Source organism: Takifugu rubripes, chromosome 8 (assembly GCF_901000725.2).
Source record: "Takifugu rubripes chromosome 8, fTakRub1.2, whole genome shotgun sequence".
NCBI lineage: Eukaryota > Metazoa > Chordata > Actinopteri > Tetraodontiformes > Tetraodontidae > Takifugu > Takifugu rubripes.
In genome coordinates this window covers 5111699-5361107 of record NC_042292.1, presented here as the reverse complement: position 1 = coordinate 5361107, position 249409 = coordinate 5111699, and the positions used below count along the sequence as shown (strand labels likewise).

General features: G+C 43.2%; 20 protein-coding genes and 1 long non-coding RNA gene across 43 annotated transcripts; 11 read left to right on the top strand and 10 right to left on the bottom strand.

Moving 5' to 3' along the window:
- Window positions 1-970: 970 nt before the first annotated feature.
- On the top strand, window positions 971-10674 carry ptger2a (prostaglandin E receptor 2a (subtype EP2)). Its single transcript, XM_011606140.2, has 3 exons — window positions 971-1123; window positions 2223-3134; window positions 7580-10674. The coding sequence occupies exons 2-3, from the start codon at window positions 2310-2312 to the stop codon at window positions 7865-7867; spliced, it is 1113 nt and encodes a 370-aa protein (XP_011604442.1). The 5' UTR covers window positions 971-1123; window positions 2223-2309; the 3' UTR covers window positions 7868-10674.
- A 15104-nt stretch (window positions 10675-25778) lies between these two features.
- Window positions 25779-33922, bottom strand: txndc16 (thioredoxin domain containing 16). Of its 4 annotated transcripts, none has more exons than XM_029840544.1 (21): window positions 33546-33922; window positions 33362-33447; window positions 33098-33272; window positions 32639-32721; window positions 32449-32522; window positions 32230-32304; window positions 31682-31803; window positions 31488-31578; window positions 31223-31388; window positions 30946-31115; window positions 30755-30815; window positions 30529-30667; window positions 30294-30440; window positions 30124-30183; window positions 29826-30021; window positions 29619-29746; window positions 28686-28770; window positions 28392-28530; window positions 27247-27434; window positions 26926-27116; window positions 25779-26032 (listed from the first exon to the last, which is right to left on the bottom strand). In XM_029840544.1, the coding sequence occupies exons 2-21, from the start codon at window positions 33362-33364 to the stop codon at window positions 25866-25868; spliced, it is 2460 nt and encodes an 819-aa protein (XP_029696404.1). In that variant the 5' UTR covers window positions 33365-33447; window positions 33546-33922; the 3' UTR covers window positions 25779-25865. The 4 variants fall into 4 exon arrangements, with proteins under 4 accessions (XP_029696404.1, XP_011604444.2, XP_029696406.1 ...); XM_011606142.2 differs by having other exon boundaries at window positions 33362-33428; XM_029840546.1 differs by lacking the exon at window positions 33362-33447 and having other exon boundaries at window positions 33098-33295.
- Window positions 33923-34410: 488 nt separating this feature from the next.
- On the top strand, window positions 34411-41190 carry gpr137c (G protein-coupled receptor 137c). The gene is made up of 8 exons (XM_011606144.2): window positions 34411-35213; window positions 36863-36912; window positions 37093-37200; window positions 37296-37434; window positions 37508-37657; window positions 37753-37878; window positions 37958-38079; window positions 38192-41190. Exons 1-8 carry the CDS (start codon window positions 34842-34844, stop codon window positions 38460-38462), a joined length of 1338 nt encoding a protein of 445 aa, XP_011604446.1. The 5' UTR covers window positions 34411-34841; the 3' UTR covers window positions 38463-41190.
- Window positions 41191-41708: 518 nt separating this feature from the next.
- On the bottom strand, window positions 41709-47368 carry acp2 (acid phosphatase 2, lysosomal). Its single transcript, XM_003966478.3, has 13 exons — window positions 47206-47368; window positions 46348-46443; window positions 46056-46142; window positions 45876-45936; window positions 45704-45795; window positions 45537-45635; window positions 45279-45368; window positions 44699-44782; window positions 44552-44600; window positions 43503-43591; window positions 43271-43377; window positions 42837-43006; window positions 41709-42751 (listed from the first exon to the last, which is right to left on the bottom strand). The coding sequence occupies exons 1-13, from the start codon at window positions 47293-47295 to the stop codon at window positions 42606-42608; spliced, it is 1260 nt and encodes a 419-aa protein (XP_003966527.1). The 5' UTR covers window positions 47296-47368; the 3' UTR covers window positions 41709-42605.
- Window positions 47369-52474: 5106 nt separating this feature from the next.
- Window positions 52475-64460, top strand: LOC101076043 (insulin receptor substrate 2-like). Of its 2 annotated transcripts, XM_011606147.2 has the most exons (4): window positions 52475-53126; window positions 53313-55333; window positions 55585-56078; window positions 61729-64460. In XM_011606147.2, the coding sequence occupies exons 1-4, from the start codon at window positions 52668-52670 to the stop codon at window positions 61731-61733; spliced, it is 2979 nt and encodes a 992-aa protein (XP_011604449.2). In that variant the 5' UTR covers window positions 52475-52667; the 3' UTR covers window positions 61734-64460. The 2 variants fall into 2 exon arrangements, with proteins under 2 accessions (XP_011604449.2, XP_011604448.2); XM_011606146.2 differs by having other exon boundaries at window positions 52475-55333.
- Window positions 64461-67198: 2738 nt separating this feature from the next.
- LOC105416768 (uncharacterized) lies at window positions 67199-76916 on the bottom strand. Of its 7 annotated transcripts, none has more exons than XR_003889262.1 (8): window positions 76577-76916; window positions 75834-76291; window positions 72857-72895; window positions 72574-72760; window positions 71953-72493; window positions 71679-71787; window positions 71073-71547; window positions 67201-70850 (listed from the first exon to the last, which is right to left on the bottom strand). It is a non-coding gene; the product is annotated as an uncharacterized lncRNA (long non-coding RNA). The 7 variants fall into 7 exon arrangements; XR_003889265.1 differs by having other exon boundaries at window positions 67203-70850; window positions 71073-71315; XR_003889263.1 differs by having other exon boundaries at window positions 67199-70850; window positions 71073-72313; window positions 72427-72493.
- A 58-nt stretch (window positions 76917-76974) lies between these two features.
- Window positions 76975-81536, top strand: lig4 (ligase IV, DNA, ATP-dependent). Of its 2 annotated transcripts, none has more exons than XM_003966459.3 (3): window positions 76975-77093; window positions 77859-79923; window positions 80128-81296. In XM_003966459.3, exons 2-3 carry the CDS (start codon window positions 77867-77869, stop codon window positions 80795-80797), a joined length of 2727 nt encoding a protein of 908 aa, XP_003966508.2. In that variant the 5' UTR covers window positions 76975-77093; window positions 77859-77866; the 3' UTR covers window positions 80798-81296. The 2 variants fall into 2 exon arrangements, with proteins under 2 accessions (XP_003966508.2, XP_011604451.2); XM_011606149.2 differs by lacking the exon at window positions 76975-77093 and adding an exon at window positions 77197-77623 and having other exon boundaries at window positions 80128-81536.
- A 1973-nt stretch (window positions 81537-83509) lies between these two features.
- Window positions 83510-101863, top strand: LOC101076273 (transmembrane protein FAM155A-like). The gene is made up of 3 exons (XM_003966480.3): window positions 83510-84693; window positions 98419-98590; window positions 99311-101863. Exons 1-3 carry the CDS (start codon window positions 84004-84006, stop codon window positions 99607-99609), a joined length of 1161 nt encoding a protein of 386 aa, XP_003966529.1. The 5' UTR covers window positions 83510-84003; the 3' UTR covers window positions 99610-101863.
- A 13255-nt stretch (window positions 101864-115118) lies between these two features.
- cckbra (cholecystokinin B receptor a) lies at window positions 115119-142190 on the bottom strand. The gene is made up of 5 exons (XM_003966481.2): window positions 141780-142190; window positions 133527-133775; window positions 125375-125636; window positions 119828-119955; window positions 115119-118855 (listed from the first exon to the last, which is right to left on the bottom strand). Exons 1-5 carry the CDS (start codon window positions 141922-141924, stop codon window positions 118278-118280), a joined length of 1362 nt encoding a protein of 453 aa, XP_003966530.1. The 5' UTR covers window positions 141925-142190; the 3' UTR covers window positions 115119-118277.
- Window positions 142191-146230: 4040 nt separating this feature from the next.
- Window positions 146231-150632, top strand: cpo (carboxypeptidase O). Of its 2 annotated transcripts, none has more exons than XM_029840620.1 (10): window positions 146231-146452; window positions 147522-147628; window positions 147915-147954; window positions 148040-148141; window positions 148235-148339; window positions 148428-148538; window positions 148798-148891; window positions 149226-149428; window positions 150012-150096; window positions 150193-150632. In XM_029840620.1, the coding sequence occupies exons 2-10, from the start codon at window positions 147561-147563 to the stop codon at window positions 150456-150458; spliced, it is 1074 nt and encodes a 357-aa protein (XP_029696480.1). In that variant the 5' UTR covers window positions 146231-146452; window positions 147522-147560; the 3' UTR covers window positions 150459-150632. The 2 variants fall into 2 exon arrangements, with proteins under 2 accessions (XP_029696480.1, XP_029696479.1); XM_029840619.1 differs by having other exon boundaries at window positions 147912-147954.
- A 57-nt stretch (window positions 150633-150689) lies between these two features.
- On the bottom strand, window positions 150690-151838 carry nudt15 (nudix (nucleoside diphosphate linked moiety X)-type motif 15). The gene is made up of 3 exons (XM_003966483.3): window positions 151605-151838; window positions 151175-151371; window positions 150690-151094 (listed from the first exon to the last, which is right to left on the bottom strand). The coding sequence occupies exons 1-3, from the start codon at window positions 151751-151753 to the stop codon at window positions 150967-150969; spliced, it is 474 nt and encodes a 157-aa protein (XP_003966532.2). The 5' UTR covers window positions 151754-151838; the 3' UTR covers window positions 150690-150966.
- Window positions 151839-152421: 583 nt separating this feature from the next.
- trim25l (tripartite motif containing 25, like) lies at window positions 152422-157612 on the top strand. The gene is made up of 16 exons (XM_011606150.2): window positions 152422-153176; window positions 153720-153815; window positions 153897-154130; window positions 154274-154433; window positions 154519-154551; window positions 154637-154672; window positions 154827-154871; window positions 154958-154996; window positions 155080-155127; window positions 155211-155273; window positions 155470-155655; window positions 155735-155848; window positions 155974-156009; window positions 156131-156199; window positions 156322-156387; window positions 156838-157612. The coding sequence occupies exons 1-16, from the start codon at window positions 152547-152549 to the stop codon at window positions 157410-157412; spliced, it is 2430 nt and encodes an 809-aa protein (XP_011604452.2). The 5' UTR covers window positions 152422-152546; the 3' UTR covers window positions 157413-157612.
- Window positions 157613-158053: 441 nt separating this feature from the next.
- trak2 (trafficking protein, kinesin binding 2) lies at window positions 158054-169509 on the bottom strand. 4 transcript variants are annotated; one of them, XM_029840618.1, is made up of 17 exons: window positions 169394-169509; window positions 167743-167924; window positions 166679-166864; window positions 164389-164448; window positions 163804-163880; window positions 163606-163722; window positions 163154-163372; window positions 162930-163008; window positions 162702-162832; window positions 162355-162429; window positions 162104-162241; window positions 161809-161888; window positions 161567-161707; window positions 161207-161493; window positions 160580-161068; window positions 160397-160496; window positions 158054-160284 (listed from the first exon to the last, which is right to left on the bottom strand). In XM_029840618.1, exons 2-17 carry the CDS (start codon window positions 167795-167797, stop codon window positions 159504-159506), a joined length of 3015 nt encoding a protein of 1004 aa, XP_029696478.1. In that variant the 5' UTR covers window positions 167798-167924; window positions 169394-169509; the 3' UTR covers window positions 158054-159503. The 4 variants fall into 4 exon arrangements, with proteins under 4 accessions (XP_029696478.1, XP_011604454.2, XP_011604456.2 ...); XM_011606152.2 differs by lacking the exon at window positions 164389-164448; XM_011606154.2 differs by lacking the exons at window positions 164389-164448; window positions 167743-167924; window positions 169394-169509 and adding an exon at window positions 164662-164702 and having other exon boundaries at window positions 166679-166815.
- A 32-nt stretch (window positions 169510-169541) lies between these two features.
- stradb (STE20 related adaptor beta) lies at window positions 169542-175643 on the top strand. 3 transcript variants are annotated; one of them, XM_003966486.3, is made up of 12 exons: window positions 169542-169729; window positions 170118-170310; window positions 170885-170965; window positions 172141-172243; window positions 172323-172444; window positions 172537-172645; window positions 172754-172877; window positions 172963-173134; window positions 173266-173370; window positions 173453-173709; window positions 173938-173980; window positions 174187-175643. In XM_003966486.3, exons 2-12 carry the CDS (start codon window positions 170299-170301, stop codon window positions 174340-174342), a joined length of 1284 nt encoding a protein of 427 aa, XP_003966535.2. In that variant the 5' UTR covers window positions 169542-169729; window positions 170118-170298; the 3' UTR covers window positions 174343-175643. The 3 variants fall into 3 exon arrangements, with proteins under 3 accessions (XP_003966535.2, XP_011604457.2, XP_029696477.1); XM_011606155.2 differs by having other exon boundaries at window positions 170110-170310; XM_029840617.1 differs by lacking the exons at window positions 169542-169729; window positions 170118-170310 and having other exon boundaries at window positions 170819-170965.
- A 620-nt stretch (window positions 175644-176263) lies between these two features.
- Window positions 176264-207276, top strand: nbeal1 (neurobeachin-like 1). Of its 3 annotated transcripts, XM_011606157.2 has the most exons (55): window positions 176264-176397; window positions 177000-177179; window positions 183276-183367; window positions 184090-184251; window positions 184364-184445; window positions 184622-184749; window positions 184962-185044; window positions 185840-185925; window positions 186156-186516; window positions 186641-186747; window positions 187992-188078; window positions 189419-189502; window positions 189682-189780; window positions 189883-190454; window positions 190543-190675; window positions 190865-190984; window positions 191076-191385; window positions 191473-191558; window positions 191667-191756; window positions 191837-192008; window positions 192106-192239; window positions 192827-192986; window positions 193224-193326; window positions 193421-193580; window positions 194369-194527; window positions 194599-194758; window positions 194995-195083; window positions 195411-196010; window positions 196386-196561; window positions 196656-196944; window positions 197052-197360; window positions 197474-197623; window positions 197718-197875; window positions 198024-198148; window positions 198639-198765; window positions 198855-199003; window positions 199096-199229; window positions 199302-199403; window positions 199577-199672; window positions 199762-199886; window positions 200006-200146; window positions 200477-200607; window positions 200760-200869; window positions 201041-201158; window positions 201285-201382; window positions 201631-201747; window positions 201825-201914; window positions 202486-202595; window positions 202694-202866; window positions 203004-203098; window positions 203187-203303; window positions 203397-203558; window positions 203676-203824; window positions 204149-204284; window positions 205150-205287. In XM_011606157.2, the coding sequence occupies exons 2-55, from the start codon at window positions 177129-177131 to the stop codon at window positions 205237-205239; spliced, it is 8247 nt and encodes a 2748-aa protein (XP_011604459.2). In that variant the 5' UTR covers window positions 176264-176397; window positions 177000-177128; the 3' UTR covers window positions 205240-205287. The 3 variants fall into 3 exon arrangements, with proteins under 3 accessions (XP_011604459.2, XP_011604460.2, XP_029696476.1); XM_011606158.2 differs by lacking the exon at window positions 187992-188078 and having other exon boundaries at window positions 205150-207276; XM_029840616.1 differs by lacking the exon at window positions 205150-205287 and having other exon boundaries at window positions 204149-205116.
- A 114-nt stretch (window positions 207277-207390) lies between these two features.
- On the bottom strand, window positions 207391-210695 carry LOC101078084 (uncharacterized). The gene is made up of 8 exons (XM_003966488.3): window positions 210607-210695; window positions 210472-210509; window positions 209684-209884; window positions 209514-209570; window positions 208360-209198; window positions 208130-208267; window positions 207636-207747; window positions 207391-207525 (listed from the first exon to the last, which is right to left on the bottom strand). Exons 2-8 carry the CDS (start codon window positions 210506-210508, stop codon window positions 207452-207454), a joined length of 1458 nt encoding a protein of 485 aa, XP_003966537.3. The 5' UTR covers window position 210509; window positions 210607-210695; the 3' UTR covers window positions 207391-207451.
- Window positions 210696-211972: 1277 nt separating this feature from the next.
- LOC101071582 (adrenodoxin, mitochondrial) lies at window positions 211973-216045 on the top strand. Its single transcript, XM_003966460.3, has 4 exons — window positions 211973-212440; window positions 213731-213852; window positions 214137-214266; window positions 215043-216045. The coding sequence occupies exons 1-4, from the start codon at window positions 212301-212303 to the stop codon at window positions 215143-215145; spliced, it is 495 nt and encodes a 164-aa protein (XP_003966509.1). The 5' UTR covers window positions 211973-212300; the 3' UTR covers window positions 215146-216045.
- Window positions 216046-216416: 371 nt separating this feature from the next.
- LOC101078536 (rho GTPase-activating protein 20-like) lies at window positions 216417-228219 on the bottom strand. 2 transcript variants are annotated; one of them, XM_029840504.1, is made up of 16 exons: window positions 228156-228219; window positions 227889-227994; window positions 226280-226365; window positions 225368-225541; window positions 225128-225277; window positions 224975-225016; window positions 224818-224902; window positions 224624-224701; window positions 224260-224326; window positions 223964-224155; window positions 223725-223894; window positions 223180-223344; window positions 222703-222815; window positions 222421-222613; window positions 218676-218789; window positions 218432-218587 (listed from the first exon to the last, which is right to left on the bottom strand). In XM_029840504.1, the coding sequence occupies exons 2-16, from the start codon at window positions 227958-227960 to the stop codon at window positions 218570-218572; spliced, it is 1719 nt and encodes a 572-aa protein (XP_029696364.1). In that variant the 5' UTR covers window positions 227961-227994; window positions 228156-228219; the 3' UTR covers window positions 218432-218569. The 2 variants fall into 2 exon arrangements, with proteins under 2 accessions (XP_029696365.1, XP_029696364.1); XM_029840505.1 differs by lacking the exons at window positions 222703-222815; window positions 223180-223344; window positions 223725-223894; ... (8 more) ...; window positions 227889-227994; window positions 228156-228219 and adding an exon at window positions 216417-217525 and having other exon boundaries at window positions 217785-218587; window positions 222421-222547.
- Window positions 228220-229226: 1007 nt separating this feature from the next.
- pspc1 (paraspeckle component 1) lies at window positions 229227-234956 on the bottom strand. 2 transcript variants are annotated; one of them, XM_011606159.2, is made up of 10 exons: window positions 234446-234956; window positions 234042-234191; window positions 233802-233953; window positions 233271-233366; window positions 233002-233198; window positions 232767-232851; window positions 232582-232684; window positions 231393-231450; window positions 231145-231281; window positions 229227-230731 (listed from the first exon to the last, which is right to left on the bottom strand). In XM_011606159.2, the coding sequence occupies exons 1-10, from the start codon at window positions 234824-234826 to the stop codon at window positions 230543-230545; spliced, it is 1548 nt and encodes a 515-aa protein (XP_011604461.1). In that variant the 5' UTR covers window positions 234827-234956; the 3' UTR covers window positions 229227-230542. The 2 variants fall into 2 exon arrangements, with proteins under 2 accessions (XP_011604461.1, XP_003966510.2); XM_003966461.3 differs by having other exon boundaries at window positions 229227-230728.
- A 2095-nt stretch (window positions 234957-237051) lies between these two features.
- Window positions 237052-243934, top strand: lypd6 (LY6/PLAUR domain containing 6). The gene is made up of 5 exons (XM_003966490.3): window positions 237052-237190; window positions 241321-241498; window positions 242726-242824; window positions 243123-243253; window positions 243510-243934. Exons 2-5 carry the CDS (start codon window positions 241381-241383, stop codon window positions 243675-243677), a joined length of 516 nt encoding a protein of 171 aa, XP_003966539.2. The 5' UTR covers window positions 237052-237190; window positions 241321-241380; the 3' UTR covers window positions 243678-243934.
- A 59-nt stretch (window positions 243935-243993) lies between these two features.
- mmadhca (metabolism of cobalamin associated Da) lies at window positions 243994-247230 on the bottom strand. Of its 2 annotated transcripts, none has more exons than XM_011606162.2 (8): window positions 247191-247230; window positions 246667-246704; window positions 246316-246457; window positions 245986-246203; window positions 245781-245886; window positions 245567-245685; window positions 245399-245485; window positions 243994-245314 (listed from the first exon to the last, which is right to left on the bottom strand). In XM_011606162.2, exons 2-8 carry the CDS (start codon window positions 246676-246678, stop codon window positions 245096-245098), a joined length of 903 nt encoding a protein of 300 aa, XP_011604464.2. In that variant the 5' UTR covers window positions 246679-246704; window positions 247191-247230; the 3' UTR covers window positions 243994-245095. The 2 variants fall into 2 exon arrangements, with proteins under 2 accessions (XP_011604464.2, XP_011604465.2); XM_011606163.2 differs by lacking the exon at window positions 247191-247230 and adding an exon at window positions 246904-247046.
- Window positions 247231-249409: the final 2179 nt, after the last annotated feature.

Here is a 249409-nt window from a genome sequence, read left to right as displayed (position 1 = left end):
TATTAAAGTGCAGACAGACAGCGATGAAGGTCAGTTAAGTCCAGAGCAGGAGGCCGAACAGACCTACATGCAAGCAACAGAATGATGTCACGAAGTGGGCACACTTCACAATCAATTTTCAGAATCAAAGCTGGAGAAAGAATAAACGCATTCGGTGTCCATTTCTTTAGTTAGCTGTGTCTGATAGATGCAAACAAAACTAAAAAAAACCTAAATCTTCAAAATAGGGCACGTTGTAAAACGTTTGTAAAACATATTTACACCATAAGCTTTTATTAAATGCATGACTTTACTCAGAGGAAACGCTAAAATGCACAGCCAAGAAATGGAGCAGATGAGAAAGCGGAAATAATGGGAGTAATGGTAAAATATCGCGATTAGGAGGATGATAATGGCTCTAAATGAAGCTGCTGTTACTTCAGAGCTTTCAGCAGACACGATGTCTGTCGAGAAGTTTTAAACGATTGACAGAAAACTGTTGCATTGCGGATGATGAATCCATTTATGCCGCTTTAATCTGCAGAAAGCAGCATTATCTCTCCTTCTGAGGGGAGTGTACAGGAAAATGTATTTCCATCATTCTTTCAACCAAGAGCATGTAAATATTTTTGGAGGCAAAGACATATGAACTGGCCCCAGTGCTGTTTTCCTGTTGTGGTTTTGAAGTGCACATGAAGAGTGTGGCTGCTGTAATTCTGTCTTTGGATCAGATATATTTATTTTGCTTAATTAGTGTACAGGATGGTAAATAACAACCCCAAAGTCTGATTAGGATGTATACTCACTAAGACACCACTTTTATTTAAGGTTTCTAAGTAGTCATAAACTAATTTATAAGAATAAAATTCTAAGCATCTTATAAATAGTTGGAGTAACCAGGATAGAACTAGGGGTGTGCATGTGTGTGTGTGTGCTTGCGGGGGTGTGTGCTCAGGCAGCGTGACGTCACCGCCCCGTGCTCCGTTCATTCATGCCGTGCGCCTCGCCCTCTCCATACTCACCTTTAAACCGGAGCGCACCGACACAAAGGATCATCTGCGAATTATTGCTCCATTTCGGCTCCAAGTGGACTACATCACCAGGGCGTGAACGTCTTTAAGCCGGGAAGCGAGTCTTAAATAAGGTGAGAACTTTGTTATCTGGGTCCTTTTCAGCGCGCATATGCGACACTTTTCAGCGCGCTGTTCTCTGTCAGCGCGTCTTTTACGCAGAAAACTTGACACCAAAAGACTGGTTTTCTTTGCTGACCAAAACACGCTGACGCTGGAAGAGTTCGAATTCAATAAGTGCGCATTTTCCAAGTAAATGTGATTTATAAATGTCATATTCCATACAGTCCGGATCATGTTTGGAAATAAATCACGTTTATCAAGTTTAAATAATTGTAACAGCACACTACCCGTAACGACATAATCTTTTCACTTTAATTCGATTTCATGTCTGGAATTTTACCGTTTTAATACAACCGAACACCATTAAAGGCTGTTCAAAACACAGACACCACATCTGGTAAAGATCTGCTCTGTGTTTTGGGGGTGGACATTGCACTTTTTAAAGCAGTTTAAATAAAGTGCAGTGAATACAGCCATAATCACTATAGAAGACATATTCTCCACAACAAAGAGTTGAGTCACCTACCCAATAAAAGTGCTACGAGTTAAAGCACAACATATGTAAAGCATTACTTACGCCTGTGCTGAGAAACCACTAGCATACCAAGAGGTTTAACAAAAAAGGTGTCAGAGGATGAGTATTAACTGGTGGGAGAGGAACAGGACCATTTTGGTTCCAAAATAGCAAAACACAGTAGAGCAACGGTCAAGCTCTTCAAATTCACAGCACCTATTTGCAAAACTTTCCATTTTTCTGTGGCGATGATGGCACTTCTGAGTGTTTGGATGGCTGGAGAAAGTTTACTCACACCTTTGTCACAGTGGGATCAGACTGACTGTTACTCTCTAAATTACTGATGTCAAAAACAAAAAAGAAAACTACAAATAATGCAGGATCTTCTGGATCTTTGTCCAGTTGGTGGACAAAAGAGCTGGAGCCTATCAAGGTTTTATATTTTTTTGAACTGATGGATCAGCCTGGGATTTTGGTTTCTAAATTTGTTTTGATTTTACAAATTAGCCAAATGGACTAATCTTACTTGTATTGCTGGTAATGAGTATGAAGTTTGTATGATCGGTAAAATTCTTTCTTCCTCTGGGTTCGAGCAGGATGGCTGCTGACGTTTTACGGAGACACTTGTGACTTCTCTGGAAGAATTCCTCCCGCGTTAAAAGGAGCCATTAAAGAAAACCATCATGGATACAGTAAACGACCTGTGTCACAGCAAGCTCAACATCGACTCCACCGAGAGTCCCGTCATCAGCGCCATCATGTTCGCTGCTGGCATCTTTGGCAACGTGGTGGCCCTGGTCGTCCTGGAAATGCGGCGATGTCGAGACGCCAGGACCAGGAACACGCGGAAGCGGACTTTGTTCAACATCCTCATCACGTCGTTGGTAGTCACAGACCTGGCCGGCACCTGTCTGGTCAGTCCATTGGTGCAGCTTTCTTACTCTCAAAACACAACATTGGTGTGGATGTGGCCTGGGAACCAAACTGTGTGCAAATACTTTGGTGTCAGCATGACTTTCTTCAGCCTGGCCACCATGTCCCTCCTGTTTGCCATGGCGCTGGAGAGATGCTTCGCCATTGGGTACCCCTACTTGTACAACCAGTATGTCACCAAGAAATGTGCCTACATCACAATCCCACTTGTGTTTTTAGTATGTACATCGTTCTGTCTCTTACCTTTTGTGGGGTTTGGTTCTTACGTACAATACTGTCCAGGCACATGGTGCTTTATCGACATGAACCCAAAGGCAAAACAAGAGAGAGTCTACGCCAACATGTACGCCACTGTTATGCTCATGCTGGTGCTGGCCATTGTGACGTGCAACGCTTTTGTGGTGTACCACCTGTTCAAGATGTACCAGCGCCGTAGGAGAAACGGCGGCATCATGAGCAGCAGCAGCAGAGCCAACAACGTCCGCAAGGGGACGTCTCTGGCTGAGGAGGTGGAGCACCTGGTCTTGCTGGTCTTCATGACCATCATCTTCATCATCTGCACGCTGCCTCTAGTGGTAAGAAGATGCATATTTCACATACAGTTTCTTAAAGCATGCTTTTAAAAATAACTTCAAAGAGCAGCTATAGGGAGATTCTTCTGTTATTTATTCCAATTTGGAATATGAGACTTTAAACTGAATATATTTTTAAAAGCCCGGAAAAACAGGTTTCATATGAGAGCCCAAAATTTAAATGATTATGTCATACAGACAACAAACAGCAATACATTAGATATAAGGCACAGAATATTTTGGGTTGTTCCAAAGGAACTTAAATCTCTAAAAATGTATCAAACCCTGTGCTGTTTGAATAACGGGGTTTGTATTTTGCTGTTCAGGACCGCTCTACGTTTGCCCCATGCTAATACCTGTACCCATGCTATGATTTTGTGCAATGTGTCACCTCGGATGCTGCTGTGTTTCAGCCACTACTTGAAAAAGCCAGACTCATTTTTCCATGTAGTTTGCCAAACTCTGCATCCCACTTAATTTACCGTAATCATCTGCAGGGTCACCAAGGCAGGACTGCAGCAAGAAGTATGAGCTCTGTTTTCCTTGAGACTGTCTGCTTCCACACAAGCAGTCGTTTTACACTCATATACAACGGGGCAAAAAGGATTTAGTCAGCCATGACTGTGCAAGTTCTCCCACTTAAAATGGTGACAGAGGTCTATAATTTTCATCCTCAAACACTCAGACTCCACCATGGCCATGACCAAAGAGGTGTCTAAGGGCACCAGGAACAAAACTGTAGACCTGCACATAGCTGGGAGTGAATCTATAATAGGCAGGTAGCTCAGTGTAAATAAGTCATCTGCGGGAGCAATTGTTAGAAAATGAAAGACATACAAGTCCATTAATAATCTCCTTCGATTTGGGGCTCCAAAATCTCATCCTTTGGGTTCAACCTAATTATGAGAACGTGAGCAAAAATCCCAGAGCTACACCAGGGACCTGGTGAATGACCAGGAGAGAGCTGGGACCAAAGCAACAAAGGTTACTGTCAGTAACACACTACTACTAGGGAGTCAAATCCTGCCGTGACCATGATGACCCAGAGGAGGATTCTGAGAATGTCATATGGTCAAAATCTTCATGGAAGGATGGGCCACAATACCAGCTACAGTGTGTGCAAACCTGGTGAAGACCTACAGGAAACATTTGTCAACAATGGCTATATTACAGAGTATTGAGTTGAATTTTTGTTATTGACCAAATACTTATTTTACTCGGGAATTTATCATTTCTTTATAAATCCTACAGTGTGATTTACTGGATTTTATTTCCACATTCTGTCTCCCACAGTTGACATGTACCTATGATGGAAATTATGGACCTCTGTCATTATTTTAAGTGGGAGAACTTGCACAGTTGGTGGCTGACTAAATACTTTTTTGCGCCGTTGTAAATGAAATAGATCTGATACACAGTCAGCATGAAAGAAATGTGTAAAAATATGAATCTTCCAATCTTTCTTGGAAAACATGAAACCCAGAGTCTGTTGAAATGTGCTGAAAATACTGCATACAGTGACCCAACCAGCTGTGGATTATTGCAGACAAGTAAAGGACGCTGGTGTCAGCTTACCATCGGCTGTCTTCATGTCCTCATTAAAAGGCTCCGTAGAAGAGATGACAAGGCTAAACACATAGAGTGAGACAGAGCAGAAGGAAAGAATTAAAGGAAATTGGGGTGTTTTATTATCAATGTTTTAGCAGGTTGTAATTCTCAACCAAAAAGTTCTAATTTGCATTTCAGTTTAATGTATTGTTAGTGCTGGAGCTCTTATTGACAGTGCAAATATTCTTGTGCAAATAGATGTGTCTTAATTGGGTCAGGTCATTGCTTGGGGAGTGGGAATTGCATTGAGTTCAGCGTGACTTGAGGAGGAACAGTCAGGAAGGTCAATCTGCTGGGATATTAGGATGCCTGTGCGACTGCACCTGTCAGCACTGCAGGCAGAAGCCACAGGAGCATTAATGTCAGCTGCATCTGATGCATTATTCCTGTAATGGGAGCCCTGTGTAAAACCTACCAGTGAATCACCGACTGTGACACCCGCACTTATCTCCGCTCTGTCGCCTTCTCATCATATTTTGGACAAAAGGCCACATTAACCTATTGGCAGACAGTTCCATTTGTTCCCATGTGGTGACATGTAGAGAACCTTTTACCGTATATTATTCAGAGCCCGAAGTGATTAAGCCAAGCTGAATGTCCCTTCTTATTGTCTTTGTGAGAGATTAAGGCAAAACTCCCGGATTGCTGTTAGGATCCATTTTAACGGGTTGAGCCTTTAGTCTGTTCTGATGCCTGTACAGCTGCATTCAGCCTGTCATCGGCATTCAAACAGTCGCATTGTAGAAGACAGATAATCTGAGTTATTTGCTATTTTGTTAAAGGAAAATCAGAATGATATAAACTCACACAGATATGGAATTGAAATGTTGAAACAGTTGTCAATTATCACACCATCACAAGGAAGAGCACACAGTCATATGACAGACGGATGAATGAGTCAAAATTCAGACAAGGCAATTTCAACAATTATGACTCACCAACTTCCTGCTTTTTACTAAACAAATAAATCTATTTCCCACCACACCATGGCTACAGCTTGCGCCAAAACTTTCCTTTGCCCAAAATCTTCATGACACATAATAAGAAGAAACTGCATAAATGAGATACTGAAAGAAGCTCAGGGATCACCTAAGGGTAACTGGCTCATATTGTGGTTGCACAAACAAATGTAGATTAGTACAAGCCTCCTTTGAATCCAATTACAGTATAAAACAGTGCTATGTGCTCCTGTGGCTACTAATCTGAGGCTAATCAATTAAAACAAATGCATAATTTATCAAGGGCCTTCTAAAATTGTTCATGCCTGTCCAGTGTGTAACCTGACACAACAGTCTGAAGTCAGAACTTCTTTCATGCACACACTGAGTTCACGTTCGATCAATCTGCTGCTCAGAAGCCATTTCCTGGTGAAGTGTTTGATGTGGTATAGGCCATATTTTAAAACCTTGCAATGTCACATCAGGACAACAGACAAGTGTCAAAATTATGGCTGAAAATGAAGAAAGTGGAGATTAAAATATTGGAACCCTGGTCAGAACAAAGGCAAACAATGTGAATGTTGTTCACTGCAGCTCATTCCCAAGAACTTTGTCTAAGACTATAACGCTCTTTGCTGTTGTGAGGGTAGTGGAACGTGGGCGCATGGCTGGGTGTCACGGCTGAGGCAGGATAAACAAAAACAGCAGCTTTATCCTATTCAAGGCCTCACAGCAATGACATGATGGTTTCTTTTAAAAAAAAAAAACAACTTAGTAAAAGCAGAGACATTTCAACACTTAAAGACCCCCATCTGTCCGTCCTTGGCTGTTTTATAAAAACTTTATAGACTTAATTCCCATGTCTTTTAACTGGCCCCCGCTGCAGGAATTCCTACCTGTGAGCTGTATTCACAGCTTCCATGGATTGTACTAATGTGCTGGCTCCCAACCTTGTGGCTGAGAGCTTTGGGATTTTATTGTTTCCCATTATAGCCTTTTATCGTTCTATCCCAGACTTAAAAACCATATTAAAGACAGGAAGAAATTAGTCAGCTGCTCATTCTAATTGGCCACAATGGTTCAAATAAAGACACTTACGGTACAAAAAATAAAAAGGTTATGCAACAGTTATGTGGCCGTGCAGCTTATCTCACATTTGGCTTGACTGAAGAAGACTAAAGCTTGTTTGTACAGACATGAGCCCGCCTCGTTCATGAGCCTAAATGTTGACTGTTATCCTAGTTGTGAGCCTCGTCGGCAGGCCCATTAGCTCGGGTTCAGGAAGAGCTTGTGACAGCAGCACAAAGAGAAAGACTGAGCTGTGATTGATCACCTGCAAAAAGAGCCTCTCAAATCTGCAAAGATATTTGTTTAAATGTGGGTAAATTAGGCTGCATGTTTAGTCCTAACCTCACTTTCATACAACATTAAAGTCATGGTTTAAGATTGAAATTGGATTTGGGGATGAGTTATCCCTAATCAGACTTGTGTTAAAATACCATTTTTACCACAGTGCTGTGTATTCTGCACTGAGCAGGAAGGGAATGGCATCGTGAGCCTGACTGATGCTGACGGGTTTATGTGATGTCCTGCTCGATAGCAGGTCCTTAACAATGGGATTAGCTGCCACTGTGAAACATCTGTGGCCTTTTCACTGGCACTGAAATCATTTATAATGTAAACATGAAGGATGCGGCCCAGCTTGGCATCGAACAAGTGTAGTGTAATAAAAGTGTAAAATACAAAACACCTGGCAGTCAACACCCAAAACGGCGCCCCTACCTATGTTGTATTATACAGGGTTTATTACTAATCCAGGATATCCGCTAGGATGTGTGAGCCACTCTGGATCACCCCTAACTCACCACCTTTCCCCCACCTTCTCCTCCATTTCTCTCTCAGATCAGAGTCTACATTAACTCCCTTTGGAATCACGAGTCTCACGGCCTGGACCTTATTGCCCTCCGCTTCATCTCTGTTAACTCTATCATCGACCCCTGGGTATTTATCCTCCTCTCCCCCAGCGTGTTGCACTTTTTCTGGGGCTCAGTCTGCCAGACCCGTCTGGCACTGTCGCATGGTTCCGATTTGAAATTGTCTCTGGCCAAACAGAATTCTCCAGCCAACCTAGAACTGCCTCAGCCAGCGTTGGAGTACCCGGAGCCTCCCCCCAATACCGAAGCACTATGATCATTTACAGTATTTGAAGATGTGACATTTGTATTTATTGGACTGGAGAGTGAGGTACTCCTATTTCACATATGTTCTTTTTGAGTCTAATTTATGGGTCTGCATTACATCATGACCTCTTCTGCTTAATTACCCATTCTATAAGCTGGTTGCTGCCTCTTGCATTGAAACCATGACATTTCTATCCATGTCGCACTGGAACCATGATGAATGCACGCTGACTCATTTTGAAGTAACAGCTTGCTGCTGCTAATATTTATGCCGCTGGATAATTTAAAATAGGGTCTACCCTGCCAAAACAATCTTGATATAAGGTTTGTAATCATCAGCAACAACCTGCATGTGTGTTTATCTGCTAACAATGTGTTTATTCGGGTCTACCATTCCCATCAAAATATTTTAAAAAAAATGCTCAATATAAACTGTTTACTAGGCAAAAGCTGCACACAGAGATGGAATGAACCTGTAACTGAAGCAGATAAAGGAGTTTAAAAAAGAGGAAAATATCAGCTTCCAGGATGAACTGATGCTGTTTCTTGATAATCACTAGGGTTCTCCTGATCCAGGTTCTTTGCTCCCGATCTGGTCCGATAAACTACTAAATGAACACCGCTGATACCAATCTGAAACAGCTTGTAGATACAGATTTGCAGTGCTGACTCCAAGTAGGCCTAGATTAAAGTTATTAATCGAGTTTTATTCAAGAACCGGGCTTATAAAGCCAATAACTGGAGCCATTAAGAGGTCGCCTTAACAGTGTGAGCATTTCTGGTCACTGGCCAGACAAAAACCAAAATAATCATGCTTCTTTTTCACATTTAATATAATGTCAAACAGGACAGCACTAAGAGTTAAACAAGATCAATACTGACAGCTTAAATATTCAAATGTATATACAAAAGTGCTAACCATTAAAATAAACTGCTTGAAAATTGAAACCCGTCTACCACTGAGAAGAATCTAACAAGAGCGACTTCAATCTCACTCAGATTTTAAGTAAAACCGCAGGAAACCTTATTTTAAACTTCCAAAATTCCAAATGTGTTTTAAAATACTGCGGCTGTGACTGGAAATAATAAATGTCAAGCGCACCGTGTTCATTGATGGGCTTGTCTGTAAATAGCGTTGCAGTACAGTATACAGACGATAGTTTACAACAGTGGCTTCAGGCCTTGCAAAATGCCACATTCTAAACTGACATGTATGATTGACATATGATAACTAACATAAACCTTGAACGTTACTCAAGAATATTATCTAAATATTATTATAGGACAGTTTTAGACCATCCTGCACGGAGTCCATATAACAACCAGGCAGCGTCCTAGTGCTAAGCACGTTCATGATACTCACAGATTAAAGTATATCTTAACATGATATCGTGCTCAGTTAAATAGAGGGAATTTTGTAGGACTTAGAACAGCTCAGAATTTTGGGAATATTAGAAGGGTCGTGTGCAAAAGGCCTATGGGGACATTTTGTCTTTGCACAAGACAGTCTAAGATACGCTAAAGATTTGTGCATGATAATCACGTAAGAGGGCACTGACTGCAAGCATAATTGGTATATATTATGAATATTAGCCGGTTGTATTGTATAAAATAAACAGACCATCAAAACAATATTGCAGGTAAGTGTTTAACTTATTTTTGTTTTAAATAATGGCTGAGAGTAAATGTTCCATGTCTGCTGGGATTGTTTTTGAAGAGTAAGGCACACAGCCAGTGGTTTATTTATTTAAAAAACCTCTAATATGTTCTTTGAGTTCTTAAAAAGGGTCTTGCTCTTTTGAAATCCATGCTTTTCTTCAGACCATTTTCTCTAAAGATATTTGACTGATGATCAGAAGAACCCCCCCTTTCCATTTTATCCAGCAGTTTTATGCTAAAGTGTCACTGGAGTTGCATTTATTTTAACATAGAAAATGTTTTTTTTAGTCCAAATGTCTTTTCAGAAGATCAGCATTGATATCAGACAAACATCCAAAAATGACCCCATATAGCAAAAATGAAAAATATCAGTGCAGAATCAATTCGATACCGACGAGATAGAAACCAGGAGGATGTCTTCAGCCAAACTGCTTCCATTAGTCACCTCACAGTTATGCGATCTGCCGCCCACCAACGCAGCAAGTCTTTATATTAGAAGAACAATGTCTGAGTGACAAATGAATTCCCAGAAAGAAGCAGGGAGATTCCTCACTTATGGATGCCGGTTAAATTGAGAGAAGATGGGATTCGTGGGTTTAAATTACACAGCACTGCAGGGAATTGCAAATATTGCCGCATCCGATCCTTCAAAAATGAAACCATCTTGAACTGGGCTCAAGTTTCTGGTGCAGGATGACGCTAAATCAACACAAGAAAGGGTCCATATAATCTTCAAGCTTGTAAAAGGTGTAAAAATAAGGGAAGCTGGGGCTAAGGAGAGCTTCCACTCCACTGTTATTGTTTCTGAGCTCAGCATCAAATTCTTTGCTACAGTGAATTAATACTTCCCAAAGACGTGTGTGCACCATTAAAGTTTGATTGTCTGTAAATGTTTGTGCCTGTTTTTGAGGTTTTACTGTAAAACATCCGTGTGCCTACAGCTTCTTCATGCTTACATGCACGCCAGGTTGCGCGACTGTGTTGTTGCAGAGCACTGATATTTGATGTCAAACAGAGCTGAATGTCTGTACTCAAATAAAATAAAGTACTGTGTATAGAACTGTATTGAGTGCATGTGATTTATGGCAATAATGAATAAATATGCCATGTTTTCAGCCTTACATAAAGTGACAAAAAACAAGACTCACTTGTATTTGTATTTAGTTTTCACTCTGTTTGCACTAGAGCTTGAGGCCGACTTTATTTATTTTGATCTGCATCTCCACCCTCTGTGTGCACATCTTCCATGATCAGAACATTACTCTTTGCCACTGTTGCTTTTCAAACTTCACTCTTCACTTTCCCTCACTTAGGAAACCTCAAGTCATAATCTATCCCATGACTACCAAGCGCGTCTAGTCTATTCTCTGGTGATTGGGGTGCAGCAAAGACCAGAAAAAAGCACCTTTACCTTGCAAGTGATTTGGGGCTTTTTTTGCCCATTTTCATAGGAGTGTCAGTGTCAGCTGTGATGAATAGCAGTATTCGGAAACAAGCCAATTTTACACTTTCCTCTGATGGGATGTGCAGTATTTCATTAATTTCATTACCTTGGCTTCCCCTAACATGAGCCATCACTGGCACTGATAATAGATGCAGCAGTGTTCAGCTATACGCTTCTAACGAATCCTGCTGAAGTTGCTTCAGACAGTAGCGATTAGCTGAAAAGTGCCAAACGTGACATCCTGAGGTCCTCCAAAGCTGCGTAAGCAGCAGAGCAAAGCAAATATTCAACTATCAATATCTAACAAAAAAAAACAACTCAAATCAATTGAAGGGTTTAGCGAAGAAGATGAGCATCATCTGGTCATTCTAAAATTAGCAGGTTGTGTTCCTGGTCATGTAACACATGTATCACTTTCAAAAGCATTGTTATGGGAAGCTGCATAGTATTCAGAAGGAAGCAGTAGTTGACGTCGACTAGAAGCAAGAGGTGGAGACGGTTAAAAGTGTGCCTACAATGCAGCAGAAAGGCAGCATTGATAACAATCATCACAGTGTTTTCTCTGCTTCAGTAGATCGTGACAACATGGAGGTGGAGTTTCCTTTCTTATCTGTAATTTTCTAAAGAAGAGACTGGCGTGGAGAATTTACCACTGTTGACATTTTACATTTAATAAGAAACCAGAAACATGAACACAGACTTAGGTGGTTTGTGAGTGCTGAGTTTGGCCCCATTACACGGTACGCAGTACGGGCTTAACAAATTTATTGTTTTCCTTTGATGACCTCACTTTATTGACGTCCCACCTCTACAGCGGCGTTGTTGCCGTTATGAGATGACGGCACCATAGTACGGAAACTGGGAATAAAACCACCGTGGTTCAAAACCATAACAGAATGCAATTACCCACTGTAATTACCCATAATTCTCTACATCTCCTGTTGGCCCTCTGTCAATTAATGTCCCACCGATAAACAATTACACCCAGCTGACCAACCAGACATCTGGAGCACATCAGCTCAAACCTGCTCTCTGCTGCATAATTGACCAGTTGATTAATCAACCCTGCCTGTGTAATCAGATAAATTTTACATTTTGATTAATTGAGAGGAAGTAACGAGCTGACGTGTGTCGAGTCTCTTTTTGTGCACAGATCATTTTCATGCAATTGGCCTCAAGTTTGCTAATAGAGTCATCAATCTGCCCAGTAAAAACTGCTGCACAGGTTAAACTTGTGCTTCAAAAGTTTTAGAATGTGATGTAGCCCAGAGAGGGTGTTAGAATAAAATGATATAAAAGACAGACAGACCAGTTTTGCGACAGGAAGCAAGTGTCTTATTTTGTGTGGAGTTTCACAGTGGAATTGATGAATTACTCTTCAGCATGATGCTGGTCTTTGTCACAGCTAAACCTTGCTTTTACAATGAATTCTCCCTGCATTAGACCTCGAATTTCAACATCATCATGTGGGTTTGCTCCCATGCCGTGCCCTGAAAAAGCTGGATTTTCTGAGGAAATTCAACTTTAATTATATATTTTTCCATCCAAGCCGTTCAGGCTCATTTAGCTTAACTGTTGCCCGAATGTTGGGCAACACAGCCGATGAATCAGACTGCAGAGGTGTACTGATTACACACAAGCTGCTAAGTGCAGACAGACAAGTCTAATTTTTCAATCATAAAACCACTTCCTGTGTGAATAAAACTGACAACAACACACAGTCAGCTATGGGATCACTTATTTGGAAGAAAGACTGTGAAAAAAACAAACAAAACCCCCCAAGAGTCTTAAAGGGATTTCCCCTTTATTTACATAGCGCTGCAAACACAGAAGAAGGACTGCGCAACTTTTTAGTCTCTACTAGTGCACACTAAAGCACGACTACAACAGTCCATTACAACTGGAAAAATAAACAGAGGCCAAAAAGGTGACAACATCAAAACCAGCGGCAACAAAGACTCTGGAAGAGAGGGGCGAATCCCTAAAATGAACCTGCTGTTTCCGCTAATTTGATGAATGATGAACAGCTCAACATTTTCAATAAAATTACCATTTGGTGTCAATGTCACCTGTGCTTGCCTTTTATGATTTGGCCCTGTTAGGATATAACGAAATAAGTCTGACATGTTATTGGGTAGATTTTGCAGTGACAGCGCTAAAATAGGAGCGCTGATATGCCATGTAAAAGTTAAGGAACAACAAGTGCAGCGACTATCTGCTCAAGACACACGGGGCTGTGCAACGCTCCAGGATACATCTGCTCCGAGAAGGAAGCACAGAGGCTCTGAACACAACTGGCACAGATGAGTGATCACACACCCCTGGAAAACCTGACAGTGGGCAGTGTCCAAAGGTGACTGTGAAAGGTGCGTTTGTGTACAGTCCTGGTGAAATTAGGGCATTCAAACAAAAACTATAAATACCTAGTGTTTGATCTATTGAGCCACAAGAGACTAATTTATATTTAACAGTGGCTCCATTTTAAAATTGTAAAACAAAACTCATTTCATTTTGGATTTATCCTGTCAAGTTCTTAATGTGAAAATGCAAAAGTAGTTGTATGTAAGGCTGCAATTCTGCCCTTTTATTTTCACAGAAATGAAAGTATGAAGGCGTTTTGGGTTTTTAAATGAGCCGGGGAGAGACTTGTTGAGACTTGCAGGAAGAAGATGACGGCTGAATCTTGCTGGGACTTTCATGCTCTCATCAGCTTCCGGAAAAAAAAATTGAAAGCCGAACCCACTGTGAGCAGACACAAAGTGGTTGTCTTGTTCAGGAACTGGGGGTTAAGCACATGATACCGCGGTCTTCCTGTTGACGTTATTGCGGCCACACTGGAGCTGAATGCAAGTTATTGATTGCGATCTTTTTTTCCCCACCAAAATGTACCACCTATAAATAAATAAATAGATATAATTAAATCGATCATTCTTGAAGCTGCTATTGCTGTCAATCAGAAATATTTTGTCTTGACATGTTATCACTCAATATACCAACTTCCTGATTAAGCTAAGTGTGAGTTCATGGTTCGCTATTAAAGTCTTCCATAGGGACAAGATAAGAGTTTTCAAGTTTCTTGTTAATCTGACTTTTTTTTTTTAAACTGTACAACAAATGGCCAAAATAATCAATCAAGAAAGACACAACAGTGGAAAATTAATTCCACGACGGGATGGTGTTTCAATATTTTGTCTCCTTTGACTTTTTAAAACCTTAAATTCTCGAGTTTGAAAATAAATAAATAACTAAATAAAATAAAATGCCTCACATTTCATATGTATATGATTTTTCCAGCTCCTTCCAGAAGTAGCTCCTTTCAACCGTATGGTTGATAGAATTGGACACTGGACTGAACAATCTTTAATTCGTCATGAGGGGAATCCAAGAAAAAGTGTGACAGTCTGAAGCAAAACGGGCACATTGTCACACTGATTGTGATGATGACTGTGATTATTGGTGGACCAATAGAGCGAAGGTCATCCAGTCCTGCATGGCTCCAATCCATAAAATATCCTCTGCTGGCCTGAGCCACTTCATAATAAATTCATGTCACCTATATTGAATATAATGTCTAGAAGCACACAAATCCAGGTGGAAGTTAAGATCTTGTTCAGTCGGTTCTCCTTCTCAGTCTGTACTTTTCCTGATTAAAACCACAATCAGTACCATCGTTGCACATGAGAGCAGGAAGAGGAAGTCTAATAAATCCTCAAGTCAAGCTGAAGGTATGTTCTGCACACGTAATTTAAGGATGTTTTAAAAAGGAGGTCCTTATAGAACTGCCGCTGCAGCACCGGAACACAGATATTATTACTAACTGCCAAGGCTATTCATAAATATTGACATATTTCAATTTATCCCTGTTTGTCCACCTCTTCTCTCCATTTCCGGCTCTCCTCCTCATATATAACCTTCCCCTGATGGCTTTTCATCTCGCTTCCTTTCTGTCTGACCTTCATCATCCATAAATATTGCTAGACCTCTGCTTATCTTCCCCGTCTGCCGCGTCCGCATTCCTGTGAAACTCTGCTTAAATATCAATGTGAAGCAAATGCAACATTGGCAGATAGGACTGGGGACAGTGTTCACACACGAGGACGTGTGTATTAAAACAAGAAGAGGTAAGATTGAAAATATGAACCTTAAGACTTTAGGAAATTTTAGGAAAACTAAATAAATGGCTGATGAACCTGAGGTGTATGTGTGTGTGATGTTTATGTTCTGCTACTCCCCTGCAAGCCTGATGACTTCCTTTTACCAACCTTACAGCATGAAACAACATTGCAAATAAAGGTGCGTTCTGTTATTATCTTATCACTTGCATGCCAGAGCTACTTCATTTATGTTCAGGGTATTTCTACACACATGTTGACCCAAGTTAAACAAAAAAAAAGGGAAATTACTTATGCAGGGCTTCACACTGGATGATCTATATGAGAGGTTGTGTGTGAGATCACAACACATATGTACCATACATGTGATTTATACCCTTTAGTTTATCGTGACTCAGAATCACTCTGTGTGTGAACACTTTCTTCATGGCCAGTGTACTTTACTTTTACAGGTCCGCCACAAACCATGACGCTGGTGAATAAGTCACATCTGTCTGAGAGTAAACCCACATCCCTTATGGTCCTGTGAACCATCTCCATTACACCATCATTCAACACCTTATTAGCACCCCCCCACCCACCCACCCACACACCGTTGGATCGCAATACCTTTGTGTGTAGCTGCCGATCCGCGTGTTCTTTGAATGAAGACTTCGAGAAGAAAAGTACCAATTTCAAAATGTATTTAACAATAGAACCAATTCCAGATACAAATATTACAGAGCTCCGGGCCAGTTCATAACCCTAGCAACAACAGAGTCAATTGCCAGGGCACGAAGTCTGACCACCTAACTATCCCTTGGCCCAGTCTTTTATAGAAACACACATGCAAATTCTCAATGTTCATGCAATCCAATCCAGATCCCCTGCTGGGATGACCTCGTCCTCTTCCTCCAGTCCCATTTGGTGTTGGTGGAGTTCTTCTTTTCCATTGTTTTCCCAGGTGGCCAGATCCCATTCTTCATGCAAATGTGATCATCAACCCCCCTGATGTCCCATTTACAATGAGTGTTTGACACCCCCTGCCTGACTGGCTCCTGAGATTACAGTGGAACAAACAACAATCCTGCAAATGGAATGTCTCTGTTCTTTATTACATTTACCAATGAGTCTACCTTGCCTAACTTCTAAGAGAAGACAGAAACATATGGTGAAACACATAACAAAATAAAGACAATTCTCAACAACACACACACACACACACGCACACGCACACACACACACACACACACACACACACACATACACAGAGAGAGAGACAGATAGAAAGACAGACAGACAGAGAGACACACACATTGCTTGTATATATGTAATATGTATACTGCACATATATAGTATTGTATTACATATAGTATTGATCTACAGCTGTGGATCTCACACCTGACAGAGGTGATCTATTCTGAACTTTCTATGTTCACCTAGAGTAATGACAAAATAAGTTCATCTGTGCATTCATGGCAGCCACATCTCCTCAGCTATGAAGTCAGTCACCAGTAGGAATGGAGCCAAAAATGGATGTTCAGTAAAAGCTTTGTTCAAACAAAAGCTATATACGGAATTTTAGCTGTGTTTTATACTGTAATTGACGGCATGATGCTCCTGCAGACCAGAGAAAAGCATGACAGGTGAGGTTAACAATGTAGGCTCTGAGAGAAATATTAATTTAAGTCGTATTTAAATGGAGGCACTTTAAGACTCACAGCATCAAAGGAGCAGGTAGGGAAGTGTGGAACATCCACTTTATTTGATTGTAATACTAAGAGCATTTACATTTTTTCCTTTCAGATAAGTGAAAGACTAGATAGTCAACAACTGTGAATTAAGCACCCACAATCCATTTTCCAGTTCCGTTCCAGTTCTTGTTAAGAAAGGTCAAAGGGTCAAGGCTTAAGAGGTTCAGCTTTGTGAGCTGAGAACACTCAGGCTGTATTGAATTAGAATTGATTCGCACCAATGATGCGAATCAATTCTAATTTCTGTTTATGGATGACAAGTGCCAGCATCTCTTCCCTTTTAGTTCATTTTTATAACAGCAAACTCACAAATTATGCACAGAGAAAGGGAAAAGGAAAAGAATAAATGAGGTGGGAAGCTAAAACGCCACATAATCGGCTCGTGCAGATCAGGAATATTGACATAAAGGGCGATCTCTGCTGTCAGCCTCACATACATGCAGGTTTGACAGATGAGACGTGTCCAGGTTTTTCATGGACATAAGCTATCTTTGTCTAATGAAGGACATAAAGGTCGCCGGACATTCCTGAGAAGCAGAGGAGGGTGGCACACATGTGGAGACAAGGAGAGACACAAATGGGAGGATGTTTTCTCAGTTCTGTGACCGCATGTATGCACACATTCAGAAACTCCATAATGATCCAGCAAAACCCTCCTGAGCGACAGACGTTATTAAACGTTGACAGGATTGTTGTGTGCATTGCAGTAATGCTGTGATGCAATCACAGAGGTGGGTGTTTAGAACTATGTCTTCATTAATAAATCAAACCGAGGCACTTACGATGCTCCCACGGTGGGTTTCATGTTGCAGTCTGGAAGTGAGGAAAACATTTTTGAAAATTGACAGCAACAGTTTCCTGAAAGAGCATTTTTAATCCTCATTTCCCGGCTTTCCCACTGGCAAGAGATGAGGAAGTTGAATTGCAAGAGGCAGAAGTATTGTGATGCTACAATAAGGACGAGCTGTGTTGCTGTTTGTGGTTTTGGTGTTTAGCTGAATTTGATGCTTTGTGACAAAAACCCCCCAAAAAACAAAAAAAATAAAGACATGTCGAACCACAAAATCCTAAAAATAAAATTACACATAACTGCAAGCTGCTGTGCCTCCACATCCTTAAAAAGATATGTGAAACATTTAAAGCGCCTTATTTAACCCTAAATGATGCAATGAGCAGCTGCTTATTTCTTAAACAAGCATGTTAAAAGACACATCCTGTAGTTATGGAAGAGATGTTTAAGAAAGGTCAAGTCATTGGTTGCATCAGCCAGAGAAAATATCTAAGGAGCCTTCAGAAACTACTAGAATCGGTGTGAGAACTGTCTGGTGGGGCTGGTGTGGAACCGTCGTCTTTGAAAATGAAAGGTGATGCTCAGTGATCAAGGCTGTGTTTAATAGTCACACACACACACACACACACACACACACACACAGTGGAGAGAGCGATTGGGACTGAACAGCTGTGTAGCCTTAAGAAAGCCACTAATCAGTCAGGCTAATCAGAAAAAAAGGCCTGAGTTTGTGAGGGAGCATAAAGATTGGACTCTGGAGCAATGGGAGAAGGTCATGTGGTCTGAGTCCAGGTTTCTGCTGTTCCTTAGTGACGGGCACATCAGGCAGATGAAGAGATGCACCCATAATAGCTCGTATCTCCTGTACCAGCCTGTGGGGGCAGCACTGATCTGGGGGGGCTGCGGTTGGTCAGGTCCAGGTTCAGCATCATTAAGATTGAGGTCAGCTGAACACCTGATGTACTAAATGATCAGGTTATTCCATCAATGCCTTTTTTCCCCCTCTAGTGGCACAAACATATTCCAAGATGACAATCCCAGGATTCAAGTTGTGAAAGAGTGTTTCAGGCAGCCTGGGACGACATTTTCACACGTGGTTTGGCCACCACAGAGTCCAGACCATTGAGAATCTTTGGGATGTGGTGGAGATCCAATATATTCTAAACTGGAACAGGGCTGCTCAGAACAAACCTGCTCCTGGTGTATAAAACCAAGAAGAGGAACAAACACAATGGTACAAGAGTTAAAACACGAGTTATAGAGCGCTCGGCATCCTAACGTGAGACAAAACTGGGATTATGCTTGTGACTTTAAATATAGTTCGACTTAAAAAAAAGAAAAACCATATCCCAGCAGTGTGGTTTCAGTAATCCTCCGAAGGCTCGTCAGCTATTGAAAACAACTGTAATGCTGAAACTTCCTGTTCTGGCAAGAATGCGACACATTCTGTACAGCAGCTGGATATTGCACAACTGCTGGCGTGGCTACCTCTGATGTGGGACAGGTGGCAGATTTCTCTCCTAAATCTTTTTACGCCTGCCCCAATGAGCTAGTTGCTTCTGGTTCTGTGCTTCCTCACTGCTGCCTCCACTGTGACTCCAGGTCTCAGAAGATCAGCAGGACCTGTGTGCTTCCTGTCTGCGGGATTCCCCGAGTTTTTCCCAGCTAAAAACATGCTGTTTAATCCATTCTAAACTCTTCCTCATTATTCATCGGGTTTTAGAAGAAATAAGCTTGAAGAGAACACACACACTAAAGGGATGGGATTTATCATTTTTCCATAATGTCTTTTTTTCCTCCATCAGAGTCCTGGGGGCACTTTAATAAACATGGAGCAGGATAAAACACTTCTCCTCTGTACGACGCTGGAGAGCTCAGTTATCAGCCCCTCTCCTCCATGTTAAGAGGACTGAAACAGTTTACCTTCCACTCCCCAAATCTTCCCAGACTTTTACAGCAGCCAAGCTTGGTGAACATTCCCCAAAAGGTTTGGAGTAATGGGAAGTAAAATTCACTAAACCTGAACTTTAATGAAGCTGCCTTTTAGAAACAATAAACTTGAGCTGAATGGAAAAACCCAATAAAAGTAAAGTTTCAGCCCTAAATGCAGCCCATATTAAGTTACAACAGAAACAAGCATTATTTTGGTTAAATGTAGTTTCTCTGATGACGAAGGCGGATCAGAAACATTGTGATCCTTTTCATTTGTTGAATGTTTGTGGAACTAAGTCGTGAATGTTTGCTTTCCTGGATTTGTCGGGGTCTTTAAATCTCCTTGTTAAGATCAGGGAGAGATGGTCATCTTTTTAAAAGTACGTCCTATCAAAACATTGCCTCTAGAACAAATGGCTTATTTAAAGAGGAACCTAATCTTATTGAATCCTGACATAAAATACAACGATAATAATAAGAAAATATGTTAATAAGTTAATCAGCAGTTTTCTGAACAACTGGATATATGGGGGATTTAAGAAAACAACAACAAGGAAACAGGGGTCAGCGAGGTTCCTGCCACATAAACAAGGTCCAACTATTTTGTCTTGCATTAAACATTATTTCTGGGAATCTCCTAATCAGATCGAATGGTTCCCGCACTCCTCCAAATAGAGCTGAGCTAAAAGTTCAGGCAGGAAATCTATTTTATCACAGCAATCACACTAAATCACCAGCTCACCAGTTCTCACCAGTTCTCACCAGTTCTTCCAGCTGGAGAAGCTTCAAATGCTGAATGAAATAACAGACTGGATTGACTGAAATTATAGGTACAATCTAAATGGCTGTCTAAACACTGAAGCTCAGTCTATTTCCTAAGCATGGCCAGCAGGTTTAGTGTTGCTCTACACCAGCTCATTTTTCCTTTTCATTGAATCACAACAACACCAACTCTTTTTTAGCCAAATGTCTGTATGTTTCAGCTGAAATACACTGTAATCCAACACTGCAGAGGTTTAACGATGGATGGGGGTGCATTGCCCTCCAACAGCAGCAAACACAGAGTGCTCCTGTGCACCGGTCCAATAGGTGCTAAAAGGTATTGTATGAAGTGTATCCCAAGAGGAGCAGCAGGAAAAGAATTGCTTTCTGGCAACAGTGAAAACAGAGGTTTTGTTTATTTCACTGAGTCCTCTTTGAATGTGCGCAAGTCATCAAATCTGGGAAAAAGACGCTAAATTAAAAGATAATTAAAAGAGCTGTCTTGAGCTGTGTGACGATCTGCTGCACTTTTACTGAAAGCACCAAATTTCCTGACACTTACCCGTGCAGGGAGGCTATTGTGTTTCTCTTCCCAGAATTGGAGTCCAAGATCTCTATTGCAACATGCCGAAGCAACCTGTGCAAGCAAGCAGCATGTTAGTCATCAAAATATGAGCAGACTTTTCACAGATGAACATTTGAGGACGCCTTAAACATCCTAATAAGTAGCTTTACAGGGCAGTGCAAGACTTCCTAGATCAGCAATGTAGCAGGGCACACAGGAAGAATTAACCTGCAGAGATACATTAGAATTTATTATATTCAGTACATATTATATTCAGTATATTCATATATACACTATAAAGCCATCCAGAGCATGACTTCATATCATAGAGCTATTATTCAGTCAGCTAAGACAGCCCCCTCTTGGGTGGCTGAACAGAACACACAGAAATCACCTTTATGACTCAGATAATCAGCTGTACATCAGGTAAGTTGTTGCATGTTCCAGACTTTTCTCTGTGAAAGTGCTCATTTTATTAACCTCCGTTTGACCTCGGTGATGAGAGTTTTTCCACATCTCTTGATTGTTACTGATTAATCTTTGTGTGAAGTGAATATGACTGGACACATCTCCATTCATATTTGTACTAATGTTTTTGGATGAAGTTGATAGTTGGACAGTGTTAGCAGGCAATTTTTAAATGCAGGAATTCCCATGATGCCTTTCAAAAGATCCTCACTGCACATTTACAAAATTGTCTTGACTTTATCTCATTCAAGTGTTTAAATGTTACTGTTACTACGCATTGGTCATGAATTTTACAAAACTATGTCAACCAATGCAGGATCTCAGTTTAAAGCTGATCATTGCTTAAGTGTCTGAGCACACGGAGCCACTATGTTAGCTTTTTTTGCTATGATTTGGTAGTTGTTTATTTTCCGAGACTTGGCTCTTCCGAGACTTTGGCTTTGTAGCCAAACATTGTCAGTTTTAAAAAAAATTCAAATATTTGATCCTCTGTGCCTCTGCAGCCTAACAGTTTCTTTAATAGCGGTTTCCACGGAGATGCAGCATGCCCCCAAGAATAAACTGAGAAATATTAGCAGTGACCTCTGACCCGATGAATGAAATAAAATGGAACCTGCCTGACTGCCTGATGACAATGGCAATGTTCTGTGATGAGAATAATCAGTGGATATATGTGTGGAAAGTCCTCCATGTCAGCTCATTTTCTTCCTCCTGCAGTCACATTTATTTTTATAGATTGTGTTCTTGATTTACACTGTACACAAATCATAAAGTTAAAAAGAGAAAGATAAGACAGTTCAGGGTGAAAACCAAGTCTTGTGCATCCTCAGAGAAGTGAAAAGATAATATCTTTAAGCACAAACACATATTTAATCAGGCCCAGTGGCTGAGACGCACACATAAAGTGTCCATTTCTCAGTCCAACAGATGGACACAGTCCAACACTAAAAGGTATGGACAACCAAAAGATAATCACAATCGGCCTTAAATGTGTCATTAATTCATTAATTAAAACAGCAGATCATTTTATGTAAAAATATAACTATTTCACTATTTAGTTAAACATTTCATGGTCCAGTGTTGCAGCACCTCACTAATTAATGCTGTCTGTTAAACTAACGCTAATCTAATCTGATCTCATCCACTACTTTGAGCTGAAGTACTGTGGCTGGAGCCAGAGCTCTGCTCAGAACTTCCTTTATCAGACTCGCTGCTTCTCTCAGTATCCCCTAGCATGAGGTAGACATGTTGGTCCCTCCGCCATTAGAGCAGAAAGACTTTGAATTTTTTAGTTGCTGCAAATAAAATCATATTTTTAAACCAACATAGAGGTGACAAGGGCCACCCGATGTATAGGAATGTCTTCGACAGCTCTGCATCAATCCATTATCTGCAAGCGATTTGCCTTGAATTGATGTGCAAGGTAACCAATCAGGTGTTGGGATGCAGCCACTGACTTTGCTAGGCGAGTTGGACAGATACAACTAATTCATGAGGTAGACTACCACAACACAGGAATAGAAAGGCTCCTTCAACAGGTAATCAGATAGCTGCTTCACAACAGGCTTTTAAATGGCTGATGCCTGAAGAATCCAGCGTTTAATTACAGTGGAGTGTCTCACTAATGTCTGCGAGGATAGGAGTAATCTATTCCAACCTGTGCTGTAATGAAAAACAAACCTCTACAGAGAGTAATGGCCTCTGAGGCCTCTGACTGTATTTCCTCTCCCCCCTTCTGACATGCTGCCTGTCATGAGCTCTTTTATGTCTGTGAGAACATATCGCTACTGAAGTCCCGCCGGGGGTCTTACTAAATTATGGGTCAGAGTTTGATTACAGCGGTCATGCCGTATTCCCACACCCAGCTGTGAGTTCATGCTACAAACCATCTTCATGTCTCTGGAACTCTGCTTCCGAGCGGCAGGGATCACGACTCCCACTCAGACCAGTGACGTACACCAGTGAGGACTAATTAAAAAGACACACGAATGCACACACGGATATTCAGCATGTGGGTGATTACATGGCATGTGTGGACCACCGTGGTTCTCGTCATCATCTCATCGCTAACGTATGTGTATCTCTATCTTATTATGCTCTCACCGTTAAGAAATGACCTCAGCCTTCTTTATACAATGCACGCATGCTTAATTGCCCCTTTTTAAACCCCCATCCCCTGTACAGCTGCTGCACACATGGCTGCAACAAGGTGCTGCGGTCGCTCTTATGCAACTCTTGAATGAGGGACTCGCTTAGCTGTCCAAGTCTGCTTTCACTCAGTCTACTCTATGGAAATGTAAGCAGCGGGCCCAGCTGATTAACGCAGAGCAGCTAGCCTGACGCACCGACTTCTATCGAGTTACCTCGGAAGAATATACAAACAAACGGTGACATGAAGCCATCTCAAACTTCAGCAGCGCCTGCTCTGCATTTGTGTTGCGTATCCCAAGAAGATAGAATCTCGCATAACGGCCAAAGCTTCTGGAACTCGCTGCTGTTATCGGCAGCAGATGATTGGACACAATCTTGTTAGATGCATTTGATCTACTTTGGGTCATTTCCCAACAGGTCGATTATGCTGACTCAGGTTTTTCTCCTCAGACAAATGCAATTTTTGGTCATGTGAATTATGAACACAAGACATAACTGGGTTATTGGATTAAAGTTCATGAGGTGATTTTGATTGGACAGTTTCCGCTTCAGACAGTCTGCTGTAGCAACACTTTGCTTTTAAGGCATTTTATTCGTTTATTTCGGAGTTTATTTGACTACCCAGACTTGACTGACAATTCCAAACTTATGTAATCGGGAATCCAGACACACACCATTATATTTGGGCTTTGCATTTTCCTGCCCACCACAACTTTGACACTGATTAGAACCAACATAGAACAGCAAACTGAAGGCTGGCTCCGAGGCAGAGGAAAACGAGAAAGGAATAATACCCCCCATGTAGTTTATTTGGGCTCCAACTTCATCCTGAAGCACGCTTCATTTGAGTTATCCAAACTACTTAATTCATCAATATATCTACTTTGTTAAAAGGAACTTTTCTTTGGACGTCCTCAAACCTTTTTGCCATTAACCATGGGGCCAACGACTATAGAACTCTGGTTTGACCTGGCGCTGATGCAGCTCTCAGTTTTCTTCAGCTCACTCCATCTGAGTGGACTGGTGTCCTTCTTTCAGAAGTTCTTCCAGAATGGCATTTGATCCTTCTCCTCTAAACAGAATCTTCACATATTTGAAGGGGTCATTGGAGAAGCGTGATCTTCTTTGCTCCTTCTGCGTTTCCTCAGATGGTTTTTGCCTCTCCTCCGTGTTGTTATCCTACTTTGGAATTCTCCATGCAGCAGGTTTATACCCTTTATCTCCCCCCCACACAGCTTTCCTCCTTTGTTTCTTTAGCTGCCACCTCATTTTATTTAGCAATCTATTTTTACCTGCCATTGAGATTTGATGGAGTAGCTCACTTACCTTCAAACAGAATGACCAACCAGGGAAAGTTTCTCTGATCCTTTCCAATATTCAGAGATCAGCTTTGACCTCGTCCCAGTGTCTATGTTACAGGCTTTGGCCACTTGAATGATGGCTTTTGCTCCTGGGTCATGATGGGTTGGGTTCAGGTTGGTCTCCCTTGCCCAGTTCTCCCTCCTCATGGACAGGAACATTGATGTCCTGCTGCTTTATTTTAGTTGACTTATTCTATAAAAATTAAATAGTCTGATATTAGTTTGGACAAATTTGCTGCCATATAACATTTGCTCATAATATTACAGTTTTTAGGATTTGAGGTTTTGTTTATCTTAACTATAATTTAAATAATTGACTTCACCTAGTGTAGTACCGCCTATGAACACACACTAATTGTGTGGATAACCGCAAACGTTAGGGGGCGCTCTTGTACCTGTTTTTCTTAAACTAGTTAACAAGAATTCCCCTCAAAGTTACTAATCTAGTATAGCCTTAATGCAAGTTTTTTGTTTTAGATTTTTACTACATAAACGCAAATAATTCCAATTCATAATTTTAGAGGGACAAAATTGTCTAATCTTGGCATCTGATAATCAATTATTTCTCACTGAAATCTGCAATGAGATTTTTTTTTAAAACACATCTGTTCTACAAGTCCACATCAACATTTTGATTTAACATGTTTTCTATGTGGTTTTAGAGATTTCTGTAAATGTCTATTGGATTGATGCCTCTCCATAACTAACAGACTAATTGATTAAAATATCTACTGTAAGAGTCCCAGAAGCTGCATCTGAAAGAAGCTAATGAAACCCAGTCATCTGACTCACCTTTTCAACTTCCTCCATACGGCTGGGAAAACACACATGGCTAATGATGTCGTTACAGCACAGGAGATAAAACAATTAAAACATGGGAGAAATGTCAGAATAATAAGTGCATGATTTCCAGGACATACTGCAGAAATTTCATCTCAAGGTGATAAGAACATAGTGCATCTGGGATACAGCTTTTATTTTTAAAAAAATATATAAAAATGACAGAATCAATATGCAACAATGTGTGATTTTTACAACTCAGTGTGAACAGAAGAGTCATCGTCATAAATCTCAGCACTGGAGAAAGACAGAAAATCCTCTTCATCCACAATCCCCTCATCCCCTTCCTCCATGTCCATCAGTTTAAGAAAGTCTAAAAACTCAAAGGCAGGAGGCCAGCTATCACCCCCTAACAGACCTAGAGGGAAAAAAACAAGACCATAGAGAACTAAAAGTGTCAGTCGAATGTGAATTAATGCAACAGCATTTCTTCAGCACAGTTCCTCTTTTACACTGTTATTGAAACAAAAGATTCTGATTTTGTACTTCATGCTTGTGGAAAATGATTGTAACAACCACCAACAGTTGCTGGTCTCTGGGTTTTGTGTCGAGAATGGATGGAATGTTGAGGATGACAACTCAACAGTTCACAGAGACGAGTTGCAGCACGGCCAGGATCGTATCTCAGTCTACACAAACTACACAATCCAAATGGTAGAGCTTCATGTCGTTCCCCACGAGGTTGCATTCAGCCAAATTACATCAACGGATGTAACATCATTCACCAGACAGCAATGGCTTGAGCGTGATCATGTCACTGTTTAATGGCACACTTTTGGAGCGTGCCTAGATATGCAGAAATCTGGGATGCACTCAAAAGCAGCAGCAGCTTGTTCTTCCTAGATCGAAAGTTGCTCCATACATTTCATTGCTGTGTTGCAATAAACCTCTGTATAGTTCCAGATTTTAAATTACTGTCAGTGGGGAAGTGAAACTGTTGTCTTCTTGCATTTTTATGTTGTAATGAAGCTGTTTCCCGATAGACTCTCTTCGTAAACAGCATATATGATCTCACATATGCTGAGCTGGTGCGTCATCACCCCAGATTATCGGGGTGGTGCTGGACTTGAGTAAGGGAATTGGTGCGAGTAAACCATAGTGCACAGTCACCTGGCTCACTTTCTTACTGTGCCAATGCTGGATTGACCAAACAAAGTCTCAGAAAATCACATGCTCTGGTTTAATCTTTGTTCAAATAGTAAATAAAGTTGCAAATACTGCTACAGTGTCATATTTCAGGTGTTTCCCTACCAGCTGGTGTCTCATTGCCGTCCTCAATCCTCTGCAGCCAACTCAGGATAGACGAAGCAGCTATGGGCACGTTTGGGGGGTACTGATAGATTTCAGGACCAGAGGGCAGATGGGTGAGGACCAGAGCAGGGAGGTGGGGCATAGAGCCAAAGTATGACCCAAGGACAGACATAGCAGCTGGAGTGCGACCGCTGAAAGACAGTAGAGACTGGTTGACGTAATAATAAAGAAATAATAACAGTGTGTGTGTACTTGATGGATGGACTGAGAGTAAACCTAGTGTGGTATTGATTAAATATCATCTGTGACTGATGAACATACAGGTGGATCCAGGAGGGCAGATATTTCTCTATCTTCCTCTGACCCAGCTCGACAACAGCTTTCATCTCCTCCACCAGCACCTGAGTCTGCCTGCGCCCAGCGTCGTCTTCCTCCTCCTCCACAAACAGGAGGAGCAGGGCTTTACCCAGGGAGAGGAAGGACGGCAGATTTTCCACTGTTAACTCAGGCTGGGACAAAATACAATGAAGGAAAAAAATGCCTTTAAAGACGAATAACATTATGTTTGATATTTCTACAGTTTAAAAAACAAAACTATTTCAAATCTTGTGGGAATTAACTGCAGAAAGAGTTATCAGGACACCAGAACAGACCATCTGGTTACTTCCTGGGCCTCATATTTGTTGAAATCATATTTGACTTCTACACGTTTAGTCTTTTATAGGTCTCTCCCTAATTCCCAATCAGCTTTCTGTTTCCTGGCTCCCTTAATAACTTGAGGGATAGCCAGTTTTGATTGTTGTAGTTCACAAATGAGAGTACAATTAATATAAATTGTTTAATTTAATCACTGACTTGAATACGTTTGAGTTGTTGTAGTTAAGCGCTGATAAAGTTGCAGACAACAGCGCCCCCAAAAGGCAGCCAGTCTTTCTGCGTCCAGCTTTCACACAGGCATAATTATCTTTCCACAACACTGGCCATTTATCTTAGCAACACCAGAATCTGAGCCTGAAACCAAACACATCAGTGCAAAATAAACAGAGAAAAGCTAAGCTAAATGTGCCGTCTTTAGAAACTCCTGCGTTGAGACCATCATCTCCACATCGACTCTTGCGTTTGTTTAAATGAGCTAATGTAAACTCCGGTATGATGTATTACCCTTACCTTGGATGTATTGAAGAAACTACATCCAACATTTGGTGATTGTTATCAGGGATATACTCTGACTGTTTCAGTTTAGCTTTCACAAAGACATAAAGTCTCTTATTGACTGTTAATTATTCTCACAAATCCCCTGAAGACAGTGTCACAATCTCTATCCAACCCTACTGGGGGAAATGTTGGCTGAGTTCATTTAACTTGGGATCTTTTTTGTTGGGGAATCTTTTCTATCTAGTAATTCTAAAATTTAAAAGACAGAGGGAAACCCATATGATTCAAATCTGACTAAGTGGTTTAATTACCATGGGATGCAGCAGAGCAGTGTTGATGTGTGAGAGGAGCTCTTTCAGAGAGGTGGACATGGGCAGTACGGTGGCAGTGTGCATCCTCCAGGAAGGAAACACAAACAGTGCAGGGAGATCCGCAGAATGGTCTGCTGCCCTGCAGAGCAAACATGCAACTTCAATAAACACCTAAACGTTTAAATGATACTGAGGTACGCCGAAATCGACGAGGCCTTGAAGAGGTTCAGTAAGGAAAGCAAGAACATGGTTACAGTACACCATTAAACCAGACACTGACTTTACAGCAGTTACCATTTGTCTGCCAGCTCACCAGTCACCAGTCCGGTCAACACTTTCCCTCTCAATGATTTTGCTGCCTCAGTAAACACAGAGATACCTGAAGAGACATGAGAGAAAGGTCACTAACGCCTCGGCATAAAATGACATGAGTAAATACACACAAAGTGCAAATAATGCAAGTCTTCAGGGACATTTTGACAACAAAAAGACCCTCCAGGTCTTGGGACCCTTGAGGTCAGGCGAGAGCCCCTGCCTCAAGTGGAGGAGATAAGTATCTTGGGGTCCTATTCATGAGTGAGGAAGGATGGAGCGTGTGCTAGACGGGTGGGTTGATGCAGCAGCTAAAGTAATGTGGTCGATATGTTATGGTAAAGAAGGACACAAGCAAAAGGTGAAGTGCTAGCTTTACCGGTCAATCTATGCTCCTACCCTCAGCTATGGTCATGAACTTTGGGTCGTGACCAAAAGAAAAGACGCTGGATACAGGCGGCCAAAACTAGTTTCCTCCGCGGGGTGGTGGGGCGCTCTGTGGGTGAGGAGCTCTGTAACCCAGAGAAAGTTTAGAGTAGAGCCACTGATGCTCCACATCAAGAGGTAATAGCTATGGTGGCTACCAGGATGTCTCCATAGGGAGGTGTTCCCTGGCAAGTCTCGCCATGAGGAGACCCTGGGAAAGACCCAAAACATGCTGGAATGACTATGTCGCTCAGCTGCCCAGGGAAAACCTTGGAACCACTCCTGAAAAGCTGTAGGAATTGTTTGGGGTCTGAGTTGTTCTCTGAGCGTCCCTGCTCAGACTGCTGACCCTACAAAAAACTTGCATTACGATTGCTCTTTTACCAAAAGATGTGTTACCAAGCCTCTAAGAACACAGTTTTAATCTTGAAATAGTTGCAGTTTGCAGAAATTTGCAGAATGTAGCTAGTAGCTAGTGAAATTTCCTACCTGCATGTGTCTTGAACAGACCAAATACTCTTTCTGGGTTGTATTTCGCTACTGGATGAGGCAATTCCTGAAAGAATGAGATGACTTCCTCTTCAGTTGACACTTTTAAAGGCGATGGTTTTTGGCTCCTGGATTAAAAACATTGGCATTTAATTCTGTATTTTAGCTGACAGCAGGTACTGGGACCAAACTTCACAAAGTTCTCACAGAACAATGAAGCGATATAGAGCCTCGGTATCCAGCATGTCTCTGTAAACCTGTGCTGGTTCCCCCGGGCGGAGCAGCAAGATACAGGGGAAGGACGTGATTGGCTGGAATGGAATTGGCTGGGAGTTCTCCGACTGTGCAGCACAGAGAAGGGTCCACTCCTCACAATTGACTACACTCATCTGGACTTCTGAATCTAAAGGAATGAATTATTACGATGCATATCCATTTCAAGATTATTGAAATAACAGTAGTTTTGAAAGGTTTAAATATGCCAGCAAGAACATGGACTGCTTACCTACAAACTGTTCTGCAACTTCAATGTAGGATTCAAAAAACAATGATGAAACAGCATCCCCTGTAGGAGAAAAGTAAGAAATATTACAGTCCTCCAAGGGAATTAACTTTAAATTAATCAGGTGTCTATAGTCCCTCTTTGACGGGCCACAAAAGAAAAGCTTATCTCACATTGGAAATGGAAGAGGACCACTGTCAGACTCCTCTTAGCAACAGCACCATGGAAGTTCTCAGGGGTCAGCTCTGTAATGGAGTCCACCTCTGGGATAAAACCTTGACTTTGGTACACAGACCTCGCAATTTCATCATCCAGCTGGTCTGAGGGCAGACAGACACATCATTTCCCCCCTCACTTCTTTGCTATTTAATTCATTAGTGATTTTCAACATTTTCATCAGACTACTACCATAGTGCGCCTCTTCGTAATCCTCTTCCTCCTCCTCCTCTTCTTCCACATTTTCATCATCTTCCTCTTTTTCTTGATTTGTGAAGATGTCAAACACATCATTAAGGCCTCGTAAGGTCAGATATTTCACTGCTGAACCCTTGAAGTACACACCAACAAAAGTCTATTAAATAGTGTAATAGTGAAATTTTTTACATAAATATATATTATTATTATTATATATTACCTTCTCAGGAAACCTGAATGCAACATTATAGTCTTGAGATGATTTCACTACAGGACTCTCCCTGGTAACACATGAGAAATGCATACAACAATATTGGTACAATTAAATACTGACAGAACACATGTGCATTAATACTAAAAGCTGAAATAAAGAATAAAGTCTAGGATTTTGCATATATTAAATCAATGCACCTGTGTACAAGCACCACCAAAGCAGAGCCGCGGAGCTTCAAGGCCAGAGAAGTTGCCGTGTCCATGTCCAGGTGTGCAGTTTCAGGATGGGAGAACAAAAATACCTGAGGAGTGTGCTGGTAAGGGACCGGTGGGGGCAGGACTGTGGAGGGGTCTTCATAAACCTCTGTCTGGCAGCAAAGATTCAATTAAAATGAGACAAGTGAAATGTCAGAGTTGTATCTATGAACTGAAACTACTTTTGTGGATGGAAATGGGACCATGGATCAATACTGACCACTAGTGGAGCATCCATTAGCTGCAGGAAGGAGTGAAGATTGAGGGTTGTAAGGGGTTTGGACATAGTGGTAAACAGACAGCGATCAGACATGAGTGAGTTTATGGATCCAGTGTGGTCTCGGCAGTGGAGGAACCATACTTGAGATCTGTGTGAGGATTCAGTGCTGGGACACAGTCATACAAGGAAAATAAAATTACCATTACAGCAAGTACACTTCATTTTTCCTGGTTGCCAGTGTTATCATTTCTGTGAAAAGCCCTACCTTAGGTACTTTAAAACTGGACCTCCAGTTATAAGGGCAAACTGGTATGTGGACCCATAGGCATACGCTGTCTCCATCAGTGATCTGTGCTCTTTAGAAATGAGAACATTATTATTATTATTATTATCATTCTTCTCAAAGTATAATTCAACCATTATTTAAAAAATAGCCACATAGTTCTCAGTGCTTCATACCTGGGGTTCCCAAACTGAGGATGTACCCCAGCACAATATCCTTCTTCCCCTTGGCTGTCTTCTCCATGATCATGAGGTCACTACCGGTGTGGACGTACTTGACCTCCTCGTGCAGAAGGGCACTGAAGAAAGGACACCAAAGCATTTTAAACTACAAATCAGATCCAAATGGAAATTAACTCATTTTACTTATCATTAAAACTGCAGCTGCATTTGTTATGTAGCTTAGAAAGAAGTCAATTGCATCTTTCCCCAAGTACAAGAAGGGCAAATCCCTAAAATCACTAATGCAGCATGTCAGCACACTGAAATCCAAGAACAGTACATGAGTTCCTGATCAGTGTGAAGCAGTCTGGTTCAGATTGGTCAAGTAGTGAATGAGATGCTGGGGTGTTTTTTAATTTCTTGAGAAAATGCTACCTGTTGGTTTTGAGATACCAGTCACCATGAGCTTCACACTATCTGTATGTTTAGCTTATATTTCTCTTCATTTGAATACTAACCAAATACAACAATGAATTCTAATCAAAAGAGTGTGGATTACTTACAACAGGACTTCAGAAACGATAGAGTTGACATCAAACACAGTGTCCAAACTAAACTTCATGAACTCATCACCTCCTCTGCCGAACAAAGACAGGTCAGAGAGATCAACAATTCCAATTTAATAATTCTGGGAGGACTAATTAGTTTTCAGAATGCTTGTTACAGTGTGGGGATTTTTTCTTGCCTATTTACAAGTCATTCCCAAAGCCCTCACAATGTACCTGAAGAGAAAAGCTCTGTGAAGCAGTCTTTCATCTGTGCAGTATGTCCCTACAACCACCTTATTGCAGTTCACCTGAGTAGAAAGAGAAGAAACTGTCTAGAAATACTATCATTGACACTTGTTATTACTAGATATGACAGCTGGGAGTTAATAGCAATCTAAACATTGTAATACAACAAATCAGTTACCATGCCAACCAATACTCCATAATCCTTCAGAGCATCTGAGGACTTTTCCAACTCTTTCAAGAAGAGAGATATAGTTGGAGAGCCTGCATAGAAAACAAACAATTATTTCTGTTTAACTGTTAAATTAATGGCTTGTTTCACAGCTAGTTGCTCCATTAAATCTTGAGATGTTGATAGATTATTGTGAAAAATAAAGGCACCAGTTTTAAATTAGGACTTTTCCTAATTGTTTGCACTAGGATCAACTCAGTGCTGTTTTTCCTGAAATTTCCCTACAATTGTACCCTTTTCAAAGGAGACAAAGAATTCAAATGAAATATTATTGTTAACGTCAAACTCTTGTCTGCTGCAAACATCTTAATATATCATACTTTGTTTTTTTCTCTTTAGATTGTAAAAAATTGGCAACCAACAGAAGCCCATATTGTTTTACATGCATGTTAGCAGCGATCAACCTACCATGACGTGCAAAAAAGATGAACATTGTCTTCCCGGCATGCAATGACTCAGAGAAAGCTGCATATTTATACTCAATTAGGTTGGAGGTGTCTTTTCCTGTGCATCCTCCTGACACTGTTATCACCAGGAAAACAACAAGGCAGGGCCACATCTCTGTCCAGTTGTGTTGTTGTGTCTGTAGGGAGAATCACTGCAAAGCTTCAGAAGCAACCACACAATAAACCCATGTTATTATGATAGGATGAGCATAATAACAGAACTTACCATTAAGTCCAAAATATGACATTCTAACTATCATTTAAATCAAGGGCATCTGTTTTGATTGCATTTCCTAAAATAAATCAACTAAACTATTTAGAGCATAGCACACGAAGAACAAGTTATTTATATTTGTTGACACGGTGGCTAATGAGGCCAATGGTATCAATACGGATTTTAGTAGTGTTACCTGAGGAGGTCGAAAAATTCAACTTTTGTCTTTCCCAGTGGCAAAAACATTACAAGCACGAGTTAAAAGTGTGGTTAAAGGAGGAAAATGTTGCCAGTGGTGAACACTGTCATTTAAAAATGTTATGCTTTATTGAACTGTATAAAAGTACAGGTAACTTCAGCTAGCTCATTAGCTATTTCTAGCTTCCTACTCGATAAATGCGGCTACACTTCGAGAGAACACTTCAAGGTGGGTGACAGCAAATCTAGGAAGAATATTAAGACTAAAATAAAGCAAAGTAAGTTTTTAAGTAACTTGCACAATTAAATCTAAAAACATAAAAGAACGGCACCCAACGTCATCAAGCTAGCGTGCGACAAAAGAATGCCAGCTTCCGGTCTACAAATAAGATTGTTACATATTTTGGACCGAAGAGATTTCTTTCAATCCATCCACGTTAAAATAAAGTGAATAATATAAAATATGTTGTAATTGAGACCATAGTTGGTCAGGGGTTGCAAAGGTCTTCTCTCGAAATGCCACAGTCCGACTTCAGGCAAAAGTTGAACATTATTTTGAAGGTGATCATGCGTTTCCGTAACAACCGTCATTTTAAAATATTCGTTTGAGGATTGCAAACATGCAAGACACGCCCACGTACTTCCGAATCCAATAAAATTAAGCAAGACTTAAAGCCTGAAGATCCAGCCAATCACAATCAAGCAAGGGTGGAGACTTCTACAGCTGACATCATCGTAAACCAATGAGCAACAAAGGTGTGGAGGCGGGGCGACAGGACTAACCAATGAGAGTTATAGCAGAAAAAGTAGGCGTGGAGCTGCGTTGATTTGCTTGCATTTAGCACTGAAACTGGCCAGAATTTGTGGCTCCTTAGCGAGTTGTTTCGGCACAACACGAGCTTGGATAGAGCCAAGATGGCGGAACACACAGCGCTGTTTGCTGCCCCGATTGAGAGCAAAGGGGTGGGTCTAAAACTGCATCACAGCTGATCTGGAGGTTCCCCCCTTAAGTTGTTTTTGCAAGGAAGAGCTTTGCAGAGATTCACACGGGGCCTCGATATTTTTCTTTTGATAAGAGTGATATTATGGACTTAAAAAATCTACGCCAGACGCAGCAACGGGCACGTCCAACGCCGCATCATTATGCATCTTTTTGTTCAAAACCAAAAACTGCCTCTGTTGCAATTTTATTTTGAATGCTGTGGGTTTTTTTCGTTCACGGAGAAATTAACCCAAGTCTGACCCAGTTTGGATGTTTTTCTGACTTCGCTGCAGCCGATGTGTTAGTGCGGAGATGTTTTCGGAAGGAGAGGCGGCCAGTACATTGTTTACCTCACTGAAGGAGTCCCATGGAGCTGCAATCTCCCCGACACTGGAGCTCAGTGTGACAACGGTCTACACAGTCCTCTACTCTTTCCTTTTTGTTTTTGTGTACCTGCAACTCTGGCTTATTTTGCACTACGGACACAAGCGCTTCAGTTACCAGAGTGTGTTTTTGTTTCTGTGTTTGCTCTGGGCAGCGCTGAGGACGACCCTCTTTTCTTTTTACTTTAAAAATGTGGTGCAGGCCAATCAGCTGCAGCCTCTGGCCTACTGGCTGCTCTACTGTTGTCCTGTCTGCCTGCAGTTCTTCACACTCTGCCTTCTTAACCTGTACTTCACACAGGTAAACCCTGCGTGTGTGTGTGTGTGAGAGAGAGAGAGCAGTCTTTTTGCATGTGACCTGATTTTTAAAAATGCTGACACTGCAATTTTTCATTCTTTATCATTGGATAACTCCAAACGACAGTTTAATCAGCCAGTTCCATAACCTTATTCGCTGTGGGCAAAAATTCTCGCATCAAAACCAGATTTCTTATTTCAATGTAACCCAGTTCTTGTCCATGGTTTCTGTAAACAGACTGTCAGTCACTCAGAGGCTGCTGTTTCTGCGCAGTGAAGGTTTGGACTGAAACAGCCAACTGATGATCTTTTGTTTTCTATAGTGGACATAAATAAATGCCTTAAAGCAGCTTACAAATGCCATATTCTCTTTAGGATTTCACCTTAACAAGCAGCCCTGACATAACTGGTTATTTTCTTTAGTAGATGTAAGCCTGATTAAATTTAAGCGATGGATTTCTGCCTGTATGCTGCTGTATTGCTATTGCAATCGAAGAAATGAAACCTCTCTGCTCAGTATTATCCCATGATGGGTCAGCTGAAGTTTTTTGGGTCACTGCTGGTATGAAAGCCCTGCTGATTGGCTCAGTATAGGCAGAATACCACAAAGACAGATGTTCAGACCCCCCACTGAAAGCCCGTATTAAATGCCCGGCCTTCATCATTGCCATTTGCTCAGCAGGCTCGCGTAAACTGGCTAAATGTGTCACAAGACGTGCGTATGAGGGCCGCACAGTTTCTTCCTGGCGGCTGTTTAATACCTGCCTGCTGTGAATGTCAAAGTCCAGTTTGTTTCGCTCTCAGAAAACACCTACAGCCGCTCAAGGCTTTTATTTGGTGATGGTGCCACAGGTCAGTCCCAGTACAATCACACGTGAGAGTGTGTGAGCGGAGAGGAAACTGAACTGGAGCTCGGGTAACAAATAGTGTTGTTACCACTGAATCAAACCTGTCACCAGTTGCCTGATCAGGAACCTTTGAAGAAACAAGCTCATCTCCCAGTGGTGGAGTGTTTGTCTTAAATACAGGTGATTTAAGGTGCAAAAGGGACCTTTTTTCCATTAGTCAGCATTTTTTCATATCCTAGTTTAGAAAGCCTGTCTGTTGGGGGGGGGGGGGGGGGGGGGCATGAAACGCGTCTGCTCTGCGAGAAGCAATCTTCCTCCTCGTGGGTCACCCGGTCAAGGTTAAGTGATACATTTTCTCCCTCAGCAGAAAGTTTATTTGTTGATCGGCTCTTTCACCAGTTTGACATTTGTCCCATATTCCCCTGTCACATGTTTAATGTGACTGAGCTGCAGAGTTCTGGAGAAGGAAGACCTTTTTCATGTGTAAGGGCAGTTTTGCTGCTATTACATAAGTGTTCGTTTCACCCCGAGATGGTCAGTCATATGACACACACATGTGGAAACCCTCGTGCGTGTCTGATGAGTCAGGGACAGCCGATCCACTTCTCCTTCATCACATCTGGGCTCTTGCATGTAGAGAAAATGGAGCTGATATGGCATAAGACACATTTAATGCTTATCCCAGTCAGTAAATGTATCACCCATTAAGCAGCTCCTGCTGTCTGTTGACAAAGCCAAGATCAATCGTTCATATGAAAATATACAGGTCTGCATTAGTTTGATGTTTACTGTTTCTTTTTTTCAGGTCATGTTTAAGGCTAAAGCCAAGTATTCCCCAGAGCTCACTAAATACAAGTAAGTGTAACCTTTGTTTTGGCCTCTGTTGATTTTTCAAGTGGCCGTGAATTTTCCAAGCGCTTTAAAATAAAAAGAAGCTGTAAAAACACAGAAATAGTTTGTTTCTACGGCTAAAATCAAATGCTGTAAAATGAGTCAGCGAATCTTAAAGCAGCTGTTCTTCTTTTCTCTTCCCAGGCTTCCTCTGAGATTATTTTTCCTAAGTCTAAGTATATTTTTCCTAGTGGTGAACTTAACCTGTGCATTGTTAGTGCAAGGAGCTCTGATTCACTCTGAATCACCAAGGTAGATAAACAAATCTTTGCTCAAGTCTAGACCTCTTCTTACATTGTTTACCTCAGTAGACTGGTTTGATTCCCTCTCTCACCTCTGGTCTGCAGCGATGGCGGGATCAGGCATGCAGTCCTGGCCCGGGTCGTGATCAACGACAGCCTGTTTGTGCTGTGCGCCGTCTCACTGGCTGTCTGCATCTTTAAGATCGCAAAAATGTCCTCCGCCAATGTTTACCTTGAATCCAAGGTATGTAAAGGGCGCACGGTTGACCAGCACGAGGCATCGGCTGCATGAATGTTCTGGCCCTCTCCTCGTGCAGGGTACGTCCGTGTGCCAGGCCACCGCCATAGGAGCTGTGGTGATATTGCTCTACACGTCCAGGGCCTGTTACAACCTGGTGGTGGTGTCCCTCTCACCACAAGACAGACCCAGTCCCTTTAACTACGGCTGGTACAGCGTTTCCGATCAGGTACGGCCCCCGGCGTAAATGATCAATGACAGGAACTGTGAGAAAACATGAGAAAATACACAAACTAATATCTCCGTTTGCTCCATGGTAATCAGGCCGAAGTGCAGGAGGTCAGCGGTCAAACCTACATCGTGTTTGGGGTCATTCTTTTCTTCTGGGAGCTGCTTCCAACAAGTTTAGTGGTGGTTTTCTTCAGAGTCCAGAGGCCCAACCAGAATCTGGTAAAATAATATGCTAAAATACAACATAATCTTTGGATCTTCACAACTGAAAACTGCATTTATGTCTGAAACCCCACAGGCCCCTGGGGGGATGATCAACAGCCACAGCTTCAGCTCCAGAGCCTATTTCTTCGACAATCCTCGACGTTATGACAGTGACGACGATCTGTCCAGAAACGGTAACCGGACCGATCGGACCAGGTAGGAACACGCGCTTTTAGCAACACTTTGTAAGTAGGGTTGAGTGTTTGAGACTCCAGTAACACTGGTGTCAGATTGGTTGGGATGTCTGACGATTGCTGTCCTGCTCCAGCACTCCTCAGGTGGGAACGTCCAGTTGGTACGGTTCCATCCAATGCAACGGAGCTCTGACGGCAGGCATCGCCGCCGCCGCCCAGCACACGTCATCCTCCACGGCCCCCCTGCTCTTCACGTATGCAAATGTCCACAATCCCCACCACCACCATCACAACTACTACTCCACCCCGCAGAACAACAACCACCATCATCACAGTAACTTCTATTCCACCCCACAGAATTATTACTGCGGGTCGCAGACGTATTTCTGCACGCCACAAAACTAAACCTCGAATCCGAGAAAAGAAATCCCGATGGGACCGTGTTTCAAATCAGCACCGGAAATGAAGAAGTTTTAGTGTCTCAACTTCCAAATCAGCAACAAAATAAAGCTCAAATATTTGCACTTAAGAATATTGATTATAATAGTATGTTTGAGTTGGATAAAAAGAAAACCCTGATAATTAAAACACGGTCAGCATCCTGTTTCATTTCCTAAACTGTATCTGGCTTATGATGCCATGGAGCTGGTGAAACAGCTTAAAAAGCTAGCATAGCTAACAGCATTCCGTAAGTACGGAAGAGTGTTTGGGCCACCCAAGAGAAAAAAAACGAGAGGAGAACATTATTATTTCAGCATGCACTTCAAGAATAAAGGCTGAATACAATACTGAGGATAAAAGCAGCATCATAAATGAAGAAGTTGTAGTGTCTGTTTGTTAGGACTGAAGTTAGCTTCCGATTCATAACTTCCTATCTGGCAGGGAAAGGTAAAGGGAAAATAAATCATGCTGAGTGACGGTGTCCGTTCTTTGTACCTCTTATCCGTATGAAAGACATTTTGGGTAACACATTAACTTTGCTGACCTCCACTTTATAAGCCAGTGAAATGTTCCCTTTTTGCATTTTCACAAACAGAATAAAAGTTTCACAGTCAATAGTGGACTTACCCCTTAACTAATGAAAAGGAAGCTATAAATCAGAATTTAACTTCAGGTTAGTGTTCTGCACACAGTTCTAAAACCAGTTTTTGTTGTGAGCCAGAAGAGAAAGTACTAAATTGTTACTGCAGCATGTAACGGCATTTTGTAGAAGCAGTCACTTGTGCTGGTTGTTATTGTCTCAAAAGATTGACTTTTTTTCTCTGGAAATTATATTTCGACTCGTCTCAACCTCAGATTTCCACTTTATTCTCAATATAACCAACTTCTCGAAGTGCATGATTAAAAAACTCTTAAGCCTCTCATTTGCCCCCCTACCCCCCCCCCCCCCCCCCCCCCAAGGGTGGCCATAATACTCTTCTGTACTGTAAGTAATAGTTAGCAGTTGTGGATCTATTATTTTGGGTTTTCGAAATTAAAGCGTGACGGTTTTAAAATGACACAGATTATGTGTTGAATTAGCATGAAATTGCTAATTGAAGAAAAAAACAAGGGTGCTCGCCCTCTAGCTCTGTCCTCAAACATTCAAAAGGCTTTTTGTGACTTTGAAAAAAGACCAAATGACATTCTTTAGGGCATTTAATGGTGCTTGTTTTAGCATAGACTGCAAACATTAGCTTTTGCTCAATTGCCATTGGCTTTTGTATCGTGAGAACCAGCTGAGAAAGTTTTCTTAAATGTGTTATGTGTTTAAGATGACTACTAAGTAAAACTGATACCAAACTTTCTTTAGAAAGTTAATAGTTTGTTATGGCAAATTATTATTTTTTTAAAAACTGTAATTGTTCTGCGCCGCAAAAATGATCATTGCAGACGCACCATTAGAGTTAAGCTGCCATGCAGCACTGTCCAATTTTACTGGATTATTGTGTGGCTTAAATTCCTGACTGAATCTAAATACTGATCGATTTATCTCATCTTTAAATTTAATGTGAAACCATTTGGACCAGCCATATGGATATTACTGTATTTTCAGCAGATGTAATTTGAAGATGTGGCTTCAACAAGGAAAAGAAACATGCTGCTGTTGTTGGATGCAAATATTACACTCTGAATCAGATTATCTACCGGTATATTTATATCGTGTCTGTCACAATGAAAATTGTCTCTAGGCACAAAAAAAAAAATCCGGTCTTTTGATTTTTGAGGTTTTGAGGGGTGTATAAGGTATGCACGCACGGTATCGTCATCTGTATCACCTGGACAATAGTGATCCGAGTGAAAATATCGAAGCAAAATTCCAATTGTGATCTAACAGATATCTGATGAACAGATGGAAATGGAGGAAATACGTTTGACCAAAAACCTTTTTCACAATCTGACCATCTGTGAGCTGTGAGGCAACATTTTGCACTTATAAGATATTCACCTGAATGTAGACTTTCATCTCTATAACCTGTATTATAGACATATATTTACTATATTTTACTATCAATGTGCCATCACATTTTGTCATATCTGAAAGTTTTTTTCCCCAAGAGGAAAGATTTGCACAAGAAATGATGGATGATCGATGTTTTTGATTGAGTGTTGTGGACTTAATTTCTAATCCATGTATGTATGTGTGTTTGTTGAATATACATTTATACTTTTAAAATATTGTTTTCCCTCATGTTATTATTATTGCCCCTGTTTGTTCCATAATTGTGACTTTTTTTTTTTTTATAAATCTGCCTGTGAGCAACATTTCACTGATCAACATGTAACACAGTTCTCAACCCCTTTAAAAAATAGTAATCGATGTATCTGTGTCAAAGCTGCAAAAGGACATTAACGGCTTTATCACCTATAATCCAATTATGGAGTTGTATTTGTTGGACATGCTGTGCACATATTTTAGAAACATTGCAGTGCATGCTTCTGCATCAGAGCTAAAAAAAACAAACAATAGCAGTGTTGTACATTCATTCCAGGGTTATATTTCTGTAAAAAAAACATATTTACGTTCATCTGCTACAATAAAAGGGCAGTTTTCTGAACTGGTCTATCTGTGACTGCAAGTTGTTGTGTGGTGTCACTAATGAGTGTGCAAGAGATGCACCACTGCCCAAGAATAAAGGCCTACTGCACTGGTTTTCAGATCAAACTAATTTTTCAGCCCATAATCGCCCAAATTACGATTAAAAATTTCAACAACTGACTACAGACAGTTGACTCCTCCCCTCACCTATGGTCATGAGCTTTGGGTCATGACCGAAAGAACAAGATCACGGGTACAAGCGGCTGAAATGAGCTTCCTCCGTAGGGTGGCTGGGCTCTCCCTTAGAGATAGGGTGAGAAGCTCTGCCATCCGGGAGGAGCTCGGAGTAGAGCCGCTGCTCCTCCGCGTTGAGAGGAGCCAGATGAGGTGGCTTGGGTCAGGATGCCCCCTGGACGCCTCCCTGGTGAGGTGTTCAGGGCATGTCCCTCCGGTAGGAGGCCCCCGGGAAGACCCAGGACACGTTGGAGAGACTATGTCTCTCGACTGGCCTGGGAACGCCTGGGGATCCCTCCGGATGAGCTGGAAGAAGTAGCGGGGGGATAGGGAAGTCTGCCCCCGCGACCCGACCCCGGATAAGCGGTAGAGGATGATGGATGGATGGACTACAGACATTTCACAAGAAACACCATCTCTTTAATGGAACACAGTCGGACCTGGTGTACATTTAAACGATAAACCTAATAAAAAACAAGGCTGTTCACACAATTATGCGAATTTTCAGAAGAGGGTAGCAAGGGGGATTATTCAGCAGTTTCTTAAAGGATTTAAAAAGTGAAATGACACGGTCCAGGAAACACAAACGTCATGATCCAAAGTTGTCAATTCAATTCCACGATACATGAAGGTGCTATGACTGGAATCATCAATTCAGCATTTGAAGGATTATTCCTTGTTGTCTCACAGCAGGCCTCTGGCCTTTTGATCACATGTGGCAGTGAAAGTCTATGCAAGATGTCGCAGAACGTCCAAAGGTCGTCGACGTACACGACACCCGGCTGAGCTAGAAGCAAATGCAACTTTTCCAGGAGCATTATTAGCAAGAAGCTTGTCAGTAGAAATATAAGGCACATTAGTGGTCATTAGTCATGTAGCTAAAAAGTTGTGATAACCAAAATCAACAAATTTCCCCATTATAAAATCCTTTTCTACAACAAATTACACAGAAACTACAAGGATGGAACTGTTTCCCAAAATGTGGGTTAGTTAATCTTGCTGAAATTAAGTTCAGAAGTAGAAAAAAAAAAAAAGAGTAGCCCTTTAATTTAGCCTTCAAACAGTTCTGGCTACTTCAACAGTTCATCGCTGGCAGTTTGGACCGAGGGTGAATTTTTCCTTCAGTAGTAAAATCTTTTGACAAAACAGGACCCTGCTGACCCAAAAGAAACTTGATTTGCTCCAGAATCAGATGATGGAAAAACTGTCTTCAAAATGGTTTAGAGCTCCGTGTCATCGCTGCTTTCCCAAGATGTGAGACTTGCAGATTTTTGAAGGAGGGGTCTGTGCTTGTGTCAGGAGTCATCTCCAACTTCTTCATTGATCACCTGCCGGTATCTCTGGTTGCCCACCGGCTCTTTCTGACAGCAGATAATGCCAAGTAGGATAATGATGAGGAGGAGGAGCAGGCAGCCAGACAATGCCAGACTGATGACCACTTCTATAAATAAAAACATAAAATTTAAAATCAGCATTCTGTGACACCTTATTCACATTGTGCTTTAATTGTCTATTGAAAGTGTTACCCCGATTTTCTGAGGATAACTGACACTCCTTGTTGCGATCGTCTGAGATGGAGAGATGTGTGATCCTCACAAAATCCTCTAGGGGGCAGTCGAGAGCGCAGCCCGGTAACTGCACGGGGTACGGATCCACCGTGCTGTCATTCCGGTAAAACATCATAACTGAAGCGGAGCTGCACGCACAGAGAGGGAAAGACTCAGGGTTACTCTCCGCCATACACACCATTACATGTGACACCCTTCAATGCATATCGCCTTTTAAAATTTCCCTCACTTATTATTGTAACCCCCCCCCCCCAAACAAAACACTGAAGCCATATTTACGAGGTGATCTGATTAATCAGGAAACCTATAAACTGTTACACTTCAACATGACAATGATATTTAACTATACATTGGATTTATGTGTTGACTTTAGTTTGAAGCGTGTGCTTTACCCATTGTCGTTTGTGTACAGTTCAAATATGTGACAGGCAGCATAAGGAGGCTGTTTCCTGTTAAACACATCCAGGCTGACTTGAAGAGCGATGACAGTGGTGTCATGCTGGGAGCACAAGGGGACAGGTTAGCTTATTAAAACGAGGAAAAAAATCTGTTGAAATAACTTTGAATATCAAGTGCCGATAACAAAAACTCTTGTACTCTTAACATTAATGTTAATGAGCTCACCGCCGACAGCATCATCATTTTTAACCTTTGCTTTGGGTCTGGGGTGGCCATCTTGGAAAGATTCTTCACTATTTCACCCAAAAGGACACCTTGAAACACAATCATGGGCAGGAACATAAAGGCTTGACAACCAAGGAAACACATTTAACCCTTGTGTGGTGTTCGGGTCTGTGGGACCCAGCTTGTGTTGTGCACCTGAATGGGTTAAATTTCAAGTTCAAAGAAATAAAAGTCAGTAGTTTTGAAAAACCTTGCTTCACTTGTGAATTTGTTTCCACTCATATCTTGATTTTAATTGATTTTCTTTATTATGTTTTAAATAATAAGTTATAAATGTGACCTAACAAAGGTAAAGGGCAAATATTAACCATATATATTGTTTATACTGCTTGTAATTGGGATAAGGTAAACATCTGTCCAGTATTTTAACATAAAAGTGTTTGATTGTGAGGCATTAAAAGCCACAAAATGCAACGGGTCCATCAGACCCACAAACGCTGGCTGAGTAACAACAATATGAACATTACATAAGGGTTAACAAATGTGCAATTGGGAGTGACTGTTTGGATTTTTACACATAACCATCTCTAGAGAAATATTAGTACAACTAAGGAGAAAATGAAAGCAGCAGAGTACCGCACCATGTCCTAATCTGACTTGTTGCTCAACTGGCAACAGGAAAATGAGCCAAATCCTTGAGCAGGATAAGAAAATGACTGCTCTGTTGACACAGTGTCTGCAGCACCATGACGACAGGGTCAGAATGGGATGGCAGAAAGGGCATCTGAAAAGGTTTCTGACTGGCTGTGTGGAGGGGAAAAAAACCCAGTTGCTTGCTGTCAGGATCAACCTGGTGAATGACACGTGGGCCTCTCCTGTTACGGCACAGCGTGTGAGGAAAAGCGTGCACTGTCAACAGCATGGGAGAACCCTTCCCCACCACTTTTGATAACAACACTTGTTTCAAAATGTTTCACCAGATGTCTCATGAAGTAATTTGACATGTTCGTTGAAACCTCACACTAGTGCGTAATGTTTGCAGTACAAACCTCCCTGAAGCCTGCTCTTTTCTTGCTGTTTGTAGATCCCAAATGGAACCTGGAGAATTTGGAGATCAAACAATACACTCAGCTCTGGAACGGCATTGAGGGCAACACAAGTCACGTGGAATTTAAAAGTTACTTTTAAACTTTTACCTCCAATGAAAAGTCCCTGAGCACTTCGAGCTTCTCCAATACGTCTGGAGTCACCCAGTCGGGTAAGGTCAAGTTATGCTGGGACTGCATTTATATGAGACGGGAGGATGGTACAGAGAGGTTATCTTGCTGTCTTGTTTGTACTCGTGATGTCCCTGACTGCAATACACCAGTTTGTCTGCGCTGTGTCCAGAGTTTACAACTAAAAACAACAATACTATACTGCTTATTCTACAGAATACTGATTTGGTTACACCACAATGTCAGCAAAGACCCTTGTGATGAAGATAAAAAAGGAAAAAAAAATTCAAAAATTGGTCAGGCCTGTTCCACAAGTATAGATGAAGCCAAAACAGCTTAAAACTTAGTTTGGGGCTGATTTCCCTGGTGGACACCCCCTAAAGGGATCAATAAAGTACTCTTGAATCTTGAAGATTCTTGAAGTAAACAGAGCATTTATGGATATCCCTGATGGATATTTGCTTAAAAAGGCAAGTCCCTACTTGGATGGGAGAACCAGTCTCTACAAGTTTTAATTCTTTACTGCGAATGCTTTGTGTTGAAGTGTGCGTGTTCCCACCTCACAGAAAAGCGTATCATACACGCTCCAGACTGACTTCACATCAGTGTCATTCTGTCCTGTTTTATTCCTCACCCACTCTATAGTGTCCTGAAATTGAGCAAGACTTCAATTAGGGCTACATTACTGGGCTGAAAATGGTGGAGTTAGAGGATGGTAGGTATTTGCAACTGAAAATAATTCATACTAGTTCATCATTTGATACTTTTGTGATTAAAATAAACACTACAAAACAAAAAAAATTGCATAATAGAGTACCTCGTATTTTTTGGTGATATTAACAAATTCCTCTGTGTGTTCCGTCTCCTCCATCAACTGTTTGTAGCGAGGACACTCACCAATCGGAAAAGAGAGAAGCTACAAGAAGAAATGCAAGTTTCTGTTTCATGTGAATCAAACTGCAAAGGAAGCAACAAAGTGCCTACCCTGTCTTCACTTAACGGTACGGTGTGCACGGGTATCGGCTGCCATTTTAGGTCTGGTTTGAAAGTCTGCTGACTTGGAGGTGGATAGAGGCCTGGATGATGAATTAGAAACATGGTAACAGTTAAAGGGAGGACTGGAGATGGTGATAACTACAAGGAACAGTAGTCAGACCTGCAAGATTGGCTTCCGCGCTCATCAGGGTGCGATCATAATCTGTACTTCGAACTGAAATCTGCAACCGACAACAATATATAGTTTCCAGGAATTCCAGTATCAATCTGAGATGCAATTAACACAAATACTGCAGAGGTGGCTTTGTCCCAAACATTAACATACATCTGTCACACCTACCTCATGTCTTTCATAGGATTCATTGAGAAATCCTTTATAGCGATTCCTCAGGAAACTGCCAAGCTCATAGTGTTGCCTCATTCCCTTCTGAAACATATCAAAAACTCACATTTATCCACAAAACATTGTTGGGGATAAATGCAGAATATAGAACACATAATGGTGAATACACTGACTGATGTGACTATGATTCTAATCTGAAGAACTCATATCCAAGAATGAAAGGACACACGACAAGGACATGATGCATATTGTTTGGACTGTAGTCACTCATAATGGGAAAAACCAATACCTGCGACAGCTGCCCAAATCCTTGCGGCCAGTCCTTCTCCTGGTAGGGGTCCGTAGGATAGGCTCTTATTGGTGAGCGGTCACCATGTCGAAACAACTGCAACGCAGTAGAGGTGTCACCTAAATCTAACTTCCTTCCTTTAGTGCAACTACAACAAGCCAAGCACTCACAAACCTATATAGTGCAATTCACAATCAAAATCAACTTTAAATGTCTCCTGAACTATCATTTTCTGTTTATCTGAATGGATTCTGAAAGCAAAACAGTTTTTAGTGTTGCATAGTGGTGTATAACCTCAATTTTATTGTGATCTGCATCAAAATAATTGTCACAATACTGCACAGACGTGTGTAATCTGGCTACAAATGTGTGTGAGCTCCATTAATAATAATCCCAGTAAAGTCCGAATCCAGTCTAATGCATGATCTATTAAAAGCGGCCCAAAGAGGCAGAAAACTGCAAACAACTGCGTTAACCCAGTCGCCATATTTTAACAAGTGAGATGAGTCGTTTTATGACATTGGGACAAATACAGACATGGCAAATGCTAATTTGGTTCCGTGGTGGAGACTTTTACTGCAGTGTTTGAAAAAGGTGCGCCTTTATATATGATTAGACAGTAAAATCCACGCTGCTGAAACGACCAACACTTCCATGTCCTACAAGAGAGATGATAGATACGCAGTCCTACGGTATTTGTGTACACTAAGGTTGAGGTTTCCCGTGTTATTTCACCCAACATCACAAGTTAGCATGCTAATTTGGTTGCAGCGTCCGTTGCGTCACAGAGTAGCCGTAGCCAATCCTCCAAAGATTGACAAACCTCCCCGGGCTAGACAACAAATACATACTACTCACCACAGTCACGTATGCTAATTTTTTGTCAGCTGCGATATTTCCACAGAGAGAAACCACTAGCGCAACACAGAAGGCTGCCAAAGACACCATGGTTCCCACCGCCGACTGCTGACTGGGGCTCCGGAGAGGTGGTGTGTTTTATCCCAGGCGATATCTGCGAAGCTTTAAAAACTAGCGAGGAGCCGTCTCCCGTTTGGACCAATGAGGTCCCGATCTCCTGCTCGTTTCTAAGAGCCGCCATCCTATTGGTCCAAACCTCAAAAAATGTTAATAAGAGCCGCCAACTGATTTGCCCAATTCATAAGCGCGTGAAACGCTTGGATAATGTACCCGGAAGTCATACCACAAAAACCAATGTACACATTCAACAAATGTACCCGGCAGACTCATCAAAATATCGATAACGTAGCCCGAGGTAAAACATATTCTAGGTTCATTAGGCCTCAGTCATTAGGCCTCATTGGTCATTAACTGAACTGAATAGGTATATTTAGCCTAGCTGAAGAGCATCTACAGACCCACACATCTTTTGCTCATGATTTACATGTAGATTTTTCTTTTTTCTTTACTCCAATGATAGTTTGACTGCTGAACCTGGTGTGTGAAATAACGTATAGCATTTTCATGGTAGGTCAGAAGATCCACATATCAGGGAGCGTTTCTTCGTAAGAATAGTTCTTTAAAATGAGCACAACCATCCGATGTCATGTGCTGATGCAATGAAAAACAGTGTTTTGCAAGGCACCAGCAGCAAACTGCAGACTCTGTGACAGAATGGGCAATCTCCCTCGTTGGTCCTTGAAGCATAAGTTTAACCCGCAGGAACGGGAGGGGGGACAACTGTATGTTTTACACTGCTGATCACTCTGTCTATAAGGGTTTCGGATATTAGATGTTCTCCAATATAATACACTGAAAAATACGGCTGTGGAGGGCCATTCATGCGTACTGTCATACACACATAAGCCTCCTGAACACAGACATTCTATGACCATATGTGGGAATCTGCTATTCATTCTCTGCTAAGCAAATTTTTTAGTTGCAGTCAGTTGCAATAGACGCCATGCTAAAGTTCCTGCACTCTAGCTAAGATGCTTTATGCTTTAGTTTTTCAGATTGTTATGCATTTAACTACATCAATACATAAATGTCCTCTAGAGGGCATTGATGTTTGAGATTTTAATCTAATTCAGTTTAGGGCAAAAATTGTTCAACATTGGCACTTGCTAAAACACCCCAGGTTAATATAAACACAACATATTGATTGACACACAAAAGAACTAGTGGTATCGCTACTCGATATCAGTGGGTACTCACTCTTCAGTACCCATATTTGGTCTGACAAAAGTGGCATCGAACATCCCTAATAAATAGATATTTCAATTTCACAAGTTGCAAACCACTTGCAAACACTACAGGTCAACGTTGTTTTGATCACTACTGCTGCTATTACTACCTCCACCGCCAAAAATGATTATTATAATTCTGTGTGCCTCCTAGGCCACAAAAACACACACCAAAATGTGCATGGCGAATCAAGACCATAGCTACTACACCCTCGGAGTAGTCCCCTAAAAACTCAAAAAGCCTCCACTCTCAAACCTAAACAGGAAGTATCTTTATTAAAATTAATAATTTATTACTCCATCATAAAGTTTCTCCAGGATCTCCTCCCACATGCTTTTCCTTCAAGAGTGAGGGTGACTTGCACTGCTGCCTCTTCTGCTGACCATTCACTAAGCTGAGATGCCAGCTGCACTTGAATGAGGCAGTTGAATGAGGTTCTTCCCCATTATAGCTCTGCAGCTTTATAATACTCTGTAGGGGACCTTCATGTGGCCCCAGCGGACAATACTGGCCACTGTTCCATGAGGCGGAATGATGGTGCTGCATCCTGGTGGCATCATTAGACGGAGAGAGCTGCATACCTGTGGGTGAGGGGTGGCTGTTTAGGCTGCAATATCCTCCTGCTGGCCAGGGGGCGCTGGCACCATGAATAAAAGCAATGTCAGTGATTTCCTGAAAGCGTGTCCCCTGTTCCAAACCCACTCAACTCCGGGAGTAATGCTCTTTATTAACACGAGGATACAAAAATACAATGCCACGGATGAATGGAGGTCAAAAACTAAATATGTAGTTTAACTTATGGTGCCGTACCAACCTTCACACTCAACTGTACACCAAACATTAGCATACCGAACGGCACCACCTAAAACACATTAAAGCTTGCATTATCTCTAACAGAATTAACTAAAGAAAAAACAAACTGTCCCAAAGCCTGCTGGAAACTCAATTCAAAGGCAAAATGAATCGAAAGCATCTGTGTTAACCTGGAGTCCAACTCTGGTGAATAATGCTGCTCCAGAAACTGAAGCTCAGAACAAACCTGCATCTCTGCTTAGTGCTGATGATCTTCTCCCTCCACCATGGATTCACTTGGGAGGTAGAAGTCTGATCTGACTCTGCACACTGGACAACCCCCGACAAGCCAACATAAGACAGGTTAAAGACCAGTTGTTAATGTTACCAGTTAGTTTACATGTGGGTGAAACTTACTTTACATTACCTGAACTACCGGTATATCCGTCCATCCGTCTCCTGGTAACAAATGCACGATACACAGAATGCATGGTTACAGCTTGGAAGAATCACAAAGTTTTTTAATGGTTTGGGAGATTCTTTTTGTAGATGCCTTCAGTGCAGATGCCACAGATATCGGGAACGTTGTCCTCACTCCTGGAGGAAGCGGCTTCATTCATAGGAATGCTGGGTAAACTGGCACTGGCCTCCTGGTAACACAAATGTAGTGTTCAGTATAGAGAGCTGATGTTAGAGTAACCTGTTTTGGGTGTTGATATCTTGCCTGTGGTTTTGTCATTTTGTCCACAATTGCTGACCAGTTCAAGTTAATCCAACACAATGATACAGAGGGCAGTTATCATGCAATCATGCTTGTAATCACACCTCCGCTGACCTTCGATCATTGATCAATGAATAGAGAGGATTCAATCTTATCGGTCTAACTTTATGTACAAAATTTACAGTGCACCCTTTCCAATTGAGTTGCATGCTTTGTTGTATGTATTTTGGTGCTTTTATGACAGGAATAGAATAAAAATAATTCCCTTTATACTTAAGCATACCATCTGCTTTGTGTATTCATCCTTTTCCCTGTTTATTAATGGCTCAACAGCCACACATTAGATTCGCTGGTGTCATCATCTTGATGCTATTGAGAAAGAAACTCAAATGTCAGGTATCAGAATAAGCACGCCATCATCATCATCATCATCATCATCATCATCATCATCATCATCATCATCATCATCATCATCAACACCATCATCATCCTAATCCTCATCATCAGCTGATGCTACCGAGCTCTTTAACACAGCATGGACTCCACTGACCTCCAGAGACAGAAAGAAGGAAAGCAGATGCGCCTTCGAGGTGCGGTGGATTTTGGTCTTGGGAATCAAGACTGTAACTACAATACTCTCTGAGAAACTCGAAAGCCCGAAAAACTTGAAAAGCCTCCATTCTCACACCCAAACATGAAGTGGCTTTTTAAAATGTGCATGTCGGGACAGGGCTTTTATTTTATTTTATTTTTAAAAAAACACATGTAATGTGCCTTTACACTTAAATCAATATCGACACTGTTTTGTAACAGTGTTTACTCTGTTATAAATGATTGTTTTTATATCATGAATAAATTAGACTACTATTGACAAGTCATTTTCATATTGTTGAGACTATGTGAACATCTTGTCTTCAGAGAGCTTTAGGCTGAGCAGCTGGAGTCTTTAGGCAATTTGACAGTGATTGAAATTAGAAATAATAATAGTCCTGTGTTCATGTACAAAACACAGATTAGTGTCTTTACATAAGCCCTGTGGGAACCTATCACACCACAATGTCCCACAGAGTGTCTACAACATACAGTGTTTTTATGGAGGTGTTTGTGGATGTGTTATCTATCTCAGATTAATTTTGGCCTCCAATGCTGAAAAAACTCGCGGTGGCACAAGCGTCCAAACACAGAACAACAGACATTAGCCAAATGTGAACAGGGATCACACAAAGATATCAATGACAACAATAGTAATCAGAGAAGGTGGGATTACCCTTAATCTGCTGTGTTTATGTGTTAGAGTAAGAGGGTGCAGTGTTTACCAGGGAGGTGTTTTCACAAGATGCCCCTTCTTCATCTGTGGAATCACATAAGCACCTCAGTGACACATAGACCATATGGGAAATTACTGACATAATTACCAAGATTCAATGAAAAGATGTCGGAGTCTTTCCACGGGCAGCATCATCCAAACAGACCAGTGTGCTCCTACAAAATGCTTGCGGGGCAAACTGTTGGTTTCCTTTTCTAAACGCGCGTCGCAGTTGTGCGCCGCCGTCGCCTGCACGATGCCACCACATGGTGGCGCCATTTCTACACCTTGCGTTTACTCCCAATGTTCTGACGCATTTGCTTGAGTCATCCCATAGATAACAAACACCATGGAGTCATTCCCCTTGTGAGAGAAGGGTGTTTTTCCAGTCGGCAGGAAGATTTTGTAGTAAATATGCAGCAATGGGCATTGTAAGCAAGACAAGAGAAGAAAAACATGAACAACAGGAAGACAAACAAAATCCAAATGGGAAAAACAAGCCATCCCTATCGGAGTTCTAATAACCATATTACAAATAATGACCATAATTGTCACCACAGAGGAGGATGGTTGGAAGAAAAAACGGTCAGCTACTGAAATGGAAAACGCAAGGATACAATTGTAAACACAAGTTTAAAAATAGCCCATCACTCCTTACATAACAAGTGGGACATCACGGTTGTTTACAGTGTTCGTGGTGGAAGATGAATGTTACAGTCCAGTACTCAGTCAGAGACGTCAGATCCCCACATTACACAAATAAATTATAGGAAATAAAAACAAAATTATATTGGCAAATTATAATAACAAATAAAAAGTCTATAGTGAGAGTATGGATGAACGAACACATAAAATGAGCCGTGCCTTCATTTTTCAAGCTCCCTTTTCACAGTAGCTTGCTGTACAAAGTGTTTCGTAATGGGTTTTTGATAATTCCTCTTTCTACAAGAGCGCAGTTCAGAAAACGAGGGCGGGGTTTGCATTTCTTGAATGGTTCCATCAGCCAATGAGCGGCGCCAGGGCCGGTTGATGGACGGGCACGGCCCCTGCAGGACGCGCCGCCCCACGGTGACTGTGTTTGATTCTGTTTAGAGCAGCAGCGTCACATGTTGTTTTTCTCCAGGATCAGATCAGTCTTTGGTCGGGTCCAACTGTACTGTTATTGACAGCGGAGCGGATGCATCTCTCGCCGCCTGCTATGGATTAGGCTGCAACGGCTCACCTTTCATGTTTTCTTTGCAGCGAGTTTTAAAAGGAGTTTACTTTTAGCGGACTCGAATCGAGAAGTGAAGAGAAATGGCAAGTCCTCCGACGACGGCTGGACACCTGTTATCTAATGAGACGAGCGGCGTGAAAAAGTGCGGCTACCTGAGGAAACAGAAACACGGACACAGGCGCTTCTTCGTGCTCCGTGAGCCGACCGAGCGCTGCCCTGCTCGGCTGGAGTATTATGAAAGCGAGAAGAAATGGAGAAACAAGTCCGCCCCGAAACGGGTAATAACTTTGGACTCCTGTCTGTGCGTAAACAAGCGCGCCGACGCCAAACACAAGCACCTCATCGCCCTCTACACCAAGGACGAGTACTTTGCTGTGGCTGCTGACAACGAGGGGGAGCAGGAGAGCTGGTACGCGGTTCTGACTGAGCTCATAGCCGAGGGGAAAGTGTACGATAGCCCGATGTCCACCTCCTCTTTGGTCGGCTTTGAAGAGGCCAGTTATGGACTCATAACTCCTGCAACATCTGCCTATAAGGAGGTATGGCAGGTAAATTTGAAGCCCAAAGGTTTGGGTCAAATCAAGAACTTCACTGGTGTGTACAGACTGTGTTTATCAAGCCGGACCATCAGCTTTGTCAAGCTGAACTCGGACACGGCGGCGGTCAGTTTACAGCTCATGAACATCAGGAGATGTGGCCACTCTGACAACTTTTTCTTCATCGAGGTGGGCCGCTCAGCAGTCACCGGACCCGGTGAGTTCTGGATGCAGGCAGAGGACCCGGTAGTGGCGCAGAACATCCACGAGACCATCCTCGGAGCGATGAAAGCAATGAAGGAGCTGTCTGAATTCAGGCCACGGAGCAAGAGCCAGTCAGCCAGCACTAACCCCATCTCTGTGCCCACACGGCGCAACCTCAGCAACCTCCCCCCCAGTCAGACGGGCCTGGTGAGAAGATCTAGAACAGATAGCATTGCAGCCACCTCCCCTGGGAAAAAGTTCACATCCTGTCGGATAAGAACAGCCAGCGAGGGAGATGGAAGTGTTACCCGGCCTGCGTCAATGTCTATATCGGTGAATGGGAGTCCCACCAGTCCAAACTCTGGGAGTCATCTCAGCAGGTCCCACACTCTCATCAGTGGGCGCACCTGCAGGATGATAGAATCTTCCTCCAACCTGCACCATAGCCAGTCCATGCCCGTGTCCAACTCTCCTCCAGCTGCATCCAGCCCCATCAGCATGTCTCCGAAAGGAGGGACTGGTACCTCCACTCCTGATAAAGTCAGGCGTCCTTTCAGCTGCAGTGCCTCTATCTCTGGCTCTCTTAGTGATGCTGGCTTCATTCTGTGTGAGGACTACAGCTCCAGTCCAGGAGACCCCAGATTCCTCCCCCTCACACGCAGTGACACCCCTGACTCCCTGTCCAGCACACCTCCATCCCGTGACATTGGGGACCTGTGTGACTACATGCTAATGGAGGGGACAAACAGCAGTAGAGCTGGAGCTTGTGGCGATTGTCTGACATTTGACAAGGTTTACAGGAAGAGGACACACTCGCTTACAACTCCACGGCAACAGAGGGTGGTGGCACCGCTGTCCTCTGCCTCCCTGGATGAGTACACACTCATGAGGATGGCCCATGGACAGAATTCTCACTCAGCCTCACCTAAAGTGTGCTACCCTGAGGATTATGGAGATATTGAAATTGGTTCATCCAGAAGCTCCAGTAGCAACCTGGCAGATGATGGCTACATGCCAATGACACCTGGAGTGGCATCTCAGTCTGGCAAGGCAGACAACTACGTGCCCATGAGCCCCATGTGTGTGTCAGCACCAAAACAAATCATAAACCCAAGGGTGCATCCTCAGGCAGCCACCAATGGAGGCTTTAAGACCAACTCGCCATGCAGCAGTTCTCTGGAGGACAATGGCTATATGAGAATGTGGTGTGGCTCCAGATCTTCGATGGACAGCCCAGACAGGCACGGTGAATACATGAACATGTCACCTGGAAATCCCCCTCCACTCCAGACGCCACCTGATTACTATCCAGGTCTGCTGGCTGGCGAGGCTGCGTCGGTGAGGGCGGTTTACCAGGCTGGCTCCCTCGCACTCCCAGCCAAAGTTCAGGCCACCAAGCCTGAGGAAAGCAGCCAGTATGTATTGATGAGCCCTCAGAGTTCGAGGCAGAAGATGGGGGAGTCGGACTATTATTCAGTCATGCAACCAGTTGTAGCTCAGTGCTCCTCCATACCTTCCCCCATCAGACATAGTCGGCCAGAGACCCTGTCTTACAGGGGGAGACTGGGCAGACCTAACAGGCTGTCATTGGACACCCTGAGGACCCTGCCTAGCATGAACGAGCACCCTCTTCCAGGAGAACCTCGGAGCCCCGGGGAGTACATTAATATTGACTTCAGCAGCACCCGATATTCCCCACCTTCCACCATTTCCAGTGAAAGCCAGCCTTCATCTCTGGGTTCCAGCAGCGGAGGTCCCGGCAGGTCCTCTCTGACAGAGTACATAAACGTGGAGGTGAGTTTGAACTCACTCAAACAGGCTCCTGCTGAGCGGCTGGACACCCTTCCGGAGCTATCGCAGTACCCCTGCCCCGAGGACGGCGTCTATCACCTCGATGGCGAGAAAAGGTCTCAGGGTCTTTGCGACGAGGCAAAAAATGACTACAGTGAGATGAAGTTTGGGGTGACCAGCTCGCCCCCACAGCTCGTCCCGCAAAACGCCGCAGGGTATGTGTGCGATGTGTCCTTTGTTTCAACGATTTATAATAGATATACTAAAAGTGCTCATTTGGCTACATTAACATTCATTTAAAATAATTTTAATGAGGAAATTGAGCACTTTCCTTTGTTAGTAGGAAGTGTTAGTTAATTGAACTGTGAATTACTACATGTAGCTTAGATTTCTCTCCACAATAGCTTCCCTAATTTTTAAGCAGTTTATTGTGCTGACTGATGTCCTGTTTGTGTAAACATTGCAGTAAGGCCAGTATGGAGAGGAGGATTACTCTGGAGGACCAGGGGATTCCGGAAGGCATCGGGGTCTTTTTGATCGGCACTGCATCTTCCACGGTAGACCCCGACTGCTCTGCCAAGGTGATCCGGGCCAATCCGCAGGGACGCCGGCGCCACAGCTCTGAAACCTTCTCCTCCACCACTACGGTGACGCAAGTCTTCCCCTCATTTGCCCGTGGCGATGCAATGAAACGGCACAGCTCGGTGGAGAATATCTCATCTCGAAGCAGCGAAGGTTCTGATGATGAGTATGGCAGCCCCGTGATCAGGCAGAGCTCAGCTGGTTATCCAAATGGTCTGAACTACATTGCCTTGAACTTGCTGGAGAACAGGAATGGAGAGAAATGTGAAGATATTACTGGCTTCAAACCCACCAGCAGCTGCAAAGGAGGCATCAATGGATTACACAGCACGCCATATGTCTGTTTGGGATTCAAGGAGGCTGCAACCACTGCCAAAGGTGAGAGCTATTCGTGGTCTCTTTGCAAAAAAACATATCTTAATTTCCAGGTTCAGCTCCTACAGCTGATATTCTAAAGCTAGGAGTGTGATAGGCGGAAACAACTTCACTAAACGAGGACAGAGCTGGTCTGTGCCGTTAGCAGGGGGAAAAAAAGAGCGCAAATGTGTGTTTCCTCAAAATTCAAATAAGCTGGGTGGATGTTGAAAAATAGGAAGGAGGCGCTTATGTGGCATTCACGTGCTCCTCGTACTTTTGACTATCCAGGCAGATTCTCCTACACAAATAACAATTCTGAAGAATACTTTACATTTACGCGACATCCACTGCATCAGACAATAGGCAGAATTCTGAATCTGCCTGCATGGCTTTATTCTTTAAAACCGTCTGTATGAGGTGGCGTTGCTGTGTCCTGCAGCACTTGAATGCAGCATGTGACTGGGCTGAGAACACTGAAGTAAACAAGCACCATGACTGAGCAGGATGCTGCCTCGCTGCTACTGTTGTGGGCTGCAGATACTAAAAATACACAAGCAGATTTGCGGGTTTCCACCAACGCTTATTATGAATGGAGGAGTTTGTGACAAACACCAATTAATATACTGAAATTATGATGTTATACTCAACAGTATTTCTCTGTCGTGTATAAAGATTTACCTCCAGATGCAGTTAGAAAGCATTTCCTGTTTTGTTTTGGGGTTTTTTTGGTTGTTTTTTTTCAGGTGGGTGCACTTTAGGATGCATTGCACATCGATATGACCTCGATAGACCCTCTCAGTCCCACCATTCCGTGATCAATATTGCACCCCAGAATATCACAGTGAGCAAAATAAAACGGTGGAGTGAAAGGGCTGATAGTGTTAACAACAGGGAAAATTAACATGAAAGCTCTTTGTCGGACACAACGAGCTCACGTGTTTGCCAGCACGTAGGGTGGGAGGCGGACGCACTGACATGTGAGGCCCAGCACAAGTGGATGTGTGTTTGTGTGCACGTCCTTGTAGGCAGTGAGGGAAAACAACAAAGTGGACGAGTGGCTGTGCGGACACCAGGTAACTGGATGACATGCTCCGCATTCCTGGCAGAGCCTGTTTGAAAAAAGATTGCTGTGAAAGAGGCCTGTTTGTGTCGCGGCTTTAGGCCGTTTCCAAAGAAAGTGGCTTTCATTCATTACAAGGGCTCTGTGTATGCAAAGAGAAGTGGTATTATGTTTCCCGTTGAAGAGATGGGGACCTCTATTGATGCTACAGTTTTTAGTTTCATTTTGGGGAATAAAACAGCAATTTTGTTTACCACAGGTTAGTGACTGAGTTATTGATGATGCCTTCCTTTTGCATGTGAGGTTTACAGCTTGTTTGTTTTCACCCAACATTTGCTGCTGTGCACGTGCTCTTGTTTTGTTTGAGCTAGTGGATAGTTTTATGGTGGTAATAAAGCTTATTGAATGTAACCAAGAGGGAGGGAAAGGCACACACATGCGGACTGGAGCACGGATGCTTGGCAGTCAGGGCTGTTTTTTTCTCTTGGAGATTTAATTTTTTTCCAGTTTTGTTTTCCATTAGTGTGGCTCGCATCCGTGAAGACTTGGCAGAGCTGTGCAGGGAGCAAAGGAGAGAGAGAGCGTCGCTTGTTTTGTTTCCCAGTGCTGCTCGCCTGACGAAATGAATGCGTCCATAATGAGCCAGGATGGCACGTGCAGTTCAATGCCCTTCTGCCTCATTAGTCTGTTCACTAAGCAGAAGTAAGACAAGCAGAGAGGGGGAGATGGACTACAGGCCTGTATGCTTGGTAGAAAGAGGCAGCGAGGGGCTTGAGCTGGAAAAGCAATAAACAAACTCATTGGTGAGGCCCAGCTTCATCCACAGCACGTTCTACGAGCATATAGGTCGAGCATTCGTTGATGTCTTCTTCTTTCAGTGCGCCTGCTCACGTGGCAGAGGTGTTTACACCGTGCCAAGCTAGATTCCGCCTCCTTCGGCCCGGCTAGCCACAGCTCAGCCAGGTGGATGTTCTATTCAGACCCAGATTAGCCAAGTCAGCCATCTCAGTTCCAGTCCTCAGCTGACTAATACCTTTATCTGATGGCATTGACCAGCAACTACTTTCTCATTAGCACAGTTACATGATTCTTAACCCACTTCCATCTTGGTTTAAAAGTTTAACGGCAATTAGCAAGGTGTTTTTGCAACTATAGGATTAGGAGCACAGCTTATCTGTACATAGTTTTAGCTTGTTTTGGAAATAAATAATATAGAAATTCACACATATAAACAGAACTGAGCACACATGTTGTTATTGGAATAAATCTGATGCAGTTATTGGTGATAAAAGAAGGGTCTCTAAGACAGAAGGGACCCTGCTGTGAGACCAAGTCAATCCTTAGTGGTAGTGGCAGATGGCCACTCTGACTCTCTGAAAGGTGTGTGTGTGTGTGTGTGTGTGTGTGTGTGTGTGTGTGTGCGTGTGTGTGTCCACACACCTGCCACTCTGCCCTATGTTCTCTCACACAGACCCTCTCATTACTGTTCTCTATACCATCACTACCGCCCAAACATGTACATGCTGTTATGTATAATGCATTTCACTGGCTTGCACGCACACACGCCCCCTTCCCTACTCACTGCCCCTGCTCTAATGACAGCTCAACATCTGCCACACCCCACAGGCTGCCTAGTATGACCATCCACTTTGAGTGTGTGTAATTCATCAACCAGATTAAAAGCATTTGTGGCCATCTACTTAAATCCGACTTCCTGATAACGTCATTCAGTTAGCAGATGTGCTGGGTGCATCTAACAGCGTGGTGCTGTGCACGTGCATGTCTTTGCTTCATTTTATGTCTCATTAGTTAAAAAGTCATCCCGAGTTGTTTAGCAACCATTGCTCATTCAGCAGCTCTCTCTCGTGTCATTTTTGCCTCAGTGCTGTTGTTTTTTTCCGCATGCTGGAAATGGGGCTACCCTCTTGACTTTGCGGCACTGTGTGCCTCCGTTTTTGCAATTTTTACTGTGCCTTCTTTTGTTCTGGTACACAGAGGATTACCTGTAAAAGCACCTTGCGCATCCGAATACAACAGCTGTGATAATATTTTTAGTTGCCTCCGTTTCTGACCTGCATCAAAGCTGAGCTCTTGTAGGTGTAACAAAGAAGTGCAAACAGCCGAGCTGGGAAATCTAGAAATGCCATGTTACATGATATATAGAGAGCAAACGTGCACACATAACGGGGATGGCTGGTGTATCAGAGTTTCCAGGAGTTGTCTGTGTGTGTGTGTGTGTGTGTGATGGCATGGGGAGGACGGGGGGGATAAAGTAGGCCGGGATGTTCCAGACAGAAGTGCTAGCTGCTAGATAACTGCATGGCCAGCGTTCCCCACATTTAGCCAACCGCAGCTCCAGATGAGATTACTAGTCCTGCAGGCGAGATTAGACGGTCGAGGTCGATAAACGTGAGGTCGCATCCAGTCTGAGGACGGCAGTGGGGAAATAATATATGGAGCTGTTAAATGTGATTTCAGCCCAGGCCCAGCCAAATTAAACTCCAAGTGTTATCCATCCACTTGAAGTTTATCCATCCACAAACAAACAAGCAGACAAACTACACACATGGGTGACTACTCTGTATTACTCAGGTCACCCTTAGTTTCACGCTTTATTTGTTTTTCAAAGATATACTACAAGTCCCCCATCCTCAACACAGTTATATAATTCTTGTGCGGTTTCATGATATCACAAGCTTCCAGTTGACCAGCAGTCACGTAAACCCTCCCCCCCTTTTTTTTTTGCCTCTGCCTCATTCAAAAACACAGTAACGGGCTTTCATGTATTAACATTTAGATAGAAACGAATGCGCATCATTATTATTATTTATACTATAGATGAGGCCATTTGTGGAAAATCAAGAAAAGGAGAAACAGATATGTTTCCCAATTTTCCTTCAGAATTGAAAGTAAAAGAGATTAAATGTACTCGTTCGTCTCATATTGCTGTAATCCACAAGTACTGCTACATTTATTGGGCGAATAAAGAGAAATTCTAATATTTTCCTGCAGTTTAGAGTTATTTCATATCCATAGATGTTCCTCTTGACATTAATCTCTACTTCTTAATCTGCTAAATGATTCAGTCATTGTGTCTGTCACAGCTCACGTGGAAGCACATCTCTCTGTACGCGTATCAGAGATGCGTCACTGCGTGCTGCTCCTCCTCTTTTCGCTCCGTGTCCATAGCAACACGGCAGAAAGACAGGAGACCCCCACCCTCCCAACCACACACATCCCACCGCATTCCAGATTATGTAATTACGACCGTCGCCGACCAGCCTCCCCCACCGTCCTCCAAGCACTTCCTGGCATCACAGCTGGTGCGTTAAAGAAGTGACACACCATCGCTATGCAGGGAGAGGAGAGGACGGGGACGGGGACGGGGACGAGGTCGTGGGTGGGGGAATAAATTGGTGTTACTGCTGAAAGCACAGCGAGTTCTTGACCTTAAAGGTTCCACGTTCCCAGTTCCTGGGTGTCTCACCAGGTGGAGCGCAGAACTCCCCGTTCTTGTTACTGCGACGGCGTTATGAATGCGAGTCTGTAAATGGGTTCATAAAAAACAGTCTGTTCTCTCCATCCGCTTATGTCTGCTGTCTGCAAGGGCTGAATTGTTGGCGCCGCTCCGTGCTTGTGTGGTAATGATTAGACGACAGAGCAACACCTGTTTCAAAAATAATCCAATGCTGCCCGTTGCGTCCGGTTTCTCCATAGCTTTTCCATTTGTTTCTTTTGTGTCACGCGTAGGTCATTGGTTTAGGAAATACCTGACATGGTTCAACAGTGTCAATAAAAAAACCCTCGTCACTCTTCCTGGATATGTGATGGGGGCTTTTTATTACCACCTAGAGATGCCTCAGATGAGTCAAAAGTGCACTGTAGAAACATGACAGGTATGTTTCCAACCAATTGACCTTTAATTACTAACTAAAGTAACGGAATGGGTGACTGAGCCTAAATAGGAACATTTAATTATCGATGATGATCAGAGGTCTGTCAAGAGCTGCGAGTGATTGCGACTGATTCGGAATGTTGTAATGAATGGTTTTCTTGAACTGCGGCTAATCACACTAATTATGTGATTGGAGGGTGTTGTCAGAAACTCAGACAGGTTCCCAGGAAAGGAAGTTTTGTTTGTGGTTTAAGGGTTTTGAAGCTGAAGGGTGTCAGTGCTGTTTGCGAGAAAACCCGTCGGTGCACTTTTAGCGTTAATCGTATAGGCTATTGTTGGTTAGGTAGTTTCTCTTCCTGCTGTTTCACACACCACAGTTTTGGTTTTGTGTCAATATTGCCGCTGCAATTTGCAACGGTAATCTGTCAATGTTGTATTTTTTCCTTACAAACTGTTGTTTTTATGAACCAAGGTGTTTATTTTTTAATCTCACTAGATTTTTTTTGGCCCAATTAAGGAAATCTTTGCTGAAAATATAAAAATTATTGAAATTGTAGGTTGTCTATTGATCCAATTTCCCCTCCTTTCTATTCAAACGGATTTAGATAATTGAAAATGGCTACAAAAGCTAACAGCTAAGAGCTAAGCTAAATTTATTGCCTTGTTTTTGTATTTGCATTTTGGATTAATTTCATTTTCCCTTCTCTCTCTTTCAGACTGAAAGACTCTTCTGATTTGCCATCTTCACCAACCAGCTGCTCGTGAACCTCTCTCTCCTGCTGTGTGGCGCAGCTTCAAACAGACTGTCTGCCTGCTCCATCCTAAAAACACATGCACACAGATCCAATCAAAAGAGGTCACCATCTTTGCATGGTCTGAATCTGCTAAAGGCATCACAGGTGTGCTTGTTTGTGGGTGTGTGTGTGTGCGTACACATGTGTGTGTTAGCGAGTGAGACTGTGTCCATCTCAGTTTTCTCTTCCCTGCACTCTCAGAGGCCATTTTCATCTTTGACCCACATTTTGGCACAAACACAGAAGCAAAGATCGTCAAGGCAACAAACAAACGAACTCTAATGGTACCCACATACTGTTCATTTACCTGAGGGTAGTTTTGATCTAGTTCCAGGTGTTTGTTTCTGAGTGTGACCAACTGCTATGTTATGGCAAAACCCATTATAAATATGACCCACAGAGGTACACCAAGTATAAGAATATATTTACAGTTAAAATTGTATTTATTTTTGGAAGATGAATATCTGATGAGACCTACCCAATGCCTTAATGTCTATATTATCCTTGTGTTTTTATGAAATAATATCTGAATATTCTATTTCAGTCCACCCAACTGGACCTAAATCTCTATATTATTATTCATTTGTAGAAAAGAAGAATTCTAGCTTCCTATGAAAGACCTATTATTTCAGAATTGTACAGTAAAGGGGCTGCTTGAGATCAGATTTATTGTGCCCATATTAAAGTATTTTCTTAATTACTTATTTATTCTAACCTAGATTATTTTTTTCCTCACATCAAAGCTCTGAATTTAAAGGAACGGATTTTTAAATGTTTAAGACTGATGCATGTCAACTCGGACCCCAGGAGACCAGGCATCTGAATGCACTGAACCTCCCACAATTCCTCAGTCACTTGAGAGCCCGAAAACCTCACACACTCCTACCTTTAAACCTACGGCTGCGCCCAGAAGTCGGTGCAGGCCGCTCCTGCTGTGATCATTGGATGCCGGGTCTTGTTCGATAAAGGGGTGACGTGGTTCAAGAATATCAGATTATCGTGGCAAAATCGGGAATGTTTCAGTTCAGCGGATAAGGGCTGAGACGAGGAGATAAAAGGGGACAGCGGTGCTGGACAAGCACTGAATAAAAAGTAGGAGAAGAAAGGCTGACAGGCACATCTGGCAGCAATATGGAGGTTCACTGGAGAAACGGCTGTCCGAGAATGATGAGAAAGTAGTGTAACAGTTTTTAGGGAGCTAATGTAAGAGAATAGTACTATTCTGTGAGCAGCGCTTGGTAACATTACCCACCTTTGTTTACTTTAGGCACCAGCTCTGTAACCACACATTCATTACCGTAATATTGGCTCCACCAGCTCCATATTCCCCAACACGAGCCATCTAATTTGATCTGATATCAGCGAATGTTAGCCACCTGTTTCTTTCTCATTTCCTGGAGATATTAGACACACAGTTCTAATTTTTGGTAGTATAAGCCACAAGTTCCTGCTTGACTTTAGCTAAAATTAACCAGCAGCCCCTTTGATGATGACTGATGTGCTGCAGTGATTACCTGGCTACTGGCTAGCTATAGCTATAGCTAACATAATAGGTTAAGCAACAGTGCTGGGTTAATAATGTACCGATAAATTATTGTTCACAGTGAAAATGACATAATCTGATACATATCTCTCGGGAAAAGAATTCAAGATAAAGACAGAGATCTTGTTCTAATGCAAAGAATGTCGAAAAATGAATCTTCCTGTTTGGCAAACCAGTTTCTCCTGAACCTCCACAATTGCCCTCAGATGTTGAAGGTACTGTAATATTTTTGACACCCTGACTGACTGCCATTCAATGGCTGCTGTCCTGACCAGCTCACAGACCTTGTAATGTGTAGTAGATTTGTAGAATTTAATGTCTAAATGTATGGCTGGACTGGGGGGGGGGGGGGGGGGGGGGACGCCATAGAAATATGATATGGGAAATGATTTTAACAGAACCAGATGTTCCACATGAAGTGGTATATATTTATCTTCAGTCATGAATGTGTATATTGTGTACATATAAAGATTTTAACAAAAAAAAATCTATTCAAAACAGAGTATTTAGATTTTATCTATGTTGCATAGTTACTATGTTTGGCTACAGATTTTTTTCAAAGGGTTTCGCTTTGGGGTTGTACATTATATTGTATGGTTTCTCCTGAAAGTCTCTGTAACTATGGGGGGAAAATGCTCTGTCTATTTTACTAAAGAGATCTATTTGCCTTGTTGATACATTGTCCTGATGGCATATGCAATAGTGACATGGAAACAATCTAATTCACACCAATGGAACCAAATGTAACATTGCGTTGATCATTTTTCTTTTGGACGCCAGCAGGAGCGCTTTGCTTCTTGTATATTTCACTTCCTGTCAATCGTGGTTTGCTTTTGTCGATGGGAATTTTGGCTCTTGACACATCTCAAAGCGCCCCCTCCCTATTCTGTGTGTCCATGCATGGACTTAATGATATGTTCTCTCTTTTTTGATCGACTTGGTCTGAATGTGTCATTGTCTTCCACTGTAAATAGTTAAATATAATGTTTATTGTGAAGCTCACGAGAGATGATTATAATGGTTTAAAATTTATGGTAGTCAAGTATTGCTTTTGTCTGTATTGATTATGGATAGCGACCTACAGAAATAAATAGATTTATTTAAAGACTCACACCAGGTTTCTCTCCTTGTTTTATATTTTACTGACATTCTATTAACATTGATAGAGTCCAACTTCTCTCCACTGTCCGAGCTCCAGCAGAGAATCAGATTTGGCACTGACCCTAATTCTTGGCCGTCAAAAGACGAGGATATCCGACCTCCTTCCTGCAGAGCATGACAAGCTGAACTATTTGGCCAAGACCTTTTCTTTCTTCCTTTCTTTTTTTTTTTTTATTGCTGTCTGAGGCCAAGACAGGAAGCTCATACTGAGCAAATGACTTCCTGCCAAGCCACACGTCCCCAGAAAAAGACCTTTCAGGAGGTCAGGGAGTCCATATTGTCGATAGTTTCCCTCAGTTTTCTCTCTGTGAAGCAGAGACACAGAAAACAGTGCAGTGATGTAAACAAACGCAGCTCTTTTGCTGCACCAGTTTTGAGACATCTGTCACATTAAACTCCAGTTTTGTCTAAATATATTTACCACTCTTCAATTTGTGGATTAAGTGCTTCATCAGAATCATTAGACGTCAAACTTCAGATATTAATCTCATCATTACAGGTCTGATTTATAATCAGAATTCAATTTAATATTGATATTCTGATTGGTTTTCTCATCAGAACCCAGTGTTGATCACGTTTTACCATATTTTTATTATTCAAATTTCTAATCTCATAATGGCTCCTGCAATGGAACAGCAATATTAAAACACACAAACACACACACACACACACACACACACACCTGCTCCAGCACTGCTCCACGTTTCATTAGAGTTTTAGTGGTGCTTTATTCTGTACAGGCTTTACTTGACGTTACACAGCAGACGGGGCCACACCTCTGGCTGCTGTGTGTTAATTAGGCGTGTGTCAGTGTCAGTGGGGCTCTGCGCTGCTGCCAGGCAGAAACCTTACATAAGAATCCACCACCAAGCCACCAGGAGGGACACAGTGTTCTGTTCTCTGCACTGTCTGCCTGAGACACCAAAAAAAGAAAGACACAAACAAACAAACTAAAACCTCCAAATCAATCCCTTTCTTGCCTGTCTCCAACCCAGTGTGCACGGGCGCGTTTGGACGGCAAACCACAGCAGATGGCCTGAATGTAAAAAGGCGGCTTGCTAAATAAAGCCTGTCGGAGATGTCAATGTGTGATGTAAAGAGCACCTAAAATAAAGTTTACAGGATGCTCCTTTGAAGTAATTGTGTGTATGCGGTCTATTTCAGGATGCCCTCAATTACTGCCAAACCTAGAGTCACATTTGCATCACATGGCTGTGCACATGTGACACCACATGTGCACACATGCAGCCACCGTGTCTCTAATCAAAAAAACAAGTCTGGACCCTTCAACAGCCATTTCAAGTTTTAAAGACCAACTAAAATGTCTACAGTAGGTGAGATAATAAGGAATAGTAGATGCATCTTGCTCATCGTGTATAAAAGACAAATTTCAGAAACTTGCTCGTATTTGGGAGCATGCAAAGTATTCCAAAGAAAACAGCACAAAAACCGTGTAAACAACATGAGGAAAGGCCACTCGGCTCATTTAATTACACGTAAATTGCTTGCATTTCTCAAGCAGCACGTAGATTAGGTCCGTTACTAAGACACCACCTTCATTTCTTCCTATAGGAGAAAGTGGTCAGGATGGACCAGCCTACAGGGCGCCAGGTCCATTTTCACGTATCCGTGAGAACATCTGCGAGACAGATGCCACAAGCTGGAATACCTACACACTGTTACAGAACACCGGAGAGATCGAACGCATCCCTGAGTGCTTCACTGAAAGGTCTTAGCGCTAAGGGACGCTAGCTTGGCAGCCCTTCAGCCTCCCTGTGCTCCACTGGGCCTCCCTGCCAGCTTGCTGCTGCCTTCCTACGCTGTGGCTCTGGAGGGGATTGTGAGTGGCTGGCCCCATTATTTCCCCCTGAATCAGCCTAAGGAGGGTCTCAGCCAGGCTCAATGGGGCTGGCTACAGCAGGGCAGAGCTGTGACCCACTTACAGCACTCAGCTCTGGCTCTCAGTGCAACAATACTCCCACGTTCAAGAAAAAAAATAATAACATACTGACATATATTTTTTGAAATTCCACACTGAAGCATTTGAGGGTATTGTTAAAGATGAAAATAAAACAAAGTTGGGATGCCGCGTTTATTGCTGTTCGGGAAAAAAATCACGGAAGAAGCAGTTAATGAAATATAGAGGGTTTGGGCCTGCTAAATAATAAAGGTCTTGAGGCTAAAACACAAATATAATAGACATACATGTTTGCCCCACACTTTATATATTCTAGACTGTATATTTGTTCGTATACCTGTGTAGATGGTAAAAGCAGAGCACAGAAATAGTCACTGTGTAGATAATTACATTACCTAAATTCCATCACTTACAGAACTTCATGTTCCAGAGATGAAGGCACGGCAGCACTTAACCTTATTTTAGGTAGCTTTTTTTAGCATGTTAGCATGCAGAATATGTAAGACACAGCGATCACATCAGGAAAAGACAGACAAATTCTTATTTTCTTGTGGTCGGCCGGTGTTAGAATGTCACAGGGCCACGCTGTCTGCAGCTCTGTTTTCTTCTTCTTCTTCTACAGAAACAGCAGCACTTTACCCAACAGGTCAACAGTTCAATCAGCTCTGCTGCGTTCTCTCCGAAGCTTTGTAGCTTTCATCATCCATTACTTCTACATGTTTGTGCAGACAGAACGCTGCCTTGAGGGAGAAAAGCTTCTGGAGCCGAATTCTTGGAGCAACACAAAAAGTTTTTTAGTGTACTTAGCTGCTAGTTAAAAACGAGCCAAGAGACTGAGTGCTTTGTGACTCTTTTATTTATAGATGAAACAATTTGGTGGCACATTGATGCCTCTAACAGGCAAACACACCAAAGCTAACATTTGTCTACAGTGGAACCTGTGTGTGTGTGTGTGTGTGTGTGTGTGTGTGTGTGTGTGTGTGTGTTTCAGTGGAAATCTCCAGCCTCTTTCGGTCTCTCCACGTGTTTGGACAGCATGTGGTCCTGAGGCCCCGCCCCTGCTGATGTTTACCACAGTGGCGGTGGAGTGGAAGACTCCGGCTGGCTGGTCCACATGCCTCCTTATCAGTCAGCTCTCGCGCTGCTCGTAAACATGTTTTTCTTAGGACATTCTCAGTGAAAGCACGGTTGTAAATGAGACACACTATTTTGGGGCCCACGATGAGCCGGCGTGTCGGCTTCAGCCCGCAAATTTCTCATATGCTGCCACGATTATGTACAAAAAACGAACCCGATGACATCATCCTGGCGACTTCTTTTTCAAGTTTGCAGGAAGAGGCATTGTCATCCTTTAAACTAAATATTAATGCTGACGTAGCCTTGGAGGAGCAGCTGATGTAAATATGTGATCACATCACCCATCAGTGGGTAATATTCCCTGCCAAATACTTCAAGTTAGGGTTCCAATTATTGCCAGTTTTTCCTGTTTTTATTCATTGTTTGTGAAAGATCGAAGCTGCCTGCGTGATCTGATCCGGCTTCCACTCCGCTCTGATCCGGCAGGCATTCCTGAACCCCGGCACTCGCTCTGTTTTTCATGTTCTCTTCCAACCTGCATTAGCAAGCAGCTAATATGCAAATATGCGCTCTGACAACAACAGTATCACCTTTGCTCGACTTTGCACGGAATACTTTGCATGACCTTTAGCTGCCTAAGCAATCTACAGCTTGTTTAAAGGGAATCCTGGAGATAATTTGCTCTTGCTGCAGACTTCTCACCTTGAGCTATTGTCGTATTTGTCTTCCCTTCAGTGCTGACGATGTCTCTACTGTGGATATTTGATTCATCTAGAACAAGAACAATGCAGAATATCTTAAAAGAAAATGACCAAGTCTTGTTATTTTTAAACTTTTGTGTCAGCGAGTTAGTTGATCTAAGTTACAAATATTTTTGATTTTTTTTTAACAATAAAATTTGGCCTGCAGTTTACTGCAAGTAAACGAATGATGTGGTTTTGATTATCGGACTTTCAAACTGGTCAGACTATAAATAAATCATGTTTTGGTAAGCTACAGCCAAAAGTCCTTTATTTATTTAATTTTGAACCGTGTATTCTCTGCACAAGTAACCTATGAATAAAATGAAAAGTAACTTTTGGAGAAAAACCCAAAGCTTTCAAAATGTTGTGCACTTTAGTAATTAAGTAGAAACAAAAATGCTCAAAATAATGCTGAGAAGGCATAAGAAGGCCGAGAAGGCTGCAAATGTGCTACCGTACATTCCCTGGCTGTCTGTGATGGGCACGAGGCAAAAAACTACAGATGGCATAAACTGTTCATCCTCTGGGATTCCCCAATATTTGATATCAACCCAAACCCTAAAGCGTCAAAGTTCTGGTGCACGGATCATCACAATGTATCAATACAGGATAGTGCAGCTGAACGACTGTACACAATATCATGAAAATACCACACTTGTATTGATGGGGCAATAAACCCTTAATCCACATGTTAGGAAATCCAGCCTAGGCATGATAGCTGAGTTTTAAGCGCAGCTTTCCCTGTCACAATCAAAACCCACAACACGTAAGTAAGGTTTAGGAGTTGTGTTGCATTTGAAACACAGATACAGTCATGCACATAAATCCTGTCAGCTTATCCATGATTCCATCTGTGTGGGTCTAACCAAGTGGAATTAAAGACAAAGAGCTGTGAGAAGATCCCGAAAGGCGCATGCTGAACCACCACAACTACCACACGCTCACTTGTGATTATCTTTGCATGAATCACTTAGTGCGACATCCAGCTGGTGATAGTAGGAATCAGGTCATTTGGTCTCTCTCAGCTAGCAAAAATCTGTGCACATATTGAACGTTTTTAATATACTCGTGCAGCTTTAGGCGAGTATGTCTTTGCTTAAGGTTTCTCGGTAACAAGTAAGCTTGTGGAAGACCCTCTTTAGAGTGTGTTGATGCTGCTCCAAAGTGTCAGCCAGACACTGATGCTAACGAAGCATTAGCTTAAAGAGTTCCAGACCCAATTTGGTTTGGAGTGTTAAGACCTTGTGTTTCAGCGTCATTTTGTTCCCACACCACTACTTTGACACATTGGGAAAATGTAATTTTACCTCAAGTGTTTAATAACCATTTGAGGTGCACAGAGCAAGGACGTGTGGCCTTGAAAGGGCCGTGGTTATCGTGCATGCGCAGAACCACAGAACAGCACTTTTCAATAGGTAGCAGAAATTTGTAGAATGCCGGATTAAGCCGGAACGTAAAATCCCCAATGGATTTCATCCTTCGACCAAGGCATCATGACCCACTGTGGTGGTGGCTTCTGCATCAGATAGGACACAATCCTTTGCTTCTTCCACCATTGTTGTTTGCTGAGTCACTGTGATGAGGACATTGTGTAGCGTCAACACTGATAGCATCTTAAAACCTGAATGTGTTTTTCTACAAAATTATGTCATGAAATAAATGTTATCTTTGTTAAAATCGGTATTCAAAGTGAGAAAAAAAATCTTGAATCCTCCTTTAGGCCTATTTTGCCAGCAATAATTGGCATTAATTTGACATTGGGGCAGCACTGCACACACACCCGGGCTGACTGGTTCCACAGGTGATCCGGACGACTGTGGACCACCCACCCAAACACAGAAACACTACTTTCACCACCAAACAGTAATGTTTGCTCATTATAGGGAATCATGTGTGGCAGCTTTCTTAATTAACATGAACAAATCTAATTTTCCTTCTCATCTTATCAAGGTTTCTGCACAATCCTTAGTGGGAATCTTGTTTTCCCTCCATACATTCTTCTAATCTACATAATGGTGTAAACATACTAGCGGTGGCACCTGAGCTGGGCATCCACACAATGACTGGGTGTGTTCTCAGAGCCTATTTGTGTTGCAGTCCATTGAGGCTCTTGCACTCTGGCTCTAAAGTAGCTGCATCAGAACCTTCTTTGATGAATGTTTTTAACGTTTCTCTTCAAAGAGCAGCGAACTCCTGAGTCGCTAATGGTAATCCTTTCAGGCAGACAGCGCCAGCCCTCTATGGCAAAAAGTCATTAAAAGCATGTTGAAATGCTTAAGTGGCACGATTGGAAGCTCAAACAGTGAAATAAATTGGGAAATTCCTGGCTGCTCATATCAAGGATGGATTTTCCGCAGACTGCTGCCATTCATCTACTGTGCCCCACGAATGAGTCCGAACTGAAGATGCCGCGGGTAATTGCTGGTTTGAAATTGATATTTGATGCTTTTTCAAGTGGTATCCTTAAAACTCTTCATCTCCAGCCAGGCTGCTTCAGTGTGCCGGCATGTGGGTCACTGAGGCTTGGCTGCGCGTCAGCCTCCAGCATCAGCGGCTCAAGCGCTGTCACCCTGGTCTGACCTTCATCCCAGGGCTTGTTTACCTGCAGAGGAATGCAAAGTTATGTAAGCCCTAATCTGTCAGAAACGACACGTCCTGTCACCCAGACAACAGGCAAATGTAGGAATATGGCCCTGGTGGCGTCAGACGGCACGCGTCGAAACTGCGTGCTCAAACGAAGATAACTCGTCTTCACGTGGCTAAATAGAGAGAATGTTGCCCTCTTTCTGAGTTCGGTGTTACAGTAAAGGCCCACTTCACTCACACATGCGGGACACGCACCCCAGGCATTGTCCACTGGAGCCTCGCTGCCTCAGCTCCATCTTTGGAAATCCCGCTTCATTTCAAGTTTCCACGTTATGTTTCGTATTGACGTTCAAATGAGGTCAGTTAGGTCAGTTAGGCCCCCATGAGGTTCCACTCATGGGGGCCACCCATGGTTGATATACATCTTGCAAATGTGCGATGTGCCCTGCTGGTTCGCACAGTGACCGGCAACATATGGTTCCTATGGAATATGTAAATAAAGAAAATTGACCAATACACAGGGAAGAGATAAGATAGTCTATGATTGATTAAGATGATTATATACTAGTTGCAATGAGATGAAGTTACTTCAAATGTAACCGTAACCTCTCGGTAGTTCTTCTTATTCATATGTCCCTTGTGAACTTTCACCAGAAGCTGCCTGCTTGGATTTGAAACTTGGGCCAATCCTATTAGCAGATCTCAGCTAGTGCCTATAGGAATTTTAGTCAGCAGCACAGCAACACCCACCAAACCGTGGTCACGCCAGGAGCATGTTTGCGTGCTCAGCAGCCAAGTAAATCATCCGTCAAACATGTCAGCCACAAGGCTAAAGCTTACTGACCGGGCCCGAATTGGAGACACACTTTCAGAGGGGCTTAAAGGACGCGGTGGCACGCAAAAACGTCCTACCCAAAACCTTACGACCAAATCCAGCACACAGGCTCCACTTTCTGCAAACAGGCAGAATTAAAACAGATGTGAAATCAACAGCAGGTGCCGGAATGGTGTAAACGTTGGAGCCAGCTGTGGCAGCAAGGCGCAGCTCCTTTGTGCTGCTACAAATGAAAGACACATGTGATGGTGTTAGCAAGTGCTCTTGTGCTTTGAAGACGCACCGTCACTGCTGCAGCCAAAGTTCTCACACGATAAGGTGCAGGTAGAAGCCCGACAGCTTTAAGGTTTAATGGTGCTGCCCACTACATTAACCCAGTCAGGGTAATCATTAAGCCTTTTGCCCAGAAAGGCAATATGAACTTATTCTAAGTCACAACACTGATGCTTAATGTGTTTGTACAAACTTGTGATATTATTCATTTAAAAATAGACACAACAGTACAGAAGCTCCTGTGAAATATAAGTTAAATCATGAGGCTTCTTACTTATTTTTGTCCTTATAAGGAGACAGCGTGTGAACAGGCTCGCCGAGGGCCCAGTGTTATAAAAACAACACACTTTGGCCTACAAAAAGCACACATTCTGACCAACAGTGAGTTAGTTAGCTGTTTACAGTCACTTTAAAAATGAACAATCCAAATCTAATCAAAGGCTGCCGTGATGTTTGTGTTGCGGTGGCGTGTTTTTGCTTTTACACTTTTTTGATCACTTTGTCTTCCTTCCTCTCCCTGACAGGTCGTTGGAGGCGGCTGATTGGAATTCCTGCATGGAAGCACACCTGGATGCAGTTCTATAATTGTGGTGGCTTAAATACCAGCTGCTCATACCAGACTGTTGAATACCTGTACGGCAGGATCCGTGGTCTTTCTCTTGCTCATTTGGATCATTTGGAGATTTCTCGCGATGTTATTGAGCTGGATTTTCTGCCTGCAGATAAGCAGTGATTTTATTTTTATTTTTTGGGGGGGGGGGCACTCAACTCATCATTAAAAAGTAGTCTCTCCTTCTGCCTTGGTATTCATCTTCTTCCTGTGACCCACACAGCATTTCACAGTGTTAAAACGGCTTCATTCTGAATTAGTAAATGATGCAGACAACCAGAATGGTGTTGATCCAGTCGCTCACCAGCTTACAGAGGTTGGCAGGTACGAGCCAGGGCCCCTCCTGAAGAAAACAAAACACATCATTAACTCATAGACACAAACAACATAAATGGGAGTGTGTCTGTATTTATGATCCCTGCAGGCAACATGAGCTGTGTTAAGGAAAAAAAAAGCAATCTGACCCTGTTGTTAAATTTCAAAGGAAAATAAATGGCCCTTGGGAGAGCAAAGAATACAAACAGCAAATGGATTAATGAAAGTAAACAGCCCTGGGAGAACCAAACTGCTCTGAGGAGGAAGCTCCAGAGTCGACGCTCGTAGCTGTGACTCAGTCCTCTGCTGTGGGTCAAAGTTTGACCTCCTTATTCAACAACAAGTCACACTCCCTGCAGAACATTGCCCCGCCATTAATCGGAATGTTATGTAAAACGTTGTTTTTGAATCGGGCTGTTAAGAGTGACTGCGCAGTATTTCGTAAAAAGCATCAGATGTTGCCGAACTGTTGCTGCTCATTAGGTGTGTTCCATAATAAAGACACTAACAGCTCTTGATAAGGAGGCTCTAAATGATTTAAAGCAAACACCACAAATGTAAATGCAATAATGATAACCTGACGCTGTGTACTGGTGACAGTTATGCAACAGTGACTCATTGTCTGGGTGCACATTTATTTTTAATAATAGTTCCAATTACCTAAGGGGGGAAAGCTAGCCTACTTTGCTAGGTATTGCTTTTTTTCTGTTTTACAACAGTCATTTGATCTAATCATTGTTTGGTCCCGAACCCAATACAGATGACTGTGCTTTCTGCTTAAAGGTTAGGTAATTGATTAGCCATAAGCCAAGTTCAAGGGTTCAATAGCAAGGACATTGCTAGCATTTATGTGGCATCATGTACACAAAGCTTCATCTTCTCGACTGTAAAGTGAATGCCATGTCATTGCGCCCCCCCACCCCCATTTGTGTCACTGCTCACCTGTTCCCTCTTCAGTAAAATGCGAGACACCTGTAACCTCTGGTTGGGTCGCTGCGTCTGATTGGTTCACCGTGTTGCCATTAAATTGTTGTTGATGTTATAAGAGGCAATGTGTGATTTGAATATTATTCAGTATTAATGAGTAAAAACAGGATTTATTATGGAGGAGACGGGTGTAGGGCCTGTTCAGCATTTATTTCCTTCAGTTTCTTTTAAAATAAGTGAGTTAAAGGGCACAATGGCTGAGATTTATGATTCCTGTGAAGTGTTTTAAAAGGTTGCATAAACTAAACAGTGTTATCAGTATATATCCTCAGCGTGATATATTTATGAGTTTGTCCTATTTTAAAGTTAAAACATGATTTATGCTTCAATGATAATAGCAGAGATTAGAGATATTCAAGCAAGACTAAAATAACAAATCAGCTGCACTAAAACAGGAGCTTACTTGTTTAATTCCATTCAATGGGACAGAAGCTGTTAAATCTTGCAAAACTAAGTGGTGGTCTAAACAGTGTTTCCATGGTGACCTTTCTGTCGCTGTTTTTATTGCTGAATCATGTCACTGAGCAGAACCTGTCAGCTGTGAGTCTTGGTCTAAAAGTAAATGTAAAATGTAAATCTAAGTATAATTTATATGTAAATTGTAACATATCTAAATGTTGAATGCAAAGGTTGAATGTCTGCCTGAGTATAGAACTAAATCCAGAGCCAGGTGTGGGTGGACCTGTACGCTGTTTTGGGGTCTTTGAGTCAGAATGACTGATTTGAGACCAGCACCATCGATACGTTGATTTACATTTTATATTTACTTTTAGATGTCACATTTAAATAAAAGTTAAGAAATTCGTTGTCTGACAACTATTTATATGTGACATTTTTACATTTGACACCCCATAATGGGCCATATGATTAAAACACAGAGGGCTCAAGGATTCCTTTAACAAAATATATTTCGTAACAACGCAGAGGGAGCAGCAGAGCCGTTATTGAAGATTTAGAAGGACGGTGAAGCCGCTGCAAACAAACAAAAAACAGACTCAATATTTGTGCGCTGCAATTTAGGAGAGCAGGTTTCCACAGTTCTGCTGATGTTTGTATGAGATTATGTGGTGAGGAGTTCAATTATGCCTCCAGGCGGCGATGCATCAGAAGCAGCTTTGGTGAGTATGGAGGATTTTCTAACTGTTTATTAAACAACTGCTGGGAACACGGTTTAGCCACAGCGTGAACGGGTACATACTGTACTGAAAACTGTACTGTTTGTCTGCTGCGTATGTGTGTGTGTGTGTGTGTGTGTTGGCTTTAACCTTCCAGCTGGCATCAGCAGCTGGCCCGGCTGACTCCAAAGATGCAAGTCATACTGTGATTCTGAGTACTTCACACACAATTTTGCAAAGAACACCTCTCTTAATAATTGCCAGGATGTCAAGACGTTGTGATGAGAATTTGAGTGAAAACCAAGCAAAACAATGACAAAAAGCAAAGATATCAGCTCAAAATTGAATGGGAATAAACACAACCCGCCGCCTGGGGAATAACAGCATGAATATTTGCTAATTTCCCTGATGGACACCCCCTAAAGGGATCAATAAAGTACTCTTGAATAAATAAAGCGCACCATATATACACAATATACATGCAGGAGGAAAAGAGAGTATGCAGGAAATTAAACCAATTTATTTATACTTTAATCAACACAATCCAGGAGGGAAAGGTCTCCACTCGTTTTCACCTGATAGTACAGTTTTGGTTAGGTTTAGTACAAACGGTTTGACTAATCACATTTTTTCCCCCCAATGTGTCATCAGCCAGCAAAGAACAGGAAGTGTTTACTGTGTGTACAGTCATGCATCCACAAAAGATCAGTGAGTGAGTGAGGAGGCCTTCTGCACCACTTAATCACGGCTATGCTGATGACAGATCTATTACGCTGTCCAATTCTCTCTTCCCTCTGTGCAGCCATGCCAAACTCTCTCTCCGGTCCCACAACAACACACCATAAAGCACCCTTTCACACACACCTCCTCCTCCTGCCCTCTCCGGTGCGTGCCACGGAAGCAGTGACGTCAGATGTTTACGGTCTTGGTGTCGTTGTAGTGCCGCAGCTCTTCCAGCAGGGCTTACGTAACCCCTGCTCTCTGGCAGCACGACAAGTCGTTATAGTGCACAGGCTCAAGTGTACCTGCGTGTCCGTTCGTTTGTTTGTTTGTTGCAACCTACAGACCATCATTCTAAACCTTCAAAATGCGCGTCCATGCGCTGCACATAGTAGGGATCTGCGTATCAGCGGCGGAGTTTTCATCTCTTGCGCACAGCGGGTTCAGTGCTGGTGCGTGGAGGAGCTCCAGAACTGCTTCCCTCCCTCCCCACACATATCCCAGAATCCTCCACTGCAGCAGCAGACAGGTAAACAACTCTGGCTGGCATGTGACGAAGAACTTCGTGCTGCAGAAGGTTCTGCACGGGCGTTGGGCGCCCCCTGTGGTTGTAGAGAGTATACCACAACAATGATGGGGTTTATTAGCTTACCATTACTGTAAAAATATTGTCCGTAATATTTCGTAATAAAACCTGAGTATTGTATATGATTGGAAGGAGAAGTGAGTTATTTAAAAAGTGATCTGGTTCATATAAATCTACTGAGATAAAAGTTTAATCTTTACCCCCCACTCCCACCCAAACAAGTTAATGTTGTCATTCTCTTATTGACTTTTTCCTTTCGAAACAAAGCAAATAATTGTTGTTGAATGTTCTGATCATTTACTGTCAGCTTTGTCAGTGGTTTCAGGCCCAGACCGATGAACTGGACCGCCCCAGGCACTGCGGGGTCTCACGGTCGCCCTCTGCTGGTAAAATACAAGAAAAGACCCGTCGGCGTCTGAGGAAAACACTTAATTGCTTTTCACTTTTATCTTTCTTTTTTGTACTCAAAAAATATTGTAACGCAAAAACAAACTTTTTATCAAAATAAATAAATATCTCTCATATTCAGTGCTCATGCTGTGATAAGCTGTTTAAATAAACCACTGTTAAACATAAGGGGCTGAATTGATGTAATGTTAACGCGTACCGAAACTTCAGTCTGGGCATTGATAAACATTACCATAAACACAACAAATGGAAAGAAATAAATCATATCAACGCACTTCAGAAAAATAGCTTTGGCGCATGTTTCCAGTCGGACTGTTTTCGCTGTAGCACAAAGTCCGGAGTGCAGTTTATTCTGTGAAAACTGACAGATTTAAAGGCGATGTGCACGCAGCGGGACTGGAAAACCTAAGGTAATGTTTGAGATACTGCACATTATTTTCCTTTTCAAAAAGAACACCGTGCCTTTGCTGCTCCTCAAACACAGATGCAGAGTTCAGACTCCCTGGAGCTCAAGTAAAAGAGTTCCCCGCATTTGAGGTTTACAGAATTATGTTTATAGGCTGTGTTTGCATTCTAAATTACCCTTAAACGTTTACTTGTTTATCATGCAGTTCCCTTAAACAGTCTCGGAAGTATTTGTACGACAATAAGGGCGTTATATTATATATAAGTAGATTAGATTTCTTTTTGGTATTTAAGAGTATTAGCGTTATTCTTTATGCATGTTAGCAGACGAGTGACGCTAAACATGTTGAACACAACTTTACCTTGTTTAGTACTTTTCATTTTAACCTGTTTTTAGACATGTCAGACCATGTAGAGCTGCCGACGAGTTCAAATGGAGAGAGTAAAGTAACTAGAAATGACATTGTTCCACTGATCTTACTGTGCAGTTGACTGCGTCTTGTGTTTCGTTCAGCTACAAATTTACAGCTCGATGGTGAGAAGCGTGTTTTGTAAACGATTGTTTTTGATGCTGATTTCTTGAGCTTAATTTAGCCAACGATCCCCGATAATAACTATCTGTAGATGTTACTAATACACAAACTTACTGTAGTTGTCTTCTTAATTTATTCTTCCCATATTTCCGTTGTGTTTTTTTTTGCTAATTTAAACATATGCTATAAATTTTGAAGTAAATATTTATATCTTAACTTGCAATTGTGTCTTGACAGTTTTAACCATGGAGGGAACGTCCAGAAGTGATGCTGCTGCTGAGCCGTCTGTTGCTGCTCAGGTTCCATTTGTTCACCTGTGCACCACTTTAGAGAAAATCCAGAAAGCCAAGCTCCGGCCAGACAAGTCCAAGATTTTAGGAGATTTCATTGGATCATGGAGGAAGTTTCATTCTGCCCTCCACAAAGAATCCAAAACAACAGACTCTTTCTACCCAGCTATGCGCCTCTTTGTCCCCCAATTTGAGCGAGAGCGGATGGCATATGGTATTAAAGAGAGTATGTTAGCGAAACTCTACATTGATGTGTTAGGCCTCCCAAAGAATGGCCCTGAAGCCAGTAAGCTGTTGAACTACCGCGCACCGAATATATCTCAAGGAGACGCTGGAGACTTTGCCAGTGTGGCATACTTTGTCCTAAAGAAACGGTGCACCAGTCAGGGGAACCTGAGTGTCCAAGAAGTGAATGACTTCTTGGACTCTGTGGCAATTAACAATGCAAGCAAGAAGAAGGATCTTGTAAAAAAGAGTCTGTTGCACCTCATCACCCAGAGTTCAGCTCTAGAGCAAAAATGGCTCGTAAGAATGATTCTGAAGGACATGAAGCTCGGGGTTAGCAAGGAAACTGTCCTCCAAGTCTTCCACCCAGATGCCCCTGACCTCTACAATGTCAACACCGATTTGAACAAAGTGTGTCAGCAGCTCCATGACCCCTCCGTATCCCTTAGCGAGGTCTCTATTGAACTCTTCTCAGCCTTTAAGCCCATGTTGGCTGCTGTGGCAAATATCCACACTGTGGAAAAGCAGATGGGAAACAGCCCTTTTTACATTCAGACCAAGCTGGACGGGGAGCGCATCCAGTTGCACAAAGATGGGGACGTGTACAAATACTTCAGCCGGAACGCGTTTGAGTACACGCAACAGTTCGGAGGATCTCCTCTGCAGGGCTCACTCACACCTTATATCCATAATGTCTTTAACAGCCACGTGGTCAACTGTATACTGGATGGAGAAATGATGGCGTACAACCCAACCACAGAGACTTTAACGCAGAAAGGGAGCAAATTTGACATCAAGAGGCTCATGGATGACTCTGAGTTGCAGACATGCTTCTGCGTCTTTGACGTGTTGCTCGTCAATGACCAGAAGCTCGGCAAGGAGCCTTTAAAGAAGCGTTACGAGACACTTCAGACAGTTTTCACACCAGTCAAAGGTAGAATCCACCTGGTGTCAAAGACAGATGCCAGGAGAATGCAGGAGGTGGTGAACGCCCTGAATGAGGCCATTGACAACCGAGAGGAAGGCATCATGGTGAAGGATCCTTCATCCATTTACAAACCTGACAAACGTGGGGAGGGCTGGCTGAAAATAAAGCCAGAGTACGTGGATGGCCTGATGGACGAGCTTGACCTGCTGATTGTTGGTGGCTACTGGGGGAAAGGGAGACGTGGAGGGATGATGTCTCACTTCTTGTGTGCTGTTGCCGAGGCTCCAAAACCTGGCGAGAAGCCCTCTGTTTTCCACACCCTCTGCCGCATCGGCTCTGGCTACACCATGAAAGAGTTGTATGAACTCGGTTTAAAACTGGCCAAACACTGGAAAGTCTTCCGGAAAAGCGACCCGCCGGCATCCATTTTGTGCGCAGCGGAAAAGCCAGAAGTCTACATCGAGCCGTGCAACTCCGTCATTATTCAGGTGAAGGCAGCTGAAATCGTTGGCAGCGACATGTATAAAACCGACTGCACCTTGCGCTTCCCCAGGATCGAGAAGATCCGGGAGGACAAGGAATGGCATGAGTGCATGACTCTGGCCGAGCTGGACCAGTTCCGCAGCAAGGCATCGGGGAAACTGGCCTCGCGGCACCTACATATCGACGACGATCCCCAAAAGAAAAAGCGCAGGGTGCCGGTCAAGCCAAAGAAGGTGGTTGGGACACTGGAACACTTTAAGGCCCAAGATCTCTCCGGAGTTAAGAAGGAGACCGACATGTTTGAGGATGTGGAGTTCTGCATCCTGAACGGCACCGAGGATCACCCCAAGTCTGAGCTGGAAAAGGGTGTAGCCAGGTAATAGTGCTGTGAAACACACTGGTTAATGAAGGAGCTACGTCTGTCCTACACAGATGTTCTCCTGCTGAAGACTAATATAGATGGTTTCATTCGGCAAAATATTGAACTATTCTTGTTACTTGTGAATGAAACAAAATGAAGCCAAGTATATTTTTGCCCATCCCACAAAAACAGACTTAACTGATTCAGCTTTCCCATCAGGTGTGGAGGTATTGTGGTCCAAAACCCAGGACGGGACACCTACTGCGTGATTGCTGGGGTTGAGAATATGCGTGTGAAGAACCTGATTCTGTCCGACCAGCATGACGTGGTGTGGGCTGCCTGGCTGTTGGAGTGCATAGATCAGAAGGACGTGGTCCCGTGGCAGCCACGTCACATGATCCACATGTCCCCCTCCACCCGGGAGCACTTTGCCAAGGAGTACGACGCCTACGGCGACAGCTACTTCGTGGACACTGACGAGCAGCAGCTGCGAGAAGTGTTCGGCCGGATAAGGAGCTCGAACGTGCCCGCCGCTGTTGACGTGTGCCAGGTAGAGCAGCGCTGCGGCTGGGAAGACCTGCCCACCAGCCTGTTCAGACCGTTCAAGGTTTACGTGGACGCGTGCTCTGACATCGGGGATGCCGAGTCAGGCATCTCTGCGTCCTGCCTGGACATCAGAGCGCTGGAGTTTCGCTTCCACGGAGGGACAGTGGTGCGGAGGTTAGAGGAGGGGGTCTCGCACGTTGTCGTTGAAGAGGAGACGAGACTTCTGGGTCTGAGAACCGCCAGGCGCAGCTTCCGAAAGAAATTTAAGATCGTGAAAGACTCATGGGTGACGGATTCCATTAAAGCAGGTTATCTTATGGACGACACCGACTACTTAGTTTGAAGGGTTAAAAACACATCAGTTCCCGTGACTGGCGTGAAACAATTCCCCAGTGGTTGGAATTTTAAATATTTATTCTTTACAGTAGAATAAAAAAAAATGAAAGAACTAATTTGAGATAAGTAATGGGGTTTAATTCCACCAGGCTCTCAGGGGGTTCGAGGTTTTATGTATTTTTAGGGAGAGATCAGGGCTTCCTGTTATTTTATTAGTTTTAAAGCGATGGTACAGAAGGCCTTTATTGTTTTTTAAATTTTATGAGAAATTTTAAGAAGTAATCTCTTGTCAGCCACCATCCTGTAGGTTTTACAAGAGTTGTTTTAAATGCACTGAGGATGAAATCGGGTTTCCTTTGCCAAAATGGATTTCTTCAGAAAAGGCTTATTTCTTGGAATGGTGACTTTTAACATAATTACGTGTGCATGTCTTTTATGTCTGTTTGAATCAACCTAATAAAATATCTCGTGTCTTTAGAACGCAGGAAGGTCTGTTGTAACTCTGACTTAGTAATGGAGACAAGTCTCCAACATCTGCATGACGGGGTGGCCTTTGCCTCTGCTCTTCAGTCAGCCAGGCGAAGGGACGCCACAGGGGTACGTTAAAACTGGTGCAGCTCAAGGCCCTGCAACAAAGTCGTGTCCATGTTTTCCTGTCTTCTGAAATGCCAGTGATGTACCCTGGGATTCAGTAGTATGTTGTAACCTTCATTATTGTTGCCTCTGGGGTGCAGGTAGCAGCTGTCTTGAGTATTGTGCATAAATGTCGCATGAATACATTGTGTAAGTGAAAAGGACGAGGTCCCTTTTCGTACTAATGATACACTGACGTTAACTGCTAAATCACAAGTCCTTCTATTTATGGTTTTATATGCATCGTTACAAAATTCAATCAAAATCCCACTGGTTTGGTACCGTTTACCCACCTTAAAAATGGCAGAAAATAACTACAGCAAATTGCACCTGCGAACTTTCTCTCAAAAATCCTTCAGTAAGTTGCCGCCCACTCCGGACTATTTTCAGGTGATGTGGAGTGACCGTTTGACTGACAGGCTTTAATTAGAGGTACTCAGCTAGTGCCTATTCCAATGGGGTTCATGCACACACCTTGCCGTCCCATGGAGATGAAAACATCCACCCAAACAAGCAACTGCAGAAATGCTATGTTGCAGGATAAATGCCCCAATTAGGCTCTGGTTGTGGCTGCTGAGAGCGGCGGAACCAGCAAGAGGCAAACGGGAGCAAATGGCCGGGAAGTGGCTACACTTACATACTCCGGTGAAATGAATCTGCTCCTGCAGAGGCTGAACACAAGCTTGTGGCTGTGGGGAACGGTTTCATTTTTTTTCTTCCAGCAATCAGTCCTGCCCACCTACAAGGATAGTAAAAAAAAAAAAAACTACCAAGATTCCAAATCTATTGTTTAATTAAAATAAAAGCCACATTGATTAATAAGAAACAAAACCCCAACATGTAATTTTATGTTTTACACTTGAACTGCTGATACCTAGTCGTAGAAGTCAGAAGGTGTTCTGGTTGCACCTCCTGGTTGCACCTCCTGGACACAGCCGAGGTGCTCTTGAGCAGGGAACCAAACCCCCAAATGCTCATAGGCTCCCACACCCTCCCGTGACCCGAATAGGGATAAAGCGGTCTGGTAAAAGAAAATCATGGTTGCTTTAGTCATTAAGAAGACTCATTGAGCCACCCTTAAATGGACACCAATCTGGTGTGAATCTAAAAAAAAGTTTAATTTTTCCAGAAATAATAAAAAGAAGTAGCCATTTATAGCAATGGTAAACGGTTGTCATCGATTTACATTTTACATAGCTTCTGTTATTTGTTCAAAAGTGGCTGACATTGAGATGATGAGGGCCTGCGGATGCTGAACCAGGTGAGCACCGAGCCGTCTCACTGGTCCACCGTATCTTTCACAATAAAATAGCTGGCTCAAATAGTCTCCTCCGGAACTCTTTCAGCTTTTTGTATTTCCCTTCTGCTGCGTGTCTTGTCTTCATTTTGCACGTTTTCTCTCAATAAAGCAGATTAGTATCTGGATACGTTCATTGCGAAGCCCAATTCGCCCGTCTCTTTTGGATTTGACGCCCGTTAGTGTCGTTGGATGCGGTAACCGCGATGCGCCGCACGCATAACGTCAGAGATTGAGCTGTTCTGTCAAATCAATAAGGTTACGTCGTAACAATACCGGATACAGGGGATTGAATCTTTCAGAGTAAAACGGAAAATGCGCCTAAAACGTCGCACTCCGTCGACAAAATTATTTTAATTTGAGCGAAAGACATGTCAATTATCTACCATCTTGTCACGTGTCAGCTACTTACTTGGAAAATTATAATGTTTGCGATGAACAAAAGAGATTAAAAAAAACAACAATGTCTAACCTGTCGAACATTTTTTAGGATTGATACTACCGTAATTGATTTCCATAGCCGTACTGTTTGAATAAATGATGAATTTAGTCTTTTATTAATTGTGTTTAACTAAAAACATTATTCACAGAGACATTTTATTGAAATTTTTGTTGAATATTAATAAAATATTGTGTTTTATATTAGAAACGAGATACAAACCCATTATGAGATACCGAATTACAGGCTGAAGGGAAAGAAACAGTATGACCTTTACTTTGAATAAAACAACCGGAAACAGTAAAGGTAAATTATCGCGAATTGACGCAATTTCCTGTGAACCTCTCTTGGCGAACATGGCGGCAACTTGACAACGGCAGCGGGATGAAGACGGTGAGGGCTTAAAAAAGAAAAGAGGTCTGTGACAGGCTGTAGGCCCATCCGCCGACACAAAGGCGACAGCTTCGCCATGTTGGAAGAGGATAGTGCCCTTGTCCCTGCACGACCGCGGCCGGGTAAAACGTAAACGCGTCGGTAGAGCGTCTCTAAAACCGGAGTCCAAGGCTACGCAAAGGAGCGGAGCGGCGCGGCGCGGCGCGGCGCGGAGCTCAGGGCGGACGGGGAGGACAACGGCTTCACCGGTCAGTCATGGAGGATGCGGCCCGTGGTCGCCAGCGTATCTACCACCTGGCCCACGCTCGTTTTAGTGGGAATTACCGCTAAAAACAAACGCGAGCCGGGACAACCCACCACCTAACACTCGAGGGGCGGAAAACGCAAAGCGAACCCCCACGTCAATGACTGTTGCGGCAGAGGAGCCCCCACGGTGGCCGGTTCCCAAAATATGACCAGGGGTGTTGGGACGTGTTGGCAGCAAGAAGATGACGACGGCTTCCAAATCTGGCTAGAGCCCCCCCGTGACAACCAAAAGCCATTCACCGATTCAGAGAGGGCGCAGAGATGGCGACTGTCCTTGGCATCCCTCTTATTCTTAACCATCCTCCTCTCTGATCACCTGTGGTTCTGCGCCGAGGCCAAACTGGCCCGGACCCTGGTCAAGTTAGCGTCCTCCAACCTCCTCTCCCCCCAGACCCACTCAGCACACAGCAGCCTCAGTGGAATCCCGGAACCTATTTTTATAGAAAACTCCACCAAACATTTGTGGCGCCTCGAAACTTGCCACCAGGATAGTTTCTCATCCAAAAACTGCTTCGCCTTCGCAGATGCAGACGATCTGTGCGGGGGCCTTTCCGACAAAGAGGATAAGCGGGCTGTAAATATGAGCAATTTGTACCTTTCATTTTGTAACTCCTACTCTCTGTTGGATTTATTTAACGGCGCCACAAGTCCGGATAATTTGAACTGCAGCCTGGACGTGCTCGGCGATGGCGACAGCACCAGGTGCATCGAATGCGTCCGGGCGTACCAGCGCTACGATCAGCACGCCCTGGAGAAATACGAGGACTTTGAGCTCCTGACTCAGAAATACGAGCCGGGGGCATATTCGGTGAGGACGTGCATGGAGCAGTGCAAGGTAGGATGCAAGGGATGGCGGTGGGGGGGGGGGGGGAATATATGGGGTTGACCATCTGTTGATTTTGGGCCGGACAGCTGCCAGTTTTTGGTCCTCCTCCTCTTCTTGTCGCCATGGAGACGGATGACAGATTCAAGGAGACTCCCGGCTTGGGCCTCATGTTCATTCATCTCCTCGGTGTCTTCGGGCCCCATGCTAATGTGCAGATGGAGGCCCCCGGCGTTTCCATCCCAGCCCATTGACATTGAAGATCGCCCTGTGTGTCTCTAGCTCGTAATCCCATTCATGACGCGCGGCCCCATCGGAGAGGCTGTTTGTTGTTTATCCCCGTGCAGAAAGGAGGCTGGCGGCATATGCAAACATCGCGGGGGGTCTGCGCGTGTGCCGTCAGGTGTCCATCTTGGCCGACCACTCCACGCTGAGAGCGTTTCATTAAAGTCAAGAGGTGGCTTCCTTTCCTGTTTGCTCAGTACCTGGCCGTGCACACAGGCCTGGCCGTGCACACAGGCCTGGCCGTGCACACAGGCCTGGCCGTGCATCAGTCCTCGGTTCGGTTGCTTTGATTGCCGTGCTGTGTTTACCCACTTGTGTCCGGTTATCCTTGGTGTCCGGGCAATGCGCTGTCCATGGTGCTGAATGGGGCTTTCCATTCACACACGCTCTGGGACCATCCTGGAAGTCCCCCGTTCAGCCGAACCCGTGGCAGATACAGACTCACAGATTTGGCATTTTGACATTCAGCAAGACCAACAGTCCCGTCTGCCCGGCCAGGGCCGAGGTCATAACGCTTGAATGGCTTTTTTTGGGGGGGTCCAAACGTGTGTGAATTAGGTGAACCAGCGATTTTCTTGTGTTTGACATCCTAATCCTGACGTAGACAGTCGACATCCTTTTTAAAGGAAGAAAAACCCAGCACTCATCTAGTTGCAGATGTCACGTTACTTATAGAAACATCACGTGTACTGTACAGAAAGATTTTATCATCAATATGACACTTTGACCCCGCTCTGTAGACACAATGTTGTCATGTTTGCTGCCTCGTTTGGAAGAGACTTTAATCTATAATTAAGGTGTTTTGGGATTCAGCCTTTACAGTAATAAGTAAATAACGCCACAGCAGCACTTAAGTGTCTAAAGAACACATTATGCCCCCCCCAACACCTCTCTGACAAGCAGGGGGCTGCTGAAATGACCTATTCTCTTTCTGTAGATCACCCTTGAATAAATATTTGCAGGATATGACTGTAAGAGACATCATGGAATTGGTGATTTGTCATATTTCTTTTGACACTTTATAGACTGACTGTTCGGGGGAGGGGGGGGATGAATAATTTAAAATGATCAAGCTGCAGTTTCTGGTTCTGTTATTTCATGGTTGGACTCTTTATAGCTCATTCTTGATAGCTGCGCCGCTCGCTGCATACCAAGGCCTTTGCCAATATTGAGTCGGTGACCTAAGCAGCTCCAGCCTCCCTTCAAGGCTGCTCTGTAGGCAGCGTTAGCATACACGCTCGCGCATCACGCCGAAGATGGACTGAACGCCGCTTTTATTATTAAGTAATAACCAGCCGTGCCAGTGCTCGCTATGGCCCTGTGAAGTCTTAACGGTCACCTAACGCCTGTATTTAGCCTGTGTGATGGCATTGCCTTCCCTCTCCTGCCAGGCTCCGGCTGCTGTTCCTGTGGTTTCAACAGTCAGTTGGTCAAACGAAGACTTTCTTCAGCAGCGACCCTTCGCCATCACCTCCATGATTATAGGCTTGGTGCCTGGAATATGTTTATTCAGCAGAGTTGTGGAAAGGGCAGCACAACCGATGCGGCGTCGCTAGGCGCTCGCTGCTTCCCCGCATGGGTAATTGGTCTAATGTAGCATGGAAACATGAATGAAATCTGGGTTAGTGGCTCTCCGAAGCCAGAAGACGATCTCTGACATCTCGTGTGGGGATACATGGACACGAGGGTGGCCGGCCTCTGCAGCTCAGGTGTGGCTGTGGACGTCCGCAGGCGGTGCTTTGATGCTCCCGCCCCGGGGTGGAACATCACACGGGGGCACGACCCGCGTGTTGTTCCTCGCAGCGAGGTTCTCCATCTTCTGGCCGTGTGAAAACCCACCATTCATCCTGACAGCCGGGCCGACCCAGAAGCATTTAAATCCGGACTGACTCGCTGACACAGTGTTGTAAACAGCACTTTAATGGGCCTGACTGTGGTTTACATGCTGAGTAGAACCGCGTGGTGTTCCGGGGGACGGGGTTATAGCACAACGCTCATGAAGCGTTTTGTCAGAATCGAACCACGAGGTCCAAAATTGGCCCGGCGGGTAATTCCTGGTAAAACCCAATGTAATCTATAAATAAAACAACATGAATATCGCACACAGCACAAGGCAAAAGACACGTCTCTCTTAGAAACGTGGAACATCAACTTTGTCGGGTGTTGACACCACTGATAATGAGTTTGAGGGTTCTTTATTTGTCATCCCTCCAATTAGAGAACATCCCAGCTCCCACTTGACACGATCAGACGGAAGAAATACAAAAAAAAAGTGACCCTCCCTGCAGTATTTCATTGATTGCGAGTTTGAGAGACAAGCGGAGCTCTCAGCGCCGAGTCCAGTAATCAGAGTCCCTGGATGGGAACTCAATCTGCTTTTACAAATACTCCTATTATTCCCTGACCCTGTTCGACCCGCTGCTATTGCTTACATTTTCACTACCTTCACTATGATGCAAAAAAATCATTTCTCAAGCACAATTGCACAATCACAAGTCTGAGCACAAATCCATTTCCACCCTCCCCACCCCCCCCCCCCCCCCCTCCAGGTCCAATTGAAAGTCTAATCTTAGCTGGTGTTGTGTGCAAGTGGAAAGGAGGACATCATCCACAGCATGCTCCCTCTTTAGATCCTTGTCAACCGCACACATCTGCATTGATCTGCAGCTCTTTTTAAGCCGCAGGGACGGGTGACAGCTATACCAAGAGGCTGATCCCTATTGATCTGAGGCCGTGCTTTCACCCCCGCCCCCCCCCCCCCCCCCATTTGCTGGTGGACGGTGCTCCTCAGTGAAATAGGGCAGCAAAGACACGTCGTGGTCGGAAGCAGCCCGATCGAGGGAGATTTGATGCGTCTTCACTCTGGTTGATGAGTAGGGACGCTGCCCTGTTCAATATAGCCGTCAGAGTGCGTTTCTACTCTCTGAAGGCCAAGCTTCAGAACGGGAAATTCAGCGTGCGTGTGTGCTACATTTTGATATCTGATAATATTGTTTAGCAACGGCCAGAAAAACCATCATTTCAAAGCTGGGATCGATTGTCAACTTTTGGATAGCTAATACAAGTTCCCCGATTTTAACTGATTAATTTAAAAAAACGAAAAATACTTGTTATCCTTTTGAGCGGATAAATGAAATCGTATCACATCTTGCTAGTTAGGAACCATCGTTGGGTGACGCCTTGAGCAGGTAGCCAGAAACGCCACTCTACTACAAATACGCCACTCTCCAGTGTTTCAGGTGCTTTTCCTCACACATGAATCAGAGCAGTGGTGTGTTTGATGAATCACTGGACAAACATGTCCACACACACACACACACACACACACACACACACACACACACACACACACACACACACACGTCAGCTGTATTACGGTCTTATCGGGATATCATCTTATCCAGTCTGCCTTTTGCCGCCGTGTTTGGGTGCTTTGTTATCCTTTATTCCCGTTGTGTTTCCGTGCGTGCGTCTACCCCAGCGTCCCTCCAGCGCATTAATAAGTGACAGATTGTTGCAGAGCATTGTTCACCTGCCTGTGAAACCCCAAGAGCTCACGTGGGATTTCTGCCATTGTTCTATCTTGTAGCGGTAGTGAATGCTGACCTTGGAGAGGGTTTTGTTTTGTCCCCTCCAGGAGCTGGGTCCAGCCCACAGCAGGCTTTTTATGAATGGGCACATCCCTGAGCAGCATGCTAATGAGGCAGGAAGGAGAGTGTGAGAGAAAGAGGCAGAGCAGGCTCAGTGCTGCAGTGCACAGCAGCGCTTCCATATTGTTTTACCCATGAACGGCTGCACAGAAAGCACGTCACGGGATAACGTCAAAGGGGAGAGGACATCAGGTAAAAAGGGGGTTAAAATGGGTCACCCCATTAATGGACCTCATTTAACCTTTGTGAAATCATGTCTCTCCCTTACAGTAATGTTGGCAATCATCGGGATGACTGTAATTAAAGCGACTTTGTCTCTGCCTGCAGAAATATTCCGTTGAGGAGGTCGGATCTTTTTTCAGATCATATTACTCCAGTCAGGGAATCGGCCTTTTCATTTCTGCCCTGCCAACTTGGTTCCGTGCACGTCAGTCTTTCAATTTGTCCTTCCCTCAACTCCTAAAGGCTGACGTTTCCTAGCACCCCCACCAGGTTCCCTTTAGTGATGATGATCATTTCCATCATCATCACGGACAAGGCGATGATGTAATAACAATGTAATAACTCTCAGCTATATTGACAGAGAGTTGTCTGTGTTTTCATGTGTTCTGACCCTCCTAAAGAAATCCACGACGATACATCTGGAATGTTTCTGTCAGTGTTTTATTATTTTTAGGTCATTAATGAGCGCTTGGTTGAAAGCGGCTAATGAGAGCTCATGTGACGGCATCTGGGAGAGCTATTGCTGCTGGCATTGTCCCTCCTTATCTCTCTTTGATATCTGTGTAAAAATAACTTTTTTGAAGGCAAGACAAGCGTCTCCTTCTGCGTTTGACCCCCCTTTTTAGGAAACAGCTGTGTCTTCCTCGGCTTTTTGTCGGCAGATTACTGCGAATTCTGTTTTTCCGCACAGTAACGGACAACAATACAGTGAAGATTTCCTCCTCCCCGGTGTGGAATTGTTGTCAAGCCGTTGTCATGTTTGTGCATCGGCAGCACGGGCAGAATTTAATTAGAGTGGAAACATTCATTACTGTGAGAATATTAAGATTTTGCAACAGGATGTGGGGTTTTTCGCTGTGAAAGACTGAAGGGTCGGACTAATACCTCCATCCGTTTATGTGCACGGCATCAATTAGTTTAGCCGTCCTATTGTCTGCATCCATATTGGAATGGATTAGTTTTTACAGGGAAGCATATAAACCGGAATGTATATCCTAGACCTGAATGTATATCCTAGACCTGAATGTATAGCCTAGACCTGAATGTATAGCCTAGACAACAGGTGCTAGTCAGGACTGTAGATAGAGATAAATGTTCCTTGCATGTAATTTTTAATCTTGATTTTGATATGGAACTCTCGCATGTCAGGAAATTGATGCCGTGCGGCCAGGACAAGAATCAGTTTTGCCTTTTTATCCTTAACCCGTAGCTACTTTAGAACTGATCACAAATGTTGGTCTTTAATGACTATAAAAACATGGAAGTTTTGCCACATCAGGGAAACTAAACAGATGACTAAAATACTGAATGGTGTGCACTTTTATCACAAACAAATCTATACCCCCTTAACCCACACACACACACACACACACACGCGCACACACACACACGCACACACACACACTTGATACTAATGGCATTCTCTGCACTCTCATCCTGTTTTACTTATGAAAAACTATTGACTGGATAAAAGGTTACGTTTGAATCTGTGTTAAGCTCCATGTGGCCCATTAGGGTGATTGAGGATGATGTTTGCTCTATTAAATAAATGATGATTTACTGTACATGAGTTCTGTCATGAGACGCTGGCATGCTCGTTTGCCTCTGGCTTGACATTCACAGTTTGCTTTTGCTGTGGAAACTTTAAGCACTAATTTGACTGACATTGTACATGTTGATGGACAATGGGTGGAAGTAAAGAGTAATAGAAAGGATGGCTAATGCAATCATTAGCCATCACTGACCGCTGGCTAACTCTCATTAGCTTTTGTACCTGGTTGTTTTATATTAGCTAACTCTCAGAGTTTATAGCTGAATAAAGGCCCTGCACTGAAACATCTTCCCATATGGTGCATCTAGTTTTGGATGGTGCTTTGGGGCTTGTTTGACATGGAAAGGACGGATGGAAGAAAGTTACATTTCTGCATTTATACTTGTCCTGCGCTGCAGTTTCTTTGGAATTCTCCGAAATGATGAAGCCAGCAGACAGATGCTCCATCGTGGTACAAGCGCTGTTATCTTCTGTCCGCTATAGATTGTCATGGTGCGAGCTGGAAATGTATGCGTAGAAACTGAACTAAAATTAAACTCGATAGGATTAATATACATTTAAAAAGCAGTTTTTACAGGAAATCATGACCCAGTTTCTCAAAGATAAACCTCACTGTGGCACCGTGCAGTCATCCAATCTTGTAACTATGCTCTGTATGGATGTTGATCAGGAAAATGTGGTTAGAAAGGGTTGTTTATGGTGAAGAAAAATTAGATTATTAGATTATAATCATGCAGAGGGGGAGCAGATAAAGAGGATTTGTTTTTATTGTCACAAAGTTCTTGGATGTTAACATTTCTCTCCAGAATATGCAGTCAATGTGACGCACCCACAACCCCGGACCCTTCTACCTGGCCTCTAACCCTAAACCTCCTGTGAGTGGAGGGTTCGTTAGGGTTCGTTAGTGGAGCCGCAACATTGACAGTCGTCAGCAGTGGGTTCAGCATCTGCAGTCAACGGGAGTTTAACGCTGGGAGCCGATCTCTTCTCCCCGCTCAGAAAGGGCCTGTGCATGTCCCGCGGATACACAACGGCATTGACATCAGCTGCAGTCACGTGAGGACTTTTGGGTTCCAAGGCCAGAACGTTGGGAGAGATGAGGAAGGGGAGAAGGTGGCCGGAGCTGTGGGTGAACAGGAGGCCTCTTGGCTCTCACTTCCCATTCTGTCTCTGTGTATCAATACAACACATTTAAAGGCTCTGATGTAGCTCCAGTTAAAGCCAATGTCTTGCCAAGTCACCCATTTAATGCCTTAAACTTGACGCTCTGAACGCTCTTTGCTTCCATAATCTCTGACATGATGGGATTTGATCAACCTAAATATGACGCCCGGAATGAACTTGTTTTAATGAGGAAATAATGAATATTAGTAGTGGATCATAAGCTCGTGTGCAATGTTTTGGTTATTTTTTAGGACATTTTTATCTTGTTTTTCCTACTACTGTGAACACTTGGAGCTGCCTGCCTTGTTTAAAGCATTTCGCTGCTCAGATGTCCATTGTCAATACTGAGCGTAGCAAAGCTCTGTGAATAAGGAGCAGGGTCAGAACTGCACGTTTGGCTCCGCCTCACCCTCACAACCGGTCGAAATCAGCACAATCTTATACTACGGTCCTCGCTGACATTGCTGCCAACCTATAGACTTTTACGTTTTTACCTCAACAGGGAAACGTGAATGACATCAGAAACAGAAATTTCGCCAATAAGCGGCGAGATTCAGCCACAGCAGCGCAACATTTGCCACTAATGACGTGATCTTCAGCATTGTCTTCCTTTCACCCCTCTGGATGAACGAGGTGGCACGGCTCCAGCCTGGTAGTGTCAACGTTGCCAGAGGGTTCAGGTCCGTTCAGAGCCGCCTGGTGGCTCATCTAACCGCAGTCTTCAGCTGTCAGTTTGTTTAACTGGGGGTGTTTTCAGATCACCGTTCCTTCCACTGCAACTTGGGGAGATTTGGATGTGACAACTATAAGAAACGCTGCATTTTAGTTTTAACGTCTACCGCCCGGACCCGACTGTTTCCTGTTATTATGAAGCAAATGAGATACTTAACGAAAGACACGGATGATGTATGTTGATATAAAGTGCAGTTGTTATGCTGCTGTTTGTGAAAACTTGGAATTCTGGGTTTGGTTGCTTTAACCCAGTCATGAATTTGGTCAGAGGAGCGTAGGGGGTAGGTTACGGTCGGTGTGTTGGGTGCCGGATCTGGTACATTAGCTCCCTCCGCAGCACTTATCTGTGCAGCAGCAGTCCTGTCGATACGTCCTGGGTGTAGGTCAGGCTCCCTGCAGTCAGCTGGCTCTCTGTTGATATCGGAGCCATCGGCTTTCTTTAAACCTCTGGAGAGGAGAGCTGCAGACCTGTATAAGAGCAATCATAATCCACTCAACAACCTTGGAAATAATCTGGCGTTCGTGGGAAATTGGGTTTGTTTTCTCGCAGTAGATGGAAAGCCTATTGCTACCAGTTTTGTAATCTGCCTGATTCATTGCAGCGCCTGTGTGCTCATTCAGGCTGAAAACAAATTCCACCCTACACATTCATGGCCACGTTTTCTCAGAACTGATCCGCAAATCATGGTTCACAGAAATGCCATATTTGGTCTGCATGATAAGGTGGACACGTTTCGATGCCCACCCCACCCCCATCCCATCCATAGGGCATTACCAGTGAGAGGAAACGGGTTTTTAGAAGCCTTTCGATACTGTAGATAGTTCTACACCTAAAAATATAGCACACCATTAATCTGCTAGCAGGACATTCCTGATATTCCGGATGGGTTCAGAGGAATGTGTCTCATGTGTTGTCCCTCATGTCTGCATCTGTCATTAACCTTCAATTAAGCTTTAGTGCAGTCGATCGTCAGCTTGTGTACATGTTAAAACTGTAGCATTGAATAGCTAATTAACTACTACACCACGGAACGAAGCCGGAATCGGTTTGTCCTACTTTGCTGGAAAACCGACGGGGTTGTTGCGTGAACAAAAACTGTGCTGAAACTGCAAACCATCTATTCCGCTGCTCTCTCGGCGCTCGTTTCACACCAGCACGCACACAGCGCCTGATACATCGCTGGAGAATGGGATGTAAAAATGCCCACATCGGTGCAGGAAGACGGACTCCACCGTGCTCCATGATGGATCGGCCCACCGTTGCATCTGCGACCCGACGAGGCATCTGAAATATGCCCGCTTCATTACGTGTATGAGGACCCTCACTTCCTTTCCTGTTTCCTTTAGGAAAACAAGTGACCAGCCAGGATTTCCCTGCCACATATGCTGCGATGTTCACAAGATATTTACCCAGAAGCAGCGGCCTGTCTCAAAATAGTTCCTGTAGCGTGAGAAGTGCATTGTGCTCCACCCAGGCTGTGGTTGGTGTGAGTGCTAATGATCAGTGTCATTCAGCTCCTAACTGGGATCTCACCCTGTCGCTGACTCATACGCTTTTTATGGTCGGTCATTCCATTTTATAGCCGCAGTGCGCGTGGCCTCCTGCTGGCTGGGTCGACGGGGTCGATGCTCATTGTTGAGAGTGTTTACATACCAGGACCTTAAGCCCGCACCAATGCAGTCCACCAGTCACTATTGCTGGGTATTTGCCTGAGCACTTCGCTGGCATTAAACACGATTTCCAGTGGATTCTCAATGAGGCGTCACTGTTGGAGCCAGGCTGGGAAAAGGGTCCATCGCTGCTATTGTTCTTAGTGTCCGTGTCCTAGTAACGTCTGTCTTTCCCATATTTGGATTTACCAATCATCTTCTTGCAACGCATCTGTGGGAATTAAGACGCCAGTGTGTCATGATTTGGAGGAATAAGTTCCGACTTAGGTCACTGGTATTTGCTTTGTACTGGTTTTGGTCTTACCACGGAGCTAAAGTGCATCTTTAAGGTCACGGCGGAAATGGTGGATCAATTTTGAGCATCCGGGTGATCAGCTTTGGAACTAGACATTGGTTTTGAGTTTCAGTTTGATTATTTTTTTGCACAGAAGCCTCACAAGTGCTACCCAGCCCCATTGTGTTGGAGGAAAAAGGCAGACAAGTGCAGCTGATAGCTCCCAAACTCCAGCTAAGAGCAGCATGCACCCTCTGTATCAGACGCCAGCTTTCTGAATGGAAACGTGAGGGAAGCCCTGCCCCTGGGTGGGTGAGGCAGAATGGAAGTGTTGCTTTTCATGTCAAAATCACAGGAGGGGGAGTGTTAACCATCTGAGCTGTGCTGCAAATCCCCTCCAAGCCGAGCGGAGAGAAACTCCTGGCTGCACCAAACCAGAGTCTTTCTCTTAAAACCTGTTTTTACCTCTGCAGTCGCTAATTTATGACGCAGTGGAAACAGTTTTTATTAGATGCATGCAGGAACTCCCCCCTGAAGGCTTCAGATGCACGTTTGTCCAAATGGTTGATTGTTCTGAAGTGTGTGCCAGGGGGGAAAAAAGTCCAGCAGATGCCCAGATGTTAAATTGAGGCTTTGCCCCTGGATTTCCGCAGCGTAGTACAGTCACCACCAACGAGAGCAGAGAAACATCAGTGCTCATCAGTCACGAGGCCGTAATGTGCTCCTGTCAAAGAAGCCATGCTTGAAGAATCGAGGGAGAGGGGGGCAGGGAACCAGTGGAGGCGAGGGCCCCTGAAAGACACAGCTGCCTTGGCAGGCTGATCCTGGTGCTGCCGATGGAAGCTGGCAATGAGGTGGGGATCAAGGATGGAGCTGGCAGGGACCCATGACCTCTCTTCTGATGGAAGTCGACCACATGCTGGTGGCCTCACCACCAGATAGCGTCGACTGGGCACCCATCAATGAGGCATGGAGGCGGGCGGGGGTGGGGGCGGGGGGGCTGCAGGAACCAGTGGACTCTCCTGAACTGAGTTGGCCTTGGAGATGTGGAAGGTGAGATGGATGAGGGCTTGGATCTCAAATGGGCCAGTAAACGTGGAGGCCAGGCTCTTGGACTCGACTGGTAGCGTAAGGTCCTGGGTCGACCTTGTCCGACCAGGTAGCCCACCTACCTGGCCCTGTTGCATTTGAGTGTTTTCTGAGCGGGCCCAGGTGTGGTGACACTGGCGAATAAAGGCCTGGATGGAGGGGCAGGAGGCTCCCTTCTCCAGGGCAGGAACGGAGGAGCCTGGTAGCCAGAAGCTGGATCAGAGGAACCCACCCTGTCACGACAAAGCCGGAAATCTCCCCACAGCCGCAGGGAAAGGCAGAAAGGAACCAGCCCCGGAGTGGTGCTGAATCGTGCACTCTTCCACTGAGCCCGTGTGATTGAAAGCAGGTGATGAGCCGGGTGTGGAGCAGAGTGGAGCAGAGGTGAGGAGAAGGAGAAGCACAGCAGGAGGGGAGCGGAACTGTGACACTTGCTGAACCATGCTACGGGAAATAACTCGCGCCTTACAGGATATGAGTGTTTAATCTCATTTCAGGAATAAGAGGACTCCCTCTTCGCTTTGCCAGTCTAGTGAGCCCCTGGTGGCTGCACTTCTAAACCCCCCCGTGGTGTCTATCCTGTCTGTCTCTGGACGCTGACACGTTTGAAGCAGACTAAGCTGCATGGCGACAGAGGCTTTTGGAGTGCCAGCTTCCCGTTCACACTGATCACACATTAGACTGATCAAATCAGACTCCAGGCCTGCTTCCTGACTAACTCAATTTGCTCTCATACGCTTCCCTTTTCACGCTGAGCACAACGTGCGCACACCCACAGTCGCACGCGCGCATGCACACAGGCACAGAAGGCCCGGATGCACTTTTAAACGTGCACACAAACAGAAAATCAACAGTGAGTGGGGCAGCACCCATTGAGCTCTAATGAAAAGCAGGGAAAAAAAAGCTGTTACCTTGGCAACTGCCTGCATACATCTTCAGGAGGACCCAGATTTCCTGTCTGCCTGCGATCGTATTGTTTTGGCTCCTAGATGGATTATCTCAACACTGGCAAGACCTTATCCTACATCATGGAGAATTAGACGCCATCATTTGTGCAGACGGAGAGCGGTTAATGCTGAAAATCCCCAATCACAGGCACATCCTCCTCGTTTTGAAACAGAAAATCAGTTCAATGGTCTGAGGGGCTTCAGTCACGATTGTTGCCCCTCTGTGGCAACAATCCAGCTGCCATGAGCGGAGACTTTTGGGAAGATTTAAATCCCTTTTAACATATAAAGAGGTGCAGCTAGGACAGGAAGGGGAGGCTGCAGCTCGGTCTGTAGGGGACTGGACTGAGAAAACATGGAAGGAGGTGCCAGGACGCCTTCAGCTGAGGTACCCTTGAGCAAGTCAGCAGATACTCACATGGGGCCCTTCGATGAGCTGGCGACCGGGGGTGTACCCTGCCTTCGCCTGTATGCGGCTGGGGTAGACTGCAGCACCCTCCCCGTGACCCCAAAAGGGATAAAGAGAAGAAGTTGTTGAAGTAACCAGATTATTTTTGAAGAAACTGACCCATAAAAGCCTTTGACCTTTTATTAGGAGGACTCCTGGTGAAACACAACACAAAGATTGAAACTCAATCCAGTGTTTTGCATCACCATGAAGTTCACAGTCAAAAACATTTGGAGCCGCGCTTTTCTCGGCATTATCGTCCCCAACACCATAATCAGATTATTCTAATTGTTATAATTGCCTGTCCTGGCCTTGTTATCGTCATGTGTCTAAACAGGAAACAGCTCAGACCCCCCAGGATCATAGCACAGTCTCCATCCACTCCAGTCCTTTCAGCTGTATGGACATCTTTTCCTAAATTTACTATCAAATGTTTTTGTTTTTTTCACTTTTATCAGACAAAAAAATTACATATTGTGTGCACACACACACACACACACCCCCCCACACACACACACACACCCACACACAGCTCGACACTGTTGTGGTGTAAGTGGTCCAATTTACAATAACGTAACTTTGTGTAGGATGGACACGCCATGTCTCACACGTTACTGGAGCAGGACGCAGGGACGCAGGACATTCAGTCCCTTATGTGAGTGAACGCCTGGGGCGCTTTTACAGTAGCCTTGCTAGCTAGCATGGGGCAGAACGCGTGATGTCAAAGATATGGACATTGTTTACGCATCAAACGAAATCTGCAAAGATTTTGGATTTTAAAACAGTATTAAACTCTTCGCTATTGTTGTCATCTTATGATGATGGTTATGATGGCCCCCACTTTTACTAGGCACCATTTAAAAAAATAAAAATAAAAAAAAGCATTTTTTTCTGGTTCAAAGTTTGAGTCATGCTGCCCTTTTACAAGCAAACGAATCCTTTCCAAAAAAGAGTCCCACTGACTCACACATCAGCTGTTGGTCACACGACATTCTCCTGACCTTTCATCCCAACAGGAGAGAGTTACGTAAAAGAAAAAGGAAAAAAGGCAATTAAAGCATCTGTGCGATGGATATGTTTGTGTTTGCCATCATTTCCTGCTCTGATGCAAATCCCACTGATGTAGCACACGAGGAAACGGCTCAAACGGAGAGTGAATTCAGGCTGTGACGTGCCCTCAGTTCATTTTGTTAGCTAAGCTTTCCAAGCCTGAGGCTTTTGGCTATTGCATGACACCATCTGTCTCCTTATGCACACAAGTCTGTGGATTTTGCTGTTGATCGAGCGGCTGAACGACAGAAAGTTTCTGTTTGGTGAACAGAAAATGTAATGTTTGTTTTCTTCAGTCGCTTTTCTTCTTTTTTTTTTTAACCTGGACAAACGTCAAATCGAATGAATCGATCCCAGAATCGTCATCAACATTGTTTCACACGCGCCGGGAAAAGGTTGCGTGTTCTGATTGCCGCAGGAGAATCTCAGAATCAATATCCCGTAAAGAGGTGGGATGCATGAAGTTCTGGGTCTCCGTGGTGGAGAAGCTGGTGCTCGGTGCCGCTCTTTACGTCACAACCGTTGTTAGGGGGCGACAAATGTGTCTTGTACAGGAACCAAGCAGCTTTACCAATCCTCAAGTGGATCATGAATTGACATCTAATAATGTCATCTTCTCCCCCCTCCTGTCACCCCCCCTTCCTCCCTCTTAGATGGCCTATAAGCCCTGGCTGTGTGCTCAGTTTTTCCCCACCTCCCAGCAGTCCTGTCAGAAGAAGATCCCCTGCCACCAGTACTGCCTGGAGGTCCAGCAAAGCTGCCCATTCATCCTGCCCGACAATGATGACCTGATCTATGGGGGCAGCCCCAGCTTCATCTGCACAGGTTAGATCCACTCCCCTTGTCTGATGTCACTTCCTGTTGCAGGTAGCTGCTGCTGTCCGTCTCTGCATATGTGGGTGTCTTGTGTGGCTTTCAGGGTCGGCAGAAACCTTTAGAATTAATTATACTGGATAGAATATGATGTATTCATTCATGGGCTGTGTCCCCATACCTGCTGCATGCCATTCCCTCAGAAAATAATTTAATAAATGACAAAGTAAACAGCGAATTGTTTCGAACGGCGTTCTAGTGACATCTAGTGGTGTTTTGGGCGCACAACGTCCGACTGACGCAATAAACAGCCTCACTGTAGTTTCTCATCTCTACCACTGTTGTTACGGGTTATTTTTGCATTCCATCTATTCCAGACACCCTTAGCAAAGGCTGTGTGGATATTGATAAACATTCAATGGAGCTCCAGTCTTCAACTGTAGATTCAAAAAGCAACTCTGCTATTCTTAATATTAATAATATTAATAAAATTCCGACTAAAGACAGATACAGCGAACGTCTGCAATGCTGTAACTAATAAAAAATTATTTGTTAGCACCAAAATACGAGTTAGTCAGTCGGCAACGTTTTTATTTGCGTTGCTTTTCCACAGCCAGTGAACTGTGACCTGTGTCCAGCTCTCAGACCCAAGCATCGTTTATTGATGACGTTATTGTTCACCTCTGTCCAGCAGTCAAAAGTCACCATTTTCCCGTGTCGTCGCTTCCTCAGGGCTCTTGGTAGATCATCAATCAGACAGTGAGGCGGAGTGCTGTGACGTTCGATGGGACTCCAGAATGGACAACCCTTCAGGTGGGACACTAAAAAGAACTGCTTCTTCCTGTCAGCCCGAGGGGGCCTCGGTCACCTCTGCTGCCACCCCGAGACTGTGCAGCGGGCGACTGAAGATCTGCCTGCTTGCCCTCGTCCTCCTACACACTGTCATCTTCATTTCAACCTCCCATAATTCTACGTCAGTTGGGGTGGCCGCCATTTTCTCTCCAGAAGAGAGTGCTTCTAGTGATGAGTGAACCTTGATGGGGGGTCGAACCTGGTGCTTGTGAAGAGCGACATGAAAGGGTAAGAGCCTACACAACGTTCTGGCTGCCAGGGACACATCTGGGGAGATGTGCTGGAAATGGCTCTGCAATCTGCCACAGACGAACCGTCGACCACAGGAAGAGGAAGTTATTGGAGCCAAGATTCCTGGGACTGGACATCTGAGGAACACCCCCCCCACCACCACCACCACCACCACCTGCCCACCCACCCCAAAGAACTGACCACTTGCCACTTGAAACCTGCTCATTGTTTCTATGCCATGCAAATGTTTTCCAGCATCCTGTCGCCTGTGTCCCCACCCCCCCTCCCTTTTTACCCTCACTCTCCCTCCCAGACTTTTTTTTTTTTCAGTGCGTGTGTGAATGTGAGTGGGGGGGGGGGGGCAAAAGGACATCGATGACGTGCTCGCTCGTCATTAACTTTAGATCTTGTCTGTTTTTGGTTTTTTTTGGTTTTTGTTTCAGGTATTGAAATAATTTTGTCAAACAGTCGACTTCCTCTCACCTCATTCACACTGACGCCCGGCGGCCTGCGAACGTTCGCTCCAGCCATCGTCTTTCTGGGTCTTAATTGTTCTAATATTCATTTTCAGAACTCCAGAAACCCTTACAGTGGTTTATGCCTACATGTTTAAAGACCCCAAGTGCTCTGAGACTGACTCACTTTCTCTTCTAACTGTTAGTAGTAGGGGAGGAGTGAGTTGCGATGAGGCGGCGAAGGCACCAATGGTTCAGCCAGGAATGGCTCAGCTTCTCCATCAGGACTAGATGTGTTGTTCTCTGGTTGCTACAGTGTTTATTTTACCTCATACATGTGTTGGCAGCGTAGGTGATGCAGTCGGGCTGCCCGGCAGGTCCTCTCAAGAGTGCAGGGACAACCCAGGGATGCTAGAGAACAGTTGCGTGATGCCAAAACTCCAGGGGCGTCATTTATCAACTGCGTAGGTGCAGTTCTATGCACGGAAAGCCTTAAAGGAAGCGGTGACACCCTATTAAAGTTCTAATCAGGCATTAAGGTGGATCCCTAACCTCATCATTGTGACCCCCTTAATCTTGAGCGCAACGTTTTGAAAGCTGCTTGTCTGTTAGCGGACGCTCTGATGCTGTCTGGCACCCTAGCTCAGGGAGCTAGACAAACATCACAGTTGAGATTTTACCCGACGTGAGTCCGACATCACTCGTTACAAGATCTTTGGAACCGATGGACAACAACCGTTTAACACGACTTGTGGCAGTAAAGGATTTGAGGAAGCGGGGTCACCAATGAGTTAATTAAACAGACACGGGTGCTGATTATAATGATTAAAGGGTTCGGACCTCACCTCAACACCATGAAACCTGTACAACACATAACCAGTACAGGGAGGAACTTCTATGCCTGGTTTGATAAATGACGCCCTGGATCTTCGAGTGCCTCTCTGCTGCAGACACCCTATTGAGGCAGATACTGGCAATGGAAACACAAGGCAGAATGTTAGTAGCCTCCTTTGTGGCACCTCTGTTGTTGCCACTCAATCAATTCACTGAGAATACCCTTAGAAGAACTGATCAGCTGCTATCTCTCACAGACTAGCAAAGGGCTGTGTTAGCATTAGCATGTTAGGAGTGTGAGTAGTTTCCAAGGGCTGATCCATCCGTTTCTGTCGCTTTTCTTGTTTATTTCTCACATGGCTGCTGTCACACACATTGACATGAGGACAAGGCAGGCAGGGATTCAGAAGAATTTATCACCCCCCCCCCCTTTATTTATTTATTTTTTTAGCAAGAAATGCACTAAGATCATACACACCCAGAGATTTAACCTGAATCAACATCTGATACCTTAAACAACTCACAATAAATTGGTTGAATAATGATCAGTTAATACTTGAGTTTTCATTTCTCCCTCGAACTGATCGCGCGCCATCGTTAGTTTGCTCTTCACGCACTCATCGCCAGAGTGGGATGTCACATGACAAGTTTTGCCTTTTCAGGGTGCAGTTACTAGACTTAGTCTCTCTACCTTTCGGTTGCTATGTGTGCACTGTGTTGCTTTCCTTTCTTTTTCTTTTCCTTGACAAACTGTGATGAGGAGAACTACATTCCCTTAAAGACAGCTGCGGATGTAATAGGCTCACACCTCGTGCTCCACTCCTTCTATCTTTAGCTGTTCACGATCTGAGTCCTGTGGATCTATGCAGATGAACCTCGCCCCAAACGAACCCCCACCCCCACCTCCACCGCCAATACCCTTGTCCTTTCTGTTGTAAATATGTTCTGAGACTGCGGGACCCTAAATGCACCCCTCTCACCTCCTGTCCTCTCCTGCACTCCCTTCACTGTTGGAATCTCACTGTGTTTTCTGTTTGCCTCCTTGGTTTTTGTCTGATTTTTGAGGTTTTTGCCGCATTTTTACGTTGTCTAAAGCAGTGGTGCGAGTAGGACTAAGTTGGATGTTGAAATGATGAGATTAAAGAGGTCTTGAGGAAAAAAATAGACAAAAAAGGAAGCTTGAATTGAGAAAGGGTTCAAATGTAGAGAAAAAACTATGATAAAGTTGTCATATTGTCATACTAGAGATGCTTTAGTTTGCTATTTTACTTTCTGTTTTTCTACAAAAGACTTGGATGAAATTATTTATAAAATGCGTCCCACGAGTCATGATCTTTTATGGACGTAAAACAAATACATTTATTAACATTTTGTTCAAAATGAAATAAATATAAATTATGTTAAACATTATTTGTTTGGTTTTCTTAATTGTGTCTGACAGTGCGAAGCACAGTTCATTACACACATGCAATGATGTGTGAGACTTACAATTACAATTGTGCTGCAAAACAGTTGACATTCAGCACTCATTTATTTCGTAGCGTGTTTCACACACTGCTGTAAATCAACAACGGAACAAAGTTAATAACTTGTCTTTTACGCAATTCCATATAAGGAGCGGAAATGAGAGGTTTTACAGCTCATTTTACTTTTCGACAGCACCGTTCAGTTCTCACCGGTGGCCAGCAGGTGGCGGATAGTGACCATATGGGTACAGTGCGTGATGGACAGACAGGAATATTAAAAGAATGCAATGACATGAGTGTGTGTGATGATTTTCCAGCCCTCGGATCCTAATTAGACACTCGGAGGCTAATGAGAATCATGATGAATAAAGTAGGGCACATTCCAGAACTGTCTGACCACTGCAACAGCGGTGATTCACGCCGGCCGCGCTCCATCACGGGCAGTACTGCAGGCTACCGGAAGGGGTCGCCATAAGATCAATTCAAATGCAGCGCCCTTGTGCGGGCCCGGCAGTGCTGCTGTCAGCCAAAAACACAATTTATAATCTCAACACGATGAACTGGACGAGTTAAATCTACCTTTTACTCAGAATAAATGATGTATTTTTTACGATGCCAAAAAGAACCGTGTCCAAGACCGCTCTGGCTACTATGAGACTGAAACAAACAGCAATTGACAATAACACAACAGCGTTAACGTGTTCATGCTAAAATTAGGACATGGATGCAGGACTTTTGGGTTGACCCGCCTTTGATTGGCATTTAGGCATTTAAACATTGCCAGCAGTCGCGCATCCGACCTGAGAGGTGGATGGCAACATTTTTCCTCCCTCATACGTAATCGGGTTGAGAAAGTCATCATTACACCATTACTTGTTCTGGAATGTTGTTTTATTTTGACATTTTATCCCATTTGAAAATACCTCTGAGCAGACTGAACATATTTCGTATTGCAGGTGAGCAATGTGCAGGGTAATTTGACCTGGGACGATGTGTGACAGCAGCAGTGCCATAAAGACCCGCATCGACCCGATACAGTAATGAGACACCCTATACAGTAAACATGAGGATTTCATTGAGCTGACTGGTTATACTGAAGCAAATCATACAGGCTGACAAATAACTAATTTCTTTGTTGACGATTTTTACAAATTTTGAATGATTTTTTACAAAATTGTTGTTGCTTCTATTGCTTTAATGTTTATCAGTTAAGAATATTTATCAACGACGATTATCTATTCATTATGAATTCCTGGCACCTGCTTGTCAAAGTGGTTTAATTGTAGTGGTTGGACTCCCAGTTTGGTGGTTGTTTTTCCACCTCTCCTCCACAGCAAAGCTCACACATCACCCACTCATCTCCCCTCACCGCCCCTTTGAACCACATGTCTATTTTGCCACCATCTCATGGTCTCTCTTTCTCTTTGCCACGACAGCGGAGGAGAAATGAACAGGGTAGCTTGTTATTATATGTCCACATGTTATAATAGTGTTCTCCAGAAAGTGACAATAAATCACCAAATTCTTTAAGTATTTTGGTTTTCGAAATAACAATGTGATGGAACTAGAAAGTCAGTCCGTGAGTTCTTCCTTGATGGACGTCTCCAGACGTAAAATAAATACTGTGGGAACGTGAAGCCACTAAAGAAGTGTCACACCTGTGGGTTAAGTTGGCCTTTTTGTCCTGTCTCCATGTTGGTTTTGTGACTTCCTGTTTTATTTTGAAACTAACTCTCCTCTCGTTTCAGACCACTTGCTCTTCCTTATGTGTCACCAGTCCAATTGTCTTCCCTGATTGTTTCCAGCTGTCCCCCATTACCCCCCATGTGCTTATAGTCCCCGTCCTCCTTGGGCCTGTGCCAGTGTATCGTCCCTTGTCATGATCACCAGCTTGTCCTTCACTGTCATGAGAATCTTTGAGACTTTCACAACCTTTGTTTGTCTGATCCTCGTAAGAGAGTGTATTTTGTTTGGCTTTGCCCCTTTTTTGGATTTCTTTAGTTTAGTTGGTTTTTTTTGTTTCATCCCTCCTTGGAGGCGTTTTGAGTTTGAATAAAGACTGTTACTTCCTGGAAGCTCTGCGCTCGAGTCCTCTGAGTGAGTATTGTCAAGAAGACCCCAAATCTCAGTCTGTGTGGTCACGGTTGCACCTAGTAAATAAGAAATGCCAGCATCCCTCCCACATTTCCGCTTCTGTCCTCCATCCCGACCCACTTTCCTCCATTGTCCAACTATTTATTGAAGAAACTGGCACACCCTCTTTCCCCCCCCCCCCCCCCCCCCCCCCCAAAAGGAAAGGAGGGAAAAAGAGAAAGCTTCAGTCACTTGACACTTCATTACATTACCCAGCAAACACACATCCCACGGCTGAGTGTGTCGGCAACAAAAGGCTCCTCTAGGGCAGCAGGTTGCAGATACAAACTTCACCGCGTGTGTTCCGTTTCAGGAGTGTGACGCCGGAGCGAAGGGGAATCATGTTTACATGATGCTTCTTGTCTGTAGTATTACAGACTCTGGCTGTTACACAAGCTACTACACACAGCGCTGCCGAGGTCCAGTGAGTCTGCTGTCTTGCATCAGACCCTCTGGACACTCGTGTCACTTCCCATCTGTCTTGCCTAGTCTGTCGAACCAGCTCCCGAAGCCAATCCAGGGCGGGAGACTGGCATGAAATGTGAAATGTGCGTCTGAATACATTTCTGTCGGTGTATTTTCCTACGCAAACTGGGTGGAGGCTGAGAAGAGCCAAGGAAAATAGCTGCCAGCAGCTGTGAAGCAAAGAAACCCTCAAAACGCAGGTAGTTTTCATAATGGTGAATAAGGAACGACTTGATAAAAACTCTCGTCTTGATTTGCTGCAGGGGCATCACAGTTCTGAGAGACCCTGTATGATTAACGCAGGGAAGCAAAGTCACGTGTTTCTCGCTTTGTGTCCAAGAATGTGAAAAAAGCAATAATTTCCAGATGGCGAGTGAGATACTTGGGGCACTAGAAGACATTTAGCAGCCGTCAGTCATCACAAATGTCTTCCTGTAGCTTCTTTGCACACTTTGCTTCTTAAATTAGAAAACAAAATGCTCAAGCATGTGAATGATGGTGGACAGTAGGCTGCACATCTGGGTTTAAAAAGCACCAAAATGCCCAAGAACAATCCATCAACGCCCGTTAGCGTACGTCAGCCTGGACTTTGGTTTGTACCTCATACAGGCTTCCAACGACCCTGCACCTTATCTGCAAATTAAAAAAAAATAAAAAATCATCTGCTTGCATGCACTCGCAGTTTCCTGCAGAGAATAGCAAAAGATGAGGGATAAGTTAAATCCAGACGGCTCTCGGAGTCTCACTGGGCTTTTATTTGGCTTCCCTTCTACCAGGAACACGACTCCAGGACTGCTTTATTTGCTTCCCTTCCAGATGGAACTGCTGGAACTCCTCCGCGGTCACATTTCCTCAGCCCAATTAGCCCTGTGTAGGATTTTCTTCTTCCTGTCTCCAGTAGTGAGAGATTCGGAATATTATGGGAGATTTTCTCTTTTCTTACTGACAAGGTGGTCCAGTAGCCCAGAATGGAACAAATGAACCATCACCTGACTCTTCCAGCACTCGTAAACAACATTTCAACATTTTAGTGTTCCCTATTGAATGTCTAATAGGGACCCCCCCACTCCACCCCACTCCCCCTCCTCCTGTTTTGGTGTAAGTCCTGATGCTTCATCAGTCTTTACATCATCTCCAAGTGATGGAGCCTCCACCTTCTGTACATAAGTTGCTAAGTTTGTTCTTTAGATCAACACGATTTAATTTAGCCTGTTTGTTGAAGCGTTCAAAGGTCAGGGCTCAATGTTCAACCTGGTGTTTCTTTCACAATGTGGCAAAATTAGAGCATGTTGAAATCTGCAGAATAACCGCGCCGCTAACAAGGGCCTGAAGGAAGGAAACCTTTTTGAAATGGAGCCTTATTTAATTACCTGTTGGATCTGTCGCCGTCTTCGAGTTTGCTTGCGTTGAAAAGGTCTCTGAGGTGAGCGCCAGTCACTCAGGGGGAAACGTTTTTCACCGTCGCTGGAGCGCAGACAGCAGCAGGGGGTCCGGGGCCGGCCCAGATTACCGCGTGCAGACCTTCCAGCCCTACGTCGTGCGGGTTCATTAAAGCCAATCATCCCCATACACTATGGGTTTTTTGCAAATTTGTGTTGGGATGCAAAGCAGCGTAATCACCGTCTCAATCCCGGGCAGGAAATGAGGCAGGAAAGGTCAGTAAGTGTCAGGTCGACCGGTAGACAGCATGTAAGTCATGTTTCCTGCTGATGAATTTGCAATTTGACATTTGAAATCAGCATAAAGGCCTCATCGTGAGAAAATGGCAGCACGATACCTATTAATAAAAGACCAGTGGAGGAATATTTCTACCATAATACAAAGTCACTAAGTTTAGCACGCCCCAGTTTAAAGAAGATTCTTTTTATTACTGTCAAATCCACAGACTTTGAAGTGTCACTCAGAAAGATCAAGCTGAAAATAAAGCTGACAGGTGGCATTTGATCCATTTATGGGATATGCTTCGTTGAACTGTAGCAAGTCCCAGGGACAAAGACAGCGGCTATTTTTAAGAACTTCACTGGGCGGCTTGAGTAAAAGACAGAATAAATGATTCTGATTGTTTGAAAAATCTCCCCAAAACAAAGCCCACACTTGATGGATGAACATCGGTGATTTGGTGTGGCAATGACAAAGCTCTGGTGCAGCAACACACACACAGGCTGTTTAAAATCGATGTCCCTGTAACAGCTCACGCCACCAGTGACGATTTGAGCCCGGGGGCCAAACGATGCTGCCTGTTACCTGATTACCTGGAGTGGCCACAGAAATAACGGGGCACCGACACTTTAAAGCCCTCACCACCCACACACATTGATTAAAATCAGTGGAGGACTTGACAGCCATTTGCTGAAGGGGGGACAGACGTGTCGGAGCGCTGGACTGCGTTTAAAAACAAAGAGTCGGTCCACGCCTGTGAGTCAAGAGGTGCTCGTGAATCCCAACCTGGCTGCACAGCGCCAGCGTTTACTGTTTTGACAGAGATGCAGCGGCTTCCTTTTTCTTTTAAAATCATAAGAATTTTCTCATAAGGTGACGCAGAATCCTCACGCATGTTTGGCCTGGAGGCCGGCGCAGGAAATATCAAATAATCAGCGTAGCTTGATGCTTTTTTGGCAGCGGGACTTGTCTGGAAGCCTCTTCTAGATCGGAGTCACTTCTTCTGGATTTATTGCTGTGAAGCTTTTTGTAGACAAAAAGTACAAATCCATAAATCTATATTTTCAGGCAAAGATGTGACGCGACCTGACTGCAATGTTTACCTTCAACCCAAAGGGGGCGGACGGTCCGCCACCCTCCAAGTCGCTTTAGCTCCAATTACGCCAAAAATGTAAGAAGCTCCACACAAAGGAAGAACTTTCATGAGGGCGGGAGAAAGGCGGCGCCTCCGAGGGCTGCAGAATTATTGCAGCTGATTATTCTGAAAGAAATTCTGGTAAAAATTAATAATCATTACTAAACAGTCTCATTGTGACGGTTCCTTTTTCTCGGAGTGCTCTGTGAATTAGTGAATGGAAATCCTGGGACCATAGGGCATCTTTACTCCAAGGGTGTGCAGAATTATAGAGAGGCTCATTAAACACGGGCGATAAAAACTGATTAACAACCATGTAAAAAGTTAATTTGGAGGAGGAAAAACTGTAATTATTCTTTTTGTGGGAGCAGAATGATCCTCATCTGAACACGTGCTAATGAGATGGATAATATCTGCGGCCGGGCAGGTAGGTAAACGAAGCAAACCGGCACGGTAATGGACAAATCCTGGGTTAAAATATGTGAAATTGAATCTTAATTCTTCGTGGAGGCCTCATTTGCATAGATTGGCTCCTTACTTTAGAGCTTGGTGAATATATTCAGAGACAGATTGTTGCGCGGGGACTCCGTCTGCCAATGATAACGTCAGATTGATACTCCAGGGACTGATTACTCCATCAGCACAGACACAAGGGCAGGTGAAATGGAGCCTGACACAGCAGATATTGCACTAATGCACTGACGTTCCGGAGGTCCAGGGGCGTAATCAACATATACAGCCCAACCCCCACTTCTTGTTTACAGATACAAGCTCAGCAGGGAGTGGGGGGGGGGGGGGGGGGGACTTTAAGTATAACCAATATGTTTCCCTTCTGCATTAAATGTAATGTGGCATTAAAAACATGCTCTTGCTCTGCTGCTTCTCCGCGTGACACACAAACAAACATGACTGCCTGCAGAGGAAAGACTAGGGCTTGTTTTAATACCTTGTGGTTTGGATGGAAACTAATAACCCAGCCAGAGGGCATCAAGCTGCCACCGACTATTGAGAAGTTATGTTGGTGCGTAAAAACATGTACTGCCTAATTCATTTGTCGCGGCGTAAAGGTCAGCGTGTTCACAGCCACAGAGTGTGAGCAGGCTGCCTTCTTCTTCCTTGATTTGGGGCTAACTATGGTTGGAAATGGCTTTTTTTCTCCTGCGGACTCTGACTAGACAGAACTTCCCCTTAATATGAACAAGACGATTCTTTTATCTGGAGAGAAATGTGAATCGCCATCAGAGGACGTCGTTTTTTTTCTGTTTAAATCAACAAAGTGGTCAGATTGATTTTCTAACTGGCCTTGCAACCTCTTCAAACGCCTATATTCAGTAATGGTGGTGGACTTGGCTGCGTGGCAGACATTTAGCCTGCAGTAGTAGTTTAGCTGATTTTACACCCGTCAGGCAAAGAAACCTTTTCCTGTGTGGGTGCCACCATTTTCATAATTTAATGGGGATGTTCCAAAAATTTCAGCCTGTATTTCACTTTGATGGGAATCCAGCGGGAACACCATTAACGTAATAGGAGCAAGTTAAGGGTTGCAATAATATGCTCAAATTAGGTGTTGGAGAGATGTCACTGGAATGAACATGCTAACAGCTAACTGGTACACCTGTCTCATGGGAATGAAGACCAAGGGCTTTTCATCCTGCACTGTAGCAGGTCAATTGTTTGCTCTCCACACTTCTCCTGAGGGGTTGTTTTATTTATTGAATTCTAAATTAAATCTACAATATGACCTCTAAGGTCTTCGTTATATTGATTCTAATGGATTTTTCTTGCAGGCAACAATTGGATGTTAAGGTTAGTATCATTGTGAACTGACTGAAAGGATCATCCACATTAATTCCGGGATGAGCTGATGATGGTTTATGATCATCCTTTGAATTTGAATGGTCACATCGTGACAACGTAGTCCAACAAACAGAAAGGCTACACCCAACTTGCGTGTGATGGTGTGTTCACACTCCAAATTGGAAGGGTGTATTTGGGCTTATTTACATGCTGGGATATTCTCTGCTGACACGCTTCATCTGTGACTCAGACATCACCAGTGACTAAGGAAAAAAGGAGGCTTGGTGAGCCGGGGATCCACCACTGCCGCCTGCCTTCCAGCTGTCCTCCATTTGTGGTGGCGTATTTTGACCCTCTTCCTCCTCCTCCTCCTCCTCCTGCTCCTCCTGCTCCTCCTCCTCCTCACTGTGTTCGGCTAGAGGTCGAAGTTCTCGTCAGAGGAGAATGCTCAAATCATCCATAACTACAGCATAGCCGCCGCCGCTCCCATCTATCTTTAAATGCATCAAATCAGCTCCAGACTTGGCAGATTATCAGCTCTGCCCCCTCATGTGAACAGGAAATCACAAGTGCAGAAGCTGCTGTTTTTACTGATCCCGGAGCAGCCGACGTGCAATAACACCAACACACGAGTGTTATCTAGGTTGTTTTTAGAATCAGGACTGGAGCTGATGCCTGATGCTCAGGCCCAAAGTTTGTGCCATTAGAGAGCTCTGATGTGCAGCAGTGATTATTGGCATTCCCTTAATTCCCAGTTTAATCAACACTTAATCCTGCTGTTCTCATGCCACTCTCACATACACATCTGGTGGAACAATGAGACAAAGCCAACCTCTGGGATGAGATTAGACCAGAGATCCTTTGGAGACATGTGCAATATTTGCAGGTCTTTGTGTGGGATTCTGCGCTGTTGTTAACAACCCAACAGGCTGACTTCCACGTGCCCGCTATCTCTCTCCCTCTCTTGTCACATGCACATCTCCTCACACAGCCTCCTCTGGCTTCTCTCTTTGGCTCACCAGCTCACGGTGGCTGGTCGCCACAGTGCCATGCGGCGCAGCATCAAATAACCCCACTCTCCATGATGAGGCGTCAGCCCGAATGACGGATGGCGCGTCTCTTCTCTTCCCCACTCTGGACTCCCAGGCGCACGCACTTGCGCCGATGATGCCAGAAAGTGTTTGGAGAAACGTGGGCTTGTGGGAGATGTGAGCAGCATGACGGAGCCACGGGCTGCCAACAGCAGATATCAGCTGTGGTACAAGTTCCCAGAAATATCAGTACTTCACCAATAGAAGCATAAGGATACCTGGATTTATTTAAAGACGGCATTCATGAGCCTATTCTCCATATTCCTGTTGGGATTTTCAGTCACTTTAAGTTTGTGCCTGCAGTGTTTTTTTTATTACTACTTATTAAAAGTCACCATGGAGTCACATGTCCATGATGCGCACACGCGCGCGTCTGTTTATAAAACTGCTGCTCATTAAACCTCAAGCACCAGTATTGCTGGTAGATCCTATAAAACAATATATATGTTTTTAGATCTAATTTCTTACAGAAATCGTTCATTTAAAACTAACATGGGCTAATTGAGAACATGAGGCACTCTATGTTGTCCTTGACGCCACTGCATGATGACTGCTGCTGTAATCATCATGCTAATGAGGGTCCCCCATGATTACATTCATTATCAGTTATTGGGAGAACAGTCCCTTAATGTAGCGCAGTTATTTTTAGTCGGAGGTAATGATCTTGAGTATTGATTTATTTTTTTCCGCTTCCTCTCATTTTTCCTTGAAGCGTCATGTGTGGCAGCAGAATTAGCTCTCCTGCATCTGTCTTGTCTCGGCAATTCCAAGTCCCAGTGAAAGCGGAAGCCACATCCCCGAGTGTCTCGAAATGAAACAGCGAGATGCTGGCGTCCAAACAATTCTCATGCATATAAAACAGAAATTTGGACTCTTTTCGAGTTCCCACGCCTTTGGCTGTTTCCTAAGTTAGCAAGTTTGCAGGAATAGCAGGAATGCTGGATAAAGTCCCATAATGATTCGATGGGGATTCTAAAGACAGAAGATAACCTTTTACCAATCTAACCACATTTTCTGAATCAAGCCAGATGAGGGCATAACCATATGTCAGTCACGCCTCCTCATATTTCCCTCTGGTGCAGGTAATTAATTCCCAAATCATGTTGATTAAGCTAAGTGCTTCAGGGCAGATAGAAAGCAAATACGAAACGATGAAGTTCAAATCCATAAATATTAGTTCTGTCAGTCCATAAAAAGCTGTTCTGTTGTCATCACTGTGTCAGAAATTGCTGCTTCCGCTGGAGGAGCATGTTTTGTCCTTGGGCTGATGATATGGAAAATGAAAGTGATTTGTATGCATAAGCACAGTATGGTACAGTGCACATAAGCATGCCTGCCATGCGGGGTTTCTTTCACCCATGTTCTAATAGGTCAAATGTTCAAATTCTGAATCTCACTTCTAACCACTTCCTATAAATTGTTAAAACAAACTAACCAGCGGAAATGTTTACACATGTTTTTTATTGTATATGTTACCACAGGGGTGTCTCAGCTTGTTATTTTCAGACCTGAGCTCTAAGAAAACTCAACTGAACGATCCTGTCCTCTTTCTGGAATGCACACACCCGCCCACACACACACACACACACACACACACGCACACACGCACACACACACACACGCACGCACACACACATGCACAAGTTCATTTCTAATTACTAAAATATACTATTTACTATGGTACAATCACTTAGAATGGTGGCATTCTATAATCTTGCTGAAGGCTGTCTGAAACTGTTGATTTAAATGATGATTAGGTACCTGGGTTCACATTTAGATCAATACCAGACTTGCTGGAAAGGTAAACTGAAATGTCTCGTTCATTCTTGAGCTGTTTTGTTCACCGTGGACGGTGTGAATTGCACTAAAATTGCATAATAATTTAGGGCCTTTCGGCTTCTATGCTACATTTCAGCCCTCCATATAGCTGAAAATCCATATATAGCCATGAAGACCATTAAAATAGGAAACATTAAATGTTGTTTTTAATAGGTTCTGCAGCAACATCCAGCATGTGATGAGTGTGCTGCTGCTTCATATAATGCAGGAGTCTCTACAGGCTCTCAAATAAAACTCCTACTAAAGACAAACGCAATAGGGCGTGTCATTGCTGCTACCTGCTGCAAAGGCCTATTTCCCGGAGCCAGCGCTCCCTCTGCTTTGTGCTTCAATGGCAACATCATGGAATGGAGATAAATGTGCCAGAGGGAGGGAAAGGTCATTACCAATACCCTACCAATGTGTCCAAAGGACCAAAGGAGACAAAGAAGCTGCCCGTGTTGCTCTTTTCCGACAGGGGAAGGGGGGCTAGCACGCGTGTTCTGAAGCTGTGTCCATTTAGGCCGCGCTGTTGACTGAACTCCATCGTGAAAGTGAGCCACAGTAGACATAGAGAGGTCAACAAGCTAATGGAAGACACCACGCCATCGAGGCATCGGGGAAAGACTTCATTGTCTGGAATTACAAGTGCTCTCAGAGCATGCCGCTCTGCAGCCGCAGCACGGCTGAATAGCTTGTGTTGACTCTAAAACATATTTGTATGCATCGTTTGTTAGTTGTCACTTGCTGGGAAATAATAGGATTGTGAATCCTGCTTGGCAGCTTAGCAGGAAGGATGGTGGGAAAAGGAGCGAGGAGGGGCCGGTATCAGGAACAGCCTTTAAAGGTCATTTTGCATGTTATGCATAACAACAACTTTGTATAAGACTTACCGCAAACAACCAGATGACTCGAATCATGTGATCGTGTCCTCTCACTGGGCTCCCGTGCATGTTGATTGGCTTAGTTTTGGCATTGAAGGTTGTTTTGAAGGTTGACACAGGCGCGCATAATGTTGCGCAATCAAAGGACTGGCTCCATTTTTGTTACATATTTACTCGATGTATTTTCTTAATGTACTGCTCTTTTTTGTGGACTCGCCGCTTCGTCTGAAGCAGCTGCATCATCCATTTAAGCTGCGCACTGAAAAACAAAAATAGTGTCAATGTGCCAAAGTGCCACACTTTGAACTTTCAAAGCCAAACACGGACTCTTCCAGAAAGTGCATTTGAGAAATTGCTGTAAAATCTCTCGACTGACCTGCTGACAGCTCATCTGACCCCTAACGTGTGAGTGGCCAAGCAGCTGCTCAGGCCCAGAAGCACCGACACTAATCATGGCACATAACCAACAGCAGTAGAGCAGCTTTACATTCCACCCCCATATCCACAACACATTAAATGTAACACCAAAAGTATCCCTCAAACTGAGAACACACACAGGCACGCACACACACACACACACACACACACACACACACACACACACACACACACACACACACACACACACACACACACACACACACACACACTTTGAGATGGGGGTAGATATCTTAATTAAAAATGATTATTGAGCGGAGACCATCTAAGACCAAGTTGCTATTACACTGTTTATCATAATGTATGTTTATAGTCTATTCTGCATAATTGAATGGTGGACAGTTATTGACAGTCATGTTTTGAAGGTTTCGGGGCCCAGCCGTGTCGGGCCAAACAGCAGCTGAGAGGAAAACGCACGAGTGGGGAAAGAACCCTTTGTCCCCTTTGTCACAGGCGCCAGGAGGGCCAACCTCAGGGTAGGGGGGGCAAAACGGAAGCAACCACCTGAGAGCATGCACCTGCAGACAGGGACAGATGTCAACAGCAGCGGGCCTGAGTGACACCTCCAGCACAGCGTGCCTCAGCGATAAGGCCGCGCGCCCCCACCAGGGACAGGAAATAACACACCAGCAGGAAATAACTGCTGGCCACATCAACGGGAAACGGCATCATCATCCTCTTTGTCATCGTCACGGTCACAAGCATCTTTATTGTCAATGTCCCCAACCACCCTTCTTTATGCGATCCAATTTTAACACTTCCCGTCACCTAAATGTCAAAACAAATTCAAAGTCTCCTTCAGAGTTAGAGAACACAATAGTTAACAGCGCGGTGATCATCTGTATTCAGGAAACTGCAGAGTGGCTGTTGCGTAAAATATCGAAATGCTTCTTCTGCACCACCAGAGCAACAACTGATCTCTTTCTCTTTGCTTGGGGAACAGTCAATATTTCTGAAGGATGACTTATTTTTTTCTTTTTTTTTTTTTTTGAAAAAAAAGAAAAATCCCCCCCAACTCCCCTTATTTTCTGGTCTGCCGACGATTAGAGTTGAGACCGGGGCGCGTCGCCATGGTGATGACTCCGGAGCATTCAGCCTCTTCCACATCCTGGTCAGCGAAAAGCGAGTTTGAACTTCCTGAGGCCTCCTCGTCTGCTGAGGACTTTGATTCTCACCGCGCTGTATTCTCCGGAGACGCTGCCTCGTTTGCTGCTGCTTTATTATTCATCTGTGTTCATATGCTGGACCACGAAACAGGATTAATTCACAGCCAGCCGTGCTCTTACACACACCGAACTACCGTTTCTTCACATGTTTATTTCGTTATTTTAAAATAATGAGCATTTGGCATGTAAAAGTCTGTGCATATAGCCAGAAAACAAGACTACATTATAATAGATATATCTTACTGGACCAAAACAAAACGTCACAGACATCATCGATCTTACAATTGAAACCTTTCACAGACACAATTACACATTTCATAGAAATTAAATTACAGCACAAGCAGGCACCAAATAAGGCAAAATACATGTATCACATTTAGACACAGACAGCTTCACATTCAAGGACCTGTTTCCAAAGCTACGAAGAAGTAAATATATGGTTTCAGCTCCCCGTGCAGTTCATCTTACATAACCTTTTCTCCATTAAAGCTGAGACCGGCACAAACGTACAGATTTAAAAAGAAGCTACTCCGACAAGCATTTGACAACAATCTTTACTCGGGTCATTCCCTCCGAGGCGAGGGAGAAGAGGAAACCTGTTTTGTCCTAACAATGATATTGTCTGGGAGGCTGAAGCAAAAGACAATAATGGAAACTGGAAGAAAGGGGAGGGTGGGTTGCGGGGGAGGGGGGTTATGGTCGAGTAAGAACCCGACCAGACAGAGACAGAACACTTTCTGCTGCTCCAGGCAAAACTGCAAAAAAAAAAAAACCTTTTAGAATTCTGCATATTTTATTTACTTTAGTTTCCATCGTAGTCATTCTTAATAACTGGAAAGAGACGAGTGTATTCTGACTTGCTCATTTAGTGGATTCTGAGAGGCGTTTGATTAAAACCAAATGGAAATCGTTTTAGACAATCAAAAGTCCTGATCAGCAGTCTTAAGGCTGGTGCTTCTGCATCGGAAGGAAATGTTTTGAGGGGGCTCGTTGGAAGATGACACAAATGCTGCCACTCGCACATCCGGAAACTATGCCGGTGTGAAGAGGCGAGCGAGGTTTTCCCATTGTTGCTGCCTCCCCTAATGGGATCCTGCTAACTGATGGGATGCGCAGGTCTTCCCCTCTGTCTCATTCCACCTTCAATGTGCATCAGCCTCCGTTCTGGTGAGGGGTAACAAGATGGCTCACCTCATCTTCGGTGTCGAGGCACAGAATGAAATCTAAATAAACCGTAGCCGAAAAAAACAACAAAAGGGAAAAGACGTAACCTGTCAACAGGCAACAGGCAGCGGAGGCCACCTGTTTTAGCAGGAGGCTCTGTTGGGACTTTCATAAGCCAGCTGTCACCACGTTCACCTTTACCACCCTCTGCAAACTGCTGTTGGTGTTTGAGCGAGCAAATCTCAGCTGTCACCCACATGCTATTGTCATTCATGCATTCAGATGCTTAAGCACGAAAAAAATGATAAAACAGATGTCGGTGCGTGGACGGCAGGGCTGCAAGAGGAGCGATACTGGCAACAGGGATAACACACAAAAGAGTATCGAACTTGAAAGTGAAAGGATTAAGCTGTCAGCAAATCCCAAATGTGGAGCAGAAGTATTATCCCACTTTTAACACACACACACACACACACACACACACACACACACACACACACACACACAAGTTCATTTCTTATTACTAAAATATACTATTTACTATAGTACAATCACTTAGAATGGTGGCATTCTATAATCTTGAAGGCTGTCTGGAACTGTTGGTTTAAATGACGATCGTTTTCAGGGTAAATATAGGTGTGTCAACTATTAATCAATTTGTCTTGTAAAGTTTGTCCTCACAAGTTGGTTGAAAACCTATGGGAGCTGAGCGAAGCTGCATATTGACAAATGCAAGCACGGAGATCCATTCAAATGCATGAATCTAAGCCAAACACCGCTTCGCCACCAAGAAGCGACTGAATAAGGTGACCCTTTAAATTTTGGGTTTAGTTTAGCGTACATGCACATTGCGTTAGTTTTAGAATTTCTGCAGGAAACTATTTGCATGCTCCCATAAAATTATTAGGGAAAAAAAGAGTTCAGTTGGGTTCTATGTGGGGTCATTTGTGATCCTTAATGGTCAGCATGCTTATTTAAGGGCAACAATAACAGCACTTTTGGGAGAAAATACGTTGTTGCCATTTCATATTCAGGTTAAAGACAAGAGCATTTGTCAACTCTTACTGTTACTTGCTCATTTAGTTTGCCTACTATGGGTTTTTTTTTAAATAAAATATTTTTAAAAGTTTTGTTCCTTTTTTTTCTGAAATAATGGCAGGGTTTATGGGATAGTTCTGAGCCACTTCTCACTTAATAATGTAAAAGACCGGAGTTGTGCATCGCAGAAGTGGGACCCAGGGACCACTTCGTTAACCCAAGCCTGGGCGAGGGGGTCGGTGAAGGTTATACTTGAAGTAATTGGCAGCGCTGTTTCAAAAGGCAGTGAGGTACATCAAGATGTCAGAGAGATAATTGTGCAGAAAAGGTCAGATTGACTAAAGCACTTTTCAAACAGCATTTTTAGCAGGGTCAGACAGGAGCGCGTTCCATCTGCCTGCTTCAGAGCAGGAATAATTCTCAGCATCACCTTGCACCCGTGGCCACAGCAGATTTAGGGTCTGAACCTTCTTCAAAATCTAAATGTAAACAGCCTCACAAAATGTTTCTGCACAAGGAGCAAAAACAGCTTACTTAGACACTAACAACATCGCCCAGATGAATAATAATGGGCTTACGTTCCAAGGGAGACGATGAAAAATAACTTAAAGGGAGCAAAAAACCAAGATCTACATCAGAAAAATGAGTATTGCCCTTCTCATATTTTATGACTTAATGATTCTGAGACAGAAAGAAAGTGAGAGATCCCCAGAAAGTTACAATTTCTCTGCGTTTGTCATTAGTGAACCTTTGGTTATGTATGAAAATGGTAACAATATTTACAGTAACACACATCATCTTCCTCCTCTCGGAGACGATGTCCAAACCAAGCCACACAAAGAGCACAGGCACTTGATGTTCTCTTCAGAATGCAAGAAAGCAGCCGGTAGGAAAAAAACCCAAACTAAAACAATGTTTAGCCCCGAAAACACACTCTGCAACCATGAATTTGAAGGAGACCTTTAAGAAAATGACCCCTAAATGAGGGCAGGATGATTATTGAGTGTATGGCACAAAGTGTGTTCTAATAAAGATGGAGGGGGATATTATTTAAAATGAGCAGACTGTTGTGCTTAGCAAGCACCAGTGGTGCTAACGGTTGTGTAGCTGAACTTGGACGCGGAGGTGGCCATGGAGGTGGCCATGGAGGTAGCTGTGATGCCGTCTTCCCCCGGATCCCTCCTCCTGCCCTTGCAGCACCGGCGACACAGCTTGTGACGGAAACAGCAAGCGAACGTGGACAGCAGGGCCTTCCGGAAGCGTGTGTTCATGAAACAGTAAATGATGGGGTTGACGCAGGCTGATGAGTAAGACAGCAGGTGGATGAAGGATATGGGCGCTCCCGAGAGGGATTTGGAGGCCGACTTCAGGTCGAACGCTTTCCAGGTGTTGGCCGTGTACAGGGGCATCCAGCAGATGAAGAAGAGGGCCACGATCACCATGAGCATGCGGATGACTCGCTTCTTGGCCTGGAGCTTGGCCTGCGACGTGTTGCTCCGGGCACGTGCGGTTTTGGACGGGGCATCGCCACTTGAGGCAGAGAGGGTGGGGAGCTCCATACCGGAGGAAGGTTTTTTAGACACCTGAATGTAGCAACCGTCGTCGTCATCGTTCGACCCCGCAGCAGTCTTTCTGACGCCGTTTTTCTGGCCTGAGGGTCAAAATGTACACATTGACAGGATGTTTAAGTTATTCTTGACTTCGTGTTATTCTGTTTTTTTTTTCAACAGATCATTTATGTCAATAAGGTTTTCCCAAAAAAGAAAAGACACGTAGACTCAGCAGCCTCTCCCTCGTGCTTATTTGCCTTGACCAATGATGTATTAGCTCCGTGGGTGTGTTCTTTGGTGGAGAATTATTTGTGTTCCACCACAATGTTACCACAATTGCATTTAAACACCACAAGGTTTTTGGCAGTGTGATTGTGTGAATGGGTAAATATGAGACAGGTTGGCTTTGCAGCCACAAAGAAACATATCGACTATGACATAAGCCACAGGGCGCTAACGCAAACAAACTGAATGCACAAAGTGATGGAAAATTGTAAGGATGTGCTGAATCCACAGCTGGATTTGGGTCAACTGCTTTCCAAGCATCTTGAATGGAATATATTGCAAGAATCCCAGATTTCCTCAGACTCTGATGAATGATTAGAGCACATCTCTGTTGTAATCTGGCAATTGGAGTATAATGATTTTCATTACATTACACAGAATACAATCAATCATATTCATGGAGCATTTAACAAAATCTATTTCACTTCCTCTCAGCCCTGAAGAATCACTGAGACTCAAGGAATAAAAACAGGACTCGTGATGTGCATGAATCTGTTGCAGAGACCAATTTTTCTGTCTATGGGAAATTTTGTACATGAGGCCATACTTCAGGCAGGCATGAAAAAAACACTTGAGGTGTTAAGAGAACTGAGGAAATGTATTTTTAGATATAACAGGTGCAGAATCTGGTAGGTAGCAATCATATACCATCTCCAACAAATATACATTCTCAAAAGTCTGGTCTTATGATGTCTTTCAGTTAGGAGTATAGAAAATGTGAATTCCATCTAAGTCAGTGATAATTAAAATGTTTTTGCTGCATGGTTTGAACTTTTGTTGGAGCTCACCGGCGCTCTCGGTGTTCTGGCCCATCTCAAACTGCATGCCTCGGTAGAGCTCTCTGGAAATCAGCCCGTAGGCTATAATCATCATCACTCCCGGGATGAAGAACAGAATGAAGAGCAGCAGCATGTACCTAGAGAAAAAGCAGAGCGGGAAGATATAGGTGTAAAAACATGCAGAGAGAGAAGGGGGGGGGGGGGGGGGATGAAGGAATGTGATAAATATGCTTTGAATGAGCCCCTGAAACCAAACTAAAACATCAGATTCAGGAGCTCCTGGCTAAAAAAGATGCTTGTGAGGAAACTTTTCTCTCCCTGTTCACTTTGCTTCACATGCTGGAACAGCACCGGAGGTCCCTCTTCCTTTCAGGCCTGTTGCATCCTCTTCACTCCCTCTTCTGCAGATCATATTAATTCACCACTGAGGAATTTGCTCATAAAATGTTTGAATACATTTAACTGTTGTAGCTGCATTTAAATGAAAGTTCATTCCATCTGCAGTCATTTAATTCCTGCTTAGCTTTTTTTTGTAGCTTCTAAAGCTGTTTCGTCTTTCAAGTGCAGTATTTCCTCTTGCTCGGTTTCACCAAATGAAGTAATTAAGCGATCTGATCAAATTCTGAGAAACTCTGATCTCGGAAGGCAAACAAATTGAATGACGTGAACAATAGATGACTAAAAAGCAAAGTAATAGAAGATGGAAAACTGCAGAGTCGGGGAGGGAGTGTAAACATAAAGTGGATAAATCCATGTTGCTCAAAATGACAGATGCGAAATGACATCATGTTTAATCCCCACAGAGTTCCACTGTTCTGACATTAGAGACAAAATGTTGTTTAAGAAGCCATCCTGTTTAACACAGGAAAGGTTTTCAGCGCAACCTTTTCAGCCTGTGTGTTGACAGTAAAGCTGCTGTATGTTTACACAGTAATTCATATTGACATATGCTGTGACAGGATGAAAAAGGACTACGGAAACAAAAGTAGGTTTTTCAATCTTTACTCGCCAGCACCACATAGCAAACAGAAAGAACATGAGCGATTGCACCCGGAAAACCCCAAGGCACCAAAAACACCCCCTAACCACAATCCTTCTGGATGAGACATACCCTAATAGTCCCACCAGAACAGCCAGAGGGGACCACTGGAGCACGAGCCAGTCCCTCGCTGGAGGCTTGATCAGCCTGCTACGCTGCCCCTCACCCAGAGCTGCAGGCACAGTCCACAGCAGGTTCCAAATCAGGACACACAACTTCAGAAGATACACCTGGAGCCGACAGCTAGCAGCACTGGCGTTTGCTACCACCTGCTGAATGTCCGCCATGATCTCAGAGATGGCTGCAGGGAAGCGCTGCTGGTGAGCCCAGCATGGCTCCAGCAATAGCTGCCTGGGGTGCAGGGTGTGTCAGGAGCACCGTGTTGACCAGGGCAGACGATTTCTGGCTGAAATGGAATGGGGTAGTCTGCCACTGCCTGCACCTTGGGGGACAGCAGAACCACACCCTCTGACGGGGTTAGGCCCAAGAAATGAATCACCAGCAGTCCAAACTGGCACTCATGCGTAGTGATGTTGGTAAAGCGGCGTAAGTCACTTCACGGCCACCAAGTACTGTCCACTTTGGGCACCATATGGACCCATAGATCTGCCCAAGTCTTCAACTCAGGTAATGACCAGCAGCTAAGCTCGGGAGATCGCCGTGGCTACTGGAAGTAGGAGCTAGAAGAGGAAAACAGTGAGGAAAAAGGAAACTGCATTCATCTGAACTGAGCAATGACAGCATACTGTCCATGCAACTCCAGGGACAATTGAGATTATTATAAAAGAAAAATCTATATAGATTAATCCTTAGTATAAATGTTCACATTCACATTAAAAAAGAATTTTTCCATCTGTCACTTTGATGGCAACACCCCAACAGCTGTAGCCACACCTTCATTTTAAAGAGCTTCTCCCGGGTGTCTACCGTGCACATCAGAGCAAGAGCAACACATGAAAAAAAGATCATAAATATTCATGGTTGGCTCCCCTTTTGATGATACTGGACTATTAATCAGGAAATGAATCATCAAAGATACAGCTAATACCTTCATGGAAGACATTAATGCTTCTTTGATGGAATTGAAAAATTAGCCACTATTATGTGTCTCATTGATTCTCTGGTTCCCAGTCGCCGCATACCAAGCAGGCTACAGGCTTGGGATATTCCCAGAACTTCAGGGCTGGGTAGATAGTTTCCCCACCAAGAGTAAAGAATAGTTATCCTATTTTCAATCCTCTCAGCCTCAGTTCTAATTGGGAACCAGTGATTCTATTGTCTTTCATTCTAAATCCACCACATGTCATTTATACCTAATCCCAACACACATAAGGAAAGATATTGTACAACTCACTGGCAGTTTGTTCTTGACTAGATCCATTTATCTTTAGCAACAGGTTATGTACAAAAAACATAGCAGCACTGCTCTCTATGCTGCTTCAGTGCTGCTTTGATGTAGTTGATCAGAGCATCCTAATAGACTGGGAAAAAAGAGCCAGACAAGACTGCTTTAGAGTATATTTACCAGTTTACTCAGGTTTCCTCTTCATATAGTAGGATTTTCCATGGAGTTCCACAAGGTTCTGTACTTTTCACACTTGTACATGCTTGCGTTAGAAAACATTATTCAGCAGCATGGAATCAATTTGAATTGCGATGCTGATGACACTCAGCTGTATTTATCCATGAAACCAGCAGAGCGAGCAGTTACTGAAGCTCCAGGCATCAAATCTTGCAGGACCTCAAAGGACCTTCCTGCATCTTAATTCGGACAAAACTGAGGTGACTGTATTTGTCCTAAACTTCTCAGGGATAGAACAGATGATGCCGTTATTCTAGATGCTATCTCTTTCGCCACCCTGTGAGAAATCTTGAAATAACCTTTGTCCAAGATTTATTCTTTAACTCACATATTAGAATGATCAATGGAAGCAACTTCTTTTATTTGCAAAGAGAATATTGACCCACAATGACACTGAAAAGCTAGTCAATTTGTTATTTCCAGACTGGCTCTCAAAAGCCTCCAGCTGGTCCAAAATGCTGCAGCTAGATTTCTGACATGTACAGAAAAACCACATTACTCCTGTGCTGGCTTCTCTTCATTTTCTGACCATTAAATCAAGAATAGTTTTAGTTTGAAATTCATCTGACCTACAAGGTGGCCGAGCTCCATCCTATCTGCAGGAGCTAATAGCACCATATCATCCCACTAGACTGCTCCACTCTCAGACTGCTGGTTTCTTTGTGGTTCTCAGAATCAAGATTTAGCTATCAGGACCCCCCTGCTGTGGAACCAGCCCGCTGGTCAGGCACAGGAGGCCGATTGAAAACCTCACACTATCAGACAGTTTACAGGCAGTAATTCTGTAGTTACAGTTGTTATTCTAGTTGGGTTGTCTCTTTTTTGGGTGGTATTATCTTAGTTATGCTGCCATAGGACGAGGCTGCCAGGATTCAAAAACATGATCACCTGACAGCCTCTCCTCTCCTCTCCTCTCCTCTCCTCTCCTCTCCTCTCCTCTCCTCTACTCCCCTGCTCTCCTCTTCTTTCCTCTCTCCAGCTAATTATCAATCATGAAGGTTTTAAACTTTGCAGACATTTTTGTGTTGGAAGACTCGGTGGTCACTTCTCCATAATAATAATGAAATATATTATGAATGGATGAAGTATCAGAGACGAGATGACACACAAATGTCTCAGTCTGTCTAAAGTGAAAAATCTCACCTATTGGATTTTGGATTGATTACCATGGTACTTCACATAATGAATTTCATTGATTTTGTTGAACTTTGGATTTCATGTTAAAAGCTAGCTCAACAGCAAAGGCTCTGAGTGCCTCATCTTAGCTAAAGGGAAAACAAATATAAGAAAAACATATTTCTGGTTGACTCTATGGGGGAGCTATTTGCTTAGGTATATTTCCTTCCCTAAAAACAGCTGTGTGTTGTTGGCTGTCACAGACGCTAAAGACAAGGCCTAATGAAATCTAATAAATATTTAAAAATAAAAAACAGTCCTTTAGTGCTAAAGATATGTTTTTAACCAAAGTTTCTATTAAACCTTATTTTATTTACTTTCAAAACTGTGTTGGTGTGCACGTTTTTTTGGGTATTTTTTTTTTTGCATTTCTATGTGGAAAGAAAAAGCTGTGAGTAAATAAATGACTTTAAAAAGCATCCCATTCAATCCTTGGAGATGCTCTTTCAAGGCTGATAGATGATCACATGTATTTTACCCTGTATGCAGTAACATATAAAAATAAAAAGCTATTGTGGGTGAAACAATCATATTCTCATTTCAGGGTGTAACAAACACTCCACCAGACACCTCAGAGGACAAATGCCAGTACCAGGTTCTGTCAGTTGAAGTAAATCCTCCGAGCGGTTTCAAGGAAAAGTCGGCGTGATGGGCTAAGGAGAGTCTGAGCTACAACTTGAAAAGGCCTTCACACTCTGCGATACATCTGGACTTTTGACATCAGAGCCCAGGCTTTCTCCACAGCCAGCAGACTAATTAACCAGCCCCTACTGTGGTGTCTCTCCCACAGAAGATTTGCAGTTTGATAGACAGGGAAGATGAAGAAGGAGACTTCAGAGTGTTCCTCCACAAAAACCTGTCAGATAGAAAGATGTACAAGTCCTGTTCTCCTGCTACTCCATTTTAATTGTGCCAGGAGCCAAAGATGCCTATGAACAGATGCTTGGAAATCCCTGAGCAGCAGCATCCAAAACTGCTCGAGCCCATCTTGCCCCAGAGCAGATCCATCTACTCGCATTTGATGCATTTGAACAACACTGCAGGATTTATTGGTCCTCAGAGTGTTTGCAGAAGGATGAATTTTCTACAGTACAGCGGTAATCATTTTACTCCTGACATTTTTCTATTCATCTACCCTCTTTGTACGGCGAAAAGCAGGAAAAACAGCCACATAAATTAAAAAACTCAGCAGAAAGCCCATCACAGCTTCGCAGATGATGCATTATATTCCCTGTAGATGTTGCAAAATACAACAGTTTCAAAATCTCAAATTCTCTAACATAAACTATAATATAAACCATTTACCATTTGTCACTAGGAGTAAATGCAAATGTTTGAAATGCAGCAAAATGTTCATGCACCAAAAAGAACCCTCACCAGAATCTGCTGCATCCAGAGTACCCACAGAGCATAAAAGCACACGGGTATTTACAATCGAGCTTTTCTATACTTAGCTCATCTTAGCTTGCTCAGAATTTCTGTCTTGTGTTCAATTACAATGTTTAATGGAGCCGTTGCTGACGCACTAAATCAGAGCTCCAGTTGCTCCTGAAATGCAACAGTGTTGACTTCCTTCTGGAGAGCTGCTCCATTATGTTACGAACCACCTCTCCTCATCTCTGCTTATGCAAGCATGTCATACCCTGCTCCCTCACAAACACACGGCACAGTTGTTCGCACTGAATGTAAAGCAGGATGAAGATGAAGATGAGGAGGAGTTGAGTGATCGAGGCAGGTGGAACCTTTGACACACACTCACCAAGCCTGCTCAGCTTGCGGGCTGGGCCAGTCCAGGCGGCACATGTGACCGACGGTGTTGTTGGCCTTGGGGAAAGACCTGAGGATGCTGAAGACCGGGTAGGGCACCATGATTAGCAGTGACAGCACCCAGGTGGCGGTGATGACACGGTAGGCGTGTGACCGCGTCTGCCATGATCGGGACTTCAGAGGGTTGCAGATGGCACTGTATCGCTCGATGGCAATGGCCACCAGGCTGAAGGTGGAGATGCTGACAGAAATCCCTGCAGGAAAAACAAAACAAGCGATTAAAAAAGAGCACCTTAGAATTGGGTTCGTTATGTTAAAGAGTGACGGATGAGAAAGACCTCGGACGACTGTTATCACCTCTATCTGCATTTTTAAGGCTGTGCAATTCCTTCAACTAAAATCCAAGGCGAAACTGCATCAGCATGCATGAATATGCATAACCTGCAGAGGAGGAGCCGGCCCAGCATAGCGAGGCAGCGCCGGAGTGAGACAAATAGCATTAATAAACTCTTACCTGCGTGACACCAGCAGCTATAAAAGGATCCCTCTAGAAAAACACTCACCACACTGATCCTCTGCTGAAACAAGGAGTTACAACCAGGATCTGACACCCGGTCATACAGTAATCCATATTTACCGTTGTTTCCATTGCCATAAGTGTCAAAGCCATATCTCTAGATTATCGTTCTGGGGCTGATTTCATTAAGCATTCCATAAGATGTGCAGTGAAGATGCCATGTTGTGTATTCAGCCCGGGAAACACCGCTATGGTCTGGCGAGCGGAGAGCTCGAAATTGATTGGTGCAGCCAACGATAATACCAGAAGGCCACAAAAAAAGACGTCGTGCAGAATTTAATACCCTTTGGATGTGTGAAGCGTACAGAGGTTTGGTCCAGGACAAATAGAAGCAAGAAGCTTATCTGACTGCTGCAGCACTAAAATAAGAGCTCCAGAACGAAGGTGCCAACCGGCAGACTGACTGCTCAAACAGACTGTTGTGCATTATTAAAAGCATTTAAACTCTTTGTCAGACAAGTTGTTTTATTTTTTTGATTGCTGGGGTACTGACGTAAACTCTGACAGCATATTACATCAAAGTAAAGCGCTGTGGCACTGATAGATGCAGAGACATATCAAGATGTCACAGGCCTCATCCTGAGCCTACAGTTGCATCTGCATTTACAAAACCGGGAGGTTCCCACACTCCCTGCGGACGATGTGAAGTGAAGACAGTAAATCAGGTGAAGGACGATGCCTGTCAACTCAGCGACTGGCTTACCTTGTTGCTGTCACATCTAAAACAATGAAGGCTTGGCACACGTTTTAGATAAATAAAGCATCAATGGTGAAGACGTGTTTAGAAGGTGATATCGTCACGCTTGTGAAGAACTCATAGAAGCTAGCTGACATTGTACAGGCTCGCTTCCTTATATACGCTAAGATAGTGGCTGAGTGCTTTGAAAATGAAGGGCTCATACAAAATGACATGTTAAACAGGACATAAACAAAAAACAAATTACGATCTTTAATCAGTAGGAACAGACCTGCTGACATAACTCACTGCTCAGTGACACGGCCCTTATTGAATATTGACCACTGGACACCTCCAGTCATCTAGAACAGGGACGTTCAGCTCCAGCTAAGCAGAAGGAGGTGGGTGGCACGTTGCACACATGCAGATCGCATCAGCGCTGTAAAAGAGTCTCACACAATAAGTCTCTCACACCCACACATCTTCAAAAGTGAAGAACAGACAGACAGAAAATCACAGTGAAGGAAGCTGAGGCTCCGCCGCCACTTGTGATGATAATGGTCGAGGGAGAGAATGCAGATGAAATCGAGGCGTAATTGTCAAAGGCAGCGATAAAAACCAAAAAGTAACCGAGAGGAAGAGAAATCGGTGAATTTTAAAGCAAGCAGAGAAACAGCAGGGATAAAAGCTTAAGAGCGCAGAACGGGAAGCAGTGAACACAACCATCCTAAAAAGCAGCGCTCAGGGCTCCACATTAGCAAAACCGGTGATATAGAAGCCATTTTGATGAAATTTTAATTCTTGTTAAACGTTGCTCTCTCATCAAAGGATTACACTTGGACTGTAATTTCTGGTAATTTTAAAGGATTTCTACCTAATTGGCAATATATTATTATTTATCAAGTAAGAATAGGCAATATCAATATTTCTAATAGTAATGACAATAATTCTTCTCACAAAAACGCATCGCATTAGATACTGAAGGGAGATTGAACTGGTTCTCCTCATCAGCCAACACTGAAGGGGTCACTTTTAGAATTTGACTGAAAAAAGGTGCAAAGCATTTGGAGTCTTTGGCCAAGAATAAGTCTTACAGGAATGAAATTGAAGAAAAAAACATTCAAATGTTCCTTTATGATGTTCCATTTTTAATTTAAAAAAAAAATCGACCTGAAGTGGGCTTGAAATCAAAGAAGATGCATTCATGAACATGTGCTCAGGAACGGCGCAATCATCTTCACCACCAGCTGCCATAAAAGCTGCATGAGGAGTCAGGCTATATCGCTTTCTTATAACAGATGTACTTTATTATATTTTCCTGAACATATATTTATGTGTAGTTCTCAATGCATGCATAAATGAGGATGAGGAACTCGGCCTACCGAGGAACATTAGAAGATGATGGCACTTTGAAATGGAAGTTTTACAATGAGTGATGTTTTTGAACCCTACACTGATACAGACTGATTGCTCTGCGGTTCTGCACAATTGTACCGGTAGGAAGTGCCCTTCCAGGTGATGTATGGCTCAGATACTGATTTGAATTGATGACCCATGGCTTAAACAATTTCCAGCAGACCGATGGCCTTCTCTTCTGAGGGCTCAGATTCTTGCCCAGCAGCACCACGCCCGAATTAATCAACCAATTCCTGCAGTTCAGTCAGGGTGCCCCTCACTATCTGTTTTTACCGCCGCCACTGCCTTTTGACGGGATTGGGGATCCGCGTGGCACGGCTTCACCAATTTGGGAAGAAAAGAAATGCCACTAAATATACTGCAGCACGCTGTGTATCGGTCATACTCTAGGATGAAGTTTTACTGCGTGGTGAATTCTACCTGGTGAATTTGGTGATCTGCCGCAGGAGCAACTTTACGCCCATTAAAACCAATAACCCTCGTTTCATTTGGCGTGCACTATTTAAATATGCATAGTATAATGATCAAATCAGCCCTCCGTTATCATGGTGTGACTGTGAGGTTATTTCCATAATGACGTTCTAGTGATCACTGAGGACTGGCTAGGTGTCAACCTTTCCCTATCGTGTTAGGAGAAAACCTAATTTTCCCCAAAAATTAGTGTGGCAAATTCAACAGAATCATCTCCAGCCGACAGAACCGAGCTCATTTCTGCTGGATCTCAGCTTCATTGTTCAATTGAATCTCAGGGAGTCGTGTGCGGTGAAAACTTGCTGCACAAACATTGAGGACTTGGAGGCTGTTTACAGGAGCAGAATCTAGATAAGGTGTAGCCGACACACACACACACACACACACACACACACACACACACACACACACACACACACACACACTCACTCAGCCAGGCGCGCATTGCTTCTTGGGATGAAAGCTCTAATCCCTTCACTTGCCCATTAAACTCAAGTCAGGTGAGAAATGTGTGATAAGTGGAGCAGCAGTCAATCTACAAAGTTTAGGAGGAAGAAAATCTCCCGACACTCCTCGGCCAGAGAGAGCAGATTTAAATCCCTCATTAAACGCTTTACATCACTTTCAACATTGCCTTGACCAACACCTCGAATCTCCACAAAAGCTTTTATTGAAACCAGCTGTACTGTTTACTGGAAGCTAAAAAGAGCAAATTCAAGAAGGGTTGTACTAAATTCAGGACTTACAGAGCAACAATATAAATATAAGAAGGTACGAAAATTCAAGACACCACTTAAATGTCACATTGTGGACAGTGGCCACAGAGCCACAGGCACGGATGCTGTATCAATTGTCTCGTGGGTGTGTGCACGCCTTCCGCAATCTATGCTTCTGCATAGTCATGGTCCCCTGTATTGATTAGTTTGGGCTAATAGAAGCCTGTGCTCTTGATTGCACATTTAATGATTTCTTCCTCTGCTGGCAAAGTCCTGCAGTACAACATAGCATGAACAAGCTTGTTTGTAAGGCTAAACGAATATACAGTGTATTGACACTCAAAACATGGCCCCACATGTAATTACAACTGCAGCAAGAAAATTAATGTGCAGATAAATACATTGAACTTTGGAGGAATTCTGGTCTTATCTGTAACTACTAACATGCACTAACCAGCAGGGAACGTGCCTAATCGCTGTACAATCTGCTCAGGATATAATTAAAGTGACTGAGATGAGTGGTGATGTCTATTAAATTTGCAGTGGAAGAAATCCGCTCATCAGTCACAGTTCATGAGAGGAAACAATTCATCATTCATTATCAGTTAAACTACTTAAATGCCTTCACCTGGATGAGCCCTAGAAAAAGTTACAATAAAAAATGTATAGCTCAAAGTAAAATGCAGTTGTCCCCGCTGCCCTCCTCCTCTCTATCACAGCTCAGAAAGCCCCAAAATTGAAAAGGAGATTCAGTGAAGCTGAGACTCACAGATCGCCAAGCATTTCTGAGACAATAATGAGATCGCAGTACCTCACCATCCTGCAAAGCTCTGAACCGAACACTTCTGTGGCAGATTTTCAGTTTCTTGCAGGGTTAAGTACGTGAATCTGACTCAATCCTCACGCAGAACCTTGACCCTGGCCTGATGGGAACTAGCTCATTGCTAAGTCACACTCCTGCAGATGTGTGACTGTTCAAGCACGAGGGATCTGACAGGGTAAAAGCAGCCCCTTCCTCTCAAAATACACAACTTTTTAGCCTGCCTTTCAGTCATTCTTTTAATGTGTAGAACAGAGACAAATCCCAGCGCTGGGAACGTGGATTAAAATGATGATTCACCCTGATAATCAAACATCTATGAACGTGAAGAAAATACAGCTATTCAAAAATCATTATCCTTTAGTTTTAAATCCAGTAAAAGCATGACAAACAAGAATCAGTTTGCACGTGACGTACAGACTTCACTGAGCCTTATTCTTTTCCAAAGTAGATCTCGTAAGCACCTGCTGCCTCATCTACCCTGCATCCGAGAGGGAGACACTCAAATCAAAATCAATCCATCATTATTTATAGAGCATCTGTTACTACCAAACTTGTCTCTAGATGCTAAACAGAAATGCAGGGCCTGAGCCCCAGCAGCAACAGTAGCAAGGTAAAAAAAAAAAAAACCCTATTAAGAGGAAGAAACCCATGCTCGTTTGGCAAAGCTCCCCTGCTGATGGTTGACTGGGCAACGAAGCAAGAGAAGGAGGAGGGCAGATAGAGGAGAGAGGAGACATACATCATATATGCAAATGCATTAATTACACTGAGCAATCAAAACTAAAGCTGAGCACTTCAGTGGGGTCAGAGGTCGGCAGATCAGAGGAGGTGAGCTGTGGAGTGGGAAGGGGAAAGATTCGAATGATTCCGAGAACCACAAGGAAACCAGCAGTCTGAGAGTGGAGCGGTCTCGTGGGACGATATGGTGCTATTAGCTCCTGCAGATAGGGTGGAGCTCAGCCTCTGAGGACCTTGTAGGTCAGAAGAATTTTAAACTAAAACTATTCTTGATTTAATGGGCAGAAACCGAAGAGAAGTCAGCACAGGAGTAATGTGGTTTTTCTGTTAGTACATGTCAGAAATCTAGCTGCAGCATTTTGGAGGCTTCGTTGGAGATTATTTGAACATCCTGATAATAATGAGCTACAATAGTCCAGCCTGGAAGTAACAAATGCATGGGCTACCTTTTCAGCACCACGTTGGGTCAATATTTTCCTAAGCTTTGCAAAGTTTCGCAAACAAAAAAAGGTGCTTCTTGAGGCCATTCTGATATGTGAGTTATGGGACAGATCTTGGTCAAAGGTTACTCACAAAGAGATTAGAGGCTAAAGAGATACTGTGCCCTCTAGAATAGTGACGGATTCTATCCCTGAGAAGTTTAGGATCAAATACAGTCACCTCAATTCTGCCTGAATTAAGAAAGCGAAAGTTTGAGGTAAACACAGCTGAGCGCCATCAGTATAGAAATGAAAATGCCTTCCATGCAACAGTATCAAGTGTGATTGGCAGTGAGGCTGTTGCACCTTCAACAGTAGAGTCAGTGTCCGTTTGGCTGAGATACACAAGCTCTATCAAGCATGATTTATATATATCTATATACTGTATATCTATTTATATACACACACATGTGTGCGTGTGTGTGTGTGTGTGAGTGTGTGTGTGTGTGTGTGTGTGTGTGTGTGTGTGTAATGACTCTCTAGTAAGACTGATCTGAAGGTGGAAGGATCCTTAATCATTAATTCTCACAGGTTCTGATGGTTGGATGGTTGATTATCTGCTGTAAGAATCCAACCCACTTATTAATAACAACAATAATAATAACGCTCTTTACTGGAGAATTCTGAATATCTGCTGTGATTCTTTTGGAGGTTATTCAAGTCATAATGAACAAAATGCCCTTGCGACCACCTTGTTTTCCCCCTCTAGATCACAAATGTCTAGCGTGTGCCACAGAGAACCACGCAGAACAAGCTACCTTTAATTGCACGTTCCTGTTATTTGCTTAACAAAAACTTACCCGCTCCCATATTAAATAAATATTTGAGGCGCTTCAAGGAGGAGCTTGTGTTATTCACGCTTACTTTGAGACAGTTTTCTCAGAATTAAAGCCCTTCCCTTTCAGAGAGGATGACGCTGCACCCAGCGCAGCTGCACTTGTCCCTTCAAAACATCGATATGAGGAACACATTGTGCCCTGGCACCTTTTCGCTTCTCCCTTGCTAAATGTACCCACGTTGGAAATTATAATTTCACAAAAAAGACAACTTCTGTCAGCATACTTAATCCTGGGGCAATTATAGAGATGTCTGAGCTCTGCTGATTTGGAGGGAGCTGCTACAGGGAATTATTGTACCCTTGTGTAGTATCACTACCTTTGTGTCGTGTCTGTGCCCACCTGGTCTGTTTCTAGGGGCCCAATTTCTTCTCACAAATATGGAAAGTATTCTGGCAGATGTCTTATGCCACAGCCTATCTCTTTTCCACAGTTATATCTCAAATCTCGCATTCCTTTACCTCCTCTGTCCCTAATCAAGTATGCTCCTAACTCTCATGCCAGCTCTGCGAGCCCCCATTCATGGCTGCAATGGGTTATTAACCTCCCCTTTATTCCACTCAGGAGGAGGAAATTACCATCGCCTCAGCCAAAGAAAAGCTCTCATCTCGCAGAAGCTGACCATTGTGGAGGTCAAGCCATCAGTCAAGGCCCGAAGGACTGGCTCTCATCCAGTAAACTTCCTACTTCTCTAAGTCAGCACATTTTAGAAATCCCTTGATACAGAGAAAGACATAAATCCCATGAAAGAATTGAAATTTCCTTCTGTCAACCTCAGATTTCCTGTCATACATGACAAGAAAAACACCTTCTTATCCCAAAACACACTCAACCGCCTCCATCCACCCACCGTGCCGCTTTAAAATTATAAATCCCTTTAAACATTCCTCTGTCTCTGTGTTTGGTGAAAAAAAAATCTTATAAGCCAACTGTGAGACAGGATATTAAATATATTGCTTTTGCAGAGACCGTTTTCCAGTTTTAAGTGACCCTGAAAAAAACTAAATAAATATCTGATGCAAATGTTTTTCACCTGTTAAAGGTGATAAAAATGTGCCATAAACCTAAGAACAAAAGTAGCATTGAATACAAAAATATTTTATTCATCAGTTCCTTGGCCTTCATGACACCATGTCATGTTACAGGACGGAGCTTACGAATGCAATTCTGTGCAACCTTGAGTATTAACACCAGAGACTTCCAGCAAACGTGTCCACTTGTTGAATCAGCCAGACTGCGCCCCTCCTCATACGGTAATTTGCCAGGTCAAACATTGAGCTATTTATCAGCAAAGGTCATTTACTGACACACTTGAAGACGCCAAACATGTGACAGAGGGTAATGTTCAAATTTCACTGCAACAAAAGCCCCAAAAACATTTGAAAAATGAAGAGAAATCCAATGTTCCTTACCCATGAAGTAAGAGATGATCTTGCACATTGCAGCTCCGAAGATGAAGTCCTCCAGGATGTTGGGGATGAGGGTAAAAGGCATGCAGAAAATGGCCATCATCAGGTCGCTGACCGCCAGAGACAGCAGGAAGCAGTTGGTGACCGTCCGCATGCGCTTGTTCATCACCAGGACGATGATAATGAGCAGGTTGCCAAAGACGCTGAGCAGGAAGATGAGTGTGTAGAGCAGGATCCGAAAAGAGTCCATCTCTATCAGAGCGGGGAACAACATCATCAACACATCGAAAAGTCGGGCCGACCATTGGATCACTGAGAACAAATTTTTAAGGTGCTAAAAGTAAAAATGTGTCAGAAATAAATTATGGATAAACAATAACAGCCAACCTAACAATAACAAAGGGTGACTAGAGTGTTAAAATTAATTGGCTGGTCGTCAAATGCAAAATGTTCAACGCTTTCTTAATTTGTGTGCAGCGTTTCTTCTTGAAAGTGCCCACGTACTCAGTGGAAAATAATAAGAATGACACATTGAATAAAAATGCCAAAACATGGAGGGAACAGACTGTAACGGGTTGTTCAAAGTAAACAGTGTACTGGAACATAAACCGAGAGAGAATAGCTAATAACTGAGTTTTGTGTGTGTCAATATGTCCCAATTTTACCCCATTAGGCAAAGGAAATAATGTCACTGACAGGAAAGAACCATGAAGGCAAACAGCATCAGCAGCACGAAATGGGAACGAGATTAGGACTCAAACTGACGAGACTAGATCACATTTAAACACAGTCTGCCTGTGCGCGTGCGAGTGTGTTTCCTCCTATTTTTGTGGGCCTCAGTAGAATTTGAGTGTTGAACCCTGGTGTGTCTCTGATCACATAATAGAGTGGATTTCTAGCTATTGGTGCTGGGGACCAAAATCACATGGCTTTTGTTTAACATTGACCTTTCTTGCAGTGGAAGAAAAGCAACGCACAATAATGAGACTCTAATGAGTGTGCGTGCATGGTGTATGAGCAGCAGTGTATGGTTCCCTTCTTTCTGCACTGCTGTGCAGATGAGCATCAGGACAGCCTGGCCTGAAGGTTTTGGGATGTTCTCTTCCCCCTGTCGCTGCAAATATGTCTGAAGATGAGATTATCCGAGGCGACAAGGTCAGGGTTGGTTATGTGCTACGCTGACTGATTAAAGACAGCAACATGAGACGCTCTCAAAGTCTGCAGACAGAGAACTTCATGGCACTTTGACGGGGGCCACACAACAGAAGCAAGCAGCAGTGATCTTTGTGTTTCACTTGGATTTGGATGTGTGTGTGTGTGTGTGTGTGTGTGTGTGTGTGTGTGTGTGTGTGTGTGTGTGTGTGTGTGTGTGTGTGTTTTGATATTATAAGCTATTTTGTCTCAAAAAAAGCATATTAAGTCGATAAGGAAATTAAAATCCTGTTTATCAGTGTGAGGTGATTGTTCATGAATGAGAGTTAAATTATTAACATTAGCTAAATTATTAACATTACTTTTCAGAGTAAGTCTGATGAGTCCGCTGTTATGTTAATGTCAAAGGAAACACCCTAAAACTTGAAAACTACAGCTGATTTAATCTTTACAGCACTGTATTCATGAATATACTTTTTTAATAATATTCGTAATCTTCTGCTGCATTATGATCGTGTTTTTAATCTATCGGTTAATATGTGAAACATTTATCATGGTCAAGTAATTGCTTTATTTCTTTTCTCCCCCCAAATGATTTAACCTAAAACTGCAGCATGGGACCAGAGACAATTTAATTCAATAAAATAAAAATAAAAATTGTTTCCAGAGTACACTTTTGTGCATGTGGTATAATATTGATGCAATCCAAATGATATTTTTCAATGTATGATGTAACATTTTTATCATGTGATCAAGATTTTGGTTCACTTCAGCTTCACACCCTCATTCATGCACCCAAATGAGGATGCTAATTTAGCTACTAATGTAGTCATTTATTTATCCACGCTGTGTTTCTAAATCTTCACCACTTTGAGGAAATCTCGCCAAAGAACATTTCCAAAGGTGCCCTGGAAGCACACATGTTGGGCTATGACAGCATTATACCGGTGTTTTGAAGGATATTCGATCCTACTAGGATCTAACCGCAACATTTCGTATTCCTTGAACCGCAGGAAGAAGAGGCAAATACAGCAGGATGTGTTTTTAATCACCTGCTCCTCCGGGGCAGCGTTCAACTCTCAGTATAAATTATTCTATTGCTAAGAAAATTCGCTGACGGCATTAAGACAGGTTGAGATCAGAAGGCCGACACCACCACCGAGTTAATAAAGCCAACATCCGCCACGCTGGAGAGAAATTTGCAATGGATGTGACAGGTCTGACAAGAGGGAGTGCGCGGTCCACATCAAGCTCCGTGGCAACGACAGGTTTTGGGGCAGTGCAGCAGCTTCCATTGTAGTAGATGTTTGTGTTCTGTCTGAGTGGAAATGGAGATATCTGTTCCTAACACAGTGGTAGCACGCACTGCAGGCTCCCCACCATCCTGGAGACAGCAGGACGATTGCCTTCAGTTTCTATGGCTCCCTCAGGCGTGACAGCTGCATTCAAAGACTCGGGTGTCTATAAATACATCACTGATAAATGGACACCGTTCACCTCTGAGGTGCTTGTGGGTAGCAGCAGTTGTTAGCGTGGAGATGTAAACCAGAGCCAGGGAGACCACCAGGACTTGTGGGGGTTCTGTGTCTTTATTTAATATCTATTCATAATTGACATTTGTTCCCATTTGCCACTGGTGTGAAAACAGTAATGATGCTTCCAAGCAGAGCAATTTAAGCTTCATTACTCTACTCTGTCTGTGACAGATTTTCCACTTGTGGGGAAATATGGAGAAGTTTCAGTGGACTCTTTTTCTGGGTTGGCTCACTGACGTAGAGCCGCTCCTGGTCCATGGACACATTTTTAAATTGTTCCCTAATAATGAGTAGTAAAATTCTACGAGGCTGAGTAGCAAAAGAAGCAGCAGAGCACAGAACTGAACTGTAAATCGACGCTTCGCCACGAGGCTGATTCTATTATGAGTCTCTGCAAGATGATGAATGGACTGTCAGCTTCATCTAAAGCTCAACACACAGATGCATCAGTTCATGTTTTATTTAAATGACTGAAAGATTTAAAGGACTAAAGCACAAACCTTATCCTTTCCTTGAACGGCATCAATTTTCCGGGAAGGGAATGACTATTAAAAGAAATTCGGGCTGCTAGCTGTGCTCCGAAAGGCAATTATGTCCTGTCGGTTTAACCAGTAGACCAGCAGGAACTTTTGATCGGCCATTACGTGATGGATCATCAACATGTCATTTTGACTGAAGTTTTTTTAGACACACAATCCAACGAAAACACCAGACATTTTGGCACTAACCAGTCAGTATAGACAGAAATACACAAGAAAGCACCACAGGGCAGCTCATGCCTGTGAATATGAATACAGCTCCAGCATGATGCTGAACATACATAAGCTTCACGCTCAGGTCAACCCATCAACTGTGAATCCTGCCAGTCATCTGCAATAAGGCACTGCAGAGAGGGGGAAAAGAAACGTTTGTCTCGTTCTTTTGCTTAAACTGACAGAGAGAAACCTTTTCTTAGGGTCAGGTGAGCAATAAAATAAATTGATTGTTTTGTTTGTGTTGCCGCTACGCTGCTATTGTTGCTCCATCTGTTGTGAAGATTTTAATGGTTTGGTGGATTTAACAGTCATAAACAATTGCTGCAAATTGCCTTCTATGGTTTTCAATAACGTGTGAAAATCCAACTGAGAACAATGTCGGCAATCATGCTTCGAACAAATGTTATGGTGCTTTATTCCACATTGCAACAGTAAACGCGAGGAGTTGAGTTCAGATTCAATCCAAAGACAAACAGCGCTACCACACACGCTTGACTTCATGCTCGTGCTCAGCCGGCAAAGAAAAGCCACAACGGAGAGTTTGCGCTTAGGTTGAACAACGTGAAAAGAACATTTATTCTGCAAGCTTCCCAACCAAAGTCCTCTCATATTAACAAGGCTGGTAATAATATCAGTTCACATTACCTGTTTCATGTAGAAGCACCATCTTTCATCACTGAGACTTAACAAAGTGGTGAAGGAACCTGTCGACTGGACGACCGAGCAAAATGCTTCATGTGCATTATATCACACTGATGAAGCAACTTAATGCTAACGTCAGCAGAGTTAAATTCAATCAGTTTCCACCAGGCCGTCCTGTAAGACACTAATATTGATTCTGCATTAGTCTGACATTTTTGCATGTTGGGAGAAGCCAACGTGCAAATCTAGAATGTAACCGAAGCAGGGTGGGTGTTCCGGTCTTCTCCACTGCAGTAATTGATCTAATATGCTTGAGGAAATAAAGGAAGAGACGGCTGCACAATACAGCATCAACAAGAATAACGATACATTATGGGAGCACACAGAGCATACAGAGCATACACGCATCACATATGTCCAGTAGGCGTGAACTCACATCTATTTTAAGTGAAAGACTAATGAAGGCTGAGCTGCTGCACTGCAGCCTCTAACTGAAGGCTACAAATTTAGCAAATCTTTGTCCATTCGCCTCTACTTGCGAAGATTTTACAAAGGCAGCAGAAGCCTGCCAACGTTCACCGGAATCACTGTGACAACCGCAAATTTATGTTCCCACGGTGTCCGTGTTCTAATGACTGTGTGTAACAATAGGGGGATAACTCTCCAGCCAGAATCATCACCATAAATCTCACTGATTCACCGCAATATCTGCTCGGGCCGCTGCCATCGTGGGAAGACCGCGGCCGAAGAGCTCGGTCACAGGTCAGGTCGCAGTTGGTTTTGAGGACTCTCATTTCACTTTCCGCTCATTTCCGTCTTCTCGGCTGACTAGCAACAGGTCGGCCGTGCACTGTGGAATCTGGACTCTAACCAAAGTCTGTCACCAGCAAAGCTGCTCTCCCTCCCTGCATCTAAATTATGTATTTTTTCACTTTCCCTCTCTACTTTCATATCCTAAAGTGTTCTCATTATATTTATATCTGAGACTTCCTCATTATAACAGCAGGAGAAAAATATCAATCTCATTGGGTATTAATAATTAGTGAAGTAGCATGTTTTTAATCACTGCCAAACTCTAAATAGGGTCTCATTAGATTAATTGAAATGAACTGTACTGACGTTACGTGTTGAAATTGATGAAAGCACAGTCCCGAGAAGCAACACCTATTAAAGGAGTTGGATCTTCTGGGACTTCTTTAATGAATTCAACATTCCTCTGCAGGTGTTGGCTATAAATCACTCTGTAAACAAGGTGATTCCAGAGGGGGGGGCTCTTACTGCTTAGACGTTTCCATGACTTTTCGGCCAGTTGCAATTTTGAGATTAAAATAATAACAGGAAGACCCAAGTCACATGACTAAAGATTAACTGGTGGTGAATTTGAGCAGTGAAAGGCCCATGTGTCTGCAACTAATGAAGGCCACAGAACTTATAGCCCAATAGAGCTGCTGTGTGATGACGGAGTGCTAATGGGAGCTTTAATTGTCCTGTCAGCTCAGTCACGAGCTGTGATACATGAGGTAGGATGCATAGGATAGTCAGTTACTTTGTGTTTGTGTGTGTTTGTGTGTACGCGTGTGATCTTCTGCTCCGGCTCACCATGACGCTTCAACGTCATTCGTATTATCTGTCCTGATTGGTGCTTTGATAACACCTCCACAGGAAAAGACGTTCCAATTATTTTTAGGTGACATCGCGATATACAAACTGGTAATTAGGAACTTCAAAGATTTACCCCAGAGTTTTATTTTTCCCTGTGTTTACTTTCCGTAAACTAACTAATTTGACTCTGAGATGGGAACACTTTAATGAGATTCACCTTGCAGTGGGCTCACAGTGATGGTTGAGCTCAGCAAAGTGTCGCTTTGCATCAGCAGGGACCGGCCAGCGTCCCGGCCTGGCCAAGCTGCACCCCTAGATGCTGTTCTGGATCAGCAACACCACATTTGAACAGGGCTGATTAGTGTACGGGAATGTGTCTTTTTACAATGTTGTTGCTGTGTGTTTGTGTTGTTGTCACACACAGGCTCTTGTTTGCTCCAGATCACACCGTATCCAACTCTCCTATAACTCCCTAGAGAGGACACGCCTCTGAAACTATACGATTTATGGGATAATAGCAGAAAGACGGCAACGTGTTCTGAAACAAGCAGTGTAATGGAATAGTCTATAGGGAAAGGTAATTGTTTGAAATGTGATCAGCATTCATAGGAGATAAAGATTACGTGACATATGAAGAGCTCAACTTGCAGGAGATGCCGGGGTCCTTTCACAAATGACAGAGGAGTTTCAGTGTTTCGAAGCAACATGAAAGTGTGAACTGCTTGAATATTCTCTCTAGCTCTTACAGCAGCTTTATGCTTCAGCTTCAGAGGTGGTGGGATACACTTTATCACTGACGTGCATCAGTTTCTGTGTGTAGCTTATGAAAAAGCTGACAGTTTTTACTGAATACACAGTCTGTTTTCTGCATTATGAAACAACTCTGAATCTAAAGAAGATGTATTTGTATATGCATTTTAAGTAGAGATTTAACCATTACACAAATGTCTGAATCAAAAGATAAGCTGGATCCTAACATTCTAGGAATTTTTTATGGACAACTAGAACATATTAAATGCATAATCCAATGAGAAAACAGAGGAAAAGTCACACTTTTCTGTGCCAGGCCATTTGCATGAATGAAAAACAACCTGTCGTCCAAAGCCTTTCATTGTCTTTTCCCTTTACTTATTTTAGTAGGCGTTGCATTTTTCCAAAAATACAGCTAAAGGGATTTTATAATAGCTTTAAATTCACAATAGAACATTTGATAACAAAATGTGGATACATAAATCACACAACATTGGTTAAATAGATGAAGCACTTGTAGCAAAGTGTTGTGCTATAGGTTATTATTCTAGGATATTTTTTTTAGCCAAAACGCAAAATTGAACTATAAAATAATTTGAGGGATTTTGCACAGAAGAGCTGAAACAGGGGGTATTAATTTATGGGGCCGTCATGGTTTCTCCCTGAGCGAATTTGTTCTGTTCAGAGACATTTGGCATTAAACAGTGTTTTGCACTCAGCCCTTTAGTGGAAAGTCTCCACTTCATTGCATTAAAATGCAGCAACCCAACAAGTGGAAGGCAGGATGGAGGTTTAATTTTCCGTCCCGTGACTGGAACATCAGAGCTGAGAGCAACAGTACGATCAGGCTCTTCTACAGTGGCCTGAAGGAGACGGCAGAGGAAGAATAGTCCCACTAAACATTAAGGTAAGTAAAAAGACTGGCTTGTGTGTACATCTCTGTGAGAGGGAATGAGATGGAGGCAGCAGTAATGTGTGCGAAGGACATCCCTCTTGGTCAAATAGTGTACCCACTCCATAGTGTTCGATTGCTCTCTGTAGTACAGCCAATAGTGCTGCTTATGTTCCACACACAGCACCTAAGGTCAATAAAAGTAATACAGCGCGGGAGGAGGAATGACTTTAAATTATTTAGCAGGGGGGTGGTTGAGGATTTCAAATTTTCCTGCAGCAATGGCAGGGGGAGAAAAAATAATAACGAAAAGACTACTCCTACGTTGATCTCATTACCTCGTCGAGCCTTGTTTTCTATAGAGCGCCCTGATGAAACGCGGCTCAGGGGGCCTTATCTACTCTGGCATGGGGTTCAATCTTCTAAATGGCCAGTCAGCGTTTTCAGCATAATGAGTGGGGGGGAAATAAACAATCAGAATTAAAACATCTGTAGTACACAATGTCGTATCTCATAGTATTTGTGCCAGCATTACTGAAGGAGACAGCAGCAGCAGATGCCTGCGTGACTTCGTATGAAGCCGGAGAGCTTCATCTTTGAGGACTGTAAATCATGTTCTGCTATACAGGCTGCTCGGGCACAAGGCAAGAATGCATCAAGTGAAGTGAATTCTTAAATAGGTGATCAGTCACCGGTGGAGATGGGTCCTAATTAGAGGCGAGATCCTTTATTTTGCTCTACAAGATCCTTTATTTTGCAGCTTTAATAAAGATTGCTGTTTTAAAAAAATAATAATAATAATTAAAACTTGTGGCATTCGTTTAAGAAACAAAATTGCGTATATAGAGACATAAATATTCGATACATTTAAACCCATTCTGAATGAATTGTGAGATGCAGTGATGAACAGGAAGGTAAGTCATCTTACCCTTCACTCTCACAGGCGCTCTCTGCGAAACGGAGCTGTTCGTGCAGCTGATGTTATAGTCGGTAACTTCCATGCTGAGGTTCCCCCGCTCCGCGCAGCCCTCTGACACCTCCGCCAGGCTGACGTTCGGGATCTGCAGGGCCATCCTCTGTGGTGACAAGAAGCCGCGGAGTGATGTTGGTGAATTGGGATGCAATTAAAGACAGGTGTTTTAAACTACGTGGTCAACTCGTTGGCATTCCCCAAACGCGTCGATGCACTTAAAGAGAGCCCGGATTGGAGATTAAAATTCAAAAAGACACGAGGGAAGTGAAAACCCCAGGTTATCCGGAGTTTGACGGATAAGTCGTGTGGGCAGCGGCGCAGCGCGCAGAGCACCGGACTCCTGTCCAACTGTGAAGGAATGAAGCTGCGCTGCTACGGCAACTGAGCCTCTCTCTCTCCCTCTTTCTCTCTCTTTCTCTGCCTCCCTCTCTCTCTCCCTCCCTCCCTCCCTCTCCTCCTTTCTCTCTCTCTTAATTCAGCTCACGATTATGTCTGCACCGTTCATCCAGTCACTTCAAGGTCTCCTCTAAGAAGTAATTCACTGTGAATAAAATGAGTATTGTGGTCTTCAAATGACTTCGACTTTATCCCGAAATATTTCCCCAGCTCGGGCAGATGGCGCCGCTCTCTCTTCTGTCCTTAATTGCGTCTTTAGTAAAAGCGCATCGTGGCCGACGCGCCGCAGTTACTCCAGATTATTGGACAGAAACGAACTTCTCTGTCCGGGATGAAAGGCTGTGGCACTACAATCACCTTAGAGTCCTGTTCATATCTGCTTCAGCCAGACTGATATTCCCCTTCGGCTCCACCTGCACGCTGAGTTAGTGGAGATGCGTAAAAAAGTAAGAAAGAAAGCCACCGTTTTGTCAGTGCAGCTGGAAAAAAGTGTCACACTTTTTTTTTTTTTTTAAAGTTGCCTGACTGGCTTTGTGGTTGCTCAGGAAAAGTTTCTCACTGGACCCGATCAGATGTTTTCAGAACAGCTGCCCAGAGACACCTCAAAGCCACCTTCTCCATGTTGGATGGCAACAGCCATATCTGCAGTGCATCGAGGTTAAATCAGGTCCCCCGGTACAGCTTTATTTGATGTTTGTTTTCCACAGATAAATCAACTATGTCCCCCTGTACCTCTCAGCATAACACCCCATTCCCCCCCCCCCCCCCCCCCCCCTTACTGGTGACAGGAGTAACAATGCAGCAGAGAAAAACAAAGTTAGCCGTTCTGTCAGGGGAGGTAGATGTCCCGCGGCTTCTCTTATTAGCTATTGTAGAGCTGCTGCATTTCACTGTGCATTCAACACCGTCATTAGTAGAACTGGTTTTCCTCAGTTGGTTGAAATACACAAAACCTTAAGCCAACAGTTTTTTTCTTTTCCTTTTTCACTTTTTATGGCCCAACACCCACTCAACATGACAACAGAAGAAGTGGATAGATTCACATTACAACTGAAGTCATCTGGAATTTTTTTATGCCCAAAAATGTAAACAAGTGCAGCACCAGCGGGGCTGTCCTTTAAGATATCTTCCTCTCACAATTACACAGTTAAAAATGCCCCATTCCCTGAATTGTTGTAATATCCTGTCCCAGTCGGGCAAATCGATGTCACAACACTCTTTCTCAGCAGGAGTGGATGCCGTTGATTTGTCTGCTGTATAATAAAAAGCCTGCAGGTGCTGCAGGATGTCAGCAGCGACCATCAGAAGGACAAAGAGCCACAATTCTGCAGCATCTCCAGGAGAGCACTGGTCACCATCTCCCCATAAATGATCTGGTGATTGCAAGCAGAGGGTGGAGCCATTCTCACAGGTTCTCTGCTGCTGTTGATATGTATTAGACCAATGTGGCAGAATTTTTCACAAAATCTCCGAAACCTTTTTAAAAATTTAGAAAGCCTCGGGTGGTTGTTTAAATATTCCATTTGAATATCTGTCCCGCCCTGAGGAATATAGTTTTCAGCTTGAACATTTTTCTGTAAATGATCTCCAACGGCCTCTGGTTTCCAAGCGTTCCAACGCTTGAGAAATGATACCGACGCTTTGAACTATCACTGAAGGCTAAAGAACGGAGGGGTGGTTGTGGAAGCGGAGGAATGCACCATTTGAGCCTTTGATTTGTTCGATAGTTGCCATCAGTTTGCTGTTTTAAAGGTTTGAAAAGCTCTACTCTCGTCTCTGCTTTCCTCTGTGTGTGCATGTGCATGAGCACGCGAGTGTCCCCCCCACATCTCTTAAGATAAAGGACAATTAAAGGAATCCCGAAAGCTTCCCCTTCTGCTTCCTCTCAGATCTCTGGATTGACCTTCACTTGACTCAGGTCATATCCCGCAGAGGAGGAGGGGATCCACGCGGCCTCAAACTCTCCCAAGTGTCAAAACATCAGACTCCCTGCAAGGACATTTTGTTTTTTCACGAAAGAAGAACATTCGTGACCACAACCCTGCCGAAACGCCCAAACTGCAGTTCATTTCATGAATCCACTGCCACTCAGTTGTAATAAACCAACATTCAACTGGTTCATGATTATGATTTGCAAAAATTCTCCAGGGCATGATGATAGCATGCACGAACCCATTAATGGGGGGGAGGGGGGTTAGTCTATCTAATTACAATGGGCAGAAGCAGCTTCTGAGAAATTGTGTATTTTCCACTTAGAAAATGAAATAATCTGATAATTTCCTACATTCACTCCAGTAAAAACAGTGCTGCTATCTGTTGCACTGGCGGCCACAGCGTTGTTATCCAATTCAAATCAGATGTAAAAATGTTCGGCGTTATAATTGCTCAGTATTCTCACATTTTAGGGAGCGGTTACTCTACAAGCAGTACTTCCAAAATAGCTGCTAGTCAGGCTAATGCCATCTTTAAATGTGACATTTGAAATGTACCGTAAATTTGAATTATTTAAAAGAAAGGTGTATCAGACACGTCGAACCAGCTATGACAGAATAAATCAGTAAAAAAATAAAGAGCTGAAGCTGTAAGTCAAACGCATGTGACAGCTGAGGAATTCATCATCACCAATCTGCTTCTCACATTTGTGTGACCGGAAAGGATCTGCTGCCAACGCTTCGGCGTTCTCAAAGTTCAGCTGTCACCTTTGGAGGCGCCCTTGCAAAGGATTTATCATATAAACTGAGGCATGTGTGCATTGAAGACAAGTCTCATTATCGTTTTGATCATTATCTTTTTAAAGCTGTTGAGCGATGGGAGATGCTGACATAAACTCCACTCGCCGCCATCCCTTGTGTGTGTTAGGAGGTCTGTGGCATGAGAACATTTAATCTTGATTAAATTACTCCTGCACATGTGACACCACAAGTGCAGGCTGAGAAGTGGAGCGAAGACCTGACTGGGACGTGGCCAAAGACTTTAAACCGAACACTTTTTATGCTAATCGTCTAAAAAAAAAATTAACTTGTCTTAAACTGACCTATACTTGCTGTGTCATCCCACCATCAGTCTTCCAGACTGTTTCCTGGTTACACTGAGCGGACATTTTACCTTCATTATTGCCAAGGTTTTAATGAGCTGACAAATATCATTCTTGAGTCTGTCTGGAAGGCACTGTCGGTATCTAACAACGTAACTTGAAGGCATTGCTGAAAAAGATGGGGGGAAAAAGAAATCCAAATACAAAAGTCACTGTGTATCCTGTCATCTAAACCATATAAACAATGTCTGTTAATGATGACTGTAAATGATGATGTGTGATGATAATATCTTATATTTTGAAGGTGTGCATAGTATATATTTTCCAAGTCAACGAGGCTTCAAGGCTAAAAGCAAGAAGATCTTTCTGATCACATGCCAGTGTGGAGCCAGCAGAATGTTGACTGACCCACAACAACCGCAATACCTCCCAGGAATGTATGTGGACCATAAACTTGCCAATAATCTTCGACTTCTGGTGGTGACAGAGCTTTTCATCGCTGGCCAACATGAAGCTTTGAGTCCAGAAAGAAAAAGAAGAAAGAAATCCACACAGCAATTAATTTAACCTCAGTCCCAATGAATTATCTCAACCGCACTGTCCTCTCGCTGATGCCAAGTCAGCAAAAGAGCAGCAACAAATATTGCTAAGCTGTACTGAGAATGCAAGATGAATACTCTCAACATAATGACACAGCAGACGGAAAATATAAGGAATGATTTCTACGCCCCTGCAGTAATTATTAGCTGGTGTTGATTTAGTTCTTCATTAGCTTGTTATAAAAGTGGCTCTTACTGACATCTGCTGGTCAGAGCTTGCACAACACATTTACACAAACCATAAATATTCTTGACTTGCAACATGACCTGATGTTTCTTATTTGTCATGTGTGTCATATTATGAATAGTCTAGTCTGCCTTTTTAATTCCTCCAATCGTAAAGGCTGATATGGAGTGTCAAAGTTTAACTCCGTGTGATTACACAAGGCTAGTTGTACTGTTGTTCAGTAAATAATAATTACCCAAATAAAGAAGGGTTTTAGCAGGAAACTCAAGAGGCAACCTGGCACATCATCAAGCAAAATCTAGAGGCACTCTGAAGGTCAAAAATAGAGTTGTAGTGCTCACTGAGATGCTTTTAATAGCAGTACTGCAGTTTTGAAGTTAAAGGGCAAGTTCACTCAATTTGTGCTGACAAGGTATGGTTTTTATGTTTGTTTTTAAAGAGTTAAATCCAGTACCATTCAGGAATCTCCTGTGCTGTCAATAATTGGAAGTCTCACTCTGCCGCTTTTGATTTACACCCCACTATTCATATAGTTCTAACACTAGAATAATTTGATCTGGAAGATTTGTATCAGACCCGGAGGAGTTGATGACAATGTCAATTCCTTACGTGGTTCACTGTGTGTATGATAAAACAGGTGTTTTTATTAATCATGTATAGGGAAGAAGAGCAAAAGAGCAGGCTGCCGGAGGAACCTACAACCCAAAATCCTGTTGAGGTTAAGAAGTGCAGTAGCTGCACTCACTGAGTTTTGTTGGTTGCAATTAGCCAAGGATCACTGCTTCCTGCAGCAGTTTATATAACATGTTATAGCATTGCCAAGGGATCTTTTTATTTTGTTTTTCATACCGAACGAAAGGAAAGATCTTATTACACTGAGATAAAACAACTATCAGCTGCATGAGCTCATCTCATTCGAGGTGATGTGATTCTTATGTGAGGAGCTGCCATCACGTTGACCAGGCGCGGCTTATCAAATCAGCAGGCTCTCCTCGTGACCTGCACAGACGTCAGAGCGGTCCGCTCCACCACTAATAGACATGTTGGGTGGAAACCCAAGAGTACAGGGTGGGATAGAGCAGGTGCAATTAAAAGGTAGCAGACGCGAAAGGCAAAAGGTCATAAAGGAAGAAAGTTTGCAAAAAGCAAGAAAGAAGCACAGGTTATGTTCTGAGAATGACTCCTGCCTGTTTTGACGGATGCACAGTTGTTCATTTGTGAAGCATCTTTAGATAAAGGAAATGGGCTGCTATCAAGTGTACACGAAACATGTTTTTCCTCATTTCTAAAAACAGTAAGTTACTTAAATATACACTTGAAATATTTCAATAAAACAAAGAAAAGAACACCCTGACGAAACATTAACTAGGATGATAACAGTGCAAGTGGTGGTGAGCTGTCAGTGATCTGCGGCTGAGGCAAAGGTGTATCGTTATCTCATCCAAAGACTCCTCTAAAGACTCCTGTCATTTCACATTCAGCTTATTGCCGCCCAGAGCCGACTGTTAACAAAAGCAACTATGTGTAACGGCGCAGGACTGCACTTTGTTGTGCTGCTCTCACTGATTGGAATAGCCACCGCAGAAAGGTGAGTTTTAATGCAAAAAAATAAAAATAATACAGTTCATTATGAATATGGGATCAGCTTGATTTGATGCAGAGAGCTTAGTGTTAGAATTTATATCTTGGCTTTAAAAAAAAAAAAATCCTACTTCTCCAGTGTACACTTTTAAAAGAAACTAGATAGTGTTGGTGCTGCCAACAGTAAGAGCGTTAAAAATGTGAACGGCATTTTAATGAAGTAAACTCAATGATGGTACATACAAGGACCTTTGTCAGTATATATCATTTGTGTATTTTTGCTCGTGCAGCAGCATCAATCATGACTACTTCAAGTACAACCCAATGACAGAGGTGAGAAAAGCATCATCACAAGTGTGCCTAGATGCAGATGCACATGTCGATACGCTGTCATGCGTAACACTTCTCTGCTCTGCAGGTCAGCAACTGGATGGCTCAGATTGCAAAGACTCACCCAGACGTTGTGACAATAGTGGAATATGGAAAAACCTATGAGAAGAGAACCATTAGTTTGCTCAAGGTAAAACACGTTGCCTAACTAACATGCCCCCCCCCAAAAAAAAAATGAAAACACAAGAAGCAGGTCTGGATAGAAATATCATCTGTTGCTCAGATCGGCGTGAAGAGTGAGGCAAAAAAGAAGGCTATCTGGATGGACTGTGGTATACATGCCAGGGAATGGATCGCTCCAGCTTTCTGCCAGTACTTTGTAAAAGAGGTAAAGCAGCTGAAATTCATGAGGTTCATCTCAACTAACCTCAGATAAATCCATCTGGGCCTAAAGTTTATTTTCCAACTTCAATCAGATCCTGCAAGCATATAAAACAGACCCAAAAATGCAGCAGATGATGACTAACATGGACTTCTACGTCACTCCGGTGCTCAATATTGATGGCTACATCCATTCCTGGACCACGGTCGGTACTTCAGTTCCATGGATATTTACCAAATTAATTTTGAAGGGTTCTTGAAGCCAAAGCCACAGATGGGAGAGAGATAGATTATTAAAGCGTGCACAATTTCTCAATTGATTTATTTTTGGGGGGCGCAGGATATGGACAACATACAAATTCATTTCCATCTTAAGCAGCCATTCACAAAGTCTATTTCCCATTTTCATTCACTAAATGGGCGGAAAGAGTGGTCCAGTATCACTAATGAATTTGACCCTTTCAGGATCGACTGTGGAGGAAGAACATGTCACCCGGACCTTACAACTGCAGCTGTAACGGCACTGATCTCAACCGCAACTTTGATGCCAACTGGGGCAGTGAGTTGTGTTTGTTACTCCACTGAGCACGAGTGCAACTAAAATCCATCTCTGCTCCACCATATTACAATACAATAACCTAAATCATTGGTAATTGAGTAAAGCAAAGCTTTATTGACAATTGAGTAAAGCAAAGGAACATAGTGCTTTGGCTTTCTACCAGAATTAGATGTTTTTCCAGGGCTTGGTACCAACAAAAATAATTTGTTCATAATTCCGGTGAAAAGCATAGCAACCGTTGAAGACTAAAAACTGCTGTGTTCACAATAACTGTGTTTATCATCTGAAACCTGTGCTTCCGTATTACAGTAGGTTCCCTTACAATGTTTTCCAGCAATCGGGGTGTCAACTGACTGCTGCTCCAACATCTACTGTGGCACCCAACCTGTGTCCGAGCCCGAGGCCCAGGCCGTGACATATTTTGTAGGAAGCCGGATTGAGGACTTCCTGTGTTTCCTCACCATCCACTCCTACGGCCAGCTGCTCCTTCTTCCCTATGGACATCCCAACTTCACAGCCTCCAACTACGATGAGCTGGTATTTGAATCAAAAATTTGGAGGATTTACCATGTGAATAGTGGAAGATGTGAGGGGTTTGGCTTATCCCCCAAATACAAGGCATCCTTTGTGGAGTCAGCAGTTATGAACAGGCTAATTTGGCTGATTCATGTTATTTTATTCAACAGATATAACTCTCTAAAAAACGAAAAGCTGTCAGGAAAACACTCAAATTTAAACCTCCTATCCAAATTTAAATTATTTCCATTTGAAACATTTATATTCTCGATCTGATAACCATGGAAAATAGATGTAAAAGGAGCTGCATCATTCAGCAGTTCTGACTGGGTGTTAAAACATCTCCCACACCTCCCACCAGTATGTGCAACATATCAAAAAACAGCGTCATGAGCATGGAGTCACAATCCCACGTGTCTTTGAGTTCTGTCAGCTGACGGTTAAATTCCCTCATGCTTAAGAGAACAGCTCCACCTAGTTGTGAGAGCATCTCACACGTTTTACAGGTTCACCGACCGTAAAAGTGTTCTTGTTTAGACCGACATGCCTGTGATGTTCTGTCGAAACTTTCATTTATGAAACGGTCTCACGCCTGCCCCCTCAGATGGAGGTGGGCAATGGTGCAGCAGAGGCCATCAGAAAGGTCCACGGGATGCGTTACACTGTCGGAACTTGCCCGGATGTCTTGTGTAAGTGGGTCATCTGACATATGACTCCTTTTTACCTATATCAAATTTTACTGGATGATCCCCAAATTTGCCTTCCATGTTGTTTCTTGTTTATAGACCCAAACTCGGGTTCATCCAGAGACTGGGCTCGTCTTAAAGGGATCCCATTCGCCTACACCTTTGAGCTGAGAGACAATGGGACTTTCGGCTTCAAGCTTCCTGAGAATCAGATCCAGCCAACCTGTGAAGAGGCCTACAGCGGAGCGCTGCACATCATCACCTATGCCCATGACAAGACCTTTAACAGCGCCGTAGCAACCGTTGCTGCGGCCCTGTGGACCGTTCTGTCGGCAGCAGCGGTCACTGGCAACAATCTGATGTGATGCGAAAGTTCATGATTTTCAGAAACATTTTCTATTTAATTCCTTTGTAATGCATGACAAATATGTCAAAATATTTGTTGCTCCTTGTCTCTCCTTGTGCTATTATTATTATTATTATTATTATTATTAATTATATTATTATTATTACTACTATAAAACTAGTGTAAAATGTCTAATCAGTCAGATCTGTCCCTGGAGTTCTGTTATTTTGTCAATAAATTTTAGTGCACATAAAATGGAAACATAAAGATTTATTCTTGGGTAGATGCGTATGATGAACCTAAGGAAGGCAATTCACTTTGTCTTTCAACATAGACAAGAAATGGTCTAAAACATTGTTAAAACTAGATTAGAATACAAGGACACATATGATGGCAGGGTTTGCTCCCCTCCACATTGTAAAATGTACCACATCAGAAGAAATACTGAAATATTTCTGAATGGCTGAGTGAGATGATTGTGTGAGCTTTAACAGAAGAAAAACCCACAGTGAGTGTATTCGGCAACATTACAGCAGAGTTTCAGAGGTTGATGTTGTTGCCCTGAAGGGACAGAAACCTTGTCGTCTCAAACCGGCAAGTGGCAAGAAAAGCTGATCCTCAGGAGGAAACTGGCCCCACTGTGTCCATGTCCAACCTGAGAGGGAACCACACACACTTTTCAGTCAAGAGCTGCTCCATGGTGCCCAACTGGAAAAGCATCCTCATCTTAAATACCTTCATTTTTCTCTGGCTCCAGGTTTTCTGGCTCTCCTGACTGCTTCCTGTCCAGGTCACCCTGCATTATAATGGTGACATAGTGGTACGCCTCCTCCAGCTTGATAGAGTTCACCACCGATGCAAAGCGGACGTTCATCAAACGCACGCCTGTTTCCTCCAACACCTCCCGGTGTGCGCATCCCTCCCACGTCTCCCTTTCAAAGCCAAGCCAGAAATGTATCACATGCACCGGAAGTCACATTCAGCTCCTTCACATGGCAGTGTCACATTTTAGGGTAGGTTGGACAGACATTGAGGAATCATTAAATAACAGAATATCTTAATACAATCTGAAGGAGTACAAATAAAGCGCATGCCGAACTATTAAGTGGACAACTGCTGTTTGTAATGCATCCAGTGGTCTAGAGTTTGCTAACTACCAACCTACCCAAACTCCAAATGCCCACCGGGGAGCTGGTACGTCCCTTTGCCCATTTTGCTTTTTCGTTTTCCCAGAAGAACGCAGCCTGGGTGGGCAGAGTCTGTAACCAGCACCCCGACCCCGACGCCTGGACGATTTACAGCTTTACCTGACATGAAACAACGTTAGCAGCAACTGTCACTCCTCAGCCCAGTGAACCTACAAGATACTTCCACTCTCCGCACTTCCGTGTTCGTTTAAAAACCGGTTTGGTCGACAGTAGTTCTCTTGTTTCGTTGATCAGTGGTAGTGGTCCGACCAAATCTGAATATGGTGGGAATATTAAACTCCTGCCTTTATTTTATTGTCAAATCTATTATTTTTATGTTGTTAGAAAATGACATATAGATCTGTACACATTCAACCTAGTGATAGAAATTGCTGATGTTATTTTAGATTACTTTTTTTTTTTTTTAGACTTTCTTCTCCAGGATACCCCCGCAACTGATTTTCACTTTAAAAAAAAAAAAAACTTTATTTGGTAGAATAATTGAACCTACTGAGAGACACAAGACTAAGTTACAAAACACTGGCGGGTTTAGTAATTCTAGAACACTCACCTGTTGTCTATAATTTTCAAACCTTTTTTGATTGTTATATAATATGTAATGAAATTAATAAATAGCAATTTTGGATGATGTATATTTGGAGACAAATAATTGCTTAATGAAACATTTTTCAGTGCATTCACACCTTATTTTCCTTAACAGCTTTCCACCAGCACTTGTTCTCCTTGCTAGACCTGCCTGGTGGCTCTAGTCCCGCCCTTTTCCCCTCTCATTCCTCTCAGCAGTCCGAAGCTGTATTTTCCTCTTGTGGATCAAGGCACCAAGACCTCTGGACTAAAATCTGTCTTTCTCTTGTAGATTTTTTGTTTTCTTAAGCTTTCAGCTGTGTACTACTATCAGGATGACTTCTAAGCTGTGGACGAATGAACAATTTAACTGTCCTGTGTGTCTAGATCTCCCAAATGACCCGGTTACCATTCCCTGTGGCCACAGCTACTGCATGGCCTGTATTAAGGACTTCTGGAGCAACGATGAACCCAAAGGGATCTACAGCTGCCCCCAATGTCGCCAGGTCTTCTGTCCTATGCCTCCATTGTCTAAGAATACCATGTTGGCTGACGCTGTGGAGCAGTTACGCAAAGGAGCCCTCAAAGCTGATGTGCGTGATTCTATAAGAAGCGCTCGTGGTGGTACCACCTCGTCATCGAGACCCAAAGGCAAGCTATCGTCTTCAGCAGTAGCCTGCGACATGTGCAAAGGGGAGCAACGTGAGGCAGTCAAAAGCTGCCTGGTGTGCATGAGCTCATACTGTGAAGCCCACCTGAAGCCCCACCAAACCAAAAAGGCCTTGAAGCAGCATGAGCTCGTCGCACCAACCAGTAATTTGGCTGAGAAGATCTGCACCCAACACAAGTACCTGCAGGAGTTCTTCTGCCGTCAGTGTAAAACCTTCATCTGCTGGTTATGCACCAGCAACCAGCACAAAGGCCATGAGAGCGTGTCCACCAAGGTTGAGCGTTTGGAGAAGCAGGTAGGCACAAATGGAGATGACACGTCAGTTGTGGGCAGTTGTTGAGAGTTACAGTGACAGAACGTCTGTCTGGTTTTACACTGTTTCACTGAGGCTACACTGAAGTAACTTGTGAATCAATCTTTGTTAATAAAAACTAGCACAGTGGTCAGCATGCATCAACATGGATGGCATATTTTTGTAAGCTAGCAACTGATGCGGGATGTCAAAAATGTCTTGTTTTCTGTCGACTTTCAACACGTTTCATGATTAAATTGTGGCGTTTTAAAACATTGGGCAGCTGGTTCTGCATTAGGTCACATGACACATGTAGCACCTTTGTTGAATATCCATTGTTGTGCCTGATGGGTTTCCGTTTAAGGTGTTGTCTGCCCGCCTTTGTGTGTGATTGGGACTCCAGCATTCCAAACTGCATTCTTTTTCATTTAAGAAGACAGTCCAACTTTTCAAGCTCCGTTCTGCGTCATATGTGTGGCTGTTTTTCTTGTGCCTGCATTTGATGGAGATCATCTCAGTATGACATCTCCACCTGTCCTGCTGCAGAAAGTACTGTCAGACCTACAGGCAGAGACTCAACAGAGACTGAAAGAGAGAGAGCAGGAGCTGAAGAACCTGAAGAAGGTGATGGAGGTGACGAAGGTAAGCCGGCAGAGTTTTATTCTCCAAAAATCCCAAATCCTCACCAACCCTCGCACCATCATCGTCTCTTTCCCTGCGCAGCGGTCTGCAATTAAAGTGCATAGTGACACAGAGCAGACTCTGAAGGAGCTGCAGCGTTCAGTGGAGCGTTTGCAGGAGCTGATGGAGGAAGTACTGGATCAAGCCAATCTGGAAAAGATGTCTCAGGCTCAGGAGGTGGCCGACAGCTTGGAAGCGGAGATAAAGGTGCTGAAGAAGAGGGATTCTGATATGAAAGACCTGGCTCAATGTGAGGACCACATCCACTACCTGCAGGTAGGTCGGATCAAGTGATATAAGTGTTCTGATGAAAGGCATGATGGAAAATGTTTCTTTGGAGCATGATGAGCCATAAGAAAGCTGTGTGAAGAACGTAGAGCTTAAATCCTCTAGTGGAAGGCTGTTTTATTCCCACTTAGACGTGTGAGTCCATGAACAGTCCCCTGGACACGGGCGATCTGCCAGCTGTGGCAGTCAATCTAGAAGCTTCCTTCGAGCCCGTACGAGACACCGTCCTGGACCTAAGGGAGCAAGTGGAGGATCTTTGCAACCAGGAACTGGGCAAATTCACCAAGCAAGGTCCTACAGCAAAAGCCTTTATTTGTTCTGCCTGCTTATCCTTTTACATCTCATCTTTCCTCACCTTGTTGTCTGTTTCCTTTAGTCAATGACACAACTCTGTTCACGCTGGGAGACTGTAAGTTTCAAATATTGGTATGTGCTGGCTGCAGCTTTGTTCAAGCCCGTTACCGTTACAAGTGAGTTTTTTTTGTCTCTTTCAGCCAGTCGTAACGCACAGAAAGGAGGGATTTTTAAACGTGAGTCTTTTTTATATCAGAATATTGTCATGACTAATCTGCCAAGAAATCCAAATTATGAGTTTAACCAGCAAGATAAAAATGCAATAGTTTTACATTATAGATGTTAAATCATCTGGGAGAATATTCATACAGCTTCTTGTTCCTTTTTTAGTATTTTCTGGTCTGGCTTCGCGTAACACCAATACTCGTTCACCAGGTGTGTCCGGTGTTTGTGAGTATACAGTCTGTGTGCTGTATAATGGTCCGATTCATGCTTTTCTTCTGATTTATATATAATTATAGCTTCTCCAGCAAGACCCACCACAGAGAGACGTGGGCTTGGTAATGTTCACACATATGTAACGATAGTATTTAAAAAACAAACAAACTGAAAAACCTCTGTTTAACGTTCACATTTTATTTAGGTTCAGGTCTTAGGAATCAAGATGTGAGGAGCAGAGACACACCACGTGGTAAGACCCTGTGTGTGTGTGTGTGTGTGTGTGTGTGTGTGTGTGTGTACATTTTTCCAGACTCCTCTTCCTACTTGTTACAGACAGAGGCCACACCAACTCACCCAGACTTCGAGAACGACAGAGAAGAGAGGAAAGAGAAACAGGTTGGTTCATTCTGTTCAAGGTTATGGCATCATGGGAGAAGTTGTCAATTAATAAGACACCCACTGGGTTTCCACTGGGTAAAATAAATGGAAATGGGATTATAGCCCTTTTCATGACCTTTAACATTTATATTTAATGAATGATTGCTTTTTAAAAAAAGTGATTAAGTTTATCAATTTACTGGGCCCCCATCAGTTAGTGAAACCACCTCCATACGCAACCCCAGCCCGACTCCAAGCCGTAGGGAGACTCAGTCACTGTGGAGCAGGTCCAGTCACAGACCACCAGTCAATGCTGCAGTGCCAGCCCCAACTCCAGCTCCCATCCCAGCATCCCCAGCTCCAATGCCAGTCCCAGCTCTTGCTGCAGCATCAACCGGAGGTAATGCACCAAAGCCATAGGCAGCAAACCAGCCATGTCGAAGATTTGCAAATGCTCATGATCTCATTTGTCCTTGCAGGATTCAGTAGGATGGCGTCTATCAGCAGCATCTTCCGTTCCCATCGCCGTGGCACCACTCCAGCCACACCAGTTTCACCAGCCAATAACGGCACTAATGCAGGACAAAACCCATGTAAAGTTGCACACTGCTCCCACACTGCCCTTGAATGAACCACTACGAACAGTTAGAATGACTAAATTAGGCCTTGGTTGGGTACTGATGTCAAATTATTTAAGCACCTTATGTCTCCTCAACAGGGGGGATGTCTGCTCTGTCTCAAATGCCGACAGAAAGTAAGATAATGCTGCCTTTAGACAAATAAATAAGGCTTCTGGTTTATTCCATTCAAAGCACAAAAAGTGTGCCTTTGTGTAAGTGGTTTTAATTTACTAACTGTACATTTTTATTGGACAGTTAACCCCAGTCTCTTCCTGGATTCACCAACCCCTGCCTCCATGAATCACACCCCTGCTTTCCCTGCATGTGAGTTTCTGCCCCTTTTTGTCCTGAATACGGCGTTAAGATAGCAGCCGCGTTAAGCACAGGTGGTTGATACTCACGTTTAAATTTTATGCTTGGAATGAAACATTGTTTGGTTTTTCCAGTGAGGGAGATCAATATTGACAGCCTGCAAGCCCCAGAGCCGAGGAGCAGAGAAGAGTTCTTACAGTGTAAGTCTCAAAAGAATGATGCTAAATCTATCTTAAATCAAAATGTTGAATATAAATCTCTTGGGTGAAACAAAATATTCCCGTAATATTTACACCAGTAACAAGCAGTACCAAAAGAAAAACCTATACATGTAACTATTTACTGTTTTAAGATGGCAAATTTCGATGTAAATATCCTTAAAAGTGACTTTAAAAAAATCACTTCACTCTCTTTGAACATAGTTTGAAGCTAAAGGCGCCGCACAATTTGCTGTAATTTTGTCACACTATGCAGAACAATTACAGAACAGGCATAAATATTCTCTCCCATCCTAGTTATTTTTAAAGTACCACCAACTAGTGTTTAAGATTGTTATCTACATTTTCTAGTCAAAGTATATGATTTAAATTGTAATTGAATATTCTTGATTTCTGATTGTTTTTTAAAAAGCTTATTTATCTCTGTCCTAGACTCAGTGACATTGACCCTTGACCCCAACACAGCCCACCGAAGGTTAGGGATCTCTGAAGGCAACACTAAAGCTACCCTGCAGGGGGCAGCACAACCCTATCCTGACACTCCAGAGCGTTTTGATGGTTGGACCCAGGTGATGTGCCAGGGACCAATGTATGCCCAGCGCTGTTACTGGGAGGTGGAGTGGCGAGGTAGGGGCTCATCTATAGGTGTAGCTTATGGGGCAATGAGCAGGAAGGGGTCAGACGCCATGTCAGGTCTTGGATATAATGCTCGGTCCTGGACCCTAGAGCTGTCAGACACGTGCTGTGCGGCTTTGCATGACAATCAGAAGAGGGATATACCAGTCACCTACTCCCCACGCCTGGGCATCTACCTGGATCTGTCATCGGGGATGCTGGCCTTCTACAGCGTGGCAGACACAATGACACACCTTCACACCTTCCATGCTAACTTTACCCAGCCCCTTTACGCTGTCTTCGGGGTGGGCAGTGGTGTCGGGGTGGGCCTGGACTTTGCCCTTGGGAAGTTCAACTCCAACTCCGACAGTGTCAAGATCTGCTCATTATGAGGATCCGGAGTTTAACACATCAGCAGGGAAGTATTCAAAACCGGGCGGACAAAAGACTGAAGGTTAAGATTTGACTGTTAGGTTTCATCTTTCAAATGCACATTGCAAATCTGCAAAAACTGTTGTTTTTCTGTGATTTGTGCAGGTATAAACCGACGACCCTGTAAAATTTTATGACATTATTAAAGAGTAAAAACAGCTACTTTTTGTTGGACTATAGTCAATCATAATTTATTCAAAGGACTCAGAAAAATATAAATATATAAAATCACAATAAACCATGCCAATACAAACTATAAAATTGTTTTATGTACCAACTACCACAATGATGAATTTCACTAATTAAGGAATTTTTGAAAATCCAGAGAAATGAAACCTTTCCAAAATATTTTAGATATTAAAAATTGGGAATTCTATAGTTATAGTAGTAGAGTATATAGTAGAGTTATTTATTTATTTTAAATCCTTAATAACAATGTCGCATGGCTACATCCATGCATGTCAGGAGAAGTGATAAAAGGCTAAAAAGCTTTTTAAAAAGACTGAATAAATTATCAAGAAAAAATGAAGCTGCTGTGTCTACAGCTGAACACAGGTTATTCCATAGAATGAGTAATAATAAAGCACATGTCAAGTCACAGCAGTTTTTCCCCATAAGTTTATTTTTTTTAAAAAAAAGAAAAAAAAAAGATGCATGAGTAATAACCATAAGGAATTTACAAAGGAGCTTGGGTACATAGGGACACATCTTAGGAATTGAAGGCAACCCACACACAACAAAAATCTGTTTGCAGGTTGTCATTTCCTGGGAACATAGAACATTTGAAACATGTCTTTTTCCTTCGTTAAAGCTAATAAGAACATGATGTCAAAGATATCTAAAACAAAGAACTCAATTTTATCAAAATAAAGCTTATAGCTGTACTGTGTGTGGCCCTACATATGGAAAGGACAAAAAACCCGAAAATACTAAAAGTGCTTTTGTTAAGGGGGATGGAACTGGTTAGACTGACGGTATAAACTTCCATGAAACTACCGGCAAACATCAAATTATACAGGAAAGGATAAATTTAATACAAAATCCACAGGTATCTGTTATCTAATGTGTAAACACTGTCTTTCAAATGGTCAAGACACATTTAAAATATATATAAAAAAAAAAAACACATTTAACAGATGTGACACAACTCACTTAATGTGTTGATGTTTATTTCCCTCTCAGCAGACTAATGCTTTAAGAAAATTCCCAGCCCAGGTGAAATGTTTCCAACTGAAGTGTAATGCTGAATTTAACCTTATTCCCACAAAGTGCAATGAACATACACTAATATAGCATAAAATAAACCTTGACAAAACTCGTCTTGACAGTGCTGGCTTCTATATAAGGCTTGATACCTTTAAAAGGCAAGGACTTGAGGGAAAACAGAGTCTGCCTTTCCCTGCTGATCAGTCTGGACCTGTAGACATGGTTGCTTTTGACATGTCATGCAGAAGCTCAAGACAGCCAAAAATGGGAGCAGGGCAAACGGACGGTTACCTGACATCCGTGCAATAAAATACTAAAGTTGAAACAGGATGTTAACACTAGCTTTTTCACAGCATAATCCAAACACAAGCACATAAAAGTCATTAATAAAACTTCTCTTGGCTAGTTTCAGGAAATATTGTTGACTCTTCACCTTATTTCTTCCTTTCATTTACTTTCTCAACCCCATCTATCAAATCCCTTTCAGAGATTCAAATCAACTCGCCAGCCCTTATCCACTTCCACAAACCTTCCTTCACATACATGTTCTCCTTTTCTCCTCTACCTGGATCCGCAGCTCAACAATAAACTAATTAGAAGACGGCTGCGATGAGCTGAATAACCCACTCAGAGGCAAGCAGGCTTCAATGACTAATATCATGGCAAACATTTGAATATATAGACACTGGTAGTGTTAAAAAAGTATTTATTTTTTTAAATTTGTGCTTTGAAAAATAGCAGGGTTGCTCTTTCCACGGAATGCCCTGACTCTTGTGTCCAAAAGCAGAATTATTGGACAGCTAAGGGAAGGATAGCATGACGGAGATGTAAAGGAAAATCTCCCCTCAGCGTTTAGTTGAACTAGAGGGAACATTAGTGCCAGTTAGACGTCGCCGCTCTTTTAGATTTCCCCAGGCAGGAGGGGGGAGGGCCAGGGTGGTAGGGTGTGGAGGGGGCATCGGGTTGCTCATTGGTTTCCCTGCCCGGGCACCGATCATAGCTGGTAGGCTCTGGTTCCGTCTCAGTCCGTCCAAGAGGCTCCCTCCACTTGCTGACACGAAGGTAGCAGAATCCTGGCGCTGCATCACAGCTTCTGTCTCTGCACCCTGGAGGACTTTGGTGAACCCCAGCCGCCGCAGTCTCTCCACCAAACCAACACTGGCCGGGTCGGGCCTGGCTTTGGTTGGCTTGGGTGATGAGAGGTCTGGGTTTTCCCGGGAAGAGCTAGGCAGGTCAGGATGTGGCGCGCGGCCCAAATTCAGCCCGTAAACATCCTGAAGAAAAAGCTCAGCTGGACGTGATGCTAGGAAATTGTCAGCAGACGGCTTTCGAGACTCCGTGGGTACCGGCGAGGGAATAGGCGATTGGGAGGGAGAGTTAGGAGGGGTGCCTGGGTGAAGGCGCAAGAGAGGCCCCCGTGGTGCGCTCTTTGGCAAAGGAGGGGTCTCAGTGGAGATTTGTGCAGAAATGCCCCTCTCCAACACCATCTTGGCCAGGCCCCGTGGGTGAACAGGGGGGCGTCGAGGAGGAAAAGAGTCACCCAGACTTAACCTGCAAGGCGTGACAGGGGTGCTGGGGCCTGTCCTCATGGAGCTCGGAGTGTTAGCCATGATCGAAGAATGCAAACTGAAAAAAAGATGGAACCAGGCAGAAAAAGATCAGTGGCGGTGAGTAACAGCAATGGCGACGGCTTAGCCAATAAGTAGCTGTAAGTCTTTATCTTTTGAACAATACTTGCCTTACGGAGACCTGTGTGACGTCACTGGGGTGTAGGATTCGGCAGGTTGTGAAGGTATAAGTGGAGAAGGTCGAACTCTGGCACTTGCCCGGATTGTGGACTGAACAGCAAATAATTACACTTTTAAAAAAACAGTCCTAGTTGAATTTTGCATATCTAGGGAAGGATTAAGAAAGTATATACCAGAGGAAGATGTCGCTGTTGATGTGGAGGTACAAATCTGACTTTGCGGCTGGACAATTGTCGCACAGGCTGGAATGGGCTGAGATGATTGGCTGGATTTCTCTGGGCGTGTCACTGGTGAGTGCGAGGACATGTCCCCCTTTGGTGCTGTCAGCGTGTTGGGCGTGAGTGGCGGCACAGGAAGCGGAGAAACTGCGTGCCTTCTGTCTCTCCTTTCATCAGGAGTAGATGAAGAACGCACCTTGAAGGTGATCCCACCCTCCTCCTCTTCATCATCTTCTTCTTCCTTACCCTTTTCAGAGGCCCCCTTTTCCAGGACAGATGACCCTCTGTGATCATCTGCCTCGTCCTCCTCCATGTCAGACAGGCGGTAAATTGCATCCTGAGGCAGTGGGCAGAAGCCTTTAGTCACCACACCAGGGTGAGGGTCAAGGATGGTGGCCAGGTGTGGTTTGGCAAGCTGCTGCCAGTGGTGGAGTGTCAACGAGCCTGTGAAAAATGACGTTTGACAGATCAGTAAGGGTGGGTTTTTATTTTTTTTTTTATAAAATCAGTCCCCCTTTAAATGCTGGCACCACCACTTCTGCTTCACTACAACAGTACTGTTAAGCTGTACAGCTAACTGACCTTCCATGGGCTTGACGATTTGAAGTTTTTCAGGCAAGAAGGTCTTGAAAACACTGGAACCGAAGGAGATTTCTGACAAGTTGGAGAAAGAGGAAATCACGCTGCCCATCGGTGAGCTGCAACCACTACCGTCCCCGTCTGACAGCACCTGCAGCTTCCTCTCGCGCTCTGCTTGGAAGAACTGGCGCTCGCAAAGGAAATTCTGCCGTCGCAGCGACAGCCGGTGGAGGGCTCGGATGAGGTCGTTTCCTCCAGGTGAGCCAGGTTGACCCTCTCGCAACTCCTCTCTTCAAAAGATACCAATTTATTAATTGAAAGACTAAATGTGAGATTAGGATTTATGAAAAGAGTCTAACCTACCCTTGAACAGACTCAAAAGGCTGTGCAGTCATTACTAGGGAACTCAGTCCTGAACCAGGGATAGGAGGGGTGGCTGTAGCGGACCGTGAGGCTGAGGCATTGATGGAGCGGACAGTTTGGAAGACTCTTTTATGGGATGATCTGTAAGGAGACATCAAAGGTCAGTTTCACAACCAATTATATATCTTTATTTGTTATATAACGCTTCGAACATCCAATGAATATTCTTCTGATTATTATACCTTTGGTCCTGAAAGGCAGACTCCTCGTCAACACTCAGCTCTCTCCGCATGGTGCCCTCGATCTCAGCTGCCAGAGAGTCCTGCAAACACAAAAACACACCAGCGTTATAAAGGTGCGCTTACAAATTTTACAATAAACCATATAAAATAAACAAATGATAAAGTTTGACCATCTCTGCAAATGCTACAGTACAGGCAGCCTACAACTGTGCTGGTTTGGGACATTTTTTACCATAGTTCACATAAAAGAATGAGATTGGATTCTGTGCATAAAACTTCCCGACGTGTCTCTCACCATGGGGTAGAGGCCATAGGAAAGGTGCCTTCGTAAGCCAGCGGAGGGGGTGTTTTTACTGCGAAGCTCTTTGATCTCCTCCTGAGACTCATGGAGCATCTCCATACACTCCGCATTCCTGTCAGCCAGCTCATTCAGCTACAACACATGCACACACACGAGCTCGTGGCTGCATACTTCACAAACATTTTACCATTTTGAATATTTTGCTTTTATCCTTTGAAAGTTTTATCTGAGAACGTGTTGTTTACCTCAGCTGTGAGCTGCCTCTGAGCATCCTTTGAGGCCTGTAGGTGAATCCTCAGTTCCTCTTTCTCTAAAGCTAGCTGTGTAATAAAAAAAACATAAGCAAACTTAAACAGACACCATAAATTCCAGGAGACGCATGCAAAAACAAGATTTTGACAAGATTTAAGATTGTGGCAAAATTTACAGCAATCTGAAAATAGTATGTAAAAAAATATATATTTTTTTACGTTATTCCTAAAACCAAGTCAATCACATGTGCAGTTATTATTCATAACACTTCATATTCATGTTAGACCGCAGCTCTATTTAGACTAGAATGTTCTATGTAAGAACAGTTCAGCCATCCTACCTCCTTCACTCTATGCTGCAGTTCTACAATCTGGGAAAGCAGCTGTGCAATTTCTTCCTGGTGTCTGAGCAGCTCCTCGTTCTTCTGGGCCAATTCATCCGTCAGTGACACCATCTGGCTGTTAGACTCACCTAGACCCATCGGAACAAGAGCAGATATGAAGTTGTTTTAACACAGCTTCGGGTTTACGCCTGGCCGTGTCCCTTTTAGTGTCAGGGTCGCACTTACGGAGCTCCTTCACACAGTCGCTTACTAGCTGCTGCTCCTTTTCCTCATACGTGATGGTGTCGGTCTTCAGTTGGCATGCCTGCAGAGGTGTTCATTGCATTTAATCATTTTCACACTATTTTGTCTGCAGTGTGGAGACCTTAGGAGATGTGTTTTCAGAGCGATGAACTATGTGAATCACCCAAACGAATCTGCCCTTTCTGCTTTCCATTATTCACTCGTACCTCAGACCTCAGCGCCAGGTTCTCCTCCTCTAGATCCTGCAGTTTATTCCGAAGAAATTCTAGCTGGCTAAGAGCTGTGGCGGCGGTGGTTGCCCCCGGTGTAATAGGCGGCTGTAAACATGTGGACGTGCTGGAGTCGGTCTCATTCTCCTCTGTGGCGCTGGCTACAATTCTGAGCAACTCGTCCTTCTTAGAAAGTTCATGTTGCAGCTGGTGAACCTGTCGATGAGGGAAGAATCCCAGCAGACCAGTTACTATACCATTTTGGTTTAGATGGCTTAAAATGAATTAGATTACAACTCAAACTTGAAAGACATTTGTCAAAGCACATAGTCGCTAAAATCTGAGGTATTTCCACTGTCACAAGCTTTTTCGGGAGATTTTAATGCACCTGAAAAACAAACTACCGGTATACTATAAACTTAAGAAACTACAAGTACAGTATAGTGTACCTGGTCCAAGGCCTGTGTTAGCTGCTCCTCTAAGGCCTCATTGCGTTCCTGTAGCAGGTGGTTCCTTTGCAGAAGTGACTGTCCTATCCGAGCTGCCAGTTCCAGGTCTCTGTCCCGCTGGCCAGTGTAAAAACACAGCAGTATGGATCAAACCAGCCAATAACAATGGTGATTTGAAAGAAGAGAATGTGTGCTTACCTCAGCCAATAGCTGTGTGACCACCTCCATGTCATTGTAAGTCTTGCTCACCTGCTCCACACGATCAGCACTGAGGACTAGCCAGAGAAAGAATTTTTACTTGCAGGAAGCACAAAAGTGGGTACACGGCATTTGCATGCAATGAAAAACAAAAACAAAAACAAAAGGAGACACCGTACTGCTTTTGCATGCCACAATTACAGTAACTACTAACCACAACCAATTTATCTGTGCAAACTCCACACTACTGCTACCAATCATCAAGTGGATTGATTAAAAGCAACCATTTTAATTATGTCAGTTACACTGGTGAAACATTTAAAATGAGGCTGCGTGATTTGAGGTCTGAAGCACAAAAACACGGAGACCACACACACTAAAACTACAAGCTTTCATCTGTGCAGAGGCATTGACCACACACACATCTCTTTTCTGCTGTGAAATACATGCAGAAAGTGGGGGAGCTGCAGTTCTAATCCAGGTCAAAACTGCAGTAATATTATGCACTAAAGTCCCTCTCTCAACCTTAAGATTGATGAAGGTAAATAAAGAGTAGAATGCAGACAGGTGGAGACTGAAAGATACCTTTGGAGAGGCTCTGAGAACCCGGTTGGGAATAAGAAGAGGGTTCCAAAGCAAAATAGGCTAGTGGGAGATAGGAGACAGAAAATAGAGTGAATGAACTAGCACCCAGCCTGGATGATGAGGGGAAAGAAAGCCAGAGAACACATACAAAGGCAGAAGTAAGAAAGCAAAGGTGAGAACTACAGCTTCAATAAATCAACTTCATTTAGGACCATTAGTTTGCTCAGAGTCAGAGCATCTACACATTAAATTAGTCTGGTTGGCTTTAAGCACCTGAGTGGGTATCACCAGGGATGAGATTCTCCACCGTCCACCTGTTTAAAGAAAAGTAGCATCTCTAATCACTAAAATGTTGCTTCTTTTAGAGGAAGCTGCTCTGTCAAATCTTTTGTCTGTTCCATTTCAGCCATCATTGTGGTACATTTAGTTACCAAAACAGGAGATATTAGGGTTTTATTGTTTGCATTTAAAAATACTAAAAAGCTTAATGTTCATTAAAAATATAGCACAAATATAAGTGTGCAGAAAAGGAGCAAAGATGTTGTCCGGTAATCTGAAGCCCACTGCAACCTCTGGCTCTTAACATATCTGACTCTAACCACAATTATAAATAATCTTGGCTCAAGGGAGCTAGCTTTGTCACACCTACAGGAAGAAGACTAGATGCACTTAGACAATACACACATTATGCTGGATGATACAGTCCATTTTGGTTTGTTGGCCACGCTAACAATTTCCCCAACAAATAATGTGACATCATTGAATTAAAGGTACATTAAGTGCACACACTCAATGCTCTATCATATAGTAGAAACACACAGATATACCAAACACCACACCAAAACTGTTCATTCAAATTGAGAATCAATCAAATAAACAATCTAAATATGACGATTTAGTTTAAAGTGTTTTGCTGGTGTAGAGGCTTTGCAAGCTTACACCAGGCAGAAGATTTACATGCATGACCAGTGTCCAAGATAGGAAAGTATTAGAAGAACGCTGATCCTTTAAGTAAATCTCACCACTTTCAAATGACATAAGGAAATTTAAAAGTTTAATTAGGTATGATTTTTAAACTGCGCTTAACAAATAACGATATAAATGCTATGTGATTCTTTGAATAAATACGCTTTACTGAGATATTTTACCCCAATAAATCAAAACAAAAAAATCTAAATTATACTGTGCAGTGCCAATATCCATATCTAAGGCAGGGCAAACAAAACACAGTCTTACATAAACACAATCTAAATGGCCACACAAGTTGAGAGGAGCTTTTTTTTTTTTTTTTTTACTTTTAGAGGGTTCATTTGGATTAGACTGGAGCTGTTCAAGCTAAATTTGTAAGTTCCATTTTCACCACATGACACAATAGCCACATTTTCTTCCTTGTGTGTGTGTGTGTGTTTATGTTAGGACAGTCAGGGGGCATCTGAGCATTAATGGGCCATGCCACTGAGAATGCATCAGGCGCCATTAATAGGCTGTGTCTGATTTTGTGCTGCAGAAGTAGAGCAACATGAAGTCCCCAACAGTGCACTTCTCCCACACATGTAGCTTAAAATTCAAGTGAAAACACTTGCATATGTAGAGAGCAAATAAATACATTCTGCATTTTTGCAAATAAAGACAACAGCATATACAGGAAGCTGCATTCTGAACAGATTTCACCGCTTCCTGCATACCAAGACTCACTTGAAAGTGAACACACAAGCATTCACTGGTCCAATTCCTGCCTTTCAAGACCCACACACTGTAAAATTGCACAGAACGCAGCTGTCACGTTCTGCATGACCTTGCAGATGACTGGCTCACATGTCTCACACACACACACACACACCAGCCAACACATTCCTCCACTTACCTTCCATAGGAAAACTGTCATAAACCTCTTCATTGTGGATGTTTGAGAACGGCATGATCCGACTGTTGTCTCGACTGTCCTGTCTTTATCCTCTGTCAATCGTCTCTGCTTCCCCTCCTCCCTCAGTCACGTGACTTTGTCCCTGGGTTTGAACTCAGCTATGCTTAACTCTGCCAGGATCACCGGATTGCCTTAATCATCCACCTCTCTCTCTCCCCCCTCTCCTTTTCTCACACACACCGCCGTCATCCACCGGGCAAAAAAAACCCCGAATGAACTCTGACCCAGCAGCTTGCGAATGCCACATGTTTGGCCAATCGCAGCAAGCTGGCAGAAATACAACAAAACTAAAGAAAGTACCGTAACCTTACCCCAGTTAACCTTTTTTTTTTCTTTCCAAAATGTATGTGATGATGTGATACTTACTCATGTAGCGAAAAGTCTCCTCTGCCAGCATGGGGGAGATGGCATTGTGTTGGACAGGACCTTCATCTGGGGAGCAGCTTGGAGAGACCACCCAGTCCTGACTGTCTGATAGGTAGACGGAGCCAGCCGACCCAGAGCCCAGAGAACCTGACCCATAATGCTTGGCACTACTGCCCAGACCCTCATCTGATGGTAAGACAACAGACTCAGTGATGTGGTGCCAACATAAAACTGTCATAAATGATTAAAAACAGACAGTACAAATTGGGTTAATTGCACTTGATTAACTGAGTTACTTGCACTCTAGATACTGTTTGGAAAAGCTCTTGGTTCCTATACTATGCAAATAATATTACATGATATAATACCTTCCATATCAAATATTCTACCTATCACAATAAAAAATCTCTACAGAGAAATATACAAAAATCTTGCAGTAATGGGAAATTAATGGGGGACAAAAGTCAATACAGTTAGTTGTTAAAAACAAATAACCTAAAGTTTTATTTAAAGGCCTCAATTTGTGTTGCTCTACCCTGTCTTTATTATAAGCTAAGCACCTCTTTAAAATTGCTTTATATTAAATAAAACTGTTCTAATATTCAGTGAGCATCACTATAAAAGGTGTGCTTATACAGTAGTTTCATTAAGAAAAAATTTAATTATGACAGAGCAATTACAAGGAAGTGCGTATTCAGCATATTTATAGTATATAATCTTTCAAGGGATGAAGGTCATTATTAGTGATTGACTTTCATTACTCACCTTACAGTGAGAAAAGCATTCACAATAAAACAGGAAATAAAGGAATGAAAGCTGGTAAAGCAAATTAGTCAAGACTGCAGTGAATTTTTTTGATTAATGCAACATTTGAAAATACGCATGTGCACTTTCTTACTTTGAGCTCTGTGCAAACCAACATCTTTCCAAATTAGAGAACCTTTGGTTTAGTGGGACTCATGTAACCAATAGCATAAGGCAAAATGTATGCCATAATAATCTCTGCTGCAGTCTAGCTTTAAAAGAGCATTATTTTGTATAAGTCATTTTCACCATCACAATACCTGTCTCAGTGCTCGATTCCTTCTTCTCCACTGCTCGGGGTTTGGCTTCAAACATGTCCTGTCCACGGAGCAGGATCCCCTCCACTCACAGACGGATTGTCCGACAGAAAATGGTGGCAACTGTCACTATACCTTTACATCCTGTGCCTGCCACACTGAGCGGTGCCAACACACAACTTTACCTGAGAGGATTAGCAAATGTCAAATAAGTAACTCCAAACAGGGCTCAACGGATTATATAAAACAGAGATTTATACTCTGGGTGTAGAATTTAAGTAAGTCATTGCATGAGGAGGCCTTTGTGTGTAATGTGTGTATGTGTATGGACCATTTCCTCTGCTGCTCTCCCTTTTCCACCATTAGAATATGCAGAAAATGGGAGAGAGGACATCCCCACGTTCTGTTAAATATCTCTGGGTGAATGAGAGAGAATGGAACACTCCATTGAATGTGTAAAAATGTAAAGCTATTCAGCCAATGGTGAGCACCTACGTCTGTACAACGGAAGCAGTATATTGTAACTGTATATGGCTGCACATCCAACAGCATCTGCATCACTAATCCTAATGCGTGCCCTGTGTATGCGGACATATCAAGTTCAAATCTGGGTGGATGCCTGTTTGCAGACAGCATCCATGGTCATTCAACCTCTGCTTATATAATACTGTGGTTTAAACTGTTCGGTTATAAATGAGATTACAGCAAGACATACGTGCCAGGTCCTAAAATTGTGATGAATAGACGATTGGATGATGTATTGTACTGATCCATTTATAACAGTGGCATTGTAGTTATTAAAAGTCTTACATAATGTACATGATTGCACAAATGCAAGTACATTAATCACATCCTTCATATGCATTACTTTTTCTTATTATTATTGACCAAGATTCAGTTTGGCAGTTTGTTGTGTATGACACTGAGACACAAAGAGAAACTGTACTAAATTATGGAAACGAGAATAGGCAGTATCTACAGTTTCCTCGGCTTGAAAAACCTGGAGACACTTTTGCCAAAACAGTATTTCGGTGTTCTCATTAAATGACCTTCAGGACAGTACAGAAGTGCATTTGCGGGATACGATGATCCTAAACAGTAAGGGTCCGCAACATTTCCATTCACGAGTCGAACATGTCTTTAAGATGAAATATATCCATTTAAAATTATGTGTATTATGGCTGAAACTTATCAAGTGCACACAAGAGAATGTTTATTTCCTACAAGGAAAAACGTGCAAACTGCATTTTTCAATCCGATCTGAACACACTGTTGCTTAGAACTAGAATTAAATCAAACTTAACCTTAGATCATGAATCATATGATACGGTCACAAGGGTTTTCATAAAAAAAAATATATCGACGCTTTATGGAGCGTTGTTAGGGCCAATTTAACAGAGCATCATATGTTAAACAAGGAAAACATATGAATCTGCAGGCAAGGGAGATGTTCATCCTGATATTCTTATGAATAAAAAATGCAATCCTACGTACGTGTTTACCACTTTAGCATCAGCTAGTTTCGTTTCACATGTTTCTTGACTGCTAACGTAGGCTAACATGGGCATCACGAGCCCACACTTACAGTCTGATCTCGCTTTCTCTCTAATCATGTTTATATATTGCACAAACGTTTGATTATCATGAAACTTACCAGACGTTAAAGTTATCCCGAGGCAGCGACAGTTCCTCTGCAGTCCACGGTCCCTGTCAAAAAACCTCAAAAACCTCAGACAATGGAGGACGAGGAGGGGCAAATATGCCGACACTTCAAGGTGCGACAGCAGGCGCGATGACGTCAATATCAGGCGACAATCATCTGTGTCAAATTAAAAGTCCTGTGCAAGGATAACATTTTCTCCTCGACATTAACGTTTTATTTAAGGCAATCCTATCAAATGGTGAACGAAAACACTTAAACATTAACCATTGTAGGTAGAGGCGTTTATATGGTGTTAACTTCGAGAGTCAAAGCTGCTGTCAGCAGAAGGTAAACAGCTTCTTCCAATTACAACAGATCAGGGACATATTCTTTAACTGGGCTAACATTAGCTCAGAGTAAGTGTAGATATACCAGTTGGGCTTGAATTGTCTTACTTTGGGTATTTTATTGCTTTTTCTGTAATAGAGACACGATTAAATCGCGATTCGCGGACACCGTGAGTCAATGTGTGGTAATGATCTTTCAATAAAAACTAAAATGACTGTATTTGATCATTGCAAGTGATTCACATTTTTGATTGGTCGTTTTCACGGTAGTAACATTAGCTTTATCGCACCGGAAAACACCTAAATTACAGTGACTGAAAACTCGGATTGCAAAACAGACTTTGAAATTGTGCTGTGGAATTTGTTGTCGTCACATTTGAGCAACACAGATGGTGAAGCAGGCGGATGGACGGGTGAGAGGCTGAAGCTGGATGGACGCTGCCTCTTCTCGGCCGTCTCCGGTTTCACTGCTGCGCTTTATCCCCTTTTCCTCCATCACGATCGGGGTCCTGCGGCCTGTGAGTCGATGAATGCCCAAGTCTCTCATTTTACCCACGCCGAAAGGACTCAATGTCTTTCTTGGTAAGAACATTATACTCGAGGGGTTGTTTTGTGTTTTTGCTTGGTTGGGTTTATTTTATTCATTTTTTTGCTACATTTTCCGCGTGTGACCTAATCACAGGGCACATTCTGATACTGATCCTGAACGATCAACTCAACCAGGGGTTTAAGTAACTGAAGTAATGTACAGAGATTTTTGCTTGTGTTTTTACATTTTAATTTAAACCTATACCAGTTTAAAATGACTAAAAAAAATGTCAATGCTCATTCTTAGAATAAGTTACATGTGTCCGTTTATGTGTGCAACCCTAACCATCAATAAGGGATGCAGCCTTGTCTTTCTCTATTGGGACACTCCTTAAACAGGTGCTCATTTGTTGTCTGTTACCACCAACCTAATTTTCTCCATTCACCCATGTGTGAAAAAAGCCACCCTGTAAGTACCATCATAGCCATATCCGACTGATGCTTGCTTCTCTGACTCATCACACCACACTGATTCCCCTCTGTTCACCAAGCTGGATGTCCTCCTGTGCACCCACCCATGTCCTGGCTGGCATGTCTCACCTGTGCTCCTCCCCTCCCCATTCACCAGGACTGTTCCTGCATCTCCCATACCCAGGTCCAGCCCTTGGACATAGAGGAGCACTACGAGGATACCAGCCACCAGTTCCTGGTTAGTAGCCCTCAGACTCTGTCAGTGCAGAGAGAGGCGTCACCCTGATGCTATTTCATCACTTCATTGCTCACGCAATGTCTCTTTATGAGGATTGATGTGCCTTTGATTAAAAAACAAACAAATCAAAAAGCAATTCAAATACAAAACCAGTGACATTTTCTGTGAAACCCGTGTCCATAATGTACTAAAACACATTAATGCATTGTTGTGTGTTGTATAATTATTATTTTTTTTAAAAGGAGATACATATAATGTATTTATCAGTAAAATCTGATCTATGTTAATACCTGTATGTTAAGTACATTTTACAAGTTTTTGTGCTCACCTTGCAAACAAAACTATGACTTTCTATTACAACAAGCATTTCATGTACGATTATACAGCACCAACAATAAATCCATTATGTGTCCTACATGAAAATAGTGTTAGAATAATGCATTATGTACCCAGGGTTCATAGAAATATTGAGCAAAATTATTTGCAAGGCATCATTCCTGATGCAGTGTGTTAAGTCACTGGGAACAAACATACTGCTGCTTCCTGTGGTACAGGCTAAATGTTGGGGCTGTGACTAATAAACCACTTTCCCCTGTGTGTTTTAAGTATCATGAGACACCTGTCCCCAAAATATCCCTGTATCACTGAAACTGCAAGCATCCATTCCCTGGCAAGTGTCTGAGCACCAGAAGTGAACAAACTGAGTTGGAAGCATGACGGGACGAACTATGCGGAAGAGGAGGATTCATCCACAGTTCAAAGCCCTTGTATTTTTAAAATGTGTGGTTCATTCAGTCAGTTTTTCAGGTGAAGCTTTACTTTGTCCCAGATCAAAAGATCTCTCCTGGTTTGTGCTAATCCACCTCAGCCGTGTCAGCTGTGAATCAGGATGGTCATGATTCTAGAATGTAGGGGTTTAATATACCAATTACAAGTAAAATACCAACTTGTCCTAATGGCTTTTGGGCAATATTACCTGTTCAGCCTAATCGCATTTCAGTTTCACTATTTATCACTGTTTGGGTTCGGAAAAGAATATAATTAAACATATGGAAGAAGACAACGGGGCAGTGTGCAAATAAGAGCACGAGGTTTACTCAGTTCATAAGTTATATTTTAGATGTCTATGTTTCTGACTGTAAAAACATACAGTGTGTGGGGGGGTGTCTTTGCAGAGCTGTGACAGTTCTGAATACGCTCTACAAGGACCAGCAGGCGGCGATGACCTCACGGGACTGTCCGTCGGGCCTACCAACTACCAGCTCCTGTCAGAGCTGGGTGAGAAGGCTGCAGAGTGGCTTTAATGCAACATCCCTAAAAAAGAAGACACACAGATATAAATCCTTATATTTCACAGGGCGGGGCTTCAACAACCTGAGCCAGGTGCGCATGGGGCGCCACATCGCGACTGGGCAGCTGGTGGCAATCAAACAGACCAACTTGGACGACTGCACAGAGGAGGAGCTGCTGCAGCTCATGGTGCACTGCTGTACTTAAAGGATGATTTATTCTGTTCCATAAAACGTTCCCATTTCACAACTGTCACATCTGATTTGTGTCTCTAAACCCAGAACGAAGTTCTGCTTTCCAGGCTGTTCCGCCACCCGAACCTGCTGACCTCCCGCCTGGTTTTCAGCTCCTGCTGCCAGCTCTGGGTCCTCACCCCCCTGATGGCCTATGGTCAGCCAATTCTATAACTTTGTTTTAGTTCTATAAATCTGGGCAATCTTCTGGAACTGAATGATGTGCGACTCATTACATCATCTCCGCCCCTGCTTTCTCTGAAAGGCTCTGCAGACAGCTTACTGAGAACTTATTTCCCAGATGGAATGAGTGAATCCCTGATAGCGTACCTGCTATACGGTGTTTTGAAAGCACTGGAATACCTTCATCGAATGGGTTACGTTCACCGGTCTGTTAGAAAGACAAAAAATATAAATCCGATCGTGCATTCTGCAAACGTAAATATTGGTTTGCCTGTTCCACACTGGTTACAGGGGGGTGAAGGCCAGCCACATTCTGCTGTCAGGAGAGGGGCGCGTCTACCTCTCGGGGCTCCACAGTGTTTACAGTATGATGCGTGAGGGGAAGAGGATGAGGGTGGTGTTTGATATGCCCCACCACAGCCCTGCCCTGTTGCCCTGGCTCAGCCCTGAACTGCTGCGACAGGTCAGGAATCTCTAGATAAACAGTTAGTGGTATGATCCCAAATGGATTGATTATTGACTGGATTGATTATTTTTTTGTTAGTAATGCATAGCATTGTGTTTCTGCTCTCTTCATGCTGCTGGCCGTGGTAGGACCTGCATGGTTACGGTGTTAAGTCTGATATCTACAGTTTAGGAATTGTGGCCTGTGAACTTGTAAGTGGCAGGGTGCCCTTCCAGGATATGCCCACCACCCAAGTAATGTAGCCTCTCCTACCCAGCCTGCTTCAGTCGTTGAATGTGTTTTCGTGTGCGTGAATGTCTGATCCTCCATTTCCAGATGCTGCTTCAGAAACTCCGTGGTGCCCACTGCTGCCTGCTGGACGTGGCTCCTTACCCGCTGGGTGAACTGGGTGGGCTGAAAGTTTCACGGTCCGGCGTAGACTCGGGCATCGGGGAAAGTGTGGCCACCGGGAGCCTTTCGCACAGCGCCACTGCTGCTCCTGCCGAGCGTCCTCAGAGCCCCGGACCTAAAAATCACTCCACCACGCTGCACAACCTGGTCCAGCTGTGTCTGCAGCAACAGCCGGAGCACAGGTCATTAAATAGCCAGTTAATTTTAGGTTATTATTCATTTCAGTGAGCTATGTATACTTTATTGCACCCTACTACACTAGATAAAAAAATTACCTTAAAAATTAGATATTTACTTTTTACCACATATCTTCCCCAGTTCATTATGTTTGCTTGAATCTTTGCATATACATTTTAAAATGCTGTCTACTGCAAATATTTGAGAATGAATCCTCTTGTTATCTCTCCTAGACCGTCAGCATCAACGCTTTTGACCCATGCGTTCTTCAAGCAGGTGGGTTAATTGCTTCTTTTACCTGCAGATTTTTTTCTTCTACAGTTAAGAACAATAATTGGGCTACAGGTAGACTCACTTATTTCTCTTAACTATAAAACAATTTGTCAGTGTGAATGGTGTAGCATGCTAACATATTTTTAGAATAATAACAAATATTAAATCTGCCGCTATACCAGTGCTTCAGTGTTTATTTTTCTGTACAGGTGAAGAGGCACACCAGAGACACCTTTCTCAGCCTAATGTACCCAGCATTGCCCCTCACCAGCCCCAGCGACCCCCCTATATCCTCCCCACCAGCCCCATCCTGCCATTCTCCCACATCGCCAACAGCCGCCGAGGTGATGTGGGACTTTTCCTAAACCATACATTTTCAGAAACTAGACAATCAGTGCAAAACACTGAGGCCAAACTCTACTGTGCTTTTTTTAATTTAGCATTTAACCAACTCTGAGCCTTTTTAAGAATATTTTTACAACTTTTACAATTTTTTTTGGTGCGTATGTGGAGATTATGGATTAATGAAGGACTGTGAAAGTGCTCTGACCATTCTGACAAAATAATAATAATAAAATCAGAAATGAGCTCTACTCAGCTAAACAGTACAATGATTTAAACAATAATTTAAAGAAAAGAAGTCTGCCAACAATGTAAAAAAAAAACAAAAAACATTTAACATAGTTCTCTAATTTTGAGTATCTTTCTGTGGAATTTTGAGATCAGACTGTGAATAGTAAATGCTGTGGAACACAAGAGCATATCTTTTTTTTCTTTTAAAACAAATACACATTATCGTAGACATCCAAGGATTTCAGATGTTAAAAACACAGATGTTTTACTAATGTTCTCCTACACATTGCTGTTCATCCGTCCCATTGTTGTGAATATACAATCTCAGGAATGTTTTGAGGAAATTCCTTCAGATTTGGTGTGAATATCTACTTTTGACAAATAATCTGATTGGATTCATCTAATGTGGAGTTGGCAAACCTTCAAATATGTGATAAAAGGATGACCTATGTAAAGGTCATCTTCACTGTGACTTTTTATTCTACAGTTCAAAGTTTCGATTATCAAAGTTATGGTGTAAACACATCTACATACTGCAAACAAGAGAGAAGGAAATAAATTGGCTAGACAATTGGCACTTAATCTCCATCGCTGAATAAATGTATTTCTTTTACACTATGATACATGTTTCGTGGTTATATCTCCTTATAAATGTGGTGTCCCAAAGTGATACTAGTATGAGTGTGTATAAGTAAGTGTATTTTAATCATGATGCCATAAATATGAATGCATTGTTGCTGTATTGTGAACACATATGCACTTCGGTTACTTTGAAACATAATATTCTGTATGTGATTATGAAGTAATATAAGCAATAGAGCATATCTGAACTTCTCTGTAGGAGTTAAAAATCATCAGTAGAAATAGACGAAAAGCCTTTCTCACTCTGACCGTAAGTGATGCACCAAAAATCTATTTCTACTGTGCAACATTGCCTTTATGTTTGAAAGAAACATGCATTATGAACATGGTGTTCTCTATCTCTTTCATTGTGTTTTATGTTTCAGGACTGTGATCTGCGGAATTTATCAAATCTAGTAACTGTATGAGCCTTATTATACTGTACATGACATAAATGATACATTTTCAAAAATCTTGTAAGCCTCATCGATTTATTCATGTGTTGCATGTGGCGATTTCACTTGAGTTTTGTTTAGGTTTTTTGTCCTGTTTTTGTTTATAGTTCCCAACTCGTCCACTAGGTAGCAGTACAACATCAAAACTAAGCATTGGAGAGCCATAGCTCCACATCGACAACGTAAAGTGATTCGACTGTCGTAAAAAGTGTAAGATACATTTTGAAGGCCGCCTATTGAGTTTATGCTACACTTTACCCTTATTTTAATGGGTTGGCACTAAAAAAGAGTCATATATATATGAAAAAAAAATGGCGGTTTGAATAGCAATTCGACCTGTTCCCGATTTGCCAATGTTGTGATGTTCTTGTAATGAATAGAGTATCCGGTTTCGCCCAACAAATTAAATGCTGCAGATAGTGCTGCGTTGCAGATAGTGTGTGTTTTGTGAAAATATGATTTATACATATTATAAATCATATACGTACATTTTTAAAATCGTTTGTGAAAAAGAAACGTAACACCATAACCATGTTCCTAAAATGAATTAACACAGAAGCATGGAATATCAAAGTCAGAGGAAGATAGTTTCGACTATATCAAACACTACCGCAGAACTTTAGGGAAATTGTCTTATTTCAGAACTTTTACTTTGAACTAGAGCCAACGGGAGCTTGACCGGAAGTCAGTCTCGGTCCCGGCGAATGCCGAGAACTTCGCATTTCACACTAACTCTGGACGGCGTTGCTGACAGTTGTTTTCCTAAGACAGGTGAGTGGTCTTCGACTTCTCGACGATTTGGCACACTCATCTTTTATCATTCCTACGTTTGATGTTTTTTGGTACGAAGTGCCTGCAGTCGTGGAGGCTCGGGAGGACGAAGGGCTTTTGTCACATGAGAAGGAGGAGGAGAAAAAGGAGCCTAAAAAATAGAAATACGTTTTTTGACATTTGGCTTTTAGCTAGCTCGGCCAGGTAGGCTCGAATTGTTTAGAGTTCGTTGTCGAGGATAGTTAGACAGGTTGCCGAGGTGTCAATGGGCGGGTTTAATGTAGGTTTAGCCTACAGAAACGGACATTGGTAATAATATGTGTCTTGCAGTCGATCGCCTCAGTCCATCTGGGCTAGAGCCAACAGCTTAAAGTGCAGGTATTTTTCTGCTGGCAGCTTTAAAACCTTCACCAGTCTGAAAACATTCGCGTCATAATTAATTTCAAACGCTGCTGCGAACACTGAGGTAAGGACAGGCCCCAGCTGCTTTCCGAGGCTGCTCAGCAGGGCTCACCCATGGAATCATTTGGGAGCTGTTTTTATTATTATTACTGTCCCCTTCGAAGCACCTAAAAGTGCCATTTTTATTCATTTTTTTAAAGGAGCGGTACTCACTTTGTCGGAGTACGACAGTCGAGATGATGAGAGCCGGAGACCCCCAGATGTTTAGCTCGTAAATGGAAGCAATGAAGCAGCCGTGGATGTGACCTCGGTGGACTCTGTTTGGAACCATGGCATCCAAGGAGAGGTTGTACGAGGTTTGGATGCTCTACTGTACCAAGGTGAGGCGTCATACGGCCATCGTGGCAGTGTAATTTGATGATGCAATGGACAATAATGACATTAGTTATTTTTAGTAGCGTCATGCTTTACCCTCCCAGCCATCACAAATACCACATCTATTCACCGTGTCTTCCACTTACAGCATTGAGAATCTTCCAAATCAGAATATCTAATCGTTAATAAAATGGGGGGATTATAAATGGTGCAGCAGTTCACCTTGATCACATTATTCTGCAATAAGTGATACTTCATTTTCATCCACAAAAATGGTCGTAACCAGTCTGTACAGCAGCGGTAGTCATGCTGATTTGTCATGTGAGGCTGTAAAATAAATTTATGGCAGCAGGATTTCCCAGTGGTGAGCAGGGAACTGTAAGGATGCATGCTGTTTGTTCTACAGCAACATGAATGAATGACACTGGAGTAGGGACAGAGCCCCTTGAGTAGTTTGTTGGCTAGATTTAATTCACTTGGCGACAAAGCATGTGCACATCCTGGTGTCCAATCAAAACGGCCTGCCTGAGCCGCTCATCACGTGAAACTAGCTGCAGTCTGCACATAGTTCCTCCAGTAATCCCTCACAACAACACACAGCCATCTCTGCGGTATTTACCCCTTACAGCAAAGCCATTTTCTGCAAGGTTAGGGCATGAATAATAATCACTTTGATAAGTATTGAAGCTTGACATGCTGACGCAAATGGAATAGCTGTATGAGTGTTTGAGGTACAGAAATGTTCAGACAGTCTGACACCCACAATCACACACACACTTGTAACAGTCACTTGCAGAAATGCAGCAAGAGGAGCAAAGTGTGTGTATTGCATGGACTGAAAGCTACAGGGTGAGGAGGGATTATTTAATATCCTCCTGGCTATGAGCCAGCACTTTCCAGGCCTGCTTTTCTCTCTGCATGGCACCGTGAGAGAGAAGCATTAGAAATCTATCTATCTATCTATCTATCTATCTGTCTGTCTATCTATCTATCTATCTATCTATCTATCTATCTATCTATCTATCTATCTATCTATCTATCTATCTATCTATCTATCCTATCCTATCCTATCCTATCCTATCCTATCCTATCCTATCCTATTCTAGCCTTTCTGTCTTGCCTGAGAAAATGTAATGTCAAACATGGGTGATGGGATATCTCTGCCCTGTATGTGGCAGTTGGCAAGATATGTTGGAGTCACATGATCTGTATGATCAGGAATGTTGCTATGAAAGCCCAGCGTCACCAAGTGTCCAACCAAAGGGTAAAACATGTCCTAGTTGACAGTCTCAACTCCACACAGCACTTTCCTTGTGTTATTGTACGCATCTTACATCAAAATAGCAACATTTCGCCACATTTGTCCCATTCAAGTGGAAAACCCAGTAGCTGATCTTGCTGTACAGCTCCGTCCAGTGACACCATGCTTTTTATTGTTGTGCTCGTGATAACACCCACATGCCATCTGTCTGTTTAATGGTTAACAAAAGACCAGAAACCTTCCTGCAATTGGTGTCTGAGCGTTAAGCGGCCCCATCTGAAGAAGAGTTAGTCAGACGAGGACTGTTGAACACTAACCAGCTCAGGGGGTCTCTTCAGCAATACTCGCTCAACCTGCTTTTCCAGTTGCAGCTGAACCACATGGTGTTGATATGTAGATCGCAGTAACATTTCCATTAGCTGCTTTCTTCATCAATTTAAAGGTTTCCGGATGCTGAACAGAATACTTCAACATCCGCTCTCCTCTTTTCAGAAGTCAGACATTGCACAACATTACACTTGCAATTTAAATTGGTACTATTGATGTGCTTGGACAGCATTTGTTGATCATGCTAACAAGGCCTGATATTCCTGTTCTCTAGGTTGTGGTGAGACCTGTAAAGTCCTAGCATGGCCTGCACAACTGCTAGTTGTTAATTCAGAATGTAGTTTAAATAAGAAACAGAAAACTGCATCCCTAATATTCTGAGGTTGCACATTTGTCACAATTGACACTGTCATTAAGCATTCTTTGCCTAGGGCTGTCCTGTTGTAAGGCCTGCAGCTCCTTGGTAAAGGTCTGGGGTTCTCCCAGCTGTCCCTGCTGGCGTAAAGTGAAGGAGCCCTAGAAGTGAGTTTAAATAGAGTAGGCATGGATTATTTGATATATTTTATACGTATAAACAATTGCTGAGCTTGGCAGTAGCTTCTGTGTGTAGCTAATGCTTGAAGGACTGACTTTCAAGGACTGAGAGATCACAAAACATTGAGACCATTACGTAACCAGGGATTTAGCTTGTTGTCATTGGTTTGTGCCAGATTGATGTCTCTGAACACATGGAAGCCACGAGCTGTTGTACTTAAGCAGCAGCAGCAGCAGCAACACAGCACGGTGCCGGCTCTCTTTTTCTCAGTATGAGGAGAAAGTGGAAGGTTTAGAAGGCTTAAAGTAATGCCGGTTGCTTTCCCAAAAGCTTGCCTCCACCCACAAAAGGCCTCTTTAATCTACAACCGCAGTAAACATCCATCAACGGCCAGGGGCATTATTTTGTCCTTCAATTACTTTGATGCTCAGACCTTTATTTTAATTCTAGAGTGGAAGTCTTTGCTCCTTTTTATTTGTCTGCCGTTCATGGATTTCTGGTTAACATTTTTCAGAACCATGCTTTATGACTATTTCTGGAAGCAGCTTGCATGAATCGGAAGACATGGAACTGCAGTATTGTCCAAGGAAGAGTTGAGCTGCTAGCAATGACAGAGCAGAACACTGTTTTCCACTTCTGAGCTTTTGTGCTTGTTTACATATCACGGTCCAATCTCCGTCGCCACACAAGCTTGTTCCGGCTTTGGGTTATGTGCTGGTATTCAAACTTCGCTCCCTCGGGCAACCTCTCTATCTCACTGTAGCATATTTGATTCCATGCAGCCTACTTGTCTATTTTTTTCTTTGTACTATGAATATCTTAGGAATAACACTGATGTCACCGACGATGTGTGTCATGCATGCCTAAACCACTCCCACCCACCTCTTTAAATAACAGGACTGACAGTGAAGTCATGAGATTCCCGCCTCCCGAACTCACAGGCAGTGGTGATGTTGGAGTGTGATACTGCATAAAAAGCATGACCCCAGTCATTTTAGAAAGCCTTAGAGGGAGGAGGCCTCTAAACATTATGGTTTCACAGTGACAGTGTACCACTTCCAACAAGTCCGGTCACCCACCCAAATGAAATGAGGCAGCTACCCGAACAGCCTGTGGACCGCGCCTGTCTGGAGGGGCAGAGCTGCAGACTCTATGCTCCTGTGTGCAGCCTGTAACTATTTTTAGTATATTTAATATATTGGTTTACTTCGGAAGCTTCGCAACTAATGTTATTGTCGATGATGAACCACAGAAGATAATGACTTCCTTCGCTCACGTATTTTAATCTATTTACTTTAATTGCTTTATGAGAATACCACTTCTTGTATTTTAAACACATGTTGTGAATTTCCTAAAGCTTTTGTAAAACTGCAGTTCCCTGCCGCTGTTGGCATTGTAATCCTTGTTAAGTGGTTGTTTAATAGTCTCCTTAAATTGAAAATGATTCGTGACACATTTCCTCTTCTTCCAGATGTTTACTTCCAGTGTCTTGCATTGTGGTGACTTGCTGTGATGTTACGTCATGTGCAATGCGATGTGTGGTGTATTTTTCTGTGTTTGAGAGGCATGTGAAATAACCCAAATACCAGGACCCTGGTTGGTTGTTGAGGTTGGGACACGGTGACTGTTGTTGAGGTTGGAGGAGGTTAGAGTCCTCCTCATTCGTCTGTATCTTGTCTATGTGGGTTTGAGTGATGGAGGCCCAGGGTAAGTGAGGACATGTGGAGCAGGGCGTGTCCTCGCTCACCGCAGTCCAAACCCTCAATGGGCATTTGTGCTTCCAAGCTGCGGCTTAAAGACGGCACGCATGCGCTCATTCAGTCAATCATACTTTTTTCTATACTTTCTAAAAATCCTCCAAACAGCACGCAGGCTGATGATAGGTTATTACATTTCCCTAAATGCTAGTGAAGCTTCACTATTTTAGTAAAGCAAGTAAAGAAAAAGAAAAAAAAGTTTAAATTAGTGATTAGAAATTAGGCAATTTCAACAGGTCATGAGTAAGCACCAAGCTGTTGATGATGCAGCCACATTGGCCTTATCAGGTCTTTTGATTGAAAAATCAATTTTGAAATCCCGTTCAACCCATTCTTGTACAGTATTTCCATGGCGTGCTTTAACAGTAGGCATAACTAACTGTTTTTGACTCTAGTAAATGAATTTGCAATTTAAGGCAACATTGGAAAAAGAAACGCACAGTGGATAATCCATGTACTCCCAACAGAACTTGGCATTCCCATATGAATGTTGATGACTATTCAGATGTTTGCCTCCTCTTTACTTCTGCCATTCAGACACACAAAGGCAGATACACACAAAGGCCAAACATCATTGGACCAAGCAGATGATTCCTAAAACTTGGCCTGTTTTGTTTTGGGTTGTTCCCGCTCTGACATACAGAGGCAGACGCACTCTCTTCACTGGGAGGCCTCAGTAGCAATACGCCAGAAAATAGTTTCAAAAAATGGACTGTCATTTTTATTTCTTATTATATAAAATGTATGCTAATGTAAGTTGAAAGAGATTGAAGTTGAATAAAAATGGGTGCCTAATTACATAAATTGAATGGGGCTGAAATAAGTTGCTTCCTAGCCTGTATATTCTGTGCAATAGTAGATATATCATGCGCTGATTACAATTAAGCCTTTCAGCATTGGATTTATATTTCCTTAATGGACCTTCCATGAGATCAAGATTATTATGATATGAAGCTAATGTGACAGATTGGGTCCACTGTCTTCTCTAATCCTCGTGCATAATTTGAGTTTGCACAGCACTGTATGACCAGATGCCCTACAAATTAACACAACTTCCAATCAGCTATCAATCATTTTTCTCCTTTAACAAACTCCAAGCTACATTTTTACTCTATCAAGTCTTCAATTTTAATTGGTGCACACTTTGTTTTGCATAATCATAAATGTCTTTACTTAATCTAATGATTAACTTTTTAGCCCTTGTTGACCTACATTGCATACTCACACCCTCCAGATGGCCCAAAATCCCAGTGACAGGATCGACTGGGAAGAGTCATGAGCACCACTGATTAGTCTCAGCCCATTATTACAGCATCTTGAGCTGTTCATGCACCCGGTGTCTTTCACCCTGGGAAAAAATGCAACATCATTTAACTTTACATTGTTTTTAATTGTTGAAAAATACAATATGTCAACCCTCAATTCAACAACCAATTCTAGCTTCAGGCCTACTCTGTGGTGTAAAGTTTAAGAGCTTGAGTGTAAACACTCATCAGTTGTTAGAAAAGATGAAATAATTCTGTCATATGACTTGCTGGAACCATTAGAGGTGTGTTTCCAGATCAGACTTATCACTGCTGACGGTTGAATAGATAATCAAATGATTAGTGGTTGTAATTAAAGGAAGAGATCTTTCCTGCTAGTCTCAGTAACTCACCTGAGTCTTTGGGTGATTCTATCCAGTCCGTTTGGAGGCAGTTTTCTTGGCATTTAAGAAATGTTAATCTGCTGTTACGAAATCCCCGCAGAATGCAGTCAAGCCTGTTTTCAACAGGTGCATGTATCAGCTTCCTCACCCTTAAATACAGAAGAAGCACACACACACACAGACACACACACTCAGCAGTGCAGGCATTGTCTCCACATACTTGACATACTTTTTGTAGCACTACTTGCTATGCATTTTTAATGTCACGTACTCTGATCGTTTGTTGTTTTAATGCTATTCACACCTCAAATTTGCAGGAACTAAGTTTTGAAGAAAAGACAAACTCTCCTATGGACATTTGAAATCGTCTGTTTACTTTACATGTTTTGCCACAGTCATGCAGTAAATTACTACAAAAAAAACACACAAATGAAACACCAAATTGAACTGAAGGCAATGCCAGAGTTTGCTAAAACACAGCATTTATTTTACTCAGGACTATCGATATATGTCCTACTCATTCTTGCTGTCATTACTTGAATCCATTTGCTTCTTTGTGTTTTATTTACCCAGCGGGATCCAGACTACTTGAAATTATGGCTGGAGATTTTTCTCAGCTCCTATGAAAGATGCCTGGATGTGGACTTTGAAAAGCAACCTTCAAGGTAACCTTTTGCTCTGATCATTTGATACCCAGTGCAATGCATATTAAACATACTTGTGTTTATTTATGCAGTGTTGAAGTGCAAAATGCTTCACTTATTAGTGTAAAAATCATTTTATCATTGCGGGTGTCAGTTTTCTCATATGTATGCAGAACTTCTAGCTACATTTAAAACTGCACTGCAGCAGTCATGGGAACTGGGAAAAATGGAGAAATCTTGTGTTGTATGCGCTGCCAACAGAGAGCCACATACTCAGTTGTTCAACCCATCATAACAGAGAAACACCACGTTTCCTATTAAGCAGTCACACTTGTCTTAACATGAAGTGGTGTTGACTTGCCATCACATAATGCAGATGTGGAAAAAAAAGGTTTGTGAATAGAAGAAACCTTGGAAAGGACACAATTTATTATGAATGGTCATTTGACAAGTATACATTGGAATATGATATTTTGTGTCTTTGTCCAGCTGTCTGCCATTTTTCCCCCCTATCTTCTCCTGATATCTTTTTCCTTCATCTTATCTTTTTATATCACTCCTACTTGCATTGTTCCGAAGAAGGATTTTTCCTCTTTTCAATGTATCTTTATTACACTGTGAACTAATGCTGTGGCATTAATTATGAAGATGCAGCAGAGGATGCAGAACAGAATCATTGAACATTACATTTTAAGTGTGCACAGATTTTAAGCAGCGTTTCCTTCTTTGTTTTGTATCTCCAGGCTGGAGGAGATCCCTCCAGTGTTGTCGCTGCTTCCAGACAACATCCTGCAGGTTTTGCGCCACCAGCTGCTGCAGTGTGTCCAGAAAGCATCTGATGGGCTGGAAGCTGAACAGCAAAATCTGGCTCTGCTGCTGCTTAAGTTCCTCATTATCATTTGCAGGTTTATATTGTAAATATTTGATATAACGTTTTTTTCCGAAGGAGACAAAAGATCATTTAATTTTTCTGCTCTCTACTTTTAAAAATGATTTAATTGTGTTTTGTATTGACAGGAATCTGTCTAATGTCGAGGAGATTGGCACATGCTCTTACATCAATCACATCATCACCATGACAACACTCTATATTCAGCAGGTCTGGTTTCTCAATTTTTTTTTGCGCGTCTCTACAAAAAACATTTTGACATATTTTTTCTTGTTTAGCAATTTACCTAGTCATATTAAATGGACAATGTAATTAACGTTGTGTTTAGTTTTATCCAAATAATCAGGATGTTCCAATTAAGTTTACATGCGTATGTGATATTGCAGCTGAAGAGCAAGACCAAAGAGAAGGAGATGGCAGACCAAAGCCAGGCAGAGGAGTTTGTTCGTCATGCTCTGGCTTTTTGCGAGAGCCTCTATGACCCGTACCGTAACTGGAGGCATCGTACTTGCAGGTAACAAATCACTGCACCTAGTCTGGCCCTACTTTAGAATAATATGACTGTAAAGCTTTCAAGCAAGGTGTCGTTTTAGTAGAGCTATTTATGTTATCTAATATTACTCTAAAATAATTAACAGCAATTATGTTACAGACTACAGTGTACTCTCTGTTGTATTTCACTCAACCATTCGCTTGTGTGTTGTCCTTTTGCATGTTGTCATCCAGTGAGCAGTTGGGTGCAGTTGAGAGGAGCAGGCAGAAATACAAAGCAGCACCACTCACTGTTGAGTTTGTTCCTTTCTTTTACCGTAAGTTTTATTCCACTTTTTTAATCTCTACCTCTTTCCATTTCGGAATTAAATATGAACATCAGCTAAACATGAATTTTGTGTTTGTGAAAACTTGGCAGATGTCAGCACAGCAGTGCTTCCGCTGTATTAGAATTGTGTATATGGGGTCAATGGAAGATGTTTCATTAACAAAGTCAGGTTGTGATCACAGAGCAAGTTTCTCTTCTCCGTGTCTGCAGAGATGTTTTTCTCTTCCACTGCCAGTTCTTCCCTTGTTCAGTCCATTGTATCAACTCTTTGTATCTACACTCTGTTTGCTAGGCACTGAAGATAAACTGATAGCGAATGGTGTCTGTCAGACTACTTCAGCTGTGCTGGCAGCCATTTTGAATAAATACTTCCTTCTGTTGCCTGACCCTGTGTGCGGTTATTATGGTTTGGCACTAAAGATAGCACCGAAGGTCCGAACTGACAGACTCTGTGTGTCTCATGTCTGTAAAAAGTTTGTTCTCACACTCTTTGAAATTACTTCTAAAAGTTAATGGCTTTTTTCTAGATTTAAAATTGGGGAGCTTTCAGTTCATTCTGTTGACAGAAGAGGTAATGGATGACAGAGCGCACCACAACCCAGAGTTTACTGCAGTAGCAGAGCTGCCACATGCCTGTCTGTGAGCATGCTCTGCTCAAAAGGGTTTAAGAGTTTTAGTATGTGGAAGATATGATTATCTGTGTGGTCGAGTTGTGACAGCAGACAATACAGTAATTGATGATTAACATTTTTGTGTATTTGTGCATATTTTCATTCTTTTACAGAGTGCTTCCAGGAGAGCGAGCACCTGAAGGAGAGTCTGAAATGTTGCCTTCTACATCTCTTTGGAGCTATAGTAGCTGGTGACCAGGTTTGACGCTTAGTGACCTTGTTGCATACCAGAAAATCTTTAAAAAAAATCCTTAACCAAGACTTTAGGGAATACACGAAAACGATGTTGTCTATTACCTGCTGAATAACAATAGCAATATGTCTGAATGTTAAGCTTTTCCACTAAGCCTTGATGCTTTTCCCTTCTTCATTATCTGTACATGTAATGAGACTTTTATCTCGCTGACCTTATCATTTTCTCTCTGCTAGAAAAATGCTCTGCTTGCCATTTCTCCAGCCACCATGGAAGTGTTGATGCGGGTGCTGGCAGATTGCACCATGGGTAGCTGCTCTTCAGATGAGGGTGAGGACTGGGACAGTGAGGCCCCGGACCGCAAGGCACTGTTGACTCTGGGCTGTGTGCGGGAGGTAGTTCATCGCCTACTGGCATCAAGCTCTGACCAACGACAAGTGGAGATTGCCTCCGTGCTTGAAAACTACTTCAAACTCCTCAATTCGGATCCAGCGGCCGTCGTCGCTTCCCGTCAGCAGCAGGCAGTCAAAGGCAAAGTGCCAACACTCGGTCGACACTGGGAGAGTAGATTTGTGGCGCTGCAAGTGCACATGCTCGGTAGGGCCATAACTGAAGAGGCGCCAACAAAATATTTATGAATATAGTGTCTTGCATCGTTCACTTATGCTTTCGCTCATCTTTTTTTCTGCTTTCTTCCCTTCTTTGTCTGCACACATCTCAGACACTATCAGGGACATGTTCCTGTGTTCAGACAGGCCAGTTCTACAAGCCATCTTCCTCAACAGTAACTGCTTTGAGCATTTGACACGACTGCTGCAGAATAGCAAGGTAACACGACAGGTTCTTTTTTCCCCCTACATTAAATACAACCTGACATGCTGTGCACTTTGTCAAGTATGAGCCCCAGTAGCGGGATCAGGTATATGATCATTTTGAACTTTTATTTCTTTCAGTTTCTTTCAGAAAAAAACATCAACAATATACTGTGTACCGTGTAATACAGTAGTGGAATGTCTATTTATTTACATTTTCTGGGCTAAATGTAAATTGCAGTTCAATTCTAGTTATGCATTGTGCTTGTTTAACATTTATGTGTCCAATGCAAAGGAGTAAATGCATGTATTTTAAACACTAACATTTTTAATTAAGGTATAATTGAGCAAAATATTAATGTACACTTTAACATCACTTAAAAGTATATTCACTTGAGTCTTAAAAATATGAACTTGTTTATAGGTCACTGAAGTTATCCTCACAAAGCTGATTGCACCCATTTTTGAAAGAAAAAAAGATTCCGGTGGTGCCCCATTGCTAAGGATGACATCATGCTTCTAAAATAAGCCTGGTCAGACAGTCTGAAATGGCCTCGCTCCGTCAGTGCATTTATAACCTGCCATGTAATAAGTTAATTTAGTTTGCGACAATAAGGCAAATAATAACACTTAGCCCTGGAAGTCCTGAGATTATCAGTATAGTAATAGTAGACTACCAATAACAAGATTAAGTCTCAAAGGTAATATATGATGTATTTCTAGTTGTGACACATTACCAGGAGGAGGAAAAGCTGACTGATTGGAATCAGGTTTGGTGGCTGAGGGGCAGCTCATCCAAGACAAATGATCTACTTTTAGATTTGGAAAGCTTTTAGAATAACCAAAAATGTACATGTTCCAAAATTAGGGCAGACACATTCTTCCTTTTCTCAGTTTTACAGCTACGTTTGGCTTCCTAATGCTTGTGAAATATGGCCCCCACCTCTAATATATTTGAATGCAGTATGTTTGTTCATCAGATATTACTGTATGGTTCACATTCAATCTAAACCATTATGTCTTCAGTGTATGAAATCCCACTTGCATGATAACCTCCACCCGGCTACGGCTGGATCACTCACACTCCTTCCCCCAACGACCTGCACTGAGGGTCACGGCTTTTAACCTCTCACCTTATCCTTCACTTTACAACATCCCTCCCTTGCACTCTCCACTGACTATCCCTATTTTCATTTTCTTGCTGTATTTAACCCCTCCGTCCACATGCTCTGTTGACATATTGCCTGTTGTGTGTGTCAGCTGGTTAATGCTAGGTGCACGGCGGCAGACAAGGACCAGAAAGATATAACCAACAACAGGTTACTGACAGGAGAGAGAGATACTCAGGTACCATAAAGAAAGTCCCCACTTTACCCCACCATCCCCTCACCTGCAGTATGTCCCACCACTATAATATCAGGGTCACTCCACAGCAAGGCACTTGCACTGCTTTTACCCAGATCATTTTTTTTTAATTGGATGATGTCTTGACAGAAACTTCACAGAGCCAGATTGTGTTAGCTCAACTCAAATTAGTATAACTACATTGACCTGAACCCTGTTTCAAGATGCAAATCCTCTTCATGGTCATTTCTAGATATCTGGATGCAGTGACCAATGAACTTGCCACATATAATTAGTTGTTGATGCACAACTAGTCAGACATGATTCAAAGAACACTCAGACTGCTCCCATTTTTTGACATGATAATTTTTTGAGGTGTTGTAAATTACAGGTTGGCTTTTCTCCCTATGTAATGGCATCGTTTACTGGTCTAACATTTATAAAATTCAATAACGTATCAATATTTTCAAACTCCCTGCATTCTTCTAAAATTATTCTACCATTTATTCTAATTTAGACCATTGTAAAGTGTAATCCATCTATCCATCAATCTAGACAATGTAGAATATAATTTCATCAGTATTCTTTTTGATATTGAACTGGTGTAGCTTGATAGTACGGCAGACTTTGATTAAAAAAAATAAATAAAATAAAAAAGTTATTTGCCTTGCTCTTGAGTGACCACTGTCTCTTTCTTAACTATGTGAATTATTTAATTACCATTTTCAACTCACTTTATCCCCCAACTCCACCTCACATTGTCCCTGCCCTGCAGTGTAAAATGAATTGCTCTCTCATTGGGGCAAGTCCATTTTTCAAGGTTGGCTCAGTGGTGTTGACATTCAACCACAGTCCCTCTCCAGCTGGTCCAAGAGAGAGCTTATTGTCCAAGAAACCGGACTACTGACAGATAAACTTACAGGACATGAGCAGGACAAAGCTGGATAGAGATGTGTTGTCATGGTTTGCTTGGTCTTTATGGGTTGCATGCCTTTTATAAATGTGAAACAAACATGAAGCGCTTCTTTTTGGTTATCCTGGTGTACTGTATAGGTCTGTTTGCTTTTTTATAATGACAGGTGTTGCTCCAGTATTTAAAAGTACATATTTCACACACATACTAACTCCAAGGTATCATCAAAAGTTCCTCTATTTCTGCCAGTTAATTGCATGTTGTTTTCGGTGCTTTGATAACTTCAGTGTTGCAAACCTAATGAATATCCTCCTTCAATTCTATTTTGCATGTAAGCGTTCATTGGGAGTCTACTATCATTTTGAACTCCAACTACTAAAATTTGCTGGTGACTGGAGTGGTGTTTTTTTCTTCTTTTCTTTTCCTCCAGGTAATTCAGGGGCGACTAGATTCCCTCGCTGTAGCCACCATCAAAACTCTGACAACAGTGATGCATAAATCACCAGCTGCAAAGGTGACAGCAACACAGTTTTATTATATGTGCTCATTAAGATCTTAATATAATAACAATTTTATAAAAGTGCTTAGATTTCATCAACAAAACATACAGTAAGTACATTTTTGTTAACTCTCTGAGGCTGTATAATGTTCTTAATGTACTTCAAATGTAACGTAGTTGTGCTTCCTGTACAGGAGGTGTTCAAGGAGAGGATCGGTTACAATCACCTCTATGAAGTGCTCATCTCTCTAGGCCAGCCATCACGGCACCTTCTCAGGGAGCTGATGAACATGGTGAGATCAGCCTTTCATAGCATGCACTTGTGCAGATTGTTGATTGGGTCAGTGTGTTTACCTGCATACACATTTGTTGAATATGTGTCTCCATGGATTCAGGCTGTGGAGGGTGACCACTCTTCAGTGGGGCTCCTGGGCATCAGTAATGTGGAGCCCTTGCTACTGCTGGTCCAGTGGCTGCCAGATTTAGACTCGTCAGAGCAGCAGATTTTTATGGCTGACTGGCTCCGCCGTATCTCCTGTCTCAACCGCCAGACCAGGGCCACCTGTGTCAATGCTGCAATGGTCATGCAAGCACTTGCTGTTTTGGAACGGCATCAACGCTTGCATCGTGCGTGTGCTGAAAGCCTTTTTGGACTTGTTGGGTCTTTGGGCTCTCAGTCTTTGAGTGCCAGGGAACTGCTGGGATTTTTGCACCTCCTCAGACCTCCGGATTCTTCTAAAGCTCACCCCTATGTAGGTCCTGCCTTACGCTCTCTCTTGGCCATGGTGCGAAAGCAGGGTCTGGAAAGTGCCATGCAATACTTTGATCTGTCACCCAGCATGGCCGGTATTGTAGTTCCTACAGTACAACGCTGGCCAGGATCTTCAATCAGCTTCTTTGCTTGGTTGTCGCTTGATCAGGACCAGCTGGGCCCGTCAAGCAAAGACAAGAGAAAGCAGCTTTATAGGTGGGGGGGCAAAACAAAAAAGAGTACAATTACCACAGGTTTCACTTCATATTCTGACTTAGACTGATTTCTCTATAATCCCATACAGCTTTTTCACACCTGGAGGGACAGGATTTGAGGCCTTCATCAGCTCAGCTGGTTTGTTGGTTGTGGCTGTATGCACAAAGAAGGAGTATGTCACAGTCTTGCTGCCAGATTACTGTTTCTGTGATTCTCTCTGGGTGAGTTAAATTGAATGGCCTTAAATTAATTTAAATTGATGCATCCTCCAATTAAATCTAAAAATGTGAATTTGGAATGACAATTTCACAAAATATGTATAATAAATTAATATTGTAATCAATATGTTATTTATTATGGATGCATATTCAAGCTTTTAGTCTAAAGTGAAATCTAAATTGTGTCTACAGCATAGCATTGGTGTTGTCCATATTCCGGGAAAGAGACCATTTGGGCAGAGTCTTGTTTACATCTATGTGGATGGGCAGCAAAAACTGTCTGCGCCTCTCAAATACCCTACCATGACAGAGGTAAGACTCCTATTGAAATGCTTAGTAATAACAGTTTACCATCTTATTGATTTAACTGTCTGTCCCCACCTTTTCCCCCCTCTATTAACAGCCATTCACCTCGTGCTGCATCGGCTCTGCAGGCCATCGGACTACCACTCCCCCTCCATCCCAAATTCCAGACCCTCCTTTCTCCTCCTCCACAACACCCACCGCTCGGTCCTCCCTGGGAGGCATCCTTTCACCACAGACGTGGGGTGGGTTGCTGGGAACAAAGTCTGAATCTATGACTAAGCTCATCTCTGCAGGGACCCAGGACAGTGAGTGGGGAAGCCCTACCTCCTTACAGGGGCAGCTGGGGACTGTCATGGTCTTCCATGAACCCCTAAATTGCAGCCACATAAAAGCCATCTGTAGTGCAGGTAAGCAGAGAGAGGATATATAAATAATAGATCGAAATAACCTTTTGATAAATAATTCGGTTCAAACTGAGTCCATTCTGTTTGAAGGTCCAAACTGCATCTCTCCATTCAAAACCCAAGAATCAGAACTTGGTGATCTGTCTACCAAATTACTGCTGCATTACTCACCAAAGGTGAGTAGAAAACTGGAGTTTCACCATTAATATGTCTTTCTAGAACACATTCATGATTTCACTATTTGAAAGAAAATCCGATCATAAAATATTGCCTTTTGTCAACAGGCATGTAAGAATCCAATTTGCCTTGATCTGTCCCCAAACATGCTACATGGACGCCTGACGGGAAATAAAGTTGTGAATTGGGATATCAAGGTGGGAGCAACTGCAAAACATGATGTCAAGAAAGTTATGATTGCGTCAGGGTAGTTGATATTTTAATATGTGTGTGACAGGATATGATTAACTGTGTGGGAGGCCTGTCAGTGCTCATTCCTATACTGGAGCAGTTGTCACTAACAACATCTGAGCAACAAGATCCAACTGCTGGATCAGATTTTATTACCCCTGACGTGGTAACTCCGGCTGATGAAGACTGGGTCATTCTCCCATCCAACAGGGCTTCAGGTCTGTTGTTTTTGACTCTTTACCGTCAGTGTAACCTTGAACATGCACACACAGAAAAAGAGATGATTTGGTTGTTTACTGTTTATCCTACTCTCAGAAACACGCCTGGAGAAGAACCTGGTGGCCATATTTCTTTTGGTGCTGAAGCATTTCCTACAGAGACATCCAATCAACCAGGAGAATCTTCTCCACTCTCATGGTGTCAGTACACTGGGAGTTCTACTGCAGAAGGTCTTGAGTTTGATTTTTTTATTAGATTAATCTCAATACCTAGTATTCCACCAACGCTTACCGAGAAGTGTAGCTAAGAAACGAACACCAATTTGCATATTTAATTGCATTTTTGTTTTAAAACTGTGAATGCATTTAAAAGTTTCATTACAAAAGACCACTATACAAGCCTTTTATTTTTCTGTCATAAAGTTTGGGTCAGTTTGTTTCTGTAGGAGATAAATCAATCCATACTGACTAAGATATTACCCTTAGCTCTATAGGACTCAGGTAGTGGTATTCCATTTCACCTTCTCACAAAAAAGATTTTCCTGTTCTCCATTTTCCCCCGATTGCTCACTCAGCCCTCTCTTCTGCTGTTCCTCTCCTGTCATTAATCTGGCAAAACAATATTTTTTTTTGTTTTGGAGCGGTGCAACAGAAGTAACACTGAATCTGCTTCTATACTATACCATGAGAAAATGAACATGACCTGAGAATGTAGATAAAATAACTTTTTAGATGTTTGAATTGTTGCTGTTTATAATAATAAAAAAAAGCTGTGACAGTAGTTAAATATATCATCTATTGTATTTCTGTGTTTGTAGCTGCCAGCAGGTCACGTGGATGTCAGTGTATTAGTAGCTGTGCAGCTTCTGATAGAGCAGGTAACATACGAGAAGAACCAGACCATGTTGCAGCAGCTTCACACTCATCTGTTGTTTAATTTCAACATCTGGAACAAAGGAGACTTCCCTCTACGTATAGGTCAGTTATGTTTGAGTATGTTTTATCCATTATCATGTTTCAGAAGTTACTGTCAACAGCTGGCCAAGACTGTTTGAGCTGAACTAAAATAACTTGTTACTTTAAGACTGGTATTACAAGTCTGTGCCAGTCTGAAATGTGAATGCATTTATGAAATGTGAGCTTTATTATCATTTAAGAGACTGTGTCCCTTGTTATCCATTTAAAGTTGTGTTCATTTATGCTCTTTCACTGAAGGTCATATCCAGTACATGTCCACTGTCATTAAAGACAACAAGAAGCAGTTCAGAAAAAAGTGTGGTGTTCAGTTCCTCTTGGACACTGTACGCCTTTATTACGGGTGAGAGTTACTTTCATAAAGTTCTGGTACGTTAAATACTATGATGTTTTTGTTTGACTAAACTGTTGATGTCTGATTTCTTTTTTTTTATTAGAAAGAACAGTAATAAAGAAAGCGACTTAAGTGAGGAAGACATTCGCACCGTGAGGGCTTCTCTCTATGGCCTTGTTAAGTACTACATCAGCAAGGGTATGTCCCAGCCGGAAATGCTGAGTATTCTTGGATACATTGCTGCCATTGCAGATGAGGACCAGGTAAGAATCAATTAAAAAATGGATTCTTAGGTATCCAACTCATTTTGTTGAGGAATTATCTGTCTGTATTATGTTTCTAAGGACACGTTGCTGGCATTTCTGTAGCTGGAGCTCTTTTTGTTTGTCCTTGTGCTCTGTGTTGCGTTCACAGTACATGACTGGTCAGAGACGGGAGTGTTCACACTACACGATTCTCCATCAATAGGCATGACCAACTGCTTTCCTCGGTCTCCAAACAACAATTTGTATCAAAAATTCACTGTTCTTGGCAGAATAGCTTTGACGGCAGCGCTAATAGTAACCCCTGTGTCTGCTCCCATTTGCTGTAGCTCTTTTTTTGTCATTGTGACCCGACTGGTATTAATTAGGCTATATTCCATTTTTATCGGTGAGTCGAAATTGAGCTGTCACCAACGACCCAACTCGCGTTTTCAAGGTGTTCACACATAACGACCCAGTTGTCACCGAGCAAACAACTGACTCACCCCAATCTAAGCGAGGAAAGCTAAAAACAGTCAGCGATTGGGCTAAAATTGTGTATTGTGAACACTAAATTACATGTCAGTTTAACTGATAAGATCCTCTATGCATCCATCCTCTCAATTATATTCAGTTTCAATCCCAAACATAATGAAGCTTGTTAGCTTTCTAACATACATGTTACTTTAGCAGAAAATGCATAGAAATGCCTTATAAGGCAAGTTTTCTTCAAAATAGGAGCAAAGGAATTAAAAGCAGTATTTAAAGTGTAAAAGAACCTCCCAATATAATTGTGTTGTGTGTTGCAGCTGTGTGAACTGCTTGAGGTGTTGGTCAGCCTCCTTCAGAGTTGTCCAGTCAGAGATCAACTCTTCCTGCTGCTGTTTGAGCCTGCTGCAGCTGACTCCTGCTATGCTCTCCTACTCAATAACAAGCACTCCGATCGTCTCAGGGAGCTCGTCTTCAAGGTGGGTTACAGCCAACACGGTCTAATTACTTTTAAAATTTTGGAAATAACATTATTTATTCTTTTTCTTAGTTATTTGAGCGCATGCTTCGCTTTGACCGTGTTCATGAAAAGAACAAGCAGCGGTTGAGGCTGAGGGAATCCGGCTACTCTGGTTTGTCACTGTTATTCACCGATCTTCACATCACTCCCACTCTCATCCGATGTCTGCTCAATCAAATCCTGCATACAGGTTTGCTCATCCCTGTTGAAAATATTAACTGTTTTTATTTTTTGTCTATTTCTGAGAAACCTCCCGTGTTAATGAAAATATTGGATTATAATGGATTTTCTTTTTAAAATGTCCAAAATGTGCTGATAATTAAAGGTTAATTAAGAATCTCCCTAATTTATCATCAAAAAACTAAAACTAGGTAGAGCATATTGGTACATTATGTAATATCACCTCTGTTTTATCTAAAACCTCAGATAATGTGGTGAACTACAAAGATTTGATGTCTCTAGTCCAGCTTACACACCGTGCTGGACCAAGCGTTCGCCTCATTGTCTGCAAGAGGGTGAGTCTACAAGATGCACATCCATTTATTATACTGCATAGATTACCATCTGACACACAAAGTTACTTGAAATGAAGGGCGACAGAATGATGCTGTGGTTATCCTGTGTTTAAATGTTTTTCCAGTAATTATTGCTTTTTCTTGCTTTTTTAGTTTAATGCCCTCATTTGATTTTCTTTCTCTTTTTTTTAAATGTTTTTTTTTTTCAATAACTGATTGTGGAATGGATCGGTTGTTTAGAATTTATGTTGCTTTACTTCCAAATGCTACACAGTTTAGATTTTGCTAAAGAAGTTAATTATTTTACCGTTTTTCATCCTCCATCAGCTTTGCCAGCTGCTCCAATCCCAACAGGATGCTGCTGTACAAATATCAAAACAGCAATGTTGGCAGGACACTCTGATGCGACTCTACCTGCGGGGAGATGGGTCTTTACGGGGAGCTGACACAGTCAGCACCTGCAGCTTGGACCTCAACCGGATCAGTGGCATTCATACTAACCGCCTGGAGTTACCGCTGGAGAAGAGGAAGCGGGCTGGGAGTGCAAGCCGTCTGGACCGTTTAGAGGATGACCGCTTCAGCATTGGTGATACTCGCTCGGTGGACAGCCTGGAAAATGGCGATGTAGTCTCCTTGGTGGAAACGCCATCTTCCTGCGCCTCCGCTGAGCCTCCGCTTCACAACAGGCATTGTGTGGTGGGGATTTCTGGGGGCTTGACCCTGGATCTGTCACATCTCCTGGCCTACGAGGGTGGAGAAAGTGGCAACCAAACACCAGGAAGCATGCCCAGTACACCATCACCACTTGAGACGTCAAAGCCTTTCCTGGGAAGCACGACTGATCGAGATGCAAATTCCTCTATGGCTGAAGACAGCTTTCTCTTTAGTGACAACATTTCACTGGGAGAGTCCTTCAACAGTGGAGAGGTATTTTTTACATTGAGAAAGAATGTGTCCAAATTCTTCAATACTATATTTTATCCAACCATATATACAGCTGCATGTGCATGTATATGTATTATTCATGATTCTGTATGTCCCAGTTTTACACATGGCCCCTACGTGATAGAATGGACAGCAAGCACGAGTCTGTATTATTAAAAAGTTGAAATTCTGACTCTTTAAGGGAAGTGATGTTGATCCCAAGAGATAGTTGTTTCAGTCAAACCTTGCTCACAGTTAGAAGTTTATAATAATATGTCTCTGTCATTAATCTGTAGCTAAAATTTTGCTTTCATCTCTAATGATTCAGTAGTTGATTCCTTTCTGTATTGCTGTCTTTGGTCTGGTGGTGCCACCTAGCGGGCAGAAGAAGAATTGTGCAACTTGCTTCTGGAAATCGTACTGTGTGTAATGTGGCGTGGTGTCGAGGGTTCAGATGATTTGGCATGGCTAGAGCGTGGCCAGGTCTTTTCAGCTCTCACCAAACTCGGAACTGCCAATGAGCTGTTACTTCCCATCGACCAAATCAAACTCAGGTCAGACATCCACTCTTCCACAGACAATACTATACGCTACTGTGCTACATGATAACATTGGTCCCTCTATGACAATTTCTGCTTCTCCTTTTAGTCTTATGGAGCGTATGTTGGAGTGGGCAGTGACTGATAACCGTGAGGCGTCAGCGGCCACATTGCCACAGCACACAGAAAATGCAGTGCGGTTACTACATATTGTCCAGGACTTCTTACAAGCTGAGGGCCTGGTCAATCCGGCCCTGTGGACAGACAAGGTGCTGGACGAGACTGTGACGCTTATGGACAGCCTGATGGTGTGGTATTCTGCTGGCACCCAGTGGTTCCAGCTCTGCCAAGTTGGACTGAGATTGTTGCTTGGATTCATGGCTCAGGAGGATCCCAATGTGAGATGGTGTTTCTGTTGCTTGCGTCTCCGATTTAATTGTATTGCTGTGTCTTTTTGTAAAACACAAACCTATGCAATCACACTAATAACCGACCGTTCTCTCAGGTCTCTGCTATGGCCACTGCCAAGCTCAATGGTATCCTGCAGACTAAGGAGGTGTCTAGTCAGGATGAAGCCTGCTACCTATTGGGCAAAGTCGAGGGCATCTTGCGGCGATCCATCCTGGAGCAAACCGAGGAGATGTATTCATTTTTGGTTCCTTTGCTGCGAACGTTGCTGTCCAAAGTGCACCGACTCCTCTATATGGAGCTACACCTCCCCCAACTCCCTGACACCAATGGCAGTCCATCCTTCTTTGAGGACTTCAAGATGTACTGCAACTCACCCGAATGGCGTGTCTACCTCGATAAATATGTATGAACTTCTGACTTACAGTCATTCAATTTGCTTTGCATCATAGTTTTAGTATATAAGCTGTCTAAAATATATTAGGACATAATGGAAATATTACCTTTCTTTTTCTTCAGATTATTCCTTATATGAAGCAATATGAAATAGAAATTTTCAGCCAGGGCCATGAGACCATGGCTCTATACTGGAAGGAATGCTATGAGGCTTTTATGGTCAGTCTTCATAAAAGGGACCGAGAGAGGGGTGAAAGCAAAATCCGCTTCCAGGTAAATATGATCATAAATAGTGCAATAATGAAACATGTGTTTCATTTGCCTCCAGTTCCTCATTTCCCATGAATTCAACTTGATTTTGTTTTAGGAACAATTTGTGGAGCCTTTCTCTCGACGAAGCCGCCAGGAGAACCTCAGGTACAACAGCATGTTGAAACAACAACTCAGCCATAACAGCGCCATCCTTAGGCAGTGGAAGGCTGCACGTCGAGGTCTGGTGTGCGAGAGGGGACCCTGGGCTGACAGGTACGGACTCCACCTTCAAACTAAATTTGATATACTGGAATAAGGCATTTAACATCCCAGAGCGTCTAGGATATGATTTAAATATATACATGCATTATATAAAATGGTTTTGCGAATAATTGTTTATGTGCATCGTTGATATTAACAGGCAGCTGAGTGAGATGCATTGGAGAGTTTCCACTGCTGAGAATTACTCGCGCATGAGGCTGAAGCTGACCCGCAATTACAACTTTGACCCCCATCGAGAGGCCAGTGCCCTTAGAGACAACCTTGGTAAGACAACATTGCTTCTCCGTGGGGTTTTTAAGATGGGGCTTCCTTTATCTCTTGTTGGACAGTTTTGAGCAAGAGCCCATTGCAGTTTCAGTGTGTTTGTCTGCTTCAGTATTCAGCATTATATGTGTTCAGTGATGTATGAGAGAATTGTGACATTATCAGCCTGGCCTTGACACACTGATTAAATGGACTGTTATTTTCCTCTAATCAAAGTTATGCCTTTGTTTTATGACTACATTTTCATCTTCATAAGGATTATCCAAGGAAATCTTTTTCAGTCAAGGTTTTTGTTAAATATACTTCACCTTATCTTTTGGTAAATATTGCTTTAAATCCTATTTGGGTTCAATCTTTTTATTGTCTTTTGAAGTAATTTTGTGTGTTTAGTACAGTCTCAGTGTTATAAAATTTCAGATCTAGTGCTGATGAACATGTTGACACTTCATGTCAGTTTTTGATAATCTCATGTCCCTCTGTCTTTCTTAAGGAGTCCAACATCAGCGTGAAAGCCCAGAATCTCTGCTTCTTGAGGCTGTAAAGCAGGTCAAATTTAGTGATCTGGAAGATGACATCCTAGACCTTCCAGAGGATGATCCTGCTGTTGCAAACAACCAGTGAGTCTCATGATATAACATTCAGAGATAACTAAAAATTAAGTGACAGTTACAGTCAAGAGTCTCTATTCTATGGTGAAATCCTCCAGGGCTGAAATGGAAGAAGCGAGCCAGAAGGAGAAACTCATATTGTCAGAGGACTGTGAGCTGGTGACCATTGTAGATGTGGTACCTGGCCGGCTGGAACTCACCACGCAGCACATCTACTTCTATGACAGCAGCCAGGAGAAAGAAGAAGGTGAGGGGGACATGAGGAGGCGGAGGAGGATATTGAAATAATGAAAAACATCACCAAAACATTTATTAATACTAATCTCTTATTTTCTGTAGGAGTGGGCCATGACTTTAAATGGCCCCTGTCTCAGATCCGAGAAGTCCACCTGCGACGCTACAACCTGCGTCGTTCAGCTTTGGAAATCTTCCTCATTGACCAGACCAATTATTTCCTCAACTTCCAGAAAGAGGTACCAAATTAAAGCTTCTGGTTTCATTTGATCCACTCTTTGATACTTGTAATTCTCTTTTCTCGTTAACAGGTGAGGAATAAGGTCTATAGTCGGATGTTACAGCTGCGTTCCCTCAGCTTTCATGGCACTCGCTCACCACAGGAGCTCCTTAAAGCCTCTGGGCTCACACAGGTCTGGATATATCAGTCATTGTAAAAGCATCTTTTTATGTGTTCCACTTTCTTATTATGTTATATTAAGTGCATTATAATTCCAGCAGCAGGGAAAATAAGATAAAACAGTTTAGAGATGCAAATGTCATCTCTTTATTTATTGTGTTCATTAACATGCCTCTTTTTTGGCAGAAATGGGTGAACCGGGAGATCTCTAACTTTGATTATTTGATGCAACTGAACACCATCGCAGGCAGAACATACAACAACCTTGCTCAGTATCCAGTGGTATGTCCCTTTTTAACAGCACATTAATATGCAAGCAAGGTTTTTGGTGAAAGCTATTTTTTTGAGCTAATATGTTTTTATTCCATCAGTTCCCATGGATTTTAGCAGACTACACTTCGGAGGAGCTGGACCTCTCTGATCCTCGAGTATTCAGGGACCTGTCAAAGCCTGTTGCAGTACTAAATGAACGCAACGCAAAAGTTGTTAGAGAGAAGTAGGTTTGAAATGCACAACCTCCCATTAAAGTAAAATCTTAATTTATATATTTAGGGAACCAAACAAATATAATAGAATGGGATGTTGCTTTTGCTGAAACTGTAATATTTTTGCCAGGTATGAGAACTTTGAGGACCCCACAGGCACCATCGACCGGTTTCATTATGGCACACACTACTCAAATGCTGCTGGAGTGATACATTACCTGATCAGAGTGGAGCCATTCACTTCATTACACATCCAGCTACAGAGTGGACGGTAAGAATACCGTTCTACAGAAGAGTTCTTTTCTTTTTTTTCTTGGATTTTGATAGCAAACGTGTAACTTTTAAAAGTTGCCTCCAAAAACATCATTGGCATCCATCTCAACCAGTAGGGCTTGAAAAGGCAATGTATCATAGCGGTAAAACCCTACTGAATGTGGGCTTTTTGTAAAAAAAGGTCACTTTTGCATATTTAATACAAAATATTAAATATAAAAATTGAAAGACTGACTAAATTGATGGACCAGGTTTTGAGTTGATGCAAATACTTGATTAATTTCTTTTGTCTTTGTTCTTTTTTCACTTCCAAAATGTCTTGACTCAGGTTTGATTGTGCTGACCGCCAATTCCACTCCATCCCTGCAACATGGCAGGCTCTCATGGATAACCCAAATGATGTCAAAGAGCTCATCCCTGAGTTCTTTTATTTCCCAGAATTCCTTGAGAACCAAAATGGTAAGAGTGGAGTCATGGCAATCATTTTCTTAGTCTTGAGTTTGAGATTTTTTGGGGGGGAGTTTTTTTTCCATATACAGTACTTAAAATTAATATTTTTTTCTATTTATTTTTCTGTGTGCCTGTTCTCTTCCTTTGCTGCTGCTGTGCAGATTTTGATCTAGGTCGCTTGCAGATGTCCAAGGAAAGGGTGAATGATGTTATTCTTCCCAAATGGGCAAAGTCTCCTGAGGACTTCATCTATAAGCACCGTAAAGCCTTGGTGAGATATAGTTTGAGTTCTAATACTGTAGTATTCTAAAAGACTTGTATGGTATTGAGCATAAATCCTCTACAACAATTACAAGAAGGTGAACAGAGCCACAACCCAACCCAATGTACCTTCTATGTGTTGGCATAGAAGACGGCTTCAACACTCTATTTTGTTTTTTAGGAGTCTGAGTATGTATCGGCTCACCTTCATGAGTGGATTGATCTGATCTTTGGTTACAAGCAGAGGGGTCCTGCGGCTGTGGAGGCCCTGAATGTGTTTTACTACTGCACATATGAGGGTATAGCAATTCCCATCCCCATATGTTTGTGAATCTCATAAAATCTGTTTGTGAATCTAATAAAAGTCAATTTTAATCAGGGAGCATGTTATATACAGTCGATGGATTGATGTTTACGATGTGCAGGGGCGGTGGACCTGGATGCCATAACTGATGAAAAGGAACGAAAAGCTTTGGAATGCATGATCAGCAACTTTGGACAAACTCCATGTCAGCTGCTCAAGGTACAGATACACTCTCAATTCTATTCCATCCCTGCTGACCGCCCGCCAGAGGCGGTGCAGTAAGCAATGAACATTTCCCTTCAGGCATGCACAGTGCTTTAGTGGACCCTTCTGGGGTCATTTGGGATTCATAGAACCGCAGATGCATTCATAAATTTTTAGTTTTATCTACCTTGAAGCCAGTTTTGACTCGGGGTTCCGGAGTTCGATGTTCTGTATGTGCTGATAAATGTGTTTTTGTTGTGTAGGAACCTCATCCAGTTCGACTGACTCTGGAAGAAGTGGTGAAAAGGAGAGCTCAGCTAGACTCGTGCGCTCTTAGCATGTTTGAACACCTTGGTGAACTCAAATCTTTCTTTGTAGAGGTCTGTCCAACTCAGTCACATCACCATTATTATGTTTTTTTCTTTAGAAAAATGTAATCGATAATGTGGTTCTGCAGGGTATCTGTGACAGAGTTCCACTGGTTAAAGTTGTGGTGCCAAAGAATCAGTCCCATTCCTTCATCACACAAGGAAGCCCTGATACTATGGTGAGGTTTGGACCCTCTGGGCTTATGTTTTTCCTTAGATCACTGTAGCCGGATATGGCTGATGGGGTGATTTGTCTGCACTGGTTGCGTTCGGCTAATGAGTCTAATACTGTTAGCGTTCAAATACAACCTGTGTCACAAACACACATTAATGCAAAAATGCATAATTATGTTTTGGTGTATTTTAGTAATATGACTGACGCAATAGGAAGTGTCAATGCTGCCTTTTAGTTTTCGCTAAATGTGAATTTAAGCTTAAAATGTTCAGCATTGGCAAGAATATTGAAGAGACTGCCCATATACTGCATACTCTTTCAATATAGAATACAATAATAAAAAGCTGTGCTCTGACTCTTGACTAGCAGGAGTTTGACTGTATAGTTTGAACAGGTTGGATCTTTACATGCAATGTCAAAAATATACCTGCAACAGTCTTAAGTAGTGATTTTTGCTTGGCAATGTGAGGCATTTCTGTCAATCCCAGGGATTAGTTGCTTTTGTCCTTATTGTTGTGCGGACTGGTGTGAATCATTTGCTGAATTTAAAAGTATTGTTTTTCTCTGCCATTTAGGTAACAGTTAGTCAGAACTGCTTGATTGGCACCCATGGGTGGCTCCCTTACAACAAGAACATCTCCAACTACTTCACTTTCATTAAAGACCCAACTGTGTCCAACACCAAGTGAGAACAACACATATGCAAATTGAATACAATTATTCTGAGCTCTCTGACCAGCTTTACTTTCTGTATGTACTGCCTTCCTCCTGTCTTCATGCAAGAACCCAGAAATTTCTGTCCAAACCATTTGCCCCAGGCGTGGAGGTCACAGCAGCGTTGTTTGTGGTCTCCCATGACAGCAAGTTGCTCTTCAGCGGTGGACACTGGGACAACAGCCTCCGGGTCACCTCTTTGGTGAAGGGAAAGACCGTTGGGCAGCACATTAGACACATGGGTACAAAAATACACTATTGTTATACCAACTTTGTAGACCATAATTAATAATCAATAAAAAATAAATCACAGCACATCTCATTTATATGGATCCACACATCTTGTAATAATTAATTTTCATGTGTCCCATTCTTCCAGACATTGTGACCTGCTTATCAACAGACCACTGTGGTATCCATCTCATCTCCGGCTCCAGAGACACGACCTGCATGGTGTGGCAGATTCAGCAGCAGGTTGGAGCAACAAATATTCATTATTCAGTCATATCATTCATTTTGTAGGAAATGTAACATCAACCTGTCTATTCCCTTGGGTGACCAGGGTGGCACTCCTGTGGGTCTCTGTCCCAAACCAGTCCAGGTGTTGTATGGACACATGGATGAGGTGGTCAGCGTCAGTATCAGCACAGAGCTGGACATGGCTGTGTCTGGATCACGAGTAAGAGCACACACCAGATTAGTCATATTTGCAATGAAAACAAATGTTGTGATGATGATGTTGAAGAGGCACCCCTACTGTTTTTTTTCAAAGGATGGGACGGTGATCCTCCACACGGTGCGCCGGGGTCAGTACATGCGTTGTTTGCGACCACCTTGTGACAGCTCTCTGCCAGTTTCCATCTTGCATCTGGCTGTCTCCTGGGAGGGTCACCTGCTAGTCCACACCTGCATCGAGGGCAAAGCAACACTCAAGGTACAGTATACGCTCACGCTTCATTAACACACAAGAAAAAATATATTTTCATCCATCTCAGGCATAGAAATGCTGCTCTCCAGAAAAGTGTTTATTGTTGTTTTTTTCTGATTTTAGGATAAAAATATTCTACACCTTTATTCTGTCAATGGGAAACACCTGTGTAGTGAGCCGCTGGAGGAACAGGTGACTGATATGTGTGTGTCAGGCGAGTATGTGGTCATCGGCAGCAAGCAGGGACATCTGTCCATCCGTAACCTCTACAGGTAAAATTTCATACTAATAGTATGAACCTGCGTCCAAGTCAGTTATACTCATAATAGGTTCAAACCTAAAAAGTAATTCAGCACTATAAAGTTTTGAGACCCTCTTTTACTTTACTTTTTTTACAGAACATGGAGGACTGCTATACTCAGTAATAATCTGATCATTTTTGTCATGTAATTTAGAATTAGTTTTTTGTTTACTAAATACTTCAATACTTTTACCAAAGTGGTGTTTTTTGCAGTCACAGCCACCAATTTGTGTTCAGAATATCTTTTCAAAGTTTTGAGTACTTTCACGGTGCTGAATTTGTGTCGTCTGTGCAGCCTTTCTCTGTGCATGGAGCCCATGGCCATGCGTGTTCCCATACGCTGTGTCTCGGTCACCAAGGAGCAGAGCCATATCCTGGTGGGCCTGGAGGATGGCAAGCTGATCATTGTAGGCGTGGGAAAGCCGGCGGAGGTAAAGAACTCGCTGAGGAACTACATCGCTCAGAGCCTGGAGGTGTCACCACTCATGGCATCTCCCCTGTTGGCCCCCCTTCGGGCTCACTCGCCAACCCGCCTGCTGCACCAGCGAGATCAGCTGGTGTTCAGCACCACCTCCACCCCCCCCAAACCCTAATACCCTCCCTCTGTAGCTGCAGAGCTCACACAGCCAGATACATCTTTTACAGGTCGTTGCTTACATTCATTCCATTGGCCCCAAACTAAACGGAGACTTTCCCATTGTTGAAGCTGAGCCAGACATCATCATCAGTTCATTTTTCAGAACGCAACTGTGAAATGAAATCCACTTACCGGTTACACCTCAAATTTTATTTTAGTTATACTTGGCATTTGTGCAATGCTTGCTTGATGTTTACCATTACAGCCTGTGACAAACTCCACAAAATGTCGTTGTGGTATTAACTAATTTAACAAAATACTGTGAAAGAAACTTTATTCAAATAGACACTTCTGCAAATCAAGCCATATTAACGTAGCAGATAACTGTGTAGAAATGCAGAGTAGTAATCCTGCAAGATTAATATCTAACATATATATGTGTAATGTACATAATAAGCTTTTGTTCAGGAATATTACAAATGTGACACATTTTTTATGTTTTTAAAGTTATTTAATTTAAAATTTACATTTTTAATTTATTTTGTTGATCACACACAAGCTTGAAATAGTTACTAAACTAGTCACTCATGAATCATATTCCTCCTTTTCCCCCCAAATTTCTTTTGACTTCATGCTTTTCTTTCCTCACCCTCCCCTTCCTCCTCCTCCTCCTCCTCCTCCTCCTCCTCCTCCTTTTCTTCCTGCTGCACTCCTCTCAGATGCATTTGGGCCAGATCGGTAGGATGCTTTGGGGCTCCAGCAAGACAAGGACGCAGGTCTCCTCGGGGGAGTCGGCGTACATCACCTAGCCTGGCAACAAATGACCCATCCTGCCATGGTCCTAGACCCAAACAACCCCCCCCCCCCCCCCCCCCACCCCACCTTCACCTTCCACACATGCTGCCCTACATTCCACCCACACATTTCCCTTCCCTTAATAGGTGGTGATCATCTGTTTTGGGGACGTAACCGCATTAACAAACTCCTTTGTAACTTTTTTGTGTTTTTCTTTTTTATGTGTGTTCCTACTTAATTGACTGGTGCCGGCACTATAGGTCAATCCAGAAGTTGAACCAACAACACACCACATATCCATCTTAACCATATTCCTAAATCCACCATCCGTCTGCATTTTTATAACTCTCCCCTTGTGTTTTCAGAGCCACTCTGTACTGTCCCAGCTGCTCTGCTTTAATGTAATGAGGATCAGTGGGCTCACCTTGTGTGTGTACTGCAATGTTCTTGATGAGTTGTAAGTGACCTTGTTGCCTCGTACTCTTAGTTTGCCTTGAATGCAGACAGGCGGGCCTGTGCTCTGTAGGCTGATACTTCCAACGCTTGCCTCAAAGCTGCCACACAGCAGCCTTAAGACAGCTCCATTAATCACAAGACCAAATTCTCTGCCTTTCAGATGTGTCCTCACGTTGTGGATTCTTTTGTTCCTCTTTACTGGTACTTATTTCTGACAGGTTAATGCATGTGCGCTGCAGTTTCTCTTGGTGTGCATGGTATTTTTTGATCCATATGAGATTAAGAAGCAAGCAAACACAGTTATCTAGCATTTGTTCTTGTTTTGAACAAATAGCAGAAGATAGCGTGAGATGTTCTGCCTTCAGTTTACTTTTTATACAATAATAAAGTGGTTATCACTACAGTTGAAAACACATTACTCTCAGATGTAAGCTTCCATGAGATGTATCATAGGAGTTGTAAAAAAAAAAAAGAAAGAAACTGACGTCACATAAAGCTAATCATCCTTCATTGAATGTTTTTAAGTTACTTGAATTTGTGTTTCTAAGTAAAAATATCAGTTTTATAAAGTCCTATTTTAAACCCTACTGACTGTGGAGATGTCTTTACAAGAAGGAAGAAGAATAAATCCTTAAGGGCTTTTTCAGTGTTAACAGCAATACAGCTTTCAAGGCTTTTTGTCTCGCTTTTCTGATTGCTCAGCCGGTCTTCGATATCCAGTCTTCCACATGCCTAACTGAGACACTAAATGCACCCTGACGTCTCCCTCCTGTGTCGTCTTTGTTTTGGGTGCATCTCATTCTCCTTCTTGCTCACATATGAAGTGAAAGATCTGCTTTTGTTTGTGTGTCGCATTAATTCTCCGTATGAAGCTGTGGATGGTTTTGCACCATATCTGTGTGAGTGACTGAATATTCGCCCTGTGTGTGTGTGTGTGTGTGTGTGTGTGTGTGTGTGTGTGTGTACATGCTAATGATGCATGTCTATATCCCAGTTCTCTGACTTCATCATACATTTTTGCTATGGTGGTTCTGATTGTGTGAACCTTGAAAGCCCCAATGGCTGATTCTTGTGTTTAGTGTTCGACATAGGGTTACACTAAATAGTTTCCCTTATTTTTGTATGTGATTGTCCTTCAAGAGATTTCTGTAAAACGGTTTATTCATCCACAGTTGTTCCATCACTGCAACACTCAGAGTGCCTTTAACCCAGTGATGTTTAACCTTTAGTTATCTCTGTACTGAACATCATCCTCTATTTTACCATATTTAAAGAAAAAAAAAAAACATTCCAGAGGTGAAACCCCTGCAGGTTCAACAGGAACTAAGAATATAGTGTAGGACTTTAAAATTTGAAAAGTACTATTTAGTGTTTAGGAACATTCTGTCACCAAATGGTTGTGTGTATATCTGTGATTATTTATGAATTCAGTATATAATGTACAGCATGATTTTTATTTCAGCATATTTGAAATGTACTTTTGCACTTTCCTGGTACTAAATTGTAACAAATTGTTTTAACTGGGTCCCCTAATCTGTACAAACTGCTTTGTATACACAAGTGGAAAACGATCATTAAAGTCTTGTCGAAATTGGCGTTTTATTGTGTTTTATATGGCTGAGATTCAAAGAAACAATCGTTGCCATGTTTAGAGCAAAAAAACAAAATCTGACTTTTTTCCCCCTCCTTGTTTAATATAGGACACACAGACTCGTTTGCCAAGTTTATTTAGGAGATACAGGTGACAGAGGACACAGATTCTTCTGGTTTTCATGCAGTGATGGGGTACGAGCAGATGGACGCCCTCTTCAGTCCGCAGTCGTTGGCAGTCCACCAGCTCTCATCTGTAACGTGTGGTAAGGACACAGATGTGTCATTTGTATCCCACCTATACATCTTGAGCTACTTAAAATAGTTCACATTTTAATGTGATGTTTGGATGTGGAGTTCTTACCGATGTTGAACATCTCTACACAAGCTTGGCGGCCTGAGTGAACGTTGGGGTGACCTGGCATCCAATCGCTGTAGTTCCACTCAGACCCATCCACCCAGGAGGCCTGCTGATCCTGAGGTGCACAACCCAAACACACAATGTAAACGTTCAATTCCAGCAGATACGGGGTTTATTAAAGTGTTCACAGAGGCTGCAGCTTAGAAGTTGTCTTTCAATGGAACAGAAACAGATGGAACGGCTTAGTTTAAAGGTCAGTGTTCCACCAAGGTAAGAACAACACTATCTGTGCTGCTGATAACCTATCTGATGAGGCTCCCCTTGGCCTCCACTCTGCCGCGCAGCATCACAGTGAGCTCGAGTGCACTGAATAGGTCCGAGCACCCAGTGTTTATAAATCGGGCTGATATTCTGCTCTGTTTAAATGAGACTCTCGTTGAGTTCTAATGTTTTATTTGTACGACAAGGTTAAAAGTGCAAATGTGGGTCAGACTTGCCTCGACTATGCCACCAATCCAGGTCAGCACAGGGTTGCTGTTGCCTCCATTGGTCACCAGGGAGACCAGGCGGGTATGCACGTCATTATTAGATATTGATGCCAGTTCAGCATTAGGGGCTAGGCCTCTACACATGACCTGGAGACAGGGTACAGAGAAGTTTGAGAGTTACTTTCTAAAGCTGCAGAAAATACGAGGATCTCGTGCATTTGATGCTGAAAGTGACTCACCTGTGCGTCCTGGAAGGCCAGTGGTGTGGGGTTGAACTCATAACACCGTCCACTTATGATTTCCCCTTTACATATCTGAGGCTGATGTCTGGGTATGAGGAGACCAGGGACAGCTTTGGTGTCCTGTGTCCTTTCTGCTAGCAGCAGGATGGGTTCAGTTCCCTGCCTGAAGCCCTCTGGGATGTTAAAGGAGGGCTCAGTTCTGGATTTAAAACTCTCTGGGATTTTAGAAGAAGGTTCAGTGCCCTGCCTAAAACCAACTGGAACAGACATCAGGTTTTCGGTTCCCTGTCTAAAACCCTCTGGGATGTGAAAAGATGGCTCAGTTCCCTGTCGAAAATCCTTTGGCACTGACACTTTAGGTTCAGTTCCCCGACTGAAACCCTCTGGCATCAACATCTTGGGCTCAGTTCCCTGACTAAAACCCTCTGGCATCAACATCTTGGGCTCAGTTCCCTGACTAAAACCCTCTGGCATCAACATCTTGGGCTCAGTTCCCCGACTGAAACCCTCTGGCATCGACACCTTGGGTTCAGTTCCCTGACTAAAACCCTCTGGCATCAACATCTTGGGCTCAGTTCCCCGACTGAAACCCTCTGGCATCGACACCTTGGGTTCAGTTCCCTGACTAAAACCCTCTGGCATCGACACCTTGGGTTCAGTTCCCTGACTAAAACCCTCTGGCATCAACATCTTGGGCTCAGTTCCCTGACTAAAACCCTCTGGCATCGACATCTTGGGTTCAGTTCCCTGGCTGAAACCGTGAGGGAGATGAGAAGAGGGTTCCTCCATCCTGACCCAGCCGCCACCATTTCTCTCCACTGGAGCATCAATAAGAACTAGAAGACAGAGTGTTACTAGATTATACTCGCTTGTTTTGATGGCATGACTCTAGTCGAGTTGACATTTTCTAATAACCAATTTACCAGCAAAAATTTCTCCATGTGAACAATTTCAAAGTGTTCAGGTTTAATTATTGCATCATAGTTTTCTCTCAGACTACACTGCAGGCTGGTGTGAATGACATTAATTTGACTGTTAATTAGCATTATTCTATTTCAAAGTGGACGATGAGGTAACAAATGTTATTCCAATTAATGTATACAAATGTGTTTCTATTTATTAATGATTGGAATGTGTGAGGCTTGTCTTACCGTCATCTGCTAGCCGCTGTTCCATCACTGCCTTTCCATCACTTGGGCGGATGAAAGCTTAGAAGGGAAAAGAACTAAACTTCAGACTTTACATCTTGCAAAAAGGTGTTAATATGATGACACAACAGGCCGAATGAACATTACTTCGTAAAGCGGGATTACACTCATACCCCTCCTGTTCATGTCGCCGATGTGTTCTTTCACCAGGCCAGTGTTGAGGTCGACAAGGAGTCTCCTGGAAGGCTCAGTACCTTGTCGGAAGCCATCAGCAGCTGTTTCATAGACGTCAGGGTGTGTGGCATCCTGTTGAAGTCCATCAGGGAGGCTTAAAGAGGCCTTGGGTAAGACTGCAAGTGGGGCAGCCTGGAGACCTGAGAGAGCAACAGGGTGAGAAGGTTTAACGGAGCACTTGGACTGAGAACAGACTGGAATGTTTCAGCACTGATGGAATGTTTATGGAAGCATGTTTGAATACTCGGCTGTAGAAAAACACACTTATCAGTTGAGAGATAAATAACTCTGGCCTTCCGCATCACTTATTAACTATTGCATCACCGCTATGATGATATTTAGGCCACAACTTTTGTACAACAGTAATAAATCAATAACGGTCGAAGTCTACCATCTGCACAGGCTCGTTATGAGTATGTGGTGTGCCACAGGAAAACACCACGGTTGCCATGACAGTAACATACCTCTGGTATAAATGGACAGAGAAACAAGGTTTTCTTTTATTCAATCTATATAAAACGTGTGTTCAGATGACAAATATTATTTTGAAGAAAATGTATTTTGCGTGACATGTTCTCCAAAATGATATCATTTAAAAGCCAAATAATGATTCCTATTCTTAAGATTCTTGGAGAACGAACCCATACTCTTATCCTCATATTCTGCCAAATCATGACGCCAGTAAGTCGTGGGGCACAGTGTAAAGTGAAGCCAGATAAAGTTTTACCTGACAGGAACAAGAAGAGCAGCACAATCCTGAACATCCTAGAAAACAAAGCAACGTTTCACAGGTGACGTTAACTCAGCGTGCGAGGGGCTTCGTGTTGAAGAGGGTGTGTGTGTGTGTGTGTGTGTGTCTTACCTGAAACAGGAGAGAGGAACTCTGAGCAACCTTCCGACCAAATTATGCTCACTAATATAGCACTGCCCTGGCCATAAACCCAACCCTGCTAATCAATCCTTTAATAAGGTTATATATTAATTTAATGACTGACTTTTGGTGCACTTTGCCCCAGTAGGTTTGATAGAAATGTGATTATTGTTAGAGCTAATTGAGAACAGTCTATCAAGTTGACCTTTGATGAAATAGAGCAGAAAGACCTGGTTGCATTTATCCATTAACTCCAATATCTGAACGTGGGAATGGGAATAAGAAAGGTGCAGGTTGGGTTTATTCTGTCACGCTGGTGATGTTGGCTGGTTAACCAAGCATAGTTCGATCCCAGTACGTCAACATTTGTATTGTCACTGTGTCATAGAGGCAATGACAACATACTGGTTTGTCTTGTTTTTAACTGTACAGTAGGTTTTACATCCATCCAAGGAAATCCAAGAATTAATCATTAATAATAATAATTAATAATCCGGTAGGAAGGTAGGAAAGACTGGTGGGTACTTTTTTGGTTTTTTTGAGGATTTGAACCCTGTGAAATTCTTATTTGGTTATTTTCCAGTCTTTAGTCCCTGACCACCATGGGATCATTAAAGACACAGTCACCTGGTGTGACCTCCCTGGGTCAATGTCAAAACTTGCCCTCGAGGATGTCTCTCTGCAAATATGTTGTCACACCCAGTCACTATCTCTGAACGACTCTGAATGACAATCCCACCAAACTTGTGACTTGGAGCCATTTTCAACTTTGAAATCTCCTGGATGAGAGAGGGGGGGGGGAGGTCTGCCAAAATAACAGCTAATCTTATTTACCCTCTATTCCTTTTCTGTGAGGTCTTATTGAGTGTACAGGTCTCACTGACCAACGTGTGTGTTCTTTTCTTATCACTGGCACACACGACGGGACAGTTCGTTAGCTATAAGAATAATAATGTGACATGTCCTCGAATCCCGCCCCCCCGGTTGATGCAGTAACAAGAAACAAGCGCGCACCCCCGATTGACGCTCTGATTGGCTCGTTTGCAGAAGCACGTGCACGGGCACAGAGGGTCGTTTTCTGTCGGTGATTAAGAAAGTGTGCAGTTGGTCATTATCCAGCCGGAAAACGTCTACATTTCATTTCAAAATAAAAGTATCACTAAAAGAGATTGGATGACCGTCGCTTCCCGGGCAACAAATGAAGTCGGGTTTAATCCCATGTTGATTTCGCACCATGTACATTTGGAGTTTCCTAGTGTGAAAAGTGTTTAATTCTAGACCTTTCAGCATTTTGACCCAAATTGAGACTTTAGATTCCATGTCCCGACCGGAAGTGTATCATTGCAGCCTTATTAAACATTCGCGTTAGCCAGGAAATAAAGCGCTTTTCCAATAGTTCATTATCCCTACAGATAAAATCTACTTTGTGGTTTTAGGCGATTGACTCGATCCCCCCCCTTCAAAGAGTCCTGTGGCTTTTTTTTTTTTTTGGGGACGACGAGCACTTTCCGTATGTTATGCAGAAGGAGTGACAGTGACAGAGCGACTTTGGCAGATAAAAACAGCTAGCTTAAGTAGCTGTCTCCGTGAGCTAGGTCAAGCGCCTGTCGGGGTCCGTGCACAGCTCCGCTCAAGAGGCTTTTGGAACTCGTCTGTTCTCATTTTGTCCACCGAGTCTTTACTAAATGGCTTTAGTAGCAGCGCTCAGGCGGCTATCTCACGCTAGCTTAGGGTTCTATTCTTGGAGGGCGGCGGCAGCAACGCCGACTTTTGGTGCCTGGATTACGGGTCAGAGAAGTTTCACAGTCGGCTCCCAGCCGCTGAGGTAGGTCGACTTTGCTCCGATGTTTCGTAAAGTCAGTGGATGAAACAGTCACACATTTGTTAAATGTATGCAGGTGTGCTGGACTATGACATGGCAGAAAGTTAGCGTCAACTTTTTGACTCTGTTTGCTTCAGAGGAGCAATTGTGCAGCGACCTTTAATGTGTTACATTTAAGGGAAGCTGAATTTAGTTTAATTACTATTAAGCGATGGGGATTACTAATTACTAAACAGGAGGGGATCCCTTTGGACGTGGATGTGTAAATTTTATTCAGCTTACTGGAATATGAGAGAGAATTACCAGTGCACTGGTTTATCATTCAAAAAGGAATAAAGTCAGAATGCTAATTTGCTATTTTATCCTGACTCCCAAGAGGAGACGAGGCTTAAGTGATCCATCTCTCCCCAGATACAAGGCCTTGATTAAAGCAGGGTAATGAAGGATAATGAAGCGCTGTCCTGCAGCTCAGGTTGAAGGTTTGTTGTGTTGAACTGGCCTTAAACTGCTCACACGTGTCCCTGTGCGCCCCCACCCCGTCCAAGGCCCCCACACTATATATATATATAGTATATAGTGTGTGTGTGTATGTGTATGTATATATATATATATATATATATATATATATATATATATATATATATATATATATATATATATATATATAAACAGTACACTGTTGGCCACTATGTGCAGGTGAATGTTAAGTGTGAACTTCAGAAATGGTGGCACGGTTAATTCAATTGGAAAGAAAATACAGCCTTTAAGAAGACTTTGACGCATGTTTTGGTCTTGTTTTTTTTTTAGTTGGGCCTCAACAGTCATCTAGTATTACAGAATTGGTACACGTTGTTCTGTAGTGTTATATTAAAACAGGGGTGGCGGCGGACTTTGGTGTAGCGTGGTCAAGCAGAAATAAGTCATTGCTGCCTTATTTGGTTTTATTTTCTGCTGGATTCGGTTTAAATGAAGCATTTTTTAAGGCTACATCAAAAACAGCTTGTGCGCGCACTAGATATCGCATATTTTGTCCGAGAAATATAACTCCTGCAATCCCCTGATGGTGAATATTTATTTATGTGCACATCTACTCTGGGAATCAATTAAAGTACGTTAAACATCAATTCACTAGTGTTACGGGTGCATTTTTGCGGTTGGCCACAAGAGGGCAGTCGCGTCGATCATTTTAGAGTCGAATCAAATCTTGCAGGATAAAACAAAGATCATTATTGTTTTAGAATAATTCATATCGTCGCAGTCTGTTGTACAGTGATGTGCTGTCTCTATCTTCAGGTCTGACAAGGTGACGGTGCACTTCATCAACAGAGATGGAGACAAGATCACGGTGAAAGGCTCGCCCGGAGAGTCATTGCTAGATGTTGTCATTAATGAGGACCTGGACATTGATGGCTTTGGTATGGAAACAATTTTGCAGGTTTGAATTGGACTCTAAAAGTTCTCCTTGCAACATTTAGTGAGAACTTTCGGTGTAGCCACTTGAGAGCAAAAGAATTAGGGCTTCCTGCTGCTGTTCTGACAGCACTAGAGATTTGAGTACAAGGCGGTTTTATTGTTTTGTTTTTTTTATAAAGTTTAGATTGGTGTGATGGCCCCATCCCTCTGGCCACTCATGTCTCATGAGCTTACATTAATACCGGTAGATCTGTCCTCACCCTGTCTCATTTTTTTCCCTGAACAGGAGCATGTGAGGGAACATTGGCCTGCTCTACATGCCATCTGATCTTTGAAGATGATGTCTTCAAGAAGCTGGGCCGAATCACAGATGAGGAAATGGACATGCTAGACTTGGCCTACGGCTTGACTGACACGTAAGGAACATACAAAAACACACCTTTTCATTCATTACTACTTAATTTCTATTACTTCTTTGTGTTGTGTGGAGCCTCTCTATGGGCGTGTAAGTTGTCCTCACTCTGAAAAGATCCCAACTGTAAATATGTCCTGGGGAGGTCAAATTCATTTTTCAAGTGTTGGAATGTTTTGATATTGTCGTCCTTGACTAGCTGGTGTTGATAGCTTAGTCCTTGGTCCGTCCACCTCCTAAAACCAGTATCTAACTTGTTGGGGATGAAGGTCCTCGTAAGTCCAATGTTTGCTAATGATGAGGATCTTTGGCCGCCCCAAAGCCGATGCTGCATTCCACGTTTTTAAAGTGGTTTTTGTCTGCAATTTCTCTCACAGGAGAGGCTAAAAAGGTGCTATTTTCTGAAATAGTTTTTAGCTAATTCTGGGACACTTTTTTGCCATTTAAATGTTGATATAATTTTGCCACCATCGTTTTAAAATAATTTTAAAAGCTACATTTCAACCGCTATATGCACGTATTTTTATTCCTAACTTGAGTCCTAACCCTAACCCAAAAGTCAACAGATGTATAAAAGAAAGCACTTCACGGTCACAAAAGTCTGGAACTTTTTTTGTACATTGTTGAATTGGAACATATGTTTTAAGGTAAATTACAGTGCTTTTCTTATCAACACACAGCCCAATAACTATAAAGTGACTTTTTAGAATGTCTTTTTTCACAACCAAACTTTAGGCTATTCCCACATGTTGATGTCATCCCTGCCGTCTTCCTCTTCAGATCCCGTCTGGGTTGCCAGGTCTGTCTGTCGAAGTCTCTGGACGGATTAGTGGCCAAGGTCCCAGAGAGCGTTGCAGATGCCCGACAGAGCCAAGATGGATAATCTCGACTGGGAACACTTGAACACAGTCAGTGTAGTTGGGCCTAAAGGTACCTGTGCACGGGGATGATGGGCGGTGTAAATGTCTTCAGCAAAGCTGTCTCCACTCAGCTGCCACAGCAAGTCCCAGGCGACTACATCCAACCTTCACGATGATGCTCAAAAAGCCAAAAACTAGCTTCCATAGAAAGTAAGATTCAGCAAGATTCAGGCGTGTGAAATGTGATTTAAACAAAGACAAACCTTTGATACATTGGTATAATCCTCAAGCCTAAAGAGTGCGTATGGCATTACAAACCATACCTGTAACCTACTGAATGTCGCTGCTGTACACCTCCAGTTTTTAGACATTCCTTTTTTTTAAGTATCTTTTCCCCCCCCCTCACATGCAACTGAATTGCCACCATAATTAATATCAACCACTTCAGCATATTGTTTAGGGTGGCCAGAACTGTCTGTTGATGTTGAACCAACATTTAATCTTTTCTAGATATGTTTAACCTTGTTTTGATTTCTGTATTCATATAGTCAGGGTGTGATTGTATATTTAGGTCACATCTGTGTGGATTAGAGGGGGAAACAGCAATGTCATGATAAACTTTAACTGCGTATTATACCATCGGTCTTCACATGTTCTGAGGTACATGTGCTCTCACTAGTTATCCAAACAGATAATTACACTCTTAGATTTTTTTTAAACCAAACTTTTTATTTATAAATGCATATTTTTGGGGTTTGACTATTTCTGACCCAAATTTAAGCAGGAAAAAAATGTACCCAGCTGACTTCTGGAATCATAAATATTAGGACAGGATGAACGTTATTTCAAATCAATGTCAAGTGAGACTACTAAATGTTAATTAAAATGTGAAATAAAAGAATAAATATAAAGAGGCATTTCAAGTGTTTGTGACAAGACTTGTTTTTATGATATGTGGGTCGGTCCGGCTGTGACTGAAGAGCTGCCGATTCAGTCACAGCTAATTTGTCGTTAAATTACTTAATGTGGCAACTTAAGAGTGAAACTATAAACATGTGGAAAGCAGCACCCAGAAAAACAACAAGGTATCAACGCTAGGCTCCATGAATCAAGAAGCAGTCCAAATGTAACGGAAATTAATCAGCCTCTAAATTAAATCAAACTAATGCACAAATGTTGTGTTTTTACTTCCAGGTATTGTCATTTAGTAAACCAATATCCTATCCAAGGAAGCGGATGCTCAGGCCAGGCAAAGACACTAGAACAGTACAAAAACAATATTTTGCTTGTCCGTTTTTAACTATGTTCACAAAAGCTGAATAATCCTTTTTAACTTATCAGGTCAAAACGGTTTCTGTAGATATCATTGTATCATTCAAATGATGACAAAGGCAACACTGGGTCGTTCTAACTAAATCTTAAGATTAGGACTAAATCTGAAATCCAAACAAGAGTTTCAGTTAGATTTGGTGCATCTCTCGCTTTAAATGTGCAACTATGATGGGTTCAAATCTGGCCGTCTGCATTGTTGAGGTCAAACATTAAAGAAAACAAATTTCCTTAAACCTTTTGATGTTGAAATCAGCAGTGAAGTGTTCCGATGATGTTGTTGACCAGCTGGCCTCAAACGTAGGATTCTTCAGCAAACAGAAGCTGCTCAAAGTCCGCGTCTGCCGTGGGGTCGTTGCATCTCTTCAACCATTCCCTGCGACTCTCGACCAGGGCCAGCGCCACCTGCTGGCTGCTGTGTGGGTTACTGTCAGGGTGGGAGCTGAAGTAATCCCGCACCGCCTTGGTAGCACATGGGGAGAGGCAGAAACGGGCCTTGGGTTTCTCCCCCTGTGAACCAATATCCACCTCGGTGACCTTCAGCCCCGGGTCGCTGGGCAGCCTCGCTCGCGTGACCCCAGAGGACCTGTCAATCACCTGACGCCCAGGTTCTGACCCCCTCCGCTGGTAGAGCCTGGAGCTGCGCTGCTCCTCCGCTGGCTTGCTTTGCTTCAGCAAAGTGAAAGGGGAACTACTTTCCTTCATAAATAACGGTGGCGACGGCCGGTTCGGCTTTTTCTCCTCACTTCCTGTGCTGTGCTTGCTGGGGTTTTCGCTCGGCAGCAGCGACTCTGAAGAATGGAACCAGGATGGTTTAGAAAAGCTGAGGCTCCCTGTCGAGCGGTGGTGGGGCGGCGGGCTGAAGGGGCCCCGCTTCAGGTGCTGGTCGCTGTGCCCGTCCTTCCCCGGGAGCAGACATGCACGGCTGCCATCTGCTCCGGCTCTTGACACCCTGCTGGATGGTTTCTGCTGAGGCCGGTTGTTGGAGGTCACGGGCTGTTCTCCCCTCTCGCCTGCTTTTCCTTTCTCTGAGGCGTGTTTCCCAAATGTGAGTGACTTATGACTGGGTCCTCCCTGTTGTTAGGAAAAAAGAAAAAGGCTCTTCATCCCAGGCATAAAGGATACATGTTTTATCAGTGTGGATGGACAGACTAAGACAAAAAGAATCAGTTTTGCTCCCGAGTTATGTAGAAACAAGCGGCTGTCGGGCAGCAGCTAACGTTGATGAACCGCGGTGCGTTCAGGTGCACTGCAGCAGTAATCGCTCTACTTTAAGACTGAAGTGTTAAATTGGTATTAGAGGTGCAGTTAAGAGCGGCCTAGTCCGACTCACCCCGGATTTGTCCTCCTCCTGTGCCAAATTGTCTTGTTGGGTTAGCGACAGTCTCCGGCCTTTCTTCAGCCAAGAGTTTGGGTGGAGGCTCTGGCAGCTTTTCAGGGTCCCCCAGTTGAGTGGTTCTTTTGGTGGGGAGCCTTTAGGACAGCAGCTGTGCTCGGGGGGGGCGCCGGAGGGTTGAGGATTGCTCGTGGTGGAGCTTGCAGAAGGTAGATTTGTCCTGGATATGTAGAGTCCCCGTCTCCTCACCCAGGTGATGTCGCTGTCAAGGGAGTCCGGAGAGTCCAAGGAGGAGCGAGTCGGGTCAGGGGAGATGGAGGACAGGCTGGAGGAGCTTGCCTCCAGACCTGCTGACGTCCCACCTCCCTTCTTGGTCTCGCCACAGGGGTTTGGAGGCTGACTGGGAAGCTCTTCACTATTGGCATCATCCATCCCTGAAGCGCACGGCCTAAATTTGGCCACATACGTTATGGCCGGCTCCGAGCAACGGCGCTCTCTGCTCCCCGAGTTTACGGTCTGTGTGTCCCGGCTGACGTAAGAGACGCCTGGCTTCAGCCTCCTGGCTCTGTGTCTTTCCAGCGGGTGAACCTTCAGCCTGGGCTCGCTGTCGGGTTGGGCCTGGAGGATCTCCGGGTCGGTGTCCTGGTCGCAGTCGCTGAACGTGAGGATGGAATCCAGGCTGCCTCGTAGCGTTTCGGCTCTGAGCTGTCTTCTGTTGCAGAAGCTGGGGGAGCTGCTGCTGTGGTCCAGCTCGTTCTCTAGACTGTCGTAGGACGAGTCGGTCATCGGGTAGAACCACTCTGAGGAGGAGAGAGCCATGATTGCTGCTGTAGCAAAAGGTTTCCCTTTTAGAAGAGCTTGAACAAAGTCATGACCGACAGGTTTTACCTGATCCCGTCTCCTCCGGGGAGGTTGGGGGGGTGGTCCTCCATACAGTGAGGAAGGATCCTCTCCCAGAATCTGCCGACAGTGTTCGATCATGAACTTGACCAGTTCGCATACCTGGAGAAAGAGAAGAAGACCGATATCAGTTCTACATTTTATGAAATAACGTTCCCTCTTTCAGAGCTGAGAGTGGTGTTGTTACCCCCCCTCCCCTCATCCTCATGAACAAGGCCTTCATAGTTTCTGCAGGTCAAATAGTCAAGCTGTTCTATAAAAAAGTTTGTAAGTTCTAATTCTTGAGAAAAGCCCCAAAGAATACAGAAGTAACAATCAGCTGACATTTGAGGATAAAACATTTCTTGAAGCAACATTTTCGAGACTCAAAAACACTCTAATGTGCTGTAAAGATTTTTAAAGATAATTTGTTGTTTTCCTAATTTGAAAAGAGTTTATTATACTGACGCGGCATGATGCTGAAAAGTTAGTCCATGCATTTGTTACTTCCAGGCTGGACTATTGTAATTCTTTATTATCAGGGTGTCCAAACAACTCTTTAAGAAGCCTCCAGTTGATCCAAAATGCTGCAGCCAGAGTTCTGACAGGTATTGACAAAAGAGATCACATGACTCCTGTAATGGCGCCGCTTCATTGGCTGCCCGTTAAATTTAGAATAATTTTTAAAACCCTTCTTTTGACCTACAAGGTCCTCAGAGGCCAAGCTCCATCCTACCTGGAGGGGCTAGTGATACCTTACCAGCCCAATAGACCGCTCCACTCTCAGAATGCTGGTCTACTTGTGGTCCCCAGAGTCTCTAGGAGTAGAATGGAGGGCCGAGCATTTAGCTACCAGGCCCCCTGCTTTGGAACCAGCTCCCTGTCCAGGTACGGGAGGCTGACTCCATCGCTCCTTTTAAGATCAGACTTAAAACCTACCTCTTTGAAAAAGCTTATTGTTACTAATTCAGTAGTTCCAGTTACTATCATAGACAAAGTCTCATATTTCAACAAATTGTTACGTTAACATCTTAGTTATGCTACTACAGTATAGGCCGGGGCTGCAGGGGTCCAGAAAACATGATCACCTGACAGGCCTCTATCACCCCACTGGGCCACCCTGCCCCACCCTCTCCCCTCCTGCCCTCTCCTCTCCTCTCCTCCTCTCCTCTCCTGCCCTCTCCCCTCCTCTCCTCTCCTCTCCCCCTCCTCCTCTCCTGCCCTCTCCTCTCCTGCCCTCTCCCCTCCTCTCCTGCCCTCTCCTCTCCTCTCCTCTCCCCCTCTCTCCTCTCCTCTCCTGCCCTCTCCTCTCCTCTCCTCTCCTGTCCTCTCCTCTCCTCTCCTGCCCTCTCCTCCCCTCTCCTCTCCTGCCCTCTTCTCTCCTCTCCTCTTTTCTCCTGCCCTCTCCTCTTCTCTCCTCTCCTCTCCTCTCCTGCCCTCTTCTCTCCTGCCCTCTTCTCTCCTCTCCTCTCCTGCCCTCTCCTCTCCTGCCCTCTCCTCTCCTCTCCTCTCCTGCCCTCTCCTATCCTCTCCTGCCCTCTCCTATCCTCTCCTCTTCCCTCCTGCCCTCTCCTCTCCTTTCCTGCCCTCTCCTCTCCTGCCCTCTCCTCTCCTCTCCTGCCCTCTCCTCTCCTCTCCTGCCCTCTCCTCTCCTCTCCTCCTCTCTCCTCTCCTCTCCTGCCCTCTCCTCTCCTGCCCTCTCCTCTCCTCTCCTGCCCTCTCCTCTCCTCTCCTGCCCTCTCCTCTCCTGCCCTCCTCCTCTCCTGCCTCTCCTCTCTCCTCTCCTCTCCTGCCCTCTCCTCTCCTCTCCTCTCCTCTCCTGCCCTCTCCTCTCCTCTCCTCTCCTGCCCTCTCCTCTCCTCTCCTGCCTCTCCTCTCCTGCCCTCTCCTCTCCTCTCCTCTCCTGCCCTCTCCGCCCTCTCCTCTCCTGCCCTCTCCTCCCCTCTCCTCTCCTGCCCTCTCCTCTCCTCTCTCTCTCCTCTCCTCTCCTGCCCTCTCCTCTCCTCTCCTCTCCTGCCCTCTCCTCTCCTCTCCTCTCCTCTCCTGCCCTCTCCTCTCCTCTCCTCTCCTCTCCTGCCCTCTCCTCTCCTCTCCTCTCCTGCCCTCTCCTCTCCTCTCCTGCCCTCTCCTCTCCTGCCCTCTCCTCTCCTCTCCTGCCCTCTCCTCTCCTCTCCTCTCCTCTCCTCTCCTCTCCTCTCCTGCCCTCTCCTCTCCTGCCCTCTCCTCTCCTCTCCTGCCCTCTCCTCTCCTGCCCTCTCCTCTCCTCTCCTGCCCTCTCCTCTCCTCTCCTCTCCTCTCCTTTCCTGCCCTCTCCTCTCCTGCCCTCTCCTCTCCTGCCCTCTCCTCTCCTCTCCTCTCCTGCCCTCTCCTCTCCTCTCCTCTCCTCTCCTCCTCCTGCCCTCCTCTCCTCTCCTCTCCTCTCCTTTCCTGCCCTCTCCCTCTCCTGCCCTCTCTCCTCTCCTGCCCTCTCCTCTCCTCTCCTCTCCTGCCCTCTCCTCTCCTGCCCTCTCCTCTCCTCTCCTCTCCTCTCCTCTCCTGCCCTCCTCCTGCCCTCTCCTGTCCTCTCCTCTCCTCTCCTCTCCTCTCCTCTCCTCTCCTCTCCTCTCCTGCCCTCTCCTCTCCTCTCCTGCCCTCTCCTCTCCTCTCCTCTCCTTTCCTGCCCTCTCCTCTCCTGCCCTCTCCTCTCCTGCCCTCTCCTCTCCTCTCCTGCCCTCTCCTCTCCTCTCCTCTCCTCTCCTCTCCTCTCCTCTCCTCTCCTGCCCTCTCCTCTCCGGTGCCCTCCTCCTCTCCTCTCCTGCCCTCTCCATCTCCTGCCCTCTCCTCTCCTCTCCTGCCCTCTCCTCTCCTCTCCTCTCCTTTCCTGCCCTCTCCTCTCCTGCCCTCTCCTCTCCTGCCCTCTCCTCTCCTCTCCTCTCCTGCCCTCTCCTCTCCTGCCCTCTCCTCTCCTCTCCTCTCCTCTCCTCTCCTCTCCTGCCCTCTCCTCTCCTCTCCTCTCCTCTCCTCTCCTCTCCTCTCCTGCCCTCTCCTCTCCTCTCCTGCCCTCTCCTCTCCTCTCCTCTCCTTTCCTCCTCTCCTCTCCTGCCCTCTCCTCTCCTGCCCTCCCTCCTCTCCTCTCCTCTCTCCTCTCCTGCCCTCCCTCCTCTCCCTCCTCTCCTGCCCTCTCCTCTCCTCCCCTCCTCTCCTCCCTCTCCTCTCCTCTCCTGCCCTCTCCTCTCCTGCCCTCTCCTCTCCTCTCCTCTCCTGCCCTCTCCTCTCCTCTCCTCTCCTGCCCTCTCCTCTCCTGCCCTCTCCTCTCCTGCCCTCTCCTCTCCTCTCCTCTCCTGCCCTCTCCTCTCCTGCCTCTCCTCTCCTCTCCTCTCCTCTCCCTCTCCTCTCCTCTCCTGCCCTCTCCTCTCCTCTCCTGCCCTCTCCTCTCCTCTCCTCTCCTCTCCTGCCCTCTCCTCTCCTGCCCTCTCCTCTCCTCTCCTGCCCTCTCCTCTCCTCTCCTGCCCTCTCCTCTCCTCTCCTCTCCTCTCCTCTCCTCTCCTCTCCTCTCCTCTCCTGCTCAGTTCAGGGTGCCAAAGTCACTATAGCACTTCTCAGTTAAATATCAATTCAAGTCTGGGTCACTGTGGTTAATATTTGAAATAAAATATCAGTTTCCCGTCTTATAAAACCTGTCACGTGTGTGCTGTGGGTCTAATCTGTGTCTCAGAAGCTGCTGTCCCTGAAAGTTCAATTGTTCAACAGTGCAAGGTCCAGGTTCTGCTCTTACCTTCTTGGTTCCTTCTCCCTCTGCCTCATTGCTACAAGGCGCTCCGGGAGGCCAAAGCATGCTGGGAGCAATGCAGACTGATAAATTGAAACTGGTCATCTGGTTCTCCTGGGCATTGCCCTGGATCCCATGCAGCATGGCCAGCAGGTAGCGCAGCAGGAGGGCGTTCTCGTTAGGCAAGCGGGAAATCATTCTGCAGGAAGGAAGAGGAGCGAATTTGCTTCTGCATCCTGATTTCTCCTGGATAGAAATGTGTAATATGGCGCGTGAGCATGTGTGTACCTCTTAATGTCCTGAACTTGCTCTTCTTCCTCGTCCTCTTCATCCAACACATCCATCCATTCTTCGTGTAGCTCAGAGCACAACAAGCTGCCGGGGATGCTGCGTAGGAAATCCTGAAAACAAAAACGATCACCCTTTTTCTTGATTTTGGGACTTCCTGGCTTTAGTCAACAAATGTTATACGTGTGTGTGTATTTTGTTGGTGCACCATACTTAAGGGAGGCTTTATTATCCTTTCAGATGAGAGATTATAATTCTGATCCCATTACACATCCATTCTGAACAGCTTGTCCTGCTAATGTTCTAGTGCTGCATGCTGTAGTCACGCGGAAGCTGATGCCCACAAATGTGGGTCATAAGCTGCCTGACGTGATTGGCCAAAACTGCGTTGGATTATTATTCCAGCTCAACAGGTGGGATGACTATTCCTGCTTTTAGGAGCGTGTCGGGTGCTTCGCTTTCTTCCTGAGGTCAAACCTTAAAGACTCCAGCGATGACAAATACGTGGTCTCTTGTTAGAGGAAGTTGAAAGTTGCCGCTGTCCAGAGTGTCCCTCAGTTCCCTGACAGCCCGAGCACCTGCTGGACGGCGGAAGATCCCCCTCGTCCACGAGCCCTCAGCATACAGGAAGGCGAGCATGTCCTGAGGAGAGACAAAGAATTGATCATTAAAGCATAACAAAAAGATGAAAACTGAGCTTTTATGATGCCTTAAACATTCTTTTGACTAGTTGATGGTGCCAGAGGTGGGTGTTTTCTCATGAATCTCACTTATTAGCTGTTATCAGACTCATCAGTGCACTTGAATCTATACTGAAGAGAGAAATCTAGTGAATACAGTTAAATTTTACTTGTAGAGCAACAATTTTGGGGGTGGGGGTGTAATTTGATACTTTAATCAGAACAGGCAGCAGCATTTTACAGTCATTTTGTAGCAGGAAATAAGAATAAAGTCAAAAAATGTTTCCAAGTGAACTTAAATTCCATTTATTTGTTAGTTGACTTGGATACACATCAACTCACCATAACTGGCTTTGGCAGAGCACCGTCGATACACACGGAGCCGAGCGGCTGGCCGAACAGACAGCCGCGGGGTGTGCTGAGACTTGGGTCGTTCAGGTGAGAGGAGGAACCTCTCCAGAACGCCCAGCCAATAAAGGAACGCCTCCTCTTTAATGGCTTTTGTGGCAGCTCTGAAAACACCACAATTAATGTTGATTTATGGTCACTCTTCAGATCAAAAAACCTGCAAATGAACTGACCTGCAGGTAAGTTCTGTGTGTCTGTGGGACGAGGCTTCAGGATGAATTGGCACTGCTTGTACACCTGTAGCTGTTCCATCTGCAGGGCGACCTGTCTGTCCACAGGCGGAGCAGCCGTGTCCCTCCCTTCACCTCCCGGAGACGGGGTCGGTATCACATGACTCATCTGGATACTGAAGGGAAACTCGTGACCTGGGAGAGACGGGAACTGACAATAGTACTCCCTGAGGGCCCAGCAGCTGCTGTTGCATACACTCCTCTGGGCATGGACAAATCTGCCCCTTTCCCTCACTGACCGATTAAAGGATAGGGGACGTTGTCCTTCTTGGAGATCACCCACAGCTGGAAATCTTTCACATTCCCCTGAATGAAGCACACAGATATATTCACTCACAGAGCTCTAAAGGCCTTCTCCAACATGATGCCTTGGCCCAAACCACAGTGTTCTAGAGGGACAAAGCTCCATATTCTTCAGATCTCACATGCTGTGGTTGTATCACATGCAGCTGGCACAGATTTAATCCACTTCAGGGAAGACACCCCTCATTTAATACTGTTTGTGTAGAAATGTATGGCTGTAGAGCGGCTCCTCATAACATGGTCTAGTCTGTAAGGACCAAGATGTGGTACTCGCTCCAATCAGCAGCCTCAATTACTCACTATGACGCCGAACTGTTGCAGGGCCAGTCGCACCACCTCATTGGTCGAATCCCAGTTGCTGACCGGGAGTGTCTTGGTCTAATCGGGACGAGAGGAATAAACACACCACAAGTGTGTTGTGCTGTTCTGCACTGACAGAACATCATTGGATTTAGGACATTTACAGCTGTAAACAGCTGTCCGTGTAAACTTACCACTGCAAAAGTATTGATTCCCTTTCCATAGACCCTTAGAGGAATGGTTTTAGGTTCTTCGTTCTCCTTCTCCTCCTTTATCCGACTGCAGAGAGAACAGGTGTGAGAGTTCATACAATCTCAAAGACACATGGGTTTGACTGAGGGAAGAGTGCACCTTTTGAGTCTCAAGAACCATTTCTCTTTGTCTTCTGTTGAGCTGAGGGGGGGACACAGAAGCATTATATGTATTAATGAAGCATTATATGTATTAATGCACCAGATTTGTGTATGACAGTACAACAGGTTTTATTTAGTGTGTGTGAGTTACCTGAATGTAGCAACGTAGTTGCAGGTGGGCCAGCCCATCACAAAGCTCCTCTCTGGGCTCGTGCTCCCCTCATAGACCTCGTCCGTGTAGCCTGTCGTCCACATCTGGCACACACGCACCTGAGCCTTCCGCTTAAAGTTGTTGGCTGATCTGGCAACATGGAGACAAAAGACCCACAAAGAAGATTAACCTGCTTCAGTTAAACTAAACGGTTTCCTCGGTGATGTACCAAGCACTTACTTGGCTTTGCTGATCACCAGTATGTCTGTGAAGAGGAAGAGGTGTCTGTCTTGAGTCTGCATCCCTGTTCGGAGTTGGACGTGTCCATGGAGGAGGAACGACCTATCAAAGCCGGCGAGGAAAGACTGGACCAATGAGCATCTCTCTGGGAACACAGGAAGCTGAAAGCTCTCTCTGGAAGAGACACATGAGCAGAGAAAAAAAAATCTTCATGAAAATATCCCTTTTTCCATGATTAAATTGATATTTAATTTCCCCAATTAACACCAAACCGTCTAGTCAACCTTTACTGTTCAAAGATTTTCACAAGGGTTAATGAAGAAGACTGAACAAAGAGGCACTCGCACCCTGTTTACTATCAGGCTGAGTCAGTGTCTCGGACTGGATTAGTCTCTTCAGATCTGCATCTATAGCCAAAATATCTGACTGATAGATTAGAGTTGCATGAGCCTCTCTGACTTGAGCTTTTGGATTAAAAACAAAACTATAAAAAGCTTCTTACAAGTTTCTACAGTAAACTTTTTTTTTTTTTTTTAAATGGGATGATAAGCTTGAGTTGAAAGTTGAATCTATTGACAGAGCAGAGAAATAATAATAATTAAATTAAATCCTTTTCAAGGCAAAAACTCACTGATAATACTGAAAAATGACAATATCTCAAATGTGGGCATTTGTTGAGAGATGAGCAGCATAATGCATGAGTTGGGGGGGAAGGGGGGGTTAAAACCCCACCAGGCCTTCTGCGTCATATCTGTGCTGATATGCTTTGTTTTCTCAACTCATATGTTCAAACATGGAGCTATTAATAAATGCCTGATCCTCTGATGAGTCAAGTTCATGGAGGATTATCTATCAAGTGGATCCAATTCTTCGGGAGCGCATGAGTATTTACAGTCGGTAATCGTACAGTACCTGGAGAGCGTCTTGGACCTGGTGAGAGCCTTTGTGATGACCAGAGATGGAGCCGACTGGCGTCGATAACTCTGATACTTCATCCGCTGCAAGAAACAAATGAAGATGATGTAAAAACAACCCCCTGCTTCACTGACAGATAGAAAATATCCTTTATGAGAATGTGCTGCAGCTCTGTTACACTTCTGATGGGCAAAAAAGCAGCTAAAACACTGCACAAGCTCAGAAATGAAAGGGAGAACATTGCCTTCAGCTGTCATCGAACGCATTTCTCCAGGTCATCATCTTAACTATTCCTCACAACAGGCAGTGAAACAGGTGACTCTAAACCCAGAGGAAGGTCACCAGGTGAAGACTAGGCAGGTGAGTATTTTCGCAGTCTATGCCTGGGACCTTTAGTAAACATCACCTGCAGCTTTCATGGCCTCTTAAAATCATTGACAGTTACTACGGTGTTACAGGGACTCGGCCTTTGCAAACATGGTATTCTCAACATTAAATCTAAAAAAAACCCAAAAAACTCTTAATATATTAAATAGATCACCGATTCAGTCCAATAATGTAAATTTTGTCCTATTTTGTGCCTCTAACTATAAATGCTGCAGCTAATAAGTATCGTTTTGATTAAAAACTTAACTACATCTACTGTGTGATAGAATGAATACAAAAAACGCTGTTCGGTTTGGTTTGGAAGAGCCCAAATGCTGGTAAAATCTGGTTGACAAATGATGTCACACCTTCCACCAGTCCAACACTGAGCACACACTTTTCACAACACGGTATGATTTAGCACGGTTCACACTGAGGTGGCACATTTTAACCCTGAAACAAATCTATAGGGCTTTGTTGAGGTGCTGGAGTCTCAGTTTGTGTTATTTTATCTAAAATGTCACACAAAGTGAATAAAAAAAAGTGAAGTCAGAGAGAGTGATCCAGAGTTTGGAGCAAATAGGTCATTAATGCAACCAAAAATCAATGCTGGCATCACTGCTACCATCCTGAGAAATAAAGCTTATATTTAACAATGGATGCATCAGAGAACAGTACACCACCGTTAAACTTAATGAGTTTTAAAACTGATAAAACTGTTAAAATATAATTGGAAATGTTAGTTTATTTTACCAAGAATTTAAAAAAAAAATCTTATTGAATTTTACAAAAGACGCGTGTTTCCTAATTATTTGCTTAACTAACAATAGTGACCTGCATCATTCGTTAATTACCCTACTGGTGGTTTTAATCCTCTAATACTGGTTTAAAGCCCCTTCGCCGTCACTTTCTCGTATCTCCAATCGGGCTGTTTATTTTTCAGGATTTTGCAGTTGTCGTAATGTGTTCGCCATGGTCGTGGCGGGTTCCGAACATTTGTCTTTTGGGTGACACTTTTGGAAACGTCTTGATGTCTGAACTCACTCCTCTTCATTCATGCAGCTATAAAATGACGTTTTTTTCCCCCCTTTGAATCCGCCAAATCAAGGCATGATTAAATATTTTACGCAATTTTATAAATAGATTTGTAGAACCCTAAATCTAAAACCTAAATAATCGATCATACTGCAGCTATAAAACATTTATTGACGCGGCCAGTCTCTGATGAAACCTGTCTTACCCGTTTGCTCGCCTGGTGCCCACCGCCCCGTCCGAGGCTCTCCGGCCGCTGCTGTGGAGACAGGTTGTCCATCCAGCCTCCAGACACCGAGCGGTTCAATGTCCCGCTGTCCTCGGATGGTGTAGGGGAGACACAAATCTCATTAATAAGCCCCGGAGGAGCGACAGCATCTTAATAGAAAAGTTTCACGAGCATAGCGCGTTTCCGGAAAAATGACTTGCGAGGAGGGGAAGGCTGTACATAAAATTGGATCAAACTAAGACAAACTCAGTTATTCCAGCGATTTCTCTCTGTGGTCACCATCAGTGAAAGGCTGTGCTGCGTCCCAAGCACCTCCCGTCTGGATTATCACTTGTTGTGCCACCTCTTAATGCGCCTTTACGCACTGAAGGGAGGCGGCGCCGACACGCTGCAAAAATAGATTTGGCTATTTTTGACAGCAGACGCTCAGTTTAACCCTAAAAAAAGTAATGATCCGCGTCAGGGGAGACCATTTTTGCTTTTGGGGATGGTTTCAAATACATTATTTATGTACATTGTGTGACAGGAGATCAGAACATAAGCGTGAAAGTATTCTGAAGACATTAAGAAAAACGCAGAAAGTTCAGACTCAACACTGAGGTGATGCTCACTGCCAACTTGGTGCCTCTCGGCAATCTTACATTTTTAGATTTTTATGTCTCTGGGAAAAACAAGGAATAAATAGTAAAATCTGGGTCATAAGGTAGGAATGTAGGGCACATTCAAAGCTTAAGTCAGGCAGAAAATTTTATCATTTTAAGTCCTAAAGTGCTCAAATGTCATACAAATATACACCCACGTGGACGCAGGCAGTCCCAAGCTCACTGCCACATTTTCATTAGCAAAACAATAACAATTGCCCCCAAATGACTTGTTCTTCTAGAAGCAGAAGTGGGACAAAAACTGGGCTAAAGATAAACCAGGCCAGAAATTGGAGACAGACAGTGTTCAATCCCCAAATTGGCCGCAATCAGTCCCGTTAAAAGTGGATCACATGGATGATTACCTTCCCCTGTGTTGATAATGAACAGCCTTGGGCCTGGCACAAAAAAGCAACTGGTCCATCTTCACTGCTCCAAACTTTTCTGTGACAAACATGCAACCCAAAAACAGGCGCGTGCTTCAGAACTGTGATGAGGGAAGTGTAATATTCAGGGACTGGGTCTGAAAGGGGGTCTGTCAAAGGGTCTGAAAGGTCAAAAGATCAAATGATTAAAACAAATATCAAGGGTATAACAGAAACACTTGCACTTGCAATAGCAGATCACTGGCACCGAGGGGTCAACGGAACCCTCAACAGGTCAAAGACCAGGTTTGTTTTTCCAGCGTTCTTTATTTGATAATGATACAAACAATTTAAATAAATGTGAAGTCAAAGAGCACAATGATTCATAGGGCTGACGTCCACATATGGATGGTTCCATGTCAGCCAGAGTTTGGATTTGTGATTTGCAAAGCAGTGAGTTGCGACATCGCATGGGGACGCCTCGCATCATTGTCACACAGGGATGAGACTGAAGCTTAGCAAACAAATGTGCATTAACGTAGTCTTACCCAAAAGAAGAGCGATAAATCCCAGTTTCATGTCTGATTTAATTTTATGTATTACAGAACTGAACTGAAGAAAAAGATGTGATCAAAGTGCACATCCTCCTATTGACTTAAATCCTGTGTATATTTGAGAGTGTGGGTTCTAACTGTTCTCTTACCGGAGGCAATAGTCAAACAACCTATGAAAGACAATGAAAAATATCTTAAACTAACATTTGACAAAAAAAAAATAACCAAAGTGACATTTTTAATAAATCAGAGATAACATTTATTTCTAGTCACTGCAGTTTCTCAAAAACTACTGACGTTTCACGGCAGTTAAATGTGCAGTACAAAGCTGAGACAAGTGAATGTATTTACCTGTTTACATTCTTCAGTGTCCATGACAACCAGATGATAGAATTCCCAGATTCAAAGAAAGGCCATAGAAGGCAGCAAATGTGGTTACACTGGTAAATAAATAAATGCTTTTCCAAACTGGCTCACATAAATGTTTGCGCGTGTTAAAGAGCAAATGGTGTGTAAACGCCATGAAACCCAATGTAACAAGTGGTAAATATCTGAGTATTTTAAATGTGACAGTTGGGATTTGGTTTATTATGAGGAGTACAAAAGCTGCAGGAATACACATACCCATGTTTTAGAAGTGAAACATTTTAAAAAAAGACTAAAAAGAAGACCTGAGTACACAGCAATTCAGTTTGGTCATCATCACATAAAACATTTTAGCGCTACAGATCAATAAATATCAAATCTAATTCATGTGTATTAAAGTACTCAGCAGCGTGAATAGTCCAGCCACAGCAGCTGCAAGGTTGTCCAAACACAAAACGTGTCCAGCATCATTCACACATCAAAATTCTTCAGTACACAAAAGTAAAAACCAATGCATTCAACATAAAACACGTAAAAAAGCATTAATTCAAAATACTTTAGTCTTTTCAACTACATCCTCATCCTCCCTTAACTTACATTGCTTAAAAATATTTATTTACAAAAGCCATATCCAGAGCCCGTGGAGAGAAACAGACTAAACAAAAGAAAGTAACGATAGATAATAATGGAGAAGCACAAGACTGTCATCAGTACCTACAACGTTTGCTATTAGGCCCTTCAAAGACCCCCCCTACTTGATTTCCCCTGCCAAATCCTGGGGGTGGTCCAACGTGAGGCCCTAATAGTGGCGGCGGCTGCTGCTGCTGCTGCTTTGGGGACTCGACATCTGGTCGACCCTGCATCAATCCAGCTTGTGTGTATCTTTCATTTCGCTGCTGTTTCGGGGGGGGGGGGGGGGGGGGGATTGTAGGGTTGGGAAATTAAAATCACAATTTCAAGTAAAAGCACGGGAGGATGTGTGACATTAGAGGCAAGTTCAAGGTGCCCACATGCAGTGTGTGTTCAAAGTTCACCAGGCAGGGATTAGGTTGTTCCAAGAGAGGCAATCCAAGAGTAAAGAAGAAGGAAGGGGGGGAAAAAGGAATATGGCTTAGTGACATCTACAGATCTCTGATGAGAGCTTGATTTTAACCCATTAGCCATTTTTAAAATAAGACAAATTTTTTTTTTTGAAAGCATGGCAGATCCATGCTTTTAATCCACTGACAAAAGAAAATTCACCTTTCATTTTAGTCATGGTAATTTAGAAATGATATCTTCAATAGCCAATTATTTTCTGATACGTTACCATGCTTCCATTGTCCGACAACAGCGGTGTGCCCATATTGGTTGTTCCCTCGGGACCAGTGGGTCCTCGCCCTCCGCTGATGCCCATCATTTGTCCTTGGCTACCACCGGGCCCCGGAGAGGCCTGGTTATAGCCGTCTATACAACAAGATGGTATTATGGTTTGTTTGCCAGTCTTGTTTTTGCAGGCTTAGTTAATTAAATATATTAAATCTATATTTACACCAGTCATTAAAAAGATGCCCATACCTCCGATGTTAATGGCTCCACGAAGGCCCAGATCACCCACTCTCATCTCCTGTTCTTTCTGCAAAAATTGAACCAATGAATTGCTTTCAGCTCAGTAGAGAAATGATCAAAGTACACCCCATAATGATAGCTTCAGGGAAAATGTCTCAACAGGATCCCATCAGGCAGATGCTGAATGATCTGTTCAATCATTGGCAAAAGTCTTCACATGTCAAAACCTCACTTATTCACGCAGCCACGTCACCTTTATCACCTCAGCACAAAATACAGTAATGCAGCAGATTTTAGTCAACACATGCCAAACATTAGAAATGCTCATTTATATGAGGTCAGACGGGTCTCTCTCAACACTTTCCTGCATGCTTAAAAGGATACATTTAGTCAATTTGAAATGAGTTCACTACCCAGCAAGAAGATTTGAACACTAGAGGGCAGCAGGAATTTATATTCACCAACTACCCGGCAGGAAAAATAAAAAAGAAGATGCGGCATGAAAGAAGGAAGCATTTCTCAATAATCGCTGTCATTTCTTCTGCTAAACACAACAGAACACTGAATCAAGCTGTATTGAGAAAGTAGCCACAACACATAAAGGGACATAATAGCAGCCTTGTAATAAATAAGTGAAAAAACAAAGCAAAGCTGAAATGTTGGGTGTGCAGGCAAAAGATCTCCACTCAAACTATTGATCATTTAGGATTACTGGGTTGACATTTCAAAATATTTCAACTGTGAACGTTACAATGCAAATAGGGAAGACAACAACGAATGCAGATGATCTGTGTATGGCTGAACCCTGCAGGAACCAGATTACCCAGGAGAGTTCAGTGAGTTCGACCTGCTGATGGAAAACAGCAGGTCTCTCAACCATCACTCTCTACACTATCTTGATTTGATATTATGAACTATCTGAACACAGTGCAGTGCTCAGCATGATATCAAATACAGTAGAAGATTTTTTGTGGGCTTCCGCCAATCAGATTATCCAGAGAATTCAGATATGAACAGGTACTTTGATCATGGTTAGGTTGTAGGTTCCATCCCCAGTCACAACGGGCCCTTCTGCGTTGAGTTGGTATGCTAGCATCCCCGTGTCTGTGTAGGTTTCAGCCAGGAGGCTCAAAATGTCGTGCAAACATCTGTCTGACCACGTTGAATATTCTATTCTATCTATTCCAGCTGTACTCACATTGTCCATGTAGTTTGGTTTGAAGCCGTCTGGATGGCGCCGCAGGTCCTCCTGCTCTCTGTGCCTCATCTCCTCCTCTCTCCTCCGCCTCTCTTCTTCATGTCTAAGTTAGGATAAACAGAATTACACACAGATAGCTGGAACCAAGTGCTCCCTTTAAAAGGCACTCATAAGTGGAAACACACCTCATCTCTATCTGCTTCCGTCTCACCAGCTCCTGGTTGCGGAGCTCCTCCAGTCTCCTCAGCTCCTCCTGGCGTCTCATTAGATCTACCAGAAGTGACACAAGCATTAATCAACAAGTAATCTAAGCAGCAGGTAAAATTGGTGGTTCTAATCAGCTTTAAATGCTCACATATAGGGACAAGAGGCTGGTGGAGATATGTTGAAAGGGAGCAAAGTATAAAAACACAGGGTCACCTTGTGTCATTAACATGAGCTGATGTTCGTTCTTGGCTGACTCCAGCTCAGCCTCCAGCTTCTCTTTGGCTTCCCTGATGCTCTTTTCCACGAGCTGCCTTTGCTGTTTGTCCAGCTCGTGAAGAGCCTTCCAGCGAGACACGTATTCAAACTCAAACGTTCCCGGCTGAGAAAAATGTGGCTTTTGTTCTCTCTCCCTAGAGAAAGGAGCAACACATGAGGATACAAACAACCACGAAAACAAGCACGGGTGCCAAATGGACACTTACTTATAATACTTTGGAATCTTTGGCACTAGCTTTTCAGGCATTCCATCCTCCTCATCAAAGTGTTCCAAGGGCTCCACAATGGCCGGACAAGGTGTCCTGGAATTAAAATATTTGGTTTGATTAACAACGGAGCGCTGATGGGCTAGTTTAACACAGCTGTGTGGTAAATGTACAGACCAATACCAGTGAATTAGATATAAATTACGAGAAGAGATTATTCTTCGGATGAAGGCAAAGGAGCACAACTGAGTCCCACAAGGTGTCATTTGATTCCACTATAACCAAGTTTGACAATCAGCCACATAAATGTATATACTGTATATACTGTATATAAGTCTTATTTTATTTTATTTATCTTATTCTAGTGTGGTGTTGATGTCTAGTGTTATGTTGAATGTCGCAGCGGCACACCATGACAAATTCCTAGTTTGTGTAATACTGTGTATCACATGAACAATGGCAATAAACCTTCTTCTGATTCTGATTCTGATTCTAAACAAGGACTTTACTCCAATTAGTACTCCTCCTTACGTGGTCAGCAGCAGAGCTCCCTCGGTGCAACACTCCAGGGCTTTTCGGGCAGCACCTTTGTTTGCGAATTCCACGATTCCTTTCCCGGTGGGACAACCTTGATCATCCGTCACCACAATAGCCCGTTCAACTGGTCCAAACTGGGAAAAGGCCTGGTGAAAGAAGACGCCACAGCAGAAGTCAGGTAAAACAAGATGCATGGTTCTGGTAGATGGGTGGGAAGTGGCCGGACCAGCTCACCTGCTCCAGCAGCTCATTGGTGACCGCGGGCAGCAGGTTGCGCACTGTGAGCGCAGCGCCGTGGACAGGAAAGCGGATTCGGATCGGTCGGTTGTTCATCACCGTCCCGTCCAACTCGGCTTTTGCAATCTCTGCAAGCGTCCTAGTTTCCTGCAAAAAAACAAACAACGACATAAGGACGGAATGGAGAACCTCAAGTGAAACTGGACTCATTTGCACCAACTTTCACCCGCTAAACAAAAACATCTGGAGCAAGAATGAATGAACGAGACGTGACGTCGTCTTCATTAAATGCCCAAACCGAATAGCAGCTAGTAGCGGCTTACGTTTCCACTTTTTAGAATACGCTTTGAACGAACTACTCGCGCCAGTACGGGGTAAAACAAGAAGTACTTGCAACTCACCAGCCGAATGAAGCCAAATCCGCGCTCTCTGTTGACAAACACCTCATTGACGTTTCCATATTTCGCGAACATGTGTTTGAACTCCTCGTCCGTCATGTCCAGCGGGAGATTTCCGACAAACAGTCGAGAACGCAGGGTGAAGGTCTTCTCACCGGCCTTGCGAAAGTTATTAATATCCAGAGTCATCTCTACGGGGGACCTGCGGGGCTCTTCCTCGGCTCCGTCTCCGTCCTCAGACCTGGGGGACTGTTGCGGCGTCGGTTCCGAGCTGTCTTTGTTTGCCGCTGTTTGCTCCGCGGAGGGGGATTCCGTCCCGTGGTTTTCCGGCTGCGGCGAATTGTCGCTTAGCTCGGTCGTTTGCTGCGTGTTTCGGCTATCCATGTTGATATAACGTAGTTTGCGGGACAGTGCGTGAATTAAACAGCTCTGCGGAGAAGATTACTCAACACACAACACAAACGCAACACACCTCCGGAATTCCAAGATGGCGGCGGCTGCGCGCGCAACTTTATTAAGAGGCGAACAGGGGCGTGAACAGAAAATCTCTGCACCTCAGGGCACCACCTCAGACACAAAATTACCACCATTTGTAAACCTTTTTGCACACAATAGCATATATATTTAATCTTATGGTGTTTCTTATTTTTTTCTGACTATTTTTGGTGTCTGATTAATACCTTTAGCGACAATACTAGAAAATTTAAATCAGGATGAGATAGGGCGAGAAGCTCTGCCATCCAGGAGGAGCTCGTAGTAGAGCCGGTGCTCCTCCGCGTTGAGAGGAGCCAGATGAGGTGGCTTGGGTCAGGATGCCCCCTGGGCGCCTCCCTGGTGAGGTGTTCAGGGCATGTCCCTCCGGTAGGAGACCCCCAGGAAGACCCAGGACACGTTGGAGAGACTATGTCTCTCGACTGGTCTGGGAACGCCTGGGGATCCCTCCGGATGAGCTGGAAGAAGTAGCTGGGGAGAGGGAAGTCTGGGCCTCTCTGCTTAGGCTGCTGCCCCCGCGACCCGACCTCGGATAAGTGGTAGAGGATGATGGATGGATGGAAAATATTTCACTGATGAAAGGGCAAAAATATATGGTGTATTTAAGATTCTGGTGTGTAACAGGAAATAATTGGTTGTAAAATATGCACTCTGATGTGTTAAAGAGATGTAACATCTGTCTGAAGAGAGTTCATATAGGTTCTTATAGGTCATATCATTTTTCAAGGTCTAGGGAAGAGTCAGCTGAATTGCTAAAAGGAACTGGAAGAAGTTTTGCCTGTCATTTATGAGGCTTCTTCAGCTCTGACTGGCTTGGTAGTAGTTGAGCCCATTTATGCTCAATTTATGATGAATTCATGATTTACCTTTTTAAGATTAGGATTTTATGCAATGAAAGCATTCATCATTTTCACATACACAGGAGATTATTTTTACAAAATGCAACCTGTCAAGTCAGGTTGACACCTTTTTGTTCACCAAAGATGCAGTTTCAGCAAAAACAGGAGTGTTATGATCTTGCTTTGCGATATATGTTTTTACCCACCTAGATCACACATGATCAGATCCTACAGCCGCCCACTCATGTCTTATGAACACCAGCTTATACATTTCTTGTTTTTCACTGTTGTTTTTTGACATCTGATCTGAGGGCATGATCCTGGATGCCGCTGAAACCATCTACCATGACGGACCAGCCATCTGTGCAGATTTTAAGGCACATCTGCCTGCATGTTCTCCCCACAGGCACACCTAAATTCCTGTACTTGAGAAGTGCCTGCAGGACTGCTGGCTTCTTGCTTTGGTTTTCTGTCAGGGATCCAATGACCACACAGGTCAGAGGGCTGCTGCTGTCTGTTAGTGAAAAATCGTAAGTATGAGCGTGCCTGTGGCATCTGTTTTTCTGAAATTATGCACATATGCATGCACAGTTTTGCAATATATTATTATAATTTGCTTGCAGAAAAGTAATTAGTGCTCATTATAGAGCAGAGAAGGTTTCGTCTTTGATCTATTTTGATCTGGTGCCTTGAAGCACTCGTTTTTACACAGGAGACACAAATCCTGGAGTTAATGAAAACTATGCTGGATCATTTTGGATCATTTTTCCTGCAGTATGTAGTGAAATCAGCAACAGTAGCAGCATGGCAGTAGCAGCACATCACCTCCATGAACCGAGGTTCAAATCATCACTATCAACGTGCTTTTCAATGAAGTAGAGCATTTTAGGAACTCCTACTTTTGGGTTGAAACATTCGGAGTAAATCATAATGTGTATTATGTAAAAAAATAAAAAAAAATAAATCCTGATTATCCTAAATTGTTCAGTAGTGACCTGGATCATTTATCTTGTGGTAATATGCCAATAAAACAAATGTGTTTGGTGATTTTTGTCTTTGAGGTTTTTATATGGTAATGCAAACCTGCTGTTAAAGTAGAGTCACACAAAAAAAACGCCAAATAAAACAGCGGCTCCTGATTTATCAGTACATTCGTAATAAATCTAATATTTACGTGAGTAATTGAATCAATGACATGACTGCATTAGCATGATAATACCTCTTAATGGGTTCCCCAGTTTATGCAGGAACCAAAACCAGATCTCGGAACGGGTCCAGCTGCGGCTTCGCTGATTGGTAGTAGTGACGCTCAGTGACGCCGAGCCCCCTCCTACACCAGTTTCAGTGAACGGCGTATTTCAGTCCTATTTCTATCAAACCGAAAGACTTCTGCGGGCTGGTCAACAAAATAAAGCCGGTAAGTTGTATTTTTATGGAATATGCACACATACAATGTCGTGATTATTTGAAGTAATTGCGCAGTTTACGCACACGCGTAATTGAGCCGCTCCAGTGTCAGTTTAAGATGAATTGAAAAGATACATTTAATTATTGCCCTTTGTCAAGAACTGTGTAGCATGAATCAAATCTATTTTATTTTCTACAAGTCTCTTTTCCGTGGTTTTGTGTCGGAGGATGCGCTCTCACGCAGTTGCATAAACGGGGTTTTGAATTATAGATGCCGTTTTAATGAACGCACAGATTTGATTCTATATATATCATAAATATTGTACGCAGCCTGTTTCTGCTGTAACTGTAGCCCATTTTGGTCTTTGCATCGCTTTACATTTAAACTAAGTGTTGATCACGAGTGTGACGTTTCACATTTAAGAGAAAACAATACAAACAATAGGAATTAAAATTGGAGTTTGGTTTAAAGTTACCAAAAAAATAAATCCGTACAGTGAAGATCAGAGCCACATGTCTCCTGTGACCATATAAAAACAGCATGTCAGGCATTTTTACTGCGAAGCCAAGCCACAAAGGACCTTATAAAGGAGGCATACTTCTGACATGTGCTGGTGTCCTGGATTCGGCACTTGTTAACACCTAAAGACATTTCATACTTAAGCTAGAGAACAGTGTAACATGGTGAATCAGTCACTACTGAGGTGTTAAACAGCTTCAGACTCAAGAATTCAGCCACACTCTCGCAGTAATGCCGCTGCTGCACTCATGCATCTCTGTAAGAAAAAAAAACATTAGCAGGATAATGACAGAATTTTAAGCTGTCCTATGTTAGATCCAAGTTTCTGATTGATGGCTGCTCTTCAAAGGCAAGCCCTATGACCTAAAGCTCGAGTTTTAAAATGTCCATGGCTGTTTTAATTGAAAATACAAATTCAGATTTTACACTTACACTTATAATCTTCAACATCTGACCTTGTCCAGTCTAAAGTGTAGCTGAATATTGCTGACTCTGCAGATTGCAGCGTGTTTATATGTGAAAGAATCCGTTTGAGGTTCATCAGCCTCAGGATGTTTGTCGTTTCTTTCTGTTTTCCAGCCCACCAGTGATCCTGTCTCCATATACTGTGGTTTTTATGGCCTACACTTTTGTGCATTGGATTGATCTTAATGAAGCTGTAGAAGCAGCGTGAGGCCAGATGCACAAATGAACTGAAACAAGTAAAAAACAGAAACTCTGGCTGTCGTTTTGGCTCGTGTCGACAAGATTGACGATGTTTTGGGTCATTCTTCAGCGCTTCATTCATGAACCTGTGATCTCTGACAGCACCTGAAGGCAGCCAGCACTGACTTCTGAGAAGCTTGCTGACAACCTGAAACATGATTAGACTCCATATCAGCAATATAAATAAATGGCACTGGCAATAGTAAGAGGTCTAAAGGTGTGCAGAGACTGACATGTTGTGCATTTTGATGCTTGGGTCTGTAAAGAGCCTTCATGCAACCCTGGCTGTCAGTGAAGGAGATCCATCATTGATCCTCTTCTGCTTAAGTCCTAATCAGATAACAGTTTTTCTTTACTTTCTTGGAAAGTACTCCTCTCAATGACTGGGATGGTGATACATTCACAGGGAGCAAAAGTTCTGAACTTTTGATTGATTTATAGAGTGAAATCTTGCAGATACCTGCATGTTAGATATCTCTGTATCTCATATCTGGGCCAAACGTCAAAGCTGCTTTATAGCTGTTTCTATGCTACAGCACCACCCACATATTCACAAACCTCAAGTAAATCACATTTTTACATCTGAAATGAGGATATATACAGTTACATGATACCGTGACTGTGAAACTGCCTAAACCATCAATGCTTGCCCTCTCAATCTGCATTCTTGATCCCCAGTCGTCAGGGGAGACAGAAAGATTTAAAACCTGCTCTCCTCCAGATTCTTTCAGCCCTGCGTGGCCTTTTAACTGGGACCCGAAGGAGCTGGTCGGTGCTGATTGAACTGAGAGTCATGTAAACCCTCTCCATCCCTCTCCTGTTGTAACAGGGAGCCTTTGTACCTAATCCCCACACTCCTGCTTCTCAGACTCAATGTACATTTTACTCCAGGCATCTACCGGACAGCTCAAAGTTGGAGAGCTAATCTCAAGTTTTCCTTTCAGGATGTGGAGCATCATTATAAGCTGACTGTAGTACTTTTCCCTTAATGAATAGACAACCATGGAATGGTAAATCCCAGTCTTATTAAATTTGCTTGCAAAGACTGAAATTTACGGTCTAGTTCTTCTGATCTGTTATCTGCATACCATAAACCTATTTACGTATTAAGACAACATTAAAAAAAAACCTCCAAAAACCCCATGCTTCTTTAAATTACAGAAGTGGTCAAGTATTTATATTTATGAGGCTGGAATAAATGAAAATCTTGATAATTAATCTCATATTTTAACATCATGTTAATGTTGGTTTTATATTTACATTTGATATTTATCTGTCTAAAAAAAAACCCTGTACATATTAGCTTGTATTTTCCACAGGGTTTGGTCATGCAGTCAGTTGAAATATATATTTTTTTTATTAATCCCAGAGTGCAGTACGCAGTTCTAGAAAGGACAGTACAGTATGGGTATTTTCCCTGGAGCCATGGCATGGATCATTTTTACTGGGGCGTGTATAATGCAAAACAAACAAGCATTTACAACCACACCGCCAGCCCAGCGCCTGGGGATAACAGAGAAAATGGACTTGGAGACATCTGAAGGCTTTGCCGATGTGACATAAACCAACAGATCTTAGATCAGGGGCAAAAACCAGGTCACGCTACATGTAATGCTTTCAGTGACTCCTCAGTGAATCAGAGAAAACCCTCCCCTCACGAGGGAGATTTTTCTGGGCCATTGTTTGCAAGGAATTAAAGAATACGCTGATATGTAATTACTAGGTTTTAATCATGTGATTTAGCACATTAGCATTTCTTTTGTTTTATATGTAAAGCAAACACACTAAATGCTTCTGAATAGTCCAGCTGTGATTGTGCACTGTTATTGTTTCTGTATGTTCTGTATGTTCATGACTGACTTAAAACCTCCTTTGGGTCTGGAATGAAAACACAGCGATGGCCATATTTGCACCTGACCTTGAGACATTTCAAAGGATTACCATGGCAGCTTAGGCTACAAAGTCTGCCTCATAAATGGAATGTGAAGGATATAAAGTCTAGAAACCTCAGACTGAACTTTTAAAGTTTTTTAGACCCACATCCAGTGTGGCTCAGAATTCCCCGGCCAGCCTTTCTGTTTTGGAACAGTCAATCCTCTTTTTCCCCTTAACTCTGATTATGCTAGTAAATTTCAATTAAATACATTTCTAAAACTAAAATACACTTCCCCAAGTCAGTATTAATAATTTTTGCATCCCCAATAAGATCTTTTTATAAATAAGGTTACAAGCAAAGTCATTAATTTACCACGTCTGAGCCATGGGGCTCCACATGGACAAAATGCTTGATTCTGATTTTAATTTCCTCCCCTAAAGTGCCAACAATGGATAGTTTATTAATGCGGGGGTGGATCTATTTAGCTAAGGAAGTGATTTGGAAGTAAAGAGGGTCCAGAGGGGGGACACTTCCTCCTCTACCTGCTGTTGTAAAGCTCAATTTATGGGAGCCTGCAAAAAAGCAATGCACCTGCTGACTCGGCGTTCCCCAGGAAGTAACCATTGGGTGACAGAAAATAAAGCATTTGGCCTGCACAGCCTAATGGCTGTAAATTCCCAGAGGGCAAAATTGGCCTGTAAATGAAACATAACTCATCGTATTGTCTGAGGTGTCAGGTTTGGGACAGATGTGTTTATTCATATACTTGGATTAAGCATGGGATGGTGGGGGTTCCCCTGACTTTTAAATAATGGAGCAAGCTCACAGCAGGAGCACACGCAGCTGATCACAGTGGGAGAACATTTTTTGACATTTGTTATGCTCTCCATTTGCGGCAACTATGAAATTATACTGCACACACACACACACACACACCCTTTTCATGCCATGATAAAGCTGTAGGTATTTGGCAATTATTCCACATTCAATTTCCCCTCTCTTAAGATTTATGGTCTGTTTTTTTCAATCTCTCCTACAGTGTTCTATATTATCTTCTCCAGCCCAACAAAAAAGTGCATGAAAATACTTTGGATCAGCGATGGAGGCCTGGCCAGTTGTGGCCTGGGTCCTGCTAATGACCAGCATAGCAGACGTGCTAAAATCCGTCCAATCACGGGACTTCACCATGATGGACATCATCAAGCTGCATCCCTCCAGTAGGAACATATTTCTTTTTTTTTTCTTAATGTCATTGTAGTCTCTGATCCTGCAGTGTGTGTGTGTGTGTGTGTGTGTGTGTGTGTGTGTCTGCTGACCCAGAGACCTTTAGCTGACTTCAGGTGATTCTGAACACAGATATGAACCTGTAGGCGAGCAACTCCTTTGTCAAAGCAGTTCAGCAACGATGCTCCGGAGGATTTAAAAATAAAGAAATAAATAAATGTGAGCCCATCTGTTACAAGGCTGGTCAATGGGGTTCAGGCCCAGAGTGTGTCCTCTGCGGGCTCCAGACTTCCCCGGTGAAGCAGTAATCACATTAATAAGGAGCAGAGGAAACATTAGTGTGGCTGAGCAGTCACACTAATGAAACATGCCACAGTGCCAGGACACCAGCTGCCTCCCAGGCTTGTGCTACTATGCCTGGATTTTGCCCTGTGTGTCTGCAGTAGGCCCCTGGATCAGCAGGACCGGTCTAGATTTGCAGATCACGGGTATTATGAAAAGTATAGCATTCCACCTTAGTTTTAAGGAAGCTAGATCCCTGCATCCACAGGAAATGGAGGTGTTTTTGATCACATGGATGCTGGAAAAACCAGCAGCGCTGTCACGGAGCTTGATTTCGGCTGAGATAGAAACCTGAGACCACGTAAACAGAAGCACAAAGGTGGCTACAGTACTCCCCTATAAAACAGGAGGTGAGCTGGGGGTCTGTCTTACCTGAGATATCAGGGAAGACACTCGGGTCAGCAGCTGCTCTGGCAATCACATATGGGCAGAGGTATAAAAAAGCTCCTGAAACTGGAGATTTCCTGTGACACCGAGACAATTGGCACATCACCCTCTGGACGGCTGGGATTGCCTGCGTCTCCTCTTTGCCTGACATGTGATGTCTGGTGCGATTGTGCCAATGTCAGGAGGTTCTCCGGTGAACACCTGCCAACCTTATCGGCTCTGGCCTCCTTTAAAGGTGCTGCATTAATGTTCGGTAGAGAAGGACTCACCTGTACATCTGTGGTGTCAGCCTTCACTTCACTTCAGGCCAACAGAAGAATCTTATCAAGGCCTGAGACAGTTTCAGGTTTACAAGACCTGAAAGTGAACCAATTGCAATTGTTAATGATTAAAACAGCACAAAACCTCCGCAGCTGCGTCTGCTCAGATTTCTAAGGTTCAGCGGCCACATGTCAGGATGTCGTGGATGTAAAACTGTGTGTTCTTCGCAGCTACGCCTCATCCTGGTGGTTTCAAGTGCTTCACCTGTGAAGATGCTGCAGATAACTACGAGTGTAACCGCTGGGCCCCAGATGTTTACTGTCCAAAAGGTAGCTGAAATATTGGTAACCAGTCAGATGGTTTTGATTTGCACTGTTGTTATAGCGAATACCAGTCATTGAAACCGTTATTACTGGTCCATTTATTCTCCCTCTGCTAATGTGCTGGCAGTATCTGTCCATGTAAATGATACTCAGAGTCATTGAATACAATTAAGTACATGGAATGTGTCGCTCAGTTTTAGCATACTGATTTTCTGTGACCAACTTGGACCAGGATAGTAATGCCTGATCAATCTTTCTAGACCTGACACACGCCAGTAATAAACTGTCTTGGGCTGTTTTGCAGAAGCCAGATATTGTTACACAAGCCACACGATGGATAACTACGGAGAAAGCACGTCGGTAACCAAGCGCTGTGCAACCCTGCAGAACTGTCTCTCAACTGGTTGTGCTTCTGTCAGTGACAGTGGGCACCAGGTAGGCGGAACCCCTCCAATCAACATATTAGGTGGCATTTACAAAACAACACTAATGTAATATTTATTTACTAATGTAATTATCAGTAATTCAATGTGCCAATATACAGCTTCCATAAATATATATTTTTCATCTATATAGAATATGTCTGTCTGTCTGTCCGTCTGTACGTACACACACACACACACTAGTGTCATTTTGGGTAAAAGGTATCTTCGCTATGTTAAGGATGAAGCCAGGATTCTGTGCTCCTCAGGTGTGCTCATCCTGCTGTGAGGGGAACATCTGTAACATTTTGGTGCCGAAAAATGAGAGCAGCGCCGTTTTCTCCTCGACGTCTCCTCTGGTGAGCGGGGGCCGGAGGTCTCACCTCGCAGCACAGGGCTACGTCACTCTGAGCCTCCTCATCCTCCTCACTGCTTGAAGTGGTTAAGGGGCAACTAAAGCTTGATAAGACACTTATGACGCAACCATCGGAGCAACAGCGGTGCTTGAAATGGAAAAGATCCCGTCTTCCTTTTTTGGCAATATTTAGTTTTAGTAATTTATTTATACAGTCAGTATTAGCATGTTGTTGCTTCGCCATGCAGTGTAATATACTCAGTATATTTGCCTTTTTGTTGATATTAACTTACTTGTGAATTTTGTTATCATTTTTTATATAATAAATACAATGTCCACAATTGTGTTCAATTCTTATTTCATGGATATCAAAAGGTGAAAATAAGATTTTTTTTAAATAATTTTTAAAACATTTATTTTCTTGATTAATCATCCTTGTCACAACCAAAGTTATACATACTCTCTTTTTTTCATGATTATTTTCATTGTGCATCTCTTGAATTTTACCTTAAAAGAAAAGTGCTTCATGGTGATGGATGTGAAAGGGAGGACAAACTGCTTGCATTCTCCAGTTTGTCCACAAAAAAACCCCCAAAACAATTCTTATTAATTTTGATAAAACTAGATATAATAATAACAACAGAATTTCGGTTGGTAATAATTCCAATCCAAAGGATTATTACTATTCAAAACAATATCAAACAGTTTCCACAGTTACATCATTGCCACTGAGCTCATTGAAGTAACATTTTAAAATGTGACATTTTTCAGGGATTTCCAGCGAAACACGCAAAAACCGATGCGTGGACAACAAAGAACAAAACCCCGAACTTCCCCTTGTGGTCTTTAAGTGCATCTTCTCCACACATTCATCTACACTACCAACATTCGAACACTAGGTGGCGATATTTGATTGTCAACGGTCATGTGACTTCCTGCCTACGGGGTTTGAGGGGTTATTTATTTTGGTAAAACTTGTTAAAATAATACTGGTATGTCACAGACATTTAGAAATTATTTTTGTTCTTGCAAAATGCAGATTCTGCAGCCAATTAAAGTGCTACAAGGTATGTGGAAATTAAATAAACGTGATTGGTTTTGATGTGAATAATGACACATCCCTGTGGTGTTTTATTCAAACGAATATGTGAGAAACATTTGGCTCAGCAGCATCTAAACTTGCAGTGTCTGCAGCCATGTATCAGATCCAGGACAAATGAAACAATACTACATGTGTTTGTTCCTGAAAAGTTATCGGTCTGACACTTTCAAGTCAAGTTCAATCTGAACATATTAGTATCCGGATATAATTTCACAAGAAAAACAGGATCTACACAACTATCTCTTCATCCCTGGATGTAGTTTAGGATAAAAAAAGCTGTCCTGACAGTGGACCAACTCCACAAACCAGTAACAACCATACGTTGTATTCTAGCTTCCTTAAATCATAAATAGAGGCCAGTGTTTATAGTCAACAACGTAGAATATAAAAATAAAAGCCTATTCTTCATCATCAAGTCCATTTGAAACTCCTTGTAGTCTTGCAATGGTAGCACTGTGAGTAGGTGCGTTGGTGAAAACTGTCCCCACAAACAAGGGTGCTCCTCTAAGGATATGTCGAATAACAGTGCAGGACCCAGACGCTTCAATGTGGAAGCCCAAATGTCGCAATCCCTCTTCGGTTTGTAGTGTTGTTTGACTTGAGATGGATGCAAAAAACTGTTGGAGGATTTAAAACAAATGTGAAAAAAATGTTCCTTACAGGTTATAAAGGCTCTGTGGTGTCATTGCTAGAAAACTCACAGCTGCTCCTGTTGTCGGGTCGATGAAATCCGCCCAATAACCTGCTGTCCACAGGGAGAAGCACATTTCCTTTGCACCATTTACAAACTGAAACAGGAGAACACACACAACATGAGCACGTTTTACGGCACATAGTCAAAGATGTATTAATGACAACAAGTGGCTGACCCTCTGGAGCAGCTGGTCTCTGTCGTGTTCTGCTGCTTCGCCACACTGGCTGCTCCTCTGTGTGACTGTTACTACTGTGATGGGATTGGTGGGAGCTGAGGGGAATAGCAGCTCCATATCTGACCCACGATAAACACACAACATTGTAACATTAGAAAACTATAGCAGATGATTTTGTTAAAAAAAGAAAATAACGCAAAGGAACTGCTCTAACCTCTTCGTAGCAGCTCAGGGCAGGAATTTATGGAACAGTTAGCACCTGCTTGGTTAAAATACTGCTCAGCTTTGTGGACCCTTGTAGACATTGGATCAAGATTTCCCTATTAAACACATTCAATCACAATGTGGTTGTAATTCTGGCAGGACACTGGCCGGTCTGGTAAAATGCCAAATCTAATTCTGCTCAGACACATACTTACATGGAATTCATTAACAAACTGGGCCAATATGAACTGATGTCTGTCTGTGCTACTTGGAGCAGTAAGTACATCGGGAACTGTTCTGTGGACCTGGGACTTCCTCTGGCCTGCTGTGCCATCTAAGTGGCAGTCAAAACCAACATTTCCTGGCAACTGGAAACGCTGATCCTGAGGTCCGAATGGGCCCATGCTTTCATCTGGCCACACAGTCCTGGGGCCTACAAGTAACAAAAATATGCAGATGTTACTGACATCTTTGCCCTTTTTCCAACTTGATTTCACTGTCACTACTTATTTTAAAATCAAACAATTTGATCTAAATCCCAATACCTGACTCTGTATGAGATACATGGGTATAAGGTTCATCAGAACTAGCAGCAGAAAAGGTTCTAGTTCTACCAACACGGAGAGCAGCTAATGATGGATAACAAGCTGCCTGTGAGAGGATCAACCTGCCACGACCACTCAACACCTGTAAATAAAAGAAAACACCCGTTACCGTGACACAAATATTGATTCAGTCTCCCCAATGGTTGAGTCTAAGTTAACCCGTATTATTCGACTGCGAGATCTACACGAATCCACACAAGCAAGAGGAATGTTACCTTGTGTATCGGTAACAGAATTTAATAGGAAAAAACCTAGAAACAGTAAAGTCTGCGCAGATCTAATATCACTTACGCTATTTGACATTGTGTTCCGTCACCCTCCTTTTTAACCTGTTGGATTAAAACAACATTGTGTCAGATAGGCTACCCCACATAGATATATGATACCCCACACTGTGGTTTATATAGGAACGGCCTAATGTTTTTAGCTGTGGTGATGCGTTTACGGACATGATGCAATATTTTAACGCGTCGCAACCAACAAAGTCAGATGTGTCAGTTTTATTTTGATGTAAAAAAAAGAACTAACTTGACAACCACAGCTGTCCTGCAAGAGATACAACCCGTGACAAAAACTGAACACCAAGATCAAAATAACAAACAGGACTGTTGCTTTCGTCAGCGTAAGCTAACGCTAGTGCACTTATCTCAAGTCTTGGGTTTTACATTTTCCCTTTTTCTAGGACAGGAAACGTACCAAACCCAAAATACGCATTAACTTGGATCACTTTGACTTAAAGATGGTCTATAAATATGTGAGGCAGGGAGTCTGCCAATCTTTTAACATCGAGGAAGAGGACATGTTGTTTTTCTTACCTCGAAACGCTCACGTCCGCAAAGGTGCCGGAAATGACGAAAAGGAAGCTGCTCGTGCGACTTTTGCGTAACCAAAATTATATAATAATTGAAAGATATGAGACTTTTCAATTATTTTAGATTGTTGTTATATATACATATATTGACAAAAAAACTAACTGTTATAGCGTTATTAAATACCCAATGATGCTGCTGCACTACTAACATTATACCACAAGATGGCAGCAATAACACAGTGGTAGCACCGCTGAATCTGGTTTCAGGTCTTTTCATCAACATCTTCTACATGCTTTAAAACACAACGCATACGACAGACAGCTTTGTAATCCAGTTGCTCAATGTATATCTATCTCAAAATAAATCATGGGGTCTCATCTCATTCGGTATCTTGGGTTCGGTGCCTTGCTCATCGGTACCTCAGCAGTGCTCTGAAGTTGTTTTAGCATCGTTCCCTGCTACCAGAGCACTTTCCATGTTTTGTCTGTACTGGGGCTTGAACCGAGAACGATTTTTTTTATTTAACACTTTTGTGGAAGGAAAAAGAACAAGGGCATTTAACAAAGTATATTTGTTAAACTGTGTTAAACAACAGGCAACCAACGGTCCATTATTATTTTTGACATTTTTTTTCTTTGTGAACAACCTTGAGAGAGGAGCCATGGGTCAGATGAGATTTATTTTTATAGGTGTTGGCAGGCTACATGAGATGTCCTGAATCAGCACATTTCTCAAACCTTCCCCATTCACTGTTAAAATACTACCTCACACATTTAGAGCAGCGTACCTGCATCAGCAGCAGAACTAATGATCTGTGCATCGTCTAGAGTCTACTAGTACGTGTGACTAATGCCATATTAGTCAGTGACTAAAAAAAACTGGTGCAGTCTTTACATGAGTTTATTTCTTGACTGAGAAAGTGACTTTCTGGTGTCCTCACTGGTTCCCATACAGAAATGTGTCACCTGTGCCTTTCAGTTTTTATAAGAGATGCTAGAGTGAATGCTTACAATGTATCAAATATGCACAAATATTTAGTATAACTATTAAACATTACACATTACTATTAATTTTTTTTTTTTACGAGTGCCTAATTTCTTAATGCAGAATTTCATCAGTCAAAGTCAAATAAACTTTTCAGGATTTCACTTTAAGTTTAGTTAGGATGGAAATGATATCACCTGCATTCCCTGGATGACCTTCCTTAAATTTGTGACCTTATTCAGACTTAACATTGATGTAAAATGCATGAAAATACACCCTCATTTGAATACAAACAGACCACTGCTGCCTCATTAGTGACTGCAAACCTCAGACTGGCACAGGGGAAATAGCTGAACAGTTCAGCCATACTGCCAAAGGCTCTGAGCATTTTGGAATGCATTTAAACAAACAGGCACCAGGTGCAATTATGGAGCACGATACATTTTCTGATAGCGTCTCAAGAAGTTGTGGGGACCCAAGAGAGAACATCCAAACCCTGCAGTGATATTGTGGTTGATGTTCTTCCTCTGAACCAAACAGAACTTTGCAGTTAATTAATATTAACTGGCAGCCGTGACGCTGTGGCTTCATAAAGCACTGCCAAAGACACAACACAGATAAGATGAATTAAGTAGTTTAAGTCTGGATCAGACAGGCATTTTGAGATACAGAGCAGTGGGATATCTTCATATGATCAAGTAAATGCAGTGTAATAAATAGCTGTGGTCCAGTATTACTCTTTTGACATTTAACAGGCTGTGCAACAGACATGTAATCAGTCCAATGTTTTGATTATTTTGGCTCCTCCGGTGAGCTTTGCCAGGTCTCTCGATGCTCTAGAAAGTTCCAGGGACTTAGCTTAACCCAGCAGTCGCACTGTGACAGCCTGGGTCAGAAACAGCCGAATATTACCCGCACCTGATGCTCATTTGTCAGAATCGGCTCCAAAACGCTGTGAGCAATGTCAGTCCCGCTGAACTGTGCAATCAGGCCTTTTCCCAGTTGCAAGCCTGCGGGCTGCAGACACTAATGAGGTAGCAGTGGGTGTGTGTCTGCTGTTACACTGTGCATGGACAATTATGCATGAAGGAGGCCCTGTGGTCTGCCTGCACCATCAGCACCACTCAGCTAGTAATGTATGGCAGATTCTGCTATGCTAAATTTTTTGCATCCCCGAGACCCCTGACAAGAGCAGCACAGCAAACAGCCCATTACAGCTCAGACAAGCAGTCATTAGG

Bases quoted from the DNA above. Each gene is read 5' to 3' on its own strand.
- pspc1 (XM_011606159.2), bottom strand. From the start codon at position 234,826: ATGGATAGCCGAAACACGCAGCAAACGACCGAGCTAAGCGACAATTCG. The intron at 232,852-233,001 runs GTGACCCTGTGT...CACTTCTGGTAG, and splicing joins GCTCATGTTAATGACACAAG to ATCTAATGAGACGCCAGGAG. The intron at 231,282-231,392 runs GTATGGGCATCT...CTTGTTGTATAG, and splicing joins TGGAGCCATTAACATCGGAG to ACGGCTATAACCAGGCCTCT.
- nudt15 (XM_003966483.3), bottom strand. From the start codon at position 151,753: ATGTCAGGTAAAGCTGTAAATCGTCCAGGCGTCGGGGTCGGGGTGCTG. The intron at 151,372-151,604 runs GTAGGTTGGTAG...TGGCTTTGAAAG, and splicing joins GGTGGGCATTTGGAGTTTGG to GGAGACGTGGGAGGGATGCG. The intron at 151,095-151,174 runs GTATTTAAGATG...GTTCCCTCTCAG, and splicing joins GGAGCCAGAGAAAAATGAAG to GTTGGACATGGACACAGTGG.
- acp2 (XM_003966478.3), bottom strand. From the start codon at position 47,295: ATGGTGTCTTTGGCAGCCTTCTGTGTTGCGCTAGTGGTTTCTCTCTGT. The intron at 46,143-46,347 runs GTATTGGTTTTT...GATATGTTTCAG, and splicing joins GATTTGGGCAGCTGTCGCAG to AAGGGAATGAGGCAACACTA. The intron at 45,636-45,703 runs GTAGGCACTTTG...TTCTTCTTGTAG, and splicing joins TACCGTTAAGTGAAGACAGG to CTTCTCTCTTTTCCGATTGG.
- LOC101071582 (XM_003966460.3), top strand. From the start codon at position 212,301: ATGGCTTTAGTAGCAGCGCTCAGGCGGCTATCTCACGCTAGCTTAGGG. The intron at 212,441-213,730 runs GTAGGTCGACTT...CTCTATCTTCAG, and splicing joins GTCGGCTCCCAGCCGCTGAG to GTCTGACAAGGTGACGGTGC. The intron at 214,267-215,042 runs GTAAGGAACATA...CTTCCTCTTCAG, and splicing joins GCCTACGGCTTGACTGACAC to ATCCCGTCTGGGTTGCCAGG.
- trim25l (XM_011606150.2), top strand. From the start codon at position 152,547: ATGACTTCTAAGCTGTGGACGAATGAACAATTTAACTGTCCTGTGTGT. The intron at 154,997-155,079 runs GTAATGTTCACA...CATTTTATTTAG, and splicing joins CACAGAGAGACGTGGGCTTG to GTTCAGGTCTTAGGAATCAA. The intron at 155,656-155,734 runs GTAATGCACCAA...TTGTCCTTGCAG, and splicing joins TGCTGCAGCATCAACCGGAG to GATTCAGTAGGATGGCGTCT.
- trak2 (XM_029840618.1), bottom strand. From the start codon at position 167,797: ATGTTTGAAGCCAAACCCCGAGCAGTGGAGAAGAAGGAATCGAGCACT. The intron at 163,723-163,803 runs GTAAGCACACAT...TACACTGGCCAG, and splicing joins TCACACAGCTATTGGCTGAG to CGGGACAGAGACCTGGAACT. The intron at 161,494-161,566 runs GTAGGTTAGACT...TATCTTTTGAAG, and splicing joins CCTTTTGAGTCTGTTCAAGG to AGAGGAGTTGCGAGAGGGTC.
- txndc16 (XM_029840544.1), bottom strand. The intron at 31,804-32,229 runs GTAAGTAATCCA...TCCTTTCTTCAG, and splicing joins ATCGTTTCTGAAGTCCTGTT to TGCCCTTCTGCACGAGGAGG. The intron at 30,022-30,123 runs GTAAGCAGTCCA...TCATTCCTTTAG, and splicing joins AGTTGCAGAACAGTTTGTAG to ATTCAGAAGTCCAGATGAGT.
- LOC101078084 (XM_003966488.3), bottom strand. From the start codon at position 210,508: ATGTTCAGGATTGTGCTGCTCTTCTTGTTCCTGTCAG. The intron at 209,571-209,683 runs GTATGAGTGTAA...TTCCCTTCTAAG, and splicing joins CGGCGACATGAACAGGAGGG to CTTTCATCCGCCCAAGTGAT. The intron at 209,199-209,513 runs GTAAGACAAGCC...TCTGTCTTCTAG, and splicing joins ACAGCGGCTAGCAGATGACG to TTCTTATTGATGCTCCAGTG.
- ptger2a (XM_011606140.2), top strand. From the start codon at position 2,310: ATGGATACAGTAAACGACCTGTGTCACAGCAAGCTCAACATCGACTCC. The intron at 3,135-7,579 runs GTAAGAAGATGC...TTTCTCTCTCAG, and splicing joins TCTGCACGCTGCCTCTAGTG to ATCAGAGTCTACATTAACTC.
- mmadhca (XM_011606162.2), bottom strand. The intron at 245,887-245,985 runs GTAAGTATGTGT...TGTGTTTAATAG, and splicing joins AGTTTGTTAATGAATTCCAT to GGAAATCTTGATCCAATGTC. The intron at 245,315-245,398 runs GTGAGTTTTCTA...ATCCTCCAACAG, and splicing joins ACCCGACAACAGGAGCAGCT to TTTTTTGCATCCATCTCAAG.
- lig4 (XM_011606149.2), top strand. From the start codon at position 77,867: ATGGAGGGAACGTCCAGAAGTGATGCTGCTGCTGAGCCGTCTGTTGCT. The intron at 79,924-80,127 runs GTAATAGTGCTG...CTTTCCCATCAG, and splicing joins CTGGAAAAGGGTGTAGCCAG to GTGTGGAGGTATTGTGGTCC.
- lypd6 (XM_003966490.3), top strand. From the start codon at position 241,381: ATGGAGGCCTGGCCAGTTGTGGCCTGGGTCCTGCTAATGACCAGCATA. The intron at 241,499-242,725 runs GTAGGAACATAT...TGTTCTTCGCAG, and splicing joins CATCAAGCTGCATCCCTCCA to CTACGCCTCATCCTGGTGGT. The intron at 243,254-243,509 runs GTAGGCGGAACC...TGTGCTCCTCAG, and splicing joins TCAGTGACAGTGGGCACCAG to GTGTGCTCATCCTGCTGTGA.
- LOC101076043 (XM_011606146.2), top strand. From the start codon at position 52,668: ATGGCAAGTCCTCCGACGACGGCTGGACACCTGTTATCTAATGAGACG. The intron at 55,334-55,584 runs GTATGTGTGCGA...TAAACATTGCAG, and splicing joins GTCCCGCAAAACGCCGCAGG to TAAGGCCAGTATGGAGAGGA.
- gpr137c (XM_011606144.2), top strand. From the start codon at position 34,842: ATGTTTTCGGAAGGAGAGGCGGCCAGTACATTGTTTACCTCACTGAAG. The intron at 37,879-37,957 runs GTAAAATAATAT...GAAACCCCACAG, and splicing joins AGAGGCCCAACCAGAATCTG to GCCCCTGGGGGGATGATCAA. The intron at 38,080-38,191 runs GTAGGAACACGC...GTCCTGCTCCAG, and splicing joins AACCGGACCGATCGGACCAG to CACTCCTCAGGTGGGAACGT.
- nbeal1 (XM_029840616.1), top strand. From the start codon at position 177,129: ATGGCATCCAAGGAGAGGTTGTACGAGGTTTGGATGCTCTACTGTACC. The intron at 183,368-184,089 runs GTAACCTTTTGC...TTGTATCTCCAG, and splicing joins TTTGAAAAGCAACCTTCAAG to GCTGGAGGAGATCCCTCCAG. The intron at 197,624-197,717 runs GTAAATATGATC...ATTTTGTTTTAG, and splicing joins AAAGCAAAATCCGCTTCCAG to GAACAATTTGTGGAGCCTTT.
- LOC101076273 (XM_003966480.3), top strand. From the start codon at position 84,004: ATGACCAGGGGTGTTGGGACGTGTTGGCAGCAAGAAGATGACGACGGC. The intron at 84,694-98,418 runs GTAGGATGCAAG...CCTCCCTCTTAG, and splicing joins CGTGCATGGAGCAGTGCAAG to ATGGCCTATAAGCCCTGGCT. The intron at 98,591-99,310 runs GTTAGATCCACT...TCGCTTCCTCAG, and splicing joins CCCCAGCTTCATCTGCACAG to GGCTCTTGGTAGATCATCAA.
- cpo (XM_029840619.1), top strand. From the start codon at position 147,561: ATGTGTAACGGCGCAGGACTGCACTTTGTTGTGCTGCTCTCACTGATT. The intron at 148,340-148,427 runs GTAAAGCAGCTG...AACTTCAATCAG, and splicing joins GCCAGTACTTTGTAAAAGAG to ATCCTGCAAGCATATAAAAC. The intron at 148,539-148,797 runs GTCGGTACTTCA...TGACCCTTTCAG, and splicing joins ACATCCATTCCTGGACCACG to GATCGACTGTGGAGGAAGAA.
- stradb (XM_029840617.1), top strand. From the start codon at position 170,834: ATGTCCTGGCTGGCATGTCTCACCTGTGCTCCTCCCCTCCCCATTCAC. The intron at 170,966-172,140 runs GTTAGTAGCCCT...GTGTCTTTGCAG, and splicing joins ATACCAGCCACCAGTTCCTG to AGCTGTGACAGTTCTGAATA. The intron at 172,878-172,962 runs GTCTGTTAGAAA...CACTGGTTACAG, and splicing joins CGAATGGGTTACGTTCACCG to GGGGGTGAAGGCCAGCCACA.
- cckbra (XM_003966481.2), bottom strand. From the start codon at position 141,924: ATGGCCCTGCAGATCCCGAACGTCAGCCTGGCGGAGGTGTCAGAGGGC. The intron at 133,776-141,779 runs GTAAGATGACTT...CCGCTCTGATAG, and splicing joins AGCGCCTGTGAGAGTGAAGG to AGATGGACTCTTTTCGGATC. The intron at 119,956-125,374 runs GTGAGTGTGTGT...CTTTTTCTCTAG, and splicing joins CCGCAAGCTGAGCAGGCTTG to GTACATGCTGCTGCTCTTCA.
- LOC101078536 (XM_029840504.1), bottom strand. From the start codon at position 227,960: ATGGACAACCTGTCTCCACAGCAGCGGCCGGAGAGCCTCGGACGGGGC. The intron at 224,903-224,974 runs GTGCACTCTTCC...TTCTCTCTGCAG, and splicing joins TGGTTCTTGAGACTCAAAAG to TCGGATAAAGGAGGAGAAGG. The intron at 222,614-222,702 runs GTACACACATGC...TCCTTCCTGCAG, and splicing joins CAAGTTCAGGACATTAAGAG to AATGATTTCCCGCTTGCCTA.